We start from the raw sequence: 280,739 nt of genomic DNA, 5'->3' as shown, positions 1-280,739 counted from the left end.
TGTGTGTGGGTGTCTCTCAGGGAATTGGCATTGCCAATCTCTTTCGTGCCTTTTTTTTTTTTTTGCAGGAACTCTATTCCCAGCTCAAAGCCAAGGAAGAGACTTATAATCAACTGCTTGACAAGGGCAGGCTCATGCTTCTAAGCCGTGACGACTCTGGGTCTGGCTCAAAGACAGAACAGAGTGTAGCTCTCTTGGAACAGAAGTGGCATGTGGTCAGCAGTAAGATGGAAGAAAGAAAGGTATCACCACAAAATACAGTGTGTGATTACTGGGCTTGAGTAGTTTGGTTGGCGATTGCATGTAATTACCATCTAGTTTCTTTGGAGATTTTTCGAAGACCAGTACATGGTACCAGAAGTTGCAGAACTGATATCCTCAGGATCACTTTTGTGCTAGTCAAGCTCTCTTATCTTCTGTTAAATTTCTATTTTGTATCTGTGTCAAGTTGCATTGACGGCACTAGTTTCTGCTGATATTTGCTTTTATTATTCATTCCTTTTGTGCCTTTACCAGTTAAGACATTATTGGCTGTTACTGCTCAGTGATGAACTTAATAGCCCATATTAATCACTGAATTGAGTTCCTACTGAAAAACCAGGTTAAGTTGGAGTCGCTGGCTTGGGATTGGGAGGGTGGGAACAGAGCGTGCAGGAAGTCGGGCTAACATTCTCCACAAGGACTTTGGACTCTAGTATAAATGCAGTATGCAGAGAATTTTACTAAAAATCAGGGGAAAGTAGATTATGTGACCTCTTCCCATTCTTCTTCAAAAATCAAATTCTCTTCAAAAGAAAAGTGATCAGGGATCAAGGCCTCAAAACATTGGTTTTTATGAATACTGAGTTTCAGACGATCACTCAGCACAGAGTTTCTGTACTGGGCAGATCAAATGTAAAATACGTGTTCAAATCTGTTGGCCACATCCATTCAATAGTTACTAAGCACGTATGTACCAGGCACTGTGCTGCTAGGTGTATAGTGGAAGCAAAGGCGTGGACTCTTATCATTGTGAAATTTAATGGGCAGAAGGACATAAAACAACGATTCACACATCTAAATGAACATTTTGAGAGAAGCGTTAATTTCCTAGAGTTCTTTTAGTGTGGGGTCTGGTAATTCTCTTATACGAAGAATGACCAGAGGAGCTGAATATAAGGCTTTGTTCTAATTCTGCAGAAAGCAGAACTAAGACTAATTAAACCGAGGCAGATTCTGGCTCATAATCAAGAAGTTTCTAGAAGGTTTTCCCATCAGTGGAGCAGGTTGCCTCAGGAAATAGTTACCCATCACTGGTGGAACTGGTCCGACAAGGGCCAGGTATCAAGGATAGTTATTTCTGATTTTGCAGAACATTACATTTCAGTATCACTAAAATCATTTATTAAATGTGTGTGGTGCTATATTAAAGAAGATACAGATAAAATGATGTGGAAAGATTTCCTGTCATCTAGGAACTTGCAGTATATTAATTTCCAAGCATTTCTATGATAAATTTGAGGGATATAGTTTCTTTTTCCTCTTGATTGGTTTAGATTGGGCCCTTATGTTTTTGTAACATTCATTATAGTGTTTTCCTAGGTTACAAAAGTCATTATTCCACTATGCCTGTCTGGTAGATGGACCAGAGACAGAGGCCATCCCCTAGGTGTGTGGGTAGAGCTTGTCTCTGAGGCTAGAGCTTATATAGACTCTGGAATTGGGGTATATTCTTGGGCAGTGGCACATGCCCCGAATGAGCCATTATTTTTGCCATTCTGATTTAGATCAAAGTTTCTAAAAATTTATGTCTAGTATTGTCAGATTTTTGCTTAGAATATTACGGCTTTTATTACCTTTTCTTCTTGTAGCTTAAAAATTAAAAATGAGCTTCAGGGACGCCTGGCTTGCTTTGTCAGTGGAGCATGCGACTCTTTTTTTTTTTTTTTTATTTTTTAAAGATCTTATTTATTGGGCGCCTGGGTGGCTCAGTTGTTTAGGCGACTGCCTTCAGCTCGGGTCGTGGTCCCGGGGTCCTGGGATCGAGTCCCACATCGGGCTTCCCTTGCTCTGCGGGGAGCCTGCTTCTCCCTCTTTCTCTGCCTGCCACTCTCCCTGCTTGTGCTCTCTCTCTGTCAAATAAATAAAATCTTAAAAAAAAAAAAGTCTTATTTATTTATTTAAGAGAGAAAGCATGTGCACAAGCGGGGAGGAACTGACCCTGAAGCTGTCACCACTGAAGGATCTGTTCATGTACATTTACTGAGTAGTTTCATCCCTGTTCTTTAATGTCCCAGGAAGTGGGGAATGGAAGAAAAAGCAACATAACTGCAAATTGTGCTCTTTCCTTTTCATACATGGTTGTTTTGGTTTCAGACACTAACATTAAATTGCCCCCTTTTTTGTAAACAAGGCATGTTTGGAGGTTGATTAAATCAGGCTTCCTTTTTAGAGGGCATTTCATTTGGTGTACAATTCATGCCTTTGTCCTTGAAGCTACAATTCCTGAATTTGGCACTTTTTCTTTTTGTGTGTGTGTTTTAATTAAAATTCAGTCAAAGCTGGAAGAGGCCCTCAACCTGGCAACAGAATTCCAGAATTCCCTGCAAGAGTTTATCAACTGGCTCACTCTAGCAGAGCAGAATCTCAACATTGCCTCTCCTCCCAGCCTGATTTTAAACACTGTCCTTTCCCAGATAGAGGAGCACAAGGTAACTATGACGTTATGATATTCCCCTCCTTTTGAGAGGACTAGTTGGAAGAGAAGCTCCTCTCTCTTATCTTCAGTTTAAAAAGAGCAATATTTTCCCCTCAGGTGTTCGCTAATGAGGTCAATGCTCATCGAGACCAGATCATTGAGCTGGATCAAACTGGGAATCAGTTAAAGTTCCTTAGCCAAAAACAGGACGTTGTTCTGATCAAGAATTTGCTGGTTAGCGTCCAGTCTCGATGGGAGAAGGTTGTCCAGCGGTCTATTGAAAGAGGGCGATCACTGGATGATGCCAGGAAGCGGGCAAAACAAGTGAGTTATGAAAGAAAGATACCAATTTATTGAACAACCTTGGGCTACATGTGTGGAGTCTCTGGAATGATTTTCATAAAAGTATAGTTTGCATGGTCATTCCTTTTATAAGTTATTTTTTATATAATTGTAGTTCCATGAAGCTTGGAAAAAGCTGATCGACTGGCTAGAAGATGCAGAGAGTCACCTGGACTCGGAGCTGGAGATATCCAATGACCCAGACAAAATTAAACTCCAGCTCTCTAAGCATAAGGTAAAGCAGTTCGTGGTTCTTAGGTCCTGAGCTTGGTAGTCACTGAAGATTGCTAAAAATGGAGGTCAGAGCTAGTCAAAAGAAAATCAGTTAATGTTGGAAAGTCAAGGTGATGAAACCAGCATTCCATTTTATATCTAGACCATGTCTAACCATAAGAGTTATGGTCATTTAAATAACAGTTCAAAGTGATTGTGGGAGTAACCAGTTAAAACTATAGGCTTTTAGAAATTGTCATGCTGTATATGGTATAAACAAAAATTTATAAATTTCTTAAGGATAAGCTATTGTTAGTTCAAGAGGTAAGGACATTCATATTCTGATTACCAACCTGAATACTGAAGATTTTTCTTTGTTCCAAATCAAGACGTTATCTGACTTTTAGCATTGTTTTTTTCTTTCCTTTTTGGAAACAGGAGTTTCAGAAAACTCTTGGCGGCAAACAGCCTGTGTATGATACCACAATTCGAACCGGCAGAGCCTTGAAAGAAAAGACTTTGCTTCCTGATGACACTCAGAAACTTGACAATTTACTGGGAGAAGTCAGAGACAAATGGGATACTGTTTGTGGCAAGTCTGTGGAGAGGTGAGTATGATTATTTGCTTCGTGGGTCTGTGTATTATCCCAAAACTAACAAAGACTGTTACCGGATTCCATAAAATGGCCATAAAACTAATGCATCAATAATAGGTTTTGTAGCATCTTGATATTTCTAGTTCATTCAATGAGAGTTATAGAATAAGTTGAGTAAAATATTAAAATTCTCTAAAGAGGGCACGTTCTGCATGGAGCACTGGGTGTTATACGCACACAATGAATCATGGAACACTACATCAAATACTAATGATGTAATGTATGGTGATTAATGTAACAATAATAAAAAAATGTTAAAATTCTCATTTTAAGCTCGAATCTTACTGTAGTAGAGAGAGAGGCCTATAAACTCAAGCCAACAGCAACAGAAGATTAGTAACTCCAAATATTTGTCAGTGACCAGTTTGTGATACTAACAGCTTCTCAGTGAGCTCACTCACTGTGTCAGACAGCGAGCAAAACCTCTGCGCGTATCACCTCATTAAACCATCATAATGCCTGACCTTTACTGGGTGATTACTACTGAGCACGTGCCATACAGAGGCTACTAATCATGTAATCCTCCTAACAACCACTGAGGGGAGGGTACTGTTATTCCCATTTTACAGATGAGAAAAATGATCATAAAGAGGTTTCTTAACTCCCGCCAAAGGTCACTCAGCTACTAAGCAGCAGAGCTGGGATTTGAAGCTGTTGGATTTGGTTCCATAAGTTGTACTTTTATCCACTTGTACCCACTATGCTATGCTAAGTAATACGGTATCTTTGTATTATTTGTACTTCCATTTTTTAGATGAGGTGACTGAGGTTCAAACAGGTGATGAGACAGCCCAGGGTCACACAACTGGTGTAGAGCTGGTAGTTGAACTCCTGACTACAGACCATGACCAAAACCATCATCCTCTACCTAAGACCTTAGGTGATTAGGGTGTATCTGTGTGTATAACCGTTGGATTCTTTAGGTGCCAGGAGGGCATCTGTACCCACCTCCTACACTACACTTACTCCATTCTAGAGAGTAGTTTGATTAAAAATGTCTGGGCATATCTCTTAGTCACTTTTTACTCTATTGCAAACCAGCCCAGCATGGAGGGCCCCCTCTCTAGAGTTCAAGCAGTATTCCATTCAGCAGTCAGGACTGAGCCAGCCAAAGAAAAGGGATCTCTAAAAACGGTGAGGTTTGTGTGCTTTTCTCAGGCAGCACAAGTTGGAGGAGGCCCTGCTGTTTTCCGGCCAGTTCATGGATGCTTTGCAGGCCTTGGTCGACTGGCTGTATAAGGTGGAGCCGCAGCTGGCCGAGGACCAGCCCGTGCACGGGGACCTCGACCTCGTCATGAACCTCATGGACGCCCATAAGGTGAGGGGTGGGAGGGGCGCCGCAGGGAGGCAGAGCCATCGGGTCCTCGGCCTCTGCAGGCCTCCTGCGCATGCTCCCATCCAGCCGAGAAGGGAAGTCTACACGAGCCCGTTGTCTCTGTTCGTCGGAGAGACCTTGCCTCGCTCTGTGTGTATTGCTGGGATTCTGCATCAGTCACAGTGAATTTACCCAAATTGCTTTGATTCAGATTTGGCAATGTGTAAATATCATCTTGGGGTTTGCCCCCCCTTCCTGTTTGTATCTTTCAGTTGAGTCACACAATGAATTTAAACTCAGAACCCCTCAAGATCTCCATTTCCACTGACTCCTAAAATGAAAATGAGTTCTTTTTTTAGCTGCTTTTGACCCAGGCAAGCCCAGCACCATGCACAGCAATGTTTATGTGTCACCTACACCTGTCATGTTAACCTCCATAACGTCCTCTTGTTTTAGCACAAAGCATTCAGCTTTACTTGAAATTACATCAAACTCTTACTATGCGCGTGGCAAATGTGTTCTTACTTAACTCCCACAATTCTGGAAATTTTGCTATAACATCATTTCTATGTTACAAGTTAGGAAACTGGGACTCCAGCTAAGCAGCTTATCCAGGGCCACGCCCCTCATCTTTAGAGCCACCTCTTCTGGGTGGTTTTCTTACACATTGTCCTGTCTCGCTCTGCGTTAAAAGATGCACAACTGGAACCTACCGAGGAGAATGGAACTAAGCGATTCCTTTCCTCTGTGGTTTTGCTTCTTGGGTTCAAACGTTTCTCAGCAAACTGATGCCTCTGTTTTTCTTTTCTAGGTTTTCCAGAAGGAACTGGGAAAGCGAACAGGAACCGTTCAGGTACTGAAGCGGTCAGGCCGAGAGCTGATTGAGAACAGTCGTGATGACACCACATGGGTGAAAGGACAGCTCCAGGAACTGAGCACTCGCTGGGACACTGTGTGCAAACTCTCTGTCTCCAAACAAAGCCGACTTGAGCAGGCCTTAAAACAGGTCAGAGACTTTAGTGGGGACAACCCAAGGGGGAGGATCTGAGCAGATTCATTCTCATTTCTTTATCAGGATCAGTTCCAGCCAGTCTCAAAATGAACATAAAGTGAAACATTAATATTCTGAATGTTCTACAAGATTTTAACATTCATTTGTATTAGAGGAAAAAAATGAGTTCAGTTGCTTTTCCAAGATCTGCAAATGAAAGATGACCTTTGTGGGGGGCCTTGATAGGGCCATCAGCGCCTATGATGCACTAATGAGTTCAGGGCCAACCCTTTTCCTGGCGTACCCCAGTGTTCAGGACCTTGGCTGCAGAGAGGTTCAGTCTGTTGTGCTTGGTTATTTCAGGCGGAAGAGTTTCGAGACACAGTCCACATGCTGTTGGAGTGGCTTTCTGAAGCAGAGCAGACGCTTCGCTTTCGGGGAGCACTTCCGGATGACACAGAGGCCTTACAGGCTCTCATTGACACCCATAAGGTAATCCAGCCCCAGCGTGCAGTGACCCATGCCACCCACAAGGGTGAGGGCTGCCCGCCACTCAAGGAAGGCAGCTTTTGCTTGGGAATTGTGGACCTCATGTGCAAAGCACTGGAACCGGAATGGGCCCAGCTTATTGGTTTATAGCAGGAATGAGAGGCAAATCACTAGTGGTTTGACACCTTGAAGATCATTCATTTGTTTTTACAGAAGTGTAATGCATGTTGGTTGTAAACAAGTGAAACAGCATGGTATCATATGAAGAAAACTGTGGACTATTCCACCCTCTCTAGACTTCTTACGTGCAGAGAGGGTGGAATTGGTTTGGTTTGGCTTTCCTTATGTTAATCAGCTTCGGGCCCTGAGCCTCTTACCAAGCTTCAGAATACAATGCGGTATCTGGGGCCACAATCTGTCCTAATAAGATGGGAAATAATTTCCTTTTTTAATTTTCTTATTACCCACTAGGAGATTTTAATCTTGGTTTTGGCATTTGGTATTCTGTTGCTGGTATTTTTAAAATATTACAGTGTTTTATAGCTGTCATTTGTCCAAGACAGTACTGTTTGTTTATACACACAGAAGCGAATTAAAACAGGATTTTTTTAAAAAAAGAGAGAAACTCAGAATAGGACGAGGGTCACGCCCAGCCTGGGAAAGGGGGCGCCCATCTGTGTCCCTCCTCGTCTTTGTTACCTGTAGCAGAGGCAGTCATTCTTGTGTAAACCCTTCACCTCCTCACATCTGTTAGAACTGGAAAGAAAGTGCCAGAGACACAGGGATGCAGGCTTGTAGGGGCCTGTGTGAACACACACGGAGGGAAAAACTACACTGAAATCTTTCCCCCTCTCACAGTGTAAGCTAACAGTGCTGCTAGAGTAGATTTCTTTAGTTTTGGTTTTCAAATCTTTTTTGTTTAGGAGTTCATGAAGAAAGTGGAAGAAAAGCGAGCGGATGTTAGCACAGCGGTAGCAATGGGAGAGGCCATCCTGGCTGTCTGCCACCCCGATTGCATCACTACCATCAAGCACTGGATCACCATCATCCGGGCTCGCTTTGAGGAGGTGAGTTCCTGGTTTTAGAGGAAGACGACACGTGCCCCATATAGTGGGTTTATAGGAAAAAAACGCTACTGAGTTTTCTCCACCCACCTCCCAGATAAGGAATTTTTCACTCACTCTGGGTATCTCAATAAGAGTTAAGTTAGCATTTTAGTAATGACTGTTTTCTTGGTAATGAGTAGCAATTTGGAATAATAGTGCTGGTGTAGTGATGTGTTCACTGATAAATTCCAGTGGACTCGGTTTTGTATTTTTCCCTCCTTCCTGAGAAATCCTGTGTGTAATAGGACATGTGTACTAGATTTGTTTCCATGAGTGCTGATTGCTTATTCCAGCTCTGTCCCTGCCAGTAAGGGTGAGGCCTCTTGAGTGCTTGAGTGGTCTTCCTCCTGAAGGTCATTGTTAGGATCAGATGACAAAATGGACTTTGGAAACAAAGGATGTGCTCGACTGAGAGAGGCAATGGTTTCTCTCTCCCCAGGTCCTGACCTGGGCAAAGCAGCACCAGCAGCGTCTTGAAACAGCCTTGTCAGAACTGGTGGCTAATGCTGAGCTCTTGGAAGAACTTCTGGCGTGGATCCAATGGGCCGAGACCACCCTCATTCAGCGGGACCAGGAGCCGATCCCTCAGAACATTGACCGAGTGAAAGCCCTTATTGCTGAGCATCAGGTATCGTAGCCAGGTCTGGCGGCCGCAGGTATTCCCTGCATGGCTCATGGAGCCCTGTCTATTTGGTTTTAAGTGGCTGCTTATCATATTCGCACAGACTTAGCAGCTTCAGACAACACATGCTTATTATCTCGCAGTTTCCATGGGGCAGGTGTCTGGACACGAGTCCTCTGGGTCCTCCTCTCAGGATCTTACTGGGCCGAATCAAGGTGTCAGCCAGCTCTGCAGCTCTCGCCCAGGCTCACTCCGGTTGCTGGCAGAATCGGACTCCTTGTGATTTTGGGACCCGGGTCTCCATTTTCTTGCTGGCTGTCAGCCAGGAGTCACTGTTGGCTCCCAGAGGCTGCCCTCAGGTCTCAACTGCCCAGCACGTTCACAGTGAGGCAGTGTAGGTCTTCAGCGCCAGCAGGAGAGGCTCTCCAACCTGCTCAGACAGATCTTATATGGTAAAGTGTAATCAAGGAAGCAATTCTCCCATTCTTTTCACAGGTGTGACCCTCCCTCAAGGGGAGGGACTGGTACAGGGCATGTACCCCAGGAGTGGGAATCCTATGGGCCATCTCGGAAGTCTGCCAAGGTTTTACACCTGGGTGCAGAAAGATCTCTTGCCTGAACCCAGAGATGGGCAAGAACAGCACATCAAACTAAACTGAATGAAGGAAAGCTCAGTTGAGCTATCTTCATAATATATCCTTGGGAGGCAAAGATGGTTTTTGACCATGATTGTTTACACTGAATGCAAGCGTGGCTCTTGTTTAGTTATATTGTGGACATACAGTCTTTTTAGTGTATGTAAATAATTAGCCTCACCCTTGAGAACCCCCCTGTACTTCCTATCAAGGTGCCTACATTGACACCTTCTCTCCTGAGAGATTATCTTCTTATTCAAGGCCACCCCTCTCCCTTCTGTGATCCCCTCTTTTCCTTGTGTCTTTAAGCTCTCCCATTCTATTTGCTCTTTCCTCCAAACCTTCTAGACATGTTCTCTCAACCCTGTGTTCCCTTGGAGTTACCCTCATTGTTCCCTCCCTCCTTTTTCAAACAAGCTTCTGGTCCCCTGTCTTTTCTCCTTGTTTCCCACTCACTCCCCAGGCCCTTGGGTCTGGCTCCCATCCCCATCAGACCACTAATACTATCCCAGTCACGTCCCACTGGCCAAATCCAACTGGTGCTTCCAGTCTTATTTGACATGTGACAGAGTTGCCTCTTCCTTCTGAAAACCTCTTTTGACTTCTGTCCTTCCATCTTGTTTTTCTCCCATCTCTCTGACTATTCCTTCTCTGTCTTCTCAGCTGATTCCTTTTCCTCTCTCTACTTGTTAGTGTTATGTTTGCTTAAGTTCCATTCTTGACCCTCTTCTCACACTGCTGAGGTCTTATCTAGTCCAACAGCTTCAGCCACCACCTATAATCCAAACCTTTCACATCTGTTCCTTCATCTCCGGTACCATTATCTCCAGAAGTCTAGATGTATAAACCAGAGGTAGCACCCCGCCCTCCCTTCCAAACCTGCCTCCTCATCCACCCACCTTCTGTGATGTGTCTGGGATGCCTGCCTTTCCTACACCCCCCACATCTGGCCAGCCACCGGGCTCTAGCTGTCCTACTTCCAGAACACCACTTGGTTCTGTCTTTCCTGCCCTGGCTCAGGCCCTCCCCATGTTTTGCCTCAGTTACTGCAATGGCATTCTAACTCATCCCCCACCATGACCTGCCTTCTATACTGAAGCAGGAACCATAGCTGTAAGGATCTCCTCAGGTCTCTTCTCTGAATCAAAAATCACTCAGTTGCCCTCCATTGCTCTCCAAATAAAATCCCAGTCCCTTAGCCAAACACAAGGCCTTAATGGATCTTTCTCCTGCCTACCTCTCCAGCCCTCCCTCCTGCCGTTCTTCTGATTGCATCTTGGGCTCAGCCAGTGATCTGAAGGGCCCTGGCTCACTACACTGTCAGGCTCCCTGGATCTCTCTGCACTGTGCCTTCTGCTGGGACTGCCCTCCACCCAGTCTTTGGCCAGTTCTTCATCCCTCACTACTACACTCAAGCCCATCTCTAGGCAGCTCTCCTTGACGCCTCGGCCTATGGGGTGCTTATTCTCGGTCTGTTTTTGCCATCCTGGGTGGCATTCATTGCACTGACTTCCTGATTTTCCTCACTCAGCTGTGAGCTCCTTGGAATCAGAAGCCATGTCTGATCCCTTTAGGTTTCCAGCATCTGATGAAGTGCCTTGCTCAGCCGTGTTTCCTGAAAGGAATGAGATAGTGTACAAAGGCATCTGTTCCATCATGAGCTTGGGCTTTGCGAGTAAGAAGGTGCTGGATTCTATCTTAGTCCAAGAAAACGCTGAACTCTGATCCCTGTTATTTGTGTTTGACAGACGTTTATGGAGGAGATGACTCGCAAACAGCCTGACGTGGACCGGGTCACGAAGACCTACAAAAGGAAAAACATAGAGCCTGCTCACACGCCTTTCATCGAGAAATCCCGCAGTGGCAGCAGTATGTTTCTAGCCTCCTGTGTTAGGGTGTTTCATTTGGCTGTTTGAAGATGAGCACTTTCCAAATCCCTGTCAAAAAACTTCTTTTTGGGGCTCCTGGCTGGCTCAGTCAGTAGAGCATGCAACTCTTGATCTCAGGGTCGTAAAATCAAGCCCCATATTGGCTGTGGAGCCTACTTTAAAACAAAACAAAACAAAAATATTTTTTTCAAACTCACTTTTCTTACACCACCACATAGTAACTATATTCCATTTTCTTGGATTGGCATAGAATTTTAAAGTGGTCAAGCAGATTGTTCTTGCAGGGGCCGTTCCATTGTTGTGGCCGTCAGCGCTAACTGTTTACATTGGTTTGCACTGACTTAGTTACCAGGTAAATCAGCTCCTGTAGAGCCATTGCTTTTTTGGTTGAGCTGACATTTCCTCAGTTTGCAAAGGACAGAATAAATGGAAGATATGAGACAAATACCTCTTGGCTGGGAGGAGGAGCAGTAGTTTTGAAATGAGTATGCTTAATACCGGAATATTGCCAGGTCCCAGGCTGCTTCTCACATTTACTGACTGGATACCATTTGAAAGGTGTCCTGAGTTAACACATCTGGCACTTTCTCCTTGTGAACTGACAAAACCAGCTTTTCTAATCTCGTGGTTGTTTTTCCTTTTAGGGAAGTCCTTGAGTCAGCCCACACCTCCTCCCATGCCAATCCTCTCACAGTCCGAAGCAAAAAACCCACGGGTCAACCAGCTGTCCGCCCGCTGGCAGCAGGTGTGGCTCCTAGCGCTGGAGCGGCAGCGGAAGCTCAACGACGCCTTGGATCGACTGGAGGAGGTGAGGCCCTGCCAAGCAGCCTTCCCTGGAGGGAGGCGACTTCTTACCTTCTGAGGCCCTCTTATGACCAGCTTCTGTAGAAGTGGAAACAGACCAGTGTGAGCCAGGGCTCTGTCCTGCAGGCCCCCGGCCGGAAAGCCACACGGGGGTCACAACAGGGTGGGCCATAGCACCTCGCTGGGGAAAGCAGGCAGGCAGCCAGTCAGTCCATCTGGGGTCCGGCCTGTGACCCGACCCTCCTCAGCACCCGGCTGTGGTCAAGAATCAGGAGCATGACTTCACAAAGTTACCTCCGAGTGCATAGCTCATCACAGTCACGACCATTATTGGGCCCTCCGTGTAAAGATAGAAGCTATGCAATTATGAAATAAGGGTAACTTTGTTATTCCACTAGTCTTCACTAATTACGAAAAGCAAATCTATTTTGAAGTGTCATTAACCAACCTAAAAAATGTAGTGCTACACTTCCTAGTTTCTAAAACAAACCTCTAATACCTTTTATATTTTTTTTATTTGTGCGTATCAAAGCAGCTATGCCCGGAAGTGAGTGTTCTGTGTTTTTTGTTGTTATTTCTGTAGGTCAGTTGAGTTTTAAGCATATTTGGGTTTTGGCTTTTTCTTTTTTTCTCTATTCCTTCCAACTTTGGAGTTTGAAAGGCCAGGGGGAAAACTGCTGCGCTGCGTCAGCCATTCTGAGTCTGTCTCACTGACATAGTCAAGCAGCTCAACATCGCCTTGCCCGCCACACAGGCCTGCTGTTGTCTGCCAAAGCCAAATATTTCACATGGAAGTCAGACGGGCAGTTTGCCCCCTCTGGTGCCATTCCAAAGAAACATGCTTGCGTGCAGGGTTGGATTCTTAATGCTTCCAGCCAGAACTCAAATGATCTCATCTCAGAAAATGATGGGAAACATGAGCCTTCTGACATGGGCCTCCGTGTGATCATAGTTCTTATCAAAATCACGTAAGTGAGGAGTGCGAAGGACTTCTCTTCTGGGATAGAATCCATTCCCTTACATCTAAGAAGGTGATCCTTTGAAAAAGTGCAAAGGGAAAGCAAGGCTGGCTCCACCCATTCTTGTTCTCCGTGCTCCGTATTTTCCATGGTGGTCGTTCAGTTACTGTTTCTCGCACTGCGTCATTATACCACAGCTCATGTACATGGCTTTCAGTGAAGGACCCAGATTGTGCCTTCACCAAAGAGGCAACACATGGAAGTCATTGTTGATGCCCCTCCAGAAGGCCTGCATGGCTTTACTGAATGTCTGAAAGTCCGGGTATGCTCTGGGCAGGTTTGAGGATCAAAATAGTAAGTCTTGTTGACACCTACGATTTCTGTCTAGTTGAAGGAATTTGCCAACTTTGACTTTGATGTCTGGAGGAAAAAGTATATGCGTTGGATGAATCACAAAAAATCTCGGGTGATGGATTTCTTCCGGCGAATTGACAAGGACCAGGATGGGAAGATAACACGGCAGGAGTTCATTGATGGCATTCTAGCATCCAGTGAGTTCACTTATAGTTTCAAACATGGGTCACATCTGGATTCCTTGCACTTGGTGGAAGCAGGTGATATTCTGGCTAAATAGTCTTTCTGAAGTTAAAGCTATAGTCTTAAGAAGTAATGTAACTGCTTATTACTAAAATTGGTCTATCATTTTGATGGAAAGAAGAACCTCATTTTGCTGGGAATTAAAACAAAACAAAACAAAACAGGTCTTGTTTGACACAGTGTGGCAAGTAAAACCCGTTTTAGGTATAGGTTAAGGAGCCAGCTTTGTGAATGATGAGGTTCTAAGTAAAATGTTTGAGAAAATACATTTTTCGTAATACCAGTTTCTGACATCTGTATAACAGCTTACAAAATACATGATCTCATTTTTAGCAGGAAAAATAATTGAGGCATAAAGTAGTTAAGTGACTTGCCAGGATCACAAAGCATCTCACAGCTGTGCTACTTTACCCGGCTGACCAGGGCAGGCCTGTCTGCAGAGGGGATATTTGAGGGAAGAGTTAGAGGCAAAGGGAACAGCAGATACAAAGCACTGAGGTGGGCACGAACTTGGCATGTTCTAGGGATAGAAAGATTACCGTGGGTGGGGTGTCATGATCTAGGGGAGTGGTAAGAGATGAAGTTGGAAGGAGCAGCAGCAGCCAGTTCATGCATGGCCTGGTAGGCCCTGGGAAAGGGAGCAGATCTGACCTCTTACTCTAGAGGCAGTGGGACAGGGGGAGACCACCAGAGGTTTTCACCTAAGAGATCTGATTTACATTTTAATAAATCACCCTGGCTACTGTAAATATTCACACTTCCTTTGGGAAGCAATTTGTCGAGAACCTAAGGCAGTTACCTAAACATAGAAGAAACTTCATCCTGTTCCAAATTGTCACTATCCTGAAATCATCGAAGTATCTAACAGTAGTTAAGAGTAGATAACTAAATTCTTATGTTGGATGGGATGGTAGGTCTATGGGTAGTTGTAATATTATGTCTTTTGGTATATCTGAAATACTGTTTAGTTTTTTTAATTACATGGGGGAGGAGGGAGTCTATAAGCAAAAACACCAAAAAACTTAACAGTGAGTAGTCTTTGGGTACTGTATCTCTAGGTGACCTTTCTAAAAAAAATTTTCTTTATAACATTAATATCTTCTAAATGAACATGTATTGCTTTTCAGAAAAAAAGCAAAACATAAATATTTCTTCTTTCAAGCAGTATTTACATGCCTTCCAGCAACCCAAGTAAGCCCTGAGTTAATGTTCCAAATGTGATTACTTTTCTCCAGAGTTCCCTACCACCAAGTTGGAGATGACTGCCGTCGCTGACATTTTTGACCGAGATGGAGATGGCTACATTGATTACTATGAATTCGTGGCTGCTCTCCATCCCAACAAGGACGCTTATCGCCCAACAACCGACGCAGATAAAATTGAAGATGAGGTACCGGAAATTACTGTATTTTGAGCACACTTTTGACCACAGTGGTTGGGCGCAATGGCCGTGTCAGCCCCGTGACTTATAAGATCATTATCTGGAGTTCTGTTTGGGGATCCCCATTTGGAGGATGATGCCCCAGAGGATCTCTGGCTGTTGAGCTCTTTCAGTCTAGATGATTTCTCACTCAAAAGAGTTACATCTCTCTCGTTCCTCCAAAGTTCACAAACTTACACACACATCCTGGTTCATAGGTACCATGTTGCTTAGAACAGACTGTTCTCTCAGTCCTGGGCATCCCACATCAGGATCCAGGGGGACTGGTCTTCAAAGGAAGCATTTAAAGAGTAAAATGTGAAGTAATGTTTAAGATGGTGTGTATACCCACCAAGCTTTCTGCCTAGTTAAGGACTTTTTCACATTGGAAATCGCACCCATCACCTTGAAAATAGCAAATTCATTAGTAACACACGGAAATCCTAGGATCTGTTGATCCTGAAAAGGGAGAGATTAGTGGGGCAGGTCGTGGGTATGGCCCAGAATACACCAGGGCTGACTTCTGGGACTCAGAGGCTCCTCAGTGGAAATTCAGGTCAGTTCTAATTCACTTTATTTGATATGATTTTGATGCATATGAGCACATTTCTCTGAAGGAACTTGGAAGCAGATGTGTAACATGTATTAATTTGGAGTAAAGGATAAATGCATGTATCAAAAGCCTAAAATACCTCAAAGAGACATAATGAATAGTTTTCTGCTTGCATGTAAAAATATTTGTTTCTCTGAAGAGGAAGTCTTGTTTTAACCTTCACGCTTTTCTTTTTTTTGTTGTTTACAATCAATAGGTCACAAGACAAGTGGCTCAGTGTAAATGTGCAAAAAGGTTTCAGGTGGAGCAGATTGGAGAGAATAAATATCGGGTAAGGAAGAGAAAACCAATCCTTTGTGGTGGTGGTTCCTCCCATGTGGCCCTTAGAGATGAAAGCAGCCTGACACACAGCAGACCAGATGATCCCACCTTCCCACTGCCCATGCTGGGAGGACCAGAGCCAGGGGGACTGAAGATGCGGTCTCTCTCTGGCCCTCATGTCTGTAGATTCCAAATGTCAGGTGTCCTGTTGGGCTAAGCTTAGTGCCCTACATAATTCCACCTGAAAAATAGTGCTGTATTTAGCTAACAGTAGCTTGTACTTGAGTTCCAGTGTAGGAGACATTTCAAAGTCCTCTTTTTGGCTGACCAAAGTCTTTAGGGAGATGGTGCCACCTGTGCCGGTTATCTGAAGACTAACCCATCACCCCGAAGTGCTGGTCATTGTGAGCCTGAGTGGCTCCCAGGCTCAGAGAGGTCTGGAGGAACTCTGTCAGGGTCCCAAGGGATACTCTGTCTGCTCTGAGCTGGGTTACAAATAGAGCCTAGATGCACTAAGGGGACACCAGGCTCAGTAGTCTTCCCTGGAAAGCTGTGCTGTGGACATAATTTGACCATGAATTATGCTGTGTTTTAGCTGCTTTTAGGACCAGGGTTAGGGGATAGAAGGGATCTGAAACAGCACTTCTAAAATACATTTAGCAGCTTAGCCAGATTCTCTAAAGTCCTAAAGAAAACCTAGGATTGGTAAAGAGGGTTCAGATTGTGCAGTTATTTGCATGAGTTAGAAACAGGAAAATCTAGGTTCCATTAGTACATCAAAATGTCTTCAAAGTACACCAAAATCGCCCTGGGCTGCTCTTAACTGGGGAGTGTTGGGTGACTCTGCTTTGGATCCAGGCCAGGGCATTTAGTAAATAAAACCATAAGCAATCTTGTGCTTGTTTTTGTTGCTTTTTATTTTCTTGTTTTTTGTTTTTTAATTGTGAGAGAAATGCATTAACAAGAGCAATTAGTAGAGTGGAAAAGTTAGGTCTTACTATAATTTGTAAAACCACGCCCCCGTGGCAGGAGCTCTCGGAGAATATGCTTGAAGACTGGTAACGTGATTGCATGATTTTCATTCCTTAGTGTTAATTTGACAAAATGTTCTCTTTTTTTCCTTCCATTTCCTCCATCCTTTACTCTTTTGTCTGTAGTTCTTCCTCGGCAATCAGGTACAGTGTGCCTTGCAACGTCCTCCTCGGTGGAAATGGTCTGTGTAGCCCATGCTGCCTGTTCTTTGCTGTGGGGAGAGGACATGATCTGAAGCATGCCTGGGTCACATCTGGTTGTCTTACCAAGTGGAGAAACTGCTAACAGGGCTAATATTATAAAGCTGTCTTAGCAGCAGCAGCAGCGAGATATGTTTGTTTTTTTTTTTAAGGAGATGAAATTTTCCATCCAAAATTAGATTGGCTAAAGACCGTATTATGCTGGACTGGTTCAGGGGAGTTTGAAGCTACAGTATCAATCCATCCCACTTCTTTTTAGAATAGGAAATCAGAATAGCAGACAGCACAGTTCTGTCTTTTGACAGATAACACAAATTTCATAGCGTACACGAAATCAAAAAGTCTTGGGGTACTTAAGTACTCAGTCTGTTCAGATACCTTATTTACTTATATTTATAATATTTATTTATAGTATTCTATAATTATAAGTTGCCTGAGAACCGCAGTATAACAATCATGATTTGGTCATAGCCTGAAATTTGCTGATTATGTCCAGCTAGCCAGAATCTAAGGGATCAAATTAGACTTGCAAGAAAAGATTGAATGCTTTTGACTCCACTTGGTAATTCTAACCTTATAGATCTTTTTGAGGGCTCTGGGGTCCTGTGTCTTCAAATGGAAGGAAGTTGCATGGGTAAAGTCTGTCTTGTGATGTGAAATCAGAAACACTAACAGTTGATTTGAGGCCCTCAATCAGTGTTAAGTCCCGGGCACTGCCATAATCATTCACCACAGTAACATTCTGGGCCAGTGGGAAGAACAGAGGATAGAAACGAAAGACCAGGACAAAGAGGGTTTAAAATATTGCAGCACAGTGCCGAGACATGCCTCAAAGCTGTGCCTCTTTCCTAATACCTGCATGTGGGGCCCAGGCGTCCTCTGAAGTGGCACTGATGTCCTGTCCGATGCTCCGCTGACTGGCAGAGGGTCGGACGAGTTAGTTCCAATGTTGGAACAGAGTCACGGGGCTCGTTTTGTGCCTGAGGCACCTGAGACCTGAAGGCGCCCATGCTGACAGTCACACAGCTGGTGTCAGAGCCACTGCGGGAACCCGGGTCACCGTGAGGGATTTTCCAGTTAAGGAAACCGAAATTACCCTGAGACATTCTCACTGACAGCCCAGCTCTGCCAGGTTCGCACGGGTCCCCAGTTTTAGGGCTGCGGTAGCCCCTTCTGCTCTCACTCTGGCCTCGACGCCCCCAGCCGCTTCAGCTGCTGGCTTGGATCAAGCCTCCTTTTCCCTACAGCTCAGCAGAAACAAGTTAGAATCTTCCAGAGGGGGCTTTAGTAAGAAGTTAAGGAGAAAAAAGGAATGAGTTAAGTGGAGTAATTCTAAGAGCTGACAGACACATAAACTACAGGACACAGTGACATTAGGGTAAAGTACTTCTTGGAGTCCCTTCCTGATTTACTGTGGAGGACATAGAGGCCCTGATTTCCTCCCTCTCTTCACCAATCCACAGAGAACCCCGAGTGACTTGAGTGACTCGGGCCGTCCCTGCTCTTGGGCGTGGCAGAATTCTCAACCTCTCCCACAGGGCCTTCCCATTTTCTCTATTGGGCCAGCTTCTGAGGGAGGCACCCTCAGGGGCCAAAGGGGCAGCTTCCTTCCCGGGACAGGACGTTTATTCCCTCACATCTCTGGGCACCCACTTCAGTGCTTGTCATACTACACCATGCTGTTGCTGTGGTCACTCTATATAAAACCCTAATAGCTGCGGGAGATGAGAGATGTTGACTCTTTTCATTTTCAAAGTGAAGGACTGGGGAGGGGGTGGTGTTTTTTCCGGTCACCTTGCTGCCTCTATAAACAGCACACTTGACCCAGTACAGAGGAATACAGAGAATTACCACAAATACATGAGTTTTGAGGGAGGTGGGTTATGTGTCCTTGTCAAACATCTTTTCTGGCATTTTCAGTTTTTGTGCCTTGTTTCAAAGTTATGGTTCTCCTTTGTAAGTTGAGAAATCGTAATTAACTAATTAGTCCCTTCACTCCACCCCGTACCCCAACATTCTCCTTGAATTAAATAATTTTAGGAATGCTGTTTCTCCAACAAATGTTTGATTTTTGTTTTGGGATCTCCGCAATGATTCCCTTTTGTTGCCTCTTACCTTATTTTAGGAAGAGGGTAATTTATGCAATGGGAAACTACAGATGTTAACAGAGCTGAGAAGCAGGGATGTTAAAGAAAAAAGAAAGAATAAATATCAGAAAGTCATGCTTGTTTTAATATCCCAAAATGATTGTTGAATACTATTTATAATTAGCATGGTAGATTACAATTTTAATTTTTTCTACTAAATTTTAGTATAAATGCCATAGTCATTTGCTCAGCTGGAGAAACTTTCTGCTTGGTGACATCACAATTAGAGAACACCGAGGGCTTATTTCTGAAAACCTTGTGTGGAAAATCAAATTTCCTTCTAAGCTTGTAATAATATTGATGCTTGCAAGGGTTTCCTTAAGGCTTGACATAGTATTTGCTGTTCTCCATTTACCTTTTGAGCATACTGTATTCAGAAGTTGACATCCACTTTATATCTACCTTTTGTGAAAGCAAACTGACATAACAATTTTACTTCTGGGTTTTAATTTGGGCAGAATGTTTAAAAGAATTGAGGTGAGCTAACGTTTGTCTATCCTCTGCCCTCCCCCTTTTGGTGCAGGGGGAGGGGGTGTGACCACCAAAAGTTAACTTTGTCCCAATAGAAAGAATATCGACACCAGTTTTACCTTGATATCTCAGCTTTTCGATATTCTAAATTCTTTTGTGAAAAATGCCAAATAGTTAAAATTCTCCCCAAACTGTCAAATTATCATTTGTCTCGTCTGAATACAGTCTGCTCTGGGAAGAAGGCCTCGGCCTGCTCTAAGGCACACTCACTCATCACTCTCCCCTTGGTCCTGCAGTTCGGGGACTCCCAGCAGCTGCGGCTGGTCCGCATCCTGCGCAGCACCGTGATGGTCCGAGTTGGTGGAGGATGGATGGCCCTGGATGAATTTTTAGTGAAAAATGACCCCTGCCGAGGTAAGGAACCTTCCTGAGCATGAATTACACATAAGGTATGCCCTCTTCACTGATCTTTCCTGCTTACACAAAGTGTCAGTAGTGGGTCTGTTTGGTTTTTATTTTGTTAAGCCGCCCAGATATCGCTCTACCAGCACAGATTAGAACTTGGGGGTGCCCAAGTAGACCAGGAAGAGAAAGCAAGAGAGGTTGATGCCATCAGGGGAGACAGGTTTTGAGGGACACAGTCACAAGAATTAGGAATTTATTGGTGTCTTCAGATGTTTCAGTTTGAAAGGTGTTCAGTTAGCACTAGCCTAGAAAGGAGCCTAATGAAGCCTTTGAGGTTCCTGGTTAGTGCTCCAGATCCCTCTGCCTGTAACTCCTTTGCTGGAAACCCAGGGAGGGTGTTGGGCCCCTCCCGTTCAGGGAAGGACTGGGGCATCTCCCTCGGCCGGGAGAGGGGATAAAGAACACCTAGCAGTGAGCCCAGACACTTACAAGAGAGCTGATCACCGAAGCAAGACCAAGGGTTATAAAACCTGAAGGGCAGGCATGCCGGGCCCACGGCAGAAGAAGAGGGGACTGGAGTATGAATGCTGGCGCCTGGAGCTGCAGGTGTGAGGGCTGCCGCAAGGCCAGGTGAGCGAGTTCCGGTGCCTGAATCCTCCTCAACTGCGTCCTTTCCTTTTTCCTGTTAGCCGAGCTACATGTGGGTACACAGGAACCCCCCCCACTGTCTGCCAGTTTGTCTTTCTTGACCGGTTTCTGCCTTTCCTGCTGTCTCTGTTTCTTTGTGTTTCTTTATTTTTTTTTTTTATTCTAGTTCACCATCCTGGGAGTAAAATAAAGCGCTCTGATTCCAGCTCTTCGATTTCCAGTCAGTCTCCCATAGGTTGGCTTTTCAGCTTTGTCCCCCTTACCTACACCCCAGCCCGTTGAGAATGGCTTTGCTTCAACTATAGCACCTCTTGGCTCTGTGGTACCTGCTGCCTTCACGAATGCTTTCAAACAGCCAAGCCGTAGCTTTTCTAACTATTAGAGGTTGACAGAGCATAGAACACTTCTGTTGAAACAGTACCCGTGGAATTTGTTAGAGTTTCTATGTATTTAACCAATACTTACATAATTTTTTAGGTGCCACATGCTGTTACAAGCAATTTAGAAATAATAACACATTTACACTTCTGTGAGGTATAGATTCTGTTATTGCCGCCATTTTACAGAATAGGAAATTAAAGTACAGAGAAGTTAAACAGCTTACCTAAGGACAGACAACTAATAAATGGCAGAGACAGGATTCCAATCCAAGACTAGTGTGGCTCTCAAGTCTGTGCTCCTGGTCAAGGTGCCCTGCGTCTCAGAGGCTGACATACCCACCACCACCCCTTTTTATGTGTGGATTGCTGGTTCAGCCTGCGTAATTTACTTGGTAAGGCATATTTATAAACCTGGCAAACATGTTTACAGTACAGTTACATAACTTCTTTGGAAGTGATTTATAGTCTTATTTTGAAGTGTTTAGAGCTAAAGGGTGCAGTTCTCACATGAATTCAGATATGCCATAGCTTCTGTTATTTTAAATGTCATTCTGCATTTACTCCAGTAAACAAAAGTAATTTTCATTAGTGTGTGTGTGTGTGTGTGTGTGTGTGTAAAAAATACAGTGAATTTTGAAAGCATCTGTTTGGATAAAAACTTCAAAGGGTTTAATCAGTTTTAGAAGTTACTATATTGCAAACTAATTTCCTTGAAATAAAAGTCCTCTTTCATTGTTTTAGATCAGGAACAGGAGCCATATATATTATTTTAACCATAACTCAGTAAAACGGCATTATTCTTTTGCAAATCTGTTAGTAAGGTTTTATTTTCTCTGTCCTGTATGACTGGACTAAGCAGACAAACAGAAGAGATGCTGCATGTGACATTTGGAATCCGGATGCCTGTTTGCTGCCTGCTGTACTTGCTCCGTTGACAGTAACTTTGTGCTGATGGCCAAGGGCTACCCTGCTTGCTTTGTCCTTATGTTACTAGCTAAACACTGGAGTTCCCCCCAGGAAGTTTGGGAGGGCCATCTAGTACCTATTCTCTATGGAACATAGTAGCCTTTTCAGCATCCCTGGGAGCAAACAAGGTAAGGCTTTCCTCTGTGCCTCTCCAGGAGTGCCCTCCTAGCACCCAGGAATCCTCTCAATTCCCCTGATGGCAGAGTCTGGAACTGCCCAGCAGTCTTAGATGTCATAAGTCTACCAGTGGCAGGATGAGTACTTGTAATAAAATACAAAGTTGCCCGAGGCGGTGAACACTTAAGGGCTGGGGTGGATGTATGAAGTGACTGGGGAGAGCGTGGACATCACGAAGAGAAGGGTTCCCTGAAGCTGTCTAGGATTCTGTGAGGATTCATGTGGCTTCTAGAAGCACTGCTTGGGGGAGATTCTGTATTCGTTTGTGTTGCATTTCCTTGGCTGTCTGGACCGCAGAGAATGTTAGACCGAAGCTAGAACACAGTTGATGACAGTATTGTACCAACGTGTGTGATCATTTGTTGCCTCCTTCCACACAGCTGTTTCAGAAGGCAAGAGATAGATCAGACTGCACAGTGCTCTAGCCAAATGTGTTAAGTGAAAATACTCAACTAGGTAGGTTCATGACGCTGCCAAAAATTGGAGGTTTCAGTTTCTGAATTCATCCATGGCAAAGGAGATCATGATGGTTTGGATGGTGATGAAAACAATGCCTAAGGAATAGGTCCACCTTTATCTAAGGTGTGTTTTTGAGCATTGGATGATTTAGTTCCCCCAAATAAGTGAAGATCTAGAAAACTTCATTTATGAAGATTTGGAAGACAATTTGACTGAGAACTGATTGTTTTTCTTTCTTTTTTTTTATTGTGGTAAAATACACATAACATAAAATTTACCATCTTAACCATTTTGAAGTGTTCTGTTCAGTGGTTGTGCTACCATCACACATCCATGGAGCTCTTTTCGTCTTATAAAACTGAAACTCTGTACCCGTTAAATACAGCTGAGAACTCAGTTGTAACTAACCAACATCACGTGGCCAGCCTGAGTTCCTTAGAAAATGGTGGCCTCTTTGGTGTTGAAAAACTGAAATGGTTGCCTTCAGGGCCTGGCCTCCAAGACGTGATCTTCAAAAAATCATGGTCAGGTGCTTTTGGAAGACACTGGGTTAAAGCTAAGAAAATTTCTTTACTGTAGGACTTCCCAGAGCTTACAAAATGTTGATTGCATTCGAGATCTCCCCAGGCAGGGCGGGGGGGTTAGTATTTATTGAACTCTTTTTGTAGGAACCCCCTCAAAAACCTTAGATTGGGAAACTCTGCTGTAAACAGTGGAAGACCAGGGAAGGATTTTGAGCCATTCAGAATTACCAGGTTTTTATTTAGAAATTCCATTTTGGGGGATGAGATGAGAAATGAGACCAGTTGGAAGCCTGTTACAGCCATCCAGGGTGGAGGAGATGCTCCATGAATCACATAAGGGTAAGGGGGTGCGGGGGGGTGTGGGAATGCTCTGGGTATTCGAGAAGCTTTAGAAGATACAATCAGTAGAACAAACTGCCATCAGGAGGAAGGGACCTTTGTTGACTCCCCAGTCTCTGGCTCTGATCATGTCTATTCAGTCGTTGGATATCAGGTCTGACATCCAGGCAGGGGTCTGAGCAGGGGATACAGTTGGGAGTCAGGCATGACCATATGACGGTAATGAAGTCAGATGGGTGAACTCGTCACCACCAGGTTCAAAGTCTAAGAGGGAGAACAGGACTGTGAACAGAACCAGGGGAACATCAGTGTCTAAGGATGGGGGGGAAGGAGGAGAAGAAGGAGAGCAGGTGTCCTGGAGCCAAGGGAAGAGATTTTTTCAAGAAGAGAGCAGTTAGTAATCCCCCTGCGTGCAAATTACAACAGCAGAGAGGTGTCAGATTATCAGAAGAGTTTTACCTGTATACATAAATGTGTGCACACACATTCTTAATAATAGAGCATTAGCCAGGGTGAAGTAAATTCAGTATACTCATACATTATTTTGGAGAGTGTACATTGGTATAAAATTTGGGGGATCAACTGACAAATATCAGAAATCTCATGTGCATCCATTCTCAGAAAATCCACTTGTAGAAATTTATCTTAAGGAAATCATCACTGATATGCACAAAAACATTTTACAAGTAGTTTGTCACTACTTGTGACATTGTATGCAGTGTTTTAAAAATTGTAAGGAAATTAAAAATACAACATAGAGTTAGTTAAATAAATTGACGTCTAGGGGCGCCTGGGTGGCTCAGATGGTTAAGCGTCTGCCTTCGGCTCAGGTCATGATCTCAGGGTCCTGGTATCGAGCCCCGCATCAGGCTCCCTGCTTGGCGGGGAGCCTGCTTCTCCCTCTCCCTCTACTGTTCCCCCTGCTTGTGCTCTCTCGCTCTCTCTGTCAAATAAATAAAATCTTTAAAAAAAAAAAAATTGACGTCTATATGATGAAATAACACTTTGCAGATAGTTGAAATTATGCAAGATCTGTCAAGCATGGAGGAATGTTCCTGATGTTCTTGTATTTAAGAATATATATACACAGTTGTGCACAAGAATAAAGACACACGAACATTTTAATAGTGATGGCCCTTAGGTTGTCAGATTAAGGAATTTTCAGTCTCTTTGTACTTTTCCATATATTTCAACTTTTGTACAGTTTAAAGTTATCAGTAATAATTTGCCAGGGTGATTGGGGTGGCGTGGTGGGGATGGGAGCCTGGGTGGGGTAGGGGGCAGGTGGAGAGCCACTAGTGTAGGTGAGGGTATGAGGAGCCGGGGGGTGGGAAGAGAGCTCAGGTGGGAGACATCGGTTCTAGTCCCAGCCCTACCACGGCTCTCCTTGACTTCAGCCTCTGTGAGTGCTTCAGGTCCTTTGTCTGTGACAGGGACGCTGACCAGTCACTGGTGACAGTCTAGTGCCCTACTGCATGTGTCACACTCTGCAAACGGTGCAGTGCATATGGGGAGCGTGATGTTGTTATATCGTGACATGTTAAACGCCATGGCCCTCATCTGAGATGCCATTTCAGAGTCTTCCTCTTGTATCACTGTGTTGTTCTTATCTGGGAGGGTTGGCACAGAGGTAAACTATTAAATGTTTACTAGGTTTAAACTGCATATCTGAAGTTCGGTATAGCTCAGGGTCACAAGCAGCTCTTTTGGGGTGAACCCTCAGCTGAGTCATGATTTTCATTCATCACTGTTAACTTAGTGCTTTTGCTGTGTGCCCACCGTTAGGCTGGGCACATTAGCAAACACAAGATAAATAAGTGTAAGTCCTGAATCCATAGTTACTAGTGATGGAAAGTCTTACTGAAGTGCCTATGTTAGTGCTGAAGGAAGTTCTCTTGGAGAATCATTAGTGTAGACACAGACGAAAGCACTGAAGTCCAGAAAATGGATGAGTAGAGAACCCAGGACCAGGGAATGAGCTGTGAGGGGCACATTCTGTTGGGGCCTGAGGAGGAAGGAAACAGCTTAGCATTCAGACCACCCGGACATTGGGATCAGCCTAAGGAAACTGAGGCCTGGAGCAGGAAGACCTGGTTGTTCGCTGAGCCTAGACTGTCACTCTGGTTGTGATATCCACATCAGCCCTTTTAACCGGACACTTGGATATGTTATGTCAATATAGTATATTGAGAAGAATTTTATTTAGGAATTTGGAACTACCCTGCTTGGACACCCATGCAACTTTATTTAAAATCTGACTCTACCAAGATAACTCGGTTCCCTTGAGGACATGCAGGGTTGGGCAGAAGAGGGGGTGGGCATAGGTACCTCAGATCTGCTAGAGTCGTGGTTCTTGGCCAGAGTGAAAAATCTTACTTAGAAAAGAACGACAAATGATTGATTCCATTTTTCTGAGTTTCACCAGTGGTCGTGTTTGTTCAGATCTATCTAGTGTAGTCTAAAAAGTAAACAGTGCAGCATGGATGACAGTAACACCTTTTGGTGAGAAATAATTTAAGGACATATTCCAGAGGAATTATTTCTTTTAAATTAGTAGTGTCTTTCACATTTAACATTTATGTTGGCCATCCTTGGAATCTTCTGACCAAATCCAAATTTTAAGTTCTGGTCTTAGAGCTGCAGAAAGCCATTAGGACAACACCTATTGGCCTTCAGAGCAGTTTCCAGATTGTTTCCACTGTGACATTCCTCCCACTTGCCGTCGTCCCTTCGGCTTCTTGTTGCTTTCAGTTTTTGACTTAACATTTCTCACCAACAAGTTTAGTGCATGGTCTTGATCTTTCTCTCTCTCCTCCCACATGTTTACTTCTTAATGATTTTATCCTGATCTTTTTACTGTCCTGAGTTCCTGGACCCCTTCCCTTAGGATTATTATCAACTGAATTCAAATAGAAGTGTCTGGACAATGTTGATTTCAATGATTTCTTTTCTCCACTATTTAGTTACCATGTATCCTGCAAAATCTGAGCAAAAAGTACACATGTACTATGAGAGAGAAAAGAGGAGTTTTGATTTTAATGTCAGAGGTTTGTGCACTGCTGCATCTGCTTTCTTTGACAAGTTACGTATGGTGTGCTTGCCCCAGGGGACAGCGGCAGGGCAAGATCATTACCACAGAATGGCATGGTATTTTATATATAAAGTTCAAACCAAGGGGCTTTACTAGTTAACTGTCTGCTCTGGGTAAGAGTCACGACAGACTGACAGATCGTGAATTTATCTCTACTTCAAAAGACTCCACAGAGGGTACTAAACCTGTAGCCTATGTAACTGTGGTCATGGGGTCAAGCAGCTGTGTGACCATCAAAGATACATTTTGTAAGATTCAGTGACATTGTATGTGTGCGTTTATTCCTTTTTTTAGCACGAGGTAGAACTAACATCGAACTTAGAGAGAAATTCATCCTACCCGAGGGGGCATCCCAGGGAATGACGCCTTTCCGGTCACGGGGTCGAAGGTCCAAGCCGTCTTCCCGGGCTGCTTCGCCGACCCGCTCCAGCTCCAGCGCCAGTCAGAGCAACCACAGCTGCACGTCCATGCCGTCTTCTCCCGCCACCCCCGCCAGTGGCCCCAAGGTAGGGACTGCCCTGGCTCGCGGCCTCCTTCCTTGGTCCCGATTTACAGGGGGTTGTTGTTGAGTGTAGCCTCTGTGCACCTCCAGCCAGGAGAGGAGCGGGAGGACCTACAGACCAAGCTCTACCTACACCAGCCTTTCCAGGCCCCAGTAGATAACAGGACCCTTAGGATTTTACTCTGAAGGACGTTTATTAAAATATGAACTCAGACCGTTAAGTCAGAAACACTTTTTGCCACATATTTTCCACCCAGAGTTGCTAATTTGGAAATCCAGGCGTTAGATGCTAACGGAGAAGTCTGTCTGTTTTGATGGGTTGCTTGTGAAGAATGCCGTTGCCTCTCTGCCTGGTCCCTTTTATCCTGTTGAACTGATGCCCATTTTGTTTTGTTTTCTGTTTATTTAAGATTCAGGGTTTTCTATTTATTTTTCATGTTCCCAGTTTGCTTCCTTACTGTTCCATTTTCAATTGTCCCCGTCCTTCCCTTTGGATTTCCATTTCGCAGACTCCACTTCAGTCCTCTCGCTGTTATGACAAACCCTGGTTGGTAAACAGTAAAGCTGGCCCCTCTGGCAGGGACAGCCATTATCCTGACCTCCAGCTGCCCAGCCCCGAGGTAGAGTATGGTTTTGCTGACTAAGGACACAGTCAAGACGAGGCCCTCGCTAATGCCCAGACCTTGATCGGCTACTCTTCCTGACACGAGTCCATGCTCTTTTCCATCTCTGTGGTGCTTGCTCTCACAGCTGATTTGTCTAGTCAGGTGTTTTTCAGGGGTTTCTAACTCGGACTCACCAAACTTGGAGATAAATAAGAGATGCCTAAAACCGGATTGTTGAACAGCTTGCTAACAGTCTTGAGAATGATGTTTTTTCCCAGGGATAAACAGTCATCATTCCTGGTGATCTGTTTATGGATATTATTTATAAAACTCAGGCCTCTTGGAGTCTCCAAACATGAGCTACCCAGACGAGTTACGAACACTTGAAATTCAACTGTGGTGCATGTTCAGCCGTGTTCTATCTTTGCTTAGAACAGAAGAGTGGCTGGCGTCCCCTGCCCTGAGCCACATCCCCAGGGTGGTTGGTATCCCCAGACTGGTCTGAGGCGTGGGTGCTGCCTACTTCAGCCAAGCCCACTATCAGTGGACACTGCTCTGAAGCTCAGTTTTGAACTTCTGAATCTCTTGGCCTCGTCACTTGGGTGTCCGAAGCCTTGATCTGATATACACACACTGGCAGTTAAGCATGTTTGAGTGCAGTCATTAAAATGCCCAAAGCATTTTTGGAAGAGCAGTGTTTCAGAAACCAATCACGGGCCAGTGGCTTGTCTGATAGCAGGAAGATTTGCATTCTAGCTCCTGCTGGGAAATACTGGATTCTTGGGCCTGAAGAGATAGCACTGCCTTCAGTCATGCAAAGCTTTAGCCCGAGAAAGCGGGAAATGTTAAGAAGCCGGTGCCTGTGAATGGGCTGCTGCTTTGGGATTCATCCGCTCCAAGCTAAACCTCTAGTTCAGAAATCTGTCCGGTTCAGAACATGACCTGGGGACCTATTGCCACCAGAACCCCAACACTCAACATGCTTATCTTGCTTTTCTTCTTCCTTGATGGCTCCAGTTTCATGAAAGTCTCAAAAGTTCTAAAATTTTAAATGTTTTAATTATGAAGTACAAAATACTCACAGGATTCGAATAGACCATCCTTTTTGTTTTGTCTTAAGGTTGTACCTTTCGTTTTGTTCATTTCGAGGTTTCACCTTCCCTTACCTGTGGGTATTGTACAGGCCGCGTCCTGATGTGGACTCCCAGCCCAGGGGCTCCGGGGCTGCGGTCTTCCCGGCGGCCATGGCCGTGCGCACGAGCGGTAGCTTCTGAAACTGGTGCTCTTCCTCCTGTGTGGGCCAGGAGGGTTCGTGCGTGAATGTTGATCACTTTCTGCCGCTTCTGCTTTTTCTTTCTAAATTGAAGAAATACAAGAAACACAATGAAACAGGTTGCTTTACTCTTTCCATTTATATGAACATCTTAAAGGTCCTGGAAAACAGTTTACACAATTGATTTCAAAGAAAAATTAGAACAGTGTGTTTGTGGCATGAGTGGTATTTAAAATGTTCCTTCTCCAGATTAAGTCTACTACTATCTTTTAAAAAAAAAAGGCAAAAAAAAAAAAAAACACTCAAGTGGGAAATGTTGCTCCTCCCGGTAGCAGTAATAATGTATATCTATCCAGCAGCTCTTTTTCCACTAGGAAGTGCTTCTACACATGATTTGTTCATTCAGCAAGTTTTTGTTGAGCCCGTGCTCTGTGCCAGACACTGTTTTAGGTGCTGAGGATGTGACCGTGAACAAAACAAACTCCCTGTTTTTGTGGAGCTTAGACTTGAATGCAGGCAAGGCTGCAAACAAGGGTAGGAGCGCCAAGTCCTGAACAGGGGAGAAGAGCAAGGTGGGTATCACTTTAGTAGTGCAGCAAGACCTCTCTGATCGGCTGTTCCAGCCACGACACCCGAAGGAAATGAGGGAGTGAGCCACGCAAATACGGGGTGGCCCAGTGAATTGAACAAGAGGGAGTGTGGTTATCTGCATTTTTTTCCAGTGAAGAAATAGACAGATCTTGGCTTGACTAAAGTTTCTGCATGCACACATCTAGTGAGAGTGTTTGGGGTGATCTTTGCATCTCCATACTAAATATTTAGGGCTAGAACCCATCTTTCAAATTTTTAACCCCAACACTTTGACATTTGGGATTATTTGGATTTTTTTTTTTTTTTTGGCCATTTTTTAGTGGAAATTTGTCAGTAACAAAATTTGTCAGTAAATTTCAAGTAGAAGTTTAAAAAACATTGTGACATTTTAAATTGGAACATGAGACCTTTTGTGGGGTGGAATTATTAAAATATATGACCTAGGACACTTTCAAAATAAATCTTTGTTTTCCTGGACTTTTAATTTGCTTTCCAGTCGATTAGATGTGAGGAGGCTTAAGTAGACCTTTTAAAATTGAATTTCAGAAATTCTACCTAGTAAATACGATCTTTTAAATTTTTTTTAAGGTTATTCCATCAACAGGCAGCAAGTTGAAACGACCAACACCAACTTTTCACTCTAGTCGAACATCCCTTGCTGGTGATACTAGCAATAGCTCTTCCCCAGCCTCCACAGGTGCCAAAACGAATCGGGCAGGTAAGGACCTGCCCCACCACCACCACCACCCGGCCATAGGCTTTGGGGTGAAAGGGGGGGGAGTGGCCAGGCTAAGAATTGGGGACCAGCAGCCTCTGGGCAATGCCTCCCTGCTCTCCAAGGAGCAAGTAATGAGAGCAGCACTAGGTGTGATGTCCAGAGAGCCCTGCAGATTCCGTGCGGCTCTTTCCTTTCCCTTCCACCACTGTAGCTAGCCATAGCCCTGCCTTCTGAGAGCAGAGGCTTCCGTGGCTAAGGCCGGGCGCCCTGTTCTGGATCTGGAATGACCATATTTGAGAGAATGTAGAAGGCAGGAGGGGCGTCCTGAAGTGGGCCTTCCTGAGAAGGCCACTCAGTTTTGGGACTGGCAGTTTGCTAGTAATTTTTCCAATACTCTGTATTTATGATAACTGCTGGCAAGTTGAGAAAGTCAGGGAAAGATCACAGCTGTTCACCTGTTGATGTTCCTCATGGGAACCTAGGAATTGGCCTCATTTCTGGCCCTCTTTTGGCCCATCCCCGACCCCCACCCCCCCGGGGGCCACACGAGGTCACTTGTGCTGCTGAGAGAAGCTGGCTTCTGATCCTCAGGAGGCAAGCTTCTCAAGCAGAATCACAAAGCCAGAAAAGGTTTCAGGCAACTGCCATGTAGATGAGGACATAGTGGGTCCAGAAAGGCTCTGATTCGCCCCAGGGTCACACAGACTATCAGGTGGTATTAGAGTCAGAGCCCTGACCTCTGGTCACTTGTTTTCGCCGCCCCTCATGTTGTCTCTCATTAAGTCTGCTGCTTTATTCTCCAATTCCAGACCCTAAAAAGTCAGCCAGTCGCCCTGGGAGTCGGGCCGGGAGCCGGGCCGGGAGTCGGGCCAGTAGCCGGCGCGGGAGCGATGCCTCGGACTTTGACCTTTTAGAGACACAGTCCGCTTGTTCAGACACTTCGGAGAGCAGCGCTGCGGGGGGCCAGGGCAGCTCCAGGAGAGGGCTCAGCAAGCCTTCCAAAATCCCCACCATGTCCAAGAAGACCGCCACTGCCTCCCCCAGGACTCCGGGTCCCAAGCGGTAACGCTGCACAAGCACCCCAAGCCTCTCTCCACTTTGAAGCCTGCTCCGTACATTGGGTGTATATTTATTCTGAACAGGAGAAGTTATATTGTTAAAAGTGTAAAAGAATAATTGTGTTATGAAGCTGCCTTATTTTTTTTCTTTTTGTAAGTTACTATTTTCATGTGAATATTTATGTAGATAAAATTTGCCTCCTGGTAACCCTGTAATGGATGGGGCCCAGAAATGAAATATTTGAGAAAAACAAGTGAGAAGGTCAAGATGAGAATGTGTATTAAAAAAAAAAAAAAAAGGCGCCTCTAAATAGGGTTTCTGCGCGGTGCAGGGTTGTAAACCTGCTTTATCTTTTAGGATTATTCCTAAATGCATCTTCTTTATAAACTCGACTTGCTGTCCCAGCAAGATAAATTATATTAAAAAAATAAGAATCCTCCAGTGTTTAAGGAACTCTTTTTTTTTTGTAAATCACAGACACCTCAATTAGCAAGAACTGAGGGGAGGGCACTTCTAATCGCTTTTTCCGGTGTTTTTAATACTGTGTGATTTTAGCTGAAGAGAGGGAACCTCCTCTGGTAATGTTTGCACATGATCAGCAAAAGGAGTTCATTGCAATACTTTGAATACTGTCTCAGTACTGGGTGTTTAAAGGACAAATAGCTGCTAGAATTCAGGGGTAAATATGTTCAGAAGACGTCAGAACATTGGGGTTTTTAAGAGTCCTGGTTTGTAACTTCCTATCCAGCCCGGCCACCAATAACTCCTGTGCTCACCGGGACCCAGGCCCTTGGCAAGGGGAGACTCCTTGGTGGCACTGTGAATTACAGATTTGTTTATCTGCATTTTTGCTATTTATTTAAATGGTCGATCAACTTCCCACAAACTGAGGAATGAATTCCACGAGCCTATTCTGAAAACGTGGACATAAAACAAACACTTGCTCGTCCTTTAAAGGAGTTCACCAGCACACCTGTTAACAAGTCCCGTTTGCTTCCGTCTTTTTTTGTGAGTAATAAAGTCAACTGACCAAGTGACCATGAAGAGGGGCTGTCTGGGGCTCCTGTTTTTTAGCTGCTGTTCCTCTTCAGCTCCGACCATGTTGCTGTGTGATTATCTCAATTGGTTTTAATTGAGGCAGAAACTGAAGCTCTACCAATGAACTGTTTAAAAACAAGACACACTTTTGTATTAAAATTGCTTGCAGTAACAAATTTGTATTTCCTGATTTTCTTCTCAACTATTACCTTATATATAACCTGTTACCCTGGGTATGATTGTGTTTTAGGTACTTAAATGCATTATTCAAATCAAAATATCTTGGTGGATAAATTATGGAGCTCACTAATAGATTTTTTTTTCCTTATTTATTTCATCCTTGTTAATTTAAACAAAGCAACGAGGAAATAATCCGGTTATTGTTAATACAAATCTGTAGGGAATCTGCTCCACTTAGCTGATTACACAAATAATAATATGTAAGAAAATTTCTGTATTAGAAATCACAAAGATCCCGGGTTTGAGAGGATGGGGCCAGTTTGCCACAGTAGGCTGAAATCTCTGGTTACATGATAGATTTACAAAAGTGGAAGCAAAATTGGTCATCAAATCCAGCTCCTTTCTTTTCCAGATGGAGACACTGGAATGGGAAAGTGGGAGAGAGGGTTATTTGCCTGAGATCATAGAATTAATAAATGGCAAAAATGGCCCTTGAATCAAATCATTGATTCTCTATTTAAGCCTGGCATTTCTATTTCCTCCAGCCCCTAGTTGGCTTTATAATAATTAGAAATCAAATATTAAGTAATTCTAACAGGAATTAGGCTAGGAAATAACAACTTGAGAGATAGGAAAGAGGGGTTTAAACTCAGGCCACCCGAGTTTCTGATCATTAAGCCATACATACCCCTCATATGATCAGGAATTGGCTGAGATGGATACATGTTTGCCACAGCAGTTTGATAGAATTTTTTTTTAAGATTTTATTTATTTGACAGCACAAGTAGGGGGAGCGGCAGGGAGAGGGATAAGCAGACTCCCCGCTGAGCAAGGAGCCTGGCACAGGGCTCCATCCCAGGACCCTGGGATCATGACCTGAACCAAAGGCAGCCACTTAACCGACTGAGCCATCCAGGCGCCCCTGCCATAGCTGTTTGAACCCAAATATCCAGATTAAAAGAAATCCAGCCTGATGGATTCTAAAGGAGGTGCTTACTCTATTCCCCCTAGAATTAAGTAACTTCAAGCTGCCAGAATTGTGCAGGATAGTGTTTTCACCCAAATTTGCTTCTCCTCTAGGCTTCCTGGCAGCAGAAGCATACTTAAAACAGCTTGACCTCCATCCTTTCAGATTCTGGACTGTGATCACTTTTTTTTTTTTAACCAAGTAATTCAGGTTTTCCCTTAGTCTTTGCAACAAAGCTCAGCTAGCGGTGGAATCTGCACAAAGTGTATTTCCGTTCAACAAACACCTACATGCAAGGCCATATAGAGAATACAGGGATGCCAGAACAAAAGCTTAAAATTACAGTTCTGGGATACCAGTGCTAAACATGTGATACAAATTTGGTGTCTGCTGGGTAGAGAGGCAGGAGTCCCTGGGGTTTTGAATGATAAAGCAACAACAGCTAACATTTACTGACTACTTGCCATAGGCCAGTCACTGTGCTAAGTGCTCAGTCTACAACCCCACTGTCGTGACCCCATTCACAGGTGAGCAACAGCCTGAGAGGTTCAGAAACTGCCCAAGGTCACGGCGCACCAGGTGGCTGGGGAAAGCCCTTGTTTGACACCACTTTCTCCAAGAGACCTTCCCACCTCAGTTTCTGAGTTCTAGGACTCCACTCACAGCCCCACCCCCACGTCCCAGCTCCTTGTCCTCTGCCCTTCCAGGCGCTTTGCCAGCCCTCCGCTTCGGAGCGCAGCGTTCACTTGACTATCACCCCGGTTGGGGGCCCAGGCCACTAGGGGGCAGGGACTGGTTGGCTTCATCTCTGGCTCAGGGCAGAGGATGGGGCGGCCCATGGTGGTTGCTGTTGAACTGAGTTGTGGGCTGACACCCTTTGGAATGGCTAAAACCTGATGTTTAGGTTTATGGGAATGTGAGGCCCATTGTTTAAAGAACACAGCTATCTCTTCTCACCCTAAATGGAGATAAATGATTTCTGCTCTAAGAATCAGCCCGCGCTGGGCTGCTTACAGTCTAGCTGGAAGCCCGGTGTTGTACAATACACAACCTGAGGATTCCAGGCTAGACCTGAGGCTCCAGGTGATGTGGTGTGGACTCCAAGGGGAGTACAGAGGGATGCCCAGAGAAGGACAGTGAAGAGGACAGGAGATTGAGACCCTGAACAAGCCTGGCACGGGGATGCCCCCTTGACTCTGCCCCTGCCTCTCTATGCGGTCACCAAGCCCGGGGGATGCAGCCTCCTCAACTGCTTTCTCCTCCACCCTCCACCCTGTCACCAAAAAGGATCATGCTCATTGTCCACCCGCCCTCATTACTGTACCTGCCTCCCACTGTGGGCCCTGACTCTAATCTTCGTCCCTCCAATCTGTATTCGCCCCTGCAGCAGACTCTGTCTTGGGCATCCTCAGTGGCTAAGCTGCAACATCTTTAAGGGGCTTATAAACAGTGTAGAAATTCACCCGTTGGGTAAAAGGCAGACTAAGCATGGGCCCAAGACACCAACAAATGATTGTTTCTTTGTTTATTAATTTATGTACAGTAGGCTCCACACCCAATATGGGGCTTGAACTCAGGACCCTAAGATCAAGAGTCGCATGCTCTACCGACTGAGCCAGCCAGGTGCCCCAACAAATGACTGTTTAGATTTAAAATTCGATGTAAAAGTTCTGATATTTTTTGGTTTGTTTTAAAGATTTATTTACTTGAGAGAGTGAACGAGCGAGCGAGCGAGAGAGCATGAGCAGGGGTTAGAGGCAGAGGGAAGGGGAGAAGCAGACTCTCCCGCTGAGAAGGGAGCCTGACTCCCGGCTAGATCCCAGGACCCTGGGATCACGACCTGAGCCAAAGGCAGACGCTTAACCAACTGAGCCACCCGGGTGCCCCAAAGTTCTGATATTTTTAAAAGATTTTTTTTTTTAAGATTTTATTTATTTGACAAAGACACAGCGAGAGAGGGAACACAAGCAGGGGGAGTGGGAGTGGGAGAGGGAGAAGAAGGCTTCCCATGGAGCAGGGAGCCCCATGCAGGGCTCAATCCCAGGACCCTGGGATCAGGAACTGAGCCGAAGGCAGACACTTAACTGAGCCACCAGGCGCCCCTAAAAGCCTTTTTTGAACTAATCGCTACACCCAACATGGGGCTTGAACTCACAAGCCGAGATCAAGAGTCCCACACTCTACCAACTGAGCCAGCTAAGCACTCCAGTTTTGATACTTTTTAAAAGTTTAAGTGATCATGAAGAATTCTTAATTTTGGTGGACTTCTTAATTTATTTTGAAATTTAATAGTGAACCCACACTGGGGCCCCATAACCATCGGTTGTCCAGGGCCCTCATCTAGTCTTCCTGCAAGGTCCTTTGGGTTCAACCTTTGCCAGGCCCTCAGCCTCACCCTCACCCAGGCCATTGCCCCCCAGGTTGTCCAGGTTCCACTGAACAGCTCACCTGCCCAAGCCTAGCTCCGCTGTTGTGTGACAGGGGAAGTCCCTTAACCTCTGCGTGCCTCAGTTTCCTCGTCTGTCAAAAGAAGGGGTTGAAATGGCGTCTACCCTATATGTGCGAGCATTAAAGCGGTGACGCAGAGCACGCATGGCACAAGCTAAGTGCGGAGTGGTACCTGCACTACGCTCCCTGGAGTCGCACGACACCAGCAGTTTCCTCTGCCTGGTACATTCTTCTCCCACTGACCTTTCCTGTCATCTTAGGCCCATTCCTTCCAGCCTTCCGAGCTCAGTCTAGGTATCACTTCCTCCCAGCGCAGCGCCTCAGCCGTAAATGAATAAATGCAGCGAGAGGGCGCCCAGGAAGGGCAGAGTGTGCGGAAGGGGGCTGAGTCAATGGAGGGGTTTCCGTGCAGAGCCTTCTCTTACAAGCCCTTGGGGACCCTGACAATTAAGATGCGCAAAGGGAGCTTCCCGGGCCCTCCGGAAGGGCCGCAGAGCTCCTTGGCCCGGCTGGAGGCCGGTGCGCATCTCCCGTGCGCCGCGGGATCAGCACCGGGGCCGCAGGGCGCACAGCGAGAGCCTGCGGTGACGATGCGGTCGCGGGAACATCGGGCAGTGTGGGGAGCCCGCCTGGGGCGCGGGCCGCGAGCACGCGGGAGCCAGGTGTGTGGGCGCCCGGGAGCAGAGACTGAGCAGGTGTCGGGGAAGGAGAAGCCCCCAACAGCGCGTGCAAGGGGACAGCGGGGAAGGCGCTGGGTGGCCAGGGAGGAACTGCGGAGGCGGCGGCTGGCAGAGGAACGCGTCCCACTCTCCGGGCGCGACTGGCACCTGCGGTGCCCCCCTACCTCTAGACCCTACTGAGGCCTTTCAGGTCCCGGAGCGACACAATGCGCACCAGGCGGGACTGCCGGGTGGCTCCGCAGGCGAGACGGAGACTCCGGATCCCCGCCCGGGCGAGACGGTTCGAGGACGCGCCCCGCGGGAGCGCAGGTCCCCGATTTCCCCACACAGCGCCGCTACCCTGGGGTCCCCAGGCCGAGGCCCCTCGCTCGCCCGACGACGCCCCCAGTGGCTGGGAGAGGAGCCCAGCACGACTCCGAAGTGCCGACGGCTGGACAGGGGACCCCTCACCCGCCCGTCCAGCACCCAACAGCGGCTCACATCTCGGGGTCGCCAGCACCCGCGACACCAACCGAGATCCCCAGCCCCTTCCCGCGGCGTCGGTTCCGCGGCCTTGGCCCCGCCCCGCGCCCCCATTGGTCGAAGCCGGAGGGGGCGGGGCCCGACGGCGGCGCGCGGGCCCCACGGGCGGCGGAGGCGGGGCGCACGGCGCAGACGGCAGGTCCCACTGAGGAGACGCCCGCGGGTCCGCGCCGCCCCCAGCGCCGACGGGAACTTCCCCGCCGCCCCTGCCTCTGAGCCGGCCTCGGCAGCAGCGGCCTGACGGCACGGCGGCCACAGACAGATTGGCCGCCTGTCCCCGGGCCCCGAAGGAGCTCCTGCCGTGAGGCGGCGGAGGCCTCGTCGACGCCGCCGGGAGCCCAGCAGGTGCGGCGCGGGAGACGCGCTGAGACAGCGCCGCGGCCCCGGCGAGCCCGCCCGAGCCGCCGACCCCGAGCCTCGGCCGCCGCTCGCCGTCGGGGCGGCCCCGGCCCCGGCTCGGCCGCGGAGCGGATGCGCGCCCGCTGAGCGCCCGCCCGGCCCGCCATGGCCGCGCGTCCCGGGCCGCTGTGGCTCGTGGGCCTGGCGCTGTGCGCGCTGAGCGGCGGCGGCCCCGGCCCGCGCCCCCCGGCCGGCTGCCCGGCCCGCCTCCTGGGCCCGCGCGAGCGCCGCGACATGCAGCGCGAGATCCTGGCGGTGCTGGGGCTGCCCGGGCGGCCCCGGCCCCGGCCCCGCTCTCCGCCCGCCGCCGCCCGGCTGCCCGCGTCGGCGCCGCTCTTCATGCTGGACCTGTACCACGCCATGGCCGCCGACGACGACGAGGACGGCGGCCCCCCGGAGCGGCCCCTGGGCCGCGCCGACCTGGTCATGAGCTTCGTCAACATGGGTGAGTGCGGCCGCCGGCTGGGCGTCCGGGGCCCCGGTGACCGTGCGGCCTCGGTGCGGACGGGGCCCCGGGACCCAGCACGGGCGGCAGGGGCCCGTGCACCAGCTTGGCCAGCGTGCGCCCCTGCGGCGAACAGGTGCCCCCTGGTCGTGGCCACGCCCCCACAGAGGGGTGGGAAGTGTGGAGCTCAGGGCCACCAAGTCCAAGGACTGTGGGCCTCGTGGGTTGGGGGACCGGCAGGGGCAGAGGCGCGAATGTGAGTCGCAGGGATGTGCGCATTCGTCCCGCTCTCGAACACACCCAAGGGTAGGGATCATCATCTCATGTCGGGTGGACCGGGCAGTGCCAGGAAGACCGTCTGGTCCTGGGGAGACAGATGAGTAAACAGGACCGGATGCTGTCACAGTGATAAGGGCGGTACTGCAGAGAGGGACAAAGTTCAGTGTGGAAAGCCCCGGTCACATCATCAAAGTGACCGGAGCTGAGAACCCAGGTGTCGTGAGTGCACAGCTGCCTGTTCCCTGGTCAGAGCCCCAATTCCTGTAGGTGAGGGTGTGGCTGTCAGGGCAGCGGGCGGGGCAGGAGTAGACTCTGAGCTCAGTGGGGCAGTCCCTGATCTTGTCACCCTGGGCCTAGCACCTGGGACATGGCTGGCATGCAGTGAGTGTCCAGGCCCGTGGAAGGACCCAGTAAGCCCCTTGGACCCTCGTCATTCTTCCACACAAAGCCCAGCCTTTCCTTTCTGCAGAATTTTTTTCTCCAAGTCGTGGAGCCGTTTGTGGTTAGAGTACTCAAAGATGTCTTTCCCGTTACTAAATGCTCTTTAATCTAGTCGTGAATGTCCCCTATCTGCTTTGCTTCCTGTCTGTGGCCAGTGAGGGCCAGGGGTCTGGGCTGGAGCAGACGCCAGACTGGATCTGGGGATTCAAGGACTGCAGCTCAGGCTGAGGTGGGGACAGGACCCTTGCCAAGGCCACCAGCATCCCCTCACCTACAGCCTTACCCCTCCGCACAACCCTGGGAACAGAAATGATACTCATCCCCATCTCCCAGATGAGGACAGTGAAGCTCAGAGAGACAATGTCATGCCCAGGATAGCACAGACTGTACGCTCTTGGCTCCCCTTGGTCAGGACACGGGAATGGGGGCCGGTACCCATGTGGAGCAGACGGGGTCTGTCCTGGGTGTTCCTGTGCTCAGGGAGAGACACCCAGGTGTCCCTCTTCGGGCCCAGTCAGGACAGGCTCAGGTTGTTTGGCCCTACATCCAGTCCTCAAGGAGGTGGTATTGCTACTGTCAGGAGGGCAGGCTTTCAGGGTGGAGAGAGCTTCCAGAGGGGTTTAGGCAGAGAAACCCAGGGGATGGAGCAACAGCAGGTTTTGTGGGGTTTTCAGCCATTTGCTTCCTCTACTAGGGCAGGGGGAGTGGACAGCCAAGGAGACCTCTGTCCCCCACACCCCAGAGCTGGTGGGTGGCTGAGGTGGGGAGTGAGCAGCAGGAAGTGGCTGTTAACCTCTGCTGAGAGCCGGGTGCCAGGCATAGGACTTGGTCAGTGGGTTCTGAATGCCACCTTCCTGGTTAAGGGCAGGGTGGGAGACTCAGGACAAAAGAGACCATGTGTGGAACTGAGGCTAGAGCCCTGTCCTCAGGACAAGCTGACCTGGGGCTCAGAACCAAGAGGGGTTGTGGACACAGTCAACCTGAGAATGTCCCTAAGGGCAACATCCATTAGAGTGAGTCACTGCCCAGCCAATGTCCTGCTTCCCCAGCATCCCCTGGGTCAAGGCGTGCACAGCCTTGGTGGGAGCTATTGTGAGTCCAGCAGCACCCTTAGCTCAGACAAGTCTGATTTCTCTCCTGCCTCTGCTGTGTGACCTTAGGCAAGTCCCTTGCCTTCTTGGAGTCACAGGTCCTTCCTTGTAAAATGGGGCTCGTAGAGATCAATGCATTGTCAAGGTTATTGTGTCATTGGTTGATAGATGGGAGGAGCAGAAAGTCAGCCTTCTTGTAGGTGCACCTGGCCTGGTCCTGCCGACCCCAGTCCCTCCCAGCTGCTGCCCAGCCTTGGCTGGGTGTGTTGGGAATGTCCCACACTTCTTATGTGCAACCCAGAAACAGATTTTAAAAGCCAACCAAAAGGTGTCTATACCAATTTCTATTATTTATTTATTTATTTATTTTTAATTTTTTAAAAAGATTATTTGTCAGAGAGAGCGCGAGCACAAGCAGGGGGAACAGCAGGCAGAGGGAGAAGCAGGCTCCCCGCTGAGCAGGGAGCCCCATGTGGGACTCGATCCTAGGATCTGGGGTTCATGACCTGAGCCGAAGGCAGCCGCTTAACCAACTGAGCCACCCAGGCGTCCCTTTACCTATTTTTAGAATAAAAACTAGCACTTGAAGTTCTGTAGCCTGACGAGTCTTTGTTTCATCCATCTAGTAACATGTAAGCTCTTTTACCAGCCCCCTTTTCATGGGCTCAGGGAGGTTAAATGGCCAGCCCAGGGCCACACAGCACATCCATGACATCATCCAGGGCCTGTGGATTCCAGATGTCAGCTTCTTCCCACGCTGTCTGTGCGTGTTTCATTAAGATCTAAGGCCTCGGACGCTGTGGGATTAACAGGCAGATCTTTGTTCGGTGGAAGCCCAGTCTGTGGGCGGGCCCAGCCAGCTGTCAGAAGGGCCTTCTTTATTCTGATGTGCTAATTGCACTAGTAGAACTCTTTCAGTTTGAGTGGTTTTAACTGGTAATTACCTAGGCTGTGGGGGCGGGGGGTGGGGGCTTAGACACCTAGCAGGATTCTTTGCTTGTTTGGAGGCCCAGGCCCCAGGCCCTTGAACCACCACGGAGTCTAATGGTAGAGTCGCTGCGCTACCCGCGCCCACGCCCGGGCTCCGGTACCTGTGTCTCCTGCTCCATCTCTCCTACTGGCCTCATCTGGCTCCCCAGAAGCCAGACCTGGTGCCTGCCAGGCCCCTGAGCACCCACGGCAGCCGGTGGGACCCAGAGGCCGCGGGCCTGTCCCAGGTCTCCGGCCCGCCGGTCAGGCCTCTGTGCCCAAGCAGATGCTTGAGGAAGCCCGTGTCATGGCTGACGGTGTCTCTGTAGGGAGGCCGGGGCTGTGGTCAGAGCTGGGGCCCCTGCCTGGCCTGTCAGTCTCAGACTGTACGCTCTTGGCTCCCCTTGGTCAGGACACGGGAATGGGGGCCGGTACCCATGTGGAGCAGACGGCGTCTGTCCTGGGTGTTCCTGTGCTCAGGGAGAGGAGAGCCCTGAGCTGGGAGGCAACACTCACGTTCTTATACCGCCTGGACCCGCCACGGATTCCTTCCTGTCCCGAGTCACCTCCCTTCCCTCCCTGGGCCTCTGTTTTCTCGTCCAGTCCACAGCGATGTGTCAGAAAACGAGGGGCCTCTCAGCCCTGACCCCGTGGCCCTGTGTTGGGGACAGCTCCTCACAGCACCACCCCCTGCCCTGGGCTGGAGCGTGGGTCTGACTGGCTGTACCTCGGGCACCTCGGGCCGGCCCAGCCGGTGGTGAGGGAGGAATGAGGCAGGAAGGGCGCGCTCTGCGTGTTCCTCCTGGTCCTTCTCCACCTTGAGTCAGAGGGACAGCAGGTGCCGTGTTCCCGGTTGAGAAACGGAGGCACAAACAGCCCTGCAGGCAGAGGTCTAGCCAGAAATGCACGGAGCCGTCTTCACTGTTGTCCCGACCCTTCTCCGACCAGACTTACTCCCGAGCCTCGGGCAGCCGAGGACGGGGCTGTGGAACTGAGGTGTTGGACTGGGGAGCGGCAGGGCTTAGTGGAAATGAGGGACCTGGTGCACGTCCTCCTCAGCCCTGTGACCTTGAAGGGGCAATGCTTGGTCTCCATGACCCCAGGGTCACTTTCGTTCTTTTTTTTTTTTCTCTATTTAAAAAGAATTTTTTTTGTTTTTAAAGAGTTTATTTATTTGTCAGAGAGAACGAGCGAGCACAAGCAGGGAGAGCGGCAGGCAGAGCGGGCAGAGGGAGAAGCAGGCTCCCCGCTGAGCAAGGAGCTGACGTGGGGCTCCATCCCAGGACCCTGGGATCATGACCTGAGCCGAAGGCAGACACTCAACGGACTGAGCCACCCAGGTGTCCCTCTTCGGTTCTTTACTAGGGAATTCTTACACTTTTCATGAATTTGCTCAACAAACAGTCGTGTGGTAGCCGCTCCGTGCCGGGCACAGTCCTAGTTACTGGGATGTGCCAGTGAGCCTAACCAAGTCCCTCCTCGTGGAACCGGCCTTCTGGGGGGAGCAAATAGTAAATGCGTAAACCACAGAGATGGTTGTCGAGTGGTCTAGACGGTGACACCCCCTATCTGGAAGCCAGGAGCAGAGGGACAAGGGGAGGGCAGAGCGGACCTGGGTGGGGGGTTCTGACCTGGGACTCAGACAGAATCTGCATCTTGATGCCGCCGCCTGCTGTGAGTGTGATCTGGGCCTTCCAGGCCACCTCCAGGAGCCACAGTTTCTTCCTCTATAAAATGGAGGCACTCAGGGTACCCACCCAGCGGGGCTGTTCAGGGACCGTGTGACATGGTTCCTGGTGAGGACCACGTGCCCAGAACCTCTAGGTCTGTGCCTTCATTTGCATCACAGTTATGGTCACATCTATGTTTTGAAAAGAGGAGAGTGAAGCTCAGAGAAGTTAGGTGATTTTCCCAAGGCCACCCAGCAGGTCCGCTCCCTGTCTCCTCTGCTCTTCTATATAGAAGCTGCCTCTCCACCCAGGTGGGGGCCTGGCCCATCATTAGGTGCATTAAGTGTTGCTGAATTGGACTGTCTTGAATGTATGTTGTAAAGAGAATCCTATTTAAAGTCTTTATTGGTTGGAGGTTACAAAAATAAGACATGCTCAATATACACCGTTCAGACCACATAGAGACAGGTGACATGGGAGCCCCTGGGGATCCTTTTCCCACCAGCCCATCACCCCCAGGCAACCACTTTCTGACTTCTATCACAATGTCTTCATGTCACCTGTCTTTGAGCTTCCTACACCTGGGATCATACAGCGTACGCTCTTATATCTAGTGTTTCACTCAACATAATTTTTTTGAGATTCATGCTTGTTATCATTGTATCTGTAGTTCTTTTTTAAGTTGTGTTTTTTTTTTTTTTTAAGTAATCTCCAGACCCAGTGTGGGCCTCAAACTCACAACCCTGAGATCAAATCAAGAGTCAGATGCTCTTCTGACTGAGCCAGCCATGCACCCAGATAGTTCTTTTTTTATAATTGGGTTGTATTGCATTCCGCAAGTATATGCATTTATCCGTTTTTATTTTTTTTATTTTTATTTTTTTTTTTAAGATTTTATTTATTTATTTGAGAGAGAGAGAGAGCACATGAGAGGGGGGAGGGTCAGAGGGAGAAGCAGACTCCCTGCCGAGCAGGGAGCCCGATGCGGGACTCGATCCCGGGACTCCAGGATCATGACCTGAGCCGAAGGCAGTCGCTTAACCAACTGAGCCACCCAGGCGCCCTATCCGTTTTTATTAATGGACATTTGGGTTGTTTCTAGTTTGGGGTTATAAGTAAAGGTACCGTGAACATGCACACGTGGTTGGGGCTGTTGTAAACCTGCATTTTAATCCTGACTCTGCCACTTGGGAGCTAGGAAATGTTACACAGGTGCTTTTTAAAGTCTTGGAGCCTCATTTCCTCACCTTTAAGACCAGGTGAATAAGGCCTCACTCCCAGGGTTGTGCAGAACTAGGCAAAATGTGCAGTGAGGCTGGCTAGCTGCTTGTCACATGGCAGGAACTTACTAACCGAGGGCTAATATGTTACACCCTGCTTGTGCCTCTGCTCATTTTGAACCCTCTGCATACAATACCCTCACCTCCATTTCTACTTAAAAAAGGGTGGGCAGAAGTTTCCATAAGTCTGACTGTTTCCGCCCCAACTACTCCTCAAGAGACAGGCTCCTCCTATGCTAGAAGTCCCATCCCCCATCCCATGTATTTCTCTTAGGATTTGAGTCACTTTCTGCCTGCCTCATTCAGAGCCATGTCTTGCCCCTTTCTCTTGCTCCCTGAGAAACCATGAACGACCTGAGAACAGGGGCCAGATCTGACTCTTCATGGCATCCCCCCTCCCACTGTGCTCCCCAGGCCCTGTGTGGCAGGTGCACAGGGCAGACCAGCAAAGTGAAGGGAGGAGGAACACAGAGGGGAGGCAGGGGCTGAGAGCAGGGGCGGGGGCCTGGGCCTGGTCAGCTGAGGCAGAGCAGGGCCTGCCCTCCCTGTCTTTGTGGAGGCCCACCATGGGTGAGCATCTCCCTGGAGGCTTCCCTGGGACCTCTAGTCCTCCCAGGGCCCTGCCTGGAGGAAGGTGGCTTCAGCAGGCATTCTGGGGGGGGGGGGGCGGAATTAATAGGAGAAACTCATTTACAGGTGACCCCCATCCCAATATCACCACCTAGAGGGAATCTAGGGCCACTCATGTCACATCAAGTCTGAAGGTCCACTGAAAGGGCCCTAACCTGACACGTGACCCCTGGCAAGTCTTTGCCCCTCTGAGCCTCAGTTTCCCCATCTATTCAGGTTTGCCCTGAAGGCCTTTCTGCTCTGACCAAAGAATGTGCCCACCCCTGCCCACTGATGGGGGCTCCTCCAGTGCTGAGGCCCAGGACAGGGAGGTACACCCAATCCACCTCCTCATGGGAACCCATTCCCCACGGGAGAGAGGGATGTGTCACTGTGACCACATCTTTCTGGAAAACTCCCACCGTTCAGTTCTTTCCCCGGATTTGCACTGGGGAATCGTATCCTTGCTCAATCTCCTTGGATCTATTTTTGGCCTTGACCGACTTGATGTGGTAGAGTGTGCGGGTGTTCCCTTTTAATTTGGGGTCTAGAGCCATCTGAGGCCTGGACCGGCAATCATGAATGCAGAGCCATTTATGGAAGCAGCTCTTGAAAAAAGTCAGTAATGAAAACTGACTAAAAATACCTTAGAAATGAAGCCTTGGCCTCCTCTGGGCAGCACTGAGATTTCTGGGTGGGAGGAAGAAGCCCTTCAGATGCAGAATTGGTAGGTGATCGTTTTTGCAGCTCCTCCCTGGGCACACACCAGCCACAGAGACCTGGGTCTTGCTTTAGGTCTGAAGGGGGCCCCTCAGCCTTGTCACTAGCAGGACTAGCTGGATGGGACCAGTGCCTCTGCCTCTGGGATGCTGGGGAGCCTGCCCTCCACCTCAGCAGCCTGGCCGTGAAAGGGGGCCAGTCCCACAGCAAAGTGAAAATGTGAGGGCTTCTGGTGGAGACCCGCTGTGCTGTGGAAGCCACTCCCAGACCAGCAGGCTGCCCCACTGTCCTGGGGAGCTTGGGAAGAACCTGCAGACACATCCCCTCTCTGGGCGCCCAGAACAAAAGGAGCTCAATGACAGTCCACTGAGAGCCTCCTGTTTCTGCCCCACATGGTACGGTCCTGTCCTCAGTTGCTCACCATCCAGAGGGGCACATGAACCAGAGATGGGGACCCCTGGAGAAAGGGAGAGGCCAGGAGGCTGATCTCTGTGGGGTCAGAGGAGGACGAGGGGCCTTGACAGCTGGACTGAGAGGAAAGTAGCCTTTAGACAGGGCGGGATGGGGGCAACTCAGGAGAGGGTGCTTTAGGGAGGGCCTCTGCAGGGGGAGGCTTTTGCAGCCAGAAGGCCCAGGAAGCCATGAGGTTGGGCCAGGCCAGCTCAGGTAGGGCTGGAACCAGAGCCTGGGCTCTTCCTGGGGGCCCTGTGGGGCTGGGAAGGGTCTGAGGGCAGACAGAAGATTCTGTTCTCTTAACAGCCACTCTGAGCTAAAGGAAGAGGATGTCTTTTGAAGTCTTACTTTTTGGTCAGAAACAAGACAGATTTAGACATGTGGATACCCTTAATTTTGTCCAAGTCACAAAATATCCAAACCATTGTTGGTGGTGGGCTGGTGGACTCAGGGTGTGGCATCTGGCGATCTAGCCCGTGAGTGGTAGGTGCAGATCCTCAGAGGCAGAAAGGCAGAATGTAGTCAGTGGCCATGACGGTCAAGGACATCTCCAGCACACAGCATCCTTACCCGTAACCAAATGTGGAAAGCAGAGGTCATTTTATCAGAGGCTGGAGGAGAAGGCCAAGAGTCCTGTGATTGTTTATTTTCCTGGAGCTACAGTAATGGAGTTAAGAAAGTAAACTCTGACTGCTTCTCCACATGGAGCTTTGTAGAAAATAGGGTACCTGTGGAAACAGTGGTGGCATTGTCTGTCCCTCATGGTGGACCCATGCCCTGCCAAGCCCAGGTGTCTCGATGGAGCTGGCTGTCAAGAGCCTCTGTTGGCTGCTAAAAACCACAAGTGGCTTCCATCCCACCTCACAGGGTCATGGACTATTGTAGCATCAACAACTGTTGAGTTTTATCAGATCCTTCCCAGGTCACAGAGCCTCTTTGAATCCCTGGACAGCACCTTAATCAAAGAATCCATTAATATCACTAGGAATAATTCCACCATGTTGTCCAATTTGATGTGCATATTTTTCTCCAAAATCCATAACTTCAGCCTAATGGAAAAACGTCAGATTAACTGACGTTGAAGGGCATGCTACAAAATAACTGCCCAGCACTCTTGGAAAGTGTCCATGTCCTGGGGCGCCTGGGTGGCTCAGTCGTTAAGCATCTGACTCTTGATCTTGGCTCAGGTCTTGATCTCAGGGTCATGAGTTCAAGCTCCATGTTGGGCATATGGGAAGTGGAGGCTACTTTAAAAAAAAATTTTAAAATTAAAAATAAATAAATAAAAGTGTCAATGTCATGAAAGAAAAGGAAAGATTAGCAATTGTTACAGATCAGAGGAGACCCAGGAGACCTAGCAGCTAAATGTGATGTGGGTCCCTGGATGGAAGTCAGGAACATTCAAGATGAATAGTGGAAAACCTGGCAAAATTCTAGAAAAGACTATATAGTTAATAGCCTTGTACCAATATCAGTTTTGTGGTTTTGATAATTATGCTGTGGTTTGGTTATGTATGATGTTATCATTAGGGGAAGCTGGGTAAAGAGTATAGGGGAAGTTTCTATACTGTTCTTGCAAAGACTTTTCTCTAAATCTAAATCACCTAAAATTATCTCAAAATAAACTTAAAAGCATAAAGTGACTCCCACACACCCTTCCTGCCTTATCCCTAGTCCCACCCCTCCCTTGACGTCCTTCAAAGCTGCTCACATACAATCACCTTGTTTGCTACCTGACTTCCCCACATGCTGCAAACTCCATAACATCAGTGGGGGCGGGGGCCGCTCTCTGTCCCCAGCTGTGGTTTCCCCCAGTGCCTCCGTAGCGACCTGCATACAGGAAGCACTGCTTTCAAATGTGTAGGAGTAAATGAATTCATTTTCCTGGATGTCACCAGGAAAAATGAATGGGAAAACTGAGTGTTTATAGAAAGCCTCCTGAGCATGTATAGTCAGGAGTCTTTTCCCCTATGCCCAAAGGTGAAATTATGGGACCCCCCCCAGATTAGAAATTCTCGCCCCAGATGTTGCAGATGGAAATAATTGGCTACCCAGAAATCTTGCCCCAGGCATCAGTGGTCCCCCCAGGGCTACCCCAGAGAGAGGATTCCTGGAAGGACATAGCTCAGATGGCCGGGATCTAGAACATAGGCCAGGCAGGGAGCACCCACTGCTCCTTCAGCCTGGCCAGATCTGCCAGGGAACTGGGAAATGAACTTCCCAACCCCATAAGTAGTAGCAAAAAAAAATTATCTGGGAAAACCCAAGAAGTCACGTTGTACAGACCTTGGCTTTTCCCATAAATTCCCTCTGCAGACCATCAACAATGGCAGGGGGGTGGGAGGCAGCAACAGGCCACTTCCAGCTGGATTTTTATGCTGTCCTTTCAACATCAGATGGTGGAGGTCCAGCCTGATGTAGTGGAGCAGCCCAGATGGGAGTCAGGATCCCTGGATTCCATCTCTGTGTGTGTATAAAAGTGGAAGGAGACTGTGTGTGGTGACCTCTGTCCTTGGAGCTCTGATGTTCTGGAATCTCCAGCACTTTCATAAACGGTCAGTTTCTGTGTTGTGCCTGAGCCAGAACAGCCTCAGTGGTGGTTCTGAGGGGCTGCCTCTCTAAGCCTGGGCATCTTTGGGAGATTCCAGACCTTGGGGAAGTGGAGGCTTGGCATGAAGGTGCACTAAGAAGGAAATGCTCCTGTATAATATGTTAGAAGCATTTGCTGGACCAGAACCAACTACCTACTACAGTAGCAAACATGGCCTTTTGCAGTTTCATTGGACCCTGTATCAAATGGTCATTTTTGCAGATGTGAATACTGAGGTCCAGAGAATCAAGTGCCTTGACAAAGGTCAGGCAGGTGAAAAGGAGGGACCTTGAAACCATCCAAATGCCTTTCAGTTGAATTAATACATTTTTATGTTACATAACCTTTCATTCCATACTTTTATTTAGAAAAAGAAAATTGAAAGCGTCCCTTTTCTCCCCCTTTGCTCTTGAGAGTCACACATGAAGGTTCTACTGGTGCTGGCAGGATGTTATCACTTTGATACAGGGATGAAGTGAGGAAATTGGAGGCCAGCACCCCTTCTCAACTCCTGTTCCTATGGAGTGGCCATCATTCCTACCTACCTGATAATGCCTGCCCCTCCCAAAGCCCTTTCAGGCCCCTCTGTGGAAAGACTCCTAGTATCCCCACTTCACAGATGAGGAGACTGAGGCCAGGGAAAGTATCTGGTCACCGGTAAGGTCAGGGCTGGACCAGAAGCTCCAGCTACAGGCCAGAGCACCTATACTTCTCAATGCTGCTAGTGGCAAAAGCAGGGGCAGTGGCCCAGGAGCTACTGTAGGGGCAAATCCAGATCCTTAACACCAGCTTTTGAGAAATACTGTTTCTGGGGCACCTGGGTGGCTCAGGCAGTTAAGTCAGTTAAGACTCTTGACTTCAGCTCAGGTCATGATCTCCAGGTTATGAGATCCAGCATGGAGCCTGCTTACGATTCCTGCTCCCTCTGCCCCTCCACCCGCTAAAAAAATAAAAATAAATAAATACCATTCTAATACACAGAAGCAACTGCTGGAAAGCTGTACATCTAGACCGCTCTAGCATAGAGAGATGGAGCACTCCCCTTTAGCCAGTTACAGGCATGTCTAGTATAATGCTGCTCTCCAGGAAGTTTTGTCAGTTTCTGATGAAAAGCATCACTTTCCTAACAGTGTCTCACCTTCTAGTGCTTGCCTGGAACAGCAGGGTGGGCAGTTTCCTGTGCTGAGCTACTGGGTGGTTCATCGAGTTCACAAACCCACAGGGGGAAAGCTGGGACCCGGGGTCAGTTCAGGTGCACAGGGCTCTCCTGACGCCGCGCACGTGGGCCACCCAGGTCAGCAAGGGAGGGAGGCCGCAGAGCGTGGCCCTCCCGTGGAGATGGCGGGTTCGTGGGTTGTTCCCTCGGCCCCCAGATCGGACAGGAAATCAGCGGCAGGCCTGCAGACAGAGATTGCCCGCGGCGCCACTGCCGGCCCGTCAGCCCCACAGCCTTGGGAGCAGATCCGTGTTCGATGCTCTGAGACACCCTTCTTCACGCTCTGGGCCAAACCCTGTCACAGCCACCAGCCTAGACCTATGGCGTCCTGCACGTCCGGGATTCTTACACGGCCACGGAACAGAGGTGGTCTGTGCGGCCCCTGAATCCACAGAAATTGTCACCAAAGCTGTGCGTGTGGGAGTGGGAGTGTGTGTCAGTATTCATGGCACGCGTCCCCGGGTGCGGGGACAGAGCCCCGCTCCACACGATCCCTGCGCGTGCGCGGGAGGACACGGCTCCCACTGGCGACACCGCCTCCCAAGCAGCCTGGCTCCCGGCTGCGCATGCGCTGCGTGTCCAGCACCTGGTCGGCGCGTGGACGTTCTATTTCTCCCGCGCGGTCTGGGGAGGAAAAGCCCACCTCCTCCTGTCAGCGTGTGTGTCCACTGGCCCCGCCCAGCCCAGCTGTTGGCCTGTCCCTCGCTGGACCCGGTCCCCACTGCGAGGACAGGAAGCGCTCCCCACATCCGCCTCTGCCACCAGCCTGGTGACTTGTGGTCACTGAGCCCAGTAGCCAGAGAGAGTTTTTAAAAAGACTCACAGACATGTAATTAAAATCTCAGTGTTGGGTTTTGGGGAAGGTGCTGGGCGGCTCCTGCCCCTGCTTTCCGGAAACACAGATTTGTGGCGTTTGAAAGTGACAGGAGGCTAAAGTGAGACGGTACTAAATATACTGTCCTGGGCGTTTCCGGGCAGCGGGGGAAATGTGGGATTGATCCGCCACCCCAGCCTCCTGCCCAGACAGACCAGCCCGGCCACCGGCCCGCCTCGGCTCCCCCTCCAGCCTGTGCATCACCTTCCCCTCCGCCTATCTTCCACCCCCCCAAAACCACATCGTGCTTCTGCTGCCCAGAACCCTGAACCCCACTGGCCAGAGGCACAGCCCGCGCTCCTGGGCCGGAATTCCGCCCTCCAGAGTCAGACCACAGCCAGACTCACTGCCAGTCGCCCACAGCACTGCCAGACGCCCCCGCACTGCACACCTGTGCTTCCGAGGTCCCCTCTGCCTAGAATGTCTTCCCTGCCACCTTCTCCCCCCCGCCCCAGAGGACTCTGCCCCCTCCTTCAAGGCCAGTTCAGGTGGCACCTCCCCTGGGAAGCCTGCTCAGATCGCACCCCATCACGGGATCGTCCAGCTTCCCCGGGACCTGACCAGGTGTCACCAGGCGCTGTCACTGCTACCTTGCTCCCTCTTATTCCTTTCCAAGTTTCCCTCTGACCTCCTTGCTCCTTCACCTTGTCCCCAAACAGGACCTGCCATCCTTTCACCTTTTGCTGTCTTTATGGCTGTTGTTGCCCCTGCCTGTGCCGTCTGTCCCTCCGCCCTAGGCCTTTGTTCAGGCTGGCCCTTCCTCTGCAGTGTCCTCCCTTGACGTGGGGGCACATCCACTCTCACCCCTCGAGGCCCAGCCCCAGTGTCAGCTGCAAACACTTCCTCTCCCCCAGGCTCCTGAGCAGACACATCGGCAGACTCTGGACAGCCCTGGCCTCAGACTGTACTCGGTTCTGTCCCTGCCCGCCCCCGTGGCCCGTTTCTGCCTTGGGTCTGATGTCAGTCTTCCCAGAGGAGGGACCTGCCCTCTGCCTCATCCTTGGGTCCCAGAGCCAGCAGGGGATGGGTGGGGCAGGCTGGGTTTGGGGCTTGGGGGCCAGAAGTGGAGGCTGCTCTTGCCAGCACCACGGTGTGCCGGGCCCTGTGCCGGACACCTCAGCACACGGCCCCGCCGCGCCCTCTCAGCACGCAGGAGACAGAGCCTGGGCGCAAGCCCCTTTGCAGAGGACGGAGCCGTCCCCACCCAGGTGCCTTGGCCCCCAGCTCCACCCGGTTCTGCCCAGAGCGTAAGTGACCGGCGGCCCCACTCCGTCTTGCAGTGGAGCGTGACCGCACCCTGGGCCACCAGGAGCCCCACTGGAAGGAGTTCCGCTTCGACCTGACCCAGATCCCGGAGGGCGAGGCAGTCACGGCCGCCGAGTTCCGGATTTACAAGCTGGCCAGCGCCCACCTGCTCAACAGGACCCTGCACGTCAGCATGTTCCAGGTGGTCAGGGAGCAGTCCAACAGGTGCCTGCCCTGCACCCCGCCCCCCGAGGAAGCCTGGCCGGGGAGGGGACACTTCCCAGAGGACAGAAGGGGAGCTCCCTGGGGAGCACACCCTCAGAGGCAGAAGGATACTTGGCCGAGGCCTCGTGTCACTGTGGGGAGAGGCCCAGCATCGGTTCTGCCTCACTCCCTGCCCTGCTGTCCTGGCTGTGGGACCTTGGGCGGGTCACTGAGCCCCCGAGCCTCAGTTTCCACATCTGTACTGGGCACAGTAACACCTTCGTACAGTAGATACAGTGAGAGAAGGCACGCGGGGCGCCCAGGCCGAGCCAGGTGGGGTAGGTGCCCCACGCGTGCTCCCCCAGGCGGGCACTGGAAACAAAGGCAGCTGTGCCGGCCCTCAGTTAATTGTTTTTTCGTGTCCACAGGGAGTCTGACTTGTTCTTTTTGGATCTTCAGACGCTCCGAGCTGGGGACGAGGGCTGGCTGGTGCTGGACGTGACAACGGCCAGTGACCGCTGGTTGTTGAGCCGGAACAAGGACCTGGGGCTCCGCCTCTATGTGGAGACTGAAGACGGTAAGGCTCAGGGTTGCGCAGCAGGCCTTCTCCTGGGGGCTCCTCCACGCTGCTGGGGCAGAGCCAGCGGCAGCCCCCTCATTTGGCCCTGGAGGCCTGGCCTTGCTCAGCCCAGGGGCTGGGGCAATAATCCCCTACCTACTTTGGGGGCTCAGCGGGGCGCAGAGGGCGAGGTTCCCACAGCGGGAGGCCCCCTACCACAGCGGTCTCCCTCCTCTCCTTTTGCAGAACCAACATTTCAGTCACTAAGAGGGAGTCCGCATTGTCCCTCCCCAAGAGCAGCTGTGTATGTGGGGCGTTTCGGGCAGGGCCGAGGGGAGATGGTTACACCTTCAGACTCAGATCAGAGAGGGAGGCCTGGGTTTGAATCCCAGCTCGGCAACACTCTAACCCAGTGACCTTGGCAGGATACTTACCTTCTAAGCCTCAGTGTCCTCCTCTGTAGAATGAGGATTCACACCTTCATTCATTCCCCAGGTAGCTGGGGGAGAGCCTCCTTTATCATAGGCAGTGGGGAGGGAGAGCCCAAAGGTGGGCACAGGATGAGTGCATCTGAGCTACAGCAAGGGGCCGCCGTGGCTGGAGCTGGGCGGGCCGGGGCGAGGTGGGAGAGGAGACTGAGAGCTGCAGGGCACACTCTGAGGTGAACCCGGGCCTGGTGTCGGAGTGTTGAGGGTAGCTCCCTGTACTCCACAGCAACGGAGGATGTCAGGATCGGAGTCAGGTTTTTAGAAAAGAGCCCTCTGAGCCACCCCCTCGAGGAGGGCAACACTCACCCCTGGTGTGACCACACGTAGTGACTTAGGCTCCCCAAAAGTACAGTGGAAACAAGGTGGGGGAGGTACCTTCACAGAGGAGAGAGCTGACCGCACGACCTCAGCAGGTGATCAAGGCTTATACGAATGTCCTGTACATGGTGCGTCACCGTGGACATGATGGGGTGGGCAGAGCCAGCGGATCATCTTCCCCCCAAAACCCAGAACCCCATCTAACCGTGAGAAAACATCAGACAAACCCAAATTGAAGGACATGCTACAGAATGCCTGACAAGACTTCTCAAAACTGTCCAGGTCATCAAATACAAAGAAAGTCTGAGATACTGTAACAGCCCAGAGGAGCCTAAGCAGTTATAACAACGGAATGTGGGATCCGGGATGGGACCCTGGAGGAGAAAAAGGACATTGGGGAAGACCCGTGAGATCCGAACACATCTGTTTAGTTTATCATCAGGCACCAGTGTTGGTTCATTAGTTGTGACAAGTGCCCGGCGCTCACTTCAGTGTTAACATTTCCCGGGGAAACTGGCCCTGGGTGTCTGGGAACTCTCTGTACTGTCCTTGCGGTTTTTCTGTAAATGTCAACTATTGTAAAATAAAACTTAGCATATGTATCCAACAAAGGCTGTGCCCCCTGACATCAGCAGGGACAGTAGTCGCGAGAGCGAAGTCAGAGAGGCCCGGGAGCCACACAGCCTGCAGGGGAGAGTGGGGGAGGTGCTTGTTGATAGCAGCAGAAATGGAGAAAAGTGGATAGAGGAGGAATCATGGAAAACGTGGATTGAGCCAGTGGCCATTTTTAATAGAATCTTTTTTTTTCCTGCCCGAGTAAAAGTAGAGGAGGGGCAGACTTGAGAGAGCCAGCCAAGAGTCCTTTTTTGGCCACGATGTTATTGAGAGCCCTGGTTGACATCCAGATGGAATGTCAGCTCGGACAGGTGAGTGCTGGGGCGCAGGTGTGGGAAGCGCTGACATCTAAGTGTCTTGAGAGCCATGGGACCTAAGCAGGTCACCCGGGCAGGAGGTGTCAATGGAGAAGGAAGGGGACGGCCCAGAACCCTGGGGCCTTCCATATGGAAAAGGCTGCACAGAAGGGGTTTTGCGGAGGATCTATCCTTCCCACCCATGGGGTTTGGGGCTGGAGACGGCCTTCCCGCCAACCCCTGCGCCCAGGGTCGGTCTTCCCCTCAGTGACGCCGCCACGGGGCTTCTGTGGGCACTGCTCCTTCCCCATCTGGTCACAAGGTTTGGGTCCCCTGGGCCGGGAGGTGTGGCGCTTCTGGAGCCCCTCGGAGTGTGGAGAGGCCAGGCTGTGGGGGGCCACCTGGTCCCCACGTCACGGCCCCACATGCCCTCCCTGCTCTGGACACGGTGGCTACAGCAGTCTGTCCCCACCGGGTCCGGTGCCCGGAGGCAGAGCGCACGATGGCGGCCTTCCGGCGGCTGGCGATGGTGCTTGGGCGCTGCGTCCCCGCTGGCCATTCGGGGCCCATGCTGGCCGAGGCCCAGGGCGGTGTGCGCGGCCTGGCCACCAACGCTCGTGCCCGTGCCAAATTCTACGCGGATCCCATGGAGGCCGTGAAAGATATCTCTGACAGGGCCAAGATCATGGTCGGCGGCTTTGGGCTCTGCGGGATTCCAGAGAACCTGATAAAGGTGCTGCTGGAGACGCACGTCAAGGACTTGACCGTGGTCAGCAGCAACGTGGGGATGGACGACTTCGGCCTGGGCCTTTTACTGGAGACCAAGCAGATCCCCCGCATCATTGGCTCCCACGTGGGGGGAGCGTGCTGTGCGGGCACCACTACCTGTCGGGCGAGCTAGAGCCGGAGCTGCTGCCCCAGGGCACCCTGGCCGAACGCATCTGTGCAGGGGCGCCGGGGTGCCCTCGTTCTACACACCCACGGCCTACAGGACCCTGGCGCAGGAGGGAGGCACCGGCGGCCGACGGCCACGTGGTCATCATGAGCCTGCCCCGAGAGGTGAGGAGTTTCAGGGGGACCACTATCTTCTGGAGCAGGCCATCTCGGCCCATTTTGCTTTGGTGAAAGGGTGGAAGGCCAACCGCACAGGAAACATCATCTTCAGAAGAAGTGCGAGGAATTTCAACGTGCCCATGTGCAAAGCGGCAGAAACCTCAGTGGTGGAGGTGAAGACATTGTGGATGTGGGGATGTTTGCCCCCGAAGACGTCCACATTCCTAACATTGATGTGAACCCTGTAATCCAGAGGGAAAGATATGAGAAAAGAATTGAGTGTCTAACCGTGCAGACAGAGGAAGGTGAAAAAGCCAAGTCTGTGGGTGACCTCAAGGCCCGGATCATCACATGGGCAGCTCTTGAATTTGAGGATGGCATGTACACCGATTTGGGCACAGGATCCCCTCTCCTGGCCAGCAACTACATCAGCCCCAATATAACTGTTTATCTTCATAGTGAAAATGGGATCCTGGGCTTGGGTCTGTTTCCATTAAAAGAGGAGGTGGACGCAGATCTCATCAATGCGGACAAGCAGACGGTCACCGTTTTCCCCGGGGGCTGTTTTTTCTCCCGCGATGACTCATCTGCCATAATTCGAGGGGGACACCTCCACCTCATCATGATGGGAGCCATGGAGGTTTCCCAGTACGGTGACCTGGCTAACTGGATGATTCCAGAAAGAAAGTGAAAGGCATGGGGGGAGCCATGGATTTGGTGTCCAGCGTCAAGACCAGAGTGGTGGTCACCATGCAACACCGCACCAAGGACAAGGACCCCAAAATTGTGGAGAAATGCACCATACCACTGACCGGGAAGTGCTGTGTAGACCGAATCATCCCCGAGAAGGCCGGGTTCGATGACGTGCACAAGTGAGGCCTGACACGGATGGAACTCTGCTGATGGAGGATGACGTCAAAAAGAGCACAGGCATCCCCCCCTTTGCCGTATCACCCGACCCTCAGACCCACACAGCCCGTGGCAGCCTGAGCGGGGAAGGAAGCCCTGGTCCCAGAGGGTGGGTTTCATTGGAACCCACAGGAGGTGTGATCACTTCTGTCCGAGGTGCTGGCCGCCTGACCAGCTTTCCTACCGCCAGACAGACTATTCTCTCAAGAGGGATATGGCTTTAATTAAAAACCAAAGGAGAATGTAGCCGTTTATCTTCTGTGTTCTGTGTGTCCTGAGATCGGTCTGGTACCATCGTCGGGCATGCAGACACCCTCCTCACTGTGCTGTTTACATGAAATTCTGTGCAGCTCAGATGAGCCCACAGGACAGCTTTCACGGAAGGGCCTTCCCTCGTGAATGAGCCACGAAATGTGGGAGGAAGGCGTGACCACCCCCGTACACCCAAGGCTCCACTTTGCCAGCACCGTGAAAAATATACAAGCCAAACATGCACCGTGACCAGAGGAATGCTGCCTGCCTGAGCTTGTCTTCCTGCGGCCCCTCTGGCTTTTCCTCTGGGGCCTTGCATCTTGGGGCTAAATTCTGTAGCCTCCCCTCTTCCTCCCTGCACGGCCTCCTTCTCATGGCTAAACAGATGTGTCTGGAAGGGCAGCAAGGCTGTCTAGCTGGGCCAGAGCTCTGGTAAAGCAGTGACAGGTGGGGAGAGAGGTTCCTCTGTAGATAAACAGGACCCTGTGTGCTGTCAAAGGCGGCGGCTTGTGGTAGGAGGGGTTCTAGAAACCAAGACGTACTTAATGGGTTTTCTCCTCTTCAGACATGGGTTCCTGTGTCCCCCAGGACACTCAGACCCTTTCTGCCTGTTGTGGAGCCCTAGACTGGCCTGTTGTCTCCACTCTCTTAGAACACAGGAGAGGCTGTGAGGTGTTTCATCCTGAACCCACAGTCTCACAGCCTTTAAAGAACAAAATGAGTTCCTATGTGTACATGCGTGCACACGTGCCCGTGCATCCATGTGCGTGTCCAAATGTGTGCGTGTGTGTGATGGTAAAAACAAAGCCTGACACGGAGCACGACGCACGTTCTCAGTGTAGCTCTTGAGGGGCACACAACCATCAGGAGCACGTGGGCAGGAACTGGAGATTCTAGCTGTGAAGGAAGGCCTTTCAGAAGAGGCCTCCTTGGGGCCTCGCCCTGAAGGAAGGGCCAGATCCTGGAACGGAGGGATGGAGACACCGCTCCCTGAGGGGGCAGCCTGGGGTTTGGGGGTAAGTGGCCAGGGACCATGACCAGGTTGGGGGTGGAATGGAAGGTCATCAAGTGGATGGATAGCGGGGCACCTTCTGGGGCTTCTGGGGAGTGGCCCTGATTGGCCCTGGTGTCAGTTCCCAGTGTGGGGCAGGCAGAGCTTCCAGGAGCAGAGAGAGAGAGGTGTCTAAGATGGTAGGAAGAAGGAGGAGGGTTGAGTTCCTCCTTCTCACGGGATGCAGTAACCTAGCCAGAGGGACAAAGGCAGACTGGTCCACAGCTGGGACTCTCCGAGGGTTCAGCCAGGCACCCTGATTGTCCTTCAGCGTGGCACCAGGGTCACACCCATGGCCGCAGGCTGAGGTGGGGCCGGGTCTGTGGGGAAGAGTCAGGTGGCGCCCAGAGCAGGAGGAGGCCTGGGGGAGAGGTGGGAGTGATCTTGGCCTGGCCCAGCTGGGTGGGGGTGTGTTAGGCCTTGACCACCTGCCCTGGGACAGGATGCGGCAGGTGAGCTGCCAAGACCTCTGGGCGCTGATGGAGCAGACTGAGAAGTGGGGTGAGGCTGGAGGTTTCATGGGTCCCCCCTAGCCCAGAGAAGCAGCATGTTCCATCCAGGGCAAAGGGGAAAGGCCACAGCGTGGCCCACATTCTCAAGGCATGGCTGCACATACCCCATCAGGTGCAAAGGGGACAGCATGCCTGCCAGCACCCCACAGGGTCAGGTATAGAGCCAGGGACCCTGGGCCCCAGAGATGCCCACCTCTGCCTTTCTAGAAAGCAGCCTTCCAGAGCCGGGCAGCCTAGGGCCCCACCCCCTAGACCTCTCGGGCCTTCCCTGCAGCCCCTTCTCTCTGCCCCCGGGAGACCCCAGGAAGACCCTTGATCAGACGGGTGCACAAGGAGAGCGAACAGTGAACACAGCCTCAGGCGACAGATCGCCCTCCCTGGCTCCTCGGTGGACAGTTCTCTCCGGGGAACAGGGGCAGGGCAGCGGCACCCGCAGGGGTGGAGGGCTGCCCAGCCCAGGGTCATGGAGTTGCACTCCAGTGCTGTGTGGACGACAGTCATCCTCCTGCTCCCATCCACTCTGTGCTCCTCGTGGCCTCACTGGCCTTGCCCCTCTGCCCACAGGGCTTGTATGTGTCTTGTGGCTCAGGGTCCTCATGGTTCTGCTGCTTCCTCATGACTGACTTGCTATGACCCAGACTCTCCCGAGTGGCTTCTCTCTGGGCTCCTTCCAGGGTCTGCTCCTGCAGCTGACGACCTCCTGTCCCAGCAGGATCGCTGCCCAGTGGAGCCTCCGATGGGTCCAGTGCATTTGTGTGTGGCAGGTGATGTCATAGGTCAGAGTTTAGTCTCTGGATTCGTCGTTCAGTCACCTTGGCCCAAGGACACGGGCCTACAGCACAGCTGTTTAAGGGCTGACCTTTACCAGCTGAGCAGGACTGTGGGTGGGGCGGGCAGTGCCCTTGACCTGTGGTGTGTCCCAGTGAATCATAGTAGACCCGGTAATGGAGCAAACATAGGTATTTGTACATGTGGGCATCTGTATACTGTATGATAAACCCATGTGTTTCTATACACACGTGTGCGTGCGTGCATCAGGGTGGCCACACTGAGGGGACATGGACACGGAAGGGGAACAGTTGGCTCTGTGTGTTACGAAACATAAAATTGAGTTACTAATCCTCTCCGTCGTTTAAGAAAATTCCACAGGAAGAGGACATGAAGGGGTCTGCGGCGTTCTCGTCTTTACAGCGAAAGCCAGGAAATAACCGATGTGTTTAAAGCGAAGCTAATATCTAAATACTAAGCGGTGTTTTCTCAAAGGAATTTTATACGTTTGAAATGCTCATAGTGGAGACATTTTAATGGCAGTGAACATGTTTGTGTGAAAAAGTTGGAAAAAATACAGACACTTTTGGTCACCATTGTGTAAAACTTCAATTGACATGAAAATATTCCAGAAAAATGAAAATGCTGTGTTGGAGCGTGGAGAGATTTCTGAGTGATGTTTTTTTTTTTTTTTTCCTCAAACGTTGTAGTTGCTATTGTATTACTTTGACAGTTAAAAAATCAGGAGGCAGGGAGCCTGGGTGGCTCAGTTGTTTGAACGGCCCATTCTTGGTTTCGGCCCAGGTCGTGATCTCAAGGTCATGGGATCGAGCCCTGCGTCAGTCTCTGCGCTCAACGTGGAGTCTGCTTGAGATTCTCTCTCCATCACCCTCTGCCCCCCCCCTCAAATAAATAAATAAATCTTTAAAAAATCAGGAGGTCATTTAGAAATACAAAGAGGTACAGGAAGTTAGTTTTACTGGTGGACTCGACATTTCCAGGGATCATGAGTGTGTTTCGCAAGACATCCTCATCTTTAAGCAGCTTCGGGGTCAAATCCCATTTTCATGGGCGCTCCTCTTCCTAGCCAGAGGCCCCCATGTTTCCCTGCTGACGGCCTTTTCTCTCTTTTTTGACCCACAAACCTGGAGTTAACGTCTTAAGTGAATAAGAACTTGGGGTCTGGAATTAGACGTGGGCTGAACCCCAGCTCTGGGACTTTGGCCGGATGTCTCTGCCCCGCTGCCCCCGGTGTCCTGTTTGTGGGCATCGGGGTAGACTTAGGGCCCTGCTCTTGGCAATGGTGGGCAGAACAAGCCCTCGCTACATCCTGGCAGCTGCTCCCATCCGCTGGGGCACGATCCATCGAGTCCCCCGAAAGTATGGGGTGGGTGGGAGAACTCGGGCCTCGGAGCCCTCAACTGGGGTGGGAACCACGGTTCTGTGCGTCCCTGGCTGTGTGGCTCCAAAGTTTCTCCATGAAGCGTGTGGTCCAGGTTACTGTGGAGATGCACGAGGTCACGAGTGGGAGTCGCTCGAACCTGTAAAGGGCTTCAAGGATGGCAGTGTTCACAATTGTCACGAATGACGACCCTGTGTTGGCGAGGCCCCCCTCCCCCCGTCTCCCTCGGACCATCTCCCTCGGGTCTCCAGATGAGGAGACTGAGACCCTCCGCCTCCGTGCACCGGGGCCCGCGCAGGCTTGGGCAGAAGGGTCCCTGCTGTCCCCTGTGCCCAGCCCGTGCATGCAAGTGACCGCCCTCTCTCCTCTCTCCGTCCCAGGGCACAGCGTGGATCCTGGCCTGGCCGGTCTGCTGGGGCGACGGGCGCCGCGCTCCAAGCAGCCTTTCCTGGTCACTTTTTTCAGGGCGAGCCCCAGTCCCGTCCGAGCCCCTCGGGCAGCCAGGCCCCTGAAGAGGAGGCCGCCGAAGAAAACCAACGAGCTGCCGCACGCGAACAGACTCCCAGGGATCTTTGGTGAGGTCCGGGGCGGGCCTGGGGCTGGGCCCGAGAACAGCTCCGGGGGACAGAACCATCCGGGGCGTCTTCAAGCCTGTGCTCACCCTCCAGCACTTTCCTGACACCCTCCTTTGCCTCGTGTGCCCTGAGGACCAGCCACTGCCCTCTCCGTCCCTGCCACCCAGAAGCGCCTTCTCGGCCCTCCCCTGGCTCACCAGGGCTTTTTCCAGAAGCCTCTGTCAGCATCAGGTGCCCCTTCCTCGAGGCACTAGTGCCTCTCAGGTCTCCCCTGGGGACCGAGGATCCACAGTTGTTTATGTGAGGGTCTCCCCACCAGACTGAGCCCCTCAGGATCAGGGGTGGGCCTGCCCTGCCTTCCTGCCGTCCATTCCTCCACGGGGAGTCAGCCCTTTGGCCTCCGTGGAGCCACTCAATCCGGTGGAATGGGTGCAGCAGCAGAGGTGGGGTGAGGTCAGGAGGTGTCTCTGCGGAAAGGGAGGAGCCACCTGATGGCCCACGGTCCCCTGGCTGTGTACTGGAGCATCAGGGGCCACAGGCTGGAGGTCGGGAGGCTGGGAGGGCAGGGTTACTCTGTAGCTATCGGGAGCCACCTGGAGCCATCGACGTTTCTCGAGCTGGGTCATGGCACCAGCAGAGCTGCAGGATGGGCTTTATGACACCAGATGCGTTAGTTTCACTTCATTCATTTGTTCAACACATGTGCCCAGTGGGGTGTCCCCGCCCTGGGAGCTCCCTGGGGTAGCTGCCTGAGCAGGAACCCCAGAAAAGACCTGTTTCTGTCCCTGCAGATGATGTTCACGGTACCGATGGGCGGCACGTTTGCCGGCGGCACGAGCTCTACGTCAGCTTCCAGGACCTCGGCTGGCTGGTAATTTCTGACTCTCCTCCTTCTTCTTAAATAACAGGCCCCACCCGGAGGTTCTAAGTGTAGCTCCAGGAGGAGGTAGAATTATGGGTGACTTTCACTTTCTCATGCATTAGGTTCTTCTGTGTTTTCTGAAGGGAGAATGTCTTACTTTTCCTGTGAGAAGGTGCTTTTTGGTAACAACCATGAAAACAGGATAGTCTGAATCCTCAGCCCTAACACGTCACATCTGCAACAGGGAAACGGAGGCTGGGCGGGCAGTGCGCGTGCACATCTGCTGGGTCTGCGACTCTACGAGACGTGGGCAGTGGGGGCAGGTGGGGAGGACGCGGCCCATTGCCGACTGCCCGTGAGGGGGACAGAGCTGTGCCTGGTCCTGCCTGCTGAGGGTCTCCCGGCGGTGCCCGGCCTCTTGGGGAACCTGCCTGGAGGGACCCTGGGGGGCTGACTGGCCTGGGGTTGGGGGAGGGGGTGTCTGGATGGGACTCACCTTCTCCCATTACCCCCCCAGGACTGGGTCATTGCCCCCCAAGGCTACTCGGCCTATTACTGTGAGGGGGAGTGTTCCTTCCCGCTGGACTCGTGCATGAACGCCACCAACCACGCCATCCTGCAGTCCCTGGTCAGTACTGCGTCCGTCGGTCCGGGCCCACGGGGAGAGGGGCTGGGCACAGCCAGGGGGATGGAAGCCCCTGCTGGGGGGTCGGGGGCTCTCTGCCCAGAACCTTCCCTGGACGTGTAGACTCCTGTGCGCCTGAACCCACTATTCCCGACTTACCCTGACCGCTGGTGCGCACCCCGCTCTGTGCACTGCACACGCACGTGCAAGGCCTTCGCGGACAGTATGTGGGTGCCCCGACTGACAAGACACGCTCGCGGTCAGACACACGGCACACACGTAGCGGACGTGCGTCCCTCCCGGGACCCGTGTGCTGAGCACACACACACCGTGTGCGCGGGCGCGCTCGGCTCCCGGGACGCAGATGGCCGTGGGGTGGGTGACGCGCATGTGCGTTCAGCCGCCCGCTGCGTGTGTGCGCGGGGCGGGGCGCAGGTGTGCCCGGCCGAGCCGCTGGGCTTCGGCCTCCCCTTCGGTTCACCTCGCTGTTGGCGCTCTTTCCCGGCTCTTTAGCCCTCTGTGCTTTCCCCAGATGGTATGGCTCCCAGTGCTGCGGCTGGGGGACCTTCAAATGCTGAAAAATCTATTGAAATGATTATATGGTTTTAGTCCTTTCTCTTATTGATGTATCAGATTGATTTGTGAATATTGAACAACCGTCCCATCCCAGGAGTAAATCCCACTTGATCATCATGAATGATTTTTTAATGTATTGTTGGATTTAGTGTGCTAATATTTTGTTGAGAATTTTGCATCTATGTTCATCAGCAATACTGGCCTCTCTTTACTCGTGGTGCCTTTATCTGGTTTTGGTATCAGGGTAATGCTGGCCTCGCAGAATGAATTTGGAAGTTTTCCTACCACTCTTATTTTTGGAATAGTTTGAGAATAAGTATAATTCCTCTCTAAATGTTTGGTAGAGTTTACCTATGAAGCCATCTGGTCCTGGACTTTTGTTTCTTAGGAGTTTTTTGATTACTGATTCAATTTCATTGCTGGTAATTGGTCTGTTCAACTTTTCTATTTCTTCCTGCTTCAGTTTTGGTAGATTATGTTTCTAGGAATTTATTCATTTCTTATAGGTTGTCCAATTTGTTGGCATGTAATTTTCATAATATTCTTTTATGATCTTTTATATTTCTGTGGTGTTGGTATTTCTCCTCTTTTACTTCTAATTTTGAGTCTGACTAAAGGTTTATCAGTTTTATTGATCTTTTCAAAGAACCAGTTCCTGGTTTCCTTGATCTGATCTATTGGTTTTGTTTGTTTTTTAAGTATCTCTGCACCCAACATGGGGTTCAAACTCATAACCCCACTATCAAGAGTCCCATGCTCCACCAGCTGAGCCAGCCAGGTGCCCAGGTTTCTTTCTTTTCTTCCCTTCCCTTTCTCTCTCTTCCCCCCTTCCCTTCCTTTCTTTTTTTTTTCTTTCCTTCCTTCCTTTCCTTTTCCTCCATTTCTTTCATTTCTATTTATTTCTGCTGTAGTTTTTATTATTTCCTTCCTTCTGCTGGTTTAGTTCTTTTTCTAACTCCTTTAGGTTTAAGATTAGGTTATTTGAGATTTTTTTGTTGTTGTTCCTTGAGGACTGTACTGCTATAAACTTCCCTCTTAGGACAGATTTTGCTGCACCCCAAAGATTTGGGACCATTGTGCTTTCATTTTCATTTGTTTCCATGTATTTCTTAAATGTCCTCTTTGATTTGTTGGTTGACCCATTCATTGTTTGATAGCATGTTATTTAACCTCCATGTATTTGAGCTCCTTCCAGACTCTCTTATGGTGGGTTTCTAGTTTCATAGTGTTATGGTTAGAAAAGATGCATGGTATGATTTTAATCTTTTGTAATTTGCTGAGACTAGTTTTGTGGCCTAATATGTGATATGTTCTGGAAAATGCTCCATGTGCACTTGTAAAGAATGTGTATTTTGCTTAGAATGGAATGTTGTGGGGCGCCCTGGGTGGCTCAGTCAGTTATGCATCTGCCTTCAGCTCAGGTCATGATCCCAGGATCCTGGGATTGAGCCCCACATCGAGCTTCTTGCTCAGCAGGTTGCCTGCCTCTCCCTCTGATGCTCCCCCTACTTGTGCGCTCTCTCTCTCTCAAATAAATAAAATTTATTTAAAAAATAGAATGGAATGTTCTGAATATATGTTAAAACCATCTGGTCAAATGTGTCATTCAAAGACACAGTTTTCTGTTGATTTTGTTTGGATGATCTATCCACTGTTGTAACTGGGGTGTTAAAGTCCCTGCTATTTTGTATTATTATCAATTACTTCATGTTTGTCATTAACTGCTTTATGTATTTGAGTGCTCCCATATTGGGTGTATAAATATTTACAATTGTTTTATCTTCTTTTTTTAAAGATTTTATTTATTAGAGAGAGAGAGAGGGAGCATGAGCAGGGGGAGGGGCAGAGGGAGAAGCAGACTCCCCGCTGAGTAGGGAGCCCAATGCGGGGCTCGATCCCAAGACCCCGGGATCATGACCTGAGCCGAAGGCAGACGCTTAACCAACTGGGCCACACAGGCGCCCCTACAGCCTTTATTTTAAAGTCTATTTTGTCCCATATAAGCATTGGTGTCCTGGCTTTATTTTCATGTGTTTGCATAATAAATGCTTCTCTATCCCTTTACTTTCAGTCTGCAGGTGTCTTTAGATCTGAAATGAGTTTCTTGTGTAGGCAGCATATAGATGGGTTTTGTTTTGTTTTGTATCAATTCCATCACCCTAAGACTTTTGATTGGAGCATTTAGTCCATTTACATTCAAAGTATTTTTTTTAAAGACTTTATTCATTTGAGAGAGAGAGACAGAGCACAAGCAGGGGGAGAGGGAAAAGCAGACTTCCTGCTGAGCTGGGAGCCCAACGTGGAATGCGGGGCTCGATCCCAGGACCTGGAGATCATGACCTGAGCCAAAGGCAGAGGCTTAACCATCTGAGCCACCCAGGCGCCCCATTCAATGTAATTATTGATAGGGATGTATATATTACCATTTTGTTACTTTTGTTACAGTTGTTTTTGTAGTTTTTCTCTGTTCCTTTCTTCCTTTGCACTCTTCTCTCATGACTAGTTGGCTTTCTTTAGTGACATATTTGGATACCTTTCCCTTCAATTTTTGCCCTTCTATAACTGGTTTTTGATTTGTGGTTTACCATTAGGTTTGTACATAACATTTTCTGCATAGAGCAGTCTATATTAAGTTGATGGTTGTTTAAGATGAACCCGTTCTTTACTCCCCCCAACCTCATCATTTAGGTATATGGTGTCCTGCTTGACATCCTTTTATTTTCTGATTCCCTTGCCTGATTTTTTTTTTTTTTTTTTAAGATTGTATTTATTTGCGAGAGAGAGAATGAGAGGGAGGAGCGGACTCCCTGCTGAGCAGGGAGCCCGATGCGGGACTCGATCCCAGGACTCCAGGATCATGACCTGAGCCGAAGGCAGTCGCCCAACCAACTGAGCCACCCAGGCGCCCCCTTGCCTGATTTTTATAAACACTTATTTTTACTGGTTTTGAGCTTTTCTTAATCTTACTTACAGTATTTTCTGTCCACTCAAAAATTCCTCTTTAACACTTCTTGTAGGGCTGGTTTAGTGCTCATGAATTCCTTTAACTTTTGTTTTCTGGGAAGCTCTTTATCTGTCCTTTTATTCTGAATGATAGCCTTGCTGGATAGAGTATTCCTGGCTGCAGATTTTTTCCTTTCAACACTTGAATAGATCATGCCACTCCCTTCTGGCCTGTAATGTTTCTGCTGAAAGCTCAGCTGATAACCTTATGGGGTTTCCCTTGTATGTAACCTTTTTTTTTTTTTCTCTTGCTGCTTTAAAAAATTCTCTTTATCACTACTTTTTGCCATTTTGATTACTGTGTGTCTTGGTGTGGACACCTCCTTCGGTTGAGTTTGTTCAAGGATCTCTGTACCTCCTGAATCTGGATTTCTTTTTCCTTCCTTCCGTTTCTTCAGCTGTTATTTCCTCAAATAAATATTCTGCCCCCTTTTCTCTCTCTTCTCGTTCTGGGATCCCTATAATGCATTTGTTATATGCTTGATCATGTTGCCAAGTTCTCTTAGTCTCATTTTGCATATTTTCCCCCTCTTATCTGGTGAACGTGATTACTTTCCATTACTCTGTCCTCCAGGTCACTGATCCATTCTCTGAGCCCTCTAGCCTACTATTTATTCTATTTAGTGTGTGTGTATGTATGTCATTTATTGTGTTCATTTATTGTGTTCCTCATCTGATTGGTCCTTTTTTATCTCTTTGGTAAGGGTCTCACTGATGTCCTCCGACTCTTTTCAAGTAGTACCATTTTGACTGTTACTTTAAATTCTCTATCAGGTATATCACTTAGCTGTTTTCCTTAGGTCTCTTGCTGTGATTTTGTCCTGTTCTTTCTTTCATTTGGAACATATTTACCTGTCTCCTTATTTTGTCTAACTCTCTGTGTCTGTTTCTGTGTGTTAGGAAGGTCAGCTATGTCTCCTGCTCTTAAAAGTGGTGGCCTTCTGAAGAGGTCCTGTAGCGCCCTGTGTGTCCCATTCACCAGGACCTGGTGCCTCATGGGGTGTCTCCTCTGTGTTGCGTACAGCCTCCTGTTGTGGCTGAGCCGCTTTTTCCTTCAGGCCCGTCGTCTGCAATGGCTCTCTCTGCCTGTTTGGTCCCTGTGCTGTTGGAGGGCCAGTCTGGGGCCACGTGGACTTGAGCTGAGGCACACCAGGCATTTGTGAGATGCAGCAGCACCAGACCACAGAGTGCTTTTCCTGTGTTGTCCCCTGAGCAGCTTTTGTTGGTGGGCAGGGCCTGTAATCAGACCGGCTGTCTGTCCCCGGTCCCCTGCTGGGGGGCAGCCTGACTGGTGCGTGGAGTCCTCGTTCCCTCTCCTGGGGTAGGAGTCTCTTTGAAGGCCCTGTTCGGGCCGCTTGCACACCTCCATGCTTAGGGTCCCACCTTGAATGGGCTCCAGCCGAGACTGTACTGGAGCGGTAGATGTGCTTGTGCGTGGGGGTGGGCTATGCACTGTTGGCAAGGGGTGGTGCCGGCGCTCTGCGAGAGGGGACCAGCTGCTGCAGGGAGCGAGGCTAGCCTGGCTGGAGGAGCGGAGCTGCCAAAGCTTGGGGTGCAGGGAAGTGGGGGTAGCAAGGTTTGCGTGACCGTCCTCTGCAGGAGGGGACCCATGGTGCTGGACCGAGGCAGGCAGGGGCTGCAGGGGCGGGGTGGCAAGGTAGGTGGGAGTGTTGTGGGGTCCCCACATGCTGGGGGACAGGGGAGGGAAATGGCGCCTGCCAACCATCTCTGCGCCTGGGGCCATGCTCTGAGAGGGGTAAACAGCGCTCCCTCCCTACGGTCCAGGGTTTCTTCAGCTGCTGCCTCTCTGTTGTAGCTCTGCGGGCTGTCTGTCCCACCGTTGCCGGAGCTGGGGACTCCGTTTCCTTCGGCCCTCCCAGAACCGGGCTGCTGCTTTTTCAAATTGCAGGTTTTAAGTCCTGCTGGTTGTAAGAACTCATAAAATTCAGCCCCTCTGGTTTTCAAAGCCCAATGTTTCGGGGATTCGCCTTCCCCATGCAGCTCCTGGTTAGTGTCCCCCGCCCCCCTCACCCGTGGACAGCTGCCAGGCCCGGGGAGCTTCCTGCCGCACCTCCGCCCTTCCTGGCCTCTTCCATGGGGCCTCTTCTCTGCCTCGAGTTGTGGAGTTGGTTCTGGTCGTGTTCTGCCTTATTCACACGGATGTCATCTAGCTGTATGTGGGGACAAGGCGAGCTCAGGATCCTCCCACCAACTCTGCCATTCCTAAGTGCTTTAAATGTTACTGATTCTGGGGGTGAGATTTCTTTCTAGAATGTTTACCTAGAATCCTAGTTCCTGGTATCCCCGAGCCGATTTGTCTAGTAAAGAGGTGGTTGAAGGTGAGCCCCCCCCCCCAGGTGAGAGGAAACGCATCACTGACAGGGGCTTTGGCTCTGTGGGGACACTGCCTTTCTCACATCAAGTGGGATTTGCTGCCCTCCCCTCCCCCCGGAGCCACCTTCTGGGAGGAGCTCACTGGTGATGAGACCCGCGTATGAGTCCCCAGGTTGTCCTTTATGCACGTGATTCGTGCTCCTCCAGGCCCTCGGGCACCTGCAGCTCTGACGTCAGGATGGCTGGGTGCGCTCGGGCTGCAGGGAGGTGTGGGGGGGCCAGGAAGGTGAGGTTGGGGGTGGTCAGGGGCTGGCCCACAGGGCCCTGGGGTCCCACTTAAGGTGCCAGGTGGGTGGGCTTAATCCCATGTAAACTGAGAAGCAGGTGCAGGGTTTTACCAACAAAGTCTTACAGTCTGACTTACTCTAGAAGTATCTGCCTGGTTGCATTGTGCAGATGGACGGGCCGAGTGAGGGGCTGCTGCGGTCCCCTGGCATGGGGTCGGGGCACCTGGTGGAGGGTGGAGGCAGGGCCGCTCTCAGGAATAGGTACGGTGGGGGGGGGGAACCCTGGGGTCTGCAGGTGAGCCCAGGGACAGGAAGCCTTGTCCGGGGACAGAGTTGCTGTTGGGGTGAAGGGCCTGTTTTGTTGTGTCATCCCATGGCTCCTGTTTGTCTACTGGAATGTTCCTTGTCTCCCCACCCCCTCCTGCCACCGCTCGGGAGAACTATTTTTAGGGGGCTGAGAACAGGCCGCTCCCTCAGGCAGGCTCTTTGCTGGCAGTCAGGCGGTTAGGAGGGTCGCAGGTCCCCGCACCCGGTCCCCGGCCCGCCGCAGACAGCCCCGTGACCCGGCACCACGCGCGGTCTCTGTGCCCTCGTTCTCGGTCTGCCCAGAACAGGAGCTGCCTTAGAGCTCGTTACCAGGGCTGGGAAGTGCTCTGAGGAATAACAGCGTCGGACACCCCAAGGGTGGACCTAGGGTTCTAGGCTTTGTCCGGTTCTGTGAACGTTCACCGGCCCACATTTGGGAGGGGAGACAGACCGCAAACGGCTAATGGGGACAAGGAGGATCAGGGACATCACAGAAGCACAGAGAAGAGCGGAGGGGACCCTGGAGGGCTCCTGGGCACACCGTGCGCTGTCCCATCTGAGGGCAGTGGGGCGGGGCAGGGGTGCAGGGGGACGGGGTGGGGCAGGTCTCCGGGGGAGCACCTGCCAGGGGCTGCAGGTGGAGGATGGAGCGGGTGGGGGTTCCAGGGGAAGGCCACGTGTTCACGCCTCCGCCCCCACCAGGTGCACCTGATGAAGCCAGATGCAGTCCCCAAGGCGTGCTGCGCCCCTACCAAGCTGAGCGCCACCTCCGTGCTCTACTACGACAGCAGCAACAACGTGATCCTGCGCAAGCACCGCAACATGGTGGTCAGGGCCTGCGGCTGCCACTGAGGCCCTGCCCCCACCGCTGCCCCCCCCCCCCCCACCCCGGGTCAGGCCCCTCTCCAGAGGCAGGAAACCCTGCAATGCCGGCATTGCTCAGGTGGGGTGGCAGGGAGGGCCCGCCCCAGCCTGCCAGGGTCTCCCTGGGCCCCTCCGCCCTTCCCCTGGGGGGTGGTAGACCGGCTGGCCCGACACACACGGACTGCACTGGGGTTCCGTTCAGAAGTCCTGCCGTGGGACAAGTGCTTGGCCCCCTCCAGGCCAACGTGAGGGCCATCTGGAGCATGAGGCCGGCTGGCGGGGCTCCGAGCGGGGAGGAGGGGTCTTCCTCTTTCCAGGGCACGCACTCACCTTCGGGACCGTGTATTCCTGGGCTCCGACCTTGGCCCACTAGCAGTTAGCACATTAGAAACAGAACAAGCCGGATGGGCCTCATACCAAGATGGAAGCCGACAGGGATGTTTTATGGCATGTGTCTTCCCCTCCTGGGGGAAGAGCTGCGACCACCCCACCCAGGAGCAGATAACCTTGGGGGCGGCCAGTTCCCTCCAGCTTTTCCATGTGAGGCTCCGTAGCACCTCGCCCACGGCCGACATCAGTAAGCAGCCCCGGTGGATTTTCCACTGAACCCGGACAGGCCTCAGAACCCTGAGCACACGACTCCAGACCCCCAGCAGCAACCATTTCACCCACAGACGGGGCCTGGGGCCAGGGTGGGAACTGTCCGATAGAACCCAGGGCTTAAGGACAGGCCGTTCTCCAGTCTGCACCACCCTGTGTGCCCGGGAGTGAGACCTGTGAGCCCAAGACAAGGTCCCCGTCCCAGGGGAGTGACAGGCGGTAATCAGGCCAGCCCCGGGTGGGGAGGGTCCCGGAAACCGCCACAGGCCATTGGAGCGTTTGATTTCTGACTCGCTAAGCCCGTAAGTTACCTGCTGGCACAGACGGAGTCCCACTGCCCAAACCCTGAAATACTGTGTCGTTCAAAGCAGCTTGGGGGCCCCCCGCCGTGTGCCCCAGGATGTGCCTCTCAGCAGTCACTCGGCACCCCGAGGAGGGGCCCCGGGACAGCAGGTGGGCCAGCGGGTGTGGACGCTGGGGCCCTGCTGCAGGACAGCGGCGCCTCCGCAGGGACTGGGAAGGGACTCTGGAGAGCGCGCAGAGGGAGAGACCCTCCCTGGGTACACGGAAGATGGGCCCGGACTGTCTGCAAGGTGGAGAGTTCCCTAGTAGCCGGGGGCTTTGACCTCAGGCTGGCAGGGATTGGAGCACAAAGTGGCTGGAGTGTCAGGAGACCTGTATTCTGGTTCCAACTCGGCCATTGACCTGTTTGCTGTCTGGACAAGGCCCCTTCCTGATTGAAGCTTCAGTGATGTGGGGACACTCCTCCCTCGGCCTGAAACCCTGACCCTCCCCTCTCTGCCACAGCCCAGACACAGCCTGAGCCCAGCTGCCGCAGGACACGAAACCTGCCATCTGGGGACCTTAGTTAATGGCTTTGTCTTCCCAACATCACGGGTAGTGGAGGTTTGGAAACTTTGGACAAATGTCAGTATTAGGTCTCTTCAATGCCTAGCACATAACCTGGCATGCTTTGGAAAGTTTGTAAAATGTTTTAAAGGTGCAGACTGCCTTGCCCATTGGGTGTGCTGAACAGGTACGTAAGTATCGTGATCTGAATCCCTTTCTGTGCAATCAAGTCGAAAGTAGAATGGTCACGGCCTTTCTGACAGACTTCTAGAACCTCCAGCCATCCAGGCAGCCACCAAATGGAAACCAAACAGAAAAGGCCTTGGGGAAAACGATGGATGCAAAGTCAATGAAGAGGCAGCCATCTTGTTTACGTGGTTGCCCCGGCAGCCCAGGCTCCCTTCAAGGCTGCACATCAGAAGCCTAAGTAAGGGTGGTCAGCTCAGGCCCGCTGACAGCAAAGGAAATGCTGCCAGGAAGAGAGGCCACACAGGAACAGCCAAGTTTGGGGCCCTTAGTGTGGGGGGGCTGCTCTGTGTGCCTCATCCCCAGTGCATCTCCACCGTCCCGGCACAGCCCTGGCCCGACGCCAGCCCATCAGGCAAAGCCCCATTCTTGTGTCTCTCTGTAGGGACGTAGGTGACATGCTTCAAGAAGTGCCCAGAAAGGCACAGGAAAGGGGGCTGTGAATAGGACAGGGTGGGTTTTGGAGCCAGGAGACCTGGTGTGGAATCCTGGCTCTGCCTCTTGTTAAACTGACCACATTTTGTCACATCTGAGTGAGAGGTTTTCTTCCTCTGAATGGGGTATCGGTTCTGTCCTTGCAAGGCCATCGTGGGATCAGGTGCGTCCTCGAAAGCCCTTGGCACTGCGTCTGCACAGTGCCGAACGAATAGCATCTACCAGTGGTCTTAGTTTAAGTGAACTGGCGTAGCTGTGCCCCCCCTATTGGCCTTCCCGTTAACACCTGCTCCTCCCAGAGCATGCCCAGGAGGTGCTGCTGTGTTTACTCTAAGGCTGCATTTTTCCTAAAAAATCTAAATGTGGTCCTATCTCGGGAGGAGGTGGGGACTTACACAATCCCCTGCCCGTGAAAGTCCCGGCCTGCAGGGACCGACAGGGACTCAGAGTGAGCCACGCAGCCGGGTACGTCTGCTGAGGAACCCCTCCCCAAGTCCAGCACCCACCTGCGACCTCCAGGAAGCTGAAGGGGGAGCTTTCCAGAATTTCTCTTCTTACTGGGAAGCCTTGAGCAAACATTTGGCCCTTTAAAAAAAAAAAAAAAGTTTTTCCTCACTGAAGAAAATATTACCTGTGCACCAGGGAAATTTTTGAAAATAAAAAGCAGAATACAAATACACATAATCCCAGCACACAGAGCTAAGCACTGTTAATCCCTTCCAGTCTTTTTCCTTGACACACGTCTGTTTTTATATAGAATATATGGCTATTTTGCAAAGTTAGGATCATACTCTATGCCCTACTTGATCTGATTTACTCAATCTATGGTATATTTAGAAAATCTGTTATTAAATCTTCTTTGAAAACCTAACTTGCAGCATTCCATCCCTTGACCTCTGCCCCAGTTCTGTCACCATTCCTTCTGCAGAGGCGGGTGTGGGGCCCCCACGACCCTACTCTCGGGAGCCTGGGCCCGGCCCCGGGGGCTCAGGTCGTCCACCGGGAGTCTCGGGATCTGGCATCTCACCTCTGAGGCGCGGGTCCCCCCCTGGGGGGGGGGGGGGGGGTCCCGGGTGTGGACCCAGGTGATAAACTCTGGGGAAGCCCTTGTACAGCACAGTGACCCACTGCCGCCCTCTGGTTCCTCATCCGCCGGTTTCCCAGCCAGCCTGCTAGTCCTGCCTTCGCAGGGCCATCGGGGAAGAACAGCACGGGCCCCCTCCCTCCCCTCGTTTCATGGGGCTGTGACCAGTCCTCCCTCCGGGGGCTTCAGGCCAGCCCGTTCGTCCTCCCGGGAGCCAGCCTTACCGGGGACTTGGCGTACATCTCTTCTCGCGCACCTCACGCCCGCCCTGCGCAGCTGGCCTTTTCCCAGTCTCACTGCTGCCTGTTCTGACAGCCAGGGCTGAGCAGCGGTGAGAGCGCTGCCGGGGCGGGGAGCGACGGTCCCTGCTGGGAATACTGCAGGTCGCGGTCCCGGCCACAGTGGTGGGCCCCAGCCGGCCCGAGGGGACACGGGGGCCCAGCCGGCCCGAGGGGGGACGGAGCCCAGCTGAAGGCAGAGACCAAGGTTGGCCGAGGCTGCTAGAGCTGTGGCTGGTCTCCACCCCGCCGCGGGAGCTGTGCTGGGGTCACAGGCCAGCAGGCTTCTCCCCTCCCCTCCAGGCTCAACCTGACTTCAACCCAAAATGAGAACCAGCCTTGCCCAGTGGTTTCTGAGTGTCAAGCCTTGATCTAGAGCCCCTGGCCGGCAGCAGGGGAGCGAGCAGGTGGCAGCCCTGGACGTTGTTTCTGGTGACTGATGGGCACACGCTGCGAGGTGGCCCGGCTGGCCAAACACCGGTGTAGGGTGAGAGCAGCAAGGCTACAAGCTGTGGCACCAGACTGATTGCCACTGGGTCTGGAGTCCGGGGCGGGGGGCGGCATCTCTGGCGGGCCCCTCCAGTCTCCCCAGCGCCAAGCCCAGTGCCTGGCGGGAGGACCCCGGGCGCTCTGCGTACTACAGTGCTGAGCATCGGGTCAGTGGCTGGACAATGGGTGACTGGGTGCCCATGAGACGCACGACCGGGCGTGAGGGCACGAGTGGAGCCTGGCTCAGCTGACTCACTGGCCCGGTAGCAGGGGTAGCAGGGGAGAGGAGGACAGAGGCACTTCGCGCCAGCTCTGAGCTCGGCTGCCCTGCAGCGGTCTGACAAGGGGAGCTCTCAGGGACTTGGCCCGGGTGGGAGGGGAAGAGCAGGGGGGGTGCTCTGGTCTGTCAGGGAGATGGTCCAGTCACAGCCACAACCCTGCAAACACCTGGGACCGGGCTGGCAGCAGCAGCACAAACACTAGGACTGACTTTATCAGAAGCGATGCCCTCAGAGGAACGTTTGTGCAGACTGTTGACAGCTCTTCAAGCAGGCAGCTCAGACTCCAGGACAATACCATGTGGATGCCTCAGTCTCTCACTCAAGGGACAGTCAATGAAATGGTGAGCAGAGCTGTTTAAATCATTTTAGACTGGTATATGCTTTCATTCATTCAACAAATACTTATTGTCTACTTTGTAACCAGGCTCCTGTTAAGCCCTGGGGACACTAGTCTCAGCCCTGGTGTAGCTCGCAGTTTAGCCACTCAAAAGTAACTGTGGATTCATCTCAGGAATGCAAGGCTGGTTTAACATCCAAAAAGCAATATAATATAGCACATTAACAGAACAGAGTACAAAAAACACATGATCACCTCAACGGACATGGAAAAGGCACCCTGCAAAACCCAACACCTTTTCATGATAAACACTCAACAAACTAGGAATAGAAGGGAACTTCCTCAGTCTGACAAAGAGCACCTACAAAAAAAAACCCACATGGTGAAGACTAGATATTTTCCCCCTAAGATCAGGAATAAGACCAAGATGTCTACCCTCACCACTTCTATTCAACATTGTACTAGAGGGTCTAGTCAGGGGAAATTGCAAAAAAAAATGAAGTGAAAACTGGAGATAACATGAACTTATACAGAAAATCCTAAGGCATTCACTAGAAAACTATTAGGACTAATAAATTCAGCAAGGTTGCAGAATACAAGATCAATATACAAAAATCAATTTATTTCTATACTTTAGCAATGAACAATCTGAAAATGAAATCAAGAAAACAATTCCAAGGGCGCCTGGGTGGCTCAGTCAGTTAAGTGTCTGCCTTTGGCTCAGGTCATGATCCCAGGGTCCTGGGATCGAGCCCCACATGTCAGGCTTCCTATTCAGTGGGGAGCCTGATTCTCCCTCTCCCTCTGCCACTCCCCTTGCTTGTGGTTTCTATCTCGCTGTCAAATATTAAAAAAAAAAAAAAAAAAATTCCATTTACAGTAACATCAAAAGAATAAAATACCTAGAAATAAATTCAACAGAAGTATAAGCTTATATTCTGGTAACTATAAAATATTACTGAAAGAAATTAAAGAAGATCTAAACAAATGGAAAGACACCCATGTTCATGGATTGGAAAACTTAATACTGTTAAGACAGCAACACTTCCCAAACTGATCTCCAGATTCAGTGCAACCTCTATCAAAATCCCAGCTGGCTTTTTTTGCAGAAATTGACAAGTTATTCCCAAAATTCATATGGAAAAGCTAGAGACCTAGAACAGCCAAAACAACCTGGAAAAAAGAACAAAACTGTGGAGGACTCACACCTGTCAAATTCAAAATGTACTACGGAGCTACAGAATACATGACAGAGTGGAACTGGCATAGGACAGATCTATAGATCGATGAAACAGAATAAAAGGCCAGAAATAAAACCCTTACATCTATAGTCAATTGATTTTCAACAGGGATGCCAAGACATTTAAACAGGAAAAGAACAGCCTTTTCAACAAATGATGCTGGGACAACTGGACATCCACGTGCAAAAGAAGGAAATTAGACCTCTTTTTCTCACACTATACACAAAATTTAACTCAAAATCGATCAAAACCCTAAATGTAAGAGCTAAGCCATAAACCTCTTAAAAGAAAATATAGGAGTAAATCTTCGTAACCTTAGGTGAGGCAAAACCTTCTTAGTTACGATGTCAAAAATATACTGATGGGGCGCCTGGGCGGCTCAGATGGTTAAGCATCTGCCTTAGGCTCAGGTCATGATCCCAGGGTCCTGGGATCGAGTCCCGCATCAGGCTCCCTGCTTGAAAGGGGGCCTGCTTCTTCCTCTCCCTCTGCTGCTCCCCCTGCTTGTGCTCTTTCGCTCTCTCTGTCAAATAAATAAAATCTTAAAAAATATATATATATACTGATGGAACTAAAAATAGATAAATTAGACTTCAACAGAATTAAAACCTTTTGTGCTTCAAAGTACACCATAAAGAAAGTAAAAAGACAACCCACAGAATGACAGAAAACACTTGCAAATCATGTATCTGATAAGAGATCTATACCTAGAATATTGAAAGAACTCTTGCAATTCACTAATAAAAAAATAAATAACCCAATTTAAAAATGGGCAAAGGATCTGAATGGACGTTTTCCCAAAATATACAAATGGTCAATAAATGCATGAAAAGATACTCAATATCATTAGCCATCAGGGAAATGCAAATCAAAACCACAATGAGTGGAGCACCTGGGTGGCTCGGTAGGTTGGGTACCCAACTCTTGATTTTGGCCATAATCTGGGGGTCGTGGGATCGAGCACTGCATCAGCACAGTGCAGAGCCTGCCTGGGGTTCTCGCTCTCCCTCTCCCTTGCCCCTCCCTGCTCATACTCTCTCAAAAAACAGAACAAAGCAAACAAAAATAAAACCACAATGAGACAGCACTTCATACCACTCAGATAATATAAAGAGAATATAAAAGAGCTAGTAACCAGGGACGGCGGGGGTACACAAAGAAACCAGAACCCTCACAGGTTGCTGATGGGAATACAAAATGGCACAGGCACTTTGGAAAATAGTCTGGCACTTCCTCAAAATTAAAAAATGGTTATCATATGCCCCAGCATATCTACCCAGGAAAAATGAAAATATATGTCCACACAAAAACTTATACATGAATGTTCAGAGCAGCATTATTCATAATACCCAAAAAGTATAAACAACACAAATGTCCATCAACTTATGAATGGATAAACAAATTGTGGTATATCCATACACTGATTATTCATTGGCAATAAAAAAGAATTAAGTACTGATACATGTTATATCATAGATGAACTTTTTTGAAAACATTATGCTAAGCGGAAGCCAGCCACAAAAGGCCACATATTGTGTAATTCTATTTATATGACATGTCCAGAATAGGCAAAACCAGGAAGAGAGAAAGTAGATTAGTGTTTGCCTAGGGCTGGGGGACAAGAAGGGGATGCTAAAGGGTGCGAGGTTTCCTTTTGGAGAAAAATGTTCTAAAATTATTTGTGGTAATGACTGCATAACTATGAGTACGGTAAAAACCACTGAGATGTATACTTTAAATGGGTGAACGGAATGGTATGTGAATTGCATCCCAATGAAGCTGTTTAAAAAATAAAAAAAAAATTAAAAAAAATCATGCTACAGAACAGCAGAGCCTAGTGGCACAGACATTTGCTCAGCAAATGGAAGCAGAAGACACAGTCACCTAAGAGAGAGTGTGTGTGTGTCTCCATCCCTCTCTCTCTCTCTCTCACACACACAAACACACACACACACAGGTAACATACCATGGAAGGCTTTTGGAGGAGGTAATATCCGAGTTTAAAAAGCCCATGTTTGGCAGGGGCTGAGAGGAGTGTAGTACAAGGAGCTGTAAGCTCGTCTGTGTTAACGAGAAAGCCCACTTTCCACGGCTGGGCCTCAAGACTGCGTGCTCCCTCTGGATGGAGACCATGTCTCATCCCACTCTCAGTGTTGGAGGTGATCAGCGTGCCTGACACGTAAAAAATCAGCCCTGTGAACCTCAGCTTTAAATATTCAAATATTTATTTACACTGTTTAGAATACAGTAGTGATCAAGAAAGACTGCGTCCTGCCCTCATGAGGCTAATATTAAATATATGAGGAAAAACGAAGCTCACTAAAAAGAAGAGATGACAGGAACGCCCATTCTAGAGAGACAGGTTAGGGCAGGCCTCTCGCACAAGGTGCGTGGCACCTGAAGGAAGTGAGGGGTGAACCCTGTAGATGCTGAAGGAAGAATATTCCAGGAGAGGAGGTGGGATGACCAAGGCCCTGAGGGGGCGTGAACTGTGACATGAACAGCAAGCCTGCCATGGGGACCGAAGGCAGAGCAGCACGTTCGGGGAGCTTGGGGGGGGTGCTGGGCCTCAGGCCAGGGGGTCCTGCTGGATCCCACATGCACGATGCGGCCCCAGGAGGGCTCTTAGCAGGGAAAGGGCGTGAATGGGTTTGTGTTTGGAAAGGATGGCTCTCTGACTACCTTGCAGATTAGCCCCAGAAGGGAAGAGGCAGGAGTGGAAACCGGGAGACAAGCGTGAGGACTTGGTGCTAGTGGAGGAAGGGTAAAGAACAAGTGGACCAAAAAGTGACTTGAAGACCCATGGGTCTGACGTGTGTGACGGAGGAGAGGGGTCGAGGATGAGCTTAAGCTGAGCAGGCAGCTAGGTGGGTGGTGGCGGCACTGAGAGACAAGGAAGAGGGGAGGAAGGGTCTGGGGGGGGGGGGAAGAGCAAGAGAGCCTGTGAGCTCTGAGATGCCCGTGGGACATCCAAGGGAAGGCGACAGGGAAAGACCAGCATGGAGGCTGACACGTGGGCAGGATTCACCCACAGATGTGACTGGAAGCCCTGGGACGGGAAGGGACTGGCTAGGGTGCTGGTTCTAAACAGGGGAAGACTGCCCCCTCGAGGCTACTTGGAAACTGCAAGGTCTGTTTTCAGTTGTCAGTAATCCTGGGGGTGCTATAGCATTAGCAGGAAGGGAGCAAGGAATCTAGATGTCCTGCAATGTCCCACGTAAGGAAGAATTCTTCTTCTCCTTCTTCTTCCTTTTTTTTTTTTTTTTTTTTAAGTAGGCTCCCTGCCCAGTGTGGAGCCCAACATGGGACCTGAACTCATGACCCTGAGATCAGGACCTGAGTGGAGATCAAGAGTTGGACACTTAACTGACTGAGCCACCCAGGCGCCCTAAGAATTATTCTTAATCCTCTGACTTTAAAATGCTCTGAGAAACATTCATGTAGCAGAGAAAAATCTGTTCATAATGATCTGAGCTGAGAACCTAACTCCATTTTACATATAAATCCAAAGACTTGTAGGGGCTCCTGGGTGGCTCAGCTGGTTAAGCGGCTAACTCTTGGTTTTGGCTCAGGTCATGATCTCAGAGTCCTGGGATCAAGCTCTGCATTGGGCTCCACTCTCAGCGGGGAGCCTGCTTAAGATTCTCTCTCCCTCTCCGTATGCCCCGCCCTTCCCCCCACACCCCTGCTCTCTCTAAAATAAATAATTTTTTTTTAAGATTTTATTTATCCATTTGAGAGAGCAAGCAAGAGAACACGAGCAGGAGGAAATGGGGGGAGAGGGAGAAGCAGACTCCCCGACGAGCAGGGAGCCCGATGCAGGACTCGATCCCAGGACCCTGGGACCACGACCCAAGCCGAAGGCAGACGCTTAACTGACTGAACCACCCAGGGGGCCCAATAAACAAATAAATCTTAAAAAAAAAAAAAAAAAAAAGACTTATTTTTTTGCATTGAATTTTTCCAGAAATAAACCTACCACATAAACTAAGAAAACATTTAATTTTTTCTTTCAGAATTTTACCAAGAGATTTTCACTGTTTCAGAAAATGTTACTGTGATCCTGCCAACAAAATACCCGGTTATCAGTCCACACTGCTCACTGTGGCTCTGGGCAGAAGTGCACGTTTAAATATTTCACGTGTTTAGCTATGTCCAAGCATTTAAATACTGAAATACAGTATTTATTTCATATGTATATGAAATAATACTTTCATATTATAATTATGACATAACACTATTTTTTAAAAACTATGTGTTGGAAAGCTCTATGAGCTGGGACTTTCATTTCCGCCTAGTAAAGAATCAGGCCTAAGCGGTGGGCACTGGGCTAAGAGGTTAAGAAACCATGAAGGGAAGAGCGAGGGAAGAGAGGCAAAGCCAGGGTCAAGCTCTGGGCCGTGCAACACCTCACAGGTCGGGGGGAGGAAACAGGAGACTGAGACACAGCAGCCAAGGAGAATGTGAGTGGTGGGCGAGGCGGACTGCAGTGATGCCTGGGGAAGCCGCTCAGATCTCCTTCACGACCAACACCCTCACTCTCTCACCTCCCAGAGGCATGAGACGCTACCAGCCCCGGGAGAAGTTCCATCCCAGGAAATGCCACTCACCCCTCCTGGGAATAGGCCAGAATACATGACTGGGGAGGGGGTTCAGAGACCCGGCCCCCCAGGCCTCAATTCAGAACAAGTCAGAAGGGCTATCGGAGCTCCAGTGCCCCCCTGGGACCAGCTGAGGCCTTGGTGCGACTGCACGGTGGCTCCATTTCACTCTCTGCCCAATCTGCCCCCCTCATTCCCCTGCAAGAGTGGTCCCTGAGACCACTCGCGGATAAACTTTCTGCATGCAATCCTTCAAGAGGCTGTTTCCCAAAAAGTCTGACCTAAAGCAGCCGAAAACTGGGAAGAAAAAAAAAAAAATCAAGTAGCGGTAACGTATGTTTTTCAGAGATAGAGCAATAGAAGCCAAAATAAGCATCTGAAAGAAATGAATGTTGCTTTGGCAGGCAGAAAAATTATGATACGGGGCGGGGAGCAGAAGAACATCATGTTATAACAAACTTCACAACTGTCTTTATGTGCAATGATGACTTCAATAAACATTTTTTAAAAGGCTAAATTTAAATTAAAAAATGTTAGCTTTTAATTTATAGCCCTGCAAATAGTCACTCCTCAGTGGAGAAAGCTGGTAGCTGTCTCCTTAAGCAAATGGCCAAAGTTAACGTCACAAATACCAGAAGTGACATCATCACGCACATCCTTACGTGATGCGCTAATGAGGTGCTCCTGCCAGAACACCTCACACCAGGAAGTACCAGGCAAACACTGAGAAACCATCTTAAAAAACGGGCCTGTTCTCTTCAAAGTCATTGAGATCAAGAAAGACACTGAGAGGGGCGCCTGGGTGGCTCAGTCAGTTAAGCAGCTGCCTTCGGCTCAGGTCATGATCCCAGGGTCCTGGGATCGAGTCCCACATCGGGCTCCCTGCTCAGTGGAGAGTCTGCTTCTCCCTCTCCCTCTGTCTGCCTCTCTGCCTACTTGTGCTCTCTATCTCTCTGTCAAATAAATAAATAAAATCTTAAAAAAAAAAAAAAAAAAAGAAAGACACTGAGAAACGGAGACCCTGTTCCGAACAGAGGGAGACTAAAGAGACTCGACCCTGCCGTGCAGCGTGAGTCCTTGCCAGGGAAGGACAACGGTTACTAGAAAGGATGATACTGGGGAAGATGATGAAATCTGAACACGGCCTGAAGACTAGTAAATAGTGCACGGATGTTCAATTTCCTGATTTTGACGGTCGCGCTGCGATCACGTAAGGGAACGTTCTTTTCTTAGGAAATATATACCCAACTATTTAGGGGTCAAGAGGCATGATGTCTTCAACTTCCTCTCAACTGGCACAGTAGGGGGGAAATATATCTGTGTGTATAAATTAAATGGAAAAGCGTAGGGGGCAAAAAGTAAATGAATGAGTGGGTAAAGGATATATAAGAGTTCCTTGTACTATTCTTACAGAATTCTTATTCCACGTATCTGTAAGTTTGCAAATATATCAAAACAAAACTACAAAAAAAAAATACAATTTCTAACTTTCAACAGCCTACTCTTTCTAATGGTCCTAAGCCTTTACAGAACTTCAAAAATGCCTGCTCAGGCTCATATGACGAGATGCTGGGGTCCCGAATGCCTCAGAAGGGCTCAGATAAAGGTGTTAAAGTCTCAGGATTCCAGGCAGCCTCCTCCCCAGCCCACTCAGCCCCCGCCATCCGGCCCACAGCCCCGCTCACCTGCTGTCATGGGAACAACGTCCGAATGCAGCAACATCCGGATGCGGCCGGCCGGCTTGTTCCCGATCTTGATGTCCATGTACATGGTCATCGGATTCGACCGGACGTTTTTTGCCATGGGCTCTCCCTGGGCACAGAAGAAATGTCAGGTTGGGGAGCACTAGACTCCGCAAGTCGGAGAGCGGGTATTCTGCATACACACCAAGAACCCAAGGGCAGCGAGCGGGCCGCAGCAAGGTGCCGCCAGCCGGAGCCCCAGGGCCGGGACCCCGAGCACCGGCTAAATAACTGCCCCCCCCACCGACCCCGCAGGCTCGGGACCGCGTCCCACTTACCCTCAGACGCCAGCTCGCTGCACCCTGGCCTGTGGTCCCAGAACCCCAGCTCCGTGGCCCACAGTGCGCGCCTCTCCGCACCCGCAAACCCCAGTTCAGGGGCGCCTGGGTGGCTCAGTCAGTTAAGCGTCTGCCTTTGGCTCAGGTCATGATCCCAGGGTCCTGGTATCCAGTCCTAAGTGGGGCTCCCTGCTCATTAGGAAGCCTGCTTCTCCCTCCCCTTCTGCAGCTCCCTCTGCTGCTCCCCCTGCTTATACTCTCTGTCAAATAAATAAAATCTTTAAAAAACAAAAAAAAACCAAACAATCCCAGTTCAAGCCCACTCCCGTGACAGGGACCCATAACCTTTTCCCTCTGTGCCAGTCCCTACAGATTCATAGCTGGCTGCAGTGGAAGCAGAATGGGCGGCGCTTGGGCTCGGGCCTGAGTGCCCAGGAGACAATGAGGAGGTCGGGCCTTGCTTTGTGCTCCGAGTGCACCGGGATGACTAGCTGATAAATACAACATTCAGTACAAACCCTATCATGTGTTTGCTAGAGAAAACTATGGTCTCTGACCTATTTGTGGTGTGGATTAATAGGGCAACGGATACGTACTGAGCTTGCAGGCCAAGTTCTGGAGTTGTTAAATAAGGCCCTTGAGGAACTGGCGACCCAGCGGGGGAGCGACATCCGTGAGTGCGGGAGGCACAGAGATCCCGCGGCTGCACAGCCTTGGTTCCCATCGCGGTTCCCCACTCCGGAGCTGCGTGCTGTTGGACAAGTTATTAGATCTCCCTGTGCTCAGTTTTGTCACCTCGAGTTGGAGACAGTATTAGTACTTATCTCAAAGGATTATCGTTAGGATTCAGGATTTGTAAAGCCCTTAGAAGAGTGCCTGGTATAAAGTAAGCAACATTTAAACATCTGTTAAATAACTACTGTCAAAATAATGCCGTAAGCACCCGGACTGAGGGCGCCCCAGGAGCCCCGGGACCATGGAAGCCCAGAAGGGACCTTCGCTTACTCCACTGGAGGTGTCAGAAAAGTCTGCTGGAGAAGGTAGCAACTGAGCTCAGCGATGAAAGGTAAGTAGGAGTGAGCGAGATAAAGTCGGTTGGGAAGGGAACTTTGAGGCCAAGGAACTGCTTATGTGAAAACACAGAGATTTATAGGTACCCACAAACTCTGTCCTAGAATGCCAAGTGGATATACAATGTGGAGAGGTGAGCGGGGTCCGAACACGGAGAGTCCCTCTGTCCCCCTGAAGGAGCCCAGACTCACCTCTCCAGATGAGGAGTCCTCAGACAGCTTGAGAGCCGTATGGTCAGCTCTGCCTTAGAAAGCTCCCTCTGGCTGCTCAGGACAGGAGCACGCAGGCCCGGGGCAGGGAGACCAGCTAGGGAGCTCCTGTCACTATCCGCAGGGGAGATGACAGAGGCTAGCCAAGCCACGGTGGCGGGAGCAAACAGGAGAGGAGAGATGCAGGCGGATGCAAAGGAGAACATCAGCAGGACACGGCAACGCAGGAGGTGTGGATTATGATGAGGAGCCAGAGAGGACATGGAAGTCCCTGGTGTGGGGGACTGCGGAAGACACCAAAATTCACTCAGATGGGGTACTCAGGATGACCAGAGTGGAAGGAGAGAGGAAATCCACTTAGGACGTTACTCTGCTGATTTATGGTGACTGGGAGAGAGGAAATCCACTTGGGATATGCTTTGTTGATTTATGGTGACTGGGAGACATGCAGGCAGAAACATGTGGAACTCAGGAGAGAGGTCAAGGCTAGCCTTAGACATCAGGAAATCAGCAGAAGCCTGAGTGGCTGTGATAAGCTCAGACACGGGCCACAGAGGCCGAAACTGCAAGGACAGCGTCAGAGAGGAGCCGAGGGCTAAGGGAGGAACTCAGAGAAACACCACTGCTCCAAGGGTGGACAGAGGAGGGGGAGCTCGGTTATTTATTCCCAGAAGCAATGGTCACGATGGGGTATCGAGAAGCAGGAGAAAGTGCTGAGGCAGGAAGTGCCTGGCACCTGGGTACATTCTGAGGGGCTGAGGCCTCTCTGGAATCAGGCCAGGAATAGGAAGGCAGCGAGCCTGGTGCCAAGGTCTTCAGTGAGGGTGCGGGAAAGGTCAGGAGGATGGCGGATGCTGGTGAGGGGGCATCCTCACTGTCCTTTCTCATCTCAGACCGCCACCTAGTTCAAGCAATCTCATGCTGGTACCCAAGCACACACGGGATACTTCTCACCTAGAGCCCCACACGGACAAGAAAGCCAAGCTTCTCCATTCAATTCATCCAGCGCCGCCCACCTCAGAAGCGCCCTGGGTGGAAAGTGCCAGCCCCTCACGGGGAAGCGCATGCCTTCGATCTCACCTCCCGGGTTTCCACTCTGGGAGGCTCCAACCCTTCTTCCTCTTTATTCTCTTCGAGAGTCTTCCCAGAAAACTTCTTCAGCCAGTCATCATCTGCCCACACTGAAAGGAAAAGAATCGAACGAATGCTAAGAAATTCAAGCTTCTCGGCCAACTGCTCGCTAGCTGTGCCCAGTTCTTCGCTGCTCTGTCGACGAAGTGGACGACAGCCCACGGGGCTCTCACGGGCAGAAGCTACTGCTTAGGACAAGGGAAGCTGTCACTGGGGAATGTCAGACCTTCAGGTCCAGCTCTCCACAGAGGCAGAGGCAGAGGAGAGAAACGAAGGACTGAGCCGAGAGCCAAAAGGGAAGCCCCAGCCACCATCAAGGCTGGAAGGGCACAGTCTGTGTCTACAGCCCGGGGCAAGACTTTCCTGGGGACAACAGCTCTTGCTCTGCGGAGAATCTCAACCTCTGTTTCCACGGAGGTGCCGCGTTCTCTTCTCCCCCATACACCTCTCTCCCCGCGGACATACACCACCGCAGCGGGAAGTGAGACAGCGGAGGCCAAAGCTGAGGACGTGACGAGGAATCTGCGGTTGCCGCCACTCGCCCGGTCTGGATAAGCCTTCCTTAATTCTCACCGGGTTGGCTAAATGGACACGAACTGTCTGCCCAAAGAGTTCAATTCATTCTGAAAAGACTACAATACCACTCAGCTGCTTAAACCTTGTTTAAGTTAAAAAAAAAAAAAAAAAGATTCCATTTACTTCTAAGAAATCTGAGACTTGCTCACGATTAATTCTATGCTGGGAGCCCAAACCCCTCAACAGCAAGCTAAGCACAAAGCTAACCATAAACTGTCCGTGAGCCACTACACACTTCTTTCAACACCAATATGAAGTTCTGTGCTAGCATGATCTTCGGATCTGAAATTATAAGGGTAAATGCAGTTACCGTGTATTGAGTCCGCTTTAAAAAATCAAGATCAGGGACGCCTGGGTGGCTCATCAGTCATGATCTTGGGGTCCTAGGATCGAGCCCTGCAACGGGCTCCCTGCTTCTCCTTCTCCCTGCCGCTGGCTCTCCAATAAATAAACAAACAATAAATAAATAAATAAAATCTTTTTTTAAAAAAATCAAGATCAGCACTAAATGGGAGAGAAACAGTATCGCTTGCTGGTGGGGAACATGTTTGATGAAACAGTAACAGAGAACATGGAACGATGTATAGGGATACTTTATTATCCAAGAATAACTGATACTAGGGAAAGGTAAGTAGATAGATTTTTTAAAAAGGCTTGTTTTGGGTCTTTTCATGAAAACTAAAAAAATATATATATATGAAAAAAGATTCCTTAGTTTAGTAAGAAAGAATTATAGCTATGCTCTTGTTCTTAGAAACAGATGAATCAAGTACGAATTTTACTTCTAGCAATTAAGAAAAAATTGAACAAGAGCATGAAATATCCTTATTTCATATTTAGTCATAAAGATTGATTATAAGGAAAATAAAAGATTGAACATAAAGATAAAAAAGGGGAGGGTGGAAACATTTAAGAATTTTGTTGTAGGCAAAATAATGGTGCCCTCAAAGATGTCCACATTCCATTCCCCAGGACCTATGAATATGTAGAATTACATGGCGAGAAGGAAGTAAGATTGCAGATGGAATTAAGGTCACTAGTCTGCTGACCTTAAAATAAGGGTATCATACTGGATTATCCAGATGCACGCCCAGTGTAATCACAAGGGTCCTCTAAATGTGCAGAGAGAGGCAGGAGAGTTAGTTTCAGAGTGATGCAGTGTGAGAAAGACTCACTGGGCCACTGCTGGCTTGAAGATAGAAGCGACCAGAAGCCAAGGAATGAGGTCAATCTCTACAAGCTGGAACATGCAAAGAAACGACTTAGCTCATAGGCCATACAAAAACAGGCTGCAGGCTGGATGTGGCCTGTCGTCCGAAGTTTGCTGACCCCTAATGTAGATACAAAAATGTCGGGGACAGACTGGCCAACACAGGTGGTTGGCATTTATGCACACGATCAATGGAAAGGCTTTCTGAATGAGAATTCATTTTATAAGTAGCCAGTTCCCAGTGAATACTTTCAAATAATGACAACTTTTGTTTCCTAGATAACTTTGAAACTGTGGAAACTGGAAACATGATAGGCGCCTGAGGGTCTCATGTCCTGTAAAGGAGAATCCCCATAACGGCTTCAGTAAAAAGCAAAGAGTCTCAGCCAGACCAGGCTGTTGTTGCTGCTGAGCACCCTGCTAAGAGGATATGAGTTCATGCTCGCAGTCCCACTCTTCCTGTGGTTAGCACTCAAATAAAAGCTCCGCAGCACAAGCACATGGAAAAAAGACACACTTTCCCTTCCTACCTACCTACCTAGATTAGATGCATTTAACAAAGAGCATGTACTAACTGCTTGTTAGAGCTGGTGATGCAAGGATGTGTGCTCAGGTTGTGGGAACAGAATACACACAGGAACCAAGAACTAGCAATGCCAGGCCCCAGAGGCTTGGGGCTCTACAGGGTCTGTCTTCTATATTCTGCCTACATGAGGGGAACTATGAGCCAGGCCTGGTGGGCCTTCCTTCAACCAGAACGTCCAGTCCCTCGGCAACGGCCCCCACCAAACCAGGGTTTTGGGGGTTGAATAATGTCCCCCGAAATTTCATGTCCACCCAAATTTCAGAATGTGACCCTATTTAAAAATAGGGCCTTTGCAGACATAATTAGTCAAGATGAGGTCATACTGGATTAAGATGGGCCCTAAGTCCCATGACTGGTATCCTTGTAAGTAGAGGAGACGCAGACGCATGCAGGGAACAAGGACCTGTGAAGACAGGGGCAAAGACAGGGCTGATGCAGTTACAAGCCAAATAATGCCAAGGACTGCCAGGAGCCACCAGAAGCTAGGGAGGGAAGGATTCTTCCCTACAGCCTCCAGAGGGAGCATGGACCTGCCAACACCTTGATGTAGGACTTCTAGCCTGTAGAGCTAGAAGAGCTAAGAGAATAAATTTCTGTTGTGTGAAGCCACCCCAACTGCTGCTCTCCCTGCTTGTGCTCGCTCTCTCTGACAAATAAAGTCTTTATTTTTATAAAAAAGATTTTATTTATTTGACAGCGAGAGAGCATAAGCAGGGGGGGAGCGGCAGGCAGACACAGAGGGAGAAGCAGACTCCCCGCTGAGCAGGGAGCCTGATACGGGGCTCAATCCCAGGACCCTGCAATCATGATCTGAGCTCAAGGCAGACGCTTAACCGACTGAGCCACCCAGGCACCCCATAAATAATAAAATCTTTTAAAAAAAATGAAAATCTAATTTTTAGATGCTTCCAAAAATATTAAAATAATTTTATTTTAAATAAACATAGCTAAACAGTGAATTTTTAAACTTTGCAGTATCCAATTCTACCACTACAGAATTTAAGCCTTAAGTTACTTTCCAAGAATTTTAATGACTTTTGTTTATAAGACTTACAGAACATAGATAAAGTTGTTTATCAGTTATTCCCTCCATGGGTGGCTCAGATGGTTGAGCATCTGCCTTCGGCTCAGGTCATGATCCCCGGGTCCTGGGATTGAGCCCCGCGTCGGGCTCCCTGCTCAGCAGGGAGCCTGCTTCTCCTTCTCCCTCTGCCACTCCCCCGCTTGTCCTCTCTGGCTCTATCTCTCTGTCAAATAAATAAATAAAACCTTAAAAAAGATTATTCACTCCAACTGAGCACCAAATGAATACAGAGCGCTTACCTCACTACTGAGTTTGGTGACCACTAGTGAAGGGAGCCTAGTCCTGTCCTCAGGAAAACGTTACGTTAGCTGGCAGACAGCAAGAGCAACAGGAGTTACTAATTTATAGAATTCAGGGAGGGTACAGCCCTCAGAAAGCCAGTCTTACTGTTTTATTTAAGAACGAAGAACTGAAGGCTCAGATGGTTTAAGTATCACACCCAGAGTTAGTGGCACAGCTGGGTCTAAAACTCCTATCTTAGAGAATAACAACCAAAGATCACATAGAAACGTGCACGGTAACTGTGATACCATTTTAAGGGAAACTCCCTCGGGGTGAGTAGAGGCCAAGGCCCTCACTGCTGCAGCTGAGCTTCCCTGCCGCCCTCTGCTATTTAAAAGCACAGCTGCCAACAAGGGAGGTCTGATCAGCAGGTGTGGTGGGGTACAGCTACCCAGCAGGTGGCGTGAAACAACACCCAGACCTTTCAAGATTTTTCTAAAACTACCTTCCTACTGAATCCTACTATACAGTTTGTTTATTAAATGATCAGAAATCAAAGGCCCCAAAGGGTTCCAATGTGGAGAAAGCCTTTCCTCAAACCCAACAAACTGTCAATCTCTGTGAATTTCAGCCCATAGCCACACCACCATCCTGGCCCTGCTGTCCTCAGAACGTTCCTCTTCCATCACCAAGATCATAGTCATGTTGACCCAGAGAGGAATCCTCCTGAACTTAGTTACATACCAACCATACACAGAACACACATGACTTAAAATCTTTCCTGAAGTCCTTTTCCTGACATTAGGAATCTGAAAATGAGACACTGAAGGCCTCACCTGTTTCACCAGAAGAAACTAAGTATCTGTGGTGTCTCCAAAAGGAATAAAAGCAGCATGAAGAACTTTGTTGTCCACCTCCTCTGCCAGCCCACCTGCAAAGACCACGTGCCTTCTGAACCGATGCCCTCCACACTCTTGGTACAAGCTGCTGCAACACAGCCAGACAGCAGCGGCCGGAGGAGGAGTCCCTAGTGTTTTAGGTATACAAAATGACCTGTGAGGTACACTCCTCCCCCATCCCCTTTCAGACTTACATCGAGCCTCTGATTACTCTGATACCTTCACTGCTTCCAGTTTGACTCTCTCTTCTATACAATCACTAGAATGAATCCAAGAAAGTGCAAATCGGATCACATCACTATCCTGCTTAATATTCTCCAACAGCTCATTATTGCCCACGGAACAGAGTCCAAATTCCTTAGCACGGCATATGAGACCTTCCTAACCTGAGCCCTGCCCACCTATCTATTCTTCTTTCTCCCTTGCTCCCTCAACGCAAACCATTTGCCCCCAAATGTTAGACTACTTCACCCCTCCAGGCTCTTGCTGCTCTCCATTCAGGCAACAGCCTTACTCCAGATCTTTCAAAGCCAGCTCCGGCCTCTGTGCCTCGGGGCAGTTTGCCCTCCCCTATCCAGACCGAGTGCTCATTCCCTGAAACCCTCAGCCCGACCCTCCCATCAACACTGTCCATCAAACGCTCGCATCATGGTGCTCACCAGCCCCGGTAAGGATGTTTTCCATAATTCCCCACCTATTCTGTGAATTCCTTCCTCTAAGGGGCCAGGACTGCGGAGTTTACGGAATGAATGGGCATGAGAGTTTGGAATGCGGTCCGAGGTCACAATAACAGATCTCACCAACTCTCCGAGACCAGGGTCAGAGGGAAACGGGTTCTGGGCAGCGCAAGGCCCAGCAAAGCCCTTAGGTCGCAGGCGCTGCTCACAGGCTGGGGGAGCAGAGCCACAAGAGACCCGCCCGGCTCGCTTCAGTGGAACCTCACGCCGGCTCAACAAAAAAACAGCACCGTCTAGGTGGCAGCCATCTTGCTCCCAGGCTCTTCCGCCGGAAGCTGTAGCTAGGCCCTGCCCCCCAGACCCGCCCCCTCGCTGGTTGCGCACGGCGCTGGGCTCCTGTCCAGGGGCAGGTGGATCTTGGTTTGGGCGGCACTCAGAAGGTAACAGAGAACACAAATACATAGCCGCATTAACCGCGGAAGTCAGAAAATATGGGACTCTACTTCGACCCGGCCTTCATTTTATTTCTATTTCTTTTAATGCTGGTGTGATTAACATAATTAACAATGTTATATTTGTTTCAGGTGTACAATATAGTGATTCAGCGAATCCATTTACAGCTATGTGCTCAAGATAAATGGAATCTTAATCCCCATCACCTATTTCACCCATCCCCCCACCCACCTCCCCTCTGGTAACCACAAGTTTGTTCTCTGTGTTTAGGAGTCTGTTCTTTGGTTTGTCTTTTTGTTCGTTTTGTTTCTTAAATTCCACGTGAGTGAAATAATATGGTATTTGTCTTTCTCTGGCATATTTCGCTTAGCATTACACACACACACACACACACACACTTCTTTATGCATTCGTCTATCAGTGGGCACTTGGGCTGTTTCCATAGTTTGGCTATTATAAATAATGCTGCAATAAACATAGGGATGCATGTATCCCTTTGATTTAATATTTTGGTTTTTTTTTAAGATTTTATTTGCCCACTTGAGGGTGAAAAAGAGAACTATGCGGGGGGGTGAGGAGCAGAGGGAGAGAAGCAGACCGAGCCAAGCACGATGGGGGAGGCTCCATCCCGGGATTCTGGGATCATGACCTAAGCCAAAGGTGGACACTTAATGAGCCACCCAGTATTTTCGTATTCTTTAGGTAAATACCCAATAGTGTGATTAGTGGATTGGGTAATTGTATTTTTTTTTAGGAACCTCCATATTGCTTTCCAGAGTGGCTGCACCAGTTTGCATTACCACTCCCAGTGCACAAGAGTTCCTATTTCTCCAGGTCAACACTTGTTTCTTGTGATTTTAGCCATTCTGACAGGTGTGAGGTGATATTTCATTGTCGTCTTGATTTGCATTTCCCTGATGAGTGGTGACATCTTTCCATGTCTATTGGCCATCTGTCTTTGGAAAAATGTCTGTTCATGTCTGCCGCCATGTTTTAATTGGATTATTTGGTTTTCCTTTTTTTTTTTTTTTTGGACTAGGCTCTATGCCCAACATGGGGCTCAAACTCACGACTCTGAGACTAAATGTTGCATGCTCTACCAACGGAGCTAGTCAGGCGCCCTGAGTTGTACTTCTTTATATATTTTAGATCCTAACCCTTTGTTGGATGTCTACAAGTATCTTCTCCTTCAGTAGGTTGTCCCAGTTTTGTTGTTTCCTTTGCTGTGCGTAAGTGAATCAGCCTTTACTTAAGGTGAGACCAGACCTTAAAGAAAATGGGGAGTCTGCTAACTGCTAAGAGGGAAGAATATTCCAAGGAAAATGACCCCCTGGGTAAGGTCCCGAGTAAAGACAACCTGCCAGATTTCAAGGAAGGTAAAAAGTGTTCCTAGAGGACAGGGAGGGCAAGCAGACTGGTTGACCTTGGCCAGGTGAGGGCTGTTTTGAGGACTAAAGGAACCACAAAGTGCTTAGGACTCCAGCATTTGTTTGCTGTTGCCACTCAGACCTAGCCCCAAGCCTTTTCCCATTGCCAGAGGAAACCTTAGTTGCATAATCGACTGCAGAAGAGGGGACCCATAAATGCCAGCTAACACATCCAAGGAGGGAGGGCTGGGTTCTGCCTATCTCACCATACATCCTTCAGACATGAGCCAACCCTACCCTGCACCCAGTTCTTCTGGGTCAGACCCAAGGTCTGCTATGATCAGATTTCTATAGGTTTCTACAGGTTAAATGGGGGTCCATTATAAAGGTCCTCCCACAAGAGAACGCAATGGGACAGTTCTGTATACCATTGCTAATAGTCTGTTTATAACCCATCAGGAAACGATAAGCTATACAGAACTTCATTTGACTCTAAATACATCCTAAAATTACTTCCAAGTGAAAACTGGATTTAACAGAGTGAAACAGTACAGGCAGTTTTATGGAGATTTTTTTCTTTATTGAGAAACTTAAGACTTGGGTACATCAAATAAAACCAATTTCTGGGGGAAAAAAATCAAAACCCACAATAGAAAAAAAAGTTAACACTGTCTGGGCCATAGCAGAACCCAGAGAATATATTCTTTTAATTGAAAAATTCTAGGTGCTTCATAATTGACCTTTTGATACAAAATGACCTATTAAATTTCCAATTTGTGGTTCTTGGTGTTGAGGTCCATAGGACACGCTAGAAATCTTCAAACCTTGAGCTGAATTCCAGGAGGGGTTATTTGGCTTTTGAATCCTGAAAAGCACCAACACAAATTAAATACATAATCAGAAAAACCTGAGATGCACTGAATCTCCGGCTTATAAAAAGGTATTGCGAGAGCAGTGCTTCCTGACATTCGGGCAGGACGATTTTGTTGGGGCTGTCCTGGGCACTGTGGGACATTTAGCAGTATCCCTAGCCTCTACCCACTGGATGCCAGTGACACATCTCCAGCTGTGACAACCCAAAATATGTCTCCATTGGCAAATGTCCTCTGAGGGGGAACTCCTGGCTGAGAATCACCCACTCTGAGGCTAGCTAGGTACTATAAAGCCCCACGCCCTTCCTGGCCATCCTGTACTCAAAGCTACCATTCTCTTGCTTAAATCCAAACGAAGGGTCTGGGCCCTTACCATGCGTCCTTTCCCCTCGCCTCTGGTTTGTCTGGTCCTCTCCTTCCTCCATGAGGAGGCACCCGCCAGTCCTGGTCATAGGTCCTAGTTAAGCCTCACTCACCCCCGCCCCTGCGGCTGGGGGCCACAGCTGCCAGGGTCAGAAGTGGACTAGAACACACCCTGTAACTGTAGTCAGGTGTGTCTGTCTCTCCCACTCCGACACCAGGGCCCGTGCCCCTTGTGTTCCCAGAGCCACGTGGCGGCTGCACACACAGCTGCTCTCACCAACCTCAAGCCAAACCAGGGAGATATGTTCATAGAAATGAGGCTGTGGGATCTGATTATGACGCCTTATCTGTCATTATTCTAACCCAAAAAGGTCATTCATCTAACCAGGGGCTCCTTCTACAGAAAACTGTCTGCTCCTTATAGTTTACAACCTGTTCTCTCTTTTCTCCAAATTAACTCTTCCAGATGACAGACAGAACCCAGGTGACTGCCTGTCCAAGGTACCGGGTTAGAGTGGCTCTAAGTAATCTTTTAGGAAGATTGTCACAAGTCAAAGCCATTGCAGAAAACAAAAACAGCCAAACATACGGTTTTTCCTTGGCTAAGAGGTAGCAGCGGCAACAGCGCCCACCTTCTGGGCAGCTTCTTTCTTGGCATGATGAGCCTGCAGAACCGCCACAGCTTCATCCACCTGTGAGCAATCTCCAGGTGGTTAGTGACATCTGAGCACAGGCCCTCGGCCCCTCCCTGGCGCGCGGGGCCCAGCAGTGGTGTTGCCGGGTGCTGCCCACTCCTCCTAATTCCCACCCACAGCAGCTCTCAAGTCACAGGCGAGGCGCGACGAGAGGGTCGGGAGACAGCAGACCCGCCTCCCCCTGCAGGGCCTGGGGACCAGCTCACCTTGGAGCGGAGCGACTCGGGGGACTCAAGCATGTGCAGCAGCTCAGAGTTGTCAATCTCCAACAGCATGCCCGTGATTTTCCCAGCCAGGTTTGAATGCATGGTTTGGATGAGCGGGAACAAACGTTCTCCTGGGGGAGGAGATCTAATTAAAGCCCAGGGTGAATCCCAGTGAATGGACACTGGTGTCCGGGTCAGTGCCAGGCTCTGGCCCCCTCTCCTGCAAACACATGGCTCACTCACCCAGCATCTGCTTCTGCTCCTGGGGGGGCGCTGCGGCCAGCATGGAGGCGGTCAGGGGCTCCTGCCCCTGCACGTGGACCGCAGGCTGCGGTGCCTGGGAACCAGGAGAGGCAGCAGGTTAGCAACACGGAAAGGACGCTCGATGGTCCTGAGCCTGACCACTCAGTCTGAAAGCCTACTCTGTGACAGAGATGGAGGTGGGTGTCCTTGGTGCCAAGGAACTAATGGCAAGCTTGGGGGATGAGGGGTTACAGGAGCAACAGAGTGTTATAGGCTTGAACACAAAACCAACTACAATAAAAACCACATGCTATTAAAAGGGAAAGGAAATGACTAAGAAAATAAACCTACAAGGCTCAGCAATCATCAAATGATTCCATTTATAATTACATCCCACATCACTTTATTGTACCAAATGTTTTTATTCTATCAAATGCTTGAGGACTGTCAACATGCATTGTCAACGCCAGTCCCAGCCCTAAAAGGAAGGCTCTGAAGGTAAAAACTATTTTACGTAAGCAGAGTTCTGAGGCATCTCGCATTTAGACAGCATGAAGCACGAGCAGGCGACTTAGGGGCCACAAGGCAGACTGCAGCTCCTCTAAGCAAATTACTCCTGGACTCTGGGTCCAGTCCCCCATCCCAACTTAAGATCTCTGAAGCCGAACTTCTCTTCTGCCAGATGAAGCTCTTTCCTGCCTGCAAGTCCCAGTCTCGCAGAGCAGCTAAGGATCAACTCGGCCAGTGGGCGTGAGCAGCTCAAAGAGCTAAGCGAGCACACACATGTTGTACAAAGGAGGGCGGAAACAGCAGCTGTTTCTGCTGGGGCATTTCTGAGTAGACTACTACGGGGAGGAATACTTCCCAGCCCCTTCTCTCCCAGCAGAGAGAGCCCGAGAGGTAGTGTCACCACAGAAAACACGGCACCCTGACACAGCGGGCATTTAATACCTGTTGGAGGAATCAAAGCAAGGCACCTTTTCAATCAAGTGCCAACAGGGGAGATCCTTTTAGCATTCTGTTTGGTGGGCCTCACCTGCAGGGGCTGGATGGCAGGGTGAGGGCTGCGGACACTGGAGGCGTATTTGTAAGGTGCGACAGCCCGAGGGGCAGTAGCAGCGACAGCAGCACGAGGTGCTAAGGTCTGCACGGCTGGGGGAACACCTTAGGAAAAGAACAAGCAAAATTAAAGCCCATCAGTCTGGGCAAAGACCCGTCAAATCCCATCTTTCCCCATTCTGTGTGCATCCAATACCACCTCCAGACTGGCAGCTGTCAGTCAGCCCTTGCTGGGCGGCACCAGCCCCACCAAAGTCCATAGCCAAGCGGTCCGGGCACTCAGACCCTACAACAGACCAGCAAATGCACATCAGTGTCGGCAGCGGATGTCCAACTGGCCACGTCCCACGGAAGGAGCCATTCCAAAGCCTGTTCACACAACACATCGCACACGGGACCACGACTGCTACTTTCGAGGAGCAGCCAACAGAGAACACACAACTCTCTCCACCTCTTGGAATACGGGACATAGTCTGTAAAGAACAGTTTCCTTCAATCTCCCAACCCCACCCAAAAGAATAGGCTGCCTCTATAATCATCCAGCTAATAGGCTTCTATAATTAAGCTTTCTCACATGAGTCACCAATAAGCAGAATCCTTAAAGTCACCGACACTCCTAGAACTCCCACTGTTTCTCTGCTCCTTAAGGACCAACCAGAGCACACAGCCATGATTACAGGACCGGAACTGGAACGTGGGCCCAACAAACTGACCAACCCTGGGCAGGGCCTAGCCAACCTGACTCCCTCCTCCCCAGGCCACACTTCTCAAGGCCAGTTTGCTCACCGACTCTCTGAGCGGTAGTAGGGAGGCCGCGAGAGGCCGGAGCATTACCAGTTGGAGCCAGATGGCGAAGAGCGGGACGAGGCCCAGACTGGCGTATAGCACTTGGCATTCCTTGGAAGCCTGGTGAAGACAAAAATTGTGCATCACTGATGAAGCATGTGGACCAGAACCTAGGCTGCGCCTCAGAGGGGGTGAGGAGGAGAGGCAGGGAGCCTGGGGAGGCCTATCCCGGGTGATGGAACCAGCACTCCCCACCACCTACCTTGAGGTCTCCCACCTTGCTGCCAGCGGGGGTTGGGCCTCATCTGTGCTAACTGGTTGGGTGTGTAATACGGAGGTCTTCCCTGGGCCTGCAAGGAAGAGCACCCAAGCCCTTTTATTTGAAGGACCTGAATCCGCATGAGAGAAGTGTCTCATCTCATCTCACTGCCAGGCCCGAGGCTAGTTATTCAAGACATTCTCTGAGTACTCAAAGGCCTGGGGGAGGGAAGGCCAGTTAACGGGGATTCTTTCATTCTAACTCACTACTGCGAGAGAGTGAGTGAGAGAATGAATAAATCTTCATTTTCATGGGTCCTTACTCTCACCTTCTGAACTCCAATATCCAAAACCCCTCACCCCAACCACCACGGGCTGCGGGAACAGCCGTCGGGGGGCAGGTTCCAAAGACCCAGGCACACAAGCTGACCCACCTGTGGGACTGCTGGCACGAAGTAACCACCGGCTGCAGGCTGGAACTGATTTAAGATGGCATTGGCAGGGAGTGCTCGCATTCCAGCCACCCGCTGCATGTACTGGTTGGTCAGGTGAGCCTTTCGCTCTTCCTTCCTCTGGGCCAGGGCGACATATAGTGGCTTGGAGCCCACGATGCGTCCGTTCATCTCGGTGACTGCTTTGGTCGCCTCTTCAGGAGATGAGAAGCAGACAAAGCCAAACCCTTTGCTTCTCCCATCCTCCAACATTACCTACAAAGGGACCAGCTACTTAAGGAAAAGGTGTTCTAGTTTGGGGGACAGCTATTAAGAGCCAAAAAAACCTGGTTTCTGCCGCAAACAGTTCCCAAGTCTAGGGCAAGGGTTCTAGCCCTGTCATGGGATGTACCCCAGACCAATTAAGTCACAACCTCTAAGGAGAGGACCTAGGCATTTTGTTTGTTAGATCCCCAGGTGATCCTAAAAGTTTCTAAACACTATGATATGGCTAATGGTTAAACCAGGAACCCAAAGATATTTCCTGACACCTAGAAGCGTAGTAGCTACCTTTGGATACCCGACAGAGATCTGGACAGTGTTAAGCTGTTTACTTGTAAAACTCATCTGCCCAAGACCTTGGTGAACAAAACTTTTATCATCTCTTAGCAAGGTTAGGATATGCTTTTGAAATACCACATACACGCAGGAGTTACAAAACCAATGACTGCCACCATTAATTCAATGGGAGTTAACGGCAGAAAGGTGACCAGCTAGGAGAGACAGCTGGATTCTAGTCCCAGTTCAGCAATTTCTAAGCTCTGCGATTTTTTTTTTTTTTTCAGATTTTTATTTATTTGAGACAGATAGAGCACAAGTACAGGGAGCGGCAGAGGGAGAAGCAGGCTCCCCGCTGAGCAGATAGCCTGACGAGGGGCCTGATTCCAGGCCCTTGGGTTCATGACCTGAGCTGAAGGCAGATGCCCAACCGACTGAGTCACTCAAGTGCCCCCGCCCCCCCTTTAAAAAGATCTTATTTATTTTTTGAGAGAGAGTGCATGAATAAATGGAAGCAGGGGTGGGCAGAGGGAGAGAATCTTTTTTTTTTTTTAAGATTTTTATTTATTTGTCAGAGAGAGAGAGAGAGAGGGAGGGAGAGAGCACTCACGAGCAGGAGAGCAGCAGGTTCCTCGCCGAGCAGGGAGCCCGATGCGGGGCTCCATCCCAGGACCCTGGGATCATGACCTGAGCCAAAGGCAGCCGCTTAACTGACTGAGCCACCCAGCTGTCCCAGAGGGATAGAATTTTAAAAGCAGGCTCCACACTCAGCACAGAGCCCAGATGTGGGGCTTAATCTCAGGACCCTGAGATCATGACCTGAGCCGAAATCAAGAGTCAGATTTTTAACCGACTGAGCCACCTAGGCTAGGTGCCCCTAAGCTATGTGAAACGCTTGCCCTCTCTCTGAAGCTTGATGCCCACGAGATCCTCTAAGGCAAACTGCCACAAAGCCACAGGTCTACCGGTTCAGGCCATCTTTTCCCACAGACGGCTAGTCATTCAGACAGTTCTTTTCCTCACCTAAAAAGGTGACTTGTAGCTCCCCCCTGGCCTACCTCCTCAGAAACATTGATAGCAACAGGACAATGTGTGCTTGGCATCATTTTGTGTCTTAGCTTGCTGCCTGGACAGCCCTCCTGAGGTGGAGGACATGAAAGTAAGGATGCGTACCAACCCAACGGCTCTATCAATGAGATGGGCCAACGCAGTCTCTGAAAACATGACACCCTGATCTTGAAAATGGGGCCTGTGAAACTTGCAAGACACGGTTCTTTTATCCTCTTCCTACAAATACCAACTCGAACATTGTGCTGATAAGCAAGGAGAGACCATCATTCCTCACACCGATGAAGGCCAGTGGCCAGTCAAGGAGGTGGTAAGAGGGAAGGGGCGAGGAAACAAGGAACCCCGACAGGGTGGCCCCTGATCACCTCCCTGCTACAACTGACGTTCCTTTACGACGCTCCCAGGTTGTGCGTGACGTAAAGCTAAGGGCCAAGGCAGGGTCACCACGTCTTTACCAGCGCACTCGGCCTCCGTTCTCAGCCCCAGGAGGACTCTGACGTGTGCTGCACCTTCGCGGAGCAGCAGCGTCTGCATCCGACTAGGATCCAAAACCTTCACACGCATCACTTCCCATCACACCCACCACGGGCCAAGGCCGAGCGCGCTCCATCCTCACGAAACCAGTGTTCTCCTGCTCAAGGACTCTAATTCCTTATCTTTAGGAGGGGATTCATATGCATTCACCCTGCTGCATCAGTTGATAGGATTACCAAAGAAAACCAAGCAACCGATGCACACTGCAAAACGTGTAAGAGCCATCTTTCCACTCCTCTTAGCTTTGTAAGGCCAGGACAGAAGTTCCCAAACCCAGTTCCCAAGTCCTCAAAATACCTTTGTTCAAGGAGGAAGTGTGGCAGAGTCGTAGAGACAGGCCCCAAGACAAATGGAAAACAACCTGTCTGGATTTCCTCTGCTCATACTGTTGCACCATCTGTCCCCACGCCAGCACAGAGCAGCAAAGAATGGGAAAGATTCAGGTGCTTAGGGGTCAATAGGAGGGCCTGCTCAGATTCACCGCCACACCTCAGTGCCTGGGAGACAGTGCAATGTATACCTCATGGAACGCCCTTCTCCAGAGCATATACTCAGATGCGTAACTGAACGCCAGGAGGAATTTGCTAGATTAATGTGGTATCTATCCTCAGAAATGAACACGATCTAGATTCCACTCCTTCAATGAAACAAATGCCAATAAATCTCTAAAAAGTTGTAATTTCTACTTTCGATCCCAAATCTCAATATAAAATACCTTAGCACTGGTGATTGATCCAAAAGGAGAAAACTCTTTCCTTAACTTCTCATCATCAATGGTGTCATCCAAGTTCTTAATGTAGAGATTCACCCCCTGAAGCAGAAGGATCACCATTAATGCACGTCTGTACCCCACATATGCCCTAAGACCCTGGTTGTCAAAATGTGGTCCTAGACCAACAGCAGCCCCGCTCCTTGGGTATTTCTTAGAAATGCAACTTCTCGGGCCCAAACCCCAATCTACTGAATCAGAAATTCTGGGGTTCTGAAAGCCACATTTTCACAAGCCCTGCAGGGGATTCTGAGGCAGGCTCAGGATTGAGACTCCTGCCGCGGACTCTGACAGGACCCTCAGTGTGGGCCTGGCTTTCTGCACAGCTCCTCTGGCTGACTGCTGGCCCCAGTGGGGCTCCTGCCACCGCTCCAACAAAGGGTAATCATTTAAGTAAAAAGAACCCACACAAGTAAGAACAACAGACTGAGGCTTCCAGAATGAGTCCCTAAACGAATGAATCAATCTTTTGCCCTTGTTCTAGAATCGTTGCTGTATCTGGTATTTCCTTTTACACCTGAGGATCTCGGGAGAAAGGAGAGGAAGAGGCAGATTCCAGGTGCCCAAAGAGAAAGCCTGCTAAACCTAAGGGTGCTCTTGCCAGTATTCCATAGTAAACCCCTGGGTGGGAGGCTGTGCCAAGAGCCCCTCTCACCTGATACCGACTAATTCTCTCTTGTTTTAGCTGTTCAAATTTCCGCTTTAACTCAGCCTGCCGTTCCACTTTCTTCTGGGCACGGCCTACAAAAATCACTTTCCCACTGATTTCTTTTCCATTCATCTCTTCCACAGCCTAAAGAGGAAACACAGGTCTTAAAAATCAAGACGCAGAGGCAGGGGCCTTGCTCTGGACGCCTGAAAGTCCCACCACAACATTCCAAGAGAAGGAAATCTTTCCTATAGGGCTAAAAATTAATTTTATTCCATCTGAAGTCAGCTAAGCAGATCCAAACTTCCTCGTGAGTAAAATGGGGTTACTACTTAAATGGGTTATTGGTCCAGATGATACAGAAAAAAATTGTAGTTTTATAAATACAAGCGTGGCAGACATGAGCCCAGGCTGCTAATCTGGGTGTCGCTGAGTCTCTCCCGTTCTGTGGGGAGCGAGTGGTGCACGCTGAGCGCCCAGCACCATGCTTTCCCCGTAAGCAGCTGCTACTGCCAGCAAGTCAGCAACTCCTGGGGCCCTGAGCCCCCTCACTAGGAAGGGGAGCAAACACCCATCCTATTCTTTCACCCTACAGGGCACCGTACAGAGCTAGGTGACAGGTAGGTGCCAAGTGCTCTGGAAACAGCTAAATGCCGGATTAGCACGTCAAGTCCCCTCAGGCCAGGAACGACATCACTATGACACTCGGGCAATGCCCGCTCCGCTCGGCCATGTGCCAGCCAGGCCCTGCCCACACTCGGGGCCACTTCCTGCAAATGTTTCCCCAACCCTCGTGGGACTCTCACCTTATTGGCATCCTCGTGTTTTTCGTAACTCACAAAGCCAAAGCCTTTGGATTTCCCACTGGGATCTCTCATCACCTTGACACTTAGGGTCTTACCTATTACCAAAGGACAGAACTATTAGTAACACCATCTCTGTTACAGCTCAAGGAGAGAAGGCTTCTCTAGGAGCCCAAATGAAGCCAACTCTTGCTGAACCCAGATGGACTCTAGAAAGAGGCGCCGTGCCTGGCCTTCTACTTCTGACCAAGCTACTGAGACGGCTCTGGGGCTGGGATGAGGTAAGATGAAGCCAAGAGTCTATTCCTATCTACTCTGTGACCCTGTCATGCAAGGTAGTTTACTTCTGGGCCTAGGCGCCCTCATCTCTTAAACGACTAAGATACAGGAGGAGTTGTAGGTCCGGTGGACTGCAGAAGGGGGCACATGGGGTGAAGAAGCCCAACTTACCAAACTGGCTAAATAGCTCTTTCAGACTCTCATCATCCACCTCTTCCCCAAAGTTTTTGATATAAACATTGGTGAACTCCTTGGCTTTGGCTCCAAGCTCAGCTTCCCGCTCTTTTCGAGACTTGAATCTGCCCACAAACCTAAAAAGAGACCATGGAAAACAGTGAACACCCAGAAGAACAAAAATCATGATTTCCAGGGGCCCAAAGGAATATAGGTTAAAGGCTGACAGGAGAGGTTAAAACACACGAGTCCCCATCCAACCACCAAGACAGCAAGCTCAGAGACGCCCCGACTCCCCAGCAGAAAGAGAGAGGCAGGACTGTCCTGCAAGGACCAGCCCCAGGACTCCTGGCTCAGACCAGGGCTACTCCTACCACATCACACTGCCTTCGTGAAGAAACCTGATGACCATGTTTTTAAAATGTTCATTTCTGTGCATCTATGTAAATGCATAGAAAAGGTCTGGAAGGATACAAACCAAACTGTTAACAGGGGTTAGCCCTAGGGGTGAGACTGCTAGAGTGAACTATGAAGTAGCCTTTGCTTTTGCACTGGCCTCATTCTGGTGTTGTTGACACAAGTGGGAAAATGTATCCATACGCTGAAAAATCTTTAGATCTCTTTCAAGTGATACCTTTGTAAGACTTCACCACTGGCCACATACACATTATCAATGTAATCCATCCCCTGGTCTGTTCAACATAAAAAGGCGCCCCACAAAGAATAGAAATGATTTTTGCTTGCTATAGCCAAGACTTATTATCCCTTCTCTCCCTGCCATGGCTTAGCTAAGACCCCCCCTCCCTATTCTGCAATAACCACACTAAAGCAACAAGGTCTATTAGGAACAGCGTCTTCTGCCATCAGATGAGATTCTTCATTATAACCAAATTAAGTATTACTGTGCAACCAGCCTTGTATGAGAAGGTCACTGAGTCATAAGTTAGCCAACTGGAGATCTTGGGACAATTTGGCATCAACCCCTAGCAAATGACCCCATGGACAGACCTGAGTCACGGGAAGGCCAAGGTCACATGGCTAGTACACAGCTCCTGGTCAGTCCAGGGCCCTCTCCACTCTGCCGCTGGCCAAGACCCCTGCTCAGAAAGGGCTCATAGCTGCCTTCCAGCAAGCCCCAGTTGCCGGTGCTCACAAAACCCACAGACGGATGATGCTTTTAAGGGAGAGGCGGCAGGCAGGCCATGGCTTGGGCAGGAAGCCCACCTTGGCGAGTCAAAGGGCTGCCACGGCTCGGGCAGGGAGACTCACCAGCCCTGGAGTGGAGAGGTAGGAGCAGGCCACACTTGGGCCGAGAGAACCAGTAGCCGCCTTGTGTGCCAGTTAATACCGAGGTGGGGCCACGGCTGGCTCATGCGATGGCTGTTGCTCCGGACTGGGACACTCACACTTTGCGGTCATTGAGGAGCATGCCGTTCATCTTCTCGATGGCCTTGTCAGCAGCCTCTTGCGTCTCGAAGTGGACAAAGGCATAACCCTTAGAGCCGTTCTCATCACACACCACCTGGCAAAGACAAGCAGACCACTATAGCACCACTGGCATCTCCAAAGGGTTGAGAACCACGTGGTCTTCTACCCAGCTGCCAGCGTCTGGGAGGCCGTTAGCCCATGCACGGTCCAGACAGGAGACTACAGCACGCCGAGTTTTCCTAACACGGAGCACACTACCAGGCACCCAGTGATGCTCCATTTACAAATGGCAGCCACTATTAGGCTGCTTCTATTCCAAGTGTTTTATTTCATTAAAAGACCTTGAGATTTGGGGGCAAAAGCACCTTGCTGCCAAAAAAGTGACCATTTTCCAAGCCCACAACAGAATTTCAGTCTAGTGCGGAGTTAGACATGTAAACAACCACCACACCAGTTGTACAAAATTCTCCACATAAACAGGTGCACAGAGAAGGAAGAAGATGATTTTATGCTTCTGAAATGACCAAGTACAGCCACCTGGAGACCTGAGGCACTGCTCTGGTTCCCCCCCAGAAAGGAGAAACCCTTTGATGCCCTCCAAAGGTAGGAAACAGGAAGGATATTTTAGGCAGAGGGACGAATAAACAAAGACACAAAAGCACCTGCTGGTCATGCTGGGTTGTGGCACAAGATTACCTACAGGGAACTTTTAGGCTGCAGAGCCATTTCCAGCATTTCAAAAATGACCATATCCTGTCGCCCAATTCCAAGGCTGTTCCCCCTTTAGTATTTCTCTTGTTCTCATGAGTCAGTAATTATTCTGAAGTCCTTTAACGGGTGCTTACCTTGCAAGACAGAATGTTTCCAAAAGCAGAAAAAGTATCATAAAGTGCCTTGTTATCTATAGATTTGTCCAGATTCTTGATGAAGACGTTTCCCACACCAGATTTTCTCAAAGAGGGATCCCTCTGAGACCACATGATACGGATTGGCTTTCCCTTAATCACATCAAAGTTCATGGTATCCAAGGCCCGCTCAGCTGCAAGAGAGAAACACATTTCAGTCAAGGATATAAAACGTCACCTCGTGTTGACGACTGCCACCATCCCAGGAACAGATGACTGTAGGACTTTTCAAGGTAATCACTCTGATAAAAGGCAACTCTATTAAAACTAAAGGGCATCAGCTCCCTCTAGCCCGTGTTGCTCCTGAGGGTAGACATTCTGGCCAGTTGATCCACATCCTGACAGAAGTCTCCAGCCCTCTGGGCTGCACCCTTGTTGGGTAAGGGGGTTAGGCGAGATCATCTAAATGGCCTTCTGGCACCAAGATCAAATCACAATACCGCACATTTGACTAAGCGGTAACAGTTATGAGGACTGCTGGTTACCACCCGCGGTGACGCGGGTGGGACAGGTGATGCTATCTACTTCATAAAATGAGCAAACGTATGTCCAGGATGGCTAAGCCATGCAGCTAATTGGTGATTAAGAAACTAATACCAGACTTTCTGATTATTTTTCAGTAAGGTATTGTATCAAATTACCAACTAGCTGTCGTCATTTTGTCTACGATCCGTCTACAAGACAAATGACAGAACAAAATCTAGGAGTGACTGACTGGGGAGAATGTGCTATCCCTGAATTCAGCCCAGTTTCTTATATTTTCAATTTCTGAGAACAGAAATTGATTCAAAAACCTCAAAATGACAGATACTAACGGTCACGCATGGAAAGTCTTTTTAGCATCAGGACGATGAGGATGAAACCGCATCTTTCTAAGCACGTAGCAGAGTAGGCTCTGCACCTCGTGGTTTCCAGGCCTTCTCAAGTCTTAATCTGAGTTCCGTGAAATTCCAGAACTTCAAATGCCCTGGTGCCCAACCAAGTTCTCCATCCAGTGCCTTGGGACGCTTCCCTAGCTTCCCAACAAATCCATGTGTGTACCAGAGACCGCTTAAAGGACCAGAAGCTAAGACGTACCACCACCTGTCAGCAGGAGCGCTTCTCTTAGCGGTCATAACAAACTCCCAGAGCTGGTGGCCACTTTTCCTGACTTATGCAATGAACCACCCCAGAATCTCCTCCATGAGGGGATCAGGGGCACGGGGGTGGGGGTTCTCCTGTCCCAAGGTACCACCTCACTTAAGACAGGGACAAAATTCCCTAACTCTGGCCCTCCACAAGCTCAGCTGTCCAGTCAGCGGAAGGAGTATCTCGTTTTCATTCATCTCCAACCACCTTTCCCACCTTCTCAGGTGGGCTGGTTGAGTATGGGAGGGAAGGTCAGGGAAAGCAGACTGGACAGATCCAACTCAGGAGAAGTCCAGGTACAGAAGCCGTCGCTCCTGATGGTTTATCTGGGACCAACAGCCTGGGACCCCAGGGTCTCACTGACTAGCAGGAAGGAGCCCTTTCTACACAGCTCCTTCGCGTCTTTCCAGACAGTGCTGCAGTAGGCAAGTCGGCTTCGTCTAACAAATCTGGCTGCACTTATTTATAGCTGGGAGAGGTCCTGCAGAGGCATGTGTTGGCAGACACACTGACCAACGGCTTCTGCTACTATCACCAAGTGACAGGACTTTTGTTCAGAAAGTGTCAAAAAGGCAGGCAACAGCCCATGTACCCACTACTCCCCCCGGAAAAAGGCCACACTTGGCCACCTTTGTGCCCTCCGGCCAGACACAGCCCAGAGCACACGGCGAGTTGATGGTAGCAGCGCCTCTCGTCTCTCAACAAGTCGGATTCTCTGGTCTCAGCTGCAGCCTGGGCAAGTGACATTCTCTGTGCTTCACGGACAGTGAACAAAGTGTGGACAAAAATAGGGACCCAGAGATCCTTTGCCATAGAATGGCTTGTTTCTCCCAGTAATGGTCTCTACAGTTGTTCCCTTTTAATCTGAAGTCACGTGCGGCCCCTGATTAGGTTTCCTCTGGCCTCGCTCCGGCCACGCCTGCAGCATACCTCTCCACTGTTCCAAGCAAGGGCCCCAGTCTGGGCTGGCGGGGCACTGCGCTGCCAGTCCCAGCTAAGCCTTCAACCTTCTGCAGTTCCTTTTCCCTCTCCGGAGTCCCATTTTCTTCAGATGGGATGAAGGAAAAGGGTTTTGACAAGGGTAAAGCTCTGTGCACAGGTGAGCCCATAATCCCCACCAGCCCAGTCGATTTCCCCCGCAGCGTTTCCCCAGACTGCCTGGACACCCCTTCTCCACGGCCCAGGGCTTCATCCAGAGAGTAAAGGACTCCTCCACCCCAGGAGCTTTAAAGCCACAGACCCGGGAGCTGGCCTGGCACATGCAGGGCTCGTGGCGCCAACACGAGCCGCTGCTCAAGTAAAATGAACAGAATTGTTCCCACTGCCTCCCACTTGCCCAGAAAGACCCCTTATCAGTATGAAAGCAAAAAGACTAAGTCCAGGGTAAAGGTAGGGGAGGGGCGGCAGCTGTAGAATCTAAAATTTCTGCAGGAATTGTGTTTCAAATGTTCTGCCTTTTTGGCAGGCCTGTGAGGGGCATGAACCCATGCTCAGTGACCAGACAAGGGTCCCACTAAAGCAGGACCATATACACAATGGAGTGACAGGGACTTTCTCCAAATCCTATTTTACCGTCTCCTTGGGTTCCAACCCCACCGCCACCACTGATTAGCCCAAGGTCACCCAGTTAGCAAGCGGTGGAAGCAAGACTGAAACTCCGGTCACCTGATGCCAAGATCTTCATTCTCAACCCCTGTATCCCGTGTCTCCCCCTCCCCCATGGGGTAGACTCCGAGGGTCCCCTAGGATCCCACGAATTTGTGGATATAAGCGTCTACTCACCGTCAGCCGGCTGCTGGAAGTTGACGTAGGCATAACCCAGGGAGCGGCGGGTGATCATATCGCGGCAGACCCGGATGGACAGCACAGGCCCCGCAGGACTGAACTTTTCATACAGCATGGCCTCGGTGACGTCCGAGTGCAGGTCACCCACGTAGAGGGAGGCCATGGGGTAGCTGCTGGCCGCAGCGTTCATCTCCCCAGCCCCCACCACCCCGAGCCCCGCCAGGAGAACTTCTTAATAGGGACCACACAGGACAAAAGGGGCTCTTCTCGGAGCCGTGGCCCGCGCCGCGGCTCACAGGTGGCAGAGTGAAGCTAAGAGACGCCGGAGCAAGCTCGGAGAGACGGAGGACCGGGAGGAGGAGTTCAGGGACAGCTCGTTCGAGACTGCAAAACCGCAGACAAAAGGCTCTCAAAAACAATATGGCCCTCTCTGGGAGTTTGTAATTTGCAGCTGTCCTGGTCTGAAGCTCCAAATTTCAAAAGAGAAAAAAAAAAAATAACGTATTAAAACAGGGACTCCCCTCCAAATTATAAAAATTCTCCAAGAGGCAACCAAATGGTGCCCACGGCGGCCTCCGGGACACGGGTTTCTCTATAAATATAGGCCTCGGGCTCCCGGCGGTTTAAGATTACAGCAGCCAGGGCAAGAGGGAAACCAAATCTTGGTCGGCGCCGACTCGGCAAGCCCCGGGGGCCGGGCGCGCAGCCTCCTCCCACGCCGGGCCGGCGAAGGGCAGCGCGGACACGTGGTGCGCCCGGGGCCGACGCGCGGGGGGCGAGGGCGGCGGGCGCGGGGCTGCCACGCGGCGCGGGGGCGGACGGAGCGGAGGCGCGTGGACGCGGGCGGGCGGCTCACCACCGGACCGACGGACGCCAAGGTGCGGCGGCGGGCGCGGGCAGGCCGGAAGCGTGCAGAAGTGACTTCCCCGCGGGTTCTCCGAGGAGGATGCGCTTTTTTCTTTCTCTCTCTCGTTTTTTTTTTTTTTTTTAGGTTTTAAAGCATTTTCGGATTTTTTTTTTATCTTTTCCTGTTTTTCCTTCAGGCTGCTAGGGCCCGAAAGCAACGGAGGCTGCGGCGACCCGGGGCGGAGAGAGGCGGCCGGGGGAGCCACCGCTCCATTTATACTCGCCCGCCCCGGGCGCTGCTGGTCGAAGGGCGCCTCGCGACCTGGGCGCAGTCGTGCCCGCCCACTCGGCCCGGGGGCCCGAGGCGGGGCGGCCACGCGAGAGCGACCCGGCGCGGCCGCGCGGCGCCACAGCGACCCCTGGCGCGCGGAGGACCGCTCCGCTGGGGTCTCCTCCGGACCCAAGGGCTGCTTGCCCGCCGCGTAGACAGCAGCACACCGCCCGGCCCTCCGGGAACAGAGCACCTGTAACCCACCCACAGGCGCAACGTTTATAATCCGTGTGTTGCTTATTGTAAAATAAAGACGACATAAAATAAGTCACAGTGATATAATAAGTGGTTCAGCATGTAAATGTTTTGGCGCAAATACGGAAGACATTCTGAAGTTTTCAGAGTACTAGGACGTAGAGGTAGTTAGTTACCCAGAACCCGACAGCCACATCTGCAGGAGTATCCATGGGTGATGGGATTAAATGTTGGTAGAGCTTCAAAAGAACAAAATACAATCATCCCCCTTTTTACATGGCGGTGGCCTTCCTGGAAATTTAGTTGATATTTAAGGGAGCAAAAATGTTTCTGTTTAGGGGTAGGAGAAGGGGATTAACAGGTCATGAAATAAACCACGGAGATGAAAAGTACAGCATAGGAAATACAATCAAGAATATTGTAATAACTTTGTGCGGTGACAAAGGACAGCTACACTTACTGTGGTGAGCATTTCCTAATATATATGTGTTGACCCACTATGTTGTATACCTGAAACTAATATGTCAACTACGTTTTGGTAAAAATTTTAAAAATAAAAAATAAATTAAAAATACTTTGTTTCTACATAAAAAGGAGTCAGTGTAGGCTTCAACGGTTAAAAACTTTTTTCATCTACACGGGGATCTAACAGGTCATTTGAAAGTCATGCGGTATATGGGACAAGTCTACATTATGTGGAACTGTCTCGATGTGTTGCAAGATATACAGCATCCCTTCTTCCATAAATGCCAGGAACCACCCTCCTTATCATTGTGACAAAGGAATCCAGAAATTACCAGAAGGCACACAAACAGTCCCATTGAAAACCACTGATGTGAGTAAAGGAATGAAAAAATACACATATTTATAGATTCATTCATTTAAAAAAAATGGTTAATTGGGGCTCATTCTCTGCCAATGCCAGGTATAGGTGCTAGGGGATACCATGGTAGACAAGGCAGAGAAAGTCCCTCTCTGCCTCACGCAGTTTATAGTCTAGTTGGTGCATTAAATCAAGAAACACCTTTATGGAATACTCCTTCTGTAGATAGAGCTCCTCCTCAGGGAAGCCTTCCCAGACTACCCTGTGGTCTAAAGTAGGCTGCCAACACTGTTCATCGTTAACACACCATCCTGTTTTCTTGTTTTCAAGGCTCTTATTTACCTAAAATTACATTGCTCAAATATGTGTTTACCTGCTAAGTATGTCTTTTTCTCACTGTATATAAGCTTCATGAAAGCAGGGACCTAGAACAGTGCCTAACATGGCACATTCTAAATGTTCAATATTTGTTAAATCAACAAATGAATACTAGGCACCCATGAGCAAAGCCCACAATCCCTGTCCTCATGCAGCTGACTGCCTAGTGGGGGGGCGGGGGGCGCTTGCTACCCATATGACCTCGAGCAAGCAAGTTCTTCACATCTGACTCTCAGATTTCCAATCTGTAAGTAAACTAATAAAGGTACTCACTTATTGTGAGAACAAGCTAATACACATGAGTCGTTTGTGTAAATGTTAATTGCTATTATTCTCAAGCTACCCTTGTACTGAGAAGAGAGGGGAGTTACCCACAGGAAGACAAGAACAGCACGTGTTAAGGCCCTGAGGGGGAGTGGGCCAGAGCTGAGCCTGCAGGACTGCAGCACAGTGGGAGGTGGAAAAGACCTCCTGCTCTTGGGAGACTTGAAACATTTTGGACTTTATCCTGAGATCAAAGGGTAGAACTGAAGGATTTTAACAGAGAAGTGCCTTGGCTCAAACTACATTTTTAAAAACACCTCTCTGGCCACAGAAAGGATAAGGATTAGAAGGGTGGGGACGGGGAGACCTGGAAGTGATGGCCACTGGGGTGGTGGTTGTGGAGATGGAGGAAGTGGCTTGACTTTTTTAAAAAAATTAATATGATTTGTGATTAATTGGACATGGGAAGTGAAAGGATAGTCATCACAGATGGTTCCCAAGGTTCTGGAAAAAGCAAGAAAAATTAGGATTCCCTACATCTAAATACAGGGGCATCACTTAATTCATCTTAGAGGGGAGAGATATGTAAAGTCACCAAAAAAGCCACCTGGACCCCAGACCAGCAAAATTCAAACAGTACTTGATCCGAGTTAAAAGCAGGCTGGGAAGAGGCTGGACAAATGACCAGGCCATTCAACCAACTGAATGGGAGAAGATATTTGCAAATGACATAGCTGATAAGGGGTTACTATCCAAAATATGTAAAGACTTAGACAACTCAACATCAAAAAAAAAAAAAAAAAAGAACCCCAAATGATCTGATTAAAAATGGACAGAAGACCTACAGAGACATTTTTTTTAAAAAGACATACAGAGGGCCAACAGACACATGAAAAGATGTTCAACATCACTCATTATCAGGGAAATGCAAATTAAAACTGCAGTGAGATATCACCTCACACCTGTCAGAATGGCTAGAATCAAAAAGACAAGAAATAACAAGGGTTGGTGAGGATGTGGAGAAAAAGGAATCTCCCTGCACCGCTGGTGGGAATGTAAATTGGTGCAGCCGCTGTGGAAAACAGTATTGAGTTTCCTCAAAAAATTAAAAATAGGAAAACTGGGCACCTGGGTGGCTCAGTCGGTTAAGCGTTTGCCTTTGGCTCAGGTCATGACCTTGGGGGTCCTGGGATCGAGCCCCTGTCATGTCAGGCTCCCTGCTCACCAGGGAGTCTGCTTCTCCCTTGCCCCCTGTCTCTCCCCACTGCTAGTGTGTGCTCTCTCTCTCTCAAATAAATAAATAAAATCTTAAAAAAAAAAAAAAAAAGAAAACCAAATGATCCAGTAATTCCTCTACTGGCTATTTACCCAAAGAAAATGAAAACACTAATTCAAAAAGACATATGCACCCCTATGTTTATCATAGCATTATTTACCATGGCCAAGATATGGAAGCAACCCACGTGTCCCTTGATAGATGAATAGATAAAGAAGATGTGGCATATATGTACACAGTGGAATATTACTCAGCCGTAAAAAAAGAATGAGATCTTGGGGCACCTGGGTGGTTCAGTCGTTAAGTATCTGCCTTTGGCTCAGGTCATGATCCCAGGGCCCTGCATCGGGCTCCCTACTCAGCGGGAAGCCTGCTTCTCCCTCTCCCACTCCCCCTGCTTATGTTTCCTCTCTCTGTCAAATAAATAAATCAAATCTTAAAAAAAAAAAAAAGGATGAGATCTTACCATTTGGGACAACATGGATGGACCAAGAGGGTACTATGCTAAGTGAAGTTAAGTCAGAGAAAGACAAATATCACATGATTTCACTTATATGTGGAACCTAAAAAACAAAACAAACAAACAAAAAGCAGAAACAGACCCATAAATACAGAGAACAAACTGATGCTTGCCAGAGCATCAGGGGGCAAAATGGGTGAAAGGGAGTGGAAGGTAAGGGCTTCCAGCTATGGAATGAATGAGTCACAGGGATGAGAGCACAGCATAGGGAATACAGTCCGTGGTATTGTAATAGCGTTGTATGGGGACAGATGGGAGCTATGCTTGGGATGAGCACAGCACAATGTACACACTTGTCCAATCACTATGTTGTACACCTGAATCTCATGTAACATTGTGTGTCAACTATACTTCAATTCAAATACAAAACAAAACAAACAAAACTTTCTAGGCTAGTGATCGAAGAAGGAGGTCTGAGCACATCAGTTCAAATCTGCCTTTGCTGGAGTGGGAAGGGGTGCAATTTTTTTTTTCCCACTGGGGTAGATGCTACTCTTAGTAGGTCTGTACTTGATAGTCTGACCTGTCAAGAGCAAGAATGTGTCCAGGGTCGGGAAGAGGAAGAAGAAAAAACTTCAAAGTGAGGAGATGGACATGGGCGTAGGTCTCCGCAGCTGAGGACTGTTAGTATAGCAGAAATATAAAAGCTATGCCTTCCTGATCCATTCATTTGTCATTCAACAAACTCTATGAGGCATTCCTAAGAGCCAGGATCGCTCTGCTCTGGGTAATGCTGGGGACAGAACTATGAGCTAAACATTCACAAACCAACCTGTCCTTCTTGGGAAGAGACTTAAGGAACAAATAAGTGTACCGTGGTGTGTGTGGGGGGGGGTAAAACTTGTGAAAAGTGCTTTGAATCTAGAGACTTTTGAAGGTAAGAACAGGGGAAACCCAGCCCCATCCTCCCAACAGGAGGCCGATTCTACCTACAAAAGCTCTCTTCCCTATAAGTAACAATGGTTCTGCCCCTCAGGAAGGAAGACACTTCCTTGTGCACAGGCAGGGTCTTTGAGATCTCAGAGGTTTGGTTCGGACACCAAGACAAGCTGCAGACTTTGGACAACCGCTGTCACATCTCAGGGCCTCCCCATCTGTGTGATGGGATCAGTAAGCCCTTGAATGAAGAGGGGGCCTAGTGTCTTACCGCTGGAGAAAAGGCATCTTTCCTTTCCTGTCCTCCCCACATTGGGAACTTGGAATCTGCATGACCCCTTGCTGGCCTTTACAGTTAGTCAGAAAATGCCACGAATAAACCACCATTTATGTGTAAGACATCATCTTCAAACCTCAAACTAAATGTGTGCGGCGTGGCCAAAGACCAGTGTATTAAAAGCTGGAACCGACCTAAAAAACCCATCATCTGTGGAGGTCAAGGGTATAAATGAGGAGGATTCATAGCTGTTGTCTTCCTGTTCAGGGTGTTCAGGGCCTCGGGTTGGATGCCAATTGCAAAGATGGAGAAGACATTATCCTTTCCTTGTAAATGGTCACAATCCTGTGAGAACAAACTGACTTCCAGATCAATTATTACAACCCAGTGCCTATGGAGTTCGGTGCCACGGACAGGGGACAGGAGCCCCAGGCACTCAGGGAGTGATTATCTACACCGAGGCTGAGGATCAAGGAAGGTTCCCTGGAGGAGGTGCCAATGGAGCTGGGCCTTTAAAGGAAAACAGTGTTCTAGAGGGTAGAAATGGAATGGAGGCAGGGAGAACATTCTATAAACAGAAGCCCAGAGATGGACAGGCCATTTATTAGCTTGGATAAGTCATTTCACATTCCTGGGCCTCAGTCTCCTCACTGGTAGAATAGAAATGATATAATATATGTAAACTTCCACACAGTGCCAGGCATAAAATAAGCACTTGGCAGACAGTGGTTTCTACAATACTGTTATGACAGCATGACATTTTCAAAGTTGCTGAGCGGCCCAATGAGGCTAAAACTTAGGGGTGTGTGTGTGTGTGTCCACACGCATGGTTGTGTGTGCATGTGTGTACTGGGGGAGGAAACTGCAAAGTAGAGTTGAGAGTTTGCAGAGGTTCTTGAATATGTCGTTCTAGATTGTGGCATTCCCCAGAAGAATGGACCCGATGCTATTATTTGGAAATAATGACATTAACAGCTAACATTGCACAGTGTTTCCTCCACGCCAGGCGCTATTCCAAGCCCTGTAGAGTAACTGGCCAAGATCATAAAGCTGGCAAGAGTGGGTTGAGACTTGAGTTTTTCTTGCTGTAAATCTCATGCTGTCAAAAATAATACTAATAATAACGATGACTACATTTTTCGAGGCTTACACATACCATTTCATTCGATCCTCACGACAGTCATGGAAAGTCAGTGCTATCACCAGCTTGACAGATGAGGGAACTGAGGCTCGGGAGGTTGTGTGACGTCTGCAGCCTGACCACTGGTAGCTGGTAGAAAACTGGGAGCCGGGGAAGCGTGCGGCTCCTAACTCCTTCAGAAGAACATCATGAAAACATCATGCTAAGTGAAAGAAGCCAGTCACAAAAGATAGCACATTGTAGGATTCCATTTACATAAAATGTGCAGAAGATGCAAATCTATAGAAATGGAAAGTAGACTGGTGGTTCCTAGGACTGGGGGTGGAGAGAAGCTGAGGGGAAATGAGGAGTGATTGATAATGCGTAGGGGGTTTCATTTTGGGAAGATCAAAATGTTCTAAAATTGGTTGTGATGATGGCTGTACAACTCTGTGACTATACTATAAACAATTGAATTGTGTGCTTTAGATAAATTGTTTGGTTTGTGGTTTGTGGTTTAGGTAAATTGTACGGTTTGTGAATTATATCTCAACAAAGCTAGCATATATATATAAAAGAGTGTCTGGCTCACAGAATTGTTGTGAGGACTCAATAAAACCATGTGTGTAAGGCAAGAGTAGCTACCATGGAGAAGACACAGACCCTGCCCTTGAGTAGCTCGTAGTTTATTGGAAATGATGAAGGCATAAGAAACAAAAAATCCAAAAATGAATGAACAATGATTTCTGAATGAGGCACAGATAACATGTTGGGCAGCCCATAAGAGAGAGAAGTAACTTGCCTATTCATCCATCCATCCATCTATCCTTCTGTCCATGCATGCAATAATTACCTGACGCCTATCGTGTGCTGGTCATCCATCCATCCATCCATCCATCCATCTGTCCATCCAATAATTACCTAACACCTATCATATCCTGGATACAGGGAGCTGAGAAGACTTGCACGGGAGACAGGCATGCAAACAAATACATTCCATTGCAGCATGATGAATGACTTGGAGAGGACACAGTGTAGGTCAAAGGGAAGGGACGGTAATTAACTGCAAAGGCCAGAAAAGGTCTGTCCAAAAGTGGACATCTGGGCCCTTCTCTTTGCCCTGATATAACTTATTTTCTCTTTCAAACTAAAAAGCAATTCTTGCTCATTGAAACAAGCCAAACTCTAGGAAAGAGAATAAAAATTGTTAACCTTAAAATCTGTCAGTTATTTTACCAGCAAAAAAAGGGAGGGGCTTATTCAGAAATAGCAGAAAATTGCTGTTTGGAGCTCTTGAAAAACAGCAAATGCAGGAAGAGGCTTTCTCTGAACTCCCCTTATCTGCCTAAAGACAGATCCTCCAAAAGGACTCAGTGGTAATCAGTCCTCTCCCCCGGAGTTTTGTCCACAAAGGAGGATTGACTCATCACAGAAGAGGAGACTAGAAGTCAACACCACACCCAGACAAACTTTGTCACAAACTATTATGTCTCTCATCTATTCCTCTAAGGGACTCTTCATCTTTCCTAAAAATCATTTGCTCTCCCCTAAGAGGCCTATATCCTCCCTTCCCTTCCCCTATCAAAATGGTTATTTTTTTTTAAGCAGTTTTTTTTGTTTTTTTTTTAAAGATTTTATTTATTTATTTGACAGACAGAGACACAGCGAGAGAGGGAACACAAGCAGGGGGAGCGGGAGAGGGAGAAGCAGGCTTCCCGCTGAGCAGGGAGCCCGATGCGGGGCTCGATCCCAGGACCCTGGGATCATGACCTGAGCCGAAGGCAGACGCTTAACGACTGAGCCACCCAGGCACCCCTCAAAATGGGTATTTAAGCCTGAATTCTAAGCCACCTCAGAGAGTTACTTGTTTTTTCCCTGAGTATCTCCTATGTATGCCTGAGGTATACATGTTAACGAACTTGTACTTTTCCCTTGTTAATCTGCCTTTTATTGCAGGGGTCTTGGCCAAGAACTCAGAAGAGTAGGGAGAAAATTATTTTGCCTCCCCTACAAATGCAGTGGAGGGTGAGGGAGAAAAAGACACTCCCAGCTTTCTAGTGTAGGGTACTGGAGAGATGGCAATGGCTCTGTGAAAGATGGGGACTCAGGACAGAGGGAGGATGACCAGGGAAGAGCTGGGCATACAAGCCTAGGGGGCCCTCAGAAGAGAGGTGGCAGGCCAATATTTGTCATCTGGGCCAAAGCAATAGCTTCTTAGTGGCTACCTGCTTTAGCTCTTGTTGACTTCCAGTCCACTTTTCATGCAGCAGCAGGAATAGACTTTTGAAAATTCTTTCCCCTGTGTAAAACACTTCAAGGTTTCTCACTGCTGTTAACGTAACATCTAGACAGGGGCACCTGGCTGGCTCAGTCGGGAAAGCGTGTGACTCTTGGTCTCAAGGTTGTGAGTTTGAGCCCCATGTTGGGTGTAGAGATTACTTAAAAAGAATAAACAAATAATTAAAAAAAAATAACATCTAGCCTCTTTACTGTGCCTTACAAGGCCCTGTACAAGCTCATGGATGCCTTTCTCTCCAATCCTACTTTATGCCTTGCCTCCCCTATTCCGGCTGCGCTGCCCTTCTTTCTGGTCCTTGAACTCTTCTCATCTCAGGGCCTTTGCACTTGCACTCAGCTCTGCTCGGAAGGCTCTTCCCCCAGTTCCCCACTGCCTGGCTCATTCTCATTGTTTACGTGCCTCCCTTAAATACCACCTCCCACCAAAGACCTTTCCTGACCGTCCTACCTCAGGCAGCACTGTGGCGACTTTACTCTGCCAACTTCCCTCAGAGTCATAGCATTGTCTGTCACTCTGAGAAGGATAGTTGCAAGGAAGGCAGGCAGGGACAAGCTCCCCCCGCCCCCCGCCCTAAGGGGAAACCACCCTTAAAAGGATTTTACACCACCCTGGAAGGACCCCGCCACCCTTTCCCACGTGATAGATAGATGACAAAAACCTGATTGGATGACAGGTGCAGGGAGGGTTAATCAGATTAAAACAGCCCTCCAACAAGCCCAGAGAAACCCCTAGACTTAGAAACTCCAATGACAACCCTCTCGGGTCCCCTCCCTCTTTGGGAGCTTTGTACTATCGCTTTATTATCACTCAATAAACTTTGCTTTGCTGCCCACCACTCTTCGTCTGGTCTACCTCTTCATTCTTTGAAGGGGCAGGACCAAGAACCGCGGGCACCGAAGGAGAAGGAAATCCTGTAACAATTCTAGCGTGTCCATCTTACCAGACTATAAACTGCGCCAAATCAAGGAGCCATGTCTGTCTTGTTCACCACTGTATCCCCATTGCCTGGCACAATGTCTGCTTTAGAGTAGGTGTTCCATACATTTTGGTTAAATGAACAAATGACCACATGTTTGTGAGCCATCAGCATGTGTATGACAGAAGGAGTTGGTGGAGGGGCGCCTGGGGGGCTCAGTCATTAAGCGTCTGCCTTCGGCTCAGGTCATGGTCCCAGGGACCTGGGATCAAGCCCCACATCAGACTCCCTTCTCGACGGGAAGCCTGCTTCTCCCTCTCCCACTCCCCCTGCTTGTGTTCCCTCTCTCTCACTCTCTCTCTCTCTGTCAAATAAATAAAATCTTTTAAAAAAATGTTTTTGTTTTTGTTTTTTAAAAAAGAGGAGTTGGTGGAGGGGAGAAGAGAGAATATCGAAGCCCCAGGGAAGGCCCACATGGAAGGGACAGTGAAGGAGACTGAGCAGTATCTAGACAGATGGGAACAGTCACAGTGGTGCTAGCTGGATGGGATTTCAAACTGTAAATCCATCCAGACAGGCTTTTAAAGATGAGGGTGACTAGAGGTGTTCACTACTGAAGGAGATGAACCCACAGAAGAGACGGAAGATCCCAGAGGGAGTGAAGAATCATGAGACAGGGTCCCCAAGGAATGAGGAAGGGGTGGGCTCTGGAGCTCTGGTGGAGGACGTAGGCTGGGTCAGAGGAATGTGATTCCCTCCATTGTCCCTCCTCAGGAGGACAGGAAAGGGTCCCCAGCAGTGTCTCCAGGTTCATCTGGAAGCACTCCTCCCTGGCTTCCTACATACACTCCAACCACACTGGCCTTATCACCCTGGAGGACCTTTGCATTATCTGGGACCTCTCCTAGGACTCACTTCCCCTGGCTAACACCTTCCTCATTCTCCAGCTCTCAGCTCAATTATGTCCTCCTCAGAGAGGCCACCTTCCTAGTGGGTGACTCTGTGATTCTTTTTCATGGCACTCTGCTTATTACCTTCGCAGAACGCATGAAAATCTAGAATGTATTCACATATCTGGAGCATGTATCTGTGGGGGCAGGGGCCTGGTAGGTCTTATTCATGCTTATGTCTTCAGTTCCTAGCACCCAACAGGTGCTCCACCACCCTTTCCATTCACCCAGTTGCCCAAACCAGAAGAATCCAGGCATGGTGCATTTCTCCTCTCACCCCATCCCCCAACCACATCCAACTAATTGGCAAGCTCTAGATCCTGATCCCAGACCGACTCAGCTCTGCCTTCCACACCAACTGGTCTCAGCCTGGGTCTCCTCTCCACTCCCTTCCACTCTCTGCAGCCAGACTTATCTTGCTAAAATGCCAATCCCGACCTGCCACTCCCCTGCTTCATTACTTGGGCATCTCCTCATTGCCTTCAGAACCAACTTCAAATGTCTTACCAAAGGCTTCCCAAACTGTCTTGCCTCTGCTCTTCCCTCCTTCCTTGTCCATAGCCCACCCACCGCCTTCCAGTATAGTTCCAGGCTTTCCACAATCTTCAGGTCCAACCGCATCCACTGCTCTAGAAAGCTTGCCTCCCCTCCCGCTGTGGGCGCGTCGGAAGTGCCTCCTTCCCACCAGGCGGGGGCGCCAGTGTGTGTGTGTGGGGGGCGGTCTTGTTCACCTGATGTCCCAGGTACTTTAGCCCAGGGCGGCCCCTGGGGCAGCCCTCCTCCCCAGCTCCCTCATCCAAAAGCTGATAGAACTGGAGGAGCGGAGGGCAGTTTTGCAGGAGGCTGAAAAGCCGAGAGGTTTTGTTGTTTTGCAGATGGAGGAGTAATGGTTTGGAAGCAGCTATGGAGAAGGCCACTTCTGGTGGGGGTAGGGTGGGGGAAAGGGCAGACAGGTCCTCAGGGAAGCAATGCACTGGGGAGTCGACTTTTCCAGAAGGTACAAGGTTTGGGAGCGAGGCAGGCCTTGGAGGCTGGGTCCAGTGGTTAAGGGCGCACACCTTGGGTCCTATAGGTTTACAAGCCGTCAACACGCAGGTGATAGATGTGACGCAGAAGTCCTAACTGTGGTCAGCCTGAACCGGCCCGTGAAGCTGGGCTCTCATGGGTGCTCTGGACACACTGTCCAAATTCCCGGCAGTGCGGGCGCTGATACCGAGGTGGGAGGATCACAGAAGAATCCACTTATCTAGGAAGGCCTTGAATCAGCACAGGGACACAAAAGAAAGGAGCTTTGGGTTCGGGTGGAGGGTGGGGCTTGTGTGGGCGCCGGTGGGAAGACCAAGCCGCCCCTCCGCACACATCCCCACGGCTCGTCCCGGGATGCCTGCCACAGCTCCGCCTCCCTCCATCCCCCCTGTGCCCCACCATCTACTCCGCACGCAGCAGCCAGAATCGTTTTTCAAAAATGTAAATGAGACCGTGCCACCGGCCTCACACAGCTGAAATCCTGTTCCAGGCTTCCATGGCTCCTGAGACAGGAACTGGTGATAGAATTTTCCAAACTGCCGTGGTAAGGGACATGATTTTAGGTGGGACATGGAGGAATTTAAACATTTTTAAAAATTTCAGCACTGTATGAGAAAAAATGTAAGTGGTATGCCAGTCCTTTGATTTCATGAATATTCTTGCTCAGGGTAAGGATACAAAGGGAGCCAATTTAAAGACAATTTTAAAGGAAATAATAGTACAAATGGCATCCCATAAACAAGGTACCTGAATGAGAGAGGCCCCTCCTCTATCTGGGATCTCTTCTGGGCCTCCCTGGCTCTTGCTGTATGGCCTTCAAGTCCTTGAAGATGTCACCCTCTAGTCCGCCAGGAATGTTCTGGATGTTCTCCCCAGGCTCACAGCCCCCCCATCCCCCACCCCATCACTCGAGCTTGGGATCTCCACTTGCAGCATCACTCTCTGGTGGGGGTTTTCTTGTGGTGGGGGGCCTATCTCACAGGCCCTGCCATTTGCCCTTCCCAGCACTTCCTGCCGTCTGTGATGACCTACTTTGCGTCTGGGATTAAATCCACAGCCCCCACTAGAATGCAAGCTTCCTGAAGCTGGGCTGTGTCTTGATCACCAGTGTATGCCCAGCACCCAGCATAGCGCCAGCCACATATGAAGCACTCATTTGAATGAATGAATGAGCAAATGAATGAGCCCAGGGGCTTGATCTAGAGGCTCCTGATTGTTGACACCACCAAATTTGTGGCTGCCTTCACGGAATTAGGAATCACGCCAGCACCAGCCTTTGAACAAGGGGCCCCACGTTTTTATTTTGCACCAGGCCTCACAAATTATGTAGTTGGTCCTGAGCAGAGGGTTCAGGAAATTAGGAAGTGAGGGTGATGGGGGTGGCAGGGTGGGGAGGGTGGTTGACTTCTTCCAGAAGCATGGCTGAGAAAGAAGGATAGATAGGGTGGTAGCCTCTCTCTCTTTCTTGACCTGGTCCTGGCTCTGTCACCAGGGATTAGGCAGACCAGACCTCTTCTTGAGCCGCCCCAGCAGTGACGTGCAGGCAGGGCCAGGGGCTTCTGCCTCAAGTTTCCAAGTGCTTCCAGCCACTCCTCCCTGGCCTTGGACTTGGCCTTTTGCTCCTGGCCTCTCCCCGCTCCTCATTGTTTGCTCTTCTCAGACACCTCAGATCTCTGAGGCCAGACCTTTGCTACAGGAAGGCTTGGCACGTGTGTGTGTGTGTGTGTGTATTTTTTTATTTTTAAATTCTTAAATATTTATTTTTATTTTATTTAATTTCGTTTTTAAAAGATTTTATTTATTTATTTGGGGGGGGCAAGCGTGAGAGCACGAGCAGGGGGAGCAGCAGAGGGAGAAGCAGACTCCCCACTGAGCAGGGAGCCCGATGCGGGGCTTGATCCCAGGACCCTGAGATCATGACCTGAGCCGAAGGCAGCCGCTTAACTGACTAAGCCACCCAGGTGCCCCTTCAATATTTTTTTAAAGCCTGGAGAATAATGTAACAAACACTCAGTATTCATCACCCATAATAATCAACTGTTAACATTTTTGCTCCAGATATATTTTTTACATAAAATAAAGAGAACACCACAGATAAAGCTGAAGGCCCCTTTGTACCTCTCCTGGGTTCAATTCCTCCCCCTCCCTTGATTCCCAGGAGCTGCTGTTATTATTAATCCAATGTGTATCCTTCTAATCTATTTCTATGAACAAAACAGAGTGTGTGTTCCTAGGAGCACTGTTTGTAATAGCCAAAATGTGGAAACAACCCAAAAGCCCATCAACTGATGAGTAGATCAACAAAATGTGGTATATCCACATAATGGAATATTATTAAGCAATAAAAAGAAATGTGCAGGGCCCCTACATGCTAACTTGGATCAGCCTTAAAAACATTATAAAGGAAGAAACCAGACACAAAAGGCCACAGATTGTAGGATTCTATATCACAGAGCAGGCAAACCCACAGAGACAGAAAAGAGGTTTGTAGTTGCCGGAGTGGTTGCTAGGTGGGGAGGAAGGAGGAGTAACAGCCCAGTAAGCACGAGGCTCCTTTTTTGGGTGATAAGAGTGTTCTGGAATTAGATGGTGGTGATGGCTGCACAACTCTGTAAATATTAAAAAAAAAAAAAAAACCACTGAAATGGGGGTGCTTGGCTGGCTCAGTCAGAAGAGCATGCACCCCTTGATCTCAGGGTCATGAGTTCAAGCCCCACAGTAGGTGTAGAGATTAAAATAAATAAAACGTAAGAGAAATGTGAAATGTACATTTCAAAATGGTTAGATGGTGAATTTTATCTCAGTAATAAATAACCAGAACGTGATTTTTAAATGTTTTCCTAAGTTCTTCCATACTGTGGATTATTTCTGCACCTTGTTGACTCACTCAACATTGTACTGATACATGTAGGTCTGTCTGGTTCATTTATTTTGCTGCTCAGATGTTTTTTATTGGAGCACATGTTATCCTTTTTTTTTTCCTACCGATGGACATTATAGTTGATGCAGTTTTTCTCCACTAGCCGTGCTGCCATGAACAGAGTTGACAATGTCTCCTGGGGCACATTTGGGAGAATTTCTCTAGGGGTATATAATTGCCGGATTGTAGGGAATACAAATTTTCAAAATATTGTCACATTGCTCCCTAAGTGGTGGTGTCTATTACACTCCCATTGGGAGCCTGAGAGTTTCCGCGAGTCCTTACCCGAAGCCTGTTATTATCAGACTTTGATTTTACATATCTGATGGCTCTGCAGTCTTAATTTACAGCGGTATTCCCTTTATTTCTAGTTATCTTCTTTTTTCCTTTCTTTTTCTTTTTTCCTTCTTTCTTTCCTTCCACCCTTTCCCCCTTTCCTTCCTTCTTTTTTTCCTTTCGTGGTATTTTCCAGGCTCTTTGGACCTTTACACTTCCATATGGATTTGGAATGAGTTTGTCCAGACCATGAAAAACGCTGTTACATTTTTTTTTTTTGAAATAGTTTTGAAATCACTGATTTATTTGCAAGTTACCGTGCATCGTTACTATATTGAGTATTCCCATCCATGAACAAATGATATATTTCCATTTCTTTAGGTCTTCCTTTACTTCTTAAAATAGACTTTATTTTCTAGAGCAGTTTTAGGTTCACAGCAAATTGAGCAGAAAGTACAGAATTCCCATATGTTCCTTGCTTCCCACACCCATAGCTCCTCCACCATCAACGTCCCATCTGCACATCCCACACCAGAAATATACGTCTGTTACAACTGATGAACCTATATTGACACATCATTGTCATCCAGAGTCCATAATTTACATTAGGGTTCACTCTTGGTGTTGTAGATATTACGTGTTGTTGCAAATGTACAATGGCCTATATCCACCATCATAGTATCGTATGGAATAGTTTCACTGCCATGAGAATCATCTGTGCTCTGCCTATCCCTATCCCCTCCTCTTCCACAACCCCAGCAGCCACTGATCTGTAGCCATGGCTTTGCCTTTTCCAGAATGTCCTATAGTTGGGTATCATACAGTATGTAGCCTTTTCACATTGGCTTCTTTCACTTAGTGATATGCATTGAAGTTTCCTCTGTCTTTTCATGGCTTGATAGCTCACTTTTTTTTTTTTTTTTTTTAGAGCTGAATACTATTCCATTGTCTGGATGTGCCACAAGTTTCCATTCATCTACTAAAGGAGATCTTGGTTTGTTTCTGAGTTTTGGCAATTACAAATAAAGCTACTACAAATATCTGTGTGCAGGTTTTGGCATGGACAGAAAATTTCAGCTCCTTTGGGTAAATATCAAGAAGCAAGATTGATGAATCGTATGGTAAGAACATGTTTTGGTTTGTATTCTTTTACATTAAAAAAGTTGTATAATTTTCTGAGAAAACACCTAGCAATTTTTTGTTATATATATAGTCCTAGGTCTCTTGTAATTTTTCTTGCTATTGGAAGTGGCATCCTTTTGATTATGTCTTCTTGTTTCTTGTTGCTAATCCAATAAACTTTCAATAAGAATGCTACTGATTTATGTAGGATCATCTAGTATTCAGCAATCTTACTAAATATTCTTATTAGTTTAATACTTTGCATGTAGATTCGTTTATTTTCTAGATATAAAGTAAATCATATGCATGTTAGGATGATGTTAACTCTTCCTTTCTATTTCTTAAACTTCAATTCTTTCTATTATTTTATTACATTAGCTAGAAATGCCAGTAGAATTGTGAATAGAGAGCATTCTTATCTTTTTTTTTTTTTTTTTTATGGGAATGCTAGAGTTTCACCCTTAAGTATGATGCCTGGGTATTTGGCAAATATCCTTATCAAGTTGATGTATTACCCTCCTCATCTTAATTTTCTAAGATTAAGAAAAAATGTGTTTAATTTCATCAAATGATTTTTGCACATTCATTAAAGTGATCATACACTTTTATTCTTTTAATGTACTAAGGCTCAGAATATAGGAATTGTTGGGCACCTGGGTGGCTCAGTCGTTAAGCGTCTGCCTTCGGCTCGGGTCGTGATCCCAGGGTCCTGGGATCGAGTCCCACATCGGGCTCCCTGCTTGGCAGGAAGCCTGCTTTTCCCTCTCCCACTCCCCCTGCTTGTGTTTCTGCTCTCGCTATCTCTCTCTCTCTGTCAAATAAATAAATAAAATCTTAAAAAAAAAAAAAGAATATAGGAATTGTTTTCCTGGTGTTAAACAATCCTTGTATTTTTGGCTAAACTCTATTCTATTCTTCTATAAAATATGGGTTCTATTTTATGTTTTATTATTTAGGATATTTGCATCTATAATCATAACTAAGCTTGTTCTATAATGTTCTCACCTTGGATTGCCTTTGCCTGGGCTTGATGTCAAGGTTATACTAGTATTGGAAAAATGAGTTAGATGGCTTTCCTTTTTTCCCACTCTCTAAAACAATGTGTATAAAGTAGGGTGTATGATTCAGGGTTCTGCAGAGAAACAGAACCAATTGAATGTATGTGTATATTTAAACACACACACACACAGAAAGAGAGAGGGAGAAACTTATACGGAATTGGCTCACACTTGTGGAGGCTGAGAAGTCTTGAGATCTGTGTCCGCAAGCTCAAGACCCAGGAGAGCTGATGTGTAGTTCTACTCTGAGTCCAAAGGTCTGAAGGCCTGGGAACGAGAACTGATGGTGTAAGTATCAATCCCAAAGCCAGCAGGCTGGAGACCGAGAAAGATGTGATGCTTCCGTTTGAGTCAGAAAGCCAGAAAAGACCAGTGTGCCAACCCACAGAGCAGCAGGCCAAGTTCCCTCTTCCTCAGTCTTTTTTTTCTATTCAGGTCTTCAACTGATTGGATGAGGCCCACCCACAATATAAAGGACAATTTGCTTATTTGGTCAATCAATTCCAACGTTTATATCATCCAAAAATACTCTCAGAGATATACCCAGAATAATGTCTGAGCAAATATCTGGGCACCCCTTGGCCCAGTCAGGTTGACACATGAAATTAACCATCATATAGGGAGAATGTGTTCTTTGAAGGTGTGGAAAACACAACTGTAAAACCTCCTGAGGCTGTTAACCTTTTTATGTGCGTTTGGGTAGGGAGGTTGGGTAACTTATTTTTCAGGAGGATCATTTCCTTGGAACCATTCTGCCCTATAGGGACAAACACGGGCTAGTCTTTCCTGTTTCCCTTTGAGGAATCCTGATCTTCACTTAGTCCCTGAAGACTAATAGAATCCAGGGGACAAAAGAAACCAAGAACCACAGGCTATTTTATTTTGTAGAAACTACCGGCTTTGGGGCTACTCCCATCAGGACATTTTATAGTTAGCATAGCAGTTAAAGGTATTCTTTTTAACTGACCACAAGAGGGCAGTGATGGATCAAGAACGGGTACAATATAATAAAACCGCTAACTTTTTGGTAGATTAAAAAGATCCATTTTTCCTTTTCTGTTCATAAAGACCCTGAGACTTTGGGAAACTCAGAAACTTGTCTGAATCATATATTCCAATATATAGAGAAAATCTGGAATTTTAACTTAGCTCTGACTCCAAAATTCATTGTTCCTGGTATGGGTACAGTAAATAATGACTCTTAGTCATTCATATTTTCATTCATTTGAGAGCAAGATAGCAGAGTGGCTAAGAATTCAGTCTTTGGAGTCAGCTGATCTGGGTTAAAATTCTGGCTCCAGAGGCGCCTGGGTGGCTCAGTTGGTTAAGCGACTGCCTTCGGCTCAGGTCATGATCCTGGAGTCCCGGGATCGAGTCCCACATCGGGCTCCTTGCTCGGCGGGGAGTCTGCTTCTCCCTCTGCCCTTCCCCCTCTCATGCTCTCTCTCTAATAAATAAATAAATAAATCTTAAAAAAAAAAAATTCTGGCTCCATCACATACTCGCTAGCACTGTGAGGGCCCTGTGCCTCAGCTTCCTCATCCATCTGTGGGGATGTTAGGACTGATCTCATAAAACCTGCAAAAATGAAATGAGATGAGACATGAACAAGTGTTTAAAACAGTGCCTGGCACTTAGTAAATGCTTAATGATTTTGAGCTACTGTCATTATTAACTCAACCAATATTTATTAAATGACTACCGTGTTCTAACCCACTGCTATAGGTCCTGGGGATGGAGCAACCTGCAGCTTACACTCTTGGGAGGGAAATCCATAATAAAGAAAAATTTTACATTTTACATTTTTTTTCAGTATGAGTATTGAAGGTGGCCAAAAATAAAGCATGGAACGGGAGGCTAGTGCCAGGGCTAGAGGGGGGCTTGAAATTGAAAATAGACTGTCAGAGAAGGCATCACGAAGTGACATCCAGCAAAACCCACAGGAAGTGAGCGCGGGGAGCTTCGGATACCCAGGCGTCACGTGGAGCAGAACATTCGGGCAGAGAGAAGAGTGAGGGTGAGGGCCTGAGACAGGACGACGCCTGCCTTCAAGGAACTGCAAAAGAGACCGCGGGATGTTAATTTTATGTGTCTACGTGGCCAGGCCGTGGTGCCCAGTGCTTGGGTCAAACTAGCTGCTGCTGTGAAGGCACTTTTCGGATGGGATGGATGTTTCCATCAGGGGACTTTGAGTGAGGCGAGTTACCCTCTGTCATGTGGGTGGGCCTCCCGCAACCAGCTGAAGGCCTTAAGAGCAAAGACTGACATCCTCCCGAGGAAGAAGGGAATGCGGCCCCCACGCAGCAACACAGAACTCCAGTGGAGTTTTCAGCCTTCAGACCCAAGACCCCATCCACTCTTGCCTGACCTGCCGGCCTGCCCTGTGGAGTTCAGACTTGCCTGCCCCCACATGATGCAAATACATCTCTCTCCGCATAGACGGTGTGCATCCTCTTGGTCCCGTTTCTCTGAAATAGTCTGCCGAACGCAGGCCAGGGTCGCAGAAGAGAGTGGGCGCCGTGGGCCCAGGGGAGGCGTGGGGCAGGGTGCTGATGGCGTGGGGCCTTGCGGCCAGGGGGCAGCTGTGGCCTGTCCGTGGGCTGGGGCGTCATCAGAGGGTGCTGAGCGAAAGGGTGGCCTCATCTGACTTGCGTGTTCAAGGCCGCTCTGCCCACGGTGAGGAGATGAGACAGCAGGGCGAGGGCGGAGCCGGCCCCCCCCCCCAGGAGGCCCCTGCAGGGATGCGGGGGACAGACAGACGCCCGCTGCTGGCCCGGACCGGAGGACAGAGGCGCCGCGGTGAGAAGTGGGTGAAGACAGGGCTGCGCTGACGGGATTTGCTGACGGACCCGGTGCGGGCTGTGAGGGAAAGAGGGGTCAAGGGCAACCTCAGGGCTTTGAGACGGAGCGGCTAGAAGGACAGAGCTGTCATTTCCTGAGACCAGGAGGAGCTGGGGAGGAGGGCGTCAGGGAGGGGCTGGGAATCAGGAGTTTGGTTTTAGACATGCTAGTTCGGGATGCCTCTTAGAGATTTGGCCGCGGGGTGTCCACGTCTGGACTTCGAGGGGCTTGGGCGGCGATGTGCATTTGGCAGCTTGGAGCCCCCTGGCCCGAGACCACACAGGGAGGTGGGCGGCGCTTCCCCTGGGACTCGGGCCTGTGTGCTCCCCTGGGCACCTCCCCACGGGCTGCGCGCTGGAGCCCCTGCGGCCCTCTGCGGGGCCCCTGGCCCGCCCCCCCTGCGGCCCCCTGTGTCGCCCCCCTGCACCGCCCCCCCTGCGGCCCCCTGTGCCGCCCCCCCTGCAGCCCCCTCCTGCGCCCCCCTGTGCCGCCCCCCTGGCCCGCCCCCCCTGCGGCCCCCTGTGCTGCCCCCCCTGCAGCCCCCTCCTGCGCCGCCCCCGCCAGTCTCCCAACAGAATCCCCGAGCGCCCGGCCAAGGCGGGGCGGGTGACACCCACACCTCCGTCCCGCTGTTCTCTGCACAGGGTCATCACACTGCGGGTCACAGTTTTCACAGAAAACAGGAACAAACCCCAAATCCGGTTACTCATTAGCCCACGTGGACAGGCCTCGTTTTCTCAGCAGAGCTGGTTACAGTTGGTCCAGGGAAGGCACATGGGTTCTAGGTCATGTGCCAACCTCCGTTAATTAGGTGTGGCTCTGGGTGGTGCTGTCTTAACAAGAGGGAAGGGATGCAGCAATTGATGAGCCATGTCTGCTATGGGGACAGGATCTGAAAGTGGCCGTTCTCATGCCAGATACTTGTCATGCCTTATCTACCTGCAGGTACTCATGGGTCTTTCCCTCAAAGGGCCGGTTGCAGCCCGCTGCAGTGTGGGTCAGTCAGCCCACTTCCTGAGATTTTCAGGGATGAGTGAGATGCTTTCAGTCCTGCCTGAATCAAACAGAAGAGACCCCAAAGCCAACACCTGTCACCACTTCACACACCCCACCAGTTAGATAATGAGGGCCTCCCAGCAGCCCTTTGGATCAGAGATTCAACTACACAAACAGACTTTGAGGCCCTGTCGAGGATATGACTGGCAATCACAGTCCACTGCTGCCTTTCTTAGTGGGCAGGTGGCCTCCATGAACTGGGAGGTCTGTGTTTTGTTTTTTGTTTTGTTTTGTTTTGTTTTAGCTGGAACACATCTTTCAACCAACCTCAGGAAGGCAAGGAATTAATGAACCTCTGCTATCTGAATGAAACTTTCTTCCTTAGAGGGCACCTGATGTGGGTATACAAGTTAACCCTATGCAGATTTAGAATTAAGTATATAGCATACCAACCCAAGAATTAAAACTTTAGCATTACTATTTCTGTTTTTTTTTTTTTTAAGATTTATTTATTTATTTGAAAGAGCAAGAAAGCACAAGCAGGAGGGGCAGAGGGAGAGGGAGAGAGAATCAGATTCTGCGCTGAGCGTAGAGCCCTTTATGAGGCTTGATCTCACAATCCTGAGATCACGACCTGAGCCAAAACCAAGAGTTGGATGCTTAACTGACTGTGCCACCCAGCCTCCCCAGTATTTCTGTTTAAAGAAATCTATGTACATTAAGTTTTTTATATACATAGACTTTTAGAAGAACTTAAGTTTTACGATATTTATAGGTTGGATTTATTAGATTTATACAAATGATCTAAATCCTCAGGAAAGTTTTGTTTGTATCAGATAAGTGAGATACTGAAAAGGAAATAAAATCTACTCATCTATAGATGCACCTTAAAATATTTGAAGATACAAGTTTGTTTAAGGCCCATTTGAAGCATTTGCTAAAATCTGCTAGATCTTCAAACAAGATTTCTAAGCGGAGTTTTAAAGGTTAAGAAAGAACTAGTATTTTGATTTAGTAATTTTAATGATAGAAACGAATTGTGGACTTTAAAAATAAACTTCTAAATAGTCTTTCTGTGTTCCAAAACCACCCTCAGGAGGGGCGCCTGAGTGGCTCAGTCGGTTAAGCTTCTGACTCAATTTCAGCTCAAGTCATGATCTCAGGGTCTTAAGATCAAGCCCCGTATCAGTCTCCGCTCTCAGCAGGGAGTCTGATTGAGATTCTCTCTCTCCCTCTCCCTCTGCCCCTCCCCCAACTCTCTCTCTCTCTCTCTCATAAATAAATAAATCTTTTAAAAAACCACCCTCAGGAAACCACCCAAATGACCACCAACAGATGAATGGATCCACCCTCAGGAAACCACCCAAATGACCAGCAACAGATGAATGGATCAACAAACTGTGGTACGGCCATGCAGTGGAATACTACTCAACAGTAAAAAAGGGAGGGAACTTATTCACAGAACTTGATGGATCTCTAAACCATTAGGCAAAGTGAAAGAAGCCAGACTCTAACAGAAAACAGATCAATGTTTGCCAGGGGCTCGGGTAGCACAAGGGGACTGCCAAGGGAACTTACTAGGTAACAGAAATGTTCTATATCACGATTATGATGACCTGAGTGTGTACTTTGTCAACACTCATCACATTGTACATTTAAAATTGGTAAGCTTTATTGTATGTAAATTATGCCTTGATATTGTTGCTTTTTAGAAAATAATACTATTCTCAAGGTCACCCAAGCCTCCATATTCCACATGAGGAATAAAGCAGGATCACCTTCTGAGAATGGACTTGGAAGGGAATGGGTTGTGAGGAGAGAGGCCAAGTAATAATGGGCTTGTTGTAGAAAGGTGCAGAGCCAGCTGGTGGAGAGGTAGAGTGGGCTCCCATGTGAAATTTCTGATTGTGAATAAATCAACCAATGACTTTTCTAGTCAGCTGAATGACTCTTGTCCAGCAGGTGTAGAACAGGCAGGAAGTTGGTTGTAACCCAGATTCAGGTTTTGCCTCGTATATTATCTATTGCTGTGTAACAGTTATCATGAATTGAGTGTGTCAAACAACACACATTCATTACCTCACAGTTTCTGTGGTCAGGAGGCCTGGCAAGGCTTACATGGGTCCCCTGCTCAGGGTCTTACAAGGCTGTGAGCATGGCGCTGGCCAGGCTCATCTGGAGGCTTGACTGGGGGAATATCCACTCTCAAACTCATTCAGGTGGTTGACAGAATTCACCCCCTTATGCTATGTGATGGGGCCCTGGCTTTTTGCTGGCTGCCAGTTGAATCCTGCCCCTGAGGCCCCAGAGACCACTCACAGCACCTTGCTCCATGGACTTCTCCAACATGGCCACTGACTTCATCAAACCTTCAGGGAGAGTCCCTTTCTCCAGATGGCTAAGACAGAGTCTTACGTAAGGTAAGAAAATCGTGGGGGGACATCCCATCACCTTTGCCATATGATGTAGCTTCACCATGAGAGTGACATCCCTCACCTTTGCCATATTCTATTGATTAGAACCAAGTCACAGGTTCTACCTGCACATAGTAGATGGGATTGATTGTACAAGGTATGGACACCAGGAGGCAGGGGGTCATGGGGTCATGGGGGCCATTATAAAGTCTGTCCCCACACCTGGTGATTGCAATGGAGGGAGGGATGGGACAAGGACTAAGGTTATTTGAAGGGGTGCCCTCTTAGCAAGGTAAGGAAGGAAGTGAAACCAGGAGGTGACCAATGGCTGGGAGGGGGTGGTGGGGCCAACGATTTGAAGAACTCTGTGAGGTTGGAGAATTTCTGCCATGGGAAAGCTGAGCAGAGGGAACTTGAAGGAGAGCACATGGTGGCTGGAGGATGGGATGTTTGAAATCAGGATTCTCCAGAGGAGACGTTTTTGGTGATGGTGGGTTCTGTGGGGGTGGGCAGTTGAGGTGGTGTGAAGGTGGTCACTGGAATTGGGGAGGTCTACATGGCCTGCCTGCTCCCACCCTTGTCACTCTCAGTCTCAGTCTGTTCTTCACACCATGACTCCTAATATGTATGCCGGATCAAGAGTCTTCTGGACACTAATTCTTCCATGCCTTCCTGCCTCACTCAGAATAAAATCTAACATCCTCTCATGACCTGTTCCCCACCTCTCTCCGACTTTATCTCCTGCCACTCTCCCCCTGCTGTCTACACCCCAGCTACACTGGCCTCTGGGACTAGACCTTGACCCTCCCTGCCTAGAACACCCTCCCCTCTGATGGTTGCATGGCTCCCTCCCCCTTCCTCCCCTCCCTCCCTCCCTCTCCTTCCCTCTTCCTCCTTCCCTCAGCCTCTTTCCTCTCTCCCCCTCTTTCCTTCCTCCCTCTAGTGTCAGTTCAGACTGTCATGCTAGGTAAAATAGCACCTTCCCCCCATCACTCTCTGTTCCCTTATCCACCCCATCCTTCTTCCCCATCCAGCATTTCATGTATTTATGTATTTGTCTAGGTGTTTATCATCTGTCTCCCTCCATGAATCTGGGGCTTTGTTTTAGTTACTGCTGTATCCCAACACCTAGATGAGTGCCTGCCACATAGTCAGCACTCCCTATGTGTTGTTAAGAAGGCAGACAGAGCTGGTTTCTATGTCCTGAGGGGTGGCTGTGTTGATACTGATGGGTGTGAAGCCAAAGCCTTGAGGTGTAAGCCAGGAGTCGTTGTGGAGGCCTGGGTACCCCTCCCACCCCAATATGGGGAAGGGGTGAACACAGAAGATGGAGCACTTAGTAGGCACTTAAGAGCTCTGCCACCTATCAGCTGTGTTACATTGGATGCGTCACTTAATCTCTCTGAGCTTCTGTTTCTTCATCTGTAAAATGGAGATAATAATAGAAACAAAACCTAAACTGTGGAGCTGTGCAGATAAACTCAGACCCCACATGTGAAGCACTTGGTACCAGGCTTGCATATGGCAAGTGCTCGGTAATGGTTGGATAATGTTACAGGACTTCTGTGTGCCTACTTATGATCCATGACTCTCTGCTGCTGTCCAAACAAGCTCTGCCATTTGCTGTTTTTCTGATCTGGGGGCAAATTATTTTGCCTGAAATATGACTGGGTTTTTTGTCTGCGTTACAGAGATAATAATTCCTGCCCTGGCTCCCTTGACCAAATTGTCAAGGGGCGTGAGTGAGGTAACCCCCTTGAAGGCACTTGAAATGTAATGTGCTGTGCCTTATGAAGCATTCCTACTGTTCCTTCTCGTTGAGTGATTCCTTTTAGGGTTGCTGGAGTTGTTCATTATTTTACTGGGGCTCCAACAGAGCATCTGGGTGCCTGGGCTGGAGTGTTACACACTGGAGTTCCTTGAGCAAAGCAGGGCAGTCCAGATCTTGCCCAAAGGCCTGAGCCAATGCTGACTTTAAAATGGCCCTTGGGCTCAGGGTTGCCCCTGAGGTTGGCCAGACAGCTTTCTGAGATTCATGGACTGAATGACACTCTTGCTTCTTTCTACTCTGACATGAAGTTTAAAAAAAAAAAAAAAGTCCTGAGAGCTGGGGTCTTTGGAGACCCAACGCCTGGCCCCTCTTCACCCACCACTGTCAAGTAATTAATGAGGGCCCTCTCAGCAGCCCTATTCATGAGAGACTTAACTTCCACAAACAGAGCCCACAGCTCTGTGAGGCCCCACATTTTACCAGAGCTCCAGGCAGGCTGTGTCAGTTGGAAGAGAAGCAAGCAGGACAGCCAGTCTGGGTCAGGGAAGGTATGAACATCAGTCACATCCTCCTCCCCAGTGGGGAGCCAGGATGCTGGAAGGAGGCCCTCAGGGCCCCATATGGCACACAGTCCCCCCAGGGGAGGCTGATCAGTTGTGGGTGAGGCCCACTGGTAACAAGCCCTCCTACTCTTACACTGTGTTTTCTGGGGGAGTTCTCTAGAGCACTGGGCCCAGTACAGACACAATTCCATTTGAGGGAATCTAACCTACCCTTGTGGAATCAGAGAATGGTAGGTGGAATATCTATACTTGGTTCCTTAAACTCAAAGTAAATTGACCTCCAGATCATGGGTGTGCATGTGCGCGCGCACACACACACAGACACACACACAGCAGTCATAGCTTCCAATGGCCCTCCCAGGCTGGGTGGTAAGGGCCAGGTGATAGAGACTATCTGTCAACATCCATTCACACCTATTTCAGAGAACAGGGCTAAAATGCATTTCCCAGCCTCCTTTGCAGTTTGATGTGGCCAACCATCAAAGTTCTCACCAAGAGAAAGTTGATGGACATAGACATGCCACTCCTGGGTCTAAGTTTAAAAAGACTGGTCATGCCTATACCAGACTCTTGTTCCCTTCTTGCTGGCTTGAACCTATGGAGACCTCGCTTCAACCAGGTAGACCCAATGCCCTAGGGGATGGCGAGGAATCAAGATGGCAGGAATCTGGGTTCTAGAATGTCTGCACTGAGCAGAGTTTCTGGCTGACTTGCAATATTCACCAGGCATTTACACAAGAAATAAATAAGCTTCTGTCTTCTTTCATCCACTGAGTTATTGCTGGGCCTCTTTGTTACAGCAGCCAAGCTTTACTCTCCCTAGCACCGGGGAGAAAAGCATGGTGGGATGAAGGCTTCCCAGGCTAACATAATAGTCCAGCCCAAGTCCTTAAGGCCTACCACTGAATGTCGTTGGCTTTGTAACAGGAGGCATCTTGGGAAGGAAGCAGTGTACTGTACTGGTTAAGACTGAATCAGATAGACCTTCGTTTTCATTTTGACTGGAACATTGATTAGTATTGTAAATTTTGGATGCTTTCACTAACAAACTGAGTCTCAATTTCCTCTTCTGTAAAATGGGGGATAATAATGTTCTTGCTCTCTGGGCTATAGGGAAGATTATATGAGATAATGTAAGTCAAGGGCTCAAAATGTTTACTGTTATTAATGGAATCAGCTGATATTCAGGCCTGATTTTTCCTACTCTCTCTCCCCAGGAAAAAGAAAAGGAAGCTAATATCTTGAGTTTTTCACAAAGTCAAAAAATACTCAATGACTCTTGATTGAATTACAAATCCCCAAAGCTTTCAACACAAAATGTTTCTTAGGCATCTACCATGGGCCAGGGACTAGGAGGGGCTTGGAGGACAGAGATGCCCTTGTGGAAACTAATTTCTGCTTTGCTTCTCAGAAAGTATGAGTTCTTTTTAGGCTCACAAACTGGAGTCCAATTCACCTACTGAATGGAAATTTATGTTGACTAGGAAAGAAATCCCAACTCTTCTTCACACCTCCTTATGGGATGTCTGGGCTCTGTTGCACACAGGTTAAATCATCATCTCTGGGGCCTGGGCAATGATGTTTTTAAAAAGCATCTAAGTGTTTCCAATGAACAGGTAGACTTGAGTCTGAAAACTCCTTCTCCCAGTCACTACCCCAAGCAAGACTTTCTTAAACGGGTCTGATCTTGGCATTTACCTTGGCATTCACCTGGCAAAACCTTCCATGGCTTCCATTGCCTATAAGCTAAAGCCCAAACTCTGCATGGCACCCAAGGTTTCCCCCAGTTTGGATCTGGTCTCTTTCCATTAATGACACTAATGGGCTAAGATTGACTGAGTGTTTCATATGACCCAAGCTCTGGGGTGAAGGCTTTCTGTGTGCTACCCCATTCGATCTCCCCTAACTTTAGGAGATGGTGTCTTGGCTTAGTTTTCTCATCTGTAAAATGGGAACATTCCATGAAAAGCATTACCAACAGTGCCCAGTACAGTTACCACTCAGTTAATAGCCATTACTGCATTATCCCTATTCTATCGGTGAGGAAGTTGAGGGTTAGGGTTGTTAAGTAACTTGCCCAAGACCACAACCCTGATAAGTGACAGAGGTGGAGGCTGAACCCAGGAAGCCTGGCTTCAGTGCCCAGGCTAGCCCGCCTTCCCTTTGTTCCTGAAGGCCCGTGCTCAACTTAGAACCAACTCGCAGGGCGCCCTGCAACGTCTCCAGGTCTTTGCACCGGGGTTCCCTGTTCTGGTAGAATGGCTCTTCTGGTGCTCCTTCAGGAAGTCTTCCTCCCAGCTGTCCCCCCTCCCCCGTGGCCACCCCAGGCAGAGGCAGACATCCCCCCTGGGTCCCCTCAGCCTTCTCATCACCCCTGGCTCCACCACGCCTGGCCTGGTGTGGAGCAGACCTCTGCAAATGTGTGTAGGATTGATTGCAAGCCAGATCCATCAGGGCAGTAGTGGAGAACAATACCTGCTGGAGGGACACCTCCCTGGTCTCAGCTGTCAGTGTGCGCTCCAGCGCGAGCACACTCGCACTTTTCTCTGGCCAGAGCCTCCCCACCATTTGCCAGAACTTCCAGTCCCTTGGCCCTGCCTCTCACTTTGCTCTCCAGCCTCCCTGCAAAGTCAGCCAGTTGGGGGGGGAGGTTCACCGCTCAAGGGCCTGTATCATCCAGCAGAGTCTGGAAGATTCCTCACCTCCCCAGTTCATTTATTCGACGAATATTTATTAAACACCAACTTAGAGCCAGGTACGGTGCTTGGCACTGGATCCAGGGTGGAGAGCAAGCCACACATAGTCTCTGGGCCCACAGAGCTTACGTGCTGGTGGGGGAGATGATCAACCAAGAAGTAAACACACATGGATGTGCAATGGCAAGTGCCTTAAGGAGGGAAAGAATATGGGGCTTGGAGATTGATGAACTAACTATTCAAGCACAGAAGTCAAGGAAGCCTTCTCCGAGGAGGTGAGTTTAAGCCAAGGGTATAAAGAGCTCAGTCATGTAGAAGGTAGGGGAAGGGCATTCTGGGCATGGGAAGAGCATATGCCAAGTCCTGGAGGTGGGAACAGGCTGGAATGTTGAGGAAATGAAGGAAAGCCAGAGTGGCAGAAGCACAGTGAGCAAGATTGGAATTGGCTGGAAGTGAGGTTGGGACAAGAAGAGGAAGAGCTTGCATTTTATCTTGGGAATAAGAGGGTAATAGTGTAAGGGTTTTACACCAGAGTTGGTATGATACGATTTGCATGTTTAAAGCTCTCTCTGGTTGCCTTGAGAACTGAGTGACAAAGCAAGATGGAAGCAAGATGACCTTGTGGAGGGCAGTGATCTGGGGGCAGGTGAAATGGCCAGACCAGGGTGATAGCCGGGGGCTTGGAGAGAAGTGGATGGACTCCAGAAATCTCAAGAAGTAGAATCTTTCAGAGGTTTTTAGAAGAACTAAAACAACTTTATTGGATGCCTGCTACAGCCCCAGCAAGGGGGTAGGAGTCGGGGACACCAGAAAGGCTTGGGAATAGAAACAAAAGATACAAATCCTCAACCACGAAAACAAATACATAGTCACCTTTCTCATTCACAATCTCTTGGGGAGAATGAACTCAAGATCAACTCAGATGCTGAAAGTTCTGGGCCATTTCCACCTCATTCGATGGTGTCAACAGATTCTCCTGGAATTGGGTCCTGGAAATGTGGAAATGGGTTTCCCATATTCTCAGGCTATGAAATTGCCGAACTGTGGGACTGCAGCACTGACCTGGTACCCTGGAAGCAGGGAGCCGCCAGCTGGGATAGCCCGGGAGAGGAGGAGGAGGGGCGGGAGGAAGATTAGGAGCAGAAGCAGTTCTTTCTGCCCTCTGTGACGAAGGTGAAGTTGGGCTCTTCCCTTTGTCACCTCCCTGTGCCCACCTCTCCCAACTCCTGGGAGCCTGCTGACTTGCCCTGCCCTCCCTGTCTGTCTCCGTCAGGAGCACCCCTGGCCGGTGACCCACTCCCTGGAATGCTGCCCTCGCTCCCCACAGCTGCACATCTCAGATGCATCCAGGAGGACAGAAATCTGATCGAACAAACACTGAGAACTGAAAGAATACATTAGCTCTTCATGCCTCCTGGAGGAATTTGCCTTTTCAAAAGAGATTTCTGGGTCGTTTAAATGATCTCTGCCCTCTGCCCCATTTCTCCAAAAGGGCCCTTTCCCCCAGGGTTTTAGCAAACTCTATGTCTGAGCCCAAGGATCTCCTCAATTTAGTCTCTGGGGACAGTAGTTCCATCAAAGGGTGGGCGTGAAAGAATCTTCCCAGGGGTGACATTCGAAAGAAGTATTTACCAACCAGCGTGGGGGCCTGGGGGAAAGCCACATGGGGCAGCGGGGCATTTAGAGGCCCTCAAGGGAAGCAGATATCTGCCAACAAGCACAGAAGTGGCTCTACGTTTTAACGGCGGGTCTGGCAACATGGGTCCAGCTGAACGTCAGTCCCGGGGCTGCCCCAGTCCTGTCTGGCCTCTGCTGTTCTGCTGGGAATGGTGGCCACAGGCCATTTGATCCCTCCGTTAGAGGATGAGCGGCCAGGGCTGGAGCTGGGTCCTGAAATGGCCTCTGAGCAGAGCCAGCTGCGCGGCATCCTGGGTGAACAGGATCTCAGGACCTTGACCCGCCGTGTGACCGTGAAGGGCCCAGCCGCCTCTGACTGTCCTTCCTCTCGCCCCTCCTTGCAGTTATTTTTGTCCAGCTGACAGCCCTTGGCTGTCCCACAGTCTGGGCTCTGCGAGCCGGATGCAAACCAGGCAGCACAAACGTCTGGTGCTGAATCCCAAGAGGGCCCCTCCGGGGGCGCCATCACATGGGAACATGACCCTCCACGCTGTGCACCCAACAGGGACCAGGCATCTGGAGGATGGTGATGGTGTGAGAGGCAGGGAGCTGGGTTCTCTGCTCAATCCCAGCTCTTGTCTGGGAGCGCTGTCCCAGGCCTGGTGGTAAGGACCCCCTGTTTTGGAGCCTTATTGCTGCCCAGAAACCTCCCATCCCCATGCAGGGAACTGGGGGTCAGCCGGAGTGTAGGTGTCTGCAGCGGGGAAGACCACCCGAGCAGGCCCTACTGGGCCCCTAACTGCCGGGCCTTGGTTGCAGTGGCAGGGGGGCCTGTCCCGTGGTTCACTGCAACGGGGTGGGCAGGGGCAGACGGGGGTTCCCCAGAGACCGCTTTGTGGTCCCTGCTCTGTTACTGTCTCCGGAAGTGAGGCAGACACTAAGTTCTGGCCCTGGGGGCCTGGGAAGGCTGCACCAGTCAATCACTGCTCAGGCTGGGTTCTGAACTCTCTAGGCAAGCAGCCGGCCTGAGGCCATTGTGCCTTTTAGGGTCAAGCTTAGTTCCCAGACCTTAGATTCATGCCTGCTGCCCCCAGGAAAGGGTCTGGGCAAAGCTTGTAGGGGCCCTCCCAGGGCTTATTTGTCCCAGGTAAGAAATGAGACCAGGCCTCTGAGATCAGAACAGCTCCAGGAGAGCTGGGTCCGCAAGCTGGGATGGGCAGTGAGGAGGGGAGATGGGCCAAAGGAGGAAGGGGCCTCTGATGGGTGAGGAAGATGCCTTCGCAGACAGATGAGCCAGGCCAGGAAGCAGGGCAGAAGACAGCACTGTTTTTAGAGCTCCTGGAAAAAGAACCCTCCTCGCTACTGGGGAAAAGCCAGCTCAGAAAGCCCCGATTTCAGTGATTTCGGAGACCCAGGAGTGGCAGAGCACGGCTCCTGCCGGCCTCCCAGCTGCCCCTGGGGAAGAGGGCCTGGGGGCAGGAACAGCCACATAAGCAGGGGACCCCACGATGCTGGGGGGCATGGGGGAAGAAGATCGTAGGAGGGGTGCCATGTGGCTGCTCCTGGCAGCCCTGATGCTGGGGGCCACGGGCAGGGGGGCGGCTGGCCTCTCCAGGGGGCGGGCCCTCCGCGTAGAAGATGCCCCTCGACTGGGCAGCAAATTCCTGCGGGCTGGCAGGACGGTACCAGCAGCTCTGCGCACAGGAGTGGTTCGGAGGGCCGGGATGGGGTAAGCGAGAGAGGAGGCGCTGGGGAGGATGGGACCGGGCACTCTTCCCAGGATGGTGAGCTGGTTGCTTGGGACTGACAGCCCTGGACAGCTATGGAAGAAGGACCAGGGCCAGGCAGGGAAGGCCAGGGGGCCAGCGGGCGTGGGAGAAGGCTCCATCTCGGCTGCATAGCTGTTGAGGTGCGAGAGAAGACGAATCCGGACGGGGTCTGCACGGCTGCTCGGCCCTTCCAGGACCCCCAGGTACCTGATGACCTCGGTGAGGCACTCCCGAAAACCGATGCTCCGGAAGTCCACTGCCAAGGCTCGGGCATCAAAGAATCCTGCAAAGTGAGGCGTGATGAGGGTGTGTGCCAGGCGAGGGCCAAGTGCTGATCTGGGCTCAGACCTGTGTGACCTTGGGCATGCCACCTCACCTCTCTGAGTCCCAGTCTCCACATCTGTAAAGTGGGAATAATCACCCCTACCTGGGATAGAGGGGGGGGGCACTGTGATGATCAAATGAGTTCACTGAACTACGAAGCATGATAAAATGTAGAGTACCGTTTTCATTGAAATTCACAATGAACGCAGAGAAGAAACTTGGCGACTAAGATAATGTCATTTAAGTGGACACTTGCCAGGTGTGAAAGACCTGTGCCCATGGGAGGTGGCGACCGCAGCCGTCAGGGCCGGGGGGCCCCCCCCCCAGAGAAGGCAGCAGAGTGTCATACTGAAGCCTGAGGTCTCTGGAAGCCAGGAGAGCTGAGTTCAAATCCCAGCTCTGCCACTTAACTAGTAGCCTGACCACGGACGGGTCTCTTAATCTCTCTAAGCCTCAATTTCCTTGGCTGTAAAATGGGCACATAGTAATACTTACTGCACAGGGCTGTGAGGGTGAAACTAAATGCAATGGTGCACAGAAATAGTCCATGAATTCAAAGTTAGCCATCATTTACACTTGACCCTTGAACAGCATGGGGATTAGGGGCACCGATCCTCCCCCAGCACAGTTGAACACCTGAGTAAACTTTTGACTCTCCGCCAAACTACTAGTAGTGAGAACCACCAGAGATCACTTTTACTGTGATAGCAATTTCCTGGAGAGAAGGACTGCTCTGGCAGAGATGATTAGTGCCACATGGGGTCTTAAGCAGATACTCGCAACCCTTGAGCTCACCACAAGGGCAACAGGAGGGGGCTAGGAAATTATTACTGGAGTACGGTATGTATATGCCACAGTTAACTTCATGCAGTTATGATTCTACTACATCTTTACATTTACATTTCTCCCCACTGCAAATGGCACCATGTGCAGTCTGAAAGGGTTTGTATGAGGAAGTTTTGCTAAATTTTAACTTCAGTAATGGATGTGTGTATATTTTATGGTAGTGAGTGATAAAACAGACTTGTATCTACATCTACTTTATGCATTCATGACATACCTAACTTTTTCTTAATTTTTTCAATATTTCTAGGCTATGTGGTGTGTCTACAATTTTTTTTCAAATGGTTGCAAATCTCCAAAAATGTTTCCACTTAATGCAAAAACTCTGCATGTAAGTGAACCTATACTATTCAAACCTGTGTTGTTCAAGGGTCAACTGCATATTACTGGCTTGGCCCCTGAAGGCATGTGAGTTTGTCCCCTAGCCTGAAGGGCAGTCAGGAAAGCAGGACCCCACTCTGGTCCTCAGCTGCCGACATCAGTCTGGGATCCTCAGTTTGGCTGGTTTCAGTGAAGTCTGACCAGGTGGCCTGGCCACAGAGGTATTCGGTTCTCACTGCCTTTCCACCTGCCCCTCTCTCAATCATCTTCTATGCACAGACAGACCAGCCTCAATGGGCACTGACCTCATGACTCTGGCTGCAAATATCTGGTCCCTGGTTCATGGCCGAGGCTCCCATAGAGGGACAACTCTGCAGGGGATGGTGTTTGGAGTCAGGCCTCCTTGGAGACAAGACCTTACTCGGCTGTATACTTAGTTTCTGTGTTTGCTGTTCTTTTTCAGCTAACATTTTCTGAGTTCTTATTAAGTACTCAAATTTACATTATCTGATTTAATTCTCAGAAAAATCCTATCATTATTATCATTCCTGAGATGAGAACATTGAGGCGTAGAGAAATTAAATCACTTGTCAAAGGTCATAAAGCTAGCAAGTAATAGAGCCAAATTCACAGTTCATGGGATTTGAATCAATTCAATTCAGGATTCTAACCCAAAGCCATGCTCTAAGCCAGTCCTGTCCTCCCATTAGCCCTTGGCCGGAGAAGGGTGATGCCAACAACCCCCAGTCTCGAGATTCTTGTGAGAATCAAATGAGATAACATTGGTGAAAGCATTTTGAAACTATAGAATTCTGGCCAAAACATTAGTCACTATTTTTCTTTGAATTGGATACCCATAAATGTAGCTGGAGAGCTCTCCCCCACTGGTTGATTAGAATCAGTTTTCACTGTTGGCCATGCATTCCTTTGGCAGAAGTTCTCCCAGTGACCACCTGCACCAGGGTCATCGGGCGTGCTTGCTAAACTTGCAAATTCCTAACCTTCAGGCCAGGCCTCCTGGCTCAGAATCTCTGGGGTGTGCCCTGTGACTGTCTGCCCCCAGATGATACTGTGGCTCACTGAAGCCTGAGAAGCACCAGGCTGGGTCACTTGAAATGTGACTGCCCCCTCCAAAGGTGGTCAAGTTAAGGTTTTAGGACTTAGGTCTTTGTGGCCCAGGTTTGTGGAGATTTCAAGATTTCTCAATTGTGAAATCGCTAAAATACACAGTGAGGCTTCATGCAAACAGAATTTCCATTTGTTCAGAAGTCTTTTTAAGGCCACAGTTCCATGACTTCACTGCAATGGCCCAGCCCAAAATAACGGCACGAGTTACATTTGGGTTCTACTATAATCCCACGACGGGTCTTCACTGTGAGCATGACCTCAGCACCAGTGCAGCTAAGGACGCGCATGACCTCAGCACCAGCCCAGAAGGCACACCAGTGAACATCTGTGGCTAAACATCTCAGGCAGGCCCCTCCCAGGGTTTCCAATGGGATCCCAGTGGGAATGAGTTCATTCGGGCTAAGGCTTAAGGAGGGTGGGGGTTAAGGTGGGGAACCCGTAGGGACAGGGCATCTACGCAGACCCCCTCCAAGGGCTAACTAAGGCTGGAAGGAGTGGAGTAGAGGACCAGGTGGGGACCACTGGGGACACTGACAGTGGAGAGGGTAACGCTGAAAGGAGAGAGCCAGGCTTTGGGACAGCTGCACCTGGACCTGCTTCAGCCCCACCATAGACCGTGAGTTCCTTGAGGCCAGGGACCATGTCTACTTTGCTCACCAGTGGATCCGCAGGGCCTAGCCCCCAGATATGTGTTTCATGAATGACTCCCGGGAGAGAAGAGCATCGGTACCTGTCCCACCAGTGGCGTGGAGCATTTTCAAGTGATCCACTGTCATCTGCAGGACCTCGGCCTTCTCCAGCTTGGAGGAGCCCTGCGTGTACAGAAGACAGAAGAGTGAAGGCCTCCAGCTGACCTCTCGCTCCCCTCCCTATGGTGTCATCAGCCCTCACCGGCTCCCTGTCCCCATCTTCTTCCCACTCCACCATGGCCTGCGGGGGGGCTTCTGCTTCGGCCAAGGTTTCCCAAACGAACAGATTCTCTTCAGTTCCCATTTTAGTCCGTGCGCGCCCGCTGCATTGCTGAGCAGCCTTCCCGAAACCCCTCCTTCCCTTGACTGCCGTGACACCACTTTTTCTAGCTTCTTCTTCCACCTTACTCTGCCTGTTCCCTTAAAATGGGGCTATTCCCCAGTGGGCACTGGCTCCCTTTTCTCACTTGGCACATTGTACCCGGCAGGTCTCATCGACCTCCATGGCTTAGCGCGCCATCCCCAGAATGCCACTCCCGCGTACCCACCTGCCTCCTAGACCAGCTTCCCTGGGAATCCAACTTCACGCTCACCACGCCCCAGATCTAGCTCATCCTCTTAGCCCCACAGCACTTGCTCTTTTTCTATTCTCTCTCTTGAGCAATGCTTGCTACGCCTATAGCATCACCTGGTCTCCCAGGAGAAACCTGAGGGTCAGACTCTCCCCGTGAGCTCCTGAGGGCAGGTACCAGGTCTAGGTCACAGCTGGGCCTGTGGAAGTGTCAGTGAACGTCTGTGGAATGACCGACTTGTTCTCACCAGCATAAAGGAAGGCGCATGACCCATGACCGTGCATTGGAGCACAGGGTGGAGAATCTTTGAGACTGTCTGATTGATTCACCGTCCGACTCCCTTCCCACTGTCACCTGCTCCCCACCCCCATGGGCAGCGGCAGGGTGTTCACACCCCAGCAGCCCGTTCTGCTTTCAAACGGCTCTGGAACTGTCAGCAGTGCAGAGGGCGAGGGGGCTCTAGACTCACACAGTTCTGTGGTCCGGTTCTGTTCTGCGACTTCCTAGCTGTGTGATCGATCAAGTGCAAGGTACTTCACCTCTCTGTGCCTCAGTTTCCTTACCTGTGCAACGGGCATAATCATCCCTAACATTCAGGATCATTTTAAGGATTTCTGTCAAGGGGATGAGGGACAGAAAGCCACAACACTGGAGACACCAGAGTAAATATAAATTTCCATGCCCTTTCTCCCTGACAGATACCAGCAGGTGACAGATAGCAGCAAACGAGGTGCCAGCACTTCAAGCAGCTGCTACCAGTCAATACGACATACCACGAAGACTGGGCCGTATCTGCCACCTGCGTGGGGTGTCCTCTGGTACCATCAGGAATATCACATACCTGTTTCTCAAAGGCGGTGGGGACCAAGCGTCGCAACTCAGAAAGGCTGCTGTTGATGCGGTCTCGGCGCCGCTTCTCTATGATCTAAAACACAGTGACAGGAATTTACTCGTGGGCACTTCGCCAGCTTCCAACGTGCTTTGAGGGACACGGATTCGTATCTTCCTTCACAATATTTTTGTGAGGGAGAGAAATCTGTTCTTACTTAATGGAGGAGGAAATCGAGGCTCAGAGAGGGGCAATGACTTGCTTAAGGTCACACAGTAAAGAAGTGCAAAGCTGGGAGCGGAACTCCAATCTCTTGTCTTGGTCTGCAGGGCCGATGTTCAAAATGCACAAGGGCAGGTACAACAGGAGACCGGCCCATCAGAACAGGGACACCAGCCACAGCCCTGCAGCAGGCCCTGGAGGCTCCTGCGGGCCAAGGTTACCCCTTCAGGTGCTGGGTGGTGAAGAGGCATTGCTTCCAGCTGGGGAGGCCTCTCATTCACACGACCTCATTCTCACCTCACCCTACTGGTAGCCGAATACTGATAGCAGGGCAGACATTATGACCCCCGTTTTACAGATAAAGATGAGGGCTGGAAGGAATGGTTTGCCTAAGTGAGGGGCAGGGCTGGTCTCTGCCACATTCCCAGTCTTTGGACCCCCCGGGGCAGAAGCACAGCTACATCCTGGGGACAAAGGGCAGGGGGCTGGGATGAGGCAGCAGAGAGCCAGCCAGGGAGCCTCCTTCTTCTGTTCCCCTCCCCCACCCCTCAGCACCCTGAGAGGAAATGAAAGTTCTGGGCTTGGAGAGAAGAGGGGGAAGGCTGGAATAAACAGTAAGGGCTAACTGTGAGTCAGGTGTTGTCCTGAGTGTAATTCATTTAACCTCCAAAACCGCCCTGTGAGGTACGCACCCTCATTGGTTCGGTTACACAGTCGAAGAAATGAGGCACAGAGAGGTTAAGTGGCTTGCCCAAAGTCTCTCCGCTAGCTACTGGCAGAGCCAGGACTGGCCCTCAGGCAGTCTAGATGGGGGTGAGGTTTCTGACCAGGGTTCTCGGGGCCAGGCCCCTGGGGACTCAGGGCAAAGATTCGACGGGCAGCTCTGCAGAGACAGACACTCACCCCTCTGCGTTTCTTCCTGGCTTGCATCTGCGAAGGGCTGGGGGTGGACAGCGGCCTGGCCATCTGGCTGCAGGAGAAGAGAAAGGCTGCTTTTTCAGAGCTGGGGGACCATCTCCCTGGCCTTGGCTGACCTTGGAGGAGGTGGGGATGTGGGCGGGCACTGCCCCCTCCCAGGAGGGCCGTGGTCTCCCCGGCGGCAGAGGACTCCCAGGCCGGGAAGCGGCGCAGGGCAGGCGTGGGTGGGAGCCCATCGCTCCCCCCCCCCCACCACCACCCCGCCAAGTCGCCCCTGGCTCGGTTTCCTGCCCCAGGGCCGCGCGGCTGCTGGGGCAGGGGGTGGGGGCTGGGCTCCCGGCCCGACCCGCTCGGCCTCGCCCCCTGCCCCTCGCCCCTGGCCGCGGGCGTCGGGGAACCGCAGCGGGCCGCCGCGCTCCTGCAACCCGATCCCGGGCGGGGCGGGCGAGGGCCCGGGCGGCGGCGGCGGCGGCGGCGGCGGCGGCGGCGGCGGCGGCGGGGCCGGGCCGGCGGGTTGGGTTTCAGAGGGAGCCGCTGGGAAGAGCGTGGAAAGAGCAGATGCCGCCGCTTCCCACGGGCCGGGCGCGCCCGCCGCCCGCCCTCCGCCCCGCCGGCAGCTGCCGCCTCCTCCCACGCAGCGCGGCCCGGGCGAGGGGGAGGCGGCATCTGGGTCACAGGCCCCCTCGGACTCTCGGGACGCTGCCCTGGCCTCCCCCGAAGGCTGCAGCCCCGCATCGCGTCGGGCCGCCGCTCCGCCCCTCCGCAGGCCTGGCACAAGACGGATATTTGCTCGCACTCCGGGAGTCCCCATCGCCGGGAAGAGACTCAGCCTCCGGGGTGGGGGTGGGGGGGCGGAATGGGGGGGTCTCTCTTGCCCCGACTGACCGAAATCTTCTCCAGCCCAACCGCTCGCCCCGCTAACGGTTTCCTGCTTCAGAGGCTCTCCCGGAACAGAGGGGATTCGCGGGGTTGCACGGAGGGCCATTCATTTGGCCAACACCCCGGAGGCCCCATTCAGGTCCAGGGCTGGACTGGATGCGGTCCGCCAGGCCCCAGCCAACGCTCAGCTCCCAGGGGGAGATGCCCTATCCACGAATAACTTTAAACAAGGGGACTCCCCTGCCATTTCCAAATACAAAATGCCACACATCTGAACTCGTACCCGTGAGCGTACCTCCACCTCCACCACCACCCCTGTCTTCACCCTGGACCCCCATCTCAGCAAAGGCATCCCATCTCCCAGTTCTGCGAGGCCCCCTGGCCACCACTACTTTTGATTCCTCTTCTGTCCTCACCCACCTCATCCAAAAGTGCCCATTCCATGTCTGAGATATGTCTCCCCTCTGTCCTGCTTATTTCCACTGCTGCTCAGAGGACCAAACCTCTATCATCTCTCATGTGGACGGCTGCAGGATTCTATTGCTGGGACCCTTTGCACCCCTTTGACCCCCTACAAACAGGCCCAGTGATCATTTAAATACACGTCTGATTTTGTCACTCTCTTAAAACTCCTCAGGGCCTTCCCAATGCTTTTAGGATCGAGGCCATCATCTTTCAGGTGGCCCAGCTGGCTCTTGTCACCTTCTAGACTCAACTCTCCTTTGCTCTGTATGCCTCAGCCTGTGATGCTCCACTCCTTCCTGTGGTAGCATATACTGCCCCCCTGGCCTAGAGTTCTCTGCTGCACCCTGTCTCCCCACCCCCAAGCCCCAGCCTCTTTTGCCTAGTACTTTCTACCACTGTTCAGATCTCAATTCAAATGCCACCTTCCTGGGGGAGCCTTTTTTTTTTTTTTTTTTTTTTTTTAAGATTTTATTTATTTATTTGAGAGAGAGAGAATGAGAGACAGAGAGCATGAGAGGGAGGAGGGTCAGAGGGAGAAGCAGACTCCCTGCCGAGCAGGGAGCCCGATGTGGGACTCGATCCCGGGACTCCAGGATCATGACCCGAGCCGAAGGCAGTCGCTTAACCAACTGAGCCACCCAGGTGCCCCTGGGGGAGCCTTTTTTGACACCCCCCTCCCACTAGATGGCCCCTGCTCTACCCTCTCCTAGCATCCTGCATTCATAGCATGTATACCCATTTGTTGTTTTTTATGTATATGATTATTTGATTAATGTCTGTCTCTGCACCAAGTGCGTAGGCTCCCTGAGGTCATGAACCATGCCTGTCTCATTCACCATGGTAGCCCCAGTACCCAGCAAGTGCTTGGAGCATAGCAGAGCCCATGGTTGAGCTCCCTCCTCCTGCCCCCATCTTTGGCATCACTGGGGAGCAGAGAAGTGATACCATAAAAGCTACCTCCCAGGCCTTTGTGGAATGGGGGTCTATGTGGCTCACCAGGAGGGTCCCAGCCCATGTGACTACCCTCTTGGCATGAGAGGTTAGATCATTTTCATCAACTGCTCAAAGAGAGAAGGTTGCAGGAGAGTCCACATCAACTGTGATCAAATCCCACTGCTATGTCCCAGGCTTTGTCCAGCTACATCTGGAAAAGGATATCTCCTTCCAAACATCTGGATGAGAAGGGCTGGTCAGAGGCCTATGAAGCTCCTGGGAGGGATGGCCCAGCAAGCTAGGTCCAGGGCTCGGATGGCCCGATCCTGAGATCTGTAGGGCAGCTTGTTTACAAAGCTACACTCAGGACAAGCCCCAAGAGCCAAGGGATAATAAAACATGGCCTTTGTCCCCCCTAGGCTGGATAAGGAGTCTCTAGGGGTATTGGGTTAGCACTGCACACGTCACTGCCCCTCAGCCTGATCCCTCCTCGGGGACCATCTGCTGGAGGTTGACGCACCCCTTGCAGGGCACAGCGGCTCTGCCATCCCTTTATCCACTCGCCTGGTCACTTGTTCTCTGCAGTATTATCCCTCTTCCCCGACTCCCATATCTCACAGGCAAACCTCACTTCACAGTTTTCTTGGCATCGCTACATATATTTCCCTCCTTTGAGCCTAACAAAAGCCCCATTTTACAGATGAGGATGCTGAGGCTTGGAGACCGGAGGCAGCTTGCCCAGCCTACGCAGCTGCTAAGGAGCAAAGCCAGCATGGGAATCCATGTCTTCTGGCTCCAAATTCAGCATTGTTTTCCCTCTTAATTCCTATTTCCTGTCTGTCTGAATAGCCCTCCAGTCCCCTTATCCTTAAAGCTCCCAAGAGCTCAACCAGAGCTCACTTCCAGGCTGTGATCTGGCCCTGACACTGGGGGGAGGTGTGAGAGCTTCTTGTCTGACAGTCTGAAAATAAGGCAGATTTTCACGGACCCAGAGAAGATATGCTGACCACCAAGATCTGTTCCATGTGCGTCGAGTGGTCCCTAGCCAGATTTCTGGGGAGGTCTCTTGGGGTGTGGGGGAGAGCAGCTTTCCAGGTGGTCTGGCTGCCAGTCCTGATGCCCTCAGCACTCACCCTCAGGCCCCCTGGGGCACTCCGCTCCCCCCCCCCCGCCCCCCCGGGGAACGCCTTTTGCATTAACCAAAGGCAGAATCATGATATCCCCAATGAAGGGTTTTCAGGAGTGTTGAGCCCACTTTTAAAATAAGGCAAATCTGAGAGGGGAAGGGTCTGTTCCAGGCCACACAGCAAATTGGAGGAAATTCCAGAACTGGAGCCAAGTCTCCTGGCTTTTAATCCAGTGCTCTTCCCAGTGCACCCCGTATCGTCACCCCTCCCCCACCATGTGTGTCACATAGCCAGTACTCCTTGTTCTAGACAGTACTTCCACATTTACTTGTCTCATTTATTGCACAATAGCCCTGTGAATTAAGTCTTTTTGGGGCTATTTCACATTAGGAAAAATAATCATTTGATAGATGGAGTGACAGAGACACAAAGAGTTAAGAATCATGCCCAGCAAATCAAGTCTTCAGGCTTCTAATCTTTTCATTAGACCCAGCTGCCTCGTGAACATGGCACCCTCCAACTGAATGATGACCCCTTCCAGAGCAGCATTTGTTGGAAGTTACCTTGGGCTAAATCAGGGAGCTGTGCACTTTAGGTACATTACCTCATCAAAGGCTCACCCTGTGAGGTAGGTATTAGCATCCCTGTGTTGCAAAGGAGAAAACTGAAGTTCAGAAATGCCCACGTTAATGGTGGTGAGAATCAAACTCAGGTCTATCTGACTTCAGAGGCCACCATGTGCCTTAAATCATGTAGGAAAGACCCACAGGCCCCGACCCAGTGCCTGACATATGACAGGTGTTCACTGAATGTTCACAGAGGGGGAGGGGAGAGAGAGGTTATACTCTCCGTTGGGACCCAGCTTGTGTCGGCAGAGGGCGGGGGGGGGGGTGCTGGGTTCAGATAGGAGATCTGTGTGTGATTATCTCATATGGGGCAAGATGCCGCCATCAGGCAGATGCCCACAGTGACAATGGAATATACCCTGCTCCTTATTCTCACATCTCTGAGTGTGGGGGATTTACGCCCTGCCTCTGACCCCAGGGAGGCTGGCTGCCCCAGTCCCATGGCCCTTGCCACTGTTTATCTGGCTTTCTTTGTACACGAAGCTCTTCTTCTCTGAGAGTTCCCTGAGGGCAGAGGCTTAGCAGGATACATCTGGGCCCCCCACGCCCAGCCCAGGGTCTGGGCCACAGCAGGCATCGTTCAGCACGCCCTGAATTGAAGCATTGATGTCTGCTGGGGGGAGGGCCCTTTGGTGAGTGCTACAAAGAGGGGTCTATAAGTCAGCCTCTGCCAGATGTCCAACTGCTTTCTCTGCTCTGAGAGGGTCTGCTCCTCTAAGAATCTAGACAGTCTCTAAAAATGGGCTCTGGCTAAAAGGACAAAATGCCGTGTAGGAAAAATCTGCCCACTGATCCTTTATGCCATTGCCCAAATGCCACCACCTTCAAGAAACCCTCCACGATGCCTCTGCTTGTAAGTGACCTCTCCCTGCTTGGGTGCCCTCACAGCCCACAGTCTGTCTCTCCTTCCATCTTCCATCCTGTCCATGGTCTTTGTGTGACCTGGCAGGTCACTGGCCAAACTGCAAATTCTTGGAAGACAGAGCCAGCTCTCTGGCATCAATTTCATGCCTCTGATTCATGAAGACCCAATGACATTGAATTTGAGAGCCCTCTCCACCACCAGCACATGGTGCTGGGCCCTTCCCCAGCTCCTAGCAGGCCCAGACTCAGAGAAATGCTTCTCTAAATAGCAGTTTCTGCTAAACAATTTAAGAATGCTAATAAGTTGCATAGGAAATTGTATTATATACCCCAAAACCTAATTAGTGTACAGGATGCAAGGGGGATATCTATTACCTTAGCTCCTGTTATAAGCTATAAATACTTGGAAACTGGTGGCATTTTTACTAGGCTTTGTGATTAAGGTAGGATCTCCTGGTCTCAGAAAACTGGAGTCACTGAAATGATGAAGTCCCTCAAAAACATCCCTAAGGACGAACTGAATCCCCCTTTCAAATCTGTTCTAGAGAGTCAGGTTTGGATGAGCCAGGAGAGATCAGATAGCCCCCTCTCTTTCCCACTCCATGTCCTCCTTTTATTTTATTGATGGGGAAACAGGCTCAGAAAGAGAAAGCAATGGCCCAAGGTCACATGGTGAGTTGGTGGCAGACTTGGGGCTGGGACTCAGGCCTGCAGACTCCCACTCAGTCCCTGCTGCTCTTTCAGGGCTCTGGGCATCACATGTTGGGTGCCTGACACGAATTAAACATTTGCTATGTGCTAAGCCCTGTGCTAAGCTCATGACATGCATCATCTTATTTGATTTTCCCAGTAAAACTGGGATCGGTTCTATTACTTATACCCATTTCACCGATGAGGAAACTGAAGCTTAGATTGTTCACAGAACTGGGGGAAATAGCAGAACGGTACCAGTGGAGTTTGTTCCACAGGTTTGAAGCAAGTCAGAATATTTACCAAAAGCTGAAAGACATTGGCAGCAGGGTGTGCATTAGAAAGTGTTGGAATTGGAGTGTAGGCCCCTGCACTGACAAGTCAGCTATTATTTTCTTCGGTACCAAAACCTTGATTCCAAAGTCCAATTTGCTTAGTGGAGGGGAGATTTTCTTCTCCCTGGAAGCCTTTTGTGTACTACATGGAAAGTGCACCCAAGCTAAGGTAGAATAGAGAAAGTATGGCTATTCTGCCCACTCAGCGGATTCCGGACAGGGAGTGTGGAACCAATACTCCATGAGGGTTTCCTAAGATCTTCAGGGAAAACTCCGCGCCAGTCGCCTCAACCTGGCACTTCTACAGAAAGACGATCACCAACTGAACATGAGACCCCAGAGCTGAACTCCACTTCCATCCCGGCACCCTGAGCCCGAAATGGCCCAGAGCGCAGAGGATCCAGACACTCGTGCGTGTCACGGCCCACGCTGCACACGTGTCCCCCACTTGCACCCCCACCCCACACACACCTGCGGGCCGTCGCCCACACCTGCGTCTCCTGAGGCCGTACGAAGGACTAGTCCTAAGGCCCGCTGAACCCGTCCAGACACTCCCAGTATCCCCATCCCGGCCCTCACCTCAGCTCGCCCTCGCGGCCCACGTCGATGGGTCCGTCGGACTCGCTGTCAGAGCCGCTCGGCTCCCTGGGCCGCTTCATGGCGAGCGCAGGCTCTGGGTCTCCGCGCGACCGTGCCGGCTCCCGGCCGGGAAGTCGGGCCCCGCCCCCGGCCCCGCCCCGCCCAGGCCCCGCCCCGGCCCCGCCGCCCTTTCCCAGGGCCCTCTCCTGCGCCGCAGCCCCCGGCGCCCCGGCGCCCCCTCGCCCCCGCGGTGACGCGCAGGCCGAGCCGTGGGAAGGCCCCGGGCGGTCACCACCCCCTCCGACGGTTGGGAGGTCCGGCTCCGCTCCGCCGCCCTGGCCGCTGCGCGCTGGGTGGCCTTGGGCAGGTGCCCTTGGAGGCCCACCTCCGGGGAAGCCAGGGGTCCTCGTCTGTCCCTGGTTCGCCCCGGGAGCTGCGGGTCTCTGGGGGCGCCGTTCCGCGATGCCCCAGTTTCTGCAAGGGTCGAACCCGCCGGCTCCTGCCTCCTGGGGTTCTGGAGGAGGCAGACACATGGGGTTTGGTGAGGTTGGTGGGAGTGGCTGTGGCCTGATCCTTGACGAGAATCCTCCAGCAGCTTTTCCCATAGGGTCCAAGGCATGTGGAATGAGTGTGCGTTGGGCGGGCGGTCGGGGGGAGTGGGGAGGCTCCAACATGAGATAAGCGGCTGTCATCCCCCCCAAGGGACAGCTGAAGATGCGGCGGTACCGCGGCTCTGGCCAAGAGAACTGGACTGGGTGGTGGGGGCCGGTGGGTGTCCCTGGGAATCCATTCCCAGTTACCAGAGGCAGAGCTGGCCTGGGAGGCCAAGAGCGCCAGGAGAGGGCTCCATTCCCAAAGCTGTGGCAGGGCCTCAAAAAAGGGGGTGGGGAAGTACTCTTCAGCCTCCCTTCCTGGGTCCCCACACACAACCAGACCAAACTGTTCACTCAGTGGGGACTGCAGCTGAGAAGGGAGACTCAAGGAAGATTCTCAGGGATTCACCAGCCATCCTCATAGCCCAGTACCTCAGGGAAGCCCCCAAGGCTCAGAAGGAAGCAGAATGGGAACAGCCTGCAAGGTGGACTTCAAGGGCAGGGAGGAGGAGACAGGAAGGTCTTGATGTGGTGGGTGAGACACCAGAGAAGTCTCTCCCTTTCACCTGCCCACCAGGACACAGACAAAGCCACCCCTTTGCTTGGGAGAATAGGGCTGCTCATCTGAGAATAACTGCACTTTCCGGACCTGCTTGGGAACACTTGATTACAGTAGTGTGGAATAACATTCCTGTGCCCCCTTCCACACATGTCTGCAGACACAACCACGTGGCCAAGTACACAAACACATACATACACACTCTGAGACATGGGTAGCAGGAGGAGTCAGCACCTGCTTGCAGCCTCTGCTTTCTCAGGAGGCCCTGGTGGTCACCCCAGCCACACCTGTGGACTCTTATCCCAGATGCCCTCAGCGCTCACACACCTTCTATCCCAGATGCCCACAGTGCTCACACACCTCAGTGCTCCACCGGGCACATACCAGTGGAGTGGAAATCACAACCAACATAGAAGTTGTACAATCCACGCACTATGCATTCCCTGGAAAGGCAGAGATCAAAGATGCCACCAGGTACCTGCCCTGTGTAATGACTCCAATTGCAAGGCCTGGCAGTGTCTCAGATTTGTAGGCGAAGGTGAAGGGCTCTGTTGTGGGCATGTTCGTGTGAGATGCCCCAGGTCATCAAAATGGGATGCACAGTTAAACAGGGGGTTCAGAGCTCAAAAAAGAGGTCTGAGCTGGATATTTAAATCTGGAAGTCACTAGGTAATAGGTGGCACTTAAAACTACAGGGGTAGACAGATTACCCGGAGAGAAAGTGTGGATGGAGACAGAGGAGGGGTCTAGCTAAACAGTTACTTATTACACCTGAAACTGTTTTGTAAATATTAACCCATTTAATTCTGGACAGCTCTATAAAGTAGTAATATTGTGTCATCCCCACTTTACAAATAGGAAACAAAGACCCTGAAAGGTGGAGTAACTCTATACCTACAATGGACAGGGAATAGGGGCGCCTGGGTGGCTCAGTTGGTTGAGCATCCGACTCTTGATTTCGGCCCGTTATGATCTCAGGGTCTTGGGATAGAGCCTCTGCATCAGGCTCTACGCTCGGCGGGGAGTCTGTTTGAGATTCTTTCTCCCTCTGCACCTCCCCCTGCTTGTGTTCTCTATCTCTCAAATAAATAAATAAATAAATAAATAAATAAATAAATAAATCTTTTTTAAAAAAAATGGACAGGGATTAAATGGAAGGGCTGGAATTCAACAAGACAATTGGGTTCCAGAACCAAACTATTAGGCTTTATTATCTCGTATAGCTCTTAAACATTAGGCTCTCTTATCTAGTACTGAGTCCAGAGCTATACCATCAATACCATAGCCACGAGATCCATGCGGCTACTATGCACTTGAAACGTGGCTGGTCTAGGGGCGCCTGGGTGGCTCAGATGGTTAAGCGTCTGTCTTCGGTTCAGGTCATGATCCCAGGGTCCTGGGATCGAGCCCCACGTCTGGCTCTTGGCTTGGCTGGGAGCCTGCTTCTCCCTCTTCCTCTGCTCTCCCTTGCTCATGCTCTCTCTCTCTCTCTCTGTATCTCTCTGTCTCAAATGAATAAATTAAAAAAAAAAAAATCTTAAAAAAAAAGAAAGAAACGTGGCTGGTCTAAATTGCTGTGTGTAGTAAGTGTGAAGTACGTACCAGCATTGAAAGAAAGAGAGAGAAAAGAAAGGAAGGTATAAAGGAAAAAAGGAAAGAAATCTCATTGATATCTTTAATATTGATTAACATGTAAAGATGATAATATTTTGTACATATTGGATTAAATAAAATATATTATTAAATTTAACTTCACTTTGCGTGTGCGTGTGCGTGAAAGAGAGAGAGAGCACGCACGAGTGGGGCGTGGGATGGGGGTGGGAAGGGCAGAGGGAGAAGCAGACTCTCCGCTGAGCAGGGAGCCCAATATGGGACTCTGGATCCCAGGACTCTGGGATCATTACCTGAGCAGAAAGCAGATGTTTAACTGCTCAGTTAACGAACTGAGCCCCCAGGCGCCCTGGGGCTGGAAAATTCTTTATTGTGTGGGGCTGTTCTGTGCATTGTAGGATGGTTAGCAGCATCGCTGGCCTCTACTCACTAAATGCCAGTAGTACCTGCCCCACTTAAAAATGTCCCTAGATTGTAGGAGAGAACCACCACTGGCTGAGAAAGAGCTGCCAGAGGAGACTGAGAAGGGGCAGCCAGAGAGGTGGAGGAGAGCCAAGGGGGGTGTTACAGCAGCCCGAAGAGTGTTTCCAGTCCTTGGTCAAGATCCTTTAAAATGTAGGTCAAATCATGTCGCTTCCTGCTCAAAACCATCCATAGGTCTGCCATCACATTCGGAATAAAATGCCAACTGCCGACCGCGGTCTCCCCATAGGGTAACTATATAACTTATCATGTAAAGCTGGGGCACCCTTGAGAGGGAAAGGAGGCGATAGTAATAACTATGCGGGGACAGCCCAAGGCATCCAGATGTGTAGGGTCATCCTAGGCGCTGGCCCCTGCCCCTGCCTTGCTCACTCAGCCACGAGAGCCTTCTTGCCCTTCCACCAATATTCATGTTTGTTGCTACAACATTTGCTGTTCCCTCTATCTGGACCCCTCGTCCTCCAGATCCTCTTAGATCACCTCACTCCATCCCAGGCTTTGCTCAGATATGCCGTCCTCAGAGAGGACCCTCCCAACCTCCCATCTAAAATAGCCACCAAATCCCCGGTCACTCTGTGTCCCCTCCCTCACTTCATCTTACTTTACTGCATCTATTAATATTGCTGACATTATATTATGTATGTTGCTATATTTGGTTACTGTTCGTGTCCCCGACCAGCAGATAAACTCATCGAGGGTAGAGATCTGTCCCTTTTGTTTACTGCTGACTCTCCAGTGCCCAGCACAGCACCTGGCACGTAGTAGGTGTACAACAAATAAATACTGGCTGGCAGAAGAGTAAGCTAGGACAATAGCTGGAGGGAGATGTGGAATCCAACGTTTGTTTGCTTTTGCTTTTGTTTTGTTTAAAGATGGGAAAGAGTGCGGTCTGGATCCAGTAGGAAGGACTTTTACTGTGAAAAGGCTTCCACCTTGACTGTGAAGTTCCTGGGGATAGGAATCATTTTTGTGGTTCGCGACCATCATACCTAGGAAAGTGCCTGGCACATACCTAGGAAAGTGCCTGGCACATAGTGGGCATTCTAAAATATTTATAAAATAAGTATATGAAATAATAATGATGATGATGGTGATAACAAAATTGTATTGAACTCACCATATTAAAGTATTTTGACATCTATTAACTCATTTAAACCTCACCACAATCCTATAATAGAGGTTATTATGACTATCTATTATAGTCCCATTTTACTGAGACACAGGGAGGTTAAGTAACTTCCCCAAGGTCACACAGCTAGTAGGTGGCCGAGCTGGGATTCTACCCAGGCAGGCTGGCACCAGAATCCACGCTGGTAACCACTGCATCCTGCATTAGCGTGGGATAGACCAGGCAATGAGGACTGGGTTTGAGGGGAAAAAGAGGGAACAAACCCAAGTGATGCTGGATTCCTATCTGGGTGTCTTGAGTGGGTGAAGGTGACGGGCACCAATGGGAACACGGGAGAAGGGGAGAAGTTCAGTGTGGCCACGCTGTTTGTGAGACCCGTGAATACCCAGGAGTAGAACCCAGAGAGAGGTCTGGACTGGAGGAGAGACTGGGGACTGGTAGCTGAGGCCATTGGGGCACAGGAGCTAGTGCAAAGCAAGAGGAAAGAGACCCAGGATAGAACCCTGGGGGACAACAGCCAGAGAAACTCTGGGAAGAAGGAGGAAAATCAGGCAAGAACGGAGTGCCAGGGACCGCAGCCAGAGAGGGCCAAGAACAAGCACTTGGTCACCAGTCCCGGGACTCAGAGAGGAAGATGTGCAATCACAAGGTCACAGAGGCCTTGGCGTGAGTGGAGGAGACAAGGCAGGGGCCAAGGCAGGGAAGCGTCTAAGGGATGCAGAAGCAGTTTTAAAGAGGAGGCAGGTCAATGAAAGAGCCCCTCAGGGCCTCAGGAGGAATTTGCTTGTTGATGGGGGCGGGGGTTAGGAGTAGGCAGAAGGGTGAGCCCTGGGGAGCCCAGGAGTAGCCTCAAAGGGAGGGAGGCAGAGAGGGGACCTCTACTCTCCCCACTTTCCCTGTCCGCCTGCCCCAGAGCTGAGCAAGCAGGGAGATTTTCAGAGGCAAGTTTCAGCTCCAGCTCAATGTCTGGTCCCCACCCTAGGTCACCCCCATCTCCTCTTAGGGGTTGGTATTCAGATTCCTGAATGGACATGGCCCAGGCTCCAAATAGTTGGGTTGCACGAAACCTCTGCGGGGCCAGGCACTGAGCCTCTGACTACTGGGTGGTGACGGTATCTGAGGGGTCCCAAAGGAGAGGATGTTTGGCACAGAGACGCTCACGGCAGTGGTTGGGAGTTACTAGTTGTGCGGTAACTTCTGTCAGTCTCTGGGACATGAAGGCAGGACCCAGGTCAGGTTTGCTCATCGTCCTCTCCCCTAGCACCTACAAAGCGCCTAGCAGTGTCTGGCACTTAGTAGGGGTTTGGTAAATATTGGCTGAGTGCCTAGCGATGGAGAGGAGAGCTGGGGGGCTCCTGAAGTCCTCTACCTTCTCTGTGGAGGAGGTGGTACTGGCCCCTTGACAAACAGCAGAGTCCCAGTGAGCACTCCCTTGAGCCAGGGCCTGTGGGGAGGGCTGGAGCATCTGGGTGCCTCTCAATCTTCCCTCTGCAGGGCCTTGCCCCTCCCTTTGTGTCTGGCCTTTCTGTACCTTGGTTTTCTTATCTGTAAAATACGATGATAACAAAGCTATTCACTCCATAGGCTCGTTGTGAGGGTTAAATGAGGTAAGGTGCATAGAGCAGTGCCTGGTATTCAGGGTGAAAGCTTGGAAATATTAGCATTTGGGCTAAGCCTCTCTCTCCGTGCATTTTCTCCCTGGGAGATTCATCTACTTCGTGGTTTTACCTCCTATAAGCCAATGGTTCCCAAATTTACATCTCTAATGTAGGCCTTTTTTTTTTTTTCCCCTGAGCTTTGGACCCATATATCCAACTGCCCAGAGTCCTTCTCCTTATATTCCTGTTGGTCCACTGATGTTCCAAGACCCACTGGGGTGTGCTGGGCCTGCCCGGGACCTCCCCCAGGCTCTCTGTGCCAAGGCCCACATCCACAGGGCTCCCAGCCCAGATGTCAAGCGTCCCCATCACCACTTTCCTGCTTGCTGTTCCATCCTGAGAACAATCTGAGCCTCCTTGCCTCACCCCCTCCCTGACCCCTGCTCGTCCCAGGCCCTTCCTGTCCTCCCCTTGCCCTCCTCCCCTGCTCCCCTGGGACCTATCCACGCTCACTCCCCCCCTCACAGCTGCCGCCACAGCTGGTCCCTGACGGAATGTGCAGCTGCTGGGAGCCACATGTGCCGAACAGGCAGTGCCAGGCGGGGGTGGGGGCTGGGAGCATCTGTCTGTGTCTGTTCGTCCATCTACTACACACACACACACACACACACACACACACACAGTCCTGACCTCCTTCCCTAGTGGTGGTGGACAGTATTGATTTGGTCCCTTTCTCTGTCCCTGGGCTGCAGAGTTCATGCTCCATCGATGGGGGTCCAGTAGTCCCAGCTTGGGGTCCCTGACGGCAGACTGGCCGGGCTGGTCCAGCTGTCTTGGTGCCCGTATACTCCCTGCCCCTGTGTGCGGGCAGCACAAATCTCCCCAGGAAGCTGCCGAGGACCAAAATGGCAGCCTGGGTGATCAGAGCCTCCCTTTCTCTCCCAGACCCTGGGGGGGTGGCCTGCAATGGAGGAAGCCAGAGGCCTCAGACACATTCCAGAGCCCCCCGGGGCAGCGCCTGAGGCTCCAGAGGAGTCTCAGCCCTGGGGCAGCGCCAGCAGCATCTGTCCGGGTTCCCACACTCTGGCCTCTGGAATCTCTGCGAATTTCTCTTCCATGTGTGCATGATGTCAGCAGGACAAGGACACTGGGGGTGGAGGGAGGGGAGGGACTGAGGACACTATGCTCCCTGAAGTTAGATGGCTGTGGGGAGTGGGGATGGGGGAGAGCCCACCCAATAAGGAGAGGATGACTTGGCCTCTTGCTCCCAAGCCTGACTGGGTCTGGACACTACCCAGTGCATTCCTGTCAGAGCCCCTTGCCATCTCTGGGCCCTCAGTTTCCTCATCTGTAAAACGGAAATAAGACTAGCAGCTATCTCCTAAGTGTAATATGGAGGCTATAAAATCTTGACCCTTGCTGGAGATCCTTCATGATGTAGGCACAGCTCACTCTCTCACCGCTTCCCTGACCTCTACCCCAGTCCTGCCATTTCTCATATGTTTTAGAACACATAACGTAGGTTCATACTTCTGAGTCTGTATTCTGTCCATCTTGAAAGCCTTTCCCTTTCTCTATCTGGAAACTCCTACTCAGCCTTCAGAACCCAGCAGAGGAGTCCCTCTCCAAGAAGCCTGTCCAGCCTCCCTTGGGCACTGGTACTGCCTCTTTGTACTCCTATGGGTCCTCTATGGCAGCCTCATCTTCCCATATTGTACTGTCTATTTACCTCCCCTGACTATGGCTCTCAGGGAGCTGTCCTTCCTGGGGCTGATGGCCACTCTCAGGAGCCCAGGCACAGCACCCACAACTTGTGGGTGTCATAATATAATCAGGACATGGCTCTAGGCTCATCCTGATGCTACCAGGTAGGGGTCCCCCTGCCCCCATCCCCACTGGTCTGGTCTTAACAGGAAAAGGAAGTAGCTTTGTCCTTACCAGCTGCCAAGGCATTTCTTAAACCCAGGAAAAAGCCACTGTTTGCCTTCTCCCACCCACGGCAGCCAAGCCAAAGTCCCACTCTACAGATGGGGAAAACTGAAGCCCAGAGAAGAGAAATTAGCAGTAAAGACTGAATTAGAACTCAGGGCTCCTACCCCAGTCTAAGGCCCCAAGTCCCTTTTTCCTACCCCTAACTCGCTCTTGGAGGTTGGAGCTGGGAAGTGATACTGGGGTGAAGGCAGGGCCCCACTGGGTTGAGCAGGAGACTTGGGACTTGGGAAGCAGCTGTCCCTCACCTCTGGATGTGACTGGAATTGTGTTCCACCACACTCCCTGGTATTGACAAGGAAACCTCCCTCTAGTAATGTTGGAGAATTTTAAGACCATCTAGGCGCAATGGGCATGGGCCCTGTAGCCCACAGAAGGTGTGTCAGCTCAGGTCTTCCAGGAAACAGATGCTAAGGTGAATTAGAGGTGCAGATTTATTGGGGACACTGCTTGTAAGGATAAAGGGAGGGAGCGGGAGTAAGAAGAAAGAGGCTTTTGAGCCACGGTGGAGGTCTGACACCCGTGAAGGAGAGGGAGAGGGAGGGAAGATTGTGGAAGAAGTGCCTCAGACTTCAATGCAGCTCTGACAAGGTCTTGGTAAGACCCAGAGTAGAGATTATCCATTAGGGGAGTCCCATGGTGAGCAGAAATAGCCCAGCTCTGGTCTCTCCATGGTGCCTGGTCACCAACTGGGAGCCGTCCGGGAGACCCTACCATCTGCTCCCCGAAAGTCACAGCGGCTCCAAGTTACAGCAGCTGGGGCTGTTGGCTAATGATGCTCCTCGCAGCAGCTTCTCTTGAGGACACATATGAGTGATGGGCCCCCCGGCAGCTGCCGAGGGTCCGTGCTTGGCTAAGTCACCCAGCCAGTGAGCAGGTGACAAGTTCACTACCTCCAAGGTTCAGGGTTTCATTATTAGTTCAAACTAATAACGAAAGCTCAAATTTTATGTGTGTTTTATCTTAAAATTATATACGAGAGAGTCAGTAGAGTGTAGCATTGAAGATGCAGACAACTTGAGTTTGAATCAAACTTCGCTATGGACCGTGGGTAAGTTACTTTACCTCTCTGAGCCTCAGTTTCCTCCTCTGTAAAATGGGATAATAATAGTATCTACTTCATAGGGTTATTGTGAGGATCAAATAAATCAATTTATAGAAAGTGTGTAGAACAATCTATTCTGTTTACTGTTATGATGTGAATTTGTCATTTATTCCTCGAGTTATCTGTTGATAAAAAAAATTTTTAATGGCTACTGGCAAAGAAAACCAACCACTAATAAGGAAAAAGAAAGAAAGGCAAAGGAAGAGAACACTTAGGCCTCACATCTCGGCCCTCAGGTCTTTCAGCTTTGCAGGTTGAAAAGTGAGGACCCAATAGAAGAAAAAGAATTATGTCCATGATTTCTCCCTCCCATTTTTCCAAGGTACAGTCACACTTCTTCTGTGTTGTGGGGTTTTGTTACCAAATCTAGTCCGAGATCCTGTCAGAAAGTGGAGGATTCAGTTATGGCACCAGAGGGCTGAGTCTGTTCACTCGAGGCCAAGGCAGGTGAAGGTGTGGGGTCACCACCTCTCCCACCACCCCTCTGCACCCCTGCCTTTTCCCTCACCTTAGACATGGCCCATCAGCTACAACCAGCGTAAGCAGCTCTCGTACCGCTGGCCTACAGACATTATAAAAACTTCACAGTGAGACCGAGACATCTCAGAACACAAAGTTTCCATGGTGTTCCCAAGTTAGGTAACCTCAGGGCCCCTGAAGGAATCTGCCGGATGGGAGGTGTGAGGAAGGATGTGAAGGAGGAGTCACATTTCTCCTTATCCCTGGTGACTGGCTGGGAAGGTGGGGAACTTCAGGTGGGAGAATCAAGGAGGCAGCCTGAATTCAATCGTTCAATTATAGGCACATTTTTTTAAATTTAAAAAGATTTAATTAATTAAATTTAATTTGAGAGAGCAAGAGAGAGAAAGGGGAGGGGCAGAGGGGGAGGGAGAGAGAGAATCCCAAGCTGACTCAGTGCTGAGTGCAGAACCGGACGCAGGGCTTGATCTCACGACCCCGAGATCAGGACCTGAGCCGAAACCAAGAGTTGGAGGCTTAACTATCTGAGCCATCCGGGTGCCCCAATTATAGGCACATTTATTGACACCCACTTGGGGCTGGGGGGACACCAAAATAAAGCAGGAGATTCTCCTTTGGGTTATGGGAGAAAGAGCCACGGGCCTAAATACGGTGCACGGGAGAGAGTGATCTGTCCCTCACGCTGTACCAGGTTCTGAGGGAGCCTAGCTGAGGAAGCTGATTTGAGATAAGTCTTGACAGGGCCTCAGCAGACGGAGGGGAAGGCGGGCGGCAGGAAAAAGGAGGGTGGTGGACAGAATGGTGTAGAGGTATTGGCTCCAGGTCGGGTGGGCTGTGGAGGGGGCTGAGGTGCAGGAGGAAGGATAATGGGAGGGCTGAGGCTAGAGTCTGAGTCACCCCCTTCCTCCTCCATCTCACACCCTCTCTTATCTCTTCTCCCTCCCACTCCATCCCACCCTCCCTTGCTAGTTCCAGATGGGAACATTGAGTCCGCGCCAAGAGCACCGCTGGGAGAAGCTTGCCTTCTGATGGACTTGGGCTGCAAAATCTCCCCCCAGGGTGGTCTTCGTGTGGGGGAGGGTCGACAGGGAGACACTGGTGCCCCAGGATGGAACTGATCTCGGGCCTGCTCACTACACCCTTTGCCATTGGCATTTCTCGGGGGGACCATCAGCCAGTCAGTGGATACAACTGTGAGGAAGGCAAACAGGACAATATGAATTTATTTTAAAAGTCTTCTATTTATTTGAATGGCTTTTAAGAGGCAGAAGCCCACGTTGTGAACTTCAGTTACAGGACAAGCACGAGGAATGAGAAGCCCGCAGCACCCTCTATCATGTGACCGCGTAAGTGCCAGGAGCCAGACTGAGCGGGGGCGTGGGGAGGGCTGACTGCAGACCAAGAAGGGGCAGAACTGAGGAGGTATGAGCTGTCTTACCCCCTCTTCAGACAAGGGAACTCACATAGATGAAGAAGCACATGCTCCAACCGTTTAAGGAGGCACTTAGGAGATTTACCATAAAAAGCAACCCCAAGGAGGTTAGGTTGTAAGGAAGACCAGGGCAGCCCGTGTTTGCTAAAGATATAAATAGACCTATAAAGATATAAATAGGGCTTCTGACAGGTAGATACAAGCACACTACGTGTAAGGCTTCACTTTCGATCTTGTTCTTCACTGGAGGTGGGGGGGGGGCTGAGATGCTTTTAAGTAGAAACTAGAAGCGAAAGATACGTGTGTTAATAAAGAACTTTATATGTACACAGTTTAAAACACACAGGGATTAACTAGGATATCTCTGAGGTCTCTTAGAGACCCCAAATTCTGTGAGCCTGAGGGTAATATCCTCACACGCTCAGTTAGTCGGTTCTGAAGAACTCAGTTCACTGGGCCTGGGCCAGAGGGTGCAGACAGGAGACTCCAGGGCTGGCTGTAGCCTGCAAGATGTGTTTTGTTTGGCCTGCACGAGGCTTTCCAAATTCAAAATAGTTGCCAACATTTGAAAGTCCAGATTTTTAGCTTCCCTTGAAAACTGGGGTGGACTCTCTGGCAAAAGCACCACACATTCCCACAGGGCAGCAACCGTGTCAGACAACAGCCGTTGTATGCTCCATTATCCTAAAGACCCAGCCTCATCTCCCCGCTCACTTACGTCTCCCACCTGCCCCTGGGAGGCATCAGGGTTTGCAACCAGGCCTAGGCATCCAGTCTGTGGTGACCTCACGATTTTCTACTCGGTGGCAGCTCCAAGCTTAGCCTTGAGGCCTTTCCCCTAATTCCGTGGCAGCCCCATCTTACCAGCGGGCTCATGAAGGCATCTTCACCCTCAGGCCAGGAGTGTGGAAGGCAGTAACCCTACTCTCTAGAACTTCAGTTTGTCTTACAAGGACCACTAATTCTGCAAAGATGAGTAAATGAAAAGTTGCCAGCCATACTTCACTTTCCTAAATTCAATCCCAAAGGTATCAAGGAGATATTTCCTGATCACGGTCAAGGGTTAGTCACTTCTGGGCCAGACTAGAACACCCAAGCAGAGGAAGGAATCCCAGCCTAGGCTGGGCTGGGCCAGGGAGGCAGGGAAGAAGGCAACTTTTCTAGCCATGACCATGAGATGACCAGAGCAGCCATGGGAGGCTGGCAGGTTTTGCAGGTGTTTAGAAAGCTCCACCCAAGTCATAGTGTGAATGACTCCATCTGGATTTGTGCAGTATACAATCTGCCCAACTGCACACGTTGGCCCTGGGACTATCAGCAGGAGGAAAGAAACAAATGGAGATGGTGAGGCAGGTGCAGCCAAAAGGGGTGTCCTAGCACAGATTCTGCCACTTCCTTTCCAAGGCTGCAGGGGGTAGGGCTGGGAGGCAGAGGGTTAGGAGCCAAGACCTTGTTGGCCAGAGTCTGGAAGCTGGAAAGAAAGATAAGGAACTTGGCCTCAGTGGCCCTCATGCTGCATATGTGCAAATGGCCATGAGATGATGGGAATGGCCAGAAGTAGTCCCAGGAAAGAGGAAACAGGGCTAGCCGTAAGTATGTGGGGCCCAGGATCCTTAGTTAACAGAGATAACCATCCTGTCCACTGTACACACACACACACAGAGTTGTCAGCAGAGATATCTGACACATTACACACCCATGTAAACACGGACACATGCAGCTTTTATCCTGTTGCACATACTGATGAATGTGTCCATACACACAGTCACAGTGGTTGCTGGTAAGAGCAATCAGCCTGTCACACAGGAGATTTTCAGAGCACCTGTAGTGCTTTTAGGCTAAGCTACCCGAGGGAGTCTAGCACAGCACCAAGTACCACGGGAGAGAAAATTAACCAGTGAAGAAAACCACGAGCTTTGGCCAGCAGCAGAGTGCTGGCCTCTAGCGCCACCTACTGATGGGAGGGGTTTTCGTGCTTTGCTTTGAGATAGTGAAACCCAGACAACACCGATGGTTTCCTAGCTAGGCACCCAGTGCTGGGAAGCCGCCAAGCCCAGGATGCCATCCTCCCTCCTCTTTGTGTCCTGCCTGAGTTGGGTGAGACCCCCACATCCTGAATGGTACCATGGCATCAGAGAGTGAACATTCAGGGCCTTGCATGCCCTCTGGAAAGCAGTACCCAACACCAATAGGGATGACAAAATAGGGTTTCATCTTCCGTGCCAACTACGACTTGCTGGTAGGGGCTGCCTGGCATGCTGGGTTGAGAAGGATTCTGAGGCCAAGTCCGGGCTTAGGGGACAAGAGTATCATGATGGAACAGTGGTGTCTATAGGTGGGACCACTTCCACGCTTGCCTTTCTTGCAGTGGATCCTGGAACCTGGGTAAACTCCTATATCTGCAGGGTCCTAGATTTCTCCTGATCCACAGTTCCACCATGAGGGTATGTGTGTTGCTCACACCCACACAGCACAAGAAGATTGCCATTTTGACTTTCACTGGGGTTTTATCTTTTGCTTAATCGGTAACTTCTGGGCCAGCTAAAGCCCTCGCTGGAACTGTCTTCATGAAGAACTTGTTCTTGCTTCCACAGAGAGCATATGGATGACTTGTTAGATTGGAGTGCTGAAGTCAACATCGGGCACTGCATTTTATCCAAAATCGGTATTTAGCTAAAGCCCATCCATCTACCAGCACTTGTCACTTCCCAAGAGGCCCCATGAGGGCAATGAGGAGCTGAGAACAAAGCCACGCCGAGCAGGTGCAGGACAGCCAGCTGGGCTCAGCCCTTGCCAGGGGTCCTGCTCCCCGCCCCTCACCCAGAAGCTGAGGAGGGCACACTCGAGTCAACTTTGAGTCAACATTTCAAATTACAACAGGCTATGGGGCACTTGGAAAGAGTCAAAACTTGACATCTGAAATCCTCTGATGCCAAGGATCTGTTGTGTTCAACATCATGGTACTCAGCTGGTGCCTGCAATTTTCTGCAGCCCTAACAATGCCTGCAGATGGGCACGGAGCCTGCACATGCTGCCCCCTTGGCGGTGAAACCAGCCTCTGCTTCCAGTGCTCAGGTGGGTATGAGCTGGTCTCTCCCACTAAGGGGCAGGCTGCGGATGTTTGCCTTAGCCCAGGGTCAGATAAATATTTTCAGCTTCTTGGTCTCTGTTGAAACAACTCAACTCTGCTGCTGTGTGCAAAACCAATGGGCATGGCTGTGTTCCAACAAGTTTCTTTACAAAGACAGGTGGTGAGCTAGATTTGGCCCATAATTTGCCAAAGCCGGCACGAGCCCCATATGAGGGCCTTCAAACTGGGTTCCAGAGAACTTGGGTGGTGTTTCAGCAGTTCTGCAAATGTCTGGCTCTAATTTAAATTCTTCCTAGCTATTTAGGACACTACAACAGCGATGTACCCACCTGCGTGTTTTAGAGCAGTTTAACGTGAAGGAGGTCAACATGCTAACTGTTGGGTAAGCTCCCTTGTCACAAAGCTTCTCTTGCCTCCTCTATGCTGTCTGGGCTGAACGGCAGAATGGCTGAGAGCCTGGGTCCCAAGAGACAGACATGGGCTCATGGCCAGTGCTGCCACTTGCTGAGTGACTTTGGGCAAGTTACTCTCTCTAGACAAGCAAATAGAGCAGACGACGGCCACTGTGCTGGTGCAACCTCCAGGACGCCCTTTTTGAATTGTGGGAAGGTGTTGTTGTCACAGTGGAGAGAGCACAGCGGAGGCCATGGAGGGGCACTCAGGGGCTCAGGCCAGCGCTGTTTAGCAACTGTTATAGAGGTATTTCAATGTTTTAATCACCAGTTTGGTGTTCGGGTGCCCACCAGTCACAGCAGTTGAGTATCATTATGATGCCGGATCCCACTGGGATTTGAGCTTCTCGCAGGTTTTGATTTCTCCTGGCGCTTCCTGCTACATCCCCGCCATTCTGGTTGGGCACTCAGGGAAAGGAGGGAGCAGCTCTGCAATGATCCTCGAAGTCTCAGTGCCTAGGAACAGTGCTTGGTTTCCTGCTCAGTGGCAGTTTCCATTGGGTCTGGGGCTTTGTGGGCAAGCATTTCCTGGGGAGCGTTCAGAGGCACTTGTCGGGGAGCAGTGCTTTGGGTTCCTGGGGTCCAGCATTTCAGGAGCTGTGGCCCCCCGCCCTAGTGCTGCAGTCCAGTACGGGCTGTGATGCTCACCTGGCGTTTTAATTTGCCCGGGGATCCAATAAACAATGCTCCTTGCCTCCTCCCTCCTCACCACTGGAAAGAATCAGAACGTGTGTCTGGCCACGGCCTCCCCTGCCCTCAGGATTCTGGCCTTTTACTCCAGCCACCAAAAGCTTTTTTCCAGGCCCGAGATGTTCATTTACGGTTTCAATAATAGAACCGGACCCTAGTGTCTCTCACTGCCCAGGGCTGTCTATGTCTATTACTGGTGGCTCAAGTGAAATCTACAGCTTTTACTGCACCTTATCTTTCTGCTTCCAGCATATTTTTCTGCTTCCTGATAGACCTGGAAGAATCAGGGCTGTTTATCACCAGGTCCTGGAGGCAGGACCTCTTGGTTCTCAGAATCCCTGGAGTTTATCTTAATTAGGCGCCATCTGGTGCCTAATGTACATATCCATTCTGGTCACGCAGACTGATATCATTCTATGAACCTCGACTGTGCCAGCTAAGCAGGCTGCTTATGGCTTTGGCTGGCTCTGTGAGCCCTAGAGGCTCATCCAAGGGGGTGATTCTGACTCGGGGAAGGACAGAGGGCCTTTCATGGCTCAGCCAAGATCAAAGATGACTTTCACTCTCACTTTCTTTCCTAGAGGCTGTTCTTACCTCTCCCAGTATCTCTAGCCAGGCTTGGAGCAGAGTGAAGAACTCAAAACCAGGCCCCCTGCCCTGAGGCCTCCTCTGTTGGCCAGAAGTATCCTGGCTATGGATGGAAAGACCTGTACAAAGACATCATCATCATATGCCCCTCCCGTGATAAGGCCATCAGTGGTGGGATCTGCCCCAGAAACTCTTCATGGCCTTGACCTTCCTCCCAGGCCCAGCTTCCACACAGAGAGTGAAAACCCAGCCCGACACTCCTCTTCTGGCCCTAACTGTTGCTCATTTTGTGAACCACCTCCGTCTCCTCACTTTTTCCTCCTTTCTGCAGCTACTATCCTACCCTACACTGCCCAGAACTTGGCCCCACTCAGATCCTGTGCTGAGTCCTCAAAATGACAAAGGTTAGGCCCCAGGTAGCCCTTCACCTCCTTTTCCCACCCTCACCAGCGGTCCAGCTCTCCTGCACACACCTCCAGGCTCCTGCTCCCTATGATGGTACCTTTGGCTTTCTTCACAAAGTGCTTGCTTACAGCTGGGATGCCCCGGGAGCCGGGCAATCAGTCGTCCTCACAGACGGCTGCTCACCCTTTCTGGGTCTTCCTGAGGGACCAGCCATCAGTGTCCCCACCCTCCCTTCATAGAGAGAGCCAGGCTCGTTAGCAAAAGAGGAAGCTCACCAAAGAGTGAGAGCTCTCCCCTAGAAGTGGTGACAAAGGGGCTGCAGAGGCTCCTGCAAGGTGGAGGATTCACTGGTGCGCTGCTGGGGGAGGTCTCCTCATTCTGGAGTCCCTTGCACAGCATCCCGGGACAGAGAGCTCAGTCCTTCCACTCAAAGTCCCACAGCTGGAGAATCTTGCTAGTGCACCTTTCAGCTCCTTCCTGTCTAATGGGTCACTGCCTCAGACCAGACTTTCCCACGTCACCTTGGGCAGACCTTCCCTTGGGTGCAAGCAGGACGCCCTCCCACTTGAGCCACTGAGCTTTCTTCCCCTGCATTTGGGTCCACAACAGTGAACCCCAACACTCTCCCTCTTCCCCGCTGGTAAAGCCACTTGGCAGCACAGCAGAATGCAGTAACTGAAGGACTGAGGGCTGATGTGAGGGGGTTGGTAGGCAGAACAACTGAACTTTGGCTAAAAGCAAAAGCAAAGGAAGCCCTGAGCAGGCGGTCCCGAAAGCTCCTCCCGGGAAGAGCCTGCAGTGCCCCCTGCTGGCGGAAGGAGAGTTTGCGTGTAGGTTAAATTCACGCCTCTCTCCTTCCACAAACCGTGACCCCTGGCAGCTGACCCCTGATTGGTGACTCACAGTAGAGGCTCACGGGAAGCGGACAGGTCCTCTTGTCCAGTGGCTTCCAAACGTGCAGAATTAGAGGTAGGGTTCTGCGGACGATTGTGCATTTTGCCTATTTGACAAAGGCCTCCGAGCTGAGGAGCCCGTGGGGGCTGAGTTACGGGCTACGTGCTGCTGAGCAAGCCGCGGACCCCAGCGTGGGTCTGGGTCAGCCCAGAGCAAGGGCCATCTTTTTGAAATTCATTCTCAAAGTGCTCTGCTCTAACTGCACAAAGATACCATATGGTCTAGCAGCAGCCCCAGGCAGGGCGATCTTATTAAACCACGCTTCTGCAGCTCCAGGAGAGTTTGGAAGCCACCTACAAGATGCCAGAACTGAGGCCCCTGAAAGGGAAGGACTTACCCAAAGTCATCAGTTCATGCCGGGACAGAGCTCAGAAGCCGGATGCCTTCTCTAGCAAAGCCACGGTCTCTGCACCACACTGAGCTAGTCTTCATCCCAGGCCCCCTTGGAGGCAGCCTGGCCCCTCTGACACTGTCAGCCTCGTTCCCATCGACCGCCCCCACCCCGAAACCCAGCTACTCTGCAGTCTTACTCTCCTAGCCGGGGTCGTGGCACAGTGTTTGCCCAAAAGGAGGGCTGGTGAGGATGCCGGCTCGGTCTGCATCACTCCCTGCAAGTACCTCACTCGTGGGGATGAGGGCAGACGTGCAGGACAGAGCGGTGAGGAACTAGAAGGGTCCACTGGACGACGTGGTGGAGTACAGACAGGGAGCTGTGCCTGTCTCGGGCCTCAGCTACTGCGCGCCTGGGGCCTGCTTCAAAGGCGCAGGCTGCTGGGGCGTCTGTGCCACACCGTAAGGCACATGGGCGGCCACTGTGCCCATCTCCTGCGCCCCGGCCACATGGAACATCTGGTCATCGAAGAAGATGTGTGGGCGGATCTTCTCAAGGAGGGGGCCCTTGGGCGCTCCTGCAAGGAACAAGGCCTCATCCGTCTCCAGGCCCCAGCTGCGCAGGGTCTTGAGAGCCCGGGCCCCCGAACTGGCTGCACTGCGTGCTGTCACCAAGTAGGTGCGGATTGGACACTCCAGCCGCAGGCCCTTGGAGTAGAACTTCTTCTGCAGCCTACCCAGTGCCTCCAGAAAGCCCTTCAAGGGGCCCTAGGAGAAGGCATGGGAACACAGTGAACACCTCTGTCTCCCAAACATTCACCCCCTCTCCAGCGGGGCTCCTCCCGAAAGCACCAGTGTCTTGCTATTTGGGCTGGGGAAGCTTTTCGAGACCCCTCAATCTCCCAGCTCTGCTACACCTGCTGGGGCCGCCGTGTGCATCAGTGGGGCTGAGGTACCTCTGTCGGTCTGGGCGTCCGTACTGCTGTGACCGGGGGTGTCTGGCTCAGAATAACCATCCCAGGGCAACTGCTGCTATGTATGTCCATCCACGTGCCCTCCAGGTACGTGGGTGTCCGCTGTAGCTGTGTACCTGGGGCCCTCTGTGCCATGTCAGCAGGGGGGTATTTCAGTAACCATGGCGCGGGCCCCCTCCAATCAGAATGGACTCCAGCTGCAAACAACTGGGCCAGACCGACCAAAGGTACCTGCCCATTGGGCACAGGTGGCTCAGGGTGTTATGTACCAGCTCTCTAGGGTCAGGGGAAAGATTTACTCTCTCCCATGCCTAGAACGACAAGGCTGAATGAGGCTGTGCGAATAAAGAACCAGATGCTGATGAAGAAGAAAACTGCATCAGTGGCTGGACATGAGGGCAGGTGGGCTTCTAATCTTAGAGACCCCTCCCTGACAGGGTGACCTGGAGCAAGGGGTGGTCTCCTGGGCCTCTGTCTGCCAGTTAGTGGTAAAACTGGTCCTGCCCTGGGTTTCCAGAGATTTCAGGGGAACTCCACAAGAACGAAGTCAGATGAATATCTGGGAGCCACAACTCAAGCCTGCTGAGCTCTTGGGGAAAGAAGTTCAGGATTACTGCACACCCAGGTTTTGGTTAAAAGCACAAATAGGAGCTCCAGAAGTCTGTGGATCCCAACACCTCCAACCCCAGGGAATTTTCTCAAAGCTCCAGGGCATAGTCTACTCTTGGGGAGACTCCAAGCAGTGGGAGGATCGCTGAGCCTCCCGGCCAAGGGACAGATGGCAGGAGGTGCAAGGGCTGGTGTGGCCCAAAGCAGGCGGGTTGCCCCAGACTCCACCCCCACCTGGGTCTCCCTGCCCTCTGAGGAGCTGCCCAGCTTTTCCTCTCCTCCAGTGAGGGAAGCAGGGGCTTCTTGAGGACCTGGGAGACCACTCAGAGGGGTGGGTGAATCTCCGAGAGGGGATGGGGGTTCCAGAGAGAAGATGGCAGCTTTGGAGACAGAGTGAGGCCTTCAGAAAGGGGAAGGAAACTTCAGAGGGCAGGGGAGCTTAGAGAGAGAATGGGGGCTTCAAGGGTGGGGGATAGGACTGCAGTGAGGCGGATGAGGTTCAACAAGGCATAGAAGCTCACTGAGGGGGCCCCAGGGGTCAGGTGAGAGGGATGAGGGCTGGAGGCCTGGTGAGGGGACCTGGCTGGATTCTGGGCTGAGCTTGGGGTTTTGGTTCTGGGCTTGAAGTTCCAGCCCAGGGCAAGTTCTGGGGACCCGCCTCACTCCTCTCAGGGGTTCTGGGGAGTGTGTGCAGCACCTGGGCCAGAGGTTTGTTCTCGTGGGCCTTCTCATGTTCAAAGAACCTGTCCAGCCCGTGGGCCTTGACAATGCGCTCCGACTCATCCGAGAAGAGCACAGCATCCCCATCGAAGGCCACGCGCAGCTGGTTCTGGGATACAGCCACGTCCCTGCTGGGGCTGAAGATGGTGGCGGCTGCGATCCCTGGGCAGAGAGAGGCAAGTGTTGTCTGCCTTCATCTAGGTAACAGGGGCCCCTGACACCTGCCTCAGCTGCCTGGGGCCAAGAGAAGGCCATCTCGGGCTAGCCTTGCCCCACCAGCCTCACCCAGGACACGGGGCAAGGCTAATGAGGGCTCATATTCAGAATATTTAAAAACTGGTCAATAAGAATGGACAGAGGCTTTTGCTCTGAGTAGGGCTCTCAGGGCCCTGGCCCACATCAGGGTTTCCCTTTAGTTGCTGCCTTGTGGGAAGGTCTAGGGGAGCCCCAGGAAAGAGGGGTCACTCAGAGGACTCAGGAAAGCAGCTGTTTAGCAATCAGTATGGAGAAATTTCAATTCCTTAACATCCAGGAAGGTCGTGCTGGTATGGACCAGCTGAATGTCAATCCTGACTGGAAGGAAGGGTCCCCCAGGCCACTGCTGTCCTCCTAGGAGATCTTCACAGGCACCTGATGTAGATCTACGGTGGGGCTAGGGAGGAGCCCCAACCCTGGCTTGGCCTCAGTTACTCTCTACTGTTGATTCTAGCAAGTAATCAACACCTTCTCTGGACCAAAGTAAAATTAAGGGTGTTTGAGTTCTGTCTGGAGCTGAGATCCCAGGCTGAGGTCTATGGGCACCCCCACATACTGTCTCAATGGCACCCGGTATGCCCCACTCAGGGTTCCTTGAGGCAACGTGGGTGACCATCAAGGGCAGTACCAATGCCATCTGACTGTGTAGAGAGACTCTCTGCAACCCTGGGCTTCTCCAGGAGTCAAGGAGCCGCACTGGGACAGCAGAGAGCCAGCGCTAGGAGGCTGGAGGCCTGCAGGTCTGTTCTCTACTGGTCATCTCCCCAAAGGCTGCTTCAGCCCTGCTCTGGGACTCCAGGCTCACAAGGGCTGGGCTAGGGCAGAACTCTGGGAGGAGAGAGCAGTGCCAAGCTCCCAGCAACTTCGGCAGCCTGACGATGCTCTAAGTAGGACCAGGCCCTGGGCATCAAGCCGGGCACCTTCTCAGCGCCTGCAACACTGGAGCCAAGATGAACTAGGACCACCCAACTCTAGGCAGGGCCTCCCTCCTGACCATCCCCTGCTCGCTAGCCTCAAATTACAGACATATAGAGGCACACATTCAGGTCAGTGCCAAGGCCCCAACCAGAGGGTGTGACATCTGCCTAGGGAAACTGCTTCTGGTTTCTGGTTAGAGAAAGCCTCTTGAAGCCCAAAGCAACTCAGAGTGAGGCATTGCGAGGCAAGAGGCCAGGATTCTAGGCAGCAGACAGCATGAAAGAGGAAGAGAAAAGCGGATATCAAAAAAAAAAAAAGTAGGGCTCCTGGGTGGCTCAGTTGGTTAAGCGTCTGTCTTCGGCTCAGGTCATGATCCCAGGGTCCTGGGATGGAGCCCTGCATCGGGCTCCCTGCTCGTGGGGGTGGGGGGGGGAGTCTGCTTCTCCCTCTGCCCTCCCCCTGCTCGTGCTCTCTCTCTCGCGTGCGCAAAAATAAATTTTAAAAAATCTTTAAAAAAAAAGTAGATATATTGCTGATTGATAGAAACCTGCCAGGAGTGTTCAGCCTGAGAAGCCCTCTCGGGCAGTGGGGCAGTCCTTCCTCCCCTGTGGGCCTGTTTTCTTCCATGAGCAATAGGGATACACACCTTGGCAGGAAGACCAAGACTGTGAATACCACCCTAAACTGCCCCTTGACAGGGACCCATAGAGGGAGATTCTCTTCGTCAGGACTTGCGGCTGGGTCTCCTAACCTCACCTCAGCCCTGGCCAGGCCAGCTACTGCAATGCTAGCCATTTCCCAGACCTCAGTGCTCAGGATGGACTAGATATTGACCTTCCTCCCCACTGACCCAGACGGGGGCAGAGGCTGCTTATGGTCACACAGGCATCAGAACTACGGACCTGGAGGATTCTTAGAAGGGAGTAGCCTTCTGGGCTGTAAGGAGGGTTTCCATGGGAAGAGAAGGCTGGGGGATGCTGATGAGTAAAAGCATCCTTACCATGGCAGGGCGGGAGGTGGGAGAGTGCACTAGAAAGGCAATCAGTGGAATAGGTGGGCCTTATTCTCAGAGTTTACAGGACAGGTCATAGGGATGAAGGAAGGTACGCCCTTTCCAATTACCACGGTAACCCCTAGCACCTGCTCAGAGCTTTAGGGAGAGCCCCCCCCAACCTCTGGAATTCCTTTGTCAGACTCCCCGTATTCTCCCTCCCCAGCATGACGCACCTTCATCGATGGCTTCCCGCACTTTTTCCGCATCAGCTGACAAGTAGAGGTTGGTGTGATAGGCCTTGAGGTAGCAGATGGGGCTGTTCCCACCTGTCATGCAGAACCGCTCAATGAACAGGTCTGGGAAGGAGGTAGAGAGTACCCAGGTGATGCCTGAGTCAACCGTCAGAGCCTCACAGTGGTCCCTCCGCGCCCGGTGGGCGCCATCTTGGTTCTGAGTGGTGATGGGGCAGCAGAGGGATTCTCTGAGGGATTTTAGGCCACTCTTCCCCTCTCTGAGCCCCTCCATCCTTCATCCATGAAATATGGATGATCGACCAGGAGGGACCACCTGGCCCACGGGAAAAGCCTCTCGTCAGGTAATCCCAGTACTACGAAAGGTGGGTCTCCAGGCAAAGCCTGGCCCTCCTGGGCATAGCTGATTGGATAAGGGCAGACACCTGACCCAAGCTGGGCCAATCAGATCCTCTCCAAGCCTGGCTGATAGTCACCTAGTACGCCTGCGCGCCCAGGGTGGGAAAGCTGTGCTGGTTGGTAAGTTGGTGCTCCCCTGAGCCCACTGAGTTACGCCATCACTGCCTCAGCCCCTCATGCGGCACAATCTCTGGAGGGCCGTGCTCCAGTACTGTGGATGGTGTCTCCTGATTACTCCGTGCCTGTGTCCTAAGGTAGTTAAATATTTTGAACATCATCCTGCTCCCAGCAATTTGAAATTAGGATTACAAAAAGGCCACCGAACTCTGTTGGTTGCTTAAAACAAGAATTTGTAAACGTATACATTTTGGCCATATTCAGGAAAAGCAGAGAAACCTAGTTTGGAGAGAGAGATGGGGGTGGGAGGGATGGAAACAGACTTGCTGAGAGAAGCAGACATAAGGGCTCACGTGGCCGGGAGAGAAAAAGCCCAGGAGAGATTTCCAGTACTTGGATTCAGGCTGCTATGGGTTCAATTTTACTTCCTGCCCTGTGGTTCTAAGAGACACCCCTTTAACCTAATAAGAAATTACCGTTTTCTCGGGGCGCCTGGGTGGCTCAGTCGTTAAGCGTCTGCCTTCGGCTCAGGTCATGATCCCAGGGTCCTGGGATCGAGCCCCGAATCGGGCTCCCTGCTCCATGGGCAGCCTGCTTCTCCCTCTCCCACTCCCCCTGCTTGTGATCCCTCTCTCGCTGTGTCTCTCTCTGTCAAATAAATAAATAAAATCTTAAAAAAAAAAAAAAAAGAAATTACCGTTTTCTCTTCAGCTTAAGCTAGCTCTGGAGGGTCTATTACTTTCAATCAAGAGTTTGGACTAAGACACAAAGTCCCTTCACTCTGACAACTGCACCTGCTTCTCCTAGCAGCCTTGTGAGGCCCGTGAGCCCCATTGCCGAGAGAGAAACTGAGGCACGGAGGCAGCAGGTGCCCTGCCCAATACATAGGCAGCGGGGCCTATGCAGTGGTTTGCTGGAGCTGGTTTGTATCAGCTTGCAAGAGCTGAACATTAAACATTCAGGGATTTTTTTTTGAGCCAGTTAGATTGTTCAACTGTTGATAACTTGAAATCAGCCATGGAGGGATATTCACACCCTAAGATGACAATGCTACAATCAGAGTTTTTGTATTTTTCCTTCTGGTTTGTTTTGTTTTCTTAAGGAACCAGCTGACCAGCGTACCTCTGGGCTTCAGGTTCTAGTTGGTATTACCTACCCCCTGCAGAGATGTGACCCCCCCCCCCCCCCGGCAACCCCAAGCGTCTAGTAGGCGTGTCCCATGGCCAAGCCCCTGATGCTCACCGTAGTGGTTGATACTGTTGATCAGACGGACACCCACTTGAGCGTGGTTGTTGGTCACAAGGACGATGTCAAAGATGTCGTCACTATCGGGGTACAGCTCCCGCAGCCGCCTGTTCACAGCCTCCAGAGCCTGGATGGGAGAGGGGACCCTCCTGCTCAGACCCCCAGGGACTGACATCTGGAGTTGGTAGCCAGTGTTGGGGAGGAGGAGTGAGCTGGGATCTAATGGGGCGGAGAGGGATGGTCAGGGACTGGCCGTGGACGTGGACTGTCTCATCCTAACCTCAGCCATCGTGCTGGTTGATTGCTGCACAGGGGGGCCTCACCACAGAGTGAGTGGGGGCCAAAATCCAGGCCAGCTCCACTCACCAAGCTAGTGACCCGGAGTTGGGCTGCATTAGCACAGAGGACAGGGAGGCTTCTTCCCACAATGGCTCTGTCCCCTTGCCAAGCTGTGTTCCTGCGGGCTGGCATCTGCCTAGAGGGGGCCCCCTTTCCTTATTCAAACACCCAGGAGTGCTTTTTCTAATTCCCACAAAGGCACTATATGGCACCCACCTTCACGAAGGGGAAGGCTGGCCCGGGACTGAAGGGCTCATTCTCATGTTCCAGCTGGTAGCGCACATACTCCTCCATGCCCTGCTCCGTGTAGATGCGCTGCTCCTCGTCCATGCGGAACAAGGCTCGGGAGGACACAGCAATGGTGACAGCATTCTGAGGCTTGGGCTGCAGAGGCGCAGGAAGAAGGCTGTTACTCACACTCCCTGAAGCAGGTCTCACGTGCCTGCCTCTCTGGGTACCTTGGGCAGGGACAGACCTGGGTCAGGACCCCCTCCGTGCAGGACCCAGCCAGGAACTGAGGGAGATGGTGGCTCCCTACCAAGGAGCACGATCTGGTGGGAGGACATCCCCTCAGGGAGTTTGCAATCTAGTTGGCCATCTGGACACAATGGAAAAATGAATACAGTGTATGTAGCCAGAGTATGACTGATGCTCAAGATGGTCTCCAGATGGTTTCCATTATAAAATGAGAGCTACATGTTCCTTAGGAAGAAATGGTGCTCAGAAACATGGCAGTTATATAAGAAAATTTATCTCCAGCCCAGATCTTTCTCCTGAGATCCAGACTGATATATCTAATTGTCCCAGTTGACTAACAGACATTCAAACTCAACATGCCCAAGGTTGAATTCCCACCACTCCCTGCACCTCCAAACCTGGTCTTCCACCCACCTCCTCATCTCAGTGCTCAGCACCACATGGACTCAACACTGAGGCCAGAGCCCAGAAGTCAACCTCAACTCTTCCCCTGTCCTGAACTCCCCTCCCTACATCCATCCATCCATCCATCCATCAATCACCAAAACCTGTCAACTCTATAGAATCCACTTCTTTGTGCCTTCCCTGCCAAAGTCCAGTCCATCACCATCTCCCACCTCAGGTCATCCAATTTGTTGTTAGGGGATGTTTCTCAAGTTCACATCTGATGATGCTCCTCTCCCTTTCAGTGGTACCCACTCCTCTCAAACTCTGTTCCCCAGCCTTGAGTATGGAGTAAGAAGCTCTTGGAGACAGACGCCTACCTCTCCGCACTGTCACCTTTCTGCTATCCCACTTTGCTCAGTCTGACCTTTCTCATGTCTGAGCATACTTTCCTGTCTGTCCATGAGCCTTTGCACATGATGTGCCCACTGCCTGATCTGCTCTTTCCTTGGCTTTTCATCCAGCTAACTTCTCCCCAACCTGCAGGTCTCAAACTACATGTCACCTGCAGGAAGCCTTCCCTCACTCCTAGTTATGGGCTTGCTACCTCTCCCATAGATTTCCTTTTTTAGTTAAATGTAGCATGGCCCTACTTGCTTATTTAACTATTTCTATTTCTAGACAGAGTTCTGGGGAGGAAGCAGGGACCAGGCTTAAGTTCTGAGGGAGCATGAGCCAGGACTATCTTGTTCATTTAGAGTATCTATAGTGCTTAAAACTGTGCCTAGCACATAGTAGGTGCTCAGTAAATTTGTAATGCTTCTGAACTCTCACATAATCTACTTCAGTGAGAAACAGTATTTGCTATGACAGATTTAACATGAACTGGAAACTCCAGGGCAGTACCCTAATCTGTTCAGATTGCTTGACACACAGTAGGTGCTCTGAGAATATTTTTTTGGTTGATGCAAATTTTACAAACACCTACTGGTTCTTTGTGCCAGGTCCCTGGGCTCTGCCTGGGAGTGGTCCTGGTAGGGACTTGGATCTCAAATGGATCTGGATGCATTTTTTACAAATGCATAAATGGATCTCAAATTCTGGCCTGCTCCTGAGAGCACTGCGGGCCACGTACTCAACCCCACTGCTTCTCTCTGGAATCAAGCCTGGGACCCAATCAGTGGACAACATTGAGTGATTACCATGTGACAGGCACTGTGCTGGGGACATGGCAGGAAACAATAGAGACACAATCCCCACCCCTGTGGAGCTTATGATCTATCCCTAAGACAGATTTGTGCCATCCTTTAGAAGAGTATTATCCAGTAGAACTTTCTGTGATAACAGATACATTCAGTCACTTGAAATGTACTTAGTGAGACTGAGGAACTGGATTTTTAATTGTATTTAATTTCAATCAATTTAAATTTAAGTAGCTATGAATGGCTAGTGGCTAATGAAGCTTTAAACCTCAAAGTAGTAAATGGAAGACCAAAGAGTTCCCCAAGCACCTGCCGTCAGCCTCAGTTTGCATTTGACTTTTACCCCAACAAAGATGGTATATCTGGCCAGCAGGGTCAGGGAAAGGCAATGGCGAGCAGGACAGGTGCCTCTTCTCTGGGGCTCAACCCAAGTACTGTCCCAGTTGCCAGCCACCCCTGTTCGTGTGATCACGGGTTGGGTACCTCCCAACCCCCTCGGCAACTGTGAGCTTTCAAGGAAAGAATGTAAAGTAAAAGCGAAGGGGTGATAGAGGTCTGGCCAGGGATGGTAAGGGTGGGTGGGGTTGGGGGAGTGGGGAGACCACTCTCATAAACACAGGAAGCCTGCTGGGTTTACTGCCCCAAGGACAGGCCCATCACCCCTTCAAGGACAGAGAGCCAGCTGCCCTCCTGGCCCCTTCAGGCAGGTTCCCAAGCAGCCGCTCCAGCCCAGGCAGCAGGCCAAGGTCTCGCTCTTCACTTGCTGTCCCACAGTCCCTGCCAGACTTCTGCATTCTGGGTCCCCTCTGGTTGAGCTACTCAGACCCCATCCCATCCCACCTCTGGCCATCACAAGAAAGATATCCCAGTTGTCTTGGCCCCAGGAGTCTCCACTTCCTTCTTTTCCAAATGGGCAAGTAGACTCAGAGAGGGACAGAGTATTACTCTAGGTCACACAGCAAAGTCAAGAAGATCCAGGTAGGTAAGATCCCAAGTCTCTGGCCTCTAACCTGACCTCTGTCCACACAGCAGCACCCCCCCCCCCATATGCCTTTCCTTGATAGCTTCCAGATGACCCCCAACCCCTTCTATTTCAGCCACTTCCTTGGGACACTTGCCCCATGCAGCCCTCGCCTTCTGGATTTGGGAGAAATGGTGAGGGAAACCATGCCCCCAGACTGAGGTTTCTAAGGGCAGGGCTCTCTTTCTCCTCAGAATGGAGGTCCCCAGGGCAGGACCCTCTGCCGGCTCTTCTTGCTCTGACTCTGCACCAGGAGGGGAGGGTCTTAGGGCCCAGAGGGCATGAACTGCTGTGAGAGATACAGAAAGAGTGGCCTTTTCAGGCTCATTCAGAGCTGAAGGGACAGGCAAAGGGCTGGCCAGAGCTGGAAAGAAGCCAAGCACTTGGAGACGCCCCTGGACCTAGTTGCAGAGGGAGACCACCCTTCATGTGGTTTGGCATACCCAAGAACAAACAGTTCCTCCAGAACACAGAAAGAAGTCCCGATTCCAGACTGGGAATTGGGTCAGGGGGACCCTTGTCCTAGGCCGGGGACTCAGCCTGGGAACAATGGGCTCCAGGGAGCCAGGGTCCTGCCAGTTCTCTGCCTTCCACTGGTGCTGGGGGGGCAGGTGGGGGGATAATGGAGGAGAGCCAGCCCTGCCTAGCCTGCCTGAGGAGCTCTCATTTAGACTGACATGATTCTGCCTGTTGGGCCCAAGAGAGGAACACAGCCAAAAGCTGTTATTTGTAAAGAGTCTTACTGGGGGAAGAACTGCTGGAGGAGAGTGGGACAAGATAGGTCTGGACTGAGGAGTCCTCTGACCTCGTGAGGTGAGGGGCTCCTATGGGCCTTCAGAGCTTAAATATTTCACTCAGGCTCCTGGGAATGAGACTACGCTCTGATGGGGCCCAGGAGGCCTAAAGCCCCCAAAATAGCCTGTGGGAGGAGAGGCTACTACAGGAAGCAGAAGGGGCCAGGAGGCCGCCAGGCCCCTTGTGTCCCAGAGGACCATGAGGCGTCAGGGGTCATGACTGACCACTAGGACTGAGCTCCCTGGCTCCGTGGTGCTTGAGGAGAAGACGTATTGGTGAGCTCCACTCACCACCCCAGCCCCAGTGTCCATCTCCTGGGCCATGGCCATGACATTAGTTAAGCTTCCTCCTCAGGCAGGGACCAGGGACCTCCTCACTGGTCTGCCTGCTGCCAGACTCCCCGTCTCCCATCCATCCCCCATGCAGCCCCAGAGTGATGGTGCTCAAATGAAATGGGACCAAGTTAATCCCCTGCTGGAAAATCCTGCTGAAAAATGGTTTTCATACTTTTAAAAAAGTAGGTTGATGTTTTATTTCCATGAACTCCTGGGCAGAACCCCAGTATGTAAATCAGATATTACTATAGTTTATTAGTATAAATTTATTTTACTAGTTTACTTTTTGATTCAAATGTATTACATGTACATGATATATTTATTATAATGTCAACCAATGGCAACAGCACAGTTGTGTAGGTGATAAACTTGAAACTAGGGGTTAGGCCGCCAGTGCAGACTTAAACTTCATCATCTAGTTAATTTGTTCCTGTGTTTGTTGGTTTGTGCACAGTAATGATAAAGTCCTGAGTCCCATCAACAAGTGGTTGCAAATGGCAAAAAATTTTTGTTTTGTGTTAAACTATAAGCCTCAAGATACTCGGCAACAATAATTGCCAGCAATCTCAAGATAAACTTCTAGTAAACAGTTCGCAGGGAAAGCTTTATCCTGAGGTTTGCTTAAAAAACAAAACAAAACAAAACAAAAAACAACTAATCAACCTGCAGCATAAATTAATCTATTGGTGGTATTGAAGGTGCTAAGATGGCCACATAACACATTTGAGTGAATTGAGGTTTTTATTACACATTTTTAATTGTTTAAGAGGTAGTTGGAAGAAAAAAGAAAATAAATTGGATCCACATGTGTGCAGATCTCCAGAAACATGGGGCCCCAGTGGAACCTGGTTTTAAAACCCCTAACTCCACTGAATACCCAGGTTCCTGAGTATGGCATTCAAGGCCCTGGATGTGTCTCTGGCACCCCTCCCATGTATCTCCCAAAGATTCTGCATTCTCCCACTCAGTTTCAAAGACATCCCCAAGCCTTTTGCCCATCCTTTTTCCCCATCTGCCTGGGAAATACTGCCTACTCAGGCTTTAAGGTGAGCTCAAACGCCATGTGAGCAAAGCCTTCCTTAGTGGGCAGTCACTCACTCCTGTATACTCTCGAGACCATGTAGGGTCTTTCATCTGAGCACTCACCATGGCCAGGGTCTCCCTCAGTGCAGGGTGAGCTCCTGAGGCAGGGACTCAGCCAAATTCATCTCTCAATCCGCACTGCTGAGCAGGGCCTAGAGATACTGCAGGGAATGACTGTTGACAGGGTGGGCCTCCTGGGGAAGGGCCCTTGGAGGGAAGCAGCAGGATGCTTTAAGGTCAGGGTGGGACTGCTTGGAGGATGCCTCTGGGCCAACCTCCGTTCAGTCCCCTTCCCAAGCTCTGAGATCTGGGAAGCAGGAATGAGCAAGGCCCAGGGCACAACCGGGACATCAGGAATCTGTCTGATGGGAAGAGGAGCTCTCTCCTCTGTGTGAGTGTCCCAAAGCTGAGACCACCCCGGGGGTCACGGGGATGTTGATGCCCGCTGCGAGGGGAGCAGAGCCCGCAGCTGTGGCGGAGCGTTGGGAGCCCTGAACGCAGGGCGAAGAAGATTCCAGTGCAGCTCCCTTCCCTTAGGACTAGGGCAGAGCAGTATCCGGAGCCCAGAGCGCAGGACCCTGAGCCAGAGCCCGAACGCAGACGCTCGGGTCTGGAGCCCGATGCCCAGATGGCAGGGAGCAGAGCGCACAACGAGGAGCCGGGTTTCCAGTGTCAGGTTACCCGAGCCCGGGGCGCTTGGGCAGGCGCCGCTGACCCGCTATGCCAACAAGTGCTGCCCGCGCGCCCCTGGCTGCCGGCTCGCGGAGGAGCTGGGCCCTGAGGACAGCATGGGGGAGGGGGATTCCTGGAGTGGAACCCGAGCCCCGGGGTGGGGGGGGGAGAAACACCGGCTCAGAGCTCCCAAAATAAACGCGAGCCGGTGCCAACGGGCAGGCACATTCTGGTGCTGAGGAGCTGCGTCCCCTCCCGGAGGGCTGCCACGGATCCCTCTCCAGGGGGCTTACGACCCTCCCTCGGTGACCCTTCCCCTGCCCTCCGTACCCAGGCCCTGCCGTTACCGATTTGGGTTTCTTCTTGGACGTGAGGTTTTCGTAGAAAGTCTTGGTCTCCTCCCAGCACGCGGCCGCCGCGGTCTGTGCCCCCCGCCCGGGCTCGCGGGGCTCCCGGAGCTCCGCGGGTTCCATGATCCGCGGCCACCCTGCCGGCCCGAGCAGGCGGCGGCGGGGACGCGGCGCTGGCGGGGCTGCACTGCGGCGGGGAGGCGCGGCGCGGGCGTGAGAAGGGGGCGGGCCGCGGCGGGGAGTGTGCGCGCGCGAGCCGCCGGGGGTGGCGGGGGCGGGGGTTTGTTAAACTCCCTCTCGGCTGCGGGCGGGCTGCTGATGTTGGATGTGTCCTGGGGCGCAGCTGAGTCCCCAAGTGAATGCCGGGATGGGGGGTGGTAACTAGCGAGGGTTTGGCCTCTCGGGCTCCCAGGAGCAGGGGCCCTGAAGCTGGGCTTGCGGGCTGCGGCGGATTCGGGATTTCAGGGATCGTGGTCTTCGCTGGTGCTCCAGGGCACGGAGAGAGGAGAGGCCTGACAACTTTTGTCCCAGGATGGTAATCCTCAAAGGAGAAAATGAAAAGCTAGCCTCCTTTCCGCCAAAAGCTAACCTGCCTTTTTGCCCTCTGGTGCCAGGACCCTGGGAATCCGATTGGCAGACCCTAGTCCGTTCTGCGGAGGGAGAGGTGGTGGTGGATGGACAGCTCCGTCCTCGAGCAGGACTCTGCTCCTAGTCGGGCGCACAACAGAGGGCCCAGCTGGGCAGCTATTCCCCCCCCCCCCCCAAGGCGGAAGGACCTTTAAAGTCAGTGGCGAGACCAGGTCCCCTCAGCCTGGCCGGGGACCCATACCGGGGAGACACCCAGCACTGCGAACCCAGGTTCTTGCTGGCCCCTGGACTGCCAGTAGGGGGCTCGCGCTCGCAGGTTCCATCTGCAGAACTAGGGGTGGTTATGAAGTGGCGAAGAGAGGGAGGGTAGAAAAGGAGCTTGGGAAACAGACTACTGGACCACCATCCTGGAGTTCCAGCGCACTGTCCCCTCTTGGTTCAGAGCCCGGGGTGCAGCCACTAATGTCACCTGTCCCAAGGTACAGGTCAGGAAGCAGACAAGGGGCATCTCTGTGTGAGCCTACACATCTGCACAGATGGGTGGGAGCAGCGTGAGAACACACTGGCGTAGCCTGGAGGGCATCTGGCTGGAAGCGGGTACAGAATGGAGGGATATGCCCAGCCTCCACCATGTCCTGGGGGGAACCAACCAAACCTTGTGTGGAAGGAAGGGGGAAATCATAAAAACTTTTAGGATTGGGGTAAGTATGTTTAGACTCGCCCTTCTCCAGACTTGATAGATTGTTTCCATAGATGGCCCCAGACTCTCTCCAGTATGCCTACCCTTTGGCAATGTGACTTCGACACAGAGACCTGGATGAGCCTCAGCAGGCTGCAGCTATGTGCAACGTAAGGCTAAGAGGGGGTAGAAACTCTATAAGCAGAATGAGCCAATCAGCAGAGAAAAATGGGAAAAGATGTGCAGAGGGCAGCAGAGACCCCCTGAAAGAGAGACCATGCTGCCTTGACAGAGAGCTGCCTCTGGTCCAGACAGCTTCCCAAGTCCCAGTGGAGGCTGGGCAATACCGTCCATCTCTAAAGCCCGGTGAGATTCTCCACATCACTTTAACCAATGCCCCCCAAAAGTTGGTGGCTATTGGTTTTGTCTGACTAGCAACATTTCCCACCCTCTTCTTCTACAGCTGACCCTTGGAAAAGGTGGGTTTGAAGTGTGAGAGTCCACTTAAATGCAGACTTTTTCAATAAATATATTGAAATTGAAATATTTCAATAAATATATGTATAGTACCATAAATGTATTTTCTCTTCTTTACGGTTTTCTTAAAACATTTTTTTCTAGCTTACTTTACTGTAAGAATACAGTATATAATACAGATAACATATAGAATCTGTGTTCATCAACTATGTTGTCAGTAAGGATTCCCATCAACAGTAGGCTGTTAGTAATTAAGTTTTGGGGGAGTCAAAAGGTATACGTGTGTTTTTGAATGCTCAGTGGTCGAGGGGTGGTCAGTGCCTCTAAACCCCACATTGTTCAAAGGTCAGTTGTAGTAACAGGCCCTACCTCCCTGCCTCCCTGGTCACAGGAGTAAGCATGTGAACTAGACCTGACCAATCAAAGAACCTTACTTCCCTGGACACAGCAGTTGAACAAGGAATGAGCCTATGACCTCTGCTGAGCCACTCTCCTGGCACTCTTATTTAGGGTTGCTGGGAGATTTGGCTCTTTCTTCTCTGGGGTCATTAATTTGGGGCAATGTGAGCTGGGAACCCATCTTTCCCTGTGGCAGCTGAAAGAATGTGGGAGGAGCCCATCTGGAGTAGGTGGTGAGGTCAAAGAGTTAGAGAAGCAGAAGCAGAGAGGGAGAGAGGGTGTAACATTGAGCCTCTGGATCCAGCAGTGCCCAAATTCCCAATTACAGGAGCCAATAAGCCTCTCTTTTTGCTTGAGCTTGTTTGAATTGGGTTTTGTTCCCTTGAAACCAAAAATCTCGGCCAATGTAGTCCTCCTACTCACACTGACATGAGTAGGCCTCTAAGGATCCTGTCTGACTCTAGGTTCAGTTCCTTTAAGAACTTTCCCTAGCTCCCTCTTTGGAAGGATTAGAACTCCATCCTAGACTGTTCTTTCCACCCTCTTAGTTTTCTGACCATTGCCTCTGTCTTCTCCACCACCCCCTGACCACTGGCTTGGTGCAGGGATTCCCTGGCTCTCTGCATTGCTGAAGTTGGGCCAGTGCTTCCCCTCAGGGTTCAGCTCTTCTACAGGTGGATAAGTTGGGAACACACCCCTCTGCACATGACTCCAGGATCCCGGCGCCTGAAACTGCTCGTCTGGGCAGCCCTGCCCCAGCATGCCTGGTCCTGTTGGCTGGTCTTTAGCAAGACCTGGGGCAGAAGCTACCTACTCCATGAATACTCTCTTCACCTTTCTCCTGCCTCCCTCCCCCGCCAAAGAAAGCACAATAAGCAGTAGCCTTGATGTTAGAAGACCCGAGTTCAAGTTGCAGTCTTGCCATTCCCCGAGGCTTCATTTCCTTGTCTTTTTTTTTTTTTTTAACTGGAGACTTAAAAGTGTGCTTGGCTCAGCTGACAGGGAATCACATGGGAAGCTGTTTGGTAGCTATGATGGACTGTGTCCACATGAGGGGTCAATTGTTTGAGGCTTGGGAGGGTTTCGCACAGAAGGACATCATTGAGACGGAATGGGTGACCCATGGAGAGGCGATGGCTTGTGTACCAGCACAGAAGCATGAGAGATGCCTTAGGGAAATGGAGGGCAATACGGGGTGGCTCAAATGCAGGGTGAAGGACGGGGAGGTGAAGAAGGAATAGGCTTTGGAGGTCAGCACATGGCAGGCAGATCCTGCAGGGCCTTGAGGGACTCTTAAGGAGCTTATCACACTGAAGGAAGAGGGGAGATTTCGAAGAGTTGACACGGTCAGACTTGCACTTTAGGAAGATCACTCTGGTTCCTTGGGGACCGCTGGATGGCATGGAGGGCAAGCCTGAAAGCAGGAGGCAGACCAACCTGGGTTAGAGGTGATGAAGACCAGGAGGGTAGTTTTCAGGAGATGGTAACCCAGGACCTGGACCTGTGCACCCCAAGTAAGCAGGGAACAAGACTCTCCCCCCCACACCCCCAGTAAGGCTTCAGCTGGGAACAGCAGCCCCAAGTTCTCAGGCTCCTGAGTCACCTCCTGAGGTTTATAGCTGCCCTGAGGCCAGGTCAGCCTCCTTCCTCTGTCCTAATTGCTTCCTGCCAAGGAAGCTGGCCCCCTCCAAGCGTCCTTGGGAAAATCCTTGTTAATGCAATTGAGTGTTTCAGGAGGAAGCAGTCACCTCCAGCTGCCACTGCCCCCAACTCCCTGCAACAAACAGTGCCTCTCTGGCCATTGCGGGGGGGAGGGGGAGTTGGTATTCTAAGAATAACACATCAACACTAACTCCATTCCAGGAGGTCTCAGGGCCTGGGCTGGTCTCCTCGTGGACGGCGGAAGAGGTTACGCACTACACAACACCCTTGACCAGCAGGGCAGGTGGGACTGAAATCCAAGATCTGCTCCATTTGCCAAGCTGTGCACCATGGCATGACAAGGCTGTGTTTATTCAGAAGAAGGGGTATACTTTTCTCATGAGGCCAAAGGTGCCATCCACTGGCCCAGCTGCATACTTAGGAGGCTGTTTACACCCAGAAGGGGTGTCTTTTCCTAATTTGCACAAAGGGCACCATATGGCCTAATTGTAATCCTGGCTCTTGGCCTTTCTCCCCACTCCCCACTATCCACTCGTTTGGGCTCTATGACGCCTTCTACTGGACAGAGGGAGAAACTAAGTCCAATGTTACCTGCCATTAGCTCCCTTCTGGGGAAACTGCTCTGCCCACAGGCCCACGCATCAGCACCTGGTCTGGCCATTGATGAATGGACCAAGGGCTCCCACCATAAGCCAAGCTCAACCAATCAGATTCTTTTGCTTGAGAACTGGAACTAACTGACGCAGAGGGGAGTTGTCAGCTGCCGGGAAGTCCTGATACAGAGTTGGGGATGCAGCCACTTTTGCAGGGAAACCAAGTAAGTCTGAAGAGAAACCGAGGAAAAGAACACAGATGCAAATATTGCCAAGGGGAGGAGAGACCCTGAGAGGAGAATGGAGAGGCCCTGTTGCCAGTTCCAGTCCTTTTGAGGCCCAGCCATTCTTGATTTTCCCTCTTCAGGGTCCCTTGTAATCTGCTCACCCCTTTCTTTGAACTAGCTTGAGCGGGTCTCTGTTCCACATAACCAGAGTCCTTGCTAGAACAAGGCCCTCAGCCCCAAGGAGGTTACTGAGGTACCCCCCCGTTGAGCTCCCCCCAGGCCTCTTCTCTCCCTGTCCCGTACCCCAGCCCTACCTCAGCTTAGGGAAGAGCAAGAGCCCTCAATAAAGGTCACACCTTTATTCACGGTCAGTGAAAAACACACTATACAGCACAGGGTTGAACAGTGAGGACAGTCACTGCGGCCACAGCCGGGAGCAGCACATGGGGTGGGGATAGGGGGCCACACAAGAGAATGAGTTGGGATGTCCCCCTCTGCCACCCAGCTCCCCCTTTCCCCCAGGCCTCCACACCCCCACTGCCTCCACCAAGCAGGAAGGGCCAAACACCCCGGGAGGCCCAGTCCTGCCCCACCTTCTGGCAAAGGTAAAAGAAAACCTTGAAAATTTCAGAAAGAAAATTCCATACTTTTCTGAAACTTTGAAATTGTAGGATTTGAAGGGTTTTTTTTTTCAAAAATGATAAAATATGTAAGAAATGTATTCTTTCTTCCACAGTGACCTCTGAAGTCAGAACAAAACCTCACCCAGGGTGGATCTTCAGGAAAATTTGTTGCTTTAGTAAATTTTTGTGTAAAAATATTTACAGTGTCAGCTTACTACCCTGTGTGGAAACCCCAGCTTGTTCTCTCATTCTCTCTTTCCTTTCTCTTCCCTTGCCTCCTTCTCTCTCTCTCTGCAGCAGGATGAACTTCTACCTCTAGAAACAGTCAGTAAATGATTCAGTGCTTTTGCTTATGGGCTTCCTTTTTCTTAACTTTTGATTTAAAGGTAAGTTTTATATCCCTGACTATAGTTCAAAGGACTGGAGCAGCCATCTGAAGTAGACCTTGTTGATGATTTTTAAAGATAAGAAATAAGGGGCTCATCAGTTAGCCCAAAAGGATGAAGGAGAACAGGATGCAGTTAGGAGGTAGATTCTGGAACCTTTCAATTCAGACTTGCTGCAAGAAGATACAAAACTTTAAAAGGAGAATTTGAATATAACACTGTTGTCACTGTCTGTATATTTTTGTGTTTCTGTGAGTCATACTTCAATGTCTCCTTACCTTGTGCTCTATGGCAAGTCCCTCATAGCTGGCACAGGATATCAGAGGCCTGCCTCTCTTCTCAAGGCAGGGCCGGTACTCTACCACAGGAGCCCCTGAGCACACAGTCCCTGGGACATCCAGGAGCATGTGGGAGCAAGGCCTGGCCTGCCTGTGGCTCTTCCCATCAACAAGATGGTGGTCTCAGTTCCCAGCCTGGCTTTATGTGTTCACACCACTGGGCTGTCTGAGAATCTTTGGCCTAACTGGCAAATATCGCCCACGGGATATGTCCAAAAGCTTGGAATGATCAAACATGCTCTCACGGGTAGGACTTTCCCACCAGCTGGAGAAAAACAAAAACAGTTCTCTTAGGGAGGAATATGGTGGTAAAGATAGTGCAAGATGCTTCCGGGGTGCTGAGTCAGAGGCTTCCCAGGATGACACTGACCTATTAGCAGAGCTGCCCACAAGCAGACAACAAGATGCTTGAAAATGTTGGAAGTTCAAACAAGCTCCTATTTCTTTTTTGGAAGACCACCGCCTCAGAAACTTCTCAGCAGGAAGCTTGTCAAAGACCAAAACTAACTTAGCTTGCCCCACAGTCAACTTGGTATGACTCAGTCAGAGAGACGAGGAGGGAGAAACTGAAGGAAGAAACCCTCTTAGAGCCTTGGGTTCGAGTCTTGGCCTGTTTCACCCCCTGACCACGTGCCCTTTCTGTGCCTCACTTCCCAAAACTGGAGAAAGGGAATGAAAAATCTCTATTTCCCCAGGCTGGAGGACAGAATGAGATGGAGTAGATGTCAAGCCTTTGAAAGCCATGAAGTTCTGTGTGATTGTGAGTTAGGTTAGATTCAACGTTTGGGGGATGGGAACCCCACTTTGTAAAAAGCCTCTACTGGAAGTCTCACTGAGCCAGACTGGTATCTATGTATCTGTGGTGCTGACTAGTAGCACAAGATACACCTAATGACCAGTGCCTCAGAGTAATGGAACATTCCTTGAGGCATTACTGGATAAAAACCTGCTGGTTACTGCCTGAGGATGTGAATTCCCAGCCTCACCACGTGGCTAGTCATAGGCAGAAGACAAAAAGAGAGTGGCAACTAAGTGGCCTTGCTACCTCCAAGGGCAGCAAGAAGGAAGGTCCAATAGAGTTCGGGGCCAAAGGTCAGCATCCCTAAGAGTTTCCACCTGCAGAGAGGGAAGACAGGTGAGCACTCAGAAGGGGCATGCCTTTCCTCTTTCCCAGAGATACAATCTCCCACCGCTGACTCAGCAATCATTCCCTGTTCCTACCCTGGGCTGACAGCACCTGTGTACTAGACTGTTTTCACCAGCAGCTCAAGAGGAAATCTGTCACTGCACATCAAAGCTAATTTCTGATCACAAGTATAGGCGAAAATAAAGTGAAAGGCTTGAAGAAGCAAGATTGTCTGGCAGTCAAAGCATGCAGCTGTATAGCTCATTGACCCAAAAGCAGAAAGCAGAAAGCAAAGCCAGTACACCTGGAAGATGATGAATTTACCTGGCAGACTGAGGATTTGGGGCTAGAAAGAGCCTTTCAAATGGAGCATGTCCCCAGCACATTTTTAGGCATTTGGTCCATAAATGCAGTCGGGCAACCTAAACAGTGGCTGGGTGGTCCTCTTCTTCTAGCTCCTTCTGTTTCTGTAGCAGAAAGAACAAGCCCATCCTTGAAACAATACCAAATCCAGAAAGGAACTACCAAGATGTGGAAGATACACTTGTCTCACTCTCAGCAAACCTTGTCTTTTTCTGTTTCCAAAGTCAGCATCCAACCAGAGCTAGTGCATGATAAGAGAGCTGCCCACTGAATTGAAAAAGTCATTAAAAAGGAAGCAGCAGAAGCTGCTGATGGTGACACCTCAGGACTTAGTCTGATAAGAAAAAGTGTTATTTGGTAAGTTTGCTGGTATTTTCCCTCTTTTTTTCTCAGCTCTCCCTCCCCCCACCCACAAAATTAGCATTTTCTATACTCATTTAATCATTTTACAAGAAACCAAGTAATATAAAGTATGTTTTAATATCCTAAACTAATAAAATGACTTTAGCTCTTTTAAAGGGTACTAAAAAAATAAGTATTACATAAATATCAGTGTTTCTTAAACCTTCCACTCACAATGGTTCCTAGACTTCCAAATACTTTTCATTTAATTCCTCTGCAGCTCTGGGTGGAGGTGAACTGAAAGATTTAATGGTTCCTTTCAAACTAACTGGCCTTAGCACACCCTCTGCTCAGTTGTGTGCCACGTTCCCATCTGAGACTCTGACCACTGGAAGTTTGCCTCACTTCCCATATGAGCTTCCAGAGGGCACAGAATGTGTCTTGTAAACTACCATGACCTTAGCACCCAGAGGTGCCTGGCATTGAACAGGTGCTCAATAAACGTTAGGTGAAGAAAGGACTGAATGAACGCTCCACAGGCTGGGACCGAGGGGCCAGGTAGAGTCAAGGGGGCAGGGCAGAGACCACCTTTAAGGAATTTAGGTCCTCAGCAAAGGACAGACCCACTTTGGCCCTTTAACTGGGATCTGTGAGACCACATCCTGTAAAGTGTAATCCCAGGAAGAACAGAATTTCAAAGCAGACCCGCAGCCCCCCTTCCTCAATCCTGCCTCTTCGGGCAAAAGCCAACCCTCTATGCCCAGTGGATGTTGGTTCTGGGCCAAGATTGGGGGTGGGGCTAGACCACAGAATACCTGAGGATCTGTCTCTTTTCCAGGGTGAGGTGGTCCCTCAAGGATCTCGATTGAGGGGAGCAAGGGCTTGGGCAGAGGGGTGGGTGGGCCAGAAAGTGAGGCTAGAATACCCCTCCCCCTGAGAGGTCATCAGGTTGGGAGGTGGCCACGCCCCTCCTGGCCAGGGGCCCTGCCCCTCACCAGCCTCTACTTCTGCATGTCACACTGCAGTAGCAGCACAATGGATGGGTCACTCTTGGCCGCCTCCTTGAACTCCTCCAGCGTAATCTGGTCGTCCTTATCCTGGTCCATCTTCTTGAAGATCTTGTCCACACGCTGCTGGGGCGTGAGCCCATCCTGGTTCATGCGCATCATGATCACAGTGCCCACCATCTTGTAGATAGCCTGGTGGGGGTGGGGGGCAAGGGAGGAACTGTGAACACTCACAGCGGGCAGGGACGATCAGGGGTGAATGAAGGGGGTTGGGGGTGGGCAGGGAGAACATGGGAGATGGCGAGGACAGTGGAAGGTGATGTATGGTCATTAAGACTGAATGGGTATCTCATACCACACATGTCCACAACCCAACTCTTCACCTCCAACCTGCTCTTCCCTCAGCATTCCCTGTCTCAGTAAATAGCAAATTCATCCTTCTAGTCGTTCAGACCAAAAGTCTTTTTTTTTTTTTTAAGATTTTTTTATTTATTTATCTGAGAGAGAGAATGGGAGACAGAGAGCATGAGAGGGGAAGGGTCAGAGGGAGAAGCAGACCCCCCGCTGAGCAGGGAGCCCGATGTGGGACTCGATCCCGGGACTCCAGAATCATGACCTGAGCCGAAGGCAGTTGCTTAACCAACTGAGCCACCCAGGCGCCCCCAGACCAAAAGTCTTGATGCCATGCTAGACTCTCCCTCATGTCCAATCCTTCAGCAAATCTTGTCAGCCCAAATATTGCAATAGGTCTCGTCTGCAACCACTTCCACTGCTCTCCCAGCGTTGCTGTTTTCCATCAGCTCCTGACTGGCCTGCAGTGGAAGCATCCTAACTGGTCTCCCTGCTTCTGCCTTCCTGTGCCCTTAGTCTGTTCTCCACACAGAGAATAGAGAGCTGTAAATGGCTTCCCATCTCACTCAGAATAAAGTCAAATCTCTACCCCAGACTGTGAGATGCTAAGTGATTTCCCCTCACCCACTTCTCTCGTACCACTCTGGCCTCCTGGCTACTCCTTGAACACTACAAACACAATCCCACCTCAGTGTCTTTGCATTTACTGCTCCCTCTGCATAGAACACTCTTCCCCTAGACGTTTACATGATTAGCTCCCTCACCTTATTCAGGTTGCTGCTCACATTTCACCCCATAGACTTCTCTTCCATCGCTCTCACTCCCCTGACTTTGCTTTGCTTATCTTCATAATACTTACCGCTTGACATAGCACAAGTTGTTTTCTTTTCTTTTCTTTTTTTAAAGATTTTATTTATTTATTTAACAGAGAGAGTGAGAGAGCACAAGCAGGGGGAGCAGGAGAAGGAAAGGGAGAAGCAGGCTCCCCTCTGAGCAGGGAGCCTTATGCGGGGCTCGATCCCAGGACCCTGGGATCATGACCTGAGCCGAAGGCAGACGCTTAACCATCTGAGCCACCCAGGCGCCCCAGCACAGGTTGTTTTCCTGTTTTAAAATCTTCTCACTACAGAAGGAGTGTCCTAATAAAGCAGAACTTTGAACAGGGCCTGGCACACGGTAGGCACGCCATACATATTTGTTTAAACATAATGAGTTAGAAACTTAGGCTCTGGAGGCAGAGTCCTTGGATTTGAGTCATGAACCACCACTTGATATGTTTCCTCCTCCGTAAAATGGGGTTTCTGTCAGTACCTACCCCATAGGGTTTCTGGGTAAATCACTTAGCACGAGGCCTGTCCTACACTGCGCAGCCAACCAATGCTAGTTAGCCACTGGGTCCTGGGAGGCGGGGTGCGGGGACAGGTGGAGCGCAGCCAGGACGCTCCTGAGGCCCGACAGTGGGGTGCCTGGAGAGGGCCGGAGAGGACCCGCCACGAAGACCGGAGGGGCATCACCCCAGCACAACCTCGCCTCCCGCATCCACCCCGCGTACCTCGATGATCTCCAGCATCTCCAGGCGCGTGATGCGCCCGTCACCGTCCAGGTCGTACATCTCAAAGGCCCAGTTGAGTTTCTGCTCGAAGCTGCCGCGGGAGGTGACCGAAAGGGCACAGATGAACTCCCGGAAGTCGATGGTGCCGTCGCCGTTCTTGTCGAAGGTGCGGAAAGCGTGCTGCGCAAACTTGGAGGCGTCGCCGTAGGGAAAGAACTGAGGCGTGGAAGAGGCATTGGGGCGAAGCCACAGCCTTGCGGTCTCTGCCCGCCTCCTTGATTGCTTGGCCCCGCCCCTGGCCGTCCAGCCCTCCCCCTAGATTGTCTGGCCCCGCCCCCACCCATCCGGCCCTCCCCCTGGAGTTCCCTGGCCCCGCCCCCGGCCGCCCGGCCCGCCCACCTTGATGTAGAGCTGCTGGAATTCCTCCAGGTTGAGGATGCCGCTGGGGCAGTCCTTCAGGAAACCCTTGTACCACTGCTTCAGCTCCTGCTCGCTGAACTCGGTGTTCTGAACCAGGTCCTCCAGCACCTCCGGGGCCAGCTTGCTGTTGGTCTTCCCCATGGCAGGGCCTGGGGGACATGGGCTCCCTCAGTTTGGTCCATGGCAAGGCCCTCACCTCACCAGCGGTCCCCTAAGTCCCCATAGGACAGGGTTCCCTTTCTCCACAACAACCCCTCCCATAACAAGCCCCACATTCCCACAACCAGGATCCCTCCTTCCACAGCAGGGTGGGTCCCCTCCTGTCACCACCATCCTCAACAAGCCCACCTTCCTACAGCTAGGCCCTATTCTTCACACCTCTTCCCATAGGAGGTCCTGTCTCCCTCCCCACACATGGGAGGGGGTCCCTTCCCCCATCACACTCCCCCATGGCAGGGCCTCTTCTCTCCACAGCAGCCCCTCCCCTCTCCTCACAGCAGGTTTCCCTTCCTGGCACCTAGGATCTCCACCCCCAGGTCTCAGCTCCCCACCTTCTCGCTGACCCAGGCTAATGTCAGTCTTCATCCTCCCCTCTCCTGGGTACACCTGGCAGAGCTTCCCACACCCCTAGGATAGAGTCTTAATCCTCTCCTTGCTATTTAGAGCTTTCCTCCCATGGCCCTACCCGCCTCTGCAGGCTCTTCAATGCCCAGGGACCTGAGGAAGGTTCCTTGTGTGTCCCCCTGGCACCATCTCCCAAGTTCTTCCTCAAGGCATTCCAGGCCATCCCAGCAGGAAGCTTCTCTCCTTCCTCTGTACAAATAGAAGTCCTAGCTGATAGCATTGATGACCCTGACTCATCCTGCTTTTCATTAGTCATTCATTCCCTGAGCATTTACTGAGGCTGACTGTGTGTGCCAGGTCCCGTGCCAGTGACGGGGATAAAGTAGATATGGGCCAAACTTCAGTAACTGGGTCAAAGAGGTATCTGGCTGATTGTCAAGGGCCTTCAATCCATGCCAAGGAGCTTGGCCTATACCCATAGGGATTTTAAAGCACGGGCTAGGAAGATAGCATTCAGTCCACAAACACAGAATGCTTACAGTGGCAGGTCCTGAACTAGATGCTGGGATGAGAGAGAAGGAATGTGTTTTAGAATCTTTCCTTTGGCTACAGTGCGCAAGATGGCCTGGGTGGGGGAAAGTAGAGAGCAGAGAGGGGTGTGCGGCATAGTTCAGGTGAGAGATGGTGACGCTAGGGCAGAGGCTGTGGAATGACGTGGATGGATTGAGACATGTTAGGAGGGACACTAGCAGAGCTTGGTGACTGAATGTGGGGGTGAGAGGGACAAAGAAGTTGAGACAGATGCTTAGATTTGGGGCTGAATGGATGGAGGTGGTGGTGTGGAAAAATAGGTTTGGGGAGGATGAAGAGTCGGTCCCCCACTGGAATAGAAGCCCCTCATGTACCCTGTGACAGAGGCAGTTTTTGCAGAGGGAGGTATAGGACCTCCCCAGGGTGCATCAGGAGTGAGGCCTTGCCAGGCCCTGAAGATGGACACTCTTATCTGACCTCCATGGGAGGAATATCCCTCCAGGGCCTGAGTTTCCTAGGACATGGCCCCGGGAGGTAACTTTGACCTGTCTGGAGTCTTTTTGGAAGGGCACCAGACCCCAACCCCAGGGTAGCCTGTCATGAAGATACTCTGGAAAAGGAAGTCATCAGTCTAGCAGAAGGAATTTCACATCCATGGCCCACTGCATGCCAATTTGGCTTTTAATCCTTACTCCTAGTAGCGCCCTGAACAACCAGATCTGATATTAGTCTCTTCCAAGCCCTTTCCCTTGCTACGTGGCTTCAGGTTAGTTACAGGATATCTCTGGGCCTCCTCCACTGGGCCATGAGGAAGATCAAGCATCAGCTGGGGTAGCAACATCCTCCCCCACCTACCACCCCCGGAGCATGAGGAATCCTCCATGCTCCCAGGAGAAGCTGGGGTGGGGGAGAGGCAGGCCATCTTCAGGAACCTGGAATGTGGGGTCCAAAACAGCTACTCGGGGCACAAGGATGACTCTGGGAGACTATGGGCAGAAGAAGGCAGGCTACATCCCCTGCTGATCCCTCCCCAAGTCCAAAGCACACTGAAGGCTCGGGGTATAGTCAAGGAAGCTAGAGAACCCAGAGAGAGAGGTGTCCAGTAGGGGAGGTGAAGCTTCTCCAGCATTCTCCTGGGGGATGTGCCTGAGTGTCTGTGTAAGGGGCTGGGTGTGGGTGGGAGCACGTCAATTTATGAGACTGCAGATCTGTCAGAGCACACGTGTGTGTGTGTATCATGGTGTCTGTGTGGCTCTTGCCTTCGCCCTTTTCCTCCTCCCTGTCCTCTGCTCCCTTCCCACAATTCTCTATCTCCTGGGGCCATACCTGTTCCCAGCCCAAATTTGGTCCCAGCCCCACTGAACACTATGCCTCCTTCTTCATTTCTCTTCATTTCCTCTATTGTTCTTAGATGGCCAGTCAAAGCTGGCAGTCCTTTTAAGATATCCCCTTATTTTAGTGGAAACTGGAACCCCGAGAATGGAGAAAACTGGCTCAGAGTTACACAGCAGGTCAGTGGAAGAGTCCAGATGGCACCCAGGCTGAATCCATGCCACATGCCTGGACCACCCTCTCCAAATCATGGCTACTCTTGTCCAGTACAGACCTTCCCCACTCCTGCCTGCCTTTTGGGAAAACCCTAGTTCTGATCTCCCTCTTGGCCTCAGTGGGACCATCTTACTGAGCTCCAGGCCACCATATCTGACATCTAGGAAATATCCATCTCTTGGGATGGCCCAGCTCTTCTGACTCAGCTCATCTACAACCAGACACCCTCAGCCTGTGGCCATCTTCCCTCTCCATCAGCCCTTCCTTCCTTCCCTCCCTCATCCCAGGGGCAAAATTCAATCTTAGTTACTTTTAGTTTCCCCTGTTCCTTTTCCCTAGGTCCAACTGGCACCAAGTCCTGTTGTTCTCCTGGAACTTTTACCATGTCCTCCCTCTCCCCATAGTCAGGGCCAGGGGCACAGCTGAGGGGCTGAGATCCTGTGCTGCATGCTAAGCCATGCCCGTGGGCTCAGCTGCCTCAGAGGGAATGCCTTTCTTCTGACTTCTCTGTTCTGAAGCAATGCCATTTCTGGTTTTGCCCAGAAGTACGACATAGGCTAGAAGGGGACATGCCCACGAGGCCCCTCACACTCTAAAATCCTCTAGAATCTGGCATCAAGGTGCCCACCTGTCTAGCCTTACCTCCCACTGCTCCCTTCACAACTACATGCTTTCCAGTTAGTCTTCACACAGCCAGGACCTATGAACCTATTGCATAGCTGCTTTCCCTTAATATCCTTTCTTCCCATCTGAGCGGATGCAGCTCTCCTCAGCCTTCAGGACTGACTGAAGCCCACTTCCTTATGATCAGCCTCTCCTGGCCTGGACACTGGACAGTCAACAGTATGGATTCAGCATTTGAGGGCCGTGGAACTGAGCCCCACAAGTGTAGACTCTAGAACTCTCTGACCCTCACCCGGTGCTCTAGAATTCCAGAATGGAACTTGATTTGGAAGAGATCTTTGTATTTAACCTTGGACCAAGCCCCAAAATGTCCTTCAAGCCTTTTCCTCAATGGCAAAGAGCTTATCCCCTCTCCATATAACCAAGTCCGCTTTAGGGCAGCTCAGAGAGTGAGAAAAGCACTTTTCCCATCGTTCCGAGGTTTGCCCTCTTGGAGCTGCCCCACAGTGGTCCTGTCCCCTCCTCTGTGGCTGCACAGAACCACCTGCAGAGACCCAAAGGCCGTGTCTGGAACACAGAGATATTCAATGAACGTCCCTTGGTGGATGCCACGAGAGGGGCAGAACCCCCTTCTTCCTCCTTGGAATGGCATCAGGCTTTTTTGTTTATCCGTGTTCTCCTGCCATTGCACCCATTTCAGAGACCATGGAACCCAGACCCGGGAAAGGAAGGGTGCGCCCAAGGCCAACCACAGCCCAGCAGTAGCAAGGCAAAGGCCTTGGGGGCATGGCATGTTCTGTTGGAGCTGAGGCCCTGCTCAACCTGGGCAGGCTTCTCTGCCAGCTCTTGAGGGCTGCCCTCCAGCTGTGAAGGAGATGGCACTGCTCCTCTGTGCTCAGAGGCTTCTTCCAGAGGGCAGAGCTCAGGGTCCTGGGCTTCACATGAGGAAGTGGCAGTGAGGGTGGGAGGGATTGAGGGAGGCAATAATCCCACACCCTCACCCAGCTTCAGAGGAGCTGGTGCTGAGACGGTTGCCATGGTGACAACAGCTCCCTGGTCAGGAGATTTCCTCTTTCCTCCGCTCCCTTTGCTCTTCTCTGAGCAGCAACCATAGCAGCAGCAGCCAGGTCTTCTCCCTCTCCTTAACGAGGAGCAGGGCATGATAAACAAAAGGCGGGCCCTAGTGGCCACCTCCACCTTGGAACTGTCCATGCCACATGGGCCGGTGGTCTGGGAGGGACTCCTAACAGCTGAGAAGGGGCCTGGGCCTGGAGAGCGTGTGGGAGGGGGAGGCCTGAGTAACAAGCAATGTCCCCTTGGTGAGGACTAACACCCTTCAGGCCTCTTCTCTGAAATGTCCTAATGGTTCAGGGCAAGAGTGAATGGTCCCATTTGCTCATAATCAGCCACAGAACCAGAGCACGTCAGGGCTGGAAGGCTGTTCAAGACCATCTCATCCAGTCCCCCCTCTGTCCTGCCCCTTCCCCATTTCATGAAGGATCAGAGAGGGAAGTGACTTGGCCAAAGGCAAACAGCAGCTGAGGCAAAGGCAAGATTTAACCCATCTCGTCTGCCTTCCAGATTCAGGCCACCCTAGGGGAAGGAGAGACACAGTCCACATGGAGCTTTGGCAGGTCCTTGTGGAACAGCAGGAAGACAGGAGAGCGGGAGCGACTGGGCGCAAGAAGGCCAGAGACGATCCAAATTAGAGATGTTTGAGAGATAGAATGAGAGGACTTGGTGCCTGTGAGGGGTGAGGGGAACGGGGAAGGCTGGGACCTTGGCAGCAGTGACGGACAGGTCTGCTGGGGGGTGGTGCCCCGGTTCATCCTCCAGCCAGGATGAAAGAGGCCAAACATGGGGCCTCTGCCTAGCCCTGGGACCATGGGGGGTGGTGTTGCTGTTGAGAGAGTGTGAGGAGGAGAACTGGGGGGGGGGGCGCTTCTTTCCTCTTCTAGATATGCTGTGAGCTCTGTCAGCTTGAGGGGTGGGAGGTGGGGATAGTCTGAGGGGACAACGTGAAGTGGGAGTAGGCTCTCTGTGGAGGTGGAAGCTGTTTCTGGGGGCAGGGGCCTTGATGTGAAGTGCACAGCGAGCTGCTGGGGGGGGGCGGATGGTGTGGGTGGGGGCTATCTGTGGAGGCGGGAGGTTGCCATGATGCTGGGCAAACTACCCATCTCCAAAGGGGAAGGGTGATTGGAGCCTCCTCAAGCACCAGCAACACCACACCCCCCAGGTGTGTGTGTGTGTGTGTGTGTGTTGGGGGGCTAGAGCAGTGGGTGTTCTTACCTGAGCTGGGGGTAAGGAGGCAGCTGTGCCCCCTTCCCTGGGACCCATGGGGCCTGGACTGGGGTGGGAGTCCCCTACCCGGGGGCGGCCCTCCAGATGCTGCCGCCTATGGGAGGAACCAGGGGTCAAGGATGAATGAGGGGGGCAGGAAAGGAGAATGGAGGGGGAGGGGACAAGGGCCTCTGCCCGGCCCCGCCCGCGTTACCTGAGGCCGCTCGCCGGGTCGCTGGATGGCTCTGAGCCTCGGCGGGCCGCGGGGACCGAGACTGGCTCGCGGGCTGGCGACTAGGCTCTCCGAGGTCCGCACCGGAGCCGCCTCCCAGCTCTTGTATCACTATGTCTCTCGGAGGGGACACGATTTGCATAAGCCCCGCCTCATCCCGAGCAGATCGGGCGTTGATTGGCTGCGCTGGGGCGGAGTGGCAGGCGGGGTTTCAGGTGGGGACTGGATGGCCAGTGAGGCCGGGCTGCCGGAGCGCGCCCCGCCCGCCCGCGCTGACCTTCTCGGAGTCGCGAGGAAGGGGGAGGGCTGTGCCCCCAGCGGTACCCCACCCTAGGGTTCAGACCCCGGGCCGCAGTCTGGGGCGAAAAGTGATGACTGAAGTGGATTCGCACAAACAGCCGCACGGTTGCTGTGGAAACGGGAGAGCCACAGCCGAGTCTCTAAGCCTTCCCTTCCAGGGCCCCAGCGGGGGGTGGGGATGAAAGAGGGGATGAGTCACAAGATGTGACCCCCTCCATGTCCCACCCGAAATTGGAGGAGGGCGACGAGGAGCTGCGGAGTAGCTGAGTGGGGTAGGGAAGAGCTGGCGTGGTCGGCCGCCCACGCCTTCGCGTCGCCCCCGCAACACACCCACTGCGCTGCGGCCGTGGGCTTGAGAGGGGGCCGGGTGGGCGTCGAGAGCGCAGCACGGATGGCGAAGCGCCCCACCTCTACCTGGCCCCACGCTCGTCGTGCGCGCCCTGCAGCGCCTAATTCTAATCCTCTCCAGAAAGGCCTTGCTTAGTGCTCACGGACCCCCAAGAGGCCTCTCGGGATCTCCTCCAGAAGGTCCCTCTGCCTACCCCATGGACCCTCCTTTCCCCGCCCCCCCTCCATCTTTCCGTCTCGCAGACGGAGCCGGTCCCCAGCCGCCGCCAGTCTCCGGCCGAGGATGTTGACACAAACCCGTGGCGGTTTACACTGAGTGGGTCTGGAAGGTTTCAGGGCCCCGGGAACACCTCTTCCCTGCACTTGGGGGTCTCCCCAAAGCCCGGCCCTGCTGCCCTGGGTGCTCTGGCAGCTGAGAGCTCCCGACCCAAGGCGGCGGGAAGGAACTCTTTTATTCCAAACCTGGGGGGGGGGGGGGAGGGGGAGGGGGGGGGGGCGACGGGAGCAGGTATCTCTCCGACTGGGCCACGTGCGGGGGAGGGACTTCTAGGCATCTGTCGAAAGTGGGGCGGGGCGTCTGGAGATTGGTCGAATGGGAGCTGCGATGCTGAAGGGGGGGCGGGGAGGAGAGAAGAGGCCGGGCTTCTGCCGAAAGAGCAAAAGTTGAGGTGAGCCCGGGGACGGGGGATGAGGACAGGCCAGCCACGAGTGGAGGCGAGACTTCTCCGGCTGGCCCTCAAAATTCCTGGGCCAGGCTCCGTGGGGAGGAACCAGCGGACATCTTTTTTTTTTTTTTTTTAAGGCACCGTCTCATTCCCTCTGGAACCCGTTTTGCTGTCGCATTCTCCGGGCTTCAGGCTGTCTTCTCTCTGGGGCCCTAACGGGATGACAGCACTACCCGGGCCTCCAGTTAGCTGGCACGTCCCTGGCCCCTTGATTGGTGATTCACAGGGACAGGGGTTTGAAAGCCCTGACACTGTCACTTCCTGAGCACCTTCTCTGCTATGGGCCCTGGGGACCTAGAGATAGGCAAGAACTCCCCCCTGTTCACGGTGAAGCGGGTTCTATTATGACTCCCATTTAACAGATGAAGAAACTGAGGCTTAGAGCACTTAAGTGACTAGCCCAAGCTCACAAAGCTAGTAAAGCTGCAGGGCTGGGATTTGAACCCAAGCAGTCTGGCTCCAGAACCCACACTCCTAGCCAGAAAACAATACTGCCTCTCTTTTAAGATCTTTCAAGTCCTTAAGAGCAGAGACCTGGATTAGAATATTCTTTTCTGATCCTCCAAGCCATGAGACAGGCAAGGCTCAGCCTCTCGGGAGCAGCTTCTCTGACTCTGAGGTGGTCAAGACATGGGATTTCAACAGCGGCTGTAATAGTAGAGCTGGTGATCGTGGAAACAAAAAGAAGCTCCTGTGAACTGCAAGAGGGCCAGAGTGTGGCTGCTCCTGACTTTCCCATTCCCCACCCAGCAATCAGCAGGGGATCCAGCAAGGAAGGCAAGGGGCAGTTGGTGAGGCAGGATATATTGGTCCTGCTCTGGCTCTTTAAACCAGGCAGGACCACCCATACAGTCTCACCCATGAGTCATCTCGGGCCCTGTGACTGTTCCTGAGCTGCCAGTCCTAACCCATCTTCACCTGCTCATAAGACTTGAGACCCTGATCTTGATCCTGCCTCTGCCTTTAGGTTTAATGTTTAAAGCAACAACAGCTGACATTGACTGAGTTGCTTCGCTATGCACTAAACTCTCTGCCAAGTCCTTTATTTGCATCATCTCACTTAATCCCACAGATGACCACGGCCATTAAAAATATCTAACAATCGGGCGCCTGGGTGGCTCAGTTGGTTAAGCGACTGCCTTCGGCTCAGGTCATGATCCTGGAGTCCCTGGATCGAGTCCCACATCGGGCTCCCTGCTCTGCGGGGAGTATGCTTCTCCCTCTGACCCTCCCCCCTCTCATGTGCTCTCTCTCTTTCTCTCTCTCTCAAATAAATAAATAAAATCTTAAAAAAATAAAAATAAAAAATAAATAAAAATATCTAACAATCCATTCAGACATGAATATTACCAATCAAAGTGGATGCTGGCCTTAGTGCTAGACCAAAGACTTAGTAGGTCTCTGTTCCGCCAAGAGTTAACACTTCAGCTACTGGATCAAAGGGAATAGGCAGGAGAGAAGCTAGGGATGGGGTGGGAGGGCCCAAGGCCTATGGTTCTCTATTTACAATCAATCTAGAAGTATTTTGATGTTTTCACAACCAGTTCAGCTGCACCAAGTCTGGGGACTGAATTTCAGCCCTGGTAGCATTACTTCATTTCATGGCAGTGGATGGAGGCTCAGAGAGGTTAGACAACTTGCCCATTGTCATATAGCTCATTAGCAACAGAGTTGGGATTCCCACCCAGATCTGATTCCGGAACCCACACTGACCACCGACTGACCTGTGTTCCTAGGAAGAGGTAGTTGGGGTTTTCGCTTTCTGCAGCTAAAGGTTGATCCAGAAGAATGAGATTTAAGTTCTGGGACTTTCGCTGTGGCCTTGCTGTTCTCAGGCTTGGAGCCTTGACAACACCTGTCCCATGTCGTTGAAGGAGTGGGCCCTGCCCCTGCGGAGTGAGGCAGGCAGAGCAGGCTGCCTGGAACAGTGTGCCTGTGTGGGAGGACCCACGAGGGGGCACAGAGGGAAACCCCAGTAGGGTTTTGATGAGGGCAGAGGTCTGCTTGGCAATGGCCCCTTCAATTTGCTTCACCAAAGTGCTAGCATTCACTGTTGGGTACGGACAAGGCCTTTATGATGGATAACACCTCCCTAACTCCCTGGGTTTCCTCAGCCTTGGCTAGTGCAGCCTGGTGACAGCTAGAATTCCCCTGGGTCCTAGATATTTCACAGTCTTTGTGGCTGGGAGAGAGTGAGATCACCAGCTTTGGACTCCTTCCCTCTCCCTTATTGGCTAAGCAGGAGGTGTTTTTTTTTTTTTTTTTTTTAATTTCCAAAATAGAAATCTGTTATCTTTTTTCTCTTCCTGTTAATACATGGTGGCTAAAAAAAATGATACTGAGAGAGTGGAAGTTCCCCGGTAATTCCTCCCTTGAGTATTACCTGCAGGGGACCTTGTGTTTTTGTCCGCCCTTCATTCACTTTCTTCTGGAGAAGCCCTATAGTGTAGTGGGTTACACGAACAGACTCTGGAGCCAGGCCACCCAGGTTTTCATCCCCACTCTATCACTTACCAGCTGTTAGTTAGTTAATCTCTCTATGTGTCAATTTCTCATCTGTAAAATAAGGATAATAATAAGAGTACCTACATCAAAGGGCTACTCTGAGGATTAAAATGAGTTAGTATGCGCCAAATGCTTAGAACAAGAGCTTAGATTATGCTTTGGGGAATTACACAGCCCCAACTGTATACAGTCTTGGTGGAATTATCAGTCCAGGGGTCCTGCCTTCCTGGGGACAAGGATTGGGCATGAGTCTCAAGTAGGGCTAAATGGACACCCTACCCCCTGCCCAAGCTCATCTGAATCTGGAGTAAAGTGACCCAAGCATTCTAGGTGGTTGTCACTGGTTTATTCCAAGGCAGTGCTCTGGTAACTGTCTACTCATTCCTCCTATCTGAATCCCCAGAGGTGACTCTGGTACACATCCTTTCCAAGACCTAATTTTTCTGCTTTTCCTTTGCTTCTGTGAACCGCTCTATACCCCTCCCCAGAATTTCTTTTCTTTTCGTTCTTTCTTTCTTCCCTCCTCCCTTCCTTCCTTTCTTTCTTTCTTTTTAAACTTAAGTTATCTAGAGGTGATTTCTGCTTGCTTACAGAAAACATGAGTTTGGCATATTTCTCTATCAGTTATGACCCTTGGTTGCACATGACAGAGAATTCAGCCCACAGTGGGTTAAGCAAAAAGAGAATGCAGGAAGAGAAAACCCAGGAGTAGATTGGACTTTGGGGATGGCTTGATTCAGGGGCTTAAACAGTGTGATTAATATTGGACCTCTTTCCAGGGCTTGGCTTTGCGCTTCTGTGTTGACTTCATCCTGAAATCCTCATAAAGGCAAGGTATCGGCCAGCATCTCTAGGTCCACACACTCTCAGGCTGGAGTGCCAGAGAAAAGAAGAGAGCTTCTCTTCCCCAGTGCAGTCAGCCAGTATCCTGGGCTGGTTCTCACTGGCCTGGTTTGGGATCCATGCTGAGCTCAGACCAGTCACTGAAAACAGGGGATACAGTGCTTGGATTGGCCAGGGCTGAGTAACTTACCTACCCCTAGATAAGGTCAACGCCTTCCAAAGCTTGTGTCCCCGGAGTAGGGAAGGTAGGTGTTCTTACCAAGAACAGCAGAAGTTCCTAAATTATAAAAACACATACAAGCTATACTGTGTCAGCAGGAAACAGATGGCGCTCATAGAGATGGCTGAAGATAGGTCAGCGAGGGAACTATTTACACAGTTATGGGCAGGGGTTGAGAGAACTCCACCCGGTATCATGAAGCCCTGGGGCCAGCGCCAGTGGAGAGCCATTACCACCTCCAGGCCTCAAGGGGCAAGGGGAGGGAACAGAGCTGTTGTTCTAGGAGAGAGTCTTCTAGAGGGAGTTTTGGCCTTCGGTAAGGGAACACAGCCCTGCCAACACATGGCCTTTTATGGAGAGACTGAGGGTGGGTGGATTAAATACCTCGACCTCCTTCTACTCCCATGTCCCATCGGTCTCCTACTTATGTCTCCCATTGGCCAAACCCAGCTGGAAGCCAGAGGGCAAAGAAGCCCCAACTGATGCAGTCCCCACGGCAACCTCATACAGCGGCACATGGAGGGGAGAGAGTGGAGATGAGCAGAAACAAACCTAATGGGAAGAGAGAATGTCTGTATATACATGTTATGTATTTGTATGTAAAATATCTATCTATATCTGTATCCAAGTGCAGAGGCTTCCAAGTAAGACAGCCCTTGGACAAGGTTCTTAACCTCTCTGCAATTCAGTTTCCTAGTCTGCAAATGGGAATAATAAAAAGAAGTACTTGTTGTGTGAGGATCCCACGAGGATAGAGCGCTTAGCGAAGTGCCTGACATTCACGTAAATGTGTCATCTCTGGCTGTGAACATGCCATATTTAGTTGCGGCAAAGGCGAAGTGGCTATAACAGATAGACCCCAGCCTACAATAACTCAAATGCAATAGAAGTTTATTTCTCGTTTATATACAGTTTAGGGTCAAGGTCAGGCGGATGGGTGGCTCTCTCTCTCTTACAGGGATTTGGGACCAAGCTTCCATCTCCTGTGTGGTTCCACCATTCCCTGGGGTCTCCAGCCAGGGGAAAGGGAACGAGAGAGTGGAGGAGGCAGACAGTGAGGTGACCCAGAGATTTTGAATTGGCGGAAGCCACTACCACCCTTAGGCTGGAGGGGCAAACAGGAAAATGATACTAGCCAGAGCCCCTGCTCACTGCATGGCTAAGTCGAGTGGAGGCCCTGCTGCCACCACCATCAGAACCACCACCACCAGAACCACCACCATCAGAACCACCACCACCAGAACCACCACCACCAGAACCACCACCATCAGAACCACCACCATCAGAACCACCACCACCAGAACCACCACCACCAGAACCACCACCGCTGCTGCCCGCTCGAAGCCAGGAGCTCACACTCTTGCTGATGCTAGTCTGGAAGTCTGAAGTCACTTGAAGCTGTTGTTGGATGCTGAAAGCACAGCAACCGATGTGTGGTTCCTCTTGCAGGGGAGTAGCAATTATGACCCACAGGAAGAGGCCTGCCCCAACTCACTCTGGGCAGTCACATGAGAGCCTGCTTTTTCCTTTCTCCCTCCGCCGTAAAACCCACACCAGAGAAGCAATCACAAGGAAGGGAGTGCGTGTCTTAAGAGCTGCACGCCCCCACACTCCTCCCCGCCCACCTCCAGCTGCTGGAGCCTTAAGTCTGCCCTTCATAAGGCAGGGGCTGAGGAAGAGCTTTGAGTCAAATGTAAAACAGAAACTTTAATTGAATTTCAAGAATCAAAAGTGATTGAGATGATGGGCTCAGGGTTGGGGTAGGGATGAGTGGCCCAGTGAAAGGAATCAACTCCCTTGATCCAGGTCGGCTTCTCCTGTCTCCTTCTCCTCCCTCCTTCTCCTGTCTGCCATCGCCAAACCCTGGCACGGCTCCTCCCTTACCCTGGCCCTGGGAGGCTCAGCCACTGAGCCCAAGGAATGCCTGCCCGGTCGCCTACATGTACACACATCCCAGCACGCCTGTGCAGCTCTTAAGACTCCCAAGGGCCTTTGGGGATACAGGAGCACACCAGGGCATTCAGGGGCCAGCCTGGCCGTTAGAAGAGGAAGAACCACCATGGAGGCCCCGTAATCCCAGTCTGCACTTGTGGAAAACGCCTGGCTCAATTTGGGCCAGTCAGATGTTGTTTCCTGGGAATTTGGAATTTTGGGCGGAGAGGCACAGAAACCTCAGTGTCTTTAAAGCAGAAGCACATTGATGCTCTAGGGAGAAATTCCTATGGTCTCCTATGGTGGTGGTGGTGGGGGGGGGCGGGTTCTAGGCCTGCCCTTCTGTGAATTGTCTTGGTTGTTCAACCCTGTCTTGGAATCCATGAACTACTCCATGCCTCTTCTAATGTTCATCCTCTGCTCTCCTCACTCACCCCCACACCTTTTTCCCCTTAAGTTAGCCAGAGCTGGTTTCTATGACTTTCAGTCAAATGATAAAACTAATAAAGGCCATTCAAAGTCAGAGACAGGAGGTGCAATGAGAGGCAGAGGCCAGCAGAGGGCACTGTGGGCTCATTCTGAAGGGGCTTTGGAGTGGCTCCAAAGGTTCTAGAGGCATTTGAAGGGAAGATGGGTGGAGGAGCCAGGCAGTGGGGAGAAGGCTTTTCCTTGCAGTGTTTTATCCTAGCAAGTGTAGGGAGGGCACACAAGGAGATAGTGAGATGGAAAGTCGGGACCTTTGTTGCAATTGTATCTATATCATTTCACTCACTGTGTGACCTTTGGCAAGTCATGTCACTTCTTTGGTTTCCTCATTTGTAAAACTGGGATAAGACTAGAACCTACTTTATGAGGCTGTTGTGAGGATTAAATCCGACAATGCCTCTTAAGTGCTTAGAACATTGTCTGGCCAGGGGCTCAGCCAGTTAAGCATCAGACTCTTGGTTTCAGCTCAGGTCATGATCTCAGGGTTGTGAGATCGAGCCCCGTGTTGGGTTCCACGCTGGCCATAGAGCCTGCTTAAGATTCTCTCTCTCCCTCTCCTTCTGCCCCTCCCCCTGCCCCCGCTTGTGCGCGCTCTCTCTCTCTCAAAAAACAAAACAAAACATTGTCTGGCAAATACACTATTAATACATTTTAGTTATTACTATTACTCTCATTTCACTGAAAACATAATCAAAGGGCCAGAGATAGAGCCAGAAAATGACAAGGGACAAAAAAAAAAAAAAAAAAGAAAAGGCCATTGAACAGTGGTCATAGACTTCAGATGTTTCCAAAGAACAGGAATGTGATCAGGAGGCCCTTGGTGCCGAGGAGGAAGAGGAGAAGGAATGGAAGGAAGATTTTGAGGGCAAAGGTTGGTGGAATGATCTGGAAAAGGGAAATGGGGGCACTTTCTCCTTTGGGATGAAAGGAAAGGAAATCAGGCAAACATTGGAAGAAGTAGGAACAGATGCGGTAGCCAAGAGGTTTCCTCCTCTTACACAGACTTCTAGTCTTTGTGAAGCACGCCCTGTGCTTAGCAGGGGTGGTGGGGGTGGCTGGGGAGGCTCAGCTCTCTCCACCCTCACCACCCTAGACCTTCTTTATCATGTGAGTCCTATGTCTGTCTTCTTTTACTTTTCACCATTCATCTTCTGAATACATATTTATTGGATGCCTATTAAGTATTAAGCTCTGGGGATATAAATATAAGAGTCTATACTGGTCTGGGTTCTCAAAAGAAACAGAACCAAAAGGAGATGATAGATGGATAGATAGATAGATAGATAGATAGATAGATAGATAGATAGGTAGATAGATAGGTGATAGATAGATAGATAGTAAGGAATGGCTTATGCACTTGTGGAGGCTAAGAAATCCCAAGATCTGCTGTCAGCTGGCTGGGGACTCAGGAGAGCTGATGCTGTAAGTTCTAGTCTTCACGCACCAGAATGCAGGAGACCAGTGTCCTAACTCAGAGATGGTCAGGCAGAGAGAGAAAATTCTCCCTCACCTTTTGTTCTATTAGGGCCTGAATGGGTTGGATGCTGCCCACCCACAATGGGGAGGGCAGTCTGCTTTACTGAGTCCACTGATCCAAATGCTAATCTCATCCAGAAACACCTTCATGGGCACACCCCAGAGTAATGCCTGGGCACCCCATGGCCCAGTCAAGTTGACGTGTGAAATTAACCATTACAAAGACCAACATGGCAACTCCTCTCCTGCAGTTCATGGTCCAACAAAAACAACAGACACAAAAAGTAAAACAACAACTATGTAATCCCACATTGTCACAATATACCGAGAGAGAAATGAACAGGGTCTGTGATCAAATGAGTGGGCGCCGAACTGAATGCATTGGAGGTTTAGGGGAGCATCTCCAAGAAGAAGACATGTCAAGGATTGGCAGTGGCCAGCCAGGGGAAAGAAGAGGAAGAATGTTCTGGTGAGGAAGGGTGGCTCATCGCATGAGCTCAGAGAAGACCTCTGTAGCTGAAAGAGAAGGGAGTTCGCTGAGAGAGCAGACTATAGCCAGGAGTTGGTATTTTATCCCAAGTGCCATCAGACTGTTTTGTAGCTGGTGGTGAGTTATGTGAGCCGCCTGCATCACATTGTTCGGGGTTAGTCAGGCTTCTAGGGAGACTGGGTTGGAGGAGGCTGCAAGTGGAGGTGGCCGAGCTGGATTGGTTGAAGGCTGGGTCCTCGGCTAGAGTGCCAGCAGACAGATGGAGAGGGGTGACAGATAAAACTTGGGACAAGGGTCTCTACACCTGTTCCCATGGCCCCCCACACCAATACCTTGGAAGGTGACTGGGAGCCTAACTCCCCGTTCTGGATATTGGAGGCATCTGGGTGCTCGGTGGGTATGTTCCTGTGCTTTGGGGTGCTGGGGACGGGGAACCCAACAGTAGCCAACCCACGAAGGAAGCACTAAACGTATTCCATCTTCCCAGTAGACAGTGGCTATCTAGACTGAATTCAGGGGTCAATTCCAGATCCTGGTTCTAGCTCCTGCTCTGGGATGAGCAGGTAGGAAGGGAAAGAGCAGGGCTCAGGACAAGTCTGATTCCATCCCAGCTCTGCCCTATACTCCCTGCTGGGACTTCCCCTTAGCTGATCACTTGGTGTAAGCAGGATTAATAATGGTCCTGGGCTCACAGGATTTATCAGCATTAACTGAGGCAATGCATGAAAAAATACACATAGCACGGTGTCAGGCACAGAGCAGGGAGTCAACAAATGGAAGCTGCTTCCCCATGCCTAGAGAAAGCTCTAGTTCGGTTTCTGGCTGAGACTAGAGGGCCATCTGGGGCCAGGTCATATGATCTGGGCTGGCTCTGCAGCCTCACTTACCCCCTATTTGCAGACGGAGCCTGGTTACATGGCACTGGAGAATCTGTCTCCGGATCTGGCAGGTGGGGAGGTAGCCGGAGGCAAGAAAGGGCAGAGCTTGAAGTGACCCAGAGAATAGCATACCGTCTCAAAATTGGAAACTCTGGGGTGACTCCTGGGAATCTATATTCTCTGTACACTGAAGTTTGAGAACTACTGACTTGTCCATCTTATTTATTTTGGGTTCAGGAAGACTCGAGGCCAAAGGAGGAGAAGTAAAAGCAGAGTAGTGGGTGTGCTTGGGTGAGGAGCGCTGGATGGGAAAGAAAAGACCCCTGGAATAAATTAGATGTGCAAAGGGTGAGCACACAGGGTTTGACTGCTTCAGGGAAATGTTCTTCCTGTTTAGAAAGAACAAACAAAACACTTCTGTGATGTGAATTCGGAAAGGAGAATTTGCAAGTGGGGAGAGATTTCTTAGTAAATAACCCAGTTCTGCCCCACCTACATCCCCCATGGTGGCAGGCACGGTGCTAAACAGGGCTGCTGAGCAGGTGCGCACCGTTACAACTGGGACGGTTGAGGAAATATTGCCAGGTAACATACTAGTTGGCAAAAGGTACACAGGAACCTCACTAAGTAGTAAAGTTAATTATATATAAATATAAGTTATAGATTCATTAGTTCATTGGATACCCTCATGAACATTGATAAATGTCCTCCTAAAATAACCACCTCTGAGAAACACCCAGGGCTCTCTCTGCTACTCCTCCCACGTCTCTGCCTACAGCACATGCCGTCTTGCTCATTCTTTATAAATTGCTCTGCGCTCTAGTGGAATCATCAGTTTATCTTTATCCTCGAATTACTCACGTGTTAGGAGCTCTAAATAGTTCCCCATTTCCATCGGCTTTACTGGTGGTGCATTATACTTGTATAAGTAGTAGGTGGGCAGGGTTTTAATGTTTCCTTGGAAGATCCAGAACTTACAGAAACAATTTAAAGATGAACATCCAGGAGAAAGACAGTGGTGTTTGGGTAAAGGTTTCTTTTAAATATCACAAAGAAAAATCTTCTGGATCTGGGGGAGAAATATTCAAAAAGATATTAATAATTGCTAGTAATAGAAATGTTGGATCAAAACGTACCCCAATTTCATTAAAAGTTGAAGGTGCTCAAGCTCTGTAGCACTTGTGCCATTCGGAATGGCAAGTCTGCTTGGCCGAAGTTCATGGTTTGCATGAGTCAGGGCTAGAACAGATAAGCAGAAACAGTATGAACGATATAGAAAAAGGAATTTATTAAGGAATTAGAGTTTATGCAGTTGTAGGGTTTCCTCAAGGACATAGTTGGTGGGGGTGGCTTCTCTCTGTTCCTCAACGTCTGGGGCCTCAACTGGGAAAATTGGAGACTGAGGGCTAATGCACCTGGAGCCATCTTCACGCGCACATCAGGTGCTTGATGCTGACGTCAGTGAGGCCCTCAGCCAGGGCTGTTGTGTAGACATGGGACAAAGCTCTGGCCAATGGAATATGAGTGGAAATGACACCAACTCTTCCAGGCCTGGCCCATACAAACTTCCTGTATGATCTTTTCTCTTTTCCACCTATCAGCTGAACGAACAGGACTTCAAAGACCTAGAAGAAGGGAAAGCCCAAAGGTGGAAGAAGTCTGGGTTTCTGAGGGACCGTGTAGAGCAAAGCCCTCACCGCCCTGCCCCAGACTGTGACATGAATGGGAAATAACTTGCTACTAAGCCATCTACAGTTAGGAGCTGTGTGTTACAGCAGCTAATGCTCGTTACCTTGACTAATAACGATTTCTGCTCACTGCTCATTTACTGAAGTTACAGGTGACCAGAGGCTTTCATCTGGTGAGATCTGGTGAGCTGCAAACATCCCTGGTGGTTGTGCTCAGCATCCCACTGTGACAAGAGCCCTTTGTCTAGTCACTGTGTCAAAGGTTGGTCTTGCAGCTCCTATCAGCTAACATGTGTTTGATGGAATTTTGATGATCTCATATGACTCTTTCTGACTAATGGTCACACCTCATGAGTTGTGTTGGCATTTTGTTAAGGTAGAGGGCAAACTCCATTGTCTTTCTATCACTAAGTTTATGAAAGAGCTCATATCTGATCTATCTCTTCTGTCCCCATGAACGTGGAGGAGTGTTCATCTCCTACCTAAAGGCAGTCCAGGGTACAAATGTCTTCCCCCTTACCGAATCCAATAGTAATTCTATGTTATTGCCCCTCTTAATCCCCTCAACAATGCAGTTGAACAAACTCCTCCTTGAGACACTTTCTTCATTTGACTCCTGTAACACAAATTTCCTATAACTTGCTGGCTTCACCATGGCCACTTCTGCAGCCTCTTCAGTTTGATATCTAACAGACATCTCAAATCAAACAAATCCAGATTAGAAACTCTTGATCAACCCCTCCAGACCGAGGCCACCTGCACACATCTACACATCAACCCAAGGCACCACTCTTCACCTAGTGGCTCAGGCCAGTTATCCAAAAATCATGCTTTTCGCCTCCTTCTCACACTGCCAAACTCTAATCAATCAACAAATTGAGCTTCAAATGATATATGCCAAGATTAATCCACTTCTTGCCATCTCTGCTTTTACTGTTCTAGTTCCAACCACCATCATCTTGTGCTTGGATGATGGAAGAGCCTTGGAATTGGTCTATCCTCCTCCACACTTATTCCTACATTGTTTATTCTCCACAAAGAAGCCAGAGTGATCTTTTAAAAATAAAAACTGGAGGTGCCTGGGTGGCTCAGTTAGTTAAGCATCTGCCTTCGGCTCAGTTCATGATCCCAGGGTCCTGGGATCGAGCCCCGCATCAGGCTTTGCAGGGAGCCTACTTCTTCCTCTCCCTCTGCCTGCCGCTCCCCCTGCTTGTGCTCTCTCTCTGTCAACTAAATAAATAAAATCTTAAAAAAAATAAAAAATAAAAGTAAAAACTGTCCTTTCAGTTCCCCAAACATACCAAACTCTTTTCTACCTCAGGGCCTTTGCACTTGTGCGTCTCTTTTCCTGGAACATCCTTCTCATTGAATGGCTATTTCTTATGCTTCAGATCCAAACCCACAAGTCATATCCTCAGAGAGCACTTATCATCCTATTGAAATGTTGATCTTCATGAGATGATAATCTCCACAAGGGTGTGCGCTATGGACAGAATTGTGTCCCCACCCCCCACCCCCCCACCAAAATTCATAAGTTGCTCTAAACCCCAGCATATTTGGAGATATGGTCTTTAGGAGGTAATTAAGATTAAATGAAGTCATGGGGCGCTTGGGTGGCTCAGTCGGTTAAGCGTCCGACTCTTGGTTTCAGTTCAGGTCATGATCTCAGGGTCGTGAGATAGAGCCCTGCATCGGGCTCCACCAAGCAGTGCAGAGTCTACCTGATATTCTTTCCTCTTCCTCTCCCTCCCCCTCTGCTCCTCAGCTGCCCCCACTTGTGCTCCTGCTCTTGCGCACTATCTTTCTCTCTCGAATAATAATAAACAAAATCTTAAAAAAAAACACACACACACACAAAAAGGAGGCACTTGGCCCACTCAGGGCTGGGTTAATAAGTAACCGGGTTTGGGGTTTGTTCCTGTTTTCTGTGAAAACCGTGACCCGCAGTGTGATGACCCCGTTCAGAGAACAGCCGGGAGGAGGTGTGGGTGTCACCCACCCCGCCGGGAGCTCAGGGATTCTGTTGGGAGACTGGTGGGGGCGGCGCAGGAGGGGGCTGCAGGGGGGGGCGGCACAGGGGGCCGCAGGGGGGGCGGGCCAGGGGCCCCGCAGAGGGCCGCAGGGGCTCCAGCGCGCAGCCCGTGGGGAGGTGCCCAGGGGAGCACACAGGCCCGAGTCCCAGGGGAAGCGCCGCCCACCTCCCTGTGTGGTCTCGGGCCAGGGGGCTCCAAGCTGCCAAATGCACATCGCCGCCTAAGCCCCCCGAAGTCCAGACGTGGACACCCCGCGGCCAAATCTCTAAGAGGCATCCCGAACTAGCATGTCTAAAACCAAACTCCTGATTCCCAGCCCCTCCCTGACGCCCTCCTCCCCAGCTCCTCCTGGTCTCAGGAAATGACAGCTCTGTCCTTCTAGCCGCTCCGTCTCAAAGCCCTGAGGTTGCCCTTGACCCCTCTTTCCCTCACAGCCCGCACCGGGTCCGTCAGCAAATCCCGTCAGCGCAGCCCTGTCTTCACCCACTTCTCACCGCGGCGCCTCTGTCCTCCGGTCCGGGCCAGCAGCGGGCGTCTGTCTGTCCCCCGCATCCCTGCAGGGGCCTCCTGGGGGGGGGGGCCGGCTCCGCCCTCGCCCTGCTGTCTCATCTCCTCACCGTGGGCAGAGCGGCCTTGAACACGCAAGTCAGATGAGGCCACCCTTTCGCTCAGCACCCTCTGATGACGCCCCAGCCCACGGACAGGCCACAGCCTCCCCTGGCCGCAAGGCCCCACGCCATCGGCTCCCTGCCCCACGCCTCCCCTGGGCCCACGGCGCCCACTCTCTTCTGCGACCCTGGCCTGCGTTCGGCAGACTATTTCAGAGAAACGGGACCAAGAGGATGCACACCGTCTATGCGGAGAGAGATGTATTTGCATCATGTGGGGGCAGGCAAGCCTGAACTCCACAGGGCAGGCCAGCAGGTCAGGCAAGAGTGGATGGGGTCTTGGGTCTGAAGGCTGAAAACTCCACTGGAGTTCTGTGTTGCTGCGTGGGGGCCGCATTCCCTTCTTCCTCGGGAGGATGTCAGTCTTTGCTCTTAAGGCCTTCAGCTGGTTGCGGGAAGCCCACCCACATGACAGAGGGTAACTCGCCTCACTCAAAGTCCCCTGATGGAAACATCCATCCCATCCGAAAAGTGCCTTCACAGCAACAGCTAGTTTGACCCAAGCACTGGGCACCACGGCCTGGCCACGTAGACACATAAAATTAACATCCCGCGGTCTCTTTCGCCGTTCCTTGAAGGCAGGCATCGTCCTGTCTCAGGCCCTCACCCTCACTCTTCTCTCTGCCCGAATGTTCTGCTCCACGTGACGCCTGGGTATCCGAAGTTCCCTGCACTCACTTCCTGTGGGTTTTGCTGGATGTCACTTTGTGACGTCTTCTTCGTGACGTCCCCCTCAGCTGGGCTTCCCTGTGAGGTGGTCTCAGGTGAGGCGTGTCTCAAAGGCACAGTTTGCTGCTAGTGCACTCTCATTGTGAACAGTTGTGCTGGGGTCTAGAAACTCCTTAATCTAAGGACCTTGTCTAACTTGGCCAGTGGCCAGTACTTTGGCTGTAATCTCTCTCGGTTGCAAACCCCACCCTCACTTCTATACGGGCTTTGTGAGGCTGGACCTGGGACTCTGAAGCCCACGTTCTGCTTTGCTTGCTGGCTCCCTGTCAGGCTCTGCCACTGGGGCGGCCACAGAATGCTCTAAGGGAACCTGGGGGGTTTGTTTAATCAGATATGGTGGGACATGCACACGCAGAAATGACTGTCATGAAGGAGGATGCTTACTCACAGTCCCTAGAAACAGGAAGGCAGAGCTCACCATGCAGGGCTGTGTGGGGAAGCACCAGGGTGGGTCAGGAGGGAGAGGGAGTAAGGGGAAAATGTGGGAAGAGTATTGACTGATTGATTGCAGCTTCCACTGGAAGGAACAGGAAAGGCGGGGTAAGTGGGTCCAGAATTGGCTAGTTTGGATCATTTCAGTGGGCTCTGGGGTATAGGGGCTATCCTTAGTTGTCTGGTACCTGGCCCTGGGGTGATCAGAGCAAGTGAATTGTGACCCTGAGTGTGAGAGCTCCCTAGAGGAGGTGGTTGGTTTGCATATGGAAGGCATGCTCTAGCTCAAATTGTGTGCTAACTCTATTTTTTTTTAAGGTTTTATTTATTTATTTGAGAGAGACAGCAGGGGAAGGGGCGGAAAGAGAAGCAGAGAATCTCAAGCAGACTCCCCCTGAATACAGAGCCTGATATGGGGCTCAATCTTATGACCCTGAGATCATGACCTGAGCCAAAATCAAGAGTCTGGACACTCAACCAACTGAGCCAGCCAGGAGCCCCCTATCTCTAAAGGCGATGATGTAAGCAGTCCCTCCAGAGTCAGTAAGGTGGCGCCCCAAGGTGCCAAAGCATCGAATAAAAGGACACAAAAAGGCATGATTAATATAGGCATCCCTTGTTTTATTGCACTTCGCTTTATTGCGCTTCACAGATATTGTGGTGGTGTTTTTACAAGTGTAGCAACTCGGCATCAACCAAATCTATTGACACCATTTTTCCAACAGCATTTGCTCACTTCGTGTTTCTGTGTCACATTTTGCTAACTCTCCCAATATTTCAAACTTTTTCATTACGACTATGTTTGTGATGGTGATCTGTGATCAGTGATTACGACTCGCTGAAAGCTAAATGATGGTTAGCATTTTTTAGCAATGAAGCATTTTTTAATGAAGGTATGTACATTTTTTTTAGACCACAGTACAGTGTAAACTAACTTTTAGATGCACTGGGAAACCAAAACTTCATCGGACTCGCTTTATTAGGATATTTGCTTTATTGCAATGCTCTGGAAGGGCATCTGCGGTATCTGGGGCGTGCCTGGAGAGACAGGGAGCACACAAGGACAGGAGTGGAAGAACGAACTCCATGGCGCTGTGCCCTGTGAACTTCCCGTGGGCTCTCGAGATGCCTGACACTTTCTGTGTCACTCCAGCAATGCTCTCCCTAGTAACAGCAGCGCCTTTCTGCAATAGCAGCTGAGTCCAGGGTCCAATTTCCTACCCCTTGCAAAGCCAGCCCCATTGTGCCCGTCTCAGAGATACCAGCACCGGCCAGCCAGTGCCCTGTCCCCAAAAGTTCTGGGTCTCAGCCCCATGGAAGCTTCTTCCAGATTCAGAGACACCAGCATCCTCCAAGCAGTGCCCATCCTTAGAGGCTTGTGTTCAGCTCTGCTGTGTCCTCCCCCAAACTCACACGAGTTTGGATCACTTACCCCTCATCTCTGAGCTCCTTCAGCCCTGGGGTGGTAGCTGCTTCCTGCAATTGCTACCTCTGTGGTACTTGGTTTTTAATTGCCCTTTTTTGTGACCTCATTAACACCTTTATACCTAGTTAACAATTCCTTATATTCAGTTCTCTCCATTCAAATCATTGGTGGGCTTCTGTCTCCTGATTGGACTCTGGCTGACTGAGACAGTGTGCCAGGAGGGGATTTTTTTGGCATTGCTTTGGTTGTGTTCTTGGAGTTGAACTCAGTGCTGACCTCCTTGCCTGTGGACAGTGGGATGATAGCATTGGTGGCAGGCAAAGACTTCACAGTTAATCAGACTATCACTCGTGGTCGACCGTGATGAAATGCCTATTGAAAGTGCCAGGGGACAAAGTGACTGTTTCCCCTGCTCATTATGGTGGTGATGATGACTACAAGCACCATGGTGTGGCATGAATTCTTGTGAGTGCTCCAGAGTGCTTATGGAGAGAAGATGATGAGCTCACGTGAATATTCAGTTGGGATTATGACCGAATTTGAGGAGTAATTAACATATCTTAGAAAGGGATGTATGAATGTCTCAAAAATGGATACAAGCATTACTGCAACTTTGCATCTTCTCCTTTGGGGGAGAAGATGAGATGTCTCCATTTATATGAAGGACAGTTTTATTTTGTTACATAGAAAGATAAAGTTGTTTTTGTTGTCTTGTGGAAGTTCAAATACGTGAAGACGTGTGCGTAGGGATGCTGAATAGCCAAAGGGAAGGAGGGTGCTATTCATTAAGCTGTTGTCTGTTAGCTCCAACCCACCCTTCCATACTCTGCCTTGTGATGCTGGGGCAGGGTGCCCGCCAATCACATCTCTGCTCCCTATAGGCCCTGTCAACATGTGGTACAAGGGACGCGCAAGATTGAAGGTAGCAGGAACTGGCTTCTTCCCTTGAACTTCCCAAACTTGTATCATCCAGCAACACTTCTTCACCACGGTCACAGCAGATCCTTCCGGTGGGGCTTGCTGAATCCAGTTTTGGGTTTTCCCAACATTGGGACACCAGCCTTACTGTGCTTCGCTCAGAAACTCCAACCACAGCTGAACAATACCCCTCCTCAGAGATCTCAGTTTCAGCTCTGCAAGGCCTCTCCACTAAGCTTGAGTTTTAAAAATTTAAATACCTTCCCTTTGTTCTCCCAGCCCAGATGGTGGTATTGCTTCCAGTAATTGCCGCCTCCAAGATATCTTACTGTTCTGTTCTTGACTTGTCGGCTAACCAGGCAATAACTTTATACCTAGGTGACAATCGTTGAGATTAAATTCTCTCTGCTCAAATAAATAGTGTGGTTTCTATCTCCTAATCAGACCCTTCCTGATACATATATAGTGTGTGACATCGTAGCACTGAAAAAAATATTTGTTGAACTAATGGCAATAACACTGAGTCTTACCCCCTCAGGCTTTGTTCTAAGTGCCCTACAGGCCTTTGCTCATTTCATCGTCAAAGTAATCTGAGCAGATAGGAACTGTTATCCCTAATAAAAGGAAAAATAAATACTGATATGTAGTGAGCATTAAATTGAATGCATTGCCAGGTAAAGCAGGGAAACTTGATCCAGTAGAGAAGTTAGGCCATGTGAGATTGCATCTTCAGATTAAGTGTTAGCAAACAACTCGGGATGCAGGAAAGGTTTCCTTTGGGGTAGGTAATGTACAAGGGCTGAACAGGCCCTGTGAAAACTGACTCTGTCCAATGGCAAGGGTGAGCTTCTAAGGGCAACAGTCCCGGTTTCAGCAGGAGGGGGAGTTTGTTGGTTTAAACAAGTCTTTAGCTTGTCAGCACAGGATTGTTCGGTTTGTAATGGATCTGAGCCCCAATTCCATTTGTGACTTTTTGGAACTTTATCGACCCCAAAAGTCATTAGGGTGAGTCCAAATAGTACAGTTGAGGCACAGATCACAAGTAGGAAAAGTTCATCACCAGGCTCTTCTTTTTGCTGATTCTGATTCGTTCTCCAAGAAGCAGTTGCTTTGAGCCCCGACCAATGCTTTCTTGCATTTTATTAGCAATATAGGCTCAGAGTCAGGCAGTAGGTAAGCCTATCTGTAGATACTCAAGATTCAGCATACATTTCCTTATCATCTCATTTTTACCATGAGGAACCTGAGCCACAGAGCAGTTAAGTAGCCCCCCTTGGTCCCACAGTGGGTCAGTGATAGAGCCAGACATTGGTAGGTACGGTAGGTGGCTTATTTTTCATGGGAATCGGTTTCCTGAGGCCATGTTTCCCTACAGGTGCTCATATGGGCCAAGCCTTCCTGGTCAGGCAGGTTGACTCAGAGTTGGTATATTTAATCACTTTGTTACACTGTTTCTAAGGGAAAGGGGTGAGAGAGAGAGAGAGAGAGAGAGAGAGAGAGAGACCAAGAATTTAGTATTGTTAAGAGCATGGACTACAGTGCTCAATAGATCTAGGCTAAAATCCAGATTTACCTTTTGCCACCTACAACTTCCATGAACTAATTAAGTTACTTAGCTATCCTAAAGGCTCGGTTTCCTCATCTGTAAAGTGGGAAAAACAATACATACATACCTAAAAGGGCACTCAGTTTAATCTATTTTATATCATTTTTTTAAAGCATACCATTTTGTGGTCCATGACTGCCCCCTAGAGGTAAGATTAAAATTTGCACTCTATAATTAAAGCAAAATACAATTCCAAAGAACCCCTTTCTTCCCAAACTGTTCAGCAAAAAAGCTGGTAGTTTCTGCAAATCAAATGGCCCAATAACCACTGGCCTGTAGTGTCTCTGATGTCTTTGAATTGCAAGTTCAGGCTTTTTCAAACGGAATCAGCAAGGCCTGGCTGAGCTGGGTACTGCGGTGCCCCGTAGCCCCAGAGAAGGGATTCGCATGAAAAGTAAGTTACCTGCTATAAAACAATAACAACAGCACATGAAACCCAGAGAGCTTTACAAATGAGGGTCCCCCACGTCAAAGAAAGAAATTGTCCCCTCTCTTATACAAATGACTTCAAATAACAACAGAAAGAAAGAGAGAGAGAGAGAGAGAAGAAAGCTGGCGAATTCATTTTATAAGGCTAAACTGAGTCTGCAATCTTTTAACTTAAATTCTTTGGGGTTTGGGAGTTCAGGAAGATAATGTAGTATATAAGTTGTGTATAACACCTCCAGCAAAGTCTGGACCAGTTCCGACAATCAAATATGTTAATATCTTTGCAGCATAGCATACTAAGTGGGATAAATAAAAACTATAAATAGGCTCCCCTCAAATCAGATCAGGTTTCGCTGTCAAATGAGCTCGCTGAAAAAGTACTCTCCCTAAAAAAAAACACCTGTTGTTAGTTCTCAGAACTTTTTGAACTTTAGAATTGCAGATAAAGACCGTGAGCCTATTTATGGATGCCAAACAAATCTGGGATGCTAGTATGAGAAAAGAAAATTTAGCCCAAACTTGTTAAAATATTTGCAAAACTCCTAAAGTAAAACACAGCAGTGTATAAAACAAACAAACATATAGCATGACCTCTCTCTCCCATTCTTTGCCCTCTACTTTCAAAATATATCCAGAATCCCACCCACCACTTTTCACCACCTCCACTGCTATTCCCCCCGGTCCACATCACCATCTCTCAACTGAATTTTTGTAATAGCTTGCTAACTGACCTCACTCTCTCCCCACAGAAGCCAGAATGGTTCCACTAAAGCACATCAGGTCTTGTCACTCCTCTGGGCAAACCTGGGGTGTCTTCCCATTGAATTCAGAATAAAAGTCAAAGTTCTTACAATCACCTGCAAAGCCTTACATGATCGGATCTCCCAGTGGTCTTTCTGGCCTCACCTCTCACTGCTCTCCCATGGCTCACTCCACTGGAGCCGCAATGGCCTTAAGGCTCCTTGAACTGGAGGGGAAGAAGGAAGACATGAGAGCAACCCCAGGCAAAACACCGCAGAGTCTCACTGTTCTTACCTGAAGTTCACCAGGTTTTCAGGAATAAACACTTCTCAATTTGTTACGTGGCTGAGGCGCAGGGGCTCAGGAGTAACTGTACCAGGTACTAGAGACAAAATCAAATATATATATATTTTTCACTATGCCACACCCACTTTAAAGGATACCTGGTCAGATTCTCCTTGAGAGTGACCTTGTTGGTCTGGAATCGTGCCAGGGACCCAAGGAGATACCATAATCAGATCTCAGAGCCTTATTTCTATGAGCATCTCCTTAGTTTGGCCTGAGGTTGGTGAAGTCAGTTACTGCTTGGCTGGGAACACAATAGGCACAGGCCTTGGTGTCAAAGTGGGACAAATACACCTGACTACAGTTACAGGGTGTGTTTTCCTGTTGGCTGCTGGGTTTGGGGGTTGTGGCCTCTGTCTGCAGAGGTGGGGGTGAGTGAAGCTTAACTAGGACCTCTGACAAGGACTGGCGGGTAACTCCTGATGGAGGAAGGAGAGAACTAGATGAGCAGAGGCAGAGGTGAGAGAAAAGGGCATGTGGTAAGGGCCAGAGTTAATATGGAGGTTGGGGTTGACTTGACACAGCCATGGCCCCTTGTCAGGGGCTCGAGGAGCCTTGTCATCAGCATTTATCAGTGTTTAAGCAGGGAGCTCTGGAGAATTTAGGTTTATTTTGAAGAAAGGTCACCCTAGGAAAAAAGCTGGAGGGTGGATTGAAGGGAAAAAGCCACCAACTCTTTCCTAGTCAACTGCATTAACCTGGTCTCCAGGATTCCACCCAATCCTTTCTCAACCCACAGCTCTATGAAAAATAGGTGGCCCCCATTATCTTCTACCACAAATGGCCATCTGTGATTTATGTATTGGTTTATTCCAAGAGTCGCAAACTTTTTTCCTAAAGAGTCAGGTGGTAGGTATTTCAGGTAGGTCTCCTGATCATGTAGTGTGAAAGCAGCCACAGACAATACTAAAAGAGATGAGCATGGCTGTGTTCCAATAAAACTTTATAAACACTGAAAATTGGATTTCATAAATTTTCACGTGTGACAAGATACTCTTGTTAAAAAAAATTCTCCCCATCTATTTAAAAATGTAAAAACCATCTGTAGCTGCCAGGTTGTCCAAGGGCACGCGGGTGGGGGTGGGGTGGCCCGTAGTTTACAGACGGTTTATTAGTCGCGGAGCCGGCGTTTTCGCCCCAGGCCGGTTTCCACAGCAGCGGGCACCTACCAGGTCCCCGCGCCGCAGCTCACTCACCGCGCCGCACCTCCCACCGCCGCCGACGCTGACTGACAGCCGGGGGCGGGGTCTGCGAGCGCCTAGACGCGGGGGCGGGGCCGGAGGGGCGGGGCCGAGGGAAGGGGGAGGGCTGACCACCGGCTTCCGGCGGGTGAGCGCGGGAGCAAGATGGCCACTACCAAGCGTGTGCTGTACGTGGGTAAGCAAGCGCGGACCTAGGCGGAATCGGGGCTGACCGACCCGGAGTGGGTCTCGACGGGGGGCAGGAACGCGTCTACGGTCGCGGAGGGTGGCGAGCCTTTGTATAGGCCGGATCGATGGCGGTATTGCTTTGCTTCGGGGAGTTAGCTCCAGACGTAGAGGTCTTTCCGGCTCCCTTCCAAGCCGGCTGAGCTTTAACGGGAACCCCTTCACCTGCTGGGCCGGGAGGATTGGTAGAGGAATATTATGAGGCTCCAGATCTTCGCGCTCTTTCATTTTACAGACCCTCACTGCAGCGATGGCTCTGCCCTGGCCCCTGCCCCTTTAAAGGAGGGAGTTCCCAGACTAACCCGGTAGAAGTGAGAATAACCCCCATAGCGAAGTTTGATGAGCGCTTTGTAGCCAAAGTGGGGGCAGTTGTGTTTACTGAAAGGGAGCAGCAAGAGCAAAAACCCGAAGGTGTGAAACAGCCTTACACATGGAGCAAAGGGGTCATCTTGCGGGAAACCCAGAGAATTGAGGAAGCAAAGGAAAGAGGGTGAAATGATTGGCAGGGCCCAGGTTATAAAGAGCCTTGTATACGCTGCTAGGGAGTTTGTACTTTATCCTGAGGACAGTGGGAAGTCTTTGAAGGAGTTTAAGCAAGTTTAAACTCTTTTAAACTGATGGGTTAAAATCTGCATGTTCCCAGGATCGCTCTAGTTGGCTGTGTGGAGGAGAGGGAGGCCAGTTTAAGAAGCTATTGCAGTAATGCTGGCGCTAAGATGAGGGTCTGCAAGAAGGGTGAAGAGGTGTGTTTCGTAATTATCGGGGAGGGAGCACATGAGAACGTGCTTATGTACCCAAAGGACTGGATGGAACAGCCCCTCTCCTTGGCTATCACATGCTAACTGGGCTGCAGGGACTTCTTAAGAGAATGGAGGACAGTGGTAGAAGGCACTTGGCATCTTTGCAGGTGGGTTGGCAGAGGAGGTGGACGACAAAGTTCTTCATGCCGCCTTTATCCCTTTTGGAGACATCACAGATATTCAGATTCCTCTGGATTATGAAACAGGTGAGTCTTTTTCATGTCATGTTCAGAATCCTAAGAGGAAAAGAATTTGAAAAAATTCTAAATATACATTGTAAATATGGTTGAAATGTAGGAAAGTTCAGGAGGGTGCCTCGTGAGGGCAGCAGGATAGTGATCTTGATGCAGAAGGAATGTTCTGAGGCTTGTGGTTATGTGCAACATAACTTTGCAGAGGGTCCCATCTGTTGAGTGTGAGATACCAAATTTTCAATAGCCCAGTAGGAAGATAGGTTTTGAGCTACATGGAGATCTGACTGTTGTTTCAAACTACCTGCTGGGCACCCCACTGCCCCTGCTCCTTTCTTGGCAGCTGTAATGTTAATCAGGGCAGCAGGGAAGCTCAGCCTCAACCAAGGGGCTTTGGCCTCTGCTCTCCTGGGGGATATTTCCTTCAATTGGTATCACAGGTACAGTGCAGTTTTTCTATTTTGCCTTTGTTGTCATTTTTTTTTAAGATTTATTTATTTATTTTAGAGCGCCGAGCACAGGAATGGGGGGGGAGGGTCAGAAGGAGAGAATCTCAAGCAGACTCCCTGCTGAGGGAGGAGCCCCACTCAGGGCCTGATCTCACTACCCATGAGATCATGACCTGAGCCAAAATCACGAGTTGGGCGATTAACCGACTGAGCCATCCAGGCGCCCCAGTTAGTTGTCATTTTTAAGATTGGAGTTTTAGGCCTAAATCTGTCATTGACCCTGCTTGATTATTAGCAAGGTCTTTAAACTCTCTGGGCCTGGGATCTTTATTTGTAAAAAAAACAATATGGACATACTTTAGAGATACTGCAGGTTTGGCTCCAGACCACCACAACCAAACCAATATCGCAATAAAACAAGTCAAATGAAATTTTTGGTTTCCTAGTGCAAATAGAAGTTAGGTAACTATATTGCACTCTATTAGGTGTGTAATAGCATTATGTCTAAAAAAAAAATAATGTACAACTTTAATTTAAAAATACTTTAGGGGCGGGGCACCTGGGTGGCTCAGTCGTTAAGCGTCTGCCTTCAGCTCAGGTCATGATCCCAGGGTCCTGGGATTGAGCCCCACATTGGGCTCCCTGCTTGGTGGGAAGCCTGCTTCTCCCTCTCCCACTCCCCCTGCTTGTGTTCCCTCTCTCGCTGTGTCTCTCTGTCAAATAAATAAATAAAATCTTTAAAAAAATAAAATAAAAAATAAAATACTTTAGGGGCGCCTGGGTGGCTCAGTTGGTTACGTGTCTGTCTTCAGCTCAGGTCATGATCCCAGGGTCCTGGGATTGAGCCCCGCATTGGGCTCCCTGCTCAGCGGGGAGTCTGCTTCTCCCTCTCCCTCTGCTGCTCCCCTGCTTATGCTCTCTTGCTCTGTCAAATAAATAAATAAAATCTTAAAAAAAAATACTATATTGCTGGGGCGCCTGGGTGGCTCAGTTGGTTAAGCATCTGCCTTTGTCCCAGGTCATGATCTCAGGGTCCTAGAATTGAGCCCCGAGTTGGGCTTCCGGCTCAGTAGGGAGTCTGCTTCTCCCTCTCCCTCTGCCCTACCCCCGCTTGTGCGTACACTCTCTCAAATAAATAAAATCTTAAAAAAAATGCTTTATTACTAAAAAATGCTAACCATCCTATGAGCTTTCAGCGAGTTGTAAACACTGATCACAGATCACCATAACAAATATAATAGTAATGAAAAAGTTTGAAATACTGTGAGAATTACCAAAATGTGACACAAAACATAAAGGGAGCAAATGCTGTTGGAAAACTGGTGCCATGAGAGTCGCTTGATGCAGGGTCCTTTCAGTTTGTAAAAAACTGTGAGATCCATGAGGTGCAGGAAAGCAAAGGGCAGTAAAAGGTACGCCCGTAAGGTTACGTTCGCTCTCTAAAGTTAGTTGGTTTCATTAAATGAACACTGTTGTGCTTGGCCTTTCTAGTTAGATCAGCATTTTTCTGAGGATAAAGAGTGAGCATCCTAATTCATGTTTTAGGATTCGTGCTTTATGCATAGCTGATGCTCAAAATGTGGGATCAGTAATTGAGAAGTTAAATAACTTGCCTCGTATGCAGAGGTTAAGGTTTTAATTTGGCTTTGGTAGAAGAACTGACTGCCTAAAAGATCAAAAGTATAGTTCATTATTTAGCTATGTTTTTCTAAAAGACAAAGTTCAATATTGCTTGAAATGTTTAAAAACTGGGAAGAATTGAAGAAGGAGATTGCTTCTTACAAAATAGTGGTTGGGTAGAATTTCTAGTGTCAGGATATGGCATGTGATTGACTTCACTTTCCTTGTGACCATGTTTCTTTTCATTGCCCCCCATGGTAATTACTTGTTTTTGTTTTCCCTTTTTTTCAGAAAAGCACCGAGGATTTGCTTTTGTTGAATTTGAGTTGGCAGAGGTGAGAAAATTCTGTGTGACCTGTGTTTAGTCTTTGGCTTATTTGAGTGTTGTTACTGGTTGCAAAGGCAGCTGGACTCCATTTGGTTAGGTTTCTAGGCCTCTTGCTGATGCTTCCATAGAGACAGGACGTGCTGCTTGATGGAAAACTTCCCTCAGTTAATCAAATTCTAGACTGTTAACAGCATAGACGTGCCCCTCTTGCTCTGCCGAGCTCCTGTAGCTCTGCTCGCTGAGGTTTCTTGCCTGGCAGCGCTGGTGAATATTTCTTATGCCTTCCTGGAGATGGCAGATTGCTGCACCACCAGCTCTGAACTCAGCCAGGAAGCGCTCTTTGTTAGAGACACATACAGCCTCGGCAAGAGGTATAGATGTGACTTTTTCCTCTTTTGTTTTGTTTTACTTTGTTTTTCTGTTGCTGGGTATATGTTTAGACACCACAAGAAGCTAAACTTGACCTTGTCTTTCCTCGGCAGGATGCCGCAGCAGCTATTGACAACATGGTATGGCTGAGACTCTTCATTCTTACCGAAGTTGCTTTTGGGTGGTACGGAGGGTCCTTGTGCATCTGTTGGTTTGCCGAACTGCCAAGTCACAAGGTTGCACGGGGAAGCAAAAGCTGTCAGCGTGTGAAAAGATTCACTGTGAATCGATCACTTTTAAGACTGGTCCTTACTCGAACGTCCTTCCCCGTTTAACAGTGATATACATTCAAACCCTTGTTATAGGCCAGTCTCTCACTGGCTGCCCCATGTCTAGGATAATAAATTGCAAACACTATGTAAATTGATTGCACAGTGAAATAGCATATTTTGCAGAAGAGGCAGAATATCCTGAAGCCTCAGAGCAATTACAAGTGAGGAGAAATTTCCAGTAAGGGTAGTGGCAGGGTATGCTACTGATGCCGATGATTTAAATATCCTGGAGAGGTCTTTGGGAGTAATGATGAAACGCTGGAGTATTTGTGTCCTCTTTGAGATCTTTGTGATTTTCACATCAGATAGGAAGTGCAATGATGTCATATCATACTATTGATAGAATTTTGTTGGAAAAAACACTGCACATTAACCAGCACCTGTTACATCTTTGCTCTACAAATTAGTACGTAAACCTGAAATTTATAATAAATTTACTTCCCTTATTTTTAGTTTCATCACAATAAAGTCCCATTCCTTTTTTTTTTTTCTTCACTTTTTACTGTGACGTTTTCTTCACTGCTCTAAATGGATTTATGTGAAGTGACCGTTCCTGGTACCAATTATCTTTGGAGGATAAAGTTCTTTATTCCTGTTCTGTTACCTGAACATCTTCCTCAGCCCCCAGAGATCATTTCTCACCATTTTAAAGCAGATCTTGACTTTTGAAGGTGAACTCAAGTACTTGGAAACTGCTTGTATCCTTGTAATCCCAGGGCACTCTGGACCTGGAGTCACTTTCAGGAGCACAGGTTTTTGCTAGTATGAAAGAAAGGAGGTGTGTGGTGGGGGGAGATTGCCTGCAACCCGTGGGCTGCTCTGCGGCGGGCACAGAGCTTGCTGTTAGGGGCTCACGGGTTAAGGGAGAACAAATCATGAGCGTGTCTCGGATGTATCAAAACCAAATGCAAAGCTGTCTGACTCTCTTAACCTGACAGAATTGAAGCAGCTGGGTGTTCAATCTTTACAGAATGAATCTGAGCTCTTTGGACGGACAATTCGTGTCAATTTGGCAAAACCAATGAGGATTAAGGAGGGCTCGTCCAGGCCAGGTGAGTGGGGGCAACCACAGGTTCCCTGTCAAGTCCTCCAGTGTGGCCTTAGTTGCTGCATTTTTATCCCAATTTACTTGGAAAAGGTGCTGATCGCCACTGTGGATGCAGAGTAGAGAATGATTCATGTTGGCAGAGGGCATGAGCCACCTTTGTAGGGAATGAAAAAGAGTTTGAGCTTCTCAGAGAAATTGTTTGCATTATGAGAGAAACCCTGCCTGCTCGCTTCTCTTTCCCAGTTTCCTCAGCATTGGTTCCTGAGATGCTCCCGTCCAGGGCTGGAACTGGGAAGGCAACACCTTCCGTCTTGGCGCAGTTTTTTTACTTAGCCTTGTAAGAGCTGGACATCAGGGCTGACATTCCCAGTGGAAACGTTATACTTGGGAGTTCCCTCAGCGAAGCTTCCGGCTCAGAGAGCCACGGAGTGTGTTCCACCTTGCTGACCAAAGCAGCTAGCGAGCAGTTGGCCGAGAAGCTTGCATTTCTTAGCATTTGTTCGATTCTTTTCCTTTCAGTGTGGTCAGATGATGACTGGCTGAAGAAGTTTTCTGGGAAGACTCTTGAAGAGAATAAAGAGGAAGAAGGGTCGGAGCCTCCCAAAGTAGAAACCCAGGAGGTGAGATCGAAGGCATGCGCTTCCCCTCGAGGGGCTGGCACTTTCCACAGGAGCCTTTTTTTTTTTTAATGTTATGTTTTTGTGGAAATTTGCAAGTACATATACAGAAGCAGAGAGAATGAAAACCAAAGTCTTAGTATTGTGGTAAAGGTGGTATTGAGTGAGTGAAAGAGAAGCTCTGGGTCTCTCTCTCACCTTTGTGCTCTGTATAATGAGCTGTTCCACTCTGCCCAGTCCTGCCCAGTCCCGGGTTGGGATTGCCTGAGGTGAGGAAGGCGAGTGGGTGCTCCTCTTCATCCCTCCTGCCCAGTCCCTCCTTCACTGGAGCGCTTTGCACAGGCTCACGGTCTCCCTGTCCCCGCCCCAATGCAGGGGAGGCGGGCCGGGGTGGTGGCACCTTCCCTTGGTCTGCACGCAGGTTCGAGGCTCTCCCTCGCCAGGAGCAGCCTGCTGGCAGCTCCTTCCTGACTCTGGGCATCCCTCTCTGGCTGGCTCCTTGGGCTTTCCCACCCCTCCCTGTGAGTGTTGTTCTCTGGATTTCTTTCTTGGCTCAGGGCATCCCTCTCCCTCTCCCCTTCTCCTCTTGGCTGAAACACTAGCAGTCATGGGTTTTTTGCAGCCTCTCCTGGCCTCTGTTCCTAGGGTCAGGCTGCGCACATTTCGGCCGCAAGTGTCACACGCAGCTTCGAGTTGCCCAGAATGGGTGCCCTCCTCTCTCTAATCTTGTTCTTTGTCTTGTTGATTTGCCACCATCCATCCGCACACACACTGACTCAAGCCAGAAATTTGGTTGCAAAGCAGAGCACACACATGGCCTTCACAGAGATGCCTTCTGTAAAACAGCCAGCACATCATCACGTGCTGCTGAGTTTTCCTCTCAAACCTTCCTGAGTCCCACTCCCCCGTTTGTCCCACTGCCCCCAGCAGCCTCTTCTCCTGCACATACTGGCCGAAGCTTCCTAACTAGTCTCTGGTGCACTGCTCTCTAGTCCTTCATCAGGCCAGCTAGAATGATCTGCTGAAGGCACAGACTGATGCCCTGACTCCTGCTGAGAACTTTTCAGTGGCTCCCATCACCCATCCCAAGGGATAAAGTTGGGGGGGTGCTCCCCAGCTCCTGTCCCCACACCTGGCTGTCTCACTTCCACCCTCTGGAAACCCAGTCTGTTTCCCTGTACGTCCTTGCTTTTGTGCAGGCTGCTCAAGTGTTTATTGCCTGTCCCTTTCTAGGCAGGGATTCTGTGAGGTTAGGGGCCTTGTATTCAGCATCTTATTAACTAAAAAGTGAGGTGGAGGAATGTGGTTAAGAGCATGGGCTCGGGGGTGGGGTGGGATGATTTAGGTTTGAATTCCAGCTTCACCCCTTACCGCCCTCTTGTTTGGACAAGTGAGTGCACTTCACTGTACCTCCATTGCCCCACTTATAAAATGCGGATAAATAGTGGTACGGCTTGATGCTCAGGACGGTTGTAAAGAGTTGATGAGCTACATATGTCAACGGGGAGAGCAGCCCCCTGCCCGTGGCAGGCGCTCTGTGCGTGGCTGCTGAGGCTGGTGGCAGATGACAGCCAGCGGGTCCTCCAGCGCGGGGCCTGCGCACACGTCGGCTAAACTGAACCCCAGACCAGTTGTGAACATTTGACTTTTCTCTTTGGAACACATGTGATGCCTGCAGATGTCTCCTCGGGGTAGAAAACAGGGCCCCCCCTTCCCCCACTGCCCTCTGAGCACGCCAGAGGGCTGCCCTCCTGGCTTCCCTTGTAGCCAGCCTGGGGGTGCGCAGGGCCCAGCGTAGAGGAGGACGTGCTGTCCGTCTGGCTGGCGTGAAGTGGCTTTGCGGGTGCGGAGAGGCGCGCACTGCGGGCCAGGGAGCTGGGGTTCTGGGACCACAGGCCAGGGTGCAGCGAGCTGGCGTCTGAGGGCAAGTGGGACGTGGTCCCGAGCCTGCAGGGGGGTGGGAACTGAGTTAGCTGGTGCTCGGGGTCCCGGCCCTGGGGCTCCGGCTGGCGGCACCTTGCTGCGGCCCGCTCGCTGCCCTTGGGTTCTTGGTGTGTATGCAGAATACCCGCTCTCCGACTTGCAGTCTCGTGCTCCCCAACCTGACATTTCTTCTGCGCCCAGGGAGAGCCCACGGCAAAAAAGGCCCGGTCGAATCCTCAGGTGTACATGGACATCAAGATTGGGAACAAGCCGGCCGGCCGCATCCGGATGTTGCTGCGTTCCGACGTTGTTCCCATGACAGCAGGTGAGCGGGCTGTGGGCCGGATGCCGGGGCTGCGGGGGCGGGGTGCGGGGGGGGGGGGGGGCGGGGGGGGGGGGGTGCCGGGGGCTGAGCGGTGGGCCTTCCCCAGTTCTCACTGCCTCCACTCCTGTGCTCGGGACAACCGCTGACCTGAGTGGATTTGAGGCATCTCAGATCCTGGCATCTAGTAACAGATTGAGTCCGACCAGGCACTTTTGAAGCTTTATAGGTGCTGCTTTGCTATTTTTTAATAATAAGAGGGTGTTTGTTTTTTTTTTTAATGTAAGTAAACATGTATTCGTGGTTAAACAAACAAAACCCAAAAAAACTGTACACACATATTCGAACAATACTGAAGGCAGTAAGTAGAAAACATCCATGTTCCCGCCTCCACGTCCAGTTTTACTCTCCAGAAGTAACTGCTGTTAACTAACAGTTTCTTGAGTCTCTCTAGTGTAAATATTGACTTCTCATTCTTTTCTTTTTTTTAATCTAAATTTTATTATGTAGACATACAGTTTACAAAGTTAATTTCACAAAGCTTGTTTGGAAAAACAGCACCCCCTGGCCCCCGGTACTGGCCCCTGGCCTTGGCGCCCTGCGGCGCTCCTCGGAGGCAGCCAGTTCAACTCTCAGCTGGTTCTTTCGGTTTTTATCTCCCTTTTGGTAGATAAGAGATTTATGTTGTTATTTCCTGGTTTTTTTGTTTTAGACATCTGTTGGCTTCCCACTTTAGGAGATAAGGAATCAGCTTTTTAAATCCCTTTTGCTGCCCCTTCATCTTACTCATAGAGTTACCATAAGTTTGCTTAGGCCATAGGTTATTCTGACTACGTAAGCATCATACTAGGATAACCTCCTTTCACGCACAGCATTTTGCTTTCCTGGGATTCGTAATTGTCTTGTTTTCACACAAGCTTAGTCTTCTGTGCATTTATTCCTGATGCTCCCCCTAATTCTGCTGCCTGTGTAAATCTCTCCTCATGTTCACACACCCCAGCTATTCTGTCAGTTTCCCTCTCCTGTAGAAGTTCCTCTTTGGAGCCTCTGACTCTCCAGCCTGGACCACGGCTTTCCAGGCCCACTGCACAGCGAGTGTCGTAGGGTCTCTTGTGTTCGCCTCTTAGGTCGGACTCTCTGTTGTCTTCTTTTTTGGTACATTCCCTCATTTTAGTAGAAGACATCCTTCTGTAGCTTCTACAGCAAAGAACTTGGGAAGTAAGTTTTTTGAGAGTGAAGACTAAATATATGTACCTTCCCGCTTGATGGATAGTTAGGTATAGAATTCTAGAGAAGTCTAATGTCTTGATCCTTTATATAAAACTTCTTTTCTGTCTAGTCCTGAGCTGTCCAGTATAGTAGCCACTCACCATATGTGACTATTGAAATTTAAATTAAATAAAATTAAAGTTCATTTACTCGGTTACACTAGCCAGATGTTTAAGAGCTATTCCCAGCCCTCCCTAGATAGAGGCTTGCAGGGTATCTGTCCTGTGTCCTGAAACCATATGCCTTTGGATAGACCTTACATGGATCTGGATATTCAGTGGGCCTCGCTGTATTCATTTTCTCTTGCTGTTGTCACAGATTACCACAAACTTAGTGGCTTATGACAACACAAATTTATTATCTCCCATTCTGTGGGCCAGAAGTCCTATAGGCTACAATGAGGATGGTGGCCGGGTCACTGCCTTCCCTGCTGGAAGCTCTAGGGGAGGATGTTTCCAGGGATACTCACGTTGTCGGCAGAATTCAGCTCCCTGTATCTGTAGGACTGAGGTACCCCATTTCCCTGCTGCTGTCAGCTGAGGGCTATTCCCAGCTTCTGGAGGCTCGCAGCCCCCTTTTTCCTCCACCTTCAGAGCCAACAGTGGTGGATCCAGTCCCTCCCACATTTTGAATCTCTCTTTCTAACCTTAGCTGGGAAAAATTCTGTCACAGGCTCATGATTATATTAGGCCCATCTGGATAATTGGGGCTGCTTTCCCCATCTCGAGGTCAATCCATAACCCTAATCACATCTGCAATGGCAAGGACGTCTTTAGGGGGCCATTCCTCTGTGTACCACACCCACAGGACAGTGTTTTATCCTCTGGTTGGGAAAATTTCTTTCAATTATTTCTTCACTTTTGTCCCCTCTGATTTCTCTCTTCTTTCTGGAACCTTCCTAAGTGTTCTTTTTCTATAACACTCTGTGCTTATTTCCCAGAGGTAATGTCATTTCATCTTTCCGGGGACATTACTAAAGTTTTTTCTTCCTATAGTTTATGTCTCAAATCACTTTTTCCTGAGTTAATTATGTTTTGCTTTGTGTTTGGTCTGTTTGTTTTGTTTGTTTTTTTTTTTTAAAGATTTTATTTATTTATTTGAGAGAGAGAATGAGAGATAGAGAGCATGAGAGGGAGGAGGGTCAGAGGGAGAAGCAGACTCCCTGCCGAGCAGAGAGCCCGATGCGGGACTCGATCCCGGGACTCCAGGATCATGACCTGAGCCGAAGGCAGTCGCTTAACCAACTGAGCCACCCAGGCGCCCTGGTCTGTTTGTTTTGGTCTTTGCTTTTCACATTAGATGCCTTCCTCACCTAAGCCATGGTAAGGCTTGCTGGCTGTGGCTTCCACGGTGGGGTGATTCAGTTGGGGTCTTTCTCTGTCAGACCCCAGATGTCCGTTTCCCTGACTTCCCTTCTCTTGGACAGCTTGGAGTCCCCCGAGAAGAGTCTAGCCTCCTGCTGGAGGCTCTGCATCCAGTTATTAGCCATCGTGGCGGCGGCGGGAGACGGGGGCAGTATATAAACTTTCACTTAATCTCTGTTTGTCATTACGGTACCTCAGCCCCCAGCTATGTCTAGTATATCCCAGTCCAGAGACCTCTGCTTTAACCTACCAGAGAGCAGACCTCCAGCCGGCTGCCCGTGGGGGTCAGGGGAGGATCTGGGGGTTGGCTATTTTCTTAAATAGGCTTTCAACCAACTTTACTGTTTTTAGAACTACCTTCACCCTTGTACCTGAGCTTTTGGCATTTCTGCAACATAAAGTGAGTTGCTTCTCAGCTCTACCAGCTTAAGATTCAGCTTTCTTTTCTTTTTTTTGTCTTAAATGTTTCAAGTTTTTATTTAAATTTTAGTTAGTTAACATAGAGTATAATAGTAGTTTTGGGAGTAGAATTTAGTGATTCATCACTTACGGTTTGCTTCCCTTTTTTTTTTTTTTTTTTCTTTCCCCTTTGCTCATCTGTTTTGTTTTTTAAATTCCACGTATGAGTGAAATCATGTGATATTTGTCTTTCTCTGACTGACTTATTCCGCTTAGCATAATACCCTCTAGTTCCATCCACATCATTGCAAATGCAAGATTTCATTCCTTTCTATGAATGAGTGATATTCCATTGTATATATATATACCACATCTTCTTTATCCATGCATCAGTTGGACATCTGGGCTCCTTCCATAATTTGGCTATTGTTGATGATGCTGCTGTAAGCATCGGGGTGTAGCTGCCGAGATTCAGCTTTCTCAAGTCTGCTACATGGCGTATGATTCGTCTGTTTTCTAGCTTTCAAACTTTTATGTTGCTGTTGTGTCCCCTCTCTTTTGCTCTCTTTTTTTTGGCCTTTTTAACCTTTTTTTTTTTTTTTTTAAGATTTTATTTATTTATTTGACAGCACAAGCAGGCAGAGAGGCAGGCAGAGGGAGAGGGAGAAGCGGGCTCCCCGCTGAGCAGGGAGCCCGATGCGGGGCTCGATCCCAGGACCCTGGGATCATGACCTGAGCCGAAAGCAGATGCTTAACGACTGAGCCACCCAGGCGCCCCACTTTTTAACCATTTTTAAATGTATAGTTCAGTGGTATTGATTGCATTCACAATGCTGTACAACCATCACTGCTGTCTTCAAAATGTGTTCACCCCATACCGAACTGCGGACCCCATTAACCCACTCCTCATTGTCTCCCTCCCACCCCTGGTGGCCTCTGATCTACTCCCCATCTCTGGATTTGCCTGTTCTAGACATGTCCTAGAAATAGAATCATACAATATTTGGCCTTTCCTTTGTAACTGGCTTTTTTTACTTAGCATGTTTCAAGGTTCATCCGTGTTATAGTATGTGTTGGGATTCCATCCCTTTTTTTTTTTTTAAAGATTTTATTTATTCATTTGAGAGAGAGAGAATGAGAGAGAGAGCATGAGATGGGGGAGGGTCAGAGGGAGAAGGAGACTCCCCGCTGAGCAGGGAGCCCGATGCGGGACTCGATCCCGGGACTCCAGGATCATGACCCGAGCCGAAGGCAGTCGCTTAACCAACTGAGCCACCCAGGCGCCCTCCATCCCTTTTTTATGGCTGAATAATATCCCATCGTCTGGATATGTGACATGTTGTTCGTTCATTTGTTGATGGATACGAGCATTGTTTCCACTTTCTGGCTATTGTGAATAATGCTGCCGTGGACATTTGTGTACAAATATGTGTTTTAACGCCTTTTGTCAGCTCTTTTGTGTACATACCTAGGGGTGGAAATGTACTGACCTGGCAATTCTGTGTTTACCTTTTTGAGAGATTGCCAAACTCTTTTCTACAGTGGCTGCACATTACATTCCCACCTCCAGTGTATGAGGGTCTCAGTTTCTTCATATTCCTGCCAACACTCATTATTTTCTGTTGATGATGGCCATCCTAGTGGGTATGAAGCGGTATCTAATTGTGGTTTTGATTTGCATTTCCCTAATGACCAATGGTGTTGAACATCATTTCGTGTGCTTATGGGTCATTTGTGGATCTTTGGAGAAATGTCTGTTCAAATCTTTACCTATTTATCAACTGGGTTGTTCGTCTTTCTGTTACCGAGTTGTAGGAGTTCATTAAATATTCTGGATATTGAACTCTCACCAGATAAGATTGGCAAATACTTTCTCCTGTTCTGTGGGTTACCTTGTCTGTTGAGTGTCCTCTGATGCCCAAAGGTTTTTAGTTTTGATGAGGTTATTTATTTTTTCTTTTTTGTTATCTGTGCTTTGGGTGTCATATTTAAGAAACTGTTACCAAATCCAGAGTCACGAAGATTTGCCCCTGTGTTTTCTTCTAAGATCCTGTTTGGTTTTTCTTTAAAAAAAAAAAAAAATCAGTTGCCCTCCATTTAGAGTGGAGCAGAGCTGGAATGCAGGTGTTCAGTTTTCCTTCTTAACCAGAGTCCCTCTAGTCCTTCACAGTGTGAAGATCACAAAGGTTTGGAATACATGGCATATTTTTCATTGAAAATACAAACACTAAACAAAGACAGTTTATCAGATTCTAGCTACAGAGGTTTTGGGTTTTTTTGTTTTTTGGGGGGGGAGGGGTTGTTTTTGTTTTGTTGTTTGCTCAAAGACTTCTGTGTTATTAGAGTACATGGGCTAGGAGTGACGGGAGGGGGTAGCTCGTGGGCAACCACTGTCCTGACCAGGATCGGATGCCCATCCCGATGGCCACCAATCTGCCAGAGGTGCTGCCACACTGCACGGCCTCACGGTTTTCCCGATGCGGCCCACCAGCTCCCAGCCCTGCATCCCGATCCCGGCCCGCACGCCCACTGCACGGCCCATCCCAGAGCCCGTCTTCACATTGTCGAAGCAGCTCGGTCGGGCCTGTCCGTGGGGCTCCACGGCCCCTGGCATCTCGCTCGCGGCTTCGGTGGCTCCCTTCCACATCTCCCGTGGCACGCGAGGCAGAGCATACCCACGGCCCGAGGAACGGCTCTGTTTTGTTTTCTGACCTCCGCACCTTTTCCTTTCTCCATGCCAGAGAATTTCCGATGCCTGTGCACCCACGAGAAGGGCTTCGGCTTTAAGGGAAGTAGCTTCCACCGCATCATCCCCCAGTTCATGTGCCAGGGCGGCGATTTCACGAACCACAACGGCACAGGGGGCAAGTCCATCTACGGGAAGAAGTTCGACGATGAGAACTTTATCCTCAAACACACGGGACCAGGTGGGAGCCGATGGGGCGCGGTGGCGGGTACGGGGGGGCGGGGCTCGGGTCTGCAGGAGAGCCAGCCGGTGACCCAGCGGCCACGCGGCCTGGCCGGAGTCGGGGAAGCGGCTTCCATCCACTCCCCCCACCACCCCCGCACACCCCCTGGGGTCTAGCTTGGGTTCTGGGGCCTGCCTTGGTGAGCTGAGTCCCTCAGCCCCGCTGCCCCGTCCTGTCAGACGTACCCCTCTGTGAGTGGTCGGTCCCCCCGCAACTAGAGAAAGCTCTGTGCTGAGTGGTCATCTTGAAATTTAGGACTACACTTCTTCAGGGGCCTGGCAGCGTTACTAGAGCCCCTCAGTTAATCGTGCTCTGTCCCCGTCCGAGACGATGGTTGCTCGCTCCCTCCCTCCCGAAGCCTCCACATCGCCCTCCAAGCTGATGGCGTGGCCCCCTGGGTCCCCCGCCACGTGCCCGCTCTGCCTTCCCTCCGAGGACGGGCAGGAGCTGTCTCCCTGCGGCCGGCCCCTATGCTCGTGGCCCGGACCCCATCCCCTCTCTCCCACCTAGGAGCGTGGCTTCTGTAGCTGTCCCCCTGCTGCCTCGTGGCTGCGTCCGCTGCTAGATCAGCCCAGTGGCGTAAAACTGTGCGGTATCGATCTTTAAAAAAAAAAAAATCATCCTTTGACTTGTGTGAGCTGTCATCCATGCCTCTCACCCCCTGGTAAGGAAAAGTCGTGTAGACTGCCCTGCCTTCTGTTCTGTCTGTCCCCCTTCCGCCAGACCTCGAGCCCCAGCCTGGCACTGAAGCCACTCCTGTCGCAGGTGCCAACAGCATCCATCTTGCCAGTGGCCAGTGCTCGGCCCGCATCCTGGGCCGGCTTCCGGCAGCATCTCCCTGGCTCCGTCTCCTGCGCAGACGTCCCTCTGGGGGCCGGGAGCCGGCGGGAGGGGCTGACATGCTCCTTCTTTCCCCCAGGCCTGCTCTCCATGGCCAACTCCGGCCCAAACACCAACGGCTCCCAGTTCTTCCTGACGTGTGACAAGACGGACTGGCTGGACGGCAAGCACGTGGTGTTTGGGGAGGTCACGGAAGGCCTGGATGTCCTGCGGCAGATTGAGGTGGGCGGCTGCCCGGGCCCTGGGTGCGCAGCCCCGTGGGAGAGCTGGACGGGGGCCGCGGCGGCTCCCGGGGAGGGCTGCTTCTGCTCAGGCGGGGGCGGGCACCTGGGGAGGGTGTCCCCGAGCCGCTCCTTACTTCCCACCCTCTTCCTCCTCTGTCCCCACAAAGGCCCAGGGCAGCAAGGACGGGAAGCCAAAGCAGAAGGTGATCATCTCCGACTGCGGGGAGTACGTGTGAGTCCACACACGCTATCTCCGCACCGCCCCTGCCTATCCAGGAGCCGTCAGCCTGGGAACCAGCACGTGAGGGCGTCTGTCCCCTTTGTGGCAAGCAGGGGTGTGTGTCGTGGCCCTTCTTGGGGGTCAGCTTGGAGCAGCTCTTCTGCAGACTCGGCCCGGGCTCCCTCTGGCTCTCTCCCAGGTGTGGCCGTGGGCCCGGGAGCTCGCAGGGGTCCCCACTGTGGACGGGCTGTGCGTGGCCTTTTCCAGGCCTTTGCTGCCACGGCTTCTCCTGGGCCCACCAGCGGGGCTCCTGGACATCGCTTCTGGTAAAATAAACCCGAGTTCTTGTACTGCGAGTCCAGCTAGTTCCTAGGAGTTGTCCGAGATTGCATCTCTGCTGAATTAGGCTGGCAGAGGGATAGGGCATAGCTTTTCTTTCCTCCCTTGGGTGGATTCCCTGAGGTGCCAGGTGGTGTATCTTCAAGCCAGGTACCCTTGTCAGACCACGGTCAGGACAGTGGAAATCAAAAATATCAAAGAAGTCCGTCTTCTGCCGCCTTCCACTCCGGAACTCCTGCCGGCTAGTCTTTGAGGCAGCGGGGGTATTTTATCACTCGCAACGATTAGTTTGTTTGTTTCTTCATATTTGTTCTACAGAATTTTTTTTAAGGAAGTTCTAAGACCAGTGTGGGGCTCGAACTCCTGACCCTGAGATCAAGAGTCGCATGCTCTGCTGACTGAGCCAGCCAGGCGCCCCCAGTCTACAGGATCTGTAAATGCTGTTTTATACCTCAGAGCGCCTCTCTGTGCCGGGTACTGGGCTTACTTGTCCGGAGGCAGGAGGCCACCCGGCCCTGCGGGCCTAATCCAACCTGCTGCTTTTCTGTGAGTAAAAAGTTATTGGAAGACAGCCACATCCATCCATTTACATATTCTCTGTGGCTGCTTCTGCGGGGACAGATACTGTGTGGTCCCTATGTTAGGGCTCTCCAGAGAAACAGAACCAGTAGGCTGGGTGTAGATATGTATATAGAGGGAGATTTATTTTAAGGACTTGGCTCCGTGATTGTGGGGCCTAGCAAGTCGGAATTCTGTAGGGCCGGCAGGCTGGAGACCCAGGGAAGAGTTGATGGTGCAGTTCGGGTCCGAAGGCTGTCTGGAGGCAGAATTCCTCCTCCCTCGTGCAGTCTCAGTCTTCTCTGTCTTAACAGCCTTCCACTGATTGGATGAGGCCCACCCACATTGTTCAGGATAATCTGCGCTACTTCCAGTCTGCTGCTTTAGACATTAATCACATCTGAAAAGTACCTTCGCAGCAACATCTAGACTGGTGTTTGACCAAAAACTGGCTATCGTGGCCTAGCCAAGTTGACACAAAATGAACCAACACAGCCTCAGAGCCTAAAATATTGACTGCTTGAACCTTTGTAGGACGAGTTTGCTGATGGCTGAAACACATGGTCGCACCCCGTGCTGAGCTTGGTCCTTGTAATGCAGCCACTGCTCAAGTCAGGCTGGCTCCTCTCTCCATTCCCTCTGCACATACTGCTCAGCCAGGTGGTTTTCAAGAATCCCTCACGTGCTGAAGGCCCCGAGCAGGGACTGAGCCCCATGGCCACTAGACATCTCTCTGTGGTTGCGTTACCAGGACCATTCAGAACCCACCGGGCTGGGCTTTTCATCCTGAGATCTGGACAAGCCAGATGCAGGAGGGGCCTGATGCCTCCTGGCCCTGGTGACCCCGGGAGCACTCCTGTGACGGATGATGGCATTCTGGCCCTACCTCTGGCTTCTGGGTACCCAGCGGACTCCCAGCCCTTGGCTGAGCTCCTGCTCAGGGTTTCTGTCTCCTTGAGGCTAGAATGTACCACATGGTTACCCTTGACCCTGTGGAGCTCCCAAAGGAGACCTTCCCTCAAAGCACAGGCTCCCACTCTGAGGGCAGACTCTGGCCATCACAGGTCAGTCACCAGGAAAGGAGGCGTTTAAAGGGTGTAGCATGGCCACCTCCCAAGAGGGACCTGACTTCTGTGACAATGACCTTGTTACTTTCTGTTCTTCCCTGGTAGCACCCCCTGGGCTCACTGCCCCTCCCGGTGCTCTCCGGAGTGGCCAGGGGTGTTACCACCGTATCCACAGCAGAACCCTATACAGAGGGAAACCACGGCCCGGGTGACATGCCGCAGAGTCGCCCAGAATATGGCAGAGCTGGGATAGGAAGCTCGGCCTGCCTCCCCCTAGTTTAATGGGGTCCTGGGAGGTTTACTGGGCTCTAGCCTCACTCTAAGGCAGGGGGCCCAAGGCCCTGGGGGAAGACACGGTCATGGTCCCTGTAATTAGCCTGGACCCTTTGGGGAGACCCAAGGAAGCCAGGCTCTCCTCTGCCAGGCAGGAGGGGCCCAGAGCCCGGGAGCAGCGGCCCGGCTGCCTGTTCAGCTATCACAGCACCAGACCTCTGGTGCGTGCCAAGACGGCACTGTCGGAAGTGGACCGGCGTGTGCCACGCGGCCTTTGCTGTGGCCCGAGGACAGAGTGCCTGCCTCGGTCCGCCTGGCTCACATCCAAGGTGGCCTCCTGGTCCATGTGCGTGTTGCTCCGTTACGGCAAACAGGGCTGGTTTTGCCGGTGCGCGGACTCCTTCAGCCTGTGGCCCTGAGGTCAGGCCTGCGGCTGCTGGAGCCCCCTGTCGGGTTCAGGCGCTGCGAGCTCTAGGCCCCAGTCACAACAGCCTGCAGCAGCCCTCCCAGGAAGGCATTAGGGACCTACTTTTTAGTTGTGAACACTGAGTCTCACAGGCTTCAGGGGTTAAAAATCTAGAAAGCCATGTTTTCAAAAAATATTTATTAACAGGAAAATTTTTACTGCATAACGAAGTGGGAAAAGCATATTTCAAAGCAATTTATATAAGTATGATCCTAATTTTGTAAAAATATCTATGATATGTAAACATCTGTATGTGTATATCCTAAGATAAAGGCCTAGAAATAAATTCACCAAAATATTAAGTGTGTTTATCTGACTCATACAACTATGGCGATTTCAGTTGTATTTTTCCAGTTTTTCCTCCAAAACTGCATTATTTTTGTAATAAATGAAAAACCCATTTTTTAAAAGGGTGGGTTAAGCTTTGTACCTTCAGCAGGCTAGTGGGATCCCTTTGCCTCTGGGAACACAGGGAAGGCTTCACAGCCCTGGCCATAACCAGGCACTTTCCTTAGGCCTTGAAAGCAGGTGAGAATACAACGTTCTCCCTCCATGGATTGCAGGGTGTAGATTTTTCAGGAAAAAGCTCAGCTCTGAAATAAATACTCCCATCACCTACAGAACACTTCCTGGGAGGAGGTTTAGTGGACAAGCACGGAAGGGACTAAGCAGATCAGCAAATTCTTTTGTAATAACGCCAACAGGTACCTGTTGCTAAGTGTTTATTTGGCAGACATTGTCCTACATGTGAATATCCATATCTGATCTTTATAATAGCTTGGAAGGAAAGAACCAATATCCTGCCCCACAGAAGAAAAACCAAGGTTCAAACCCATTTGACTTCAAAATCCCTCTTGCTATGCTGCTTTCCTATTTCTTAGGGATTTTTCCAGAACAGGTCACTTTCCCACCTTAGAAAACCGTGAACACTAATGTGCTGCTTGGCCTCGAGGCCAGCCTTGCACTGCCCAAACCAAGGCTGACTGCCGTGCATTTGTCCTCAGCCCTTTCCCACATGCCCTCCCTTCCTGGCAAGTCACTGACTCGTGGTCGCTGTCGGGTCTGACCAGCCGCCCGTATTTATCCTTCCGGTCCCGTGCAACCAGATAAACAAGCCATGCCCTGAGCGAGAGAAAGGGAAACGGTGGCATCTGGGCTGCTCCTTGCAGCTGCCGTGCTTGGCTCAGCAAACTGGTAACTGGGAATACAACGCACGCAGCAAGTGCGTGCAATTATCATGCAATAAATGGGATAAAATGCATGGGCCTTCTATCCATTCACAATTGTTTCACTGCTCAGGCCTTTTTCTACGCGATCTCATTCAGTGACTGCGTGGATGGCAAAGGTTGCTGAAGTGTGACCCAGGTAGGCAGGCAAAGGCTTATTTTTCAGGTGTCAGGCATGCAAAAGGAAGGTTACGGCCTTCCGGCCTCCGTGCCGTGCTCAGCCTGACAGGTGAGGTGCGCTCCCAGTCCATAAGCCTTGGGAGTGATTTGACAGACATTCCTGGTGCACCCTAATTGTGCCAGGCTGTTGGCTGGGCACCAAAGGTCCCAGGTGAAGTTAAAAACTGTTAAAATAACTGGCTAATGTTAAATTTATATTTGCCCAAAAGACAGTCCTCAATGTTAGGAAGACAGAAGTGTCAAAGGACTAGAATGGCAAACAGGTTCCCTGTTACATACCAACTCTGACCTGTCACTGCCACCTGAACCGAGTTTGGGGTGCCGAGGCTGGATCTGGGCACAGTGTGAAAAAGGGCTCGCAGAAAGATTCCTGGCAGGAGGCCCTTTGGAGACCCGAAAAGCTCATTGCCTTCAGGTACGGATGGAAAATGAGGCCCAGACGGGGAAGCCATCTACAAATCCGGTCTCCTAACATCTATGCCAGAGTTCAGATCCCTGCACTGATGGGGAACTCTCCACCTTGCAGACAGTCTGCGCGCACCCTCCGTGTACCCGGGGAGGGTCTCTCCCTCCGCGCTCGCTCCAGAGTCCCTTCCCGGTCCCTGCGGAGGCGCCGCTGTCCTGCAGCAGGGCCCCAGCGTCCACACCCGCTGGCCCACCTGCTGTCCCGGGGCCCCTCCTCGGGGTGCCGAGTGACTGCTGAGAGGCGCATCCTGGGGCACATGGGGGGGCGGGCCCCCAAGCTGCTTTGAATGACACAGTATTTCAGGGTTCGGGCAACGGGACTCTGTCTGCCCCAGCAGGTAACTTACGGGCTTAGCGAGTCAGGAATCAAACGTTCCAGCAGCCTGTGGCGGTTTCCAGGACCCTCCCCGCCCCGGGCCGGCCTGATTACCGCCTGTCACTTCCCTGGGACAGGGACCGTGTCTCGGGCTCACAGGTCTCGCTCCCAGGCACACAGGGCGATGCAGATTATGACAGCCTGTTTCTGACAACTTCTGGACACGAGCGGGTGCTGGGAGGCCCTAGGCCCGGCCACAGGCTGCCTGGGGTCACAGAGGCACCGTATGGGTGAAGTGGATTGCTCCTTAGCATGGCAGAAGATGGCAAACAGTTTTCACTTCACGTGTCAGCTCTGATCTCTTGGCTGTGGCGGCGTGGGGTTCTAATACAGATCATTTTGAAATTCTATACAGATTTGGAAGGAAAAAATATCAAGATGGATGATTAATGTTTGCCATGCCAAAGGGAAAGGGAAATGTCATCTGTGCTGAGCACTGTCATCCTGGGCCACCCAATGTATCCACCGTGCTAGGCTCAATAAAAAGATAACTTTTCCATGGAGCTGAGCTCCTCATGGTTCGACGTGGTGACAGGCGAGTGAAGCCTTCCAAATTTTTTGTTTCTACAAAGGCCAAATGTCCATGCCCTGCACCTCTCCCCCAGACAGCAGAGGCAGATCAAGGCAGGAAGATGGGGGGAAGATGGAGGGGGACAGCTGCATTGGCCTTGGCCCTACATCATGTTGTTCATTCAGCTCGTTCTTGAGTTGACCCACATGCCTACCAGCAGGTTGATAATTCAGATCCACGACCACACAACAACGAGGGCGAGTTCACATTCTAACAGAAGTACCCAGAAAATGCCCGGGAGGGGCAGGCAACCGAAGGTGGACCAGACCCTGTGTACACATATCCACGCCCTGGAATGGACAGCAAAGAGCCCGAGGGAGCCATTTTGGGCTCTAGGTGCCTCTCAGTTCAGTCCATATTACCCCAAGCCTGGGCCAGCAATGGACATAGATAGATCCTCAGACAGGACTTTTGTTCCAAACCCAAAATGTTGGTCAGCACATGCTTCTGGAGGAGGAGGCTGGGAGAGAACCTGCTTGATGACTCAGACCACCAGGCCTGGAGGCCAAAAGACTGTCACAAACCTCAGGCAGGGAAGGGGGAGGAGGGGCCTGGAGAAGATCCAGCCCTGGCAGGAAGGAGAGAGGAGCATAGATATGTTGATCTCCGAGGGCCAACCCGTCTGAGGTCAGGCTGGGTTGGAGGGTTTCCTGCCTCTGGAGAGGGGCCTGACCTGGGGTGTGGGGGGGGGAGCAGCGGCGGGGGCAGGGCCTCAGTGGCAGCCGCAGGCCCTGACCACCATGTTGCGGTGCTTGCGCAAGATCACGTTGTTGCTGCTGTCGTAGTAGAGCACGGAGGTGGCGCTCAGCTTGGTGGGGGCGCAGCACGCCTTGGGGACCGCATCTGGCTTCATCAGGTGCACCTGGCGGGGGCGGGGGCAGAGGCGTGAACACGTGGCCTTCCCCTGGAACCCCCACCCGCTCCATCCTCCACCTGCAGTCCCTGGCAGGTGCTCCCGCGGAGACCCGCCCCACCCCGTCCCCCTGCACCCCTGCCCCGCCCCACTGCCCTCAGACGGGACAGCGCACAGTGTGCCCAGGAGCCCTCCGGGGTCCCCTCCGCTCCTCTCTGTGCTTCTGTGATGTCCCTGATCATCTCTTGTCCCCGTTAGCCGTTTGTGGTCTGTCTCCCCTCCCAAATGTGGGCCGGTGAACGTTCACAGAACCAGACAAAGCCTAGAACCCTAGGTCCACTCTTGGGGTGTCCGACGCTGTTATTCCTCAGAGCACTTCCCAGCCCTGGTAACAAGCTCTAAGGCAGCTCCTGTTCTGGGCAGACCGAGAACGAGGGCACAGAGACCGCGCGTGGTGCCGGGTCACGGGGCTGTCTGCGGCGGGCCGGGGACCGAGTGCGGGGACCTGCGACCCTCCTAACCGCCTGACTGCCAGCAAAGAGCCTGCCTGAGGGAGCGGCCTGTTCTCAGCCCCCTAAAAATAGTTCTCCCGAGCGGCGGCAGGAGGGGCTGCACTACCCGTGACTCAGGGTCCGGGCCCCCAACATGGAGGAGGCCGAGGTGGGGGGAGGCAGGAGAGAAGAGGAAGCTTACCATACCTGGGGGTGGCGGCCGCCCTGCAGCCCAGGACTCCCGGCCCTCTCGGAGGCTGCCGAGTGGGACCAGACGAAACTGGCTGGTGGGGGAACCTGTCTGGCAGCCTGGCCCCCACCCCCCAGGGCCCTGCCTTGTCCCTGCTGCCCCAGCTCTGAGCCGGCCTGCTGGAAGGACAATGGGTGGCTGGGGCCCCACAGCCTCTGAGAGGCCCAGGGGGAGGCTGAGGCCTCCATGCAGATGTCCAGCCAGGCGGGGACGTGGGTGCTGCTGCCTCCAGCTTCCCCAGCTCCACGTGTGGGGGGGGGGCTTGGTGTTTGTGGGCCCACGTGAAAGAAACCGGGGGACACCACCCACCTGCACCGGGCCATGGGGCTCTACGTGGCTGCAAACCAGGGAGGGCCTTTCCTACATTTGGGTGCTGGGGAGAAGTCGGGCACCACAGGGGTGCAGCCTTTCTGAGACTCCCCCCACAGGAGAGCTTTGTCAGCTGAGTGACAGAAAGAAGGCCTTTTACCCTATCTGGCACCAAACAGAATGACCTGCGGAGGCTAATGTGCCATTCCATTCAGCTTGTCTTTGAGCTCCTGGGAGACCAAATTGGAGGGTCACTTACTGGCTGTGCATCTTTGGGTACAAATCACGCATCTGTGGGCCTCATTTTCTCTTCTGCCAAATGGGTATAATGGTTCTTTTCTCATTTCCAACATAAACGTATCTAGGACATGTGCCTTGCGCCAGCCCTGGCAGGACGGGGCACAGAAATGTCCCAGACACGGTCGCTGCTCTCACAGACTCCGTGGGGAGGGAAGGGGAGACGGGGGACATTACAGTAGACAAAAAGGACGCACGGGCGGTGGCACAGCAAACAGGCCCTCAGCACTGGGAGCATGAGCATGGTGACTGCCCCGGCAGGGAAGGGCCACAGACATGAGGCGTGCAGGTGGGCAGGTGGTGGCTGGGCCTGAGGAGGAGGAGGAGGCCCTCCAGGTGGAGGGAGCAGCAAGTGCAAAGGCAGAAAGGTGGGAAGGTCAGCCCATCCTGGCACTGAGCCTGCGCAGGGAAATAAGGGTGCTGGGGTGAGTGGGGACGCTGGCGAGGTTGGCAGGGCGGCTCATGAGGGGCCCTGTGTCCCAGGCCAAGGGCTCAGCCTTCATCTGAGGAACAATGGGAGGCAAGGCAAGTTTCTCAGCTGAGAACAAGGTGCTCAGTTGTGCTTTAGTGGGACTCCTGGCTGCTGCATGGAGAAGGGCTGGGGGGGGGGGTGAGCCCAGAGGGAAACGCTTCCTTCTCTTGGCCCCCAGGACACCCCAAGACCCCCATCACTGCCCTGGCCTCCCAGGCCTAGCCACCTCTCCGGTGTCTGAGGTCTCCCGAGAGAAGCTCATCTGTTCTCAAGACTCGAAGCTCGGCCACATGCCACTCTCTCACAGAGCTTCGGCCTGGCCGATCCTCTGACCTCAGACCTGTTGGTTCGGTTTCCCACCGGTGGCCCCGCTTGAAGTCTAATTGGGCCTCAAACTTAACGGTGCAGCTGGTGCAGAACTGCTGTTTCCCCCCCTCCACCACATCCCCCGGCAATGACTCTGCCCCCAGACAAGGCTCCCCATCCCCGTCCTCACATGGCCCTCGCCTGCAGCCTCCTGGGTTCCTTCCACCCCGCATCCACGCCCACGAGCAACCCGGCCGCCGCCCTCCACCAGGTGCCCCGACCCCTTGTCAGGGGACCTCAGCAGCCCCTCACTCGGCCCCGTCCATCTGCGCAATGCAGCCAGGCAGATACTTATAGAGTAAGTCAGATCGTTGACCTAGTATTGCTAAAACTCTACACAGGCTTCTCAGTTTCCTTGGAAATCAATCCACCCACCTGGCACCTTAGGTGGGACCCTAAGGCCCTACGAGCCGGCCCCTGCCCAACCCCAGCGTCACCTTCCCGGCCTCCCTGTACTGCCCTGCAGCCCAAGCCCACCCAGCCATCCTGACGTGGGAGCCGCAGCTGTGACCATCAGTCCACACGCCCTCCTGGGCCAGAGGAAGCACAGGCATCTCACCGCTCCTGAGCTTCTCCCAGGAAAGGGGCTCCTGGGGGCAGCAAATCCCACTTGATCTGAGAAAGGCAGTATTACCACAGGGTCAAAGTTGCTGTTGGTGATATGTTTACTCTTGTTCAGAGGCATCACTTAACCTATTACTAGATTAACATAGGAGTAGATTCTACCTAAATGTTCTAGAAAAAAATCTCAACCCTAGAATCAATAAACATTTAAAACACTAAACAATTTTTCAGCATTTGAAGGTCCCCCAGCCGCAGCACTGGGAGCCATACCATCTGGGGAAAGCACAGAGGGCTAAAGAGCCGGGAAAGAGCGCCAACAGCGAGGTGAACCGAAGGGGAGGCCGAAGCCCAGCGGCTCGGCCGGGCACACCTGCGCCCCGCCCCGCGCACACACGCAGCGGGCGGCTGAACGCACATGCGCGTCACCCACCCCACGGCCATCTGCGTCCCGGGAGCCGAGCGCGCCCGCGCACACGGTGTGTGTGTGCTCAGCACACGGGTCCCGGGAGGGACGCACGTCCGCTACGTGTGTGCCGTGTGTCTGACCGCGAGCGTGTCTTGTCAGTCGGGGCACCCACATACTGTCCGCGAAGGCCTTGCACGTGCGTGTGCAGTGCACAGAGCGGGGTGCGCACCAGCGGTCAGGGTAAGTCGGGAATAGTGGGTTCAGGCGCACAGGAGTCTACACGTCCAGGGAAGGTTCTGGGCAGAGAGCCCCCGACCCCCCAGCAGGGGCTTCCATCCCCCTGGCTGTGCCCAGCCCCTCTCCCCGTGGGCCCGGACCGACGGACGCAGTACTGACCAGGGACTGCAGGATGGCGTGGTTGGTGGCGTTCATGCACGAGTCCAGCGGGAAGGAACACTCCCCCTCACAGTAATAGGCCGAGTAGCCTTGGGGGGCAATGACCCAGTCCTGGGGGGGTAATGGGAGAAGGTGAGTCCCATCCAGACACCCCCTCCCCCAACCCCAGGCCAGTCAGCCCCCCAGGGTCCCTCCAGGCAGGTTCCCCAAGAGGCCGGGCACCGCCGGGAGACCCTCAGCAGGCAGGACCAGGCACAGCTCTGTCCCCCTCACGGGCAGTCGGCAATGGGCCGCGTCCTCCCCACCTGCCCCCACTGCCCACGTCTCGTAGAGTCGCAGACCCAGCAGATGTGCACGCGCACTGCCCGCCCAGCCTCCGTTTCCCTGTTGCAGATGTGATGTGTTAGGGCTGAGGATTCAGACTATCCTGTTTTCATGGTTGTTACCAAAAAGCACCTTCTCACAGGAAAAGTAAGACATTCTCCCTTCAGAAAACACAGAAGAACCTAATGCATGAGAAAGTGAAAGTCACCCATAATTCTACCTCCTCCTGGAGCTACACTTAGAACCTCCGGGTGGGGCCTGTTATTTAAGAAGAAGGAGGAGAGTCAGAAATTACCAGCCAGCCGAGGTCCTGGAAGCTGACGTAGAGCTCGTGCCGCCGGCAAACGTGCCGCCCATCGGTACCGTGAACATCATCTGCAGGGACAGAAACAGGTCTTTTCTGGGGTTCCTGCTCAGGCAGCTACCCCAGGGAGCTCCCAGGGCGGGGACACCCCACTGGGCACATGTGTTGAACAAATGAATGAAGTGAAACTAACGCATCTGGTGTCATAAAGCCCATCCTGCAGCTCTGCTGGTGCCATGACCCAGCTCGAGAAACGTCGATGGCTCCAGGTGGCTCCCGATAGCTACAGAGTAACCCTGCCCTCCCAGCCTCCCGACCTCCAGCCTGTGGCCCCTGATGCTCCAGTACACAGCCAGGGGACCGTGGGCCATCAGGTGGCTCCTCCCTTTCCGCAGAGACACCTCCTGACCTCACCCCACCTCTGCTGCTGCACCCATTCCACCGGATTGAGTGGCTCCACGGAGGCCAAAGGGCTGACTCCCCGTGGAGGAATGGACGGCAGGAAGGCAGGGCAGGCCCACCCCTGATCCTGAGGGGCTCAGTCTGGTGGGGAGACCCTCACATAAACAACTGTGGATCCTCGGTCCCCAGGGGAGACCTGAGAGGCACCAGTGCCTCGAGGAAGGGGCACCTGATGCTGACAGAGGCTTCTGGAAAAAGCCCTGGTGAGCCAGGGGAGGGCCGAGAAGGCGCTTCTGGGTGGCAGGGACGGAGAGGGCAGTGGCTGGTCCTCAGGGCACACGAGGCAAAGGAGGGTGTCAGGAAAGTGCTGGAGGGTGAGCACAGGCTTGAAGACGCCCCGGATGGTTCTGTCCCCCGGAGCTGTTCTCGGGCCCAGCCCCAGGCCCGCCCCGGACCTCACCAAAGATCCCTGGGAGTCTGTTCGCGTGCGGCAGCTCGTTGGTTTTCTTCGGCGGCCTCCTCTTCAGGGGCCTGGCTGCCCGAGGGGCTCGGACGGGACTGGGGCTCGCCCTGAAAAAAGTGACCAGGAAAGGCTGCTTGGAGCGCGGCGCCCGTCGCCCCAGCAGACCGGCCAGGCCAGGATCCACGCTGTGCCCTGGGACGGAGAGAGGAGAGAGGGCGGTCACTTGCATGCACGGGCTGGGCACAGGGGACAGCAGGGACCCTTCTGCCCAAGCCTGCGCGGGCCCCGGTGCACGGAGGCGGAGGGTCTCAGTCTCCTCATCTGGAGACCCGAGGGAGATGGTCCGAGGGAGACGGGGGGAGGGGGGCCTCGCCAACACAGGGTCGTCATTCGTGACAATTGTGAACACTGCCATCCTTGAAGCCCTTTACAGGTTCGAGCGACTCCCACTCGTGACCTCGTGCATCTCCACAGTAACCTGGACCACACGCTTCATGGAGAAACTTTGGAGCCACACAGCCAGGGACGCACAGAACCGTGGTTCCCACCCCAGTTGAGGGCTCCGAGGCCCGAGTTCTCCCACCCACCCCATACTTTCGGGGGACTCGATGGATCGTGCCCCAGCGGATGGGAGCAGCTGCCAGGATGTAGCGAGGGCTTGTTCTGCCCACCATTGCCAAGAGCAGGGCCCTAAGTCTACCCCGATGCCCACAAACAGGACACCGGGGGCAGCGGGGCAGAGACATCCGGCCAAAGTCCCAGAGCTGGGGTTCAGCCCACGTCTAATTCCAGACCCCAAGTTCTTATTCACTTAAGACGTTAACTCCAGGTTTGTGGGTCAAAAAAGAGAGAAAAGGCCGTCAGCAGGGAAACATGGGGGCCTCTGGCTAGGAAGAGGAGCGCCCATGAAAATGGGATTTGACCCCGAAGCTGCTTAAAGATGAGGATGTCTTGCGAAACACACTCATGATCCCTGGAAATGTCGAGTCCACCAGTAAAACTAACTTCCTGTACCTCTTTGTATTTCTAAATGACCTCCTGATTTTTTAAAGATTTATTTATTTATTTGAGGGGGGGGGCAGAGGGTGATGGAGAGAGAATCTCAAGCAGACTCCACGTTGAGCGCAGAGACTGACGCAGGGCTCGATCCCATGACCTTGAGATCACGACCTGGGCCGAAACCAAGAATGGGCCGTTCAAACAACTGAGCCACCCAGGCTCCCTGCCTCCTGATTTTTTAACTGTCAAAGTAATACAATAGCAACTACAACGTTTGAGGAAAAAAAAAAAAAAAAACATCACTCAGAAATCTCTCCACGCTCCAACACAGCATTTTCATTTTTCTGGAATATTTTCATGTCAATTGAAGTTTTACACAATGGTGACCAAAAGTGTCTGTATTTTTTCCAACTTTTTCACACAAACATGTTCACTGCCATTAAAATGTCTCCACTATGAGCATTTCAAACGTATAAAATTCCTTTGAGAAAACACCGCTTAGTATTTAGATATTAGCTTCGCTTTAAACACATCGGTTATTTCCTGGCTTTCGCTGTAAAGACGAGAACGCCGCAGACCCCTTCATGTCCTCTTCCTGTGGAATTTTCTTAAACGACGGAGAGGATTAGTAACTCAATTTTATGTTTCGTAACACACAGAGCCAACTGTTCCCCTTCCGTGTCCATGTCCCCTCAGTGTGGCCACACTGATGCACGCACGCACACGTGTGTATAGAAACACATGGGTTTATCATACAGTATACAGATGCCCACATGTACAAATACCTATGTTTGCTCCATTACCGGGTCTACTATGATTCACTGGGACACACCACAGGTCAAGGGCACTGCCCGCCCCACCCACAGTCCTGCTCAGCTGGTAAAGGTCAGCCCTTAAACAGCTGTGCTGTAGGCCCGTGTCCTTGGGCCAAGGTGACTGAACGACGAATCCAGAGACTAAACTCTGACCTATGACATCACCTGCCACACACAAATGCACTGGACCCATCGGAGGCTCCACTGGGCAGCGATCCTGCTGGGACAGGAGGTCGTCAGCTGCAGGAGCAGACCCTGGAAGGAGCCCAGAGAGAAGCCACTCGGGAGAGTCTGGGTCATAGCAAGTCAGTCATGAGGAAGCAGCAGAACCATGAGGACCCTGAGCCACAAGACACATACAAGCCCTGTGGGCAGAGGGGCAAGGCCAGTGAGGCCACGAGGAGCACAGAGTGGATGGGAGCAGGAGGATGACTGTCGTCCACACAGCACTGGAGTGCAACTCCATGACCCTGGGCTGGGCAGCCCTCCACCCCTGCGGGTGCCGCTGCCCTGCCCCTGTTCCCCGGAGAGAACTGTCCACCGAGGAGCCAGGGAGGGCGATCTGTCGCCTGAGGCTGTGTTCACTGTTCGCTCTCCTTGTGCACCCGTCTGATCAAGGGTCTTCCTGGGGTCTCCCGGGGGCAGAGAGAAGGGGCTGCAGGGAAGGCCCGAGAGGTCTAGGGGGTGGGGCCCTAGGCTGCCCGGCTCTGGAAGGCTGCTTTCTAGAAAGGCAGAGGTGGGCATCTCTGGGGCCCAGGGTCCCTGGCTCTATACCTGACCCTGTGGGGTGCTGGCAGGCATGCTGTCCCCTTTGCACCTGATGGGGTATGTGCAGCCATGCCTTGAGAATGTGGGCCACGCTGTGGCCTTTCCCCTTTGCCCTGGATGGAACATGCTGCTTCTCTGGGCTAGGGGGGACCCATGAAACCTCCAGCCTCACCCCACTTCTCAGTCTGCTCCATCAGCGCCCAGAGGTCTTGGCAGCTCACCTGCCGCATCCTGTCCCAGGGCAGGTGGTCAAGGCCTAACACACCCCCACCCAGCTGGGCCAGGCCAAGATCACTCCCACCTCTCCCCCAGGCCTCCTCCTGCTCTGGGCGCCACCTGACTCTTCCCCACAGACCCGGCCCCACCTCAGCCTGCGGCCATGGGTGTGACCCTGGTGCCACGCTGAAGGACAATCAGGGTGCCTGGCTGAACCCTCGGAGAGTCCCAGCTGTGGACCAGTCTGCCTTTGTCCCTCTGGCTAGGTTACTGCATCCCGTGAGAAGGAGGAACTCAACCCTCCTCCTTCTTCCTACCATCTTAGACACCTCTCTCTCTCTGCTCCTGGAAGCTCTGCCTGCCCCACACTGGGAACTGACACCAGGGCCAATCAGGGCCACTCCCCAGAAGCCCCAGAAGGTGCCCCGCTATCCATCCACTTGATGACCTTCCATTCCACCCCCAACCTGGTCATGGTCCCTGGCCACTTACCCCCAAACCCCAGGCTGCCCCCTCAGGGAGCGGTGTCTCCATCCCTCCGTTCCAGGATCTGGCCCTTCCTTCAGGGCGAGGCCCCAAGGAGGCCTCTTCTGAAAGGCCTTCCTTCACAGCTAGAATCTCCAGTTCCTGCCCACGTGCTCCTGATGGTTGTGTGCCCCTCAAGAGCTACACTGAGAACGTGCGTCGTGCTCCGTGTCAGGCTTTGTTTTTACCATCACACACACGCACACATTTGGACACGCACATGGATGCACGGGCACGTGTGCACGCATGTACACATAGGAACTCATTTTGTTCTTTAAAGGCTGTGAGACTGTGGGTTCAGGATGAAACACCTCACAGCCTCTCCTGTGTTCTAAGAGAGTGGAGACAACAGGCCAGTCTAGGGCTCCACGACAGGCAGAAAGGGTCTGAGTGTCCTGGGGGACACAGGAACCCATGTCTGAAGAGGAGAAAACCCATTAAGTACGTCTTGGTTTCTAGAACCCCTCCTACCACAAGCCGCCGCCTTTGACAGCACACAGGGTCCTGTTTATCTACAGAGGAACCTCTCTCCCCACCTGTCACTGCTTTACCAGAGCTCTGGCCCAGCTAGACAGCCTTGCTGCCCTTCCAGACACATCTGTTTAGCCATGAGAAGGAGGCCGTGCAGGGAGGAAGAGGGGAGGCTACAGAATTTAGCCCCAAGATGCAAGGCCCCAGAGGAAAAGCCAGAGGGGCCGCAGGAAGACAAGCTCAGGCAGGCAGCATTCCTCTGGTCACGGTGCATGTTTGGCTTGTATATTTTTCACGGTGCTGGCAAAGTGGAGCCTTGGGTGTACGGGGGTGGTCACGCCTTCCTCCCACATTTCGTGGCTCATTCACGAGGGAAGGCCCTTCCGTGAAAGCTGTCCTGTGGGCTCATCTGAGCTGCACAGAATTTCATGTAAACAGCACAGTGAGGAGGGTGTCTGCATGCCCGACGATGGTACCAGACCGATCTCAGGACACACAGAACACAGAAGATAAACGGCTACATTCTCCTTTGGTTTTTAATTAAAGCCATATCCCTCTTGAGAGAATAGTCTGTCTGGCGGTAGGAAAGCTGGTCAGGCGGCCAGCACCTCGGACAGAAGTGATCACACCTCCTGTGGGTTCCAATGAAACCCACCCTCTGGGACCAGGGCTTCCTTCCCCGCTCAGGCTGCCACGGGCTGTGTGGGTCTGAGGGTCGGGTGATACGGCAAAGGGGGGGATGCCTGTGCTCTTTTTGACGTCATCCTCCATCAGCAGAGTTCCATCCGTGTCAGGCCTCACTTGTGCACGTCATCGAACCCGGCCTTCTCGGGGATGATTCGGTCTACACAGCACTTCCCGGTCAGTGGTATGGTGCATTTCTCCACAATTTTGGGGTCCTTGTCCTTGGTGCGGTGTTGCATGGTGACCACCACTCTGGTCTTGACGCTGGACACCAAATCCATGGCTCCCCCCATGCCTTTCACTTTCTTTCTGGAATCATCCAGTTAGCCAGGTCACCGTACTGGGAAACCTCCATGGCTCCCATCATGATGAGGTGGAGGTGTCCCCCTCGAATTATGGCAGATGAGTCATCGCGGGAGAAAAAACAGCCCCCGGGGAAAACGGTGACCGTCTGCTTGTCCGCATTGATGAGATCTGCGTCCACCTCCTCTTTTAATGGAAACAGACCCAAGCCCAGGATCCCATTTTCACTATGAAGATAAACAGTTATATCGGGGCTGATGTAGTTGCTGGCCAGGAGAGGGGATCCTGTGCCCAAATCGGTGTACATGCCATCCTCAAATTCAAGAGCTGCCCATGTGATGATCCGGGCCTTGAGGTCACCCACAGACTTGGCTTTTTCACCTTCCTCTGTCTGCACGGTTAGACACTCAATTCTTTTCTCATATCTTTCCCTCTGGATTACAGGGTTCACATCAATGTTAGGAATGTGGACGTCTTCGGGGGCAAACATCCCCACATCCACAATGTCTTCACCTCCACCACTGAGGTTTCTGCCACTTTGCACATGGGCACGTTGAAATTCCTCGCACTTCTTCTGAAGATGATGTTTCCTGTGCGGTTGGCCTTCCACCCTTTCACCAAAGCAAAATGGGCCGAGATGGCCTGCTCCAGAAGATAGTGGTCCCCCTGAAACTCCTCACCTCTCGGGGCAGGCTCATGATGACCACGTGGCCGTCGGCCGCCGGTGCCTCCCTCCTGCGCCAGGGTCCTGTAGGCCGTGGGTGTGTAGAACAAGGGCACCCCGGCGCCCCTGCACAGATGCGTTCGGCCAGGGTGCCCTGGGGCAGCAGCTCCGGCTCTAGCTCGCCCGACAGGTAGTGGTGCCCGCACAGCACGCTCCCCCCACGTGGGAGCCAATGATGCGGGGGATCTGCTTGGTCTCCAGTAAAAGGCCCAGGCCGAAGTCGTCCATCCCCACGTTGCTGCTGACCACGGTCAAGTCCTTGACGTGCGTCTCCAGCAGCACCTTTATCAGGTTCTCTGGAATCCCGCAGAGCCCAAAGCCGCCGACCATGATCTTGGCCCTGTCAGAGATATCTTTCACGGCCTCCATGGGATCCGCGTAGAATTTGGCACGGGCACGAGCGTTGGTGGCCAGGCCGCGCACACCGCCCTGGGCCTCGGCCAGCATGGGCCCCGAATGGCCAGCGGGGACGCAGCGCCCAAGCACCATCGCCAGCCGCCGGAGGGCCGCCATCGTGCGCTCTGCCTCCGGGCACCGGACCCGGTGGGGACAGACTGCTGTAGCCACCGTGTCCAGAGCAGGGAGGGCATGTGGGGCCGTGACGTGGGGACCAGGTGGCCCCCCACAGCCTGGCCTCTCCACACTCCGAGGGGCTCCAGAAGCGCCACACCTCCCGGCCCAGGGGACCCAAACCTTGTGACCAGATGGGGAAGGAGCAGTGCCCACAGAAGCCCCGTGGCAGCGTCACTGAGGGGAAGACCGACCCTGGGCGCAGGGGTTGGCGGGAAGGCCGTCTCCAGCCCCAAACCCCATGGGTGGGAAGGATAGATCCTCCGCAAAACCCCTTCTGTGCAGCCTTTTCCATATGGAAGGCCCCAGGGTTCTGGGCCGTCCCCTTCCTTCTCCATTGACACCTCCTGCCCGGGTGACCTGCTTAGGTCCCATGGCTCTCAAGACACTTAGATGTCAGCGCTTCCCACACCTGCGCCCCAGCACTCACCTGTCCGAGCTGACATTCCATCTGGATGTCAACCAGGGCTCTCAATAACATCGTGGCCAAAAAAGGACTCTTGGCTGGCTCTCTCAAGTCTGCCCCTCCTCTACTTTTACTCGGGCAGGAAAAAAAAAGATTCTATTAAAAATGGCCACTGGCTCAATCCACGTTTTCCATGATTCCTCCTCTATCCACTTTTCTCCATTTCTGCTGCTATCAACAAGCACCTCCCCCACTCTCCCCTGCAGGCTGTGTGGCTCCCGGGCCTCTCTGACTTCGCTCTCGCGACTACTGTCCCTGCTGATGTCAGGGGGCACAGCCTTTGTTGGATACATATGCTAAGTTTTATTTTACAATAGTTGACATTTACAGAAAAACCGCAAGGACAGTACAGAGAGTTCCCAGACACCCAGGGCCAGTTTCCCCGGGAAATGTTAACACTGAAGTGAGCGCCGGGCACTTGTCACAACTAATGAACCAACACTGGTGCCTGATGATAAACTAAACAGATGTGTTCGGATCTCACGGGTCTTCCCCAATGTCCTTTTTCTCCTCCAGGGTCCCATCCCGGATCCCACATTCCGTTGTTATAACTGCTTAGGCTCCTCTGGGCTGTTACAGTATCTCAGACTTTCTTTGTATTTGATGACCTGGACAGTTTTGAGAAGTCTTGTCAGGCATTCTGTAGCATGTCCTTCAATTTGGGTTTGTCTGATGTTTTCTCACGGTTAGATGGGGTTCTGGGTTTTGGGGGGAAGATGACGCGATGAAGGGTCCTTCCCACCCCATCATGTCCACGGTGACGCACCATGTACAGGACATTCATATGAGCCTTGATCACCTGCTGAGGTCGTGCGGTCAGCTCTCTCCTCCGTGAACGTACCTCCCCCACCCTGTTTCCACTGTACTTTTGGGGAGCCTAAGTCACTACGTGTGGTCACACCAGGGGTGAGTGTTGCCCTCCTCGAGGGGGTGGCTCAGAGGGCTCTTTTCTAAAAACCTGACTCCGATCCTGACATCCTCCGTTGCTGTGGAGTACAGGGAGCTACCCTCAACACTCCGACACCAGGCCCGGGTTCACCTCAGAGTGTGCCCTGCAGCTCTCAGTCTCCTCTCCCACCTCGCCCCAGCCCGCCAGCTCCAGCCACGGCGGCCCCTTGCTGTAGCTCAGATCTACTCATCCTGTGCCCACCTTCGGCCTCTCCCTCGCCACTGCCTACGATAAAGGAGGCTCTCCCCCAGCTACCTGGGGAATGAATGAAGGTGTGAATCCTCATTCTACAGAGGAGGACACTGAGGCTTAGAAGGTAAGTATCCTGCCAAGGTCACTGGGTTAGAGTGTTGCCGAGCTGGGATTCAAACCCAGGCCTCCCTCTCTGATCTGAGTCTGAAGGTGTAACCATCTCCCCTCGGCCCTGCCCGAAACGCCCCACATACACAGCTGCTCTTGGGGAGGGACAATGCGGACTCCCTCTTAGTGACTGAAATGTTGGTTCTGCAAAAGGAGAGGAGGGAGACCGCTGTGGTAGGGGGCCTCCCGCTGTGGGAACCTCGCCCTCTGCGCCCCGCTGAGCCCCCAAAGTAGGTAGGGGATTATCGCCCCAGCCCCTGGGCTGAGCAAGGCCAGGCCTCCAGGGCCAAATGAGGGGGCTGCCGCTGGCTCTGCCCCAGCAGCGTGGAGGAGCCCCCAGGAGAAGGCCTGCTGCGCAACCCTGAGCCTTACCGTCTTCAGTCTCCACATAGAGGCGGAGCCCCAGGTCCTTGTTCCGGCTCAACAACCAGCGGTCACTGGCCGTTGTCACGTCCAGCACCAGCCAGCCCTCGTCCCCAGCTCGGAGCGTCTGAAGATCCAAAAAGAACAAGTCAGACTCCCTGTGGACACGAAAAAACAATTAACTGAGGGCCGGCACAGCTGCCTTTGTTTCCAGTGCCCGCCTGGGGGAGCACGCGTGGGGCACCTACCCCACCTGGCTCGGCCTGGGCGCCCCGCGTGCCTTCTCTCACTGTATCTACTGTACGAAGGTGTTACTGTGCCCAGTACAGATGTGGAAACTGAGGCTCGGGGGCTCAGTGACCCGCCCAAGGTCCCACAGCCAGGACAGCAGGGCAGGGAGTGAGGCAGAACCGATGCTGGGCCTCTCCCCACAGTGACACGAGGCCTCGGCCAAGTATCCTTCTGCCTCTGAGGGTGTGCTCCCCAGGGAGCTCCCCTTCTGTCCTCTGGGAAGTGTCCCCTCCCCGGCCAGGCTTCCTCGGGGGGGCGGGGTGCAGGGCAGGCACCTGTTGGACTGCTCCCTGACCACCTGGAACATGCTGACGTGCAGGGTCCTGTTGAGCAGGTGGGCGCTGGCCAGCTTGTAAATCCGGAACTTGGCGGCCGTGACTGCCTCGCCCTCCGGGATCTGGGTCAGGTCGAAGCGGAACTCCTTCCAGTGGGGCTCCTGGTGGCCCAGGGTGCGGTCACGCTCCACTGCAAGACGGAGTGGGGCCGCCGGTCACTTACGCTCTGGGCAGAACCGGGTGGAGCTGGGGGCCAAGGCACCTGGGTGGGGACGGCTCCGTCCTCTGCAAAGGGGCTTGCGCCCAGGCTCTGTCTCCTGCGTGCTGAGAGGGCGCGGCGGGGCCGTGTGCTGAGGTGTCCGGCACAGGGCCCGGCACACCGTGGTGCCGGCAAGAGCAGCCTCCGCTTCTGGCCCCCAAGCCCCAAACCGAGCCTGCCCCACCCATCCCCTGCTGGCTCTGGGACCCAAGGATGAGGCAGAGGGCAGGTCCCTCCTCTGGGAAGACTGACATCAGACCCAAGGCAGAAACGGGCCACGGGGGCGGGCAGGGACAGAACCGAGTACAGTCTGAGGCCAGGGCTGTCCAGAGTCTGCCGATGGGTCTGCTCAGGAGCCTGGGGGAGAGGAAGCGTTTGCAGCTGACACTGGGGCTGGGCCTCGAGGGGTGAGAGTGGATGTGCCCCCACGTCAAGGGAGGACACTGCAGAGGAAGGGCCAGCCTGAACAAAGGCCTAGGGCGGAGGGACAGACGGCACAGGCAGGGGCAACAACAGCCATAAAGACAGCAAAAGGTGAAAGGATGGCAGGTCCTGTTTGGGGACAAGGTGAAGGAGCAAGGAGGTCAGAGGGAAACTTGGAAAGGAATAAGAGGGAGCAAGGTAGCAGTGACAGCGCCTGGTGACACCTGGTCAGGTCCCGGGGAAGCTGGACGATCCCGTGATGGGGTGCGATCTGAGCAGGCTTCCCAGGGGAGGTGCCACCTGAACTGGCCTTGAAGGAGGGGGCAGAGTCCTCTGGGGCGGGGGGGAGAAGGTGGCAGGGAAGACATTCTAGGCAGAGGGGACCTCGGAAGCACAGGTGTGCAGTGCGGGGGCGTCTGGCAGTGCTGTGGGCGACTGGCAGTGAGTCTGGCTGTGGTCTGACTCTGGAGGGCGGAATTCCGGCCCAGGAGCGCGGGCTGTGCCTCTGGCCAGTGGGGTTCAGGGTTCTGGGCAGCAGAAGCACGATGTGGTTTTGGGGGGGTGGAAGATAGGCGGAGGGGAAGGTGATGCACAGGCTGGAGGGGGAGCCGAGGCGGGCCGGTGGCCGGGCTGGTCTGTCTGGGCAGGAGGCTGGGGTGGCGGATCAATCCCACATTTCCCCCGCTGCCCGGAAACGCCCAGGACAGTATATTTAGTACCGTCTCACTTTAGCCTCCTGTCACTTTCAAACGCCGCAAATCTGTGTTTCCGGAAAGCAGGGGCAGGAGCCGCCCAGCACCTTCCCCAAAACCCAACACTGAGATTTTAATTACATGTCTGTGAGTCTTTTTAAAAACTCTCTCTGGCTACTGGGCTCAGTGACCACAAGTCACCAGGCTGGTGGCAGAGGCGGATGTGGGGAGCGCTTCCTGTCCTCGCAGTGGGGACCGGGTCCAGCGAGGGACAGGCCAACAGCTGGGCTGGGCGGGGCCGGTGGACACACACGCTGACAGGAGGAGGTGGGCTTTTCCTCCCCAGACCGCGCGGGAGAAATAGAACGTCCACGCGCCGACCAGGTGCTGGACACGCAGCGCATGCGCAGCCGGGAGCCAGGCTGCTTGGGAGGCGGTGTCGCCAGTGGGAGCCGTGTCCTCCCGCGCACGCGCAGGGATCGTGTGGAGCGGGGCTCTGTCCCCGCACCCGGGGACGCGTGCCATGAATACTGACACACACTCCCACTCCCACACGCACAGCTTTGGTGACAATTTCTGTGGATTCAGGGGCCGCACAGACCACCTCTGTTCCGTGGCCGTGTAAGAATCCCGGACGTGCAGGACGCCATAGGTCTAGGCTGGTGGCTGTGACAGGGTTTGGCCCAGAGCGTGAAGAAGGGTGTCTCAGAGCATCGAACACGGATCTGCTCCCAAGGCTGTGGGGCTGACGGGCCGGCAGTGGCGCCGCGGGCAATCTCTGTCTGCAGGCCTGCCGCTGATTTCCTGTCCGATCTGGGGGCCGAGGGAACAACCCACGAACCCGCCATCTCCACGGGAGGGCCACGCTCTGCGGCCTCCCTCCCTTGCTGACCTGGGTGGCCCACGTGCGCGGCGTCAGGAGAGCCCTGTGCACCTGAACTGACCCCGGGTCCCAGCTTCCCCACTGTGGGTTTGTGAACTCGATGAACCACCCAGTAGCTCAGCACAGGAAACTGCCCACCCTGCTGTTCCAGGCAAGCACTAGAAGGTGAGACACTGTTAGGAAAGTGATGCTTTTCATCAGAAATTAGTGATATTGTAAAGAAAGTAAAGAGTAAAGAGTAAAGAAAGCTCCTTTATCTGAGGTCAGTTTCAGGAGGATGGGAAGAGGTAACCTAAAGATTTGCCCTCTTTTCAGTGGTTGTTGCTCTGAGTTAGGAGAAAGATGTTCTAAAAGTTGATGTTCTGGGAAAGCATTTTCTGGCACCTCTATGTCCTCCTTGTTAACCAGGTGAAGGCCAAGCCTACTTTTGCCAAAGAGGCAGCTCAGGGCAGCACAGGGAGCTGTGGCAGTGGTCAGGCCAGACCCTGCACCAACCAGGTACGTACTTACCCTCGGCCTCATCTCCTCCGGGGAGTCAGGGTGCGGTCCAGCTTTCCTCACAGGGCCATGGAAGGGCTTTGTAAACAGCCAGGCAATGGACTGGGAGGAGTAGCCATTCAACATGAGTTCTGGAGGACCCTGACTTGCAATCTCCCTACATTATGCCAAGATGTGATGCCCTCAGAAGGCCATGTCAGAAATTTCAAAGCCATGGGGAGATTTGGAATGATCTTTTTCTAAATAAATGTATTACTTTGCTCATTTAATTTTCATTAGTTTATCAAGTTCAATTTATAAACAAATATATTAAGTTCTTACTATATATGAGACTGTTCTGATGGAGTTTATGGTCTAATGAGGGAGACATAATATGAACACTACCACCAACAAAACAAGTAAGACAGGGGACGCTGTTTACACTGAGAGTGGAATATGGAGGGTTATGGGCTCAAAAGTAATAGGGGAGAGGGTACTTTATAGGGTGCTCAGTATGGCCTTTGAGAAATAAGTGAGAGCAAACAAGAACATTCTCCCACATCGCTGGTAGGAATGTGTTGGAAAGGAATTTGGCAATATCCTTTTGCAGTACCCTGGCAAAATTACATATGAATTTACTCTTTAACACAACAACCCCAAAGATACACTGGCAAAATATGAAGGGCCGCACACAAAGCATTCACTGGGCACAGGTAACAAGCTACACCGGGCTCAACAGGCACTTCTGTGTATTTTCTGTATGTGTATTTTCTTTTTTTTTTTTTTTTTTTTAAAGATTTTGTTTATTTATTTGACAGAGAGAGATACACAGCGAGAGAGAGAACACAAGCAGGGGGAGTGGGAGAGGGAGAAGCAGGCTTCCCGCAGAGCAGGGAGCCCGATGCGGGGCTCGATCCCAGGACTCCGGGATCATGACCTGAGCCAAAGGCAGACGCTTAACGACTGAGCCACCCAGGCGCCACCTGTATGTGTATTTTCTACATAATTATAAAAGCTGCCAAAAACGATCAAACACTGAACCACCTTCTGTCTGGGGAAGAAGCAAACGAATTTACTTTCTGAATCACCATAATGTGGCTTCCGGAACAAGAAACAATCATGAATCACCAACATGTGCTAATAGGACTCTCAGCCTTCTCCTCCAGTCCTGTAAACCAACCTCCAGATCCCATGTTTGAGAAAGGCCCGCTGTGGGGAGGTGGTGGCCTCCACCTTCTGTGACCACCATCCACATTCTACCTTTCTGTCTCTGAGGCCCTGCACCACTCACAGGCTAAATCTCCAGATGCCACACCCTGAGTCCACCAGTCCTACACCAACAAAAGCTTTGGCTATTTTTGTGCCCTGGACAAAATTTAGAATCACTCAGAAGACCTAAATCTGTCTTGTTTCTGACCAAAAGTAAGCCACCCAGAGTGGCTATTAAGAGAATAGAATCTTCTGTCTGCCCTCAAACCCTTTCCCAGCCCCATAGGGCCCCCAGGAGGAGCCCAAGCTCTGGTTCCAGTTCCCCTGAGCTGGCCAGGCCCAACCTCATGGCCTCCTGGGCCTTTTGGCTGCAAACGCCTCTCCCCTCCTCCGGACGCCCTCCCAAAGCACCCTCTCCTGAGTCGCCCCCATCCCACCATATCTAAAGGCTACTTTCCTCTTAGTCCAGCTCTCACCTGCTGGCCTCTCCCTTTCTCCTGTCCCAGGGGTCCCCATCTCTGGTTAGTGTGCCCCTCTGGATGGTGAGCAATTGAGGGCAGGACCGCACCATGTGAGGTGGAAACGGGAGGCTCTCAGTGGACTGTCATTGAGCTCCTTTTGTTCTGGGTGCCCAGAGAGGGGATGTGTCTGCAGGTTCTTCCCAAGCTCCCCAGGACAGTGGGGCAGCCTGCTGGTCTGGGAGTGGCTTCCACAGCACAGCGGGTCTCCACCAGAAGCCCTCACATTTTCACTTTGCTGTGGGACTGGCCCCCTTTCACGGCCAGGCTGCTGAGGTGGAGGGCAGGCTCCCCAGCATCCCAGAGGCAGTGGCGCCGCGGGTCCATCCAGCTAGTCCTGCTAGTGTCAAGGCTGAGGGGCCCCCTTCAGACCTAAAGCAAGACCCAGGTCTCCGTGGCTGGTGTGTGCCCAGGGAGGAGCTGCAAAAACGATCACCTACCAATTCTGCATCTGAAGGGCTTCTTCCTCCCACCCAGAAATCTCAGTGCTGCCCAGAGGAGGCCAAGGCTTCATTTCTAAGGTATTTTTAGTCAGTTTTCATTACTGACTTTTTTCAAGAGCTGCTTCCATAAATGGCTCTGCATTCATGATTGCCGGTCCAGGCCTCAGATGGCTCTAGACCCCAAATTAAAAGGGAACACCCGCACACTCCACCACATCAAGTTGGTCAAGGTCAAAAATAGATCCAAGGAGATTGAGCAAGGATACGATTCCCCAGTGCAAATCCGGGGAAAGAACTGAACGGTGGGAGTTTTCCAGAAAGATGTGGTCACAGTGACACATCCCTCTCTCCCGTGGGGAATGGGTTCCCATGAGGAGGTGGATTGGGTGTACCTCCCTGTCCTGGGCCTCAGCACTGGAGGAGCCCCCATCAGTGGGCAGGGGTGGGCACATTCTTTGGTCAGAGCAGAAAGGCCTTCAGGGCAAACCTGAATAGATGGGGAAACTGAGGCTCAGAGGGGCAAAGACTTGCCAGGGGTCACGTGTCAGGTTAGGGCCCTTTCAGTGGACCTTCAGACTTGATGGTGTGACATGAGTGGCCCTAGATTCCCTCTAGGTGGCGATATCGGGATGGGGGGGTCACCTGTTAATGAGGTTCTCCTATCAATGCCCCCCCCCTCCAGAATGCCTGCTAAAGCCACCTTCCTCCAGGCAGGGCCCTGGGAGGACTGGAGGTCCCAGGGAAGCCTCCAGGGAGATGTTCACCCATGGTGGGCCTCCACAAAGACAGGGAGGGCAGGCCCTGCTCTGCCCCAGCTGACCAGGCCCAGGCCCCCGCCCCTGCTCTCAGCCCCTGCCTCCCTGCTGTGTTCCTCCTTCCTTCACTTTGCTGGTCTGCCCTGTGCACCTGCCACACAGGGCCTGGGGAGCACAGTGGGAGGGGGGATGCCATGAAGAGTCAGATCTGGCCCCTGTTCTCAGGTCGTTCATGGTTTCTCAGGGAGCAAGAGAAAGGGGCAAGACATGGCTCTGAATGAGGCAGGCAGAAAGTGACTCAAATCATAAGAGAAATACATTGGATGGGGGATGAGGGCTCTAATCATGGAGGGTGCCATGGGGAGAAGGGGTCAGAGAACACTTTTCTAGAAAATATATTTGAAAGTGGTGGGAGAATTTTGACAAGCAGAAATGGAAGAGAGTATTCGAGGCAAAGGTACAGGGGTGGGAAATAACGTGCCAGCTCCCATTTTTTAAGCACCGAACTGTGTCAGGCATCACACTGGGCATGTTACACACGCCATTTATTAATGCTTACCTAACTCTGTTAGTCATCTATTGCTATTTGTAACACAGTAACCCCAATGTAGCAGCTTAGAACAAGAAACATTTATTATTTCACGTATTTCTGAGGGTCACGAATCTAGGCACTCAGCGGGGTAGGTACGGCTCAGGGTCCCTCATGAGGTGAGAGTCAAGTTGCTGACTGGGACGAACAAATCTACTAAGCTCACTTATGTGGCTGCTGGTGGCAGGCTTCTGTTCCTCACTATGTTGGCCTCTCCCTGGGGTAGCTCATGGCATTCACAGCATGACTTCCCCCGGAATCAGCAGTCTGGCGGTGGTGTGGAGAGTGGCCGGGTGTAGGACCCAAGATGGAAGCTGCAGTCTTTTATAACCTAATCTCAGAAGTGACATATCATCACTACTGTCATGTTCTATTGGTCACACAGAACAGCACTGGCACAGTGTGGAAGGGACCTACACAAGGGCATGAATACCAGGAGGCAGGATCACTGAGAACCAGGCTGGAGGACACAACAACTCAGTGGAAGAGGCATTATTCACCCCATTTTATAGATGAAAACACGGATGATTAGGGAAGGTAACTGATTTCCATGAGTTCACAGGAGCACCCAAGGTGGGATGAGAGTCTAGGTATGTCTGACTCCAAAGTGTGTATTTTCCCCTCATTCACAGCCTCACCACACTGGGGACATGTCAAGGGAACACCGTGTGGTTCAGCTGGACTCGAACACTGGACACAGAGTACAAGACTCGAGGAACTTGAATGCTGGCATGAAGGGACACACAGAAGGAATCAGAGCAGGGAAGTGTCTTGAGTGGATTTTCACTTGAGGCACTGGAGTTCCAACACACGCCGAGAGCTTTTTCACCTCCGTGCCTCCCCTCCGCCTAAATATCTCCTCCCACCTCCTTCTGACCAAATTCTACCCTTCTTCAAGGTCCAGCATGAATATTACCTCCTGCCAAGGCTTCTCAGTCCTCCATCCAGGAGCCCCTTCCTCCTCTTCTTCTGGCCTTGTCTGTCTCCCACAAAATGAGAGGAAGACCTCGTCTGTCTTCTGCTATACTGAACCGTCCTCCTCCTGTTTGTCGAGTGGGTGAGTGGCCATTCCTCCTGCTTTGCCATAATTTACACTGAGTTCTCAGAGTTGGGCCTATCTTTCCCAATATAACGAGCAGAACTTGGGCTGGGGCTGTACTCTGGAATAGGCCCCGAGATAACCAGGAAGGGGAACAGCACACAGTGGGTTCCTAGTAGTGTTTGTTAAGGAATGGCCATAGACCCAGCAATCCACCTTTCTCCGTACCCAGGTCTTGTGGTCTTTGGCTTCCCCAGAACCCCTACTGTATCCAGAGCCCTTGGCTGCTCAGAATAAAAGGTTGCTGCTCAGGGCACAGAGCCAGCAGCTGAAGGAAATTACCGGGTTTTACTTCTGGTCTTGTTACTAACTAGCTGGCCTTGGACTAAAAACAGACAAAGCTAACATTTATGGAGTATTTACCAGGCACTGCTTTAGCACTCATTTAATACAGCAATCCTATGAGACAGGAACTATTATCTCTCCCATTTTACAGATGAGGAAACCAAGGCACAGAGCATTACATAATTTACACAAAAATCATGTAAACAGTATCTTAGGTCAGGCTTCCTGAGCAAAAGTCTCTGAGTCAGGAGGTTTGGTGGAGAGTACTCTCTGTAGGGAATGGAGGGAGCAGGACTGAGTGCAGCTGAACAGTGATGCGACCCCACAAAGGCCTCAGCCCATTCCACCTGCACAGGGAGCTCTGGGGCTGGGGGCCATTCAGAGCTGTCCCTCCTTGAGACAAGGGGGCTGGACGCTTATACCCCCATAAACCAGTCGTTAAATGTGGGGTGCTGCCAAGGAGTGTGGCTAACCTGGCGTAAGCAGCTCCTGTGCACTAGCTGATGGGCGCCTAGAGAAGGGCTCGGCGGTCAGCAGCCCACCCCCCAGGCGGCTCACTCCTGAAGAGAAGACGTGGGGAACACCACAGCAGCCACCACAAACGGCAAGCAGCAGAACGGGGATCTGAACCCAGGCAGCCCGATGCTGAAATGGTGCTCCTTCCCACTCAGCTGCAGGTCCCGAAGTCGGTGGTCAGGCTGGGCAGGGAGAATGCGGATTGACACAGCAGGCCCTTTCCGCGTAAGGCTGGCTGCTCTTACTGAGCATTGCCAGGCACCTGCTAAGTGTTTAAATGCCTTAACCTATTTAAGTGTTGCACTACGACACAGGTACATTATCCCGATGTTAAAGGTGAGGAAACTGAGCTGTGGGGACTCTTAGTAACCTGTTCAACATCTCACAGCTCTCGAGCGGCAGCCCAGCATCGAAACCCGGTGCGTCCTCCTCCAAAATAACCCACCACTCTGGCCTCCCAGCTGCAGGGCCGAGCCTCCTCACTGCTGTGATCCACTTTTCACATCTGCCCCTGTGGATCTGGAGACCCAGGAACGGGGCCAGTCACTTATACTCCCTGAGACTCCATTTCCTCCCCTGCCAGCTGGGGGTGGTAGTAGTTATTTACCCCCGAAGGGTAAGAAAACACTGAGGAGATGGATGTGGGGAAGGAGGCAGTTATCAGGGATTCACAGGGGACACCATCCTGGTGGACCAAAAGGGTTTTAGAGAAAGGAGAACCACCTTCAACTCTTGGAAAGAGAAACCTTTGAAAACCAACAAAATGCAAAAGTGACCTGTGAAATGAAGACAATATTTGCAAACCACATATCCGATAAGGAGCTAATATCCAAAATAGATAAGGAACTCATACAACTCAATAGCAAAAAAAAAAAAAAAATCCAATTTAAAAATGGGCAGAGAGGGGCACCTGGGTGGCTCGGTCAGTTAAACATCTGCCTTTGGCTCAGGTCATGATCCCAGGGTCAGGGGATGGAGCCCCTGCTCGGTGGGGAGTCTGCTTCTCCCTTGCCCTCTGCCTGCCGCTCCCCCTGCTTGTGCTCTGTCTCTCTCGCTCTCTGTCAAATAAATAAATTTTTAAAAAATCTTTAAAAATGGGCAGAGGAACTTAATAGACATTCTTCCAAAGAAGACATACAAATGGCCAACAGACAGATGAAAAGGTGCTCAACATCACTCATCATCAGAGACATGCAAATCAAAACCACAATAAGCTATACCTCACACCTGTAGAATGGCTATCATCAAGAAGACAAGAAATAACAAGTGTTGGTGAGGATGTGGAGAAAAGGGAACGCTTATCCACTGTTGGTAAGAATGTAAATTGGTGCTGCCACTGTGGAAATCGTTATGGAGGTTCCTTGAAAAACTGAAAACAGAACTACCATATGATCCAGCAAGCATACTTCTGAGAATAGATCCAAAGGAAATAAAAACAGGATCCCAAAGAGATCTCTGCACTCCCATGTTCACTGCACATTATTCAGAACAGCCACAATATGGAAACAACCTAAGTGTCCATCAACAGATACGTGGACAAAAAAGATGCGGTATGTACATATGATAGAGTATTATTCAGTCGTGAAAAAGAAGGCAATCGTGTCATTTGTGACAACATGGGCTGGACTTTGAGGGCATTATGCAAAGTGAAATAAGTCAGACAGAGAACGACAAATACTGCATGGTGAAATCATGCTATGCTAAGTGAAATCTTAAAAAAAAAAAAAAGTCAGAATCATAGAGATAGAGAGTAGAAAAGCAGGTGCCATAGGTGCCAGGGGCTGGGGGGTGGGGATGTAGCAAGAGATTGGTAAAAGGGTACAAACTTTCAGCTATAAGATGAATAAGGTCTGAGGACCTAATGTAAAATATAAGGACTAGAGTTGATAACACAGTAGTGCATAACTGAAATCTGTGAGGTGATGGATGTGGTAATTAACTAGCTGGGGAGAATCCTGTAACAATGCCTATGTGTATCAGGTCACCACATAGTACACTGTAGATATCTAATAATTTTATATGTCAATTATACATCAATAAAGCTAAATTAATTTTTAATAAGAGATGCCACCTTTGGGCATATGGTCACATTAATAGCTTTTAAGATGGACAAAGGATTTACTGTTAAATGAAAGATGAAGTAGCAAGACAGTAGGCATTTATGTCCCATTTTGCAAAAAAAAAAATAATAAGGGTGCCTGGGTGGCTCAGTCGTTAAGCGTCTGCCTTCGGTTCAGGTCATGATCCCAGACTCCTGGGATCGAGCCCTGCATCGGGCTCCCTGCTCTGCTTCTCCTTCTCCCACTCCCCCTGCTTGTGTTTCCTCTCTCGCTGTGTCTCTCTATGTCAAATAAATAAATAAAATCTTTTTTAAAAATAACAATAATAATAATAAAATATTAGTATCTGTATTGATAAAATGTCAGGACTGGCTGGGGAGACTACACCAAAGGATTAAAATGCTGGTTTTCTCTGAAATGGAGAGAGGATTACAAGGGGCTTCCATATTATATGTTTCTGAACATATGGTCTGATTTTCTATAATGAAATTCTACAAGGAATCTATACGATATAAATTTTTTACAATGAACATTCATGAGTTCTATAAAATCCCCAAATAAAGATATTTTTAAAATGAGATTCTCAGTTTACAACATACAATCAAGACCGTCCAATTCAGCAACACTTAATGCACCTAATGATGGGCCAGGCCCCCACCTGGGTGGAGAGGCAGCTTCTATATAGAAGAGCAGAGGAGACAGGGAGCGGACCTGCTGGGTGGCCTTGGGAAAATCACCTAACTTCTCTGAGCTTCACTCTCCTCTTTTCAAAACATAGATGTGACCATAACTGTGATGCAAATGAAGGCACAGACCTAGAGGTTCTGGGCACGTGGTCCTCACCAGGAACCATGTCACACGGTCCCTGAACAGCCCCGCTGGGTGGGTACCCTGAGTGCCTCCATTTTACAGAGGAAGAAACTGTGGCTCCTGGAGGTGGCCTGGAAGGCCCAGATCACACTCACAGCAGGCGGCAGCATCAAGATGCAGATTCTGTCTGAGTCCCAGGTCAGAACCCCCCACCCAGGTCCGCTCTGCCCTCCCCTTGTCCCTCTGCTCCTGGCTTCCAGATAGGGGGTGTCACCGTCTAGACCACTCGACAACCATCTCTGTGGTTTACGCATTTACTATTTGCTCCCCCCAGAAGGCCGGTTCCACGAGGAGGGACTTGGTTAGGCTCACTGGCACATCCCAGTAACTAGGACTGTGCCCGGCACGGAGCGGCTACCACACGACTGTTTGTTGAGCAAATTCATGAAAAGTGTAAGAATTCCCTAGTAAAGAACCGAAGAGGGACACCTAGGTGGCTCAGTCCGTTGAGTGTCTGCCTTCGGCTCAGGTGATGATCCCAGGGTCCTGGGATGGAGCCCCACGTCAGCTCCTTGCTCAGCGGGGAGCCTGCTTCTCCCTCTGCCCGCTCTGCCTGCCGCTCTCCCTGCTTGTGCTCACTCGTTCTCTCTGACAAATAAATAAACTCTTTAAAAACAAAAAAAATTCTTTTTAAATAGAGAAAAAAAAAAGAACGAAAGTGACCCTGGGGTCATGGAGACCAAGCATTGCCCCTTCAAGGTCACAGGGCTGAGGAGGACGTGCACCAGGTCCCTCATTTCCACTAAGCCCTGCCGCTCCCCAGTCCAACACCTCAGTTCCACAGCCCCGTCCTCGGCTGCCCGAGGCTCGGGAGTAAGTCTGGTCGGAGAAGGGTCGGGACAACAGTGAAGACGGCTCCGTGCATTTCTGGCTAGACCTCTGCCTGCAGGGCTGTTTGTGCCTCCGTTTCTCAACCGGGAACACGGCACCTGCTGTCCCTCTGACTCAAGGTGGAGAAGGACCAGGAGGAACACGCAGAGCGCGCCCTTCCTGCCTCATTCCTCCCTCACCACCGGCTGGGCCGGCCCGAGGTGCCCGAGGTACAGCCAGTCAGACCCACGCTCCAGCCCAGGGCAGGGGGTGGTGCTGTGAGGAGCTGTCCCCAACACAGGGCCACGGGGTCAGGGCTGAGAGGCCCCTCGTTTTCTGACACATCGCTGTGGACTGGACGAGAAAACAGAGGCCCAGGGAGGGAAGGGAGGTGACTCGGGACAGGAAGGAATCCGTGGCGGGTCCAGGCGGTATAAGAACGTGAGTGTTGCCTCCCAGCTCAGGGCTCTCCTCTCCCTGAGCACAGGAACACCCAGGACAGACCCCGTCTGCTCCACATGGGTACCGGCCCCCATTCCCGTGTCCTGACCAAGGGGAGCCAAGAGCGTACAGTCTGAGACTGACAGGCCAGGCAGGGGCCCCAGCTCTGACCACAGCCCCGGCCTCCCTACAGAGACACCGTCAGCCATGACACGGGCTTCCTCAAGCATCTGCTTGGGCACAGAGGCCTGACCGGCGGGCCGGAGACCTGGGACAGGCCCGCGGCCTCTGGGTCCCACCGGCTGCCGTGGGTGCTCAGGGGCCTGGCAGGCACCAGGTCTGGCTTCTGGGGAGCCAGATGAGGCCAGTAGGAGAGATGGAGCAGGAGACACAGGTACCGGAGCCCGGGCGTGGGCGCGGGTAGCGCAGCGACTCTACCATTAGACTCCGTGGTGGTTCAAGGGCCTGGGGCCTGGGCCTCCAAACAAGCAAAGAATCCTGCTAGGTGTCTAACCCCCCACCCCCCGCCCCCACAGCCTAGGTAATTACCAGTTAAAACCACTCAAACTGAAAGAGTTCTACTAGTGCAATTAGCACATCAGAATAAAGAAGGCCCTTCTGACAGCTGGCTGGGCCCGCCCACAGACTAGGCTTCCACCGAACAAAGATCTGCCTGTTAATCCCACAGCGTCCGAGGCCTTAGATCTTAATGAAACACGCACAGACAGCGTGGGAAGAAGCTGACATCTGGAATCCACAGGCCCTGGATGATGTCATGGATGTGCTGTGTGGCCCTGGGCTGGCCATTTAACCTCCCTGAGCCCATGAAAAGGGGGCTGGTGAAAGAGTTTACATGTTACTAGATGGATGAAACAAAGACTCTTCAGGCTATAGAACTTCAAGTGCTAGTTTTTATTCTAAAAATAGGTAAAGGGACGCCTGGGTGGCTCAGTTGGTTAAGCGGCTGCCTTCGGCTCAGGTCATGAACCCCGGATCCTAGGATCGAGTCCCACATGGGGCTCCCTGCTCAGCGGGGAGCCTGCTTCTCCCTCTGCCTGCTGTTCCCCCTGCTTGTGCTCGCGCTCTCTCTGACAAATAATCTTTTTAAAAAATTAAAAATAAATAAATAAATAAATAATAGAAATTGGTATAGACACCTTTTGGTTGGCTTTTAAAATCTGTTTCTGGGTTGCACATAAGAAGTGTGGGACATTCCCAACACACCCAGCCAAGGCTGGGCAGCAGCTGGGAGGGACTGGGGTCGGCAGGACCAGGCCAGGTGCACCTACAAGAAGGCTGACTTTCTGCTCCTCCCATCTATCAACCAATGACACAATAACCTTGACGATGCATTGATCTCTACGAGCCCCATTTTACAAGGAAGGATCTGTGACTCCAAGAAGGCAAGGGACTTGCCTAAGGTCACACAGCAGAGGCAGGAGAGAAATCAGACTTGTCTGAGCTAAGGGTACTGCTGGATTCACAATAGCTCCCACCAAGGCTGTGCACGCCTTGACCCAGGGGATGCTGGGGAAGCAGGACATTGGCTGGGCAGTGACTCACTCTAATGGATGTTGCCCTTAGGGACATTCTCAGGTTGACTGTGTCCACAACCCCTCTTGGTTCTGAGCCCCAGGTCAGCTTGTCCTGAGGACAGGGCTCTAGCCTCAGTTCCACACATGGTCTCTTTTGTCCTGAGTCTCCCACCCTGCCCTTAACCAGGAAGGTGGCATTCAGAACCCACTGACCAAGTCCTATGCCTGGCACCCGGCTCTCAGCAGAGGTTAACAGCCACTTCCTGCTGCTCACTCCCCACCTCAGCCACCCACCAGCTCTGGGGTGTGGGGGACAGAGGTCTCCTTGGCTGTCCACTCCCCCTGCCCCAGTAGAGGAAGCAAATGGCTGAAAACCCCACAAAACCTGCTGTTGCTCCATCCCCTGGGTTTCTCTGCCTAAACCCCTCTGGAAGCTCTCTCCACCCTGAAAGCCTGCCCTCCTGACAGTAGCAATACCACCTCCTTGAGGACTGGATGTAGGGCCAAACAACCTGAGCCTGTCCTGACTGGGCCAGGGAGAGGCTGTGCTATCCTGGGCATGACACTGTCTCTCTGAGCTTCACTGTCCTCATCTGGGAGATGGGGATGAGTATCATTTCTGTTCCCAGGGTTGTGCGGAGGGGTAAGGCTGTAGGTGAGGGGATGCTGGTGGCCTTGGCAAGGGTCCTGTCCCCACCTCAGCCTGAGCTGCAGTCCTTGAATCCCCAGATCCAGTCTGGTGTCTGCTCCAGCCCAGACCCCTGGCCCTCACTGGCCACAGACAGGAAGCAAAGCAGATAGGGGACATTCACGACTAGATTAAAGAGCATTTAGTAACGGGAAAGACATCTTTGAGTACTCTAACCACAAACGGCTCCACGACTTGGAGAAAAAAATTCTGCAGAAAGGAAAGGCTGGGCTTTGTGTGGAAGAATGACGAGGGTCCAAGGGGCTTACTGGGTCCTTCCACGGGCCTGGACACTCACTGCATGCCAGCCATGTCCCAGGTGCTAGGCCCAGGGTGACAAGATCAGGGACTGCCCCACTGAGCTCAGAGTCTACTCCTGCCCCGCCCGCTGCCCTGACAGCCACACCCTCACCTACAGGAATTGGGGCTCTGACCAGGGAACAGGCAGCTGTGCACTCATGACACCTGGGTTCTCAGCTCCGGTCACTTTGATGATGTGACCGGGGCTTTCCACACTGAACTTTGTCCCTCTCTGCAGTACCGCCCTTATCACTGTGACAGCATCCGGTCCTGTTTACTCATCTGTCTCCCCAGGACCAGACGGTCTTCCTGGCACTGCCCGGTCCACCCGACATGAGATGATGATCCCTACCCTTGGGTGTGTTCGAGAGCGGGACGAATGTGCACATCCCTGCGACTCACATTCGCGCCTCTGCCCCTGCCGGTCCCCCAACCCACGAGGCCCACAGTCCTTGGACTTGGTGGCCCTGAGCTCCACACTTCCCACCCCTCTGCGGGGGCGTGGCCACGACCAGGGGGCACCTGTTCGCCGCAGGGGCGCACGCTGGCCAAGCTGGTGCACGGGCCCCTGCCGCCCGTGCTGGGTCCCGGGGCCCCGTCCGCACCGAGGCCGCACGGTCACCGGGGCCCCGGACGCCCAGCCGGCGGCCGCACTCACCCATGTTGACGAAACTCATGACCAGGTCGGCGCGGCCCGGGGGCCGCTCCGGGGGGCCGCCGTCCTCGTCGTCGTCGGCGGCCATGGCGTGGTACAGGTCCAGCATGAAGAGCGGCGCCGACGCGGGCAGCCGGGCGGCGGCGGGCGGCGCGCGGGGCCGGGGCCGCCCGGGCAGCCCCAGCACCGCCAGGATCTCGCGCTGCATGTCGCGGCGCTCGCGCGGGCCCAGGAGGCGGGCCGGGCAGCCGGCCGGGGGGCGCGGGCCGGGGCCGCCGCCGCTCAGCGCGCACAGCGCCAGGCCCACGAGCCACAGCGGCCCGGGACGCGCGGCCATGGCGGGCCGGGCGGGCGCTCAGCGGGCGCGCATCCGCTCCGCGGCCGAGCCGGGGCCGGGGCCGCCCCGACGGCGAGCGGCGGCCGAGGCTCGGGGTCGGCGGCTCGGGCGGGCTCGCCGGGGCCGCGGCGCTGTCTCAGCGCGTCTCCCGCGCCGCACCTGCTGGGCTCCCGGCGGCGTCGACGAGGCCTCCGCCGCCTCACGGCAGGAGCTCCTTCGGGGCCCGGGGACAGGCGGCCAATCTGTCTGTGGCCGCCGTGCCGTCAGGCCGCTGCTGCCGAGGCCGGCTCAGAGGCAGGGGCGGCGGGGAAGTTCCCGTCGGCGCTGGGGGCGGCGCGGACCCGCGGGCGTCTCCTCAGTGGGACCTGCCGTCTGCGCCGTGCGCCCCGCCTCCGCTGCCTTTGGGGCCCGCGCGCCGCCGTCGGGCCCCGCCCCCTCCGGCTTCGACCAATGGGGGCGCGGGGCGGGGCCAAGGCCGCGGAACCGACGCCGCGGGAAGGGGCTGGGGATCTCGGTTGGTGTCGCGGGTGCTGGCGACCCCGAGATGTGAGCCGCTGTTGGGTGCTGGACGGTCGGGTGAGGGGTCCCCTGTCCAGCCGTCGGCACTTCGGAGTCGTGCTGGGCTCCTCTCCCAGCCACTGGGGGCGTCGTCGGGCGAGCGAGGGGCCTCGGCCTGGGGACCCCAGGGTAGCGGCGCTGTGTGGGGAAATCGGGGACCTGCGCTCCCGCGGGGCGCGTCCTCGAACCGTCTCGCCCGGGCGGGGATCCGGAGTCTCCGTCTCGCCTGCGGAGCCACCCGGCAGTCCCGCCTGGTGCGCATTGTGTCGCTCCGGGACCTGAAAGGCCTCAGTAGGGTCTAGAGGTAGGGGGGCACCGCAGGTGCCAGTCGCGCCCGGAGAGTGGGACGCGTTCCTCTGCCAGCCGCCGCCTCCGCAGTTCCTCCCTGGCCACCCAGCGCCTTCCCCGCTGTCCCCTTGCACGCGCTGTTGGGGGCTTCTCCTTCCCCGACACCTGCTCAGTCTCTGCTCCCGGGCGCCCACACACCTGGCTCCCGCGTGCTCGCGGCCCGCGCCCCAGGCGGACTCCCCACACTGCCCGATGTTCCCGCGACCGCATCGTCACCGCAGGCTCTCGCTGTGCGCCCTGCGGCCCCCGGTGCTGATCCCGCCGCGCACGGGAGGTGCGAACCGGCCTCCAGCCGGGCCAAGGAGCTCTGCGGCCCTTCCGGAGGGCCCGGGAAGCTCCCTTTGCGCATCTTAATTGTCAGGGTCCCCAAGGGCTTGTAAGAGAAGGCTCTGCACGGAAACCCCTCCATTGACTCAGCCCCCTTCCGCACACTCTGCCCTTCCTGGGCGCCCTCTCGCTGCATTTATTCATTTACGGCTGAGGCGCTGCGCTGGGAGGAAGTGATACCTAGACTGAGCTCGGAAGGCTGGAAGGAATGGGCCTGGGATGACAGGAAAGGTCAGTGGGAGAAGAATGTACCAGGCAGAGGAAACTGCTGCTGTCGTGCGACTCCAGGGAGCGTAGTGCAGGTACCACTCCGCACTTAGCTTGTGCCATGCGTGCTCTGCGTCACCGCTTTAATGCTCGCACATATAGGGTAGATGCCATTTCAACCCCTTCTTTTGACAGACGAGGAAACTGAGGCACGCAGAGGTTAAGGGACTTCCCCTGTCACACGACAGCGGAGCTAGGCTTGGGCAGGTGAGCTGGTCAGTGGAACCTGGACAACCTGGGGGGCAATGGCCTGGGTGAGGGTGAGGCTGAGGGCCTGGCAAAGGTTGGACCCAAAGGACCTTGCAGGAAGACTAGATGAGGGCCCTGGACAACCGATGGTTATGGGGCCCCAGTGTGGGTTCACTATTAAATTTCAAAATAAATTAAGAAGTCCACCAAAATTAAGAATTCTTCATGATCACTTAAACTTTTAAAAAGTATCAAAATTGGAGTGCTTAGCTGGCTCAGTTGGTAGAGTGTGGGACTCTTGATCTCGGCTTGTGAGTTCAAGCCCCATGTTGGGTGTAGTGATTAGTTCAAAAAAGTCCTTTAGGGGCGCCTGGTGGCTCAGTTAAGTGTCTGCCTTCTGCTCAGTTCCTGATCCCAGGGTCCCGGGATCGAGCCCTGCATGGGGCTCCCTGCTCCATGGGAAACCTTCTTCTCCCTCTCCCACTCCCCCTGCTTGTGTTCCCTCTCTCGCTGTGTCTCTCTCTGTCAAATAAATAAAATCTTAAAAAAAAAATCTTTTAAAAATATCAGAACTTTGGGGCACCCGGGTGGCTCAGTTGGTTAAGCGTCTGCCTTTGGCTCAGGTCGTGATCCCGGGGTCCTGGGATCTAGCCAGGAGTCAGGCTCCCTTCTCAGCGGGAGAGCCTGCTTCTCCCCTTCCCTCTGCCTCTAACCCCTGCTCATGCTCTCTCTCTCTTGCCCGCTCGCTCACTCTCTCTCAAGTAAATAAATCTTTAAAACAAACCAAAAAATATCAGAACTTTTACATCAAATTTTAAATCTAAACAGTCATTTATTGGGGCACCTGGCTGGCTCAGTCGGTAGAGCATGCGACTCTTGATCTTAGGGTCCTGAGTTCAAGCCCCATATTGGGTGTGGAGCCTACTGTACATAAATTAATAAACAAAGAAACAATCATTTGTTGGTGTCTTGGGTCCATGCTTAGTCTGCCTTTTACCCAACGGGTGAACTTCTACACTGTTTATAAGCCCCTTAAAGATGTTGCAGCTTAGCCACTGAAGATGCCCAAGACAGAGTCTGCTGCAGGGGCGAATACAGATTGGAGGGACGAAGATTAGAGTCAGGGCCCACAGTGGGAGGCAGGTACAGTAAGAGGGCGGGTGGACAATGACCATGATCCTTTTTGGTGACAGGGTGGAGGGTGGAGGAGAAAGCAGTTGAGGAGGCTGCATCCCCCGGGCTTGGTGACTGCATAGAGAGGCAGGGGCAGAGTCAAGGGGGCATCCCCGTGCCAGGCTTGTTCAGGGTCTCAATCTCCTGTCCTCTTCACGGTCCTTCTCTGGGCATCCCTCTGTACTCCCCTTGGAGCCCACACCACATCACCTGGAGCCTCAGGTCTAGCCTGGAATCCTCAGGTTGTGTATTGTACAACACTGGGCTTCCAGCTAGACTGTAAGCAGCCCAGTGCGGGCTGATTCTTAGAGCAGAAATCACTTATCTCCATTTAGGGTGAGCAGAGATAGCTGTGTTCTTTAAACAATGGGCCTCACATTCCCATAAACCTAAACATCAGGTTTTAGCCATTCCAAAGGGTGTCAGCCCACAACTCAGTTCAACAGCAACCACCATGGGCCGCTCCATCCTCTGCCCTGAGCCAGAGATGAAGCCAACCAGTCCCTGCCCCCTAGTGGCCTGGGCCCCCAACCGGGGTGATAGTCGAGTGAACGCTGCGCTCCGAAGCCGAGGGCTGGCAAAGCGCCTGGAAGGGCAGAGGACAAGGAGCTGGGACGTGGGGGTGGGGATGTGAGTGGAGTCCTAGAACTCAGGAACTGGAAGGGAACTGAGGTGGGAAGGTCTCTTGGAGAAAGTGGTGTCAAACAAGGGCTTTCCCCAGCCACCTGGTGTGCCGTGACCTTGGGCAGTTTCCGAACCTCTCAGGCTGTTGCTCACCTGTGAATGGGGTCACCACGGTGGGGTTGTAGACTGAGCACTTAGCACAGTGACTGGCCTATGGCAAGTAGTCAGTAAATGTTAGCTGTTGTTATTATTAAAATATTATTATTACACTATTCAAAGGACTAAAAAAATAACTTGCTTATTGTAGAAACTTTTGAAAATATAGAGAGGTAAAAAGGAGAACAAAAATCACCCAAACCCATATTCCTGAGAGAAATACTGGTTAATATGTGGTAGGTCTTTTTCTTATATACATCTGTATATTTTTAGTACCACAAAAACCATAATCATGCTTGCCTTATTGATTTCATAATTTATTGCAATATTTCACCATGCCATAATTTATTTCACATATAGTATTTTATTGGTTTCATGATTTTTTTATGATATGACTATCCTAATGTATTTAACCAGTCCATGTTATTGAATAATACGTTTCTTTTTTAATATTACATGCAATGCTGTTATGAACAATCTTGTTCATCACCCTCCATATGATTTCCTTAGGATAAGTTTCTAGAGATAGAATATTTGGATCAAAGGGCATACTTGGTTTATAAGCTTTTTGCTACATATTGTCTGTTACCCAAATCGTATGAGGGTGCCCATTTTCTTTCACCTTTGCCACTACCAGGTATTATTGTTAAACACATGAATCAGTATATCTCTGCTGATCTGACAAGTAAATACACCTCTCTGCTGTTGTAATTTGCACGTCAGGGGATTACTAACTGCTCTGTTCTTGAAACACTCTCCTCCCTCAGCTCCCAGGACACCTGCTCTCCTGTTTCTTTCCTTCCTCAATTACTCCTTCCTGCCCATTCTTTTTTTTTTTTTTTTTTTTAAAGATTTTTTTATTTATTTATTTGAGAGAGAGAGAATGAGAGACAGAGAGCATGAGAGGGAGGAGGGTCAGAGGGAGAAGCAGACTCCCTGCCGAGCAGGGAGCCCGATGCGGGACTTGATCCCGGGACTCCAGGATCATGACCTGAGCCGAAGGCAGTTGCTTAACCAACTGAGCCACCCAGGCGCCCCTTCCTGCCCATTCTTAAACACTGATGTTCCCCTGCTTCTGTCCACAGTCCTGTTCTCCCTCTTGGACTTTGAACCTGGTGATGATGAGCTCACCCACCTGAGACTTCATTGCCGTTACATGGTCATGCCTAACTTCAAATGTATCCCCTGCACAGACCCTCTCCTAAAACCAGGAGTTATATCCAAAAGGGATCAGACATGGACGAAGCCTGAAACCTGGGAGCCAATGTGTGTTCCTCCCTCCAAAGGCAGTTCAGTCTATTGATTCTACCTTCTGATGCTTCTTGAATCCCCTGAGCCTTTCCATGCCCTTCTCCTATGTGGTTCTGGAGGGTCTTCTCCATCCTGCAGGGCTCTAACAGGCTTCCTTTCGACTGGTCTCCTTGTTTCTCATTCCCCATCCCTCCCACACTCCTCATTCCCCAGAATGAATTTCTAAATGAAAATGTGATATCTGTAAATGGCTCAAAATCCTCCCATGGCCTTTCGTTTCTTACAGCAGGATTATCCAAACTGAGGTTTGTGAGGGGGTTCCTACAAAAAGGACTTTGGTAAAGGCTGCACACTACATTTCTCCCTTACCCCAGGGGAGCCTTGCTGTAACCGGCAGTAAGCTCTGGGAAGTCCTGCAGTGAAGAAACTACTTAGCTTTAATTCATTGTCTTCCAAATGCACTTGGCCACGTTTGGGGGCTGGGGGGTTGAAGGACACATCTTGGGGACCAGGAGGGCACGATGTGATCATGTGATCAAGTGCCCAGCACTCAGTGGTCTGGCCTCCATCACTGGGTCCCTGGTGGTGTCTCCTCTTTATAGTCTTATCTAGCCACCAGTGGTGTACCTTTGCTGCAGTCATGTGGATCTACCTGTGGTCCCTTCACCTGTCCTGTTGCAGACATTTCTATTCACCTGCACCTGTGCTCTGTCAAATAAATAAATAAAATCTAAAAAAAAAAAAGAGCAGAACAGTTTTCCATAAGAAAGATACTACAGGAATGGAGATTATTCAATGTTCCGCCAACACATTTAACCTTTGCATTTTGTGATCTGAGGACCTGTTTAATCCTATCACAGGATCCTCTCCAGAGCTCCTATGTCATGATTGTGTCAGACACAGAGGATGCCAAGGGCTAAGTGCACTATCCTGCCTCATTAAATGACTGCTAAGGGGCCGAGAGTGCGCCTTCCTCACCTTTCTGCCTGGCTGCATCTAGGAGGCTGGGAAAAGCCAGCACATCATGTTCCCAAGGTGTGCTTACATGCCAAGAACAAACAAACATAATGACACAGTTCCTGTCTTTGTGGGGAATCTCCAGCCAGTGGGTCAGGTCACCTCCTATTAATGGACTAAATGCTCCAATTATAAGTCAAAGATTGTCAGATGACTTAAGAGAGAGAGAAAAAAATAGCAAAAGAGCAAAGGACAAGCTGTCTCTAGGAGATGAACTGTAAATTTAACAATACAGGTTGAAAGTAAATGGATGGAAAAACAACATGTTATGCAAATAAAAGAGAAGGCTGGAATAGCTTATTAATATCAGGAAAACTAGTCTCAAGATAAAGAATATTGGGGCGCCTGGCTGGCGACTCTTGATCTCAGTATTTTGAGTTCAAGCCCCATGTTGGGTGTAGAGATTAAAGAAAAATAAAATCTTAGAAAAAAAGATAAAGAGGGCGCCTGGGTGGCTCAGTCGGTTAAGGGTCTGCCTTTGGCTCAGGTCATGATCCCGGGGTCCTGGGATCGAGTCCCACATCGGGCACCCCGCTCTGTGGGGAGCCTGCTTCTCCCTCTGCCTGCCACTCCCCCTGTTCTCTCTCTCTCTGCCAAATAGGTGAATAAAATCTTAAAAAAAAAAAAAAAGATAAAGAATATTAGCCGAGATAGTGCCCCCACATCAGAATCCATCCTGCTGAAACAGGAGGACATTATGCAGCTCACAATGACAGGCTCAGGCTACCCTAAATACTGATGTGGATGGTTCAAAGTGGTTAAAAAGTTCTCACATTTATTTGGGGAGTCAGTGAAAATGGGTATGTTTGAAATTTCCACCTGAAATTAAACCCATCTGTGACCCAAATTAAGGATGTGACCCAATGGATGAAAGGACTGGGGATGGGTGGGGGTGGGGTGGGGGAACCTCTCAAGGTGAAATTTACACATTGCCAAATCTGAATCAAACTAATTTGGATAAATTCACTGTGACTGATGCAGAATCCCAGCAATACACACAGAGCGAGGCAAGCTCCCTCTGACGAACAGAGACAACGGGCTCGTGTAGACTTCCCTTCTCGGCTGGATGGGAGCATGCGCAGGAGGCCTGCAGAGGCCGAGGACCCGATGGCTCTGCCTCCCTGCGGCGCCCCTCCCGCCCCTCACCTTATGGGCGTCCATGAGGTTCATGACGAGGTCGAGGTCCCCGTGCACGGGCTGGTCCTCGGCCAGCTGCGGCTCCACCTTATACAGCCAGTCGACCAAGGCCTGCAAAGCATCCATGAACTGGCCGGAAAACAGCAGGGCCTCCTCCAACTTGTGCTGCCTGAGAAAAGAGGCTGAAAAAAACCTCACCGTTTTTAGAGATCCCTTTTCTTTGGCTGGCTCAGTCCTGACTGCTGAGTGGAATACTGCTCGAACTCTAGAGAGAGAGGGGGCCCTCCATGCTGGGCTGGTTTGAAATAGAGTAAAAAGTTGGGCGCCTGCGTGGCTCAGTGGGTTAAGCAGCTGCCTTCGGCTGGGGTCATGATCCTGGGGTCCTGGGATTGAGTCCTACGTGGGGCTTCTTCCCCGTTCTGTGGGGAGCCTGCTTCTCCCTCTCCCTCTGCCTGCCTCTCTGCCCCTGCTTGTGCTCTCTCTCTGTCAAATAAATAAGTAAAATCTTAAAAAAAAAAAAAAAAAAAGAAAAGAAATAGAGTAAAAAGTCATCAAGATGACACCCAAAGCACAGGCAACAAAAGAAAAAATAGATCAATTGGACTTTTGGACTTCATCAAAATTTAAAACTTTTGTGCATCAAAGGACACTATCGATCGAGCAAGAAGACCACGGATAGGGGCTCCTGAGTGGCTCAGTCGTTGGGCATCTGCCTTTGGCTCAGGTCATGATCCCAGGGTCCTGGGATGGAGTCCCACATTGGGCTCCCTGGTCCACGGGAAGCCTGCTTCTCCCTCTCCCACTCCCCCTGCTTATGTTCCCTCTCTTGCTGTCTCTCTCTGTCAAACAAATAAATAAAATCTTAAAAAAAAAAAAAAAAGACCATGTATAGAATGGGAGAAAATATTTGCAAATCGTATATCCAACAATATCCAGAATATATAAAGAACTTTTACATCTCAACAACAATAAAACAGACAACCCATTTAGAAATGGGCAAAGGACTTAAATAAATATTTATCCAGAGAAGATGTAGAGATGACCAATAAGCACATGAAAAGATGTTCAGGGCTGCCTGGCTGGCTCAGCTGGTGGAGTGTGCAACTCTTGATCACAGGGTCGTCAGTTCAAGCCCCATGTTGGGTGTAGAGCTTACTTTAAAAAATAAATAAAATAAAATGGGTCTTTAAAAAAATTTCAATATTCCTAATCGTTAGGAAAATGCAAATCAAAGCCACAATGAGATACTTTACATCCATTAGGATGTTTATTATAAAAAAAACAGAAGCAAAACCAAAAGATACCATTATAAAACAAACAAAACAAAACAGAAAATCACCAGTGTTGGTGAGGATGTGGAGAAATTGGAGCCCGGGTGTGCTGCCAGTGGGAATATAAGTGGGCAGCTGCTGTGGCACAGTATGGTGGTTCCTCAAAGAGCTAAACACAATTTCCGTAACATCCAGCTGTTCCACTACTGGTCATATATGCCAAAGAATTGAAGGCAAGGAGGTGAAGAGATATTTGTACGCCGATGTCCACAGCAGTATTATTCACAATAGCCGAGAGATGGAAACAATCCAAATATCCATCAACAGATGAATGGA

The 280,739-nt window shown here is 51.2% G+C and overlaps 9 protein-coding genes, 1 non-coding gene and 3 pseudogenes across 55 annotated transcripts in view; 4 read left to right on the top strand and 9 right to left on the bottom strand.

Annotated features, from left to right (window-relative positions):
- The window catches only part of MACF1 (microtubule actin crosslinking factor 1), a 335,178-nt gene extending 302,792 nt beyond the window's left edge, over positions 1-32,386 (top strand). For 18 of the 38 annotated variants that reach the window (XM_032432513.1, XM_032432494.1, XM_032432505.1 and 15 more), the window contains 23 exons: positions 69-242; positions 2,535-2,690; positions 2,795-3,001; positions 3,135-3,254; positions 3,671-3,840; positions 5,047-5,206; positions 6,015-6,209; positions 6,558-6,686; positions 7,607-7,750; positions 8,229-8,417; positions 10,795-10,915; positions 11,580-11,743; positions 12,272-12,286; positions 13,087-13,249; positions 14,531-14,685; positions 15,525-15,599; positions 16,747-16,764; positions 19,736-19,853; positions 20,659-20,727; positions 26,723-26,934; positions 27,440-27,550; positions 29,988-30,117; positions 30,927-32,386. In XM_032432513.1, coding sequence (XP_032288404.1) covers positions 69-242; positions 2,535-2,690; positions 2,795-3,001; positions 3,135-3,254; positions 3,671-3,840; positions 5,047-5,206; positions 6,015-6,209; positions 6,558-6,686; positions 7,607-7,750; positions 8,229-8,417; positions 10,795-10,915; positions 11,580-11,743; positions 12,272-12,286; positions 13,087-13,249; positions 14,531-14,685; positions 15,525-15,599; positions 16,747-16,764; positions 19,736-19,853; positions 20,659-20,727; positions 26,723-26,934; positions 27,440-27,550; positions 29,988-30,117; positions 30,927-31,183 — 3,252 coding nt within the window. In that variant the 3' untranslated portion in view covers positions 31,184-32,386. The remainder of the gene's footprint in view (positions 1-68; positions 243-2,534; positions 2,691-2,794; positions 3,002-3,134; positions 3,255-3,670; positions 3,841-5,046; positions 5,207-6,014; positions 6,210-6,557; positions 6,687-7,606; positions 7,751-8,228; positions 8,418-10,794; positions 10,916-11,579; positions 11,744-12,271; positions 12,287-13,086; positions 13,250-14,530; positions 14,686-15,524; positions 15,600-16,746; positions 16,765-19,735; positions 19,854-20,658; positions 20,728-26,722; positions 26,935-27,439; positions 27,551-29,987; positions 30,118-30,926) is intronic. The other 20 variants (XM_032432605.1, XM_032432597.1, XM_032432567.1 and 17 more) reach the window with 13 other exon arrangements.
- Positions 32,387-37,515: 5,129 nt separating this feature from the next.
- LOC116649461 (bone morphogenetic protein 8B-like) lies at positions 37,516-69,139 on the top strand. The gene is made up of 7 exons (XM_032432274.1): positions 37,516-37,855; positions 51,328-51,517; positions 51,925-52,073; positions 60,100-60,294; positions 61,086-61,165; positions 61,674-61,784; positions 68,990-69,139. The coding sequence occupies exons 1-7, from the start codon at positions 37,516-37,518 to the stop codon at positions 69,137-69,139; spliced, it is 1,215 nt and encodes a 404-aa protein (XP_032288165.1).
- LOC116641446 lies at positions 54,275-56,657 on the top strand (annotated as a pseudogene).
- LOC116649462 lies at positions 66,218-81,764 on the bottom strand. 3 transcript variants are annotated; one of them, XM_032432290.1, is made up of 5 exons: positions 72,590-74,100; positions 71,788-71,866; positions 68,119-68,204; positions 67,432-67,531; positions 66,218-67,282 (listed from the first exon to the last, which is right to left on the bottom strand). In XM_032432290.1, the coding sequence occupies exons 1-5, from the start codon at positions 72,605-72,607 to the stop codon at positions 66,732-66,734; spliced, it is 834 nt and encodes a 277-aa protein (XP_032288181.1). In that variant the 5' UTR covers positions 72,608-74,100; the 3' UTR covers positions 66,218-66,731. The 3 variants fall into 3 exon arrangements, 2 of the variants coding, with proteins under 2 accessions (XP_032288181.1, XP_032288193.1); XM_032432302.1 differs by having other exon boundaries at positions 66,218-67,279; XR_004302684.1 differs by lacking the exons at positions 68,119-68,204; positions 72,590-74,100 and adding an exon at positions 81,278-81,764 and having other exon boundaries at positions 66,218-67,531.
- Positions 81,765-91,652: 9,888 nt separating this feature from the next.
- On the bottom strand, positions 91,653-107,284 carry PABPC4 (poly(A) binding protein cytoplasmic 4). Of its 7 annotated transcripts, XM_032432211.1 has the most exons (17): positions 106,947-107,284; positions 106,088-106,557; positions 103,118-103,311; positions 102,251-102,366; positions 100,842-100,981; positions 100,395-100,489; positions 99,595-99,732; positions 98,886-98,981; positions 96,014-96,286; positions 95,584-95,671; positions 95,322-95,441; positions 94,735-94,821; positions 94,513-94,640; positions 93,477-93,570; positions 93,234-93,364; positions 92,922-93,024; positions 91,653-91,962 (listed from the first exon to the last, which is right to left on the bottom strand). In XM_032432211.1, exons 2-16 carry the CDS (start codon positions 106,278-106,280, stop codon positions 92,935-92,937), a joined length of 1,983 nt encoding a protein of 660 aa, XP_032288102.1. In that variant the 5' UTR covers positions 106,281-106,557; positions 106,947-107,284; the 3' UTR covers positions 91,653-91,962; positions 92,922-92,934. The 7 variants fall into 7 exon arrangements, with proteins under 7 accessions (XP_032288102.1, XP_032288130.1, XP_032288120.1 ...); XM_032432239.1 differs by lacking the exon at positions 106,947-107,284 and having other exon boundaries at positions 95,370-95,441; positions 106,088-106,835; XM_032432229.1 differs by lacking the exon at positions 106,947-107,284 and having other exon boundaries at positions 95,599-95,671; positions 106,088-106,835.
- On the bottom strand, positions 98,483-98,617 carry LOC116627107. Its single transcript, XR_004298428.1, has one exon. It is a non-coding gene; the product is annotated as a small nucleolar RNA SNORA55 (small nucleolar RNA).
- A 23,510-nt stretch (positions 107,285-130,794) lies between the features above and the next one.
- HEYL (hes related family bHLH transcription factor with YRPW motif like) lies at positions 130,795-150,706 on the bottom strand. The gene is made up of 5 exons (XM_032432187.1): positions 150,575-150,706; positions 144,062-144,128; positions 142,949-143,032; positions 141,577-141,658; positions 130,795-138,513 (listed from the first exon to the last, which is right to left on the bottom strand). Exons 1-5 carry the CDS (start codon positions 150,652-150,654, stop codon positions 137,840-137,842), a joined length of 987 nt encoding a protein of 328 aa, XP_032288078.1. The 5' UTR covers positions 150,655-150,706; the 3' UTR covers positions 130,795-137,839.
- Positions 150,707-161,337: 10,631 nt separating this feature from the next.
- NT5C1A (5'-nucleotidase, cytosolic IA) lies at positions 161,338-181,378 on the bottom strand. Its single transcript, XM_032432182.1, has 6 exons — positions 181,201-181,378; positions 175,101-175,268; positions 174,543-174,672; positions 172,767-172,889; positions 170,344-170,528; positions 161,338-168,831 (listed from the first exon to the last, which is right to left on the bottom strand). The coding sequence occupies exons 1-6, from the start codon at positions 181,324-181,326 to the stop codon at positions 168,466-168,468; spliced, it is 1,098 nt and encodes a 365-aa protein (XP_032288073.1). The 5' UTR covers positions 181,327-181,378; the 3' UTR covers positions 161,338-168,465.
- A 4,794-nt stretch (positions 181,379-186,172) lies between these two features.
- On the bottom strand, positions 186,173-198,244 carry HPCAL4 (hippocalcin like 4). Its single transcript, XM_032432181.1, has 4 exons — positions 198,098-198,244; positions 192,316-192,485; positions 191,917-192,132; positions 186,173-190,205 (listed from the first exon to the last, which is right to left on the bottom strand). The coding sequence occupies exons 2-4, from the start codon at positions 192,475-192,477 to the stop codon at positions 190,008-190,010; spliced, it is 576 nt and encodes a 191-aa protein (XP_032288072.1). The 5' UTR covers positions 192,478-192,485; positions 198,098-198,244; the 3' UTR covers positions 186,173-190,007.
- Positions 198,245-220,634: 22,390 nt separating this feature from the next.
- PPIE (peptidylprolyl isomerase E) lies at positions 220,635-240,866 on the top strand. The gene is made up of 10 exons (XM_032432179.1): positions 220,635-220,710; positions 221,668-221,766; positions 224,112-224,155; positions 224,631-224,657; positions 225,820-225,901; positions 226,417-226,517; positions 228,639-228,762; positions 234,533-234,718; positions 235,680-235,822; positions 235,992-240,866. The coding sequence occupies exons 1-10, from the start codon at positions 220,680-220,682 to the stop codon at positions 236,058-236,060; spliced, it is 906 nt and encodes a 301-aa protein (XP_032288070.1). The 5' UTR covers positions 220,635-220,679; the 3' UTR covers positions 236,061-240,866.
- LOC116641434 lies at positions 234,131-234,524 on the bottom strand (annotated as a pseudogene).
- A 1,411-nt stretch (positions 240,867-242,277) lies between the features above and the next one.
- BMP8B (bone morphogenetic protein 8b) lies at positions 242,278-272,085 on the bottom strand. Its single transcript, XM_032417351.1, has 7 exons — positions 271,752-272,085; positions 256,242-256,431; positions 255,685-255,833; positions 247,460-247,654; positions 246,589-246,668; positions 245,970-246,080; positions 242,278-242,427 (listed from the first exon to the last, which is right to left on the bottom strand). Exons 1-7 carry the CDS (start codon positions 272,083-272,085, stop codon positions 242,278-242,280), a joined length of 1,209 nt encoding a protein of 402 aa, XP_032273242.1.
- Positions 250,185-253,480, bottom strand: LOC116641429 (annotated as a pseudogene).
- Positions 272,086-280,739: the final 8,654 nt, after the last annotated feature.

This window comes from Phoca vitulina, unplaced genomic scaffold, assembly GCF_004348235.1.
Source record: "Phoca vitulina isolate PV1807 unplaced genomic scaffold, GSC_HSeal_1.0 scaffold2, whole genome shotgun sequence".
NCBI lineage: Eukaryota > Metazoa > Chordata > Mammalia > Carnivora > Phocidae > Phoca > Phoca vitulina.
Note: the sequence above shows the minus strand (reverse complement) of the source record. Positions and strands in the feature narration are given on the sequence as shown.

Bases quoted from the DNA above. Each gene is read 5' to 3' on its own strand.
- HEYL (XM_032432187.1), bottom strand. From the start codon at position 150,654: ATGAAGCGGCCCAGGGAGCCGAGCGGCTCTGACAGCGAGTCCGACGGA. The intron at 144,129-150,574 runs GTGAGGGCCGGG...CTTCTCCTGCAG, and splicing joins GGCCGCGAGGGCGAGCTGAG to CCAGATGGCCAGGCCGCTGT. The intron at 141,659-142,948 runs GTATGTGATATT...CTGTACACGCAG, and splicing joins CCACCGCCTTTGAGAAACAG to GGCTCCTCCAAGCTGGAGAA.
- HPCAL4 (XM_032432181.1), bottom strand. From the start codon at position 192,477: ATGGGGAAGACCAACAGCAAGCTGGCCCCGGAGGTGCTGGAGGACCTG. The intron at 192,133-192,315 runs GTGGGCGGGCCG...TCCACGCCTCAG, and splicing joins TCCAGCAGCTCTACATCAAG to TTCTTTCCCTACGGCGACGC. The intron at 190,206-191,916 runs GTACGCGGGGTG...CACCCCCACCAG, and splicing joins AGATGCTGGAGATCATCGAG to GCTATCTACAAGATGGTGGG.
- LOC116649462 (XM_032432290.1), bottom strand. The intron at 68,205-71,787 runs GTGGGTGCTGGA...ACCCTCCACCAG, and splicing joins CAGCTTCCTGGAGGTCGCAG to GTGCCCCGACCCCATGCCAG. The intron at 67,283-67,431 runs GTGCGGCAGGAA...TCTTACAACCAG, and splicing joins AGAGGCCAGGAAGGGCGGAG to CAGGACTTAAAACCTGCAAT.
- LOC116649461 (XM_032432274.1), top strand. From the start codon at position 37,516: ATGGCCGCGCGTCCCGGGCCGCTGTGGCTCGTGGGCCTGGCGCTGTGC. The intron at 51,518-51,924 runs GTGCCTGCCCTG...TCGTGTCCACAG, and splicing joins GTCAGGGAGCAGTCCAACAG to GGAGTCTGACTTGTTCTTTT. The intron at 60,295-61,085 runs GTGAGGTCCGGG...CTGTCCCTGCAG, and splicing joins CAGACTCCCAGGGATCTTTG to ATGATGTTCACGGTACCGAT.
- NT5C1A (XM_032432182.1), bottom strand. From the start codon at position 181,326: ATGGAACCCGCGGAGCTCCGGGAGCCCCGCGAGCCCGGGCGGGGGGCA. The intron at 175,269-181,200 runs GTAACGGCAGGG...GCGCCTCTGCAG, and splicing joins CCAAGAAGAAACCCAAATCG to CCCAAGCCTCAGAATGCTGT. The intron at 174,673-175,100 runs GTGGGTGCCATA...TCTCCCATCCAG, and splicing joins CAGCCTTCCCCTTCGTGAAG to GCTCTGGAGGCTGTGAACAG.
- BMP8B (XM_032417351.1), bottom strand. From the start codon at position 272,085: ATGGCCGCGCGTCCCGGGCCGCTGTGGCTCGTGGGCCTGGCGCTGTGC. The intron at 255,834-256,241 runs GTGCCTGCCCTG...TCGTGTCCACAG, and splicing joins GTCAGGGAGCAGTCCAACAG to GGAGTCTGACTTGTTCTTTT. The intron at 247,655-255,684 runs GTAAGGCTCAGG...TCTCCGTCCCAG, and splicing joins CTATGTGGAGACTGAAGACG to GGCACAGCGTGGATCCTGGC.
- PABPC4 (XM_032432211.1), bottom strand. From the start codon at position 106,280: ATGAACGCTGCGGCCAGCAGCTACCCCATGGCCTCCCTCTACGTGGGT. The intron at 95,672-96,013 runs GTGGGTCAGCTT...TCTTCCTTGCAG, and splicing joins TCGTGCCAGCAGTCCCACAG to GCCCAGGGAAGACCTCCGTA. The intron at 94,641-94,734 runs GTGGTATTGGAT...TCTTTTCCTAAG, and splicing joins TGACAGCTGCCAGTCTGGAG to GTGTTCCCCCAGCCGTGCAG.
- PPIE (XM_032432179.1), top strand. From the start codon at position 220,680: ATGGCCACTACCAAGCGTGTGCTGTACGTGG. The intron at 221,767-224,111 runs GTGAGTCTTTTT...CCTTTTTTTCAG, and splicing joins TCCTCTGGATTATGAAACAG to AAAAGCACCGAGGATTTGCT. The intron at 224,156-224,630 runs GTGAGAAAATTC...TTTCCTCGGCAG, and splicing joins TTGAATTTGAGTTGGCAGAG to GATGCCGCAGCAGCTATTGA.